The 241,869-nt window shown below is 37.4% G+C and overlaps 4 protein-coding genes across 17 annotated transcripts; 1 reads left to right on the top strand and 3 right to left on the bottom strand.

The window, feature by feature from the left end:
- The first annotated feature begins 10,973 nt into the window (after positions 1-10,973).
- LOC145981216 (ABC transporter G family member 20-like) lies at positions 10,974-65,258 on the top strand. 7 transcript variants are annotated; one of them, XM_083114351.1, is made up of 18 exons: positions 11,217-11,255; positions 12,555-12,642; positions 13,520-13,730; positions 20,549-20,708; positions 27,372-27,526; positions 29,270-29,377; positions 31,761-31,854; positions 36,179-36,475; positions 39,454-39,582; positions 40,139-40,233; positions 42,508-42,694; positions 48,979-49,195; positions 53,135-53,253; positions 58,399-58,469; positions 59,045-59,133; positions 62,187-62,363; positions 63,704-63,790; positions 64,977-65,258. In XM_083114351.1, the coding sequence occupies exons 3-18, from the start codon at positions 13,546-13,548 to the stop codon at positions 65,186-65,188; spliced, it is 2,382 nt and encodes a 793-aa protein (XP_082970477.1). In that variant the 5' UTR covers positions 11,217-11,255; positions 12,555-12,642; positions 13,520-13,545; the 3' UTR covers positions 65,189-65,258. The 7 variants fall into 7 exon arrangements, with proteins under 7 accessions (XP_082970481.1, XP_082970479.1, XP_082970476.1 ...); XM_083114355.1 differs by lacking the exons at positions 11,217-11,255; positions 12,555-12,642 and adding an exon at positions 10,974-11,092; XM_083114353.1 differs by lacking the exons at positions 11,217-11,255; positions 12,555-12,642 and adding an exon at positions 10,974-11,102.
- Positions 65,259-69,313: 4,055 nt separating this feature from the next.
- mbc (dedicator of cytokinesis protein myoblast city) lies at positions 69,314-191,881 on the bottom strand. Of its 7 annotated transcripts, XM_083114517.1 has the most exons (36): positions 191,759-191,881; positions 184,731-184,911; positions 182,512-182,608; positions 182,021-182,166; positions 180,641-180,770; positions 177,993-178,220; positions 174,506-174,741; positions 172,935-173,064; positions 171,476-171,682; positions 169,891-170,048; positions 167,975-168,092; positions 167,567-167,735; positions 155,726-155,913; positions 152,989-153,089; positions 150,488-150,622; positions 147,540-147,719; positions 138,287-138,461; positions 128,754-128,864; positions 125,307-125,462; positions 121,295-121,488; positions 119,768-120,000; positions 116,514-116,713; positions 115,574-115,702; positions 112,185-112,298; positions 110,404-110,655; positions 109,402-109,602; positions 107,542-107,677; positions 105,814-106,244; positions 104,357-104,572; positions 103,150-103,265; positions 95,493-95,612; positions 88,958-89,186; positions 87,330-87,389; positions 80,155-80,302; positions 77,456-77,607; positions 69,314-74,542 (listed from the first exon to the last, which is right to left on the bottom strand). In XM_083114517.1, exons 1-36 carry the CDS (start codon positions 191,802-191,804, stop codon positions 74,450-74,452), a joined length of 5,916 nt encoding a protein of 1,971 aa, XP_082970643.1. In that variant the 5' UTR covers positions 191,805-191,881; the 3' UTR covers positions 69,314-74,449. The 7 variants fall into 7 exon arrangements, 5 of the variants coding, with proteins under 5 accessions (XP_082970643.1, XP_082970644.1, XP_082970646.1 ...); XM_083114518.1 differs by lacking the exon at positions 87,330-87,389; XM_083114520.1 differs by lacking the exon at positions 95,493-95,612.
- LOC145981316 (zinc finger BED domain-containing protein 4-like) lies at positions 158,580-164,942 on the bottom strand. Its single transcript, XM_083114522.1, has 2 exons — positions 163,686-164,942; positions 158,580-159,264 (listed from the first exon to the last, which is right to left on the bottom strand). Exons 1-2 carry the CDS (start codon positions 164,807-164,809, stop codon positions 158,787-158,789), a joined length of 1,602 nt encoding a protein of 533 aa, XP_082970648.1. The 5' UTR covers positions 164,810-164,942; the 3' UTR covers positions 158,580-158,786.
- Positions 191,882-210,738: 18,857 nt separating the features above from the next.
- On the bottom strand, positions 210,739-240,024 carry LOC145981211 (uncharacterized protein C2orf42 homolog). Of its 2 annotated transcripts, none has more exons than XM_083114343.1 (12): positions 239,870-240,024; positions 236,742-236,961; positions 234,545-234,715; positions 232,380-232,514; positions 230,158-230,340; positions 228,386-228,682; positions 226,823-226,948; positions 225,351-225,483; positions 221,206-221,336; positions 219,176-219,349; positions 216,983-217,133; positions 210,739-213,919 (listed from the first exon to the last, which is right to left on the bottom strand). In XM_083114343.1, the coding sequence occupies exons 2-12, from the start codon at positions 236,952-236,954 to the stop codon at positions 213,669-213,671; spliced, it is 1,965 nt and encodes a 654-aa protein (XP_082970469.1). In that variant the 5' UTR covers positions 236,955-236,961; positions 239,870-240,024; the 3' UTR covers positions 210,739-213,668. The 2 variants fall into 2 exon arrangements, with proteins under 2 accessions (XP_082970469.1, XP_082970471.1); XM_083114345.1 differs by lacking the exon at positions 239,870-240,024 and adding an exon at positions 239,649-239,773.
- Positions 240,025-241,869: the final 1,845 nt, after the last annotated feature.

The raw sequence follows: 241,869 nt of genomic DNA, 5'->3' as shown, positions 1-241,869 counted from the left end.
CGGTGGCACACCACCTGCCAGGTTGGTGAAGTATCTCAGTGTTGCCAACCTCTACTACAATGACAAACGCATCCAGGGTTTCACCGATGTTAACTGCGGCCACCTATGCCTTTCCGTTCTCGCATACATGTCTAAAATAAATAACCCGTCGGTGGAACATTTTCAGAAAGCATTGTGGAATCTTAAACACGATGGGCGTGTTCCATCTCACGAGCGAATCTTCAATCTTGAAACTCACGCTGCACGACGACATCGTCTATCCTAAATCCGTAGCTCTGCGTGCATTCTACAGCATGTACCTCATACCTAACGTCACGCAGCACAACAACAAAATTAGCGTCGGAAGCGAACACATCGTCGTCACGCCAGGCCAATACAATCTTTCCACTTTGCAAGCTCAGTTACCCAAAGGCACGTACCTTTCTCAAAATTCGGTCACGCACAGAGTGGAAATCGTGTCGGCGACGGAGACCGTGGACCTGGGCACCATGGGAGAACTTTTAGGTTTCGAGAACGACACCAAACTCGAAGCTGGCATCAAACACACGGCAACCAACATTCCTAAATTTCTAGCCATACAAACTCTAAACGTTCACTGCAACGTGGCGGAAGGCATGATCACGAAATCCTCGGACGGATTGTTAGGAAGTCACAAGCAGACGGGGATCATCGCCACGTTCAAACCCAGTTCCGAATTCATGGAACCGATCATCTACACACCCTCTTCGCCGATCTATTTTCCAGTATGTCGCAACCGCATAGACGACATAGAGTTGGTGGTGACGAACGAGAAAGGAGACGTGGTGGATTTCGCAGGTGCAACAACCACTGCCATCGTGGAGATCAACGTATAATAAATAACACACATAGTGAAAATGGAGCAAATCGAAAGTTACGAATTGCAATCTTTTCCTCCCAACCGTCGCACGTTCGCCAATCTCAACGAAGCGAACAGGGAGATCGAATACGACTTGGACGTAGGCGATGGGTTTGTTCATCCTCACAGAGCGGACCTCTACCTTCAATTCGACGTGGTGAAGAAGGAAAGCGGAGACGCGTTTCCGCCCAATGCAAATTTGATACTCGTGGACAACTTCGTGCCTCATCTGTTCTCGCAGGTGGAGGTGAGGAAACACAACACCGTCATCGACAGAATCGATTATCCAGGCATCACGTCGACAGCAGTGGGAACATTGAAATTATCCAAAACAGACGCAGCGTACTATCAAGCAGGAGGATTCGAAGCAGGGACGAAAATATCGACGACAAGTCACACAGTGCTTTTTCCCATGCGTCTGCTGCCGGGATTCTTCTCGGACTACAAAGAGATCATGTGGAAGGGGGGACTGAGGATCACGTTTCGAAGAGCAGCCAACGACAACGACGCGCTGATGCGATACACCAACTTGAACGCCGACGGCACGCCGATAGCCAACACATTACCCGAAACAGCCAAGTGCGTCATCCGGAGCATGGAGTTGAGAATGCCGATCGTGGAATACGAAACAAACTACGCCCTCAAGTACAAAGCGGAGATCTTGAAGAGTCCGCAGGTGCCGATTCACTTTCACGGTTACCAGTGCGTGCAGAAGGTGGCGTCGGGAAGTCACATGGAATTCGACGTGACAACGCAGTTCAACAACATACAGTTCGACATGCCAGATTTCGTCGTGGTGCTCTTTCAGACCGGGCGCGATAAGAATCAGGAAAAAAATTCCAGCAAATTCGACAACTGCAAGATCAAGAACGTTTATCTGAAGAATGGAAGAAACGAAGTGTTCCCGCGCGAGAATTACAACCTCGACATGACCAAAGACGATTACCTAAAACTTTACGAAGCTTACACCTCTTTCAAACGCGTGACCGAGGGAAACGTGGACATGTACTACACGCCCAGCGAATTCAAAACCCGCAGACCCATGTTCGTCATCAACACATCTAAGAGAAAGCAGGTGGTGGTCAACGATCGAACCAACATCAAGGTCGTCTGCGAGTTCCACGAAGCCTTGCCCGAGGACACCGTATGCAGTGTGATCCTGATTGCAGAGAAGTCCTTCGTCCACGACGTGAAGAACGAGAGGGTCACAGAGCAGTTTTAACATGTTTAATATTTTTTCTTGCACAAATAAGAAATTTTTTGTACTAGCACAATCAGTTACAATAGCACAATACGAAAATTTCACTAGTTCAAGATCAGTTACAAATGTCAATTTCATCAGTTATCAGTTACAATATCTTTTTTGCACTATAGCACAAGACAATCAGAAATTTTTGCACAAAAATTTTGTTGTTGTTTTTACATGAGAAAATTAACAATAAAATTCTTTTTTTATCGTTTCAGATGCTGTCGAACATCAAAAACACATACACATACAAACACACTAAAAAAAATAAGCATGCAACTTTATTTGTAACACACACATACATTCTCCATCTTCATCAAAAAAAATATTATAATAAACATAATTATTTTTATCTATCACACAATAAAACTCTATATCCAAAATATTACAACATCAAATAACACTAGAGTCGTTAGTACACGTTGCATGCATTACGGAGGTCCTCTGTAGGGTTTCATGGAAGTTTGGGGAAAAAAAAAAAAACACGTGAAACCCTACAGAGGTGCGGTTATCTACAACCGCAGCCGTTAGAACCTTTTTGGGTTGGGCACCACGCACCCTGGCGGGGTTAGGGGCCAGGAATCTTAAAAAAACAACAATTATTTATTTGTTTTGCTTGCGTCACAATACGAAAATAATAAGAGGCACCAGCGCGCGCACGTGTGTATAGCACATCGTGTTTCTCCCGAGAGAGGTTTACAAAGGTCACGATAGGTCTCTCCCTTTTTTATTTTACAGCAACATTGGCATCTCTATTTTTTTTTAGTTGTAGGTGGGTTGCCAACACAATCTAGTTAATAATGCTACATATTATACACACACACACGCACACACATACTGTGTTGCCATCCATCCATCCCTCTCTCTCTTTTACGGCAGTATATATTTGTTGCCGGCTCTCCTTGCCCAGTGCGTGTATGTTACGCCAGTATATAAATTGGCTAAGCCTCAAGCAGGGTAGCCCTTGCCAAGTAAGAAAAAAAAAAGCTGTAGGTAGGTGTTGGCAACACTGTCGGTTGTTTAACTCTTCCCTCTCTCTTTTTTTTTTGTAAAAGGCTATGGCAAAAGTACCAGTAGGTTGGCAAATTGCTTTATGCACTGTAAGGCAAGCCTCAAGCAAGGTTGCCAGCTCCTTGCTTTAGGTTAGGTTAGACCAAAATAAAAACCTTGGTGACTTTTCGAGTAAGATGTTGGCAATACTGCAAGACAAGCCTCAAGCAGTATTGCCAGCTCCTTGCTTTAGGTTAGGTTAGACCAAGATAAAAACCTTGGTGATTTTTTCGAGTAAGATGTTGGCAACGCTGCAAGGCAAGCCTCAAGCAGTGTTGCCAACACCTTGCTTTAGGTTAGGTTAGACCCAAAAAAAAACCTTGGTGATTTTTTCGAGTAAGGTGTTGGCAACACTGCGAGCCCCACCGAGCCCCATTTTCGGTTGGTGAACCGGCCCATTACCACTACTCACAAAATACTTAAGAGTGGCTCCCCAAAATACTTATCCGATAAGATCTGTTCTCGTAGAACATCAGCCGAACATAATATCCGCAAGAAGCATAATCTAAAAATCCCCAAACATAAAACCTCCACATATAACAAGTCCTTCATTGTTACAGGGATCAGGGAATGGAACAAACTGCCTGCACCATTGACTAACATTATTTGCCATCAAAGTTTTAAGAAAAATCTGAAGAACTTACTATTGTCCCAACAACTTCATTAACCTTCATATGTTAACAATTGCACCTGCACTTATACATCATATAATGCATACCTAACCTAACCCCCCCCCCCGCACACACATTGAACTACCGAAGACTTATTACTTATCTTTACTCAACAGTATATATACTAATCTATTCAATGTATTATTTTATCATTGTATAATCTTTATATTATCTTTATTGTATTATCATGATCATTATGTGTTTTTTTTTTCTTTTTGTTTTTATTCATTTATTGTATCTTTGACAAGGGTTGGTTGTAAGAACGGCCCATGAGGCCGAAACACGCCTGCTTAAATAAAGACCATTCTATTCTATTCTATTCTATTTGCATTGCACCAACGAAAAACGACGTTCACGAGATTCCGTTCAAATGATCCGAGATTAATTTGTAAGGCTATACCTGATTGGTTGGCTAAAACAAATGACAATCAAGAACCCCAGAGAGTAGTGTGATGTGTTAAAGTATCAACGTGTAGGAGAAGAAAGTAATTCGGGCCGTAAACTTATCTGAATTTGAGAAATGTACTGATCAACCTTGTCGACGAGTACAAGGATGTAGTAGGGTCTAAAGAAATAATAATCTTAAAAAAGAACTGACGGCGCAAAACAAAAGGATAAGGAGATAGCATGAAACCTTCTTCTACGGGACTTCAATGCCTTACGAAATGCATTCGCGAGAAAACAGCGTGCGCTCATATGGTATGGTACGCTCGCCCGCTCAATAAAGATATTTTATTATTATTATTACTGTATTGTGGTAAGTATATGAATTTTTCATTTCTTAATTCTTATATATTTATATTGTCGTGTCGTGTAAATAGCCAGTAACATGTATTTTCGTAAATTTATACAATCATATTTCCTCTGTTGTAATTTACCTTGCACATGCATATGTTTTGTGTTCTGGGATAGAAAGTACAGTACTTAGAAACATTTCGACTTTGTGCCACAGAACCACAAATTATTATTATTATTTTGGCAGTTTTTAGTTTACTTTACACATTTCTCGAATTATCGGCATTGTACATCCAACATCTCTAGCGTTTGCACGCCCTCGATATCACGTTCCGCTCTTTTTATATTCAAAAACAACTGCCTGCAGTCGAAGCGTCAGTATCGTGAACCAGGATCACACACCAAAAAGGTGGCGAATGGCCGATCAGAAGATAAACTCGTTTTGATGTTCCTAGATCGCGATCAAGTGTTGAACCGTCTTTTGATGCAATGGAATTTTCCAGTGATCCTTTCCCGATCCGAGTTTAAAATTTGATCTTCGTTCGTGCACACGGCCATCAGTTGGGAAAATGATCGTGTTCAGCTCCCAGATGCTAGGTGAGCATTGCTCGAATACTTAACGCGCCCAATCTGGATCCAATTTTTCTTGCAGACTGAAATCAATATTGATTTAATAGGGCGCAAATAATTTCATGGGACGCCCATGCATTCTCTCTTTTACAACTTTTGTGCCTCCCCGATGGTGTAGTGGTAACATCGTAGCCTTGTGATCAAGGGGTCCTGGGTTCGATACCCGGTGGAGGCACATGGCAGAGTGATTCGGATCCCACTTTAAACTGTATGTCTAGTTCTGATTAGCCTTTCTGTGGACTTACAACCACAAATCGATCAATCAATTTTACAACTTATTTTCAATCAGATCGTTCGGTGCCTAGCGCCGACTTCCGCCATCCCCTAACTACAGTCCTAGACTTGAGAAGACTAAGAAAAGGAGGTATTGCGAGCGAAGCGAGCAAGAAAATTTTACGAAAAGTATTTTTATTTGCATAAAATTTGAAGTTGTGGGCGGTAATTGCCCTCTGTTGGAACACTTAGCCGTCAATGTTTGCCCCCAGAACTCATTTCCGTCCAAGGTTGGGGGGCAATGCCCCCTGTGGTTGCGCCACTGGATGCTATCAAAAAAGGAGGACATTTACAGATTTCTAAGAAATCCGCCCGGACGCCGGACAGACACCTAAAAAGGAGGACATGTCCGGATAAAAGAGGACGTCTGGTCACCCTATACGACAATCACTTCTGAAGTTTACTGTAACGCTTTGTAGAAACTGAGAAGAGCCATCAAGAAGAATCGTCGTGGTCTGCTGACATCTGGGGTTGTGTTCATGCATGACAACGCTCGCCCTCACACTGCTCGGCGAACACAAGACCTTTTGCGCCAATTCAACTGGGACGTTTTTGATCATCCCCCGCACGATATTTATCGTGAGGACGATATATATCGCCGAGACAATATTTATCATGGGGACCATATATATATCGCCGATATGATATGTATTGCCGATATCACGATACGGAAAAAATATCGTATGATATGGTGTGTGATGATTAGAGCCCGGAAGTTCAGGCATTTATTTTCGTTAAAATAGGCAAGCAAAAAGGCATTCATAATGTGGAAAATAGGCACTAAAAATGAAAAAAGGCAAAATAAACCGAAAAAAAGGCACATTTGGAAGTCGCTTACTTTTATCTAAATTTCTGGCAAAATGTTAAAATCTACATTGGGAAGAGCATTTCAATTTTCACCAAATTCACGCACGTAACCATGTAACTTACCACTTAATTGCACACTAAATTTCGGAATGATGACAACTACACGATCCTTTCCCTCCAAAGTGTAGAACTAAACCAAAGATAGAGAACATGATTTTGGAATGCATGCAAAGGCCCTTGGGCATTAGTGCTGTTTCTTGTCAATAACCTCCTGACACGGACGTTGGACGTGATGACGTAATTGTGCAGATGTTCTGCAACAGGTTTTCAGCAGTCAATCATGCACAAGGAAATGTTAACCGAAAGGCAATATCCTAACTCAGCATGAAATACTTTTTTCTCACACTTTTCTCCTTCAGCATTTCGCTCTTTACGCATGCAACAGACATTAAAGGTTCATTTAAATACCCAACAATGCATTTCCACCCCCTTTTCTCTCCTTTCAACATCAAATGCCATGTGCTTTTAACGTGTTGGCTTACCGTAATGGTTAAAGCAGCTGACTGTGGTGTGGGAGGTTACGGGTTTGAAATCCTGTAAGGTCCAATATCTTTCAGCGTTGCAAACTGCCGTGAAAATGTGCAAAAAGTAGGATTTTCTATTGACGTCATAAAATTTTAATTCTCTGTCACCCTACACATTGCAACCAAAAAAAAAAATAGCCTCCTTCGACAATTCTGTGTACGTAGAGACTAAAAGTTCAGAGAAAGTTGTCGTAAACCAGGAATTGAGAGAAGTTTTGGGGCAAAAGTATGCTTTCGTTCATTTTTTCTCCACCCTGCACGATACCCCTCCCCCTCCTGCGTTTCTTCAGGTACGTGGTGTATTTCTTTCAACCGCAAAAACATGCCAATGGACCATGCTCTCTTGTGTTAAAGTCGTATTCATCTCCGACTTTTCATTAGCATTACCAACTTACAGCTATTCAAAATTCAAGGGACAGGACTTTGCGGACACACTGTATTAGCATATGTTTTCTAGCAGACATTTTCCCCCCGTATCATCGTCCTTTTTGTTTTGGGTTAAAACAATTGTAAAATTATAATTCTTGTTAATAAAAAAGCCATAGAAGTTGCGAGACATGAAACAGAATATAATTTTCTTTGTAATAACTATTCTTCTCGATATAATGTGTATGTATAAAATAGAGAACCCTATTTAATAGCCATGAGGAAAAGTATGATATCACGTAAAAAAAGGAGTCAGTTATTAATAACAACAATAAAAATAAAAGTACAGTCGCGTGGAATTATTACGTATTTTTCTTTATCAGATTCACAAGAATAAAGCACTGAAATTGTTAAAATTGCAAGTGACGTAAACAAGTGCTGTGAAAATTTTAAGGCTTTCTTGAGTTCCGATATCCTTTCTGTTGTTGACGATCGTCTTATTACAATTCTTGGTTTCAGAGCACTGATTATTTATCTATCATGTTCCGACATAATTTCTGAGGTTAAGATGAAATTAATCTTGAAATGTAATGTAATAACACGTTCATCATCAAATTCCCCATGTACACTGCTCTCCATAAATTAAGCAACAAATGGTGATCATCCAATAGAATCAAACACAAGGCCGGAGGGTGTACATATTTTATTTGTAACGAAAGAAACAAGTGTCCCACGCCTTACAGAACAGAAGAAACACAAAACAAGGTACACTCGTGGGCAAAAGAAATGAAATGTACGCATGGAGCATCACAGGTGGTAAACGTTGGAGACGGAAAGTGACCATTATCTGACACTAATAAGGGATATGATCACCGCGCGCAGCAATGCACGCCTCACAACGCCGCCGCATGCTGCCAATAAGGTTGTCCACCAACTCATTGGGTATGAGGATCCATTGTTGGGAGAGAGACAGTTGAAGGTCTTGGAGTGTTTGTGGAGGGGGCACAAGACCAGCGAGACGTCTCCCCAGAGCATCCCACATGTGTTCAATGGGGTTAGGGTCCGGGGAACGGGATGGCCCCACCATGCGTTGAATATGGTGTTCGTCCAAGAACCGATCGACTAGTCCTGCCCTATGGGGACGGGCATTATCGTCCTGCAGAATGAAGCCCGGACCTCGTTCTCGTGCGAATAGTTCCACATAACGTGCAAGGACCTCATCCCTATAGCGCTGACCTGTCATGGTGCCACGTGGGAGGATATAGAGGTCAGTACGTCCACCAATAGAAATGCCACCCCATACAAGCACACCTCCACCACCATATCTGTCCCTTTCAACAATATTGGAGGGATGGAAACGAGTTCCTGCCTCTCTCCAGACCAATCGGCGTCGCGAATCACTGTCCAGTGAGAATCTGGACTCATCAGTGAAGAGAACGGACTGCCACTGGTCCAGTGTCCAGTTCACATGTTCTCGTGCCCAACGTAAGCGGGCTGTCTTCTGACGCTGGGTGAGTGGTATACACAACACTGGTCTCCTGGCATACAACCCACCCTCGCGTAGTCGTCTGCGTACTGTACTCGTTGACATAGGCCGTCCTGTGGCAGCAATAGCCGCTGCACGCACTTGGGTAGCTGTTGCGGACCTGTTACGCCGACTTGTCAAACGGATATATCGGTCATCCCTGACCGATGTCACACGCGGTCGACCTCCACTGAAACTCCGCGATGCATTTTGCGTTCTCTGGAACTTGTTCCATAACCTACTGACAACTGAAGGATCGACATTGAGCCATCTGGCCATTTCGTCCTGACGCTGCCCTGCTTCTAGTCTACCGATGGCACGCCACCGTAATTCATCAGCCAAATGATGCCTGGTTGCCATATTCGACCCTTTCCGCACACTTGACTCACCTCTGCACTCTCCAGATAGAGACACACACCTCTTCCGTGAACGCGCGTCTTCGACTCCAATACCTGGTACGCCAGAAATCCGTGCGAGGGCACGATGATCGCACTTTATGACTCACCTGTTTTCCCTAACGCATTCGTTGCTTTCTTTCAGCGTGCCCACAACTCTTCTTCTCTTTTCTCCAACTGTTTTCTCTTTTATCTCACATTTTCTTGTTGTTGCTTAATTTCTGGAGGGCAGTGTATTTAAATGGGAGAACAATTGTCCATCAAAAGCGTGGGGACACAACAGGGGTGCTGCCACCTACGATAGTTTGCTTTGACCAGGCCCATTTGCTAAACACATTTTTGTTATCGATTTACACGACAAGTACTTATCTTCATTGAAAATAATAACGTTTGAATAGCCATCCTATAGCGCTCCAATGTAAAGCTTAGGGCAAACAGATGACGAACGAAATTCTTTAGGGACACAACAGGGGTGGCAACTCTAGCGGAAAAGTTTGGCCCATTCCCTCTGTCGTCCCTTCATGTGACTACCTTGCCTTTAGAAATTGCATCCTTGTTAATGAGCAATTCTACATGGAAATCAAAGTAAAGTAGGTAAAGAGCTCCCCTGTGCTTCACACCACGCCATGAAGGCGTATAGGGTGTGTGGAGTTAGGGCTCCACACTTTTTTGATTCCGACCGAAGGTTGGAGTGATGTGATCAGCACCACTCCCGTGGCCGCCATTACCCCCAGAGTTTCCTCCAGGTATGCGACGCTGGGTGGACGCCGGAGTCGCTTGACAACGGAAAAAATCCCGGTTCTCCCCCGCCGGGGATTGAACCCGGGTCTCTCGAATGGTAGTATGCTGCCACTATGTTTGATGGGAAACTATGGGAAACCAGCTGCCTGAAGAGATTGAACCGACGAAGCCCATTGGCTGAGATTTCTTTTGGAGCATTCGCTTTACTCGATTTCTTACTCCATTTATTCTTTACATTCTCATCTGTAAGGTATATGTTATATACGTATAGACGTATTCTCCGAAATCCCATCTTTACATTAATGTACGATGCACATCACAATTTTGTTTCGTAACTGCTGTTACAATAATTAGAGCTACCCCTTCCGAAGAAAATAGCATTGATCTGAATACGAAGAAAAGCACGTGTTTATTTGTTTGGACTCAGTCCCAGCGCGTCGTCTGCCATGACGTCACACTATTGGACTCCATACCGACCATCATGAACATCTATTTTTAAAAGAATAGATTAGTGTAAATTACGATTAAAGATTGAAATCAAGAAAACCAAAATTATCAGAGTTTATTTCTAGGGTCTCGACTCGTTTGCATTAAAATTGCAAAGTATGAATATAAAGTAAACTACAGTTACTAGCGGTGTGCGGGACAGATAGTTTTGGGTCGGGACGGGAAATATTTAAAATCCCGACATTCGGGACGGGAAAAATTCGTATTTTCTCGAATGCACAAAACGTCGAGAATTAACGACTTTTTAAAATGACCATTTGGTATTTCTCGACTACTCGGGATCCCGAGAAGTCGGGAAGTCATTTCCCGAAGTCGGGATCGGGAAGGGAAATTATTTTCCCGATCCCTGTCCCGACTTTTCGGGATCCCGCACACCCTTAGTGGTTACTTTATGGTACAAGGGTTTTTAAAAGTCAAAAGAGCGACAAATTTTGCAAATACTTATTAAGGACATATTTGCAAAATATGACTTAGAAATGTACATTATAACTAAATCAGAAAAATACACTTTGCTTCTTTCTACGCATTTAACATTTTTTTCTACCTATTGGATTAATCTCACTCAACAAACACCACCTGCTCATGCATATGAGAACAATCATTTATTTTTATTTTTTAAATCATGGCGCCAAGTTATATGGGCCCGAGCCCACCATATTATTTGTTATTATCATCATTAATTATCGTAATTTGTGGTGGAGTGCTTATTTTAATCAGTAAATAATAGATTTTTAAAAATTAAGTAAGGATGTTAAGACTTTTAGTGTGCATTCCATGGAAGGGTAGATTTATAAGATGTTTTGTGAATTTACAACTCAAGTGTTCAGTCCATGCAATGTTTTTTAAAAGTTGGTGTTCTTGATTTATATTATTCTAATATCTTGTGGTATAAAAGTATAAACAAAGGTAATGTTCCCATATTGATAAACTAAACCAAGGATTTTTCGTCCATAACTTTGAACTTCCCCAAATTTAGGGTTACCAGATTGCTATAAGGGAAAAGTAGGACATGGTGTCACAAAATGTAGGACATAAAACATTAGCAGTAAATAATACACATTTCTGGAATATGTTAGAAAGTAATGACACATTTGGAGTTAAAAACTCTTTGAAAGTATTTTGACCAGTACCAAACCTTTTACAAACCCTATGATAAATTAATTTCTCTCATGAGTCCTTTGTGCTGATATTAATTGAAGTACTCTCTTAACATTTGCATTATGACCTGGAATGGTAAACAAATATTCAACAATTAACATAACTTGAAATGGTTCCAGAAGTTTCATTTGGGATGTTTCAGTTCTAGTTCAATACCTTTGTTTCATATACCACCCCCTTCCCCTGCTTTATGATCTAAATATTGAATAAGAATGGGGATCAGCTTGAATTTTACTATTGAGCTTGGCATGCAGTCAGTCCATAGACTTGTAACTTGTATGATTTCTTTGTTTTACTGAAACATATTTTTCATAATTCATAGTATATGATGCTCAAAATGTAGGACATTTATGATACTTTTCAAATTCATCCCAGACACCAGACATATGGCTAAAATAATAATAATAATAATAATAATAATATATCTTTATTGAGCGGGCGAGGTTCAGCGTACGCTGTTCTCCCACCTAACCCTTGTCAGAACACAGTCTACAGTTACAAACGGTATATATATATCCAATAAGAAAAAAGAAAAATAATAATAATAATACAAATAATAGTAAATAAGTAAGAAAAAGAAAAAAGAAAAAACAAAAAAAACGCATGGATAATTTGAAATCAAATAAGAACTGTAAAGATACAATTAATGAGTATATGTATACACAAAAAGAAAAAATACATAAAACTAAATTCTAAATACAATTTTAAGTATATATATATATATATATATATATATATATATATATATATAGGCACAGACACATGTACACATAAATGCATATTAGTTAATGTTTGATGGTGCAAGAATAGAAATATTTGGCATGAAGTAATACCAAATTCTTACATTGACATTAATACATTGTGGGATGTATTTTTATTCGTGTGTGCTTCTAGATTCAAACTGTTTACATAATAGATAGTCCTTTGCTGTGGATTTAAGAGCATGCAGTGTTGATTGGTTAGTTATTGTTATGGGCAATTTATTCCAGGTTGAAACTGCATTTACCGAGAATGATGATTTGAAGGAGGCGGTACTGTGATGACATGTAAAAAGTTTGTTATGCCCTCGCGTGAAGTGTGAGTGTATTTGAGTGCCTACTTTAAGTTTTCTAAATAGATAATCTGGTTTACTTACTTTCAAAATTTTGTTTATGAAGGTGATATAGTGCAGATGCCTTCTTCTGTCCATTGTTAATATTTTCTTTGTGTTCAAATGAGGCAGGATATGTTCATATTTCCTTATGTTCAATGCAAATCGTATACAAGAATTTTGCATCACCTGAATTTTCCTTTTATCTCTGACTGAGACCCCAGGACCATAAACTACATCACAGTAATCAAAGAGTGACCACAATAAGAGCTCAACGAGCTTCAGTTTAACTTTTTCTGTTAGATAATTTTGAGACCTATATAAATTTCTGAGAATGTAGAATGATTTTCTACACAGTCCATTGATGTGTTCTGTCCAAGTGAGAGAACTATCAATCACCAAACCCAGGTTTTTAGATGTTGTTTTATGCGGTATGCACATCCCACGTATCTTCAAGTCTATGTCGTTATACTTGTCGTTCATAATTGTTTGTCTGTTCCCCAGTAGCATGTATGTGGATTTTTTTGGATTTAAAATCAGTGCATTGGAGTCACACCAGGTGGAAATTCTTTTTAATTCATCGTTGAGGACCATAACATCACGTCTAACTGTAATTGGCGTGGTAGGATATGTTCGAAAAAATAGGGGAGTCTGGTAACCCTAACCAAATTATTACTTTGAGTACATGTGTCCTGTTTTGAAGAAATAGCCCATTGACAAGTAACAAGTAACCATTAGAATATGTGAAATATATTCTTTTGTTCAAATGAAAAGCACATTTAACACAAATACAATTAAATATGTCACTGTTTCTCTAGTTAAACATTAAATTAAATTATATTTATATTATGATACTTTCTACAGGAAAAGTGTTGTAAATAAAGAATATAATGCACCTGCTTAATACTCTATCGGATCGGCTGTTCCACTCTCAAATTGACAGACCCGAAAGGAGACACACCTATCCAAGCAGTTTGGCAGTGGAGTTAATTGATATTCATAAGCACTTTGGACGAAGGGCCAGTACAAGATCAGTGATATGTGGACTCAATATGTCAGTTGAAAGAGGTGAAATGTAAGTGTCATAATTTTTTCCATGATTTATCTATATTGTTTAAACAGCAATTAGTATTTCAGGGTTCACAGCTTCATCATTTTGAACTACTCCACTCAAATAAACTTTTTGGTAATATGGCTTATGTTTAACCTTTTTACACCTTTATAATATGAAATACAAGGTGTTTTTAAATATATAACTGTTGCCAGTGGTCAGAAGTAGCACACTACTTGTAGCATCGCTACAGTAGCTAGCTACAAAATTTGTAGCTGTAGCTGTAGCGATGCTACATTTTGAAAATTGTAGTTGTAGGGTTAGCGAAGCTACGAAATTCCTGTAGTTGTAGCGCAAATTTCGCTACAGCTACATTTTTTCTAAGCATTTTGATGTGAATTTTGAATGTGGCAACAGCGTCAGAAAAAATCGACAATAACTCTTAATTTTGCAGGAGGTTCATAAAGACAAAGTCAATTACATGGAAATACAGATTATAATCTATATTGTAGATTATTGATATCTGCATGTTATTTAATTAGTATCTGGTGTAAGAGACACCAAAATGTCATTAATTGCTGTGTAAAATACAACTAGCAGTGCAAAAATGAGCGATGGATTTTCCACTGCTCTGACAAAGGAATAGTGCCAGCAATAAATGGCTCAGTACATTAACAGCATTGATCATTGTCAGTATTGTTACAAGAATGATAGAGTTTCTGGAATTAGAATGATTTTTGCGATAATATTTGTTCACAAATTTAAAATTACAATACGTTTAGAACACTCGGGTTTACACGACAGTTGCAACAATATATTGTATCAAGTACGTACGAGTTATTGACTTTCCTGCAGAAACTACAATTTTCTTTAGTTAATATATGTAGTTTTCAAATTTATGTATTTCTCCTACTTTTGCGTCACTTTTCTGTAACTTTTGCTAATCATAACATCATCATCATCCTTCGCTGTTTCCTGCCTTTGGCTGGGTCGGCATAGAAGTCGAGCCTCTCCATTTTTTCCTGGTCTTCCACCACTCCTCTCTTTCCATGGTGTTCCAATCTTGTCTCTTCTCCTAACACAGTCCACTATCTGCTCTTTCCACCGACATCTTGGTCTCCCCCTTGGCCTTATTCCCACTCCTTGTGCATTGTAAGCTCTTACTGGCAGTCTTTCTGCATGCATCCTCTTCATGTGTCCGAACCACCTCATCTGTGCCTGATCTATCCTGTCCTGAAGCTTCACCACACCCACTGTCTGTCGGATCTCCTCATTCCTTATTCTATCCCTTCTAGTCTTCTCCCATAGACTCCTTAAAAATTTCATCTCCACTGCCTGCATCTTCTTTTTGTCTCTCTATGTCACGTAATTATTGGCACATAGAATGTGCTATGTGTTACCTTCTTTCATTTCATAGGTACATCCCTGTTCCATATTAATCCTCGAACACTTTGATATAGTCCACCACCCATTTGTCCTCTTCTGTTTACCTCCTCATCTATTCTTTAACTTTTCTCAATCATGACAATGAGGATGAATGGTTTATTTAATTATTCTCTTACCTATAGTCGCTTTCTGCTACTTTCGGCTAATTGTGAGAAAACTAGGAAGAATGAATGATGAGCAGTGTGGGGAATGGAGGAGCAGGAGGATCCCATCCTCCCAACTTGGCGTCTTTCCTAGTTTTTGTTTTGAGTCCATTTTATGCATAGATAAGCTGATCGAGACTGGATCCGAGCCACCATGTGCCTCCGCTGGGTATCGAACCTGGAGCCCTTTTGTAAACAAAGGACCCCAGGTACTTTTAATTTAAAATGCTGCCTTCATATCATTCTTTTAAAAAATGAAATATTTATTCTCAAGAAAAATATGTTGATGTGAACATAAATACGTAATCCTACCAAATTTCATTTGTGTATAGTTGTAATCATTAATTTGGGTAACACCCTAATTGCAATATTCATATATCAAATTTGAATTGAAATGCCACTTGCATAGGTATGTTATTCTCAAGAACTATAGTACAAATAAGTAACTGAAGTAACACTGCTATCAAAATTATCGAATGACGGGAATCATGATAATAAATAACAGAATCTATTGACCAGTAGTAGGGGATTTTTTTAATATCCACATTGTTGTTTTTAAGTTTTTTTATGTAGAAGTAGCTGAAAAAGTAGCGAAGTAGCGAGTAGCAAACAGGAGTAGCGTAGCGAGCTACTTTTTGGTAAATGTAGCTGTAGCTGTAGCGAAGCTACATTTTGGAAGAGTAGCTGTAGCTAAGCTACTTTTAAAATGTAGTGTTCTGATCACTGACTGTTGCATACTTTGCTAGTTTATTTGCACTTCTTAGCATTGAATAATTGGTATCTGCTGTTCATATGATTGCAACAATAATTCTTTGTGTGCATCCAAAGAGTTGGGTATTTCATTTTTTTACTATAGTTAGGTATCAGTATTTGATGGGGGTGATGGAGAATTTCCCTCCTTCCACCACCCCATCCCCCCAAAGCTCCTCTTTTTGGCGCTTTTTATTTATGTGCATGTGTGTAAAAGTGGATCAAAGGAAGGAGAGCCACAAGAGATAAATAAGAAGTAAAAAGGAAAGAGGAAACATTCACATCATCTTTCTTCTCTCTCCAACTGAAGATGTGGCACGCAGCCACAAAACATTTTGTCCATTGTCTGGTGAGTGTTTCCATTTTCCTTACATACATATATGAATATTATGTAACATATAATATCCTGTTGATTCAAGAGTAGTTATTGGAATTCCCACCCCACATTCTTTTTTCAAACGGCACACTGGCTACAGGGGTGATTGTAATTTTGATCTGAGTGCCTTGTTATATGATTTTTGATCATTGTACTGAAGGATGTAGAAGGTGACTTTTAAGAAAGGTAAAATATCTTGAAATAATAACAATACATATATGGATGAAAAAAGATGCTGAAATGCTAAAGCATCCACTACTACACAGTAACATTGCATATGAAATGATCTATGCATCTACAGGCAACTGTCTGTTCATGTTCAAATACATGCAGAATGAAGACCACATTTAGGGGTGTGCGACATGTATGGGACCTCGTGCTACAGATATATGCGTCCATCTTGCTATGCAAGTGCAGTGACATTGGAATAGAAGAAAGCAAATAACCTGCATTAGAAATATACTTTCATTTGTAATCAGCATACGGTATGTAGGGAAACCTGTCCTAAAATGACATACTCAGATAAAATGACATACCTTGAGTTTCTCGTTACTGCCGCAAGGGACAGTACTTTTCAGTCTCTGATTGTGTACTGTAGTAGACAACAAAGAACCTGTGTGAGTGGCGGTGCCATTGTGTAAAGGATTTCGGAATAGGAGCGTAATCCTTAAATACGGAGTTGTAAATGTTTGAGGTGATCATTGTTTGATGCCAGATTTCTACAATTACAATAAGCGAGCCAACATTTGTATAAATAAGGTAAGGAATTAGTTATATTGTGCATATTATAAACCCATTGTAAAATCTTGCAAGTATTCATAAACGCTAGCATTTACACACCTGTTTGAGGTTATGACAGAGGGTAAAATGACATACTCTTAACTAGGATAAAATGACATAGTATGTCATTTTACCAGAGTAAATATTTTTGTGGACCTACACATTTAATAGGAATTCTATTATTGCCAAGGCGTAAAATCTGTAAATGTTGAAAGTTGTTCAATGTGTAAATAATACCAGTAATGGCTACAGTTAATTAAATAAATCACTATTGCAACTGAATTATTGTAGATATTATGGAAAGCAGACTGAAAATGTTTCTTTTTTATTATTTTAGGCTCCAGAAATAATGGTTGGAGAGTATGTAAGAAAAACTGACAGACAGTCATGGCATAAGGACACTATGCAATGTGCTACAAATGCAATAAACAATGGGGAAATGGGTTGGCAACGTGCATCCAAGACATTCTGCGTTCCCCAGGCTATGCTGCGGATGAGAGTGCAGGGGAAAAACAAGCAGGTGGTTGGAGTTGATAAAGGATTGGGTCGTTACCAAACAACTTTTTTGCCGGTGGGACCCAGCCAGGAATTGATACACCTGAAACTGAGGCTGAATCATAATCATCTCCAGCTTTGACTCCTGTCATCGAAATTGCACAATCTTTTCCTCCACCATCTGCAATGCCATCACCTTGCGGTACCACATCTGTAACTGCAACTTCATCACCCTCATTGCTCAGGCCAATCGACATATCACCACTACCCTCTACACCCCAGGCCAGGTCCTCCAAAAAAAGGAAGCATGAGGGACCACAAGTCTTAACAGGTAGCCCTTTTATCACCGAAGTGAAGACAAAAGTTGCAGAGAAGAAACTATTAGAATCAAGACAGGCAGCTCGACAAGCCAATATTAAACTTCAGTTTGATGATAATGACGATGATGATTCTGAGCTACATGATAGTGATGACGATGTGCCATGCATCTATTGCAACGACTTATTCAGTCATTCGAAACCTAAGGAAACATGGCTGAAGTGCATACAATGTTCATTGTGGGCGCACAATGAGTATGCTGGTGCACCAAAGACATCAAGGACATTTACTTGCGATTTATGCAAGAAAAAATTTCAATTACGTGTTATATGAATGAGTATGTAAGATTCAATTACGTGTTATAAATGGGTATGTCATTTTATCTAAGTACCTCAGGTAAAATGACACACTGTTGCATTTTTCAAAAAACCTTTGTAAAGATCATATAACATAACATATATTATTTTTAACTGTACCATATAAAAGGTAATGCTTTGAGTTCTTAATATGTTAAAAATAAACAAAGAGTTGCAATTAATGCACTTGCTACAGCATTTTTTCCTTACCGTATGTCATTTTAGGACAGGTTCCCCTGCGGGGTCTGACAATTGAGTAATTGTAATTGTAATTGTAATTTATTCTTGTTCTGTTGACTACATTGTAGATATTTCTATCTGCAGCAGTATAGAGCACGTCATTTGTTACATATAACATTAGGTAGCATGATTTCAGTACAAATACATCCACTTGATTACTTATTTGGGATGCAGTATGATTAAAGTTACAAGTATATATTATTACATATCGGTTTGATCACATACATGGCATATAGCAGTTATGGTTACAAATATATATTACATACCCTTGATAACATATTTGAATTTTGAATTTGAATTTTATTTTTCTTCCGTTGACCCTTGTTTAAAAGGGCATGGAAAACGTCAAGATACATAATGAAATAATAATTAGTTAAGTACATCATAACAAAAAAGAAGAAACATTGTGTAGTACATTACATCACTACACCAAAGTAAAAATGAAAAAATACACTTCATTACACTACAATAAAAATAAAAAACACATTATCATTGTTGCATGATTGAAATAAGAATACAATTAAAATACATATTTTTTAGTACATTGGCCTTGTATTTAGTACATTGGCCTTGTATTGTCTTGTTCCATGAATTCTCCGATACTGTAGAGAGCTCTATCTGCCAAATATTTTTTTATTGTTTGTATTTGTTTATCTTTTGGAGATATCAGTTTTATGTCATGAGGCAGCTGGTTGTAGAATATTTTTCCGGCATTCATTGGTGATTGTTTTGAGATATTGAGTCTGTGTTGGTTCTGGTAATAATTATCTTTCCCCCTTGTATTGTGGTTGTGTAATTGGTTATTTTTAGTCATGCTTCCAGTATTTAGAACAAACGTTATAGCCTTATAGTTGTATAGGGAGTATATTGTCATTATTTGTTTGGGATGTAGATCAGCATAATTGAGTTACAAATGTATATTACATACCCTTGATTACACATTTGGGATATAGGGCCTCCCCGATGGCGCAGTGGTAGCGTCATTGCCTTGTAATCTCATCCTAGAAAAAGTGCTACATACCTCATTGCTGAATATCACTATGGTCACCGAAGTACACACCAACGCCAGCACCGAATTAACCCTTCAAAGCAATTTTGGAACTTTTTCTTGCTTCTGAAATGGGCATCAGAGCTGTCATCATTCTTTAATGTCCTGAATGTCATCAAAATGTCTTCCTTTTAATATTTTCTTCATTTTCAGGTATGGGGGGGGGGGGGGCATGATTTCTTTATCAGGCCACAACATCATATTGACTCTACTTTCCACACACCTTTCTCATGCCAAGATATTCCTAACTGTTTCTCTATCTATATTACTTGGTCTGCTTTGCTTCTCACAATCAGCCAATGATTTTGATGCACAGTTCAATGAATTTTGCAATGTTTTTGCCATTTCTGCTCGTTACTGGCTGTCCTGGCCTCTCTTCATCAGTGATGCTTTCTCTTCCCATAGAAAGTTTAGCAAGAAATTTAGTAATGTTTGTTCATTGCTCTAATTCAAACTCTGACATTCTCGCGACGGCACACAAAAACATGCAACAACAATAATGATCGGAATGAGGAAGATAAGATGAAATGAAAACACAACAAATCACTCCCTGTCCTGCACTAGAACCTAGAAATTTGGGCAGCAATACATAGTTTTAGTATATAATTTTACAAGAAATGTGAGTTGTCTCCATTTTCAATTTCAAAATATACAGGTCTTGCGATTATAGTTCACACCGGTCCTTGTGTTTTGTAATGCAGAACTATATGGTATGGAAAACTCTTTCCACACATTAGCTGAAGTAAGTATTTAGTTCACATCACTTACATATATCTGTTGTGAATTTGAGTAACGAAGAATAGGTTGAAAATGGCAGTCAATTATTGACTATTAACACCAATTCATGTAATAAAAGTATTTTGTCTATGAGGTTGTTTGTTCATTTCCAGATATGGACTGTTGGGTCCCAGTGGATGTGGCAAAACCACACTTCTCAACATTGCTCTGGGGCGATTACGGCCCAATAATGGGAATGTTTTTGTTTTTGGTCATGTACCAGGAAATCCAAAATGTGGGATTCCAGGTCGAAGGGTAGGATATATGCCTCAGGTAAATATAAATGGTTTTCCACAAGAAAGCCCACATTGTATTTCTAAATTTGCAAGATATTTGAGTTGCACTGATTTGGTACATTAGCTTCTAGCAATCAGTATGTGCAGTAAGTGCAACCCCATGCATTCACACCAGGGTTTTATAATGGTATCTCAAATGCTTAGGTGCTAAATTTGGAAATCCAGTTGTCAGCATAAAAAGCAAAATAAGAAAAGCATTGTGTTGAACAATTTGCAATGTCGCTATTTGTATATACCGTGCGTCCATTTCGATCTGCAGCCGAGAGATCGGGAGAAGCGTGGCGGGCGGCACTGACGGAGATGCCGACATTTGCGACCTGAAATGCCCGCTTATTTTTATGGACATATGCAGACATTTATATAAATATTGCAAAACGAGCACTAACCTGTGTTATAAGAGTATGGTTTTAATTTTAGTAGCTTAGTGACTGTATGTGCCGATGATTTTGACACGCCCACCTCTTGTGAAACACGGCGTAGAGGTTTGTTTGGAGAACGTTCTAACGCTGCACCAATATAATCGAGTTTTGCTTCGGTTAGAATCCGTCGTTTTTGCTTAGGTGTTTTAAAATTTAACGATACAGTTTCTCGTAATTTAAGGACAAGATGTCTAACCGTATCTCTGTGTGGAGTTGAAACGCATGGGAATTTCTGTACAAATTGCCTACACACGTCTCGACACGAGTTTGTTTTCACGTAGGTACGTGTCATACATAAAAAAATCTTTGTTCTAACGTGAATCTTGCGGCTGGCATTCCAATCGTCTCACTGACACGTCACACATACACACTACAATAACACAAACAAGTAACTGCAAGTAACCAAGAATAACACTCTTGCGCACAGTACGAAATTAACACGCTCTTGGTTTACATTGCTCGCCACTATATTTACAACTCTGTCTTCATCTAGTCGCGAAGGAACAAAAAACTCGAGCTCGGAGATTTCGGATTGCAAGGAAGCTCACGAACACTATTGACTTTTAACGGTTTCTTCTACAGCGTAATCTTGATACAGTGTTGCACATTCAAAACCTCCAAACGATCCCCATCGGCACAAAACTCTTTCAAGGATATAAACTTAAGCAGGACGTTACTGGTCAAAACTATGATTAAAATGTTTTATTATCTGTGGCTCTTAACATCGTTTCTAAAGCGTATTTATTTGTGCATATAAGAGCAGAACTTGGATGAATTACAGAAGAACTTTTGCGTGTTATAACACAGGTTAGTGATCGTCTTGCAATATTTATATAAATGTCTGCATATGTCTATAAAAATAAGCGGGCATTACAGGCCGCAAATGTCGGCATCTCCGTCAGCGCCGCCCGCCACGCTTCTCCCGATCTCTCGGCTGCAGATCGAAATGAACGCACGGTATATGTGTGTGTCGACTCTGGGTTTATGTCTATGAGTTTGTTCATTCATCTAATCATTATACACCCTCATCATTGTAATCTGCCTACAGAGGTAGTAAGGTGAAGTTGAATAATCCAACCAGTGGCGGCTCCTGGTGAGCTAAATTGGTGGGGCGACATTCCGTCAACATGGAATGTGAGTTTAGGTGATGAATTTTTAATTTAATTAGCAGCTAAAGTGATAATAAATTGTGATAGTAATTTTTATCTAATATAATGTTTTATAAATTAACAACACCTATAATTTAGCAGTAACAAAGATCATGAAAGGTGGAAGGAGAACAGAATGCTAGCAGATTGAGCTTCAGCATTCTCTAACTTAACATAACACAGAAGGGAAGTGGCCAGACAACTTTGCCACACTATTGGGCATTTTTAGTAACCTGCTAATCAAAAAATATATTTTATATCTACATGTTGTAAACTATGTCATTGTAATCCAAATGTACTTTCCACTGAACACATAGAAAAATAAAAACAACACATACGTGTGATAATTTTGCAAGTAACAAAAACCCAGCCTACATGGCGTAGTGTTGAGCACAGCATGCTACGACACCAGGGGTTTGAATCCTGGCCTCAGCATGGGCTTTCTTTACGAATCTCTCTTCATCAATTTCATTGTATCAACACTCATGCTCATCGTTGCAATTAGCCAAAGTGGCATAAAAGCAACGTTAAACAACAAAAATCAAACAAGAGTGCCGATAATTTATTTTTACCTCATTGGATATTATGTTATTTATTGCTGAACACTTGTGTCATAAGTGAATAAAGATATATGATACGGAATGATTTTTTCAACTATTGGTTTTCATAATGTTCTTGCATCTGGCAACTCTTCATTGTGTAAAGTTCTGGGAAGAGAAGGCAGTGTTGGCTAGAAGTTTGGATTTGGGACGATGAACCTGTCATCCTCCAATGCACGTTACTCTCCCCATCAACATCGCCTCACCCTGCTCCTCTGCTGGTATCACCAGAGAATGCTTGCAGACATGTGCGTGGAGTTCAGCAAACTGCCAGACTTCTCTTGCTGTAAAAGCTGTGTTGCCCCAGTCGAATTAGTTCATGTTACCATTTGTAAAGCAGGAAATCAACATCTGCGCGAGCTTACATTATCTGTGACTTGCACAAGATTAAGAATGTTTGAGAATTAATCTGCGTTTCTTAAAAGCAACAAAATTAATAATTATGTAAACGTTTTTGGCATTTGAAAAATATATTAGGAAGGTATGTTATTTTCAACTTTGATAATTTTATGTAAATGTAAAATTCTAAATAGCATGATGTAATTATGTAAATCCATAGTTACATGTAAATATCAACCAAGTTTCCTTGTTTTTTTGTAAATAACTGTGTAGTATAAAAGGAAGCCAGTTTTCTGTATATTTGGGCTTTCTTATCCTATTGCTGGTATCACAAGTTTACCTTGTAGGGAGAACTACCCAGTTTTCGGACGCTGCAATTTGCTTGGGCTAGTTTCTCATAACCTGCTGCTTCAGCTCTAGTTGCTTGCGATACCAAAGCAATTGTGAATAATCTTGGAAGGGTTACCCATTTCAGATTTGTCATCAAATCTGCATCAGTTAACGTAAATCTAAGATTGCCAGGGATTAAGTATCATTGTACATTGTGCATTATTGATAATAAACCAATCTTTAATGGAAGGAAGTTCCATACCTTTTCGTTACTAAGAAAACTTAAGAAAGGTATAAAATCCGACACCAGTGACCCAGTCAAGGGCTACACTTTAGTTACCCAATTAAACTAACTGAGAAGTCCGATCCAGGGTAACTTAGTAACCAGACCTAAGCCCTAGAGGACCAGTGTAGATGCGTGTCAAAGCCAAGTTTCATATTCCTGCACAGTCGCCTGCAAACTTCACAATTTTCATGTAAGAAAAGAAATACAAACCCGAGTAACCAACAATCTGCAGGCAACGTAATATTTGCAATACAGACAATGAGAAAACTTTTAAACACATATGGAACTCTTCCATATCTATGTGCAAATTTTACAGCACATTTTTAATTGAAAATAAGCACAAAGTAGCATACCAAGGATATGAATCCAGGACCTAGAGTTTCACAACTCTTCATGCTCACCACACAAAGTTAGGCATTATTGGGATTTTTATGATAGTCAAAATGACAACCTTTCCTTGCATTTTATGAATTGTAATCAATTTTGAAATCTGATTCAAATGTCATATGCAGCTCCAAAAGAAATACCTAACCTAAAACAAAACAAACCTATGGTGCTTCGGCTAGTTTTCGGGCCATGGCCTCCACAACTGGGGTTTTGAAACAATGTGCACTTTAGGGGGTGGGGTTGTCAGCCCCACGCCCAACCCCCAACCTGGAGGACCACGTCTTTGATTTTGGGGTTTCCATCCCCTAGGATGGTTGCTTTTCATAGCTCCAGAGTCCACCCTACCCCTGGTTTTACATCAGAGTTTCCCTCTCCTAGCCTTCGGGTAACCAAACCTCTCTGTAGAAGGCAGCACTGTCTAACCCCAGCAATCCTGGAGGGCCGATCGGTTGCTTCTTAGTCTGGCTTCTCCCCCCCCCACCCCTCTGCCCGGCATGGGAGATCATTGAAGCATGCAAGCCCTACCACCAACTACAAGGTCATGCAACCACTAGGTGGGGATATATATACGAGGGTCATTTGGAAAGTAACCGCTGTTTGGCTGTAAATAAAAAGCCCGCATAGATACAACAAATTTTTACTTTACATCTGAAAGGTACAGCTGTTTTCTATTTTTCAACATAGTCGCTATGTAAATTCAAGCACTTGTCATAGCTTCACCAACTTACCAATTCCTTCTGCATAAAACTCGGCCACCTGGGAATTCAACCAACATGTCACAGCATTTTGAAGATCCTCATCGTCAGTGAAGTACTGTGCCCCAAGTCACTTCTTCATGTGAGTGAACAGATGAAAATCAGGAGGAGCCAAGTCTGGGATGTATGGGGATGATCAAAAATGTCCCATTTGAATTGGCGCAAAAGGTCTTGTGTTCACCGAGCAGTGTGAGAGTGAGCATTGTCATGCACGAACACAACCCCAGATGTCATCAGACAGTGACATTTGTTCTGGATGGCTCTTGTCAGTTTCTGCAAAGTGTTACAGTAAACTTCAGAAGTGATTGTCGTAAAATGTTCCATGAATTTTTGCCCGAAGAAATCTTATCACTCTGCGTACCTCACATTTGGCAGGATTTTCGATGGCAGCACACATTTTGTGACGCTATAACCAGCACACGCGCAGCACAACGATGCTCTCACTAGCACAGCTGGAAGCTTACTGAATCACAGATTGCGTGATGTAACAACGGTTGTGCCACGCCACAATGGCAGTTACTTTCCTAATGACCCTCGTATATATATCTTCATTATTGAAAGACATGTTGATTATTCCATTCACTCATTTTGTAATGATCAGTTACCAGTAACAGTAAATAATTTTAAAATACACACGAATAAAGGTGGATACGCAAGAGTTGAGGGTAGTGGAGAGCTTCAAATATCTAGGAAGCATAATTGAGAGAAGTGGAAGAATAGATGAAGAGGTAAACAGAAAAGGACAAATGGGTGGTGGACTATATCAATGTGTTCGAAGATTAATATGGAACAGGGATGAATAAAGCACCACCAAATTCTTTGAGTTTCAAGATCATAACTAGGGAACGGAACTTTATGTGCTAAAAAACTCAGAAATATTTATTTTTTATGTGTCATAAATGTTGAAAATATGTGATAAAAACAGGAAAATATGTGACAAAAATAAAAACCATTTGGTAACAAAAACAAAATATTGCATGCATTTTAAACACCTGAAATCAGTTTCTAAATGCTTACCTCTTAGTGAGCTATTTCTTGGAAGAGTTGCAGTGGATCACCATAGTTTTCTCCAAATTCTCCATTGTAAATCTGTGACGATTATCTCTAAAAAGCATCTTATATTGTGAGAAAGATCGCTCCACGTCACAAGAAACAATTCTTGCATATTTGAAGCACGAAATGCCACTAACACTGAAGTTTTCCAAAGCTTTCTCTTCCTCTACTTCACCTTCCAAAACACGTGCAGTTTGGCACAAAGTTTGAAAACCTTGGTTCTTCCAAAATATGTTTGTACATTTAGACATTAGCAGTTGAGGGTTAGATCCAGTGGGGGTAATATTTTCCCCAATAGGATCTTAGGCAAGGTGCCAAAAGTCTGCCAGCAAGCATGTTCAAAGACAAGACAAACCTAACACTCGATATGAAAGAGGTGCGGAGAATAAACATTTTTTCCTTCGAGGATTTCGAGGTAGCTGAAGTAAAAGAGCGATTTTATGTATTTAAAATGAAAATTCGCAAAATATGTATTTAAATACGGAAAATTGGAAAACATGTGTTTTTATGTAAAATAAAATTTGCTGTGTTGACATATGTTCAGAATTTTGGCAAAAAAAGAGGATCTCTATCTTATCGCAGAAAAAACATTTATTTACCTAAAGTTCCGTTCCCTAATCATAACTAATACTACTCAAACTAAATTTACAATGATAATAATAGGGTATCTAATCCTAGTCTAATACACCATGAAATGCAAGAAGGTAATATACAACACATACTATGTGCCAATAATTATGTATGGAACAGAGACTTGCACAATGACAGAGAGAGACAAAAGAAAGATGCAGGCAGTGGAGATGAAATTGTTAAGGAATATACTGGGGAAGACTAGAAGGGATAGAATAAGGAATGAGGAGATCCGACAAACAGTGGGGGTGGTGAAGCTTCAGGACAGGATAGATCAGGCACAGATGAGATGGTTCGGACACATGAAAGGGATGGATGCAGAAAGACTACCAGTAAAAGCTTACAATGCACAGGGAGTGGGAATAAGGCCAAAGGGGAGTGGAAAGAGCAGATAGCAGAGAGTGTTAGAAGAAGTCAATATTGGAACACCGTGGAAAGAGAGGAGTAGTGGAAGACCAGGAAAAATTGAAAAGCTTGACTTCTATGCTGACCCAGCCAGAGGTAGGAAACGGCGAAGGATGATGATGACAAAGAAGAACAAATAATACATATTTTACATTGTTTAATTTTTCTGAGAGATAATAAATTCTGTTGGAGTTTACTTATTGCAAGCAAAATGAATTCTCGTATATCTTCTTTTATACTTTTTTTTTCTTTTTGCAATTTCTGATTATTATTTTCTGTTTACATGTAGATGCTTGCCTTGTTTGATGATCTGACTATCAGAGAAACCTTGAGGTATTTTGCCTACTTGTTTGGACTGAGCACTGCATATTTTGACAGAAGATTGTATTTCCTTGTAGACTTGTTGAAATTGCCTAAGCCTTCATCTTTTGTTAAAAATATCAGGTAAAGTGTAGATAATTAAGTTGTACATGAACTTATTGGAGGTTAAATTAATCTACATGAGCTTGCGCATTTGATGTGGAAAAAGTACTTGTTATTGATCCAAAGCAAGTAAATGCCCCTCTCTGCAGCTTTCTAGATGGAAAACACAAATTCCACATGCAAGCAAGAGACCCAATTTCATTGTTTTAGTACGGACTGCTCGTGGAGAAGTAGTGATGCAAAAGAAAATTTGCAGAGCCTGAACTCAGACACTAACAATACAGAAGGAAAATGAATTAGAAAATGTATACAAATTCTTCATTTCAATGTTACTTCAGGAGGTCACCCTGACTGGGTTTCAAGAAGTTGCAAAATACCACATGTGCTGAATGTTCAAAGGCCTTCTTGCAGGAAGATCAAGTAAGTGTTGCCAGGCAGGGTGGTGTAATGCATGGCTCAATCAAACTGCATAACATTTTAGCTGTAATGACATAACTCCCCCATACCCCTTTGTCAATGTGGATTGTCTACTATTATGGCAACTTTCAAACATCAATTTGTACAAATCATCACTCCTTCACCAAGCAGATACACAACTTACCCTTTTTATTATTTTTTAACAATTGATTTAATTTTGTTGAACTTCCTGCATGCCGTGTTTCCAGACACGTGTTGCTGTTTAAGATCTCATATACTTGGTCCAATCTGCCAGTCCAAGGAATTTGTAACAGGAATTTTGAAACACCCCATGTAGTGTTTTCTAAATTCAAGGTGGCGCAAAAAAGAACACATATTTTTGGGATAAGTGTAATGTTGATAATTTTCAAGATGCAGACATTTTATTAACACGAAAACCATCGGTAAGAAATGCAGTTTGGATACGTATACAGTGATGATTTAAGTATGGAAGATGATGTGTACAACAACAATGACGTAATCTTTCCGACATCATTTTCCATACTTAAATCATCACTGTATACTTATCCAAACTGCATTTCTTTCCGATGGATTTTGTGTTAATAAAAAGTTTGTAGCTTGAAAATCAACGACGTTACAAAAAAAGTGTTCCCCTGTGCATAGCACCATGCCATGAAGGCGTATAGGGGGCGTGGGGGTAATGCACCACACTTTCTTGATCCGGTCGTGAGTGGGGGTGATGTGATGGCACCCCTAACCGCCTTTACCCCATAGGGTTTCCCCCAGGTACCCATGTTATGCGACGCTAGGTGGGTGCCGGGGCCGCTTTCACCGTTAGAAAAGTTCCCGGATTTGAACCAGCCGGGGATCGAACCCGGGACCTTGAGCATGGTAGTCAGACGCGTTACCGACTGAGCCACTGCGGCCTCATCACTCCTTCATCAACGACGTTACACTTCTTCCAAAAACATGCGTTCTTTTTGTGCCACCTTGTACAGTCACGGACACTGCCGGCTTGTAACGATTCCATTGAAAGTCAATGTATTCATTACAAGCCGGCAGTGTCCGTGACTGTACATAGTTTTAGTTACATGTATTTACTATATAGTGCCTCTGCGATGGTATAGTGCCAATGTTGTCATCTTAAAACCAAGGAGTCCTGGGCTCAATGCCTGGAGGGGGGTACATAGTGGTTCAGATGGCACTTTATACTGTAGCCCCCAAAGTAGACTTAAAACACATGAATATGTAGTATATTCACTTTGCTAAATAAATATTTGGCACTATATTACAGTACTCCATCCATTTTCATGTTACTTAATCTCTCATGTACATGTATGTTTGCAGTGGTGGTCAGCAGAGAAGAGTATCGTTTGCTATTGCTCTTCTGCAAGAACCAGAACTGCTGATTCTAGATGAACCAACTGTTGGGGTTGATCCGCTCCTTAGGAAAAGGTAGGAAATCCGCACCAGAAAATATGTAAAAAATCTTCACCAATATATACTATGCAACACCAAGGCGCTTTGGTGTCACTTGGGTTTGTAGCTCAGAGTAATTCATTGATAACTCAATTTATACATTTCTATGGCTTAATTTCTATCTAAATTCTCATAAGGTTTTGTAAGTTCAGATATGTAAGTTCAATTATACACATATAATGTAATAACCAAGTTCTAAGATATTAAGTTCTAAGTTTTAAACCTAAAGGTAACTGAATGGAGATAGGATAATATAGTGAAGTCCTTTTACCTAAGATTGGCAGAAGCGACACCATCAACCTTGGACAGCAATTCCCCTGGTACAGGATACTGTTTCCTAAAAGGGATGGTTTTTGTACCATTTCAGTTAGTGTGTCTTGATACTTGCCCTAACCTTCAAGCAACCTTTCTGTTCCAGTGGCCATTTTCGCCTAAGTCTATTTCCTACTGTCTTGCCCTTCAGAGGACAAGCTATCAGGGTGATCATTATCTCTTGCACGTGGAGTGGATGTGTGGGCACATGCGCACGTGGAGACCTTGGGTCTCTGATCGCTATCTAACCTAGTCACCCTTGATGTCAGATTAACTCACACTTGCGTTGCTAGGCCACATCCTGTTGTTCAAACTGTGATATTTAACAAGAAGAGGGAGAGATGGGTATCTCTCACTTTTATCTTTCCTAGAGAAAATATCAGACACACTATCTTTGTGACTTGTTTCGCAGAAAGTCTGCACAGTAAGGAGTTTCACTTAATGTAGGAGACTGGTGTCCACTAATGCCAATACAATAAAGAATTTTGCCCGTTACAACTATTAAAGAGTGTTAACAATTTAGTTCACACTGAAAAGGAAAATGTGAAATATCTAAAGGAACTAAATGAACCGGAACAACGCATTGCCATCTGTGACGAGACAGAACGGAAAATTTCCAGATATTCACAAACTGGGAGTTTCACTTAATGTAGGAGACTGGTGTCCACTATTCCCAATACAATAAAGAATTTTGCCCGTTACAACTATTAAAGAGTGTTAACAATTTAGTTCACACTGAAGAGGAAAATGTGAAATATCTAAAGAAACTGAATAAACCAGAACAGCGTGTAACCATCTGTGACGAGACAGAATGGAAAATTTCCAGATATTCACGAACTGGAATGACGTTGCAATCCATTTCGAACCCTGTCTCTCCACCATGCCAGGGGGAATGCAGAGATGCATCTCACACATTCTCGATCTCTACCATGGTGGAGGTGATCTCAGACAGACTTATCTTGTCAACAGATTACTATAGTGCGCGTCACATCTCCTGCATATGGCGATAGCCAATAGCAGCGCACTGCAGCGGTGACATGTCGAAATCTCACACGGAAAAGAGACAGCGTGGTTGAGCGAAACGCCTTGTCACGGAGAGCACGGAACATTAGATAATATAACATATAATAAACTTAATGGAAGAAAAGAACATACCTGATTATGCCAGAGGGACTGCATAATTGTTTCAATATTCTCAAGGTGGAAGTTGTACAGCCTTTGTAAGATATTTTGTCCCGTAAAGAGTACGTTATCCTTTTGGCAGTAGAAAATTCGCCACAATCGTAAATTTCAAAGACGGTTCTACGAACTACGTATTTTTCAAAGTCATCTAAGTTTGTCGTTCTTTTCGGTACGTTAATGTGCTTTCTAGGTGATTGAAACATTGGAGCAGGCCCCGATCCACATTGTTTTGACCCGAACATATCCGAGAAACGGTAGCTTGATTCACACCACACGCTTGAGCTGTTAGAGCCTGGCACTTCTTAAAGTCAATTTTACTGCTCTCTTCTTCACTCGAACATCCTCTTCGTCAATTTCTCCTTCTACCATCACTGGGAACGAACCTGCCCTGTTCCCTTCGCTAATCGGAAAGTTTCGGAATGCAACAGGAACGAAGGGAGAACAAAAACGATACAATGCAAATACGTGTATAATGACATTGCTTCTACAGAGGGAACGGTATAATCTACAATCACGCTTGTTTTTCGTACATACTCGCAAATTCATTATCTTTCCATCTGTTGAACTACTGACACTTGAAATAATATATTTATATCCGAGCGCCAGGTACACGATTTAGTAGCGAGGTGAAACAGGTTCTGAACTAGGCAACGCAGCACATCTGTGATTCGCTGGTGCTGTTCAGCAGTTCAAGGCCATATGCAGGAGATTTGACGCGCACTCTAGTATTTTATCATGGTACAATATTTTAGAACATTTTCAATATAAAGGATTCCTAATGAACTTCAGTACAGCTAGAAATAAGAGGTAAATATGTATCAAATTTTAAGTAATATCGTATCATATTAACATTGTTTCTTTATAGCATTTGGAACCACCTAGTCACCATTTCACAAACTGGTAATGTTACCACAGTTGTCACAACCCACTACATTGAGGAAGCAAGGCATGCTCACAAGGTTCGTATTAGCCGTTACAAAAAGTAATGTTTACGTTGTGGCGATTTAGAACTGTTCCCTAGCTAAAGATGAAACATGTAGTACATTATTCATAGGGTGTTTTTGCTCTTATACAAAATAGGGTTTTACAGGATAACCACTATTGCAGTTTTAAGAATTAATAGGTAGCATGTTACAGTAACTCAGATCAATGAGATCCTGGACTGCAGAAATTAAATTAATCACGAGAGCTCCACATAAGCGATTGGTAGCATGAACATATGAGAGGCAGACTACAACAAGTAAGTAATGCCGGCCGATTGGTGATTTCTTTTGTTTTGTATGAATTCAAATGAAACCATTTTATATACAGTTGAGACCGCTTTATACATACCTCAGTTCTGTGTAATTCTGTTTTACTGTAGGTCCCGGCAAAATATTGTTTAAGAACGTGTTAATTAAAACTTATTTGTACGTAATGCATTTATACGTAATTCGGTGTTATACATACTAATTTTCATAAAATACAGCTGATTTGTACGTAACTAAGCTACAACAATGTCACAGATGCGAAGTATACATTTCTTCTCCACGTGCGGCATGAGATCAGAGGAGCAAGATTTGCGGCAGTTGTTCAGAACATGAGATGCATTTTCTTTTGTACGTAATCGGGACACAAAAGAACACGTTAAAAAGATGCCGATAGCTGACGTTTGCAGTGTTCCATAACAAAAACAGAACAGCGGTTCCTTCAGTGAACATTTTCAGGTGCTACTGGTCGGTCATAGAGAACGGAAATAGAAAAAGTTACCCGCTTGACCAGAAAGTAAAATTTTTACCGGAAGTGGACTGTAATCCACATAAAACTTACGAATCAAACTTTTAGATTTGTTAATTTGCCACTTTATGACAGAAATAACCTGTATTATATCTTACTTCTAAAAAAAAAGATACAATTACAGTATTTTAATAATATGACGTGGTATCTAAATCTGATTTGTAAGTAATTCTCAGTTACACGTATTATTTTCTCTTCATGTTGACATACGTATAACTCATGTTCAACTGTATTTCAAAAATAAAAATAAGACTGTTTACAATGATAAACATTTATTCAAAAAAAGATGATGCTCATATTTTTCTTTTTGTATTCACTTTTGTACTATCAGTTCAAATAATGTCATAGAACAACTCATTATTTAAAATTATATTATACGAGGGACATTCCGAAAGTAAGTTTCGTCATTTTTTTCACAGGGAACCTGTATTACAAAGCGAGAAAACACATTGCCATAACAAAAGACAATCTTTTCTGAATTCACGACGGGAGGAGCGAGAGCAGAGGAGCGCTGGCGCATGCGCAGAGTGCCGAAGAATAGAGATAAGCAGCAGACCGACGTGCCCGGGCTCATTTCAGTGCAAACCAGTATGGCAGAAAGATGTGTGTTGGAAACATGGTCACAAATGGAAGTGTGGCATGCTATTGCCACATACTAAGCAAATTGAAGTCGCAAGAGACCATTCAACGCAAGAGACCAGGGCTCTTAAGTCGAGAGGTTTTATTCTTGAACGGCAATGCAAGACCCCACACATCAAGGGTCACTGCAGAACACATTCGTCGTCTGGGATGGGAGAGATTGAATCACCCGGCTTACAGCCCCGATCTTGCCCCATCAGACTTCCACCTTTTTCCTGCGTTGAAGTCAGCACTATCGGGACATCACTTCGGAAGCAATGAAGAGGTGCGACAGGCTGTGAAGAACTTCCTTAAATCGCTGGGCACCGATTTTTACCAGGAGGGTTTCTTGAAATTAATTTCACAGTACGACAAATGTATCAATGTTGGTGGCGACTATGTGGAAAAATAGCCAAAAGATTGTATTTTGTTATGACATTTTATTCTTCTGTTTGTAATGAAGCTTCCCTGTGAAAAAAAAATGACGAAACTTACTTTCGGAACGTCCCTCGTATAATACACAAAAGTATTTGTTTCCGATGTTTATCTTTGCTTTTGGCTAATCACAACGATGCATGAATGGCGATTAGATGAAATAATGAAGAGATACTCACAAAGAAATATCCTTGCCCAGGCTCGACTATCCTGGAATCGTCAATGGTTTCTGCCATCGAGGTAACTAATAAACAAATGTTTGGAAATGTTTGACTGAATCTATTTTAAAATAACACATTTCATAAACAGTAGTACAAGTCAATATGGTATTATTTCGACAGGGTGGCTACTCACTGGGAATTCTGCGTGAATTATTGGCTCCGGGAATTATGTGTGAATTCTGCATGAAGTTTTCTCTGTAGATGTGAAAATTGCAACTTTTATTAATCCAAATCTCATTGAATTTATACATATTTATTAATGCCCTGAGGCAAGTTTCTCACAGTTTAGCTTTTATTTTTATGGTGGAAGGACACGAAAATAGAGCTGCGTAGAAAATAAAACAGAATTCTCTCAATCCGTTTACTTTCTTAGTGTCCTTTTCAGGACCATCTATCTGACAGACGAAAGAATATTGCAGGATATCTTGAAGTTGATTAGTTAAATTTGAGTTTGAAATTTGTGTACAATGAAATTAATAATTTTTTGTGGATTAGTATATCCTGTAACATTTGTGACTTGTGTTTGTAGATGTATTTCAAGTCCAAGTATAAGAAATGAGAAATTTAAACTATGCACCTTAAATTAAATATTTTAAATATGTATATCGTTTAATTGAATTGACTTACATCCTTTATATTCTTATGATATTTGCATGTCTCTCTGTGTGTGTATAGGGGGGGAAGGTGAGAAGTTGTAATATTTACGGTTGAAATAGAGAAAATGTCTGCATGTACCCTTGAATTTCTTGAAAGTTCGCCTTGAAAAGTGGGAATTATACTAGAACTTTACCATGGTCCTAGAGTGACCACCGCGTTCTAATTTGCAATGGTTGCAAAATAAAACAGAAAGGTAAAAATAAATGTTATAAAACACTGCCATAAATAGGCTTACCATATTTTTTTGGGCCCAACCCAGGACATATTTGCGATCAACTCGCTACTGCTGAATTTCAGTTTTTTTTTTTACAAAAATAAATTGAAATTACTTAAAAGCCTTAACATTTTATTGGAACATTAAACTATAAATCGTACAAGAAAGAATATTAACATTATTTTCTAAAATCAATCAATTAATTTGCAAGTGTTTAATTGAATAATACATTTTCTGATGTTTTGGAAACCTCTCTGTTCTAGGTAGCATTATCTGTTAGTTGACTCGCAGTTGTACTTTTCACTAGATATGACTTTTTTCAGAAATGTCTTGTTTGTTTGGAACGACTTGAGATTTTCTTCATATTTGGCATACTCACTAATTGAGGCCTTCTAATCACGAATCTGAAGTTAACATTTGTCGAAAACGTCTAGAAATTGCAAAAATAAGCGAAAATAAGGTGCTAGTTTTTGGAATGGAAACTGTCGATTTTCGCAAATTTTTTTGTTTCATAACGAAATATATATATTCCTGATACTACCACGACACCAAATTTTAACTATGTTTGCCTAACCTAACCACGTGCCAATGGTTCGTGGGGCTAGCGCCAATGGTTTGTGGGGCTAGCACCAATGGTTCGCAATTATTTCCAATTTCTAGATCCTGATACTACCATGACACCAAATTTTAACTATGTTTGCCTAACCTAGCCGAAACTAACCTAACCATGCACCAATGGTTCGTGGGTCTAGCGCCAATGGTTCGTGAGGCTAGCACCAATGGTTTGTGAGGCTAGCGTCAATGGTTCGCAATTTCTAGAAGTGACCGACAAATTTTAACTTCAGATTCGTGATTAGGAGGCCTCAATTAGTGAGTATGTAAAATATGAAGAAAATCGGAGAGGGGTCCGGTCGTCTCAAGTCATACCGTTTGTTTTAATAACAACATAAAATTCAATATTATATGAATATTCAATATGGGTAGTTATTTTCATGTTCAGATTCTCAAAACCCCGGACATTTTGCAATCCTGGACATCACCCCGGACAGCACTGAAAAGCCAGGACTGTCCGGGCTAATCCCAGACGTATGGTAAGCCTAGCCATAAAGAGAATATGAATATCGTGGACACCTGAAGTCTCAGCGAATTTCCAATCATGAAAAAGAGTTACAAGAAGTATATACAGTAATAAATCTGAATTGATCTCTTCGAATACTAAAACCCATTGTATACTTTGCACCAGTGAATCACACTACAACTTGATCTTTTAAAAGCATTTTGTCTCGATACTGTATACCCACATAATTTTGAATAAGCAACATGCTGTGAGTCATTAAGTGCCTTAATTGTTTGGTGGAACAGGTCGGAATGATGAGAAATGGGCGATTGTTAGCAGAGGAACCACCGGACAACCTGATCAAGCGTTATCACAAGACAAATCTGGAGGACGTCTTCCTGCAGCTGGCTCTGCAGGAAGAGAATGTGGAGGATTTCGAGGAGGAGTCTGCGGCCATCATCACCATGAAGCTGGAGACATTCTCTCTCCAGGAGACTCCGAGGGGAACACTTGCGGGGCAGGAACAGCTGGCAACACTGAAGGATTTTGTTGCTCAGTATAAAGTGGAAGCGGGCAAAGAAGCAGAGCATGCTGATTTGGAGGTAAGGGTGGATGCATCCACAGTGATGTTACACGTTACATTTGAAATCTCAAATTGATTGGGCTAAACCAGCATGAATACAGGCCTGTTCCAATACAAACAAGGTTACGATTACATTATATCCCAATGGGACCATTACAATGCAGAACTGTCCGTGCCGTAAAAGAATATACCACATAGAACTGTTAGCAAAAAATGCAGGCTCGACCAGGATTTGAACTCGGGTCTCTGATATTCCATGCCGTTGCTCTACCACTGAGCTACCGAGCCGGCCTGGCTTCGCCTGATTTTTCGCTTCTGCTGTTTTACCTGTGCGGAATCGTCGAGGTCGATCATGTCGAGCCTGCATTTTTCGCTAACAGTTCTACATAATACATCTCCTGCGTGTGCCTAATTTAATGAAGAATATACCTGTTTGAACAATGTTTTATTTCTTGTAACGATGGGGTTTGAGAACAATTGTTACATTGTCAAAGTTTGTACAACTGACATTATAAGTGTTCAATAATGCAATCCCTTGGTGTCACGGCATACATCAGTCTGAAGTCCATTCCAGCCATACTTACAGCATGTCTGATGTGGTGGACTGAATGGTTGAAACAATCCAGTTTTTAATTCAGGCAGATCGATCGGTAGTGGTGGCACGTAAACACGGTATTTCACAAATCCCCAAAGGAAGATATCACATGGGATGCTGTCGAGAGAACATGGTGGCCGCTGTAGGTAAGCAGAATACTTTCTGCTGGGGAGTTTCCATTTCTCGACAGTGGTGAAGCCCATGGCAGTGAGAAAAAGTAAAGGGTTTGTGAGTATCGTATCGTTCTATCATGAAATGGGATCAAACCATCAGACTATCACACATCCACAGGTACACTTATACTCGCTTAACCAACTTACGGTATGTTTTAAAAAAAAATTCACAGTTCTTCTTTCATCGAATGTAACATTTCTTCTCGTACCCCGTCACTACAAGACATAAAAAATTGATGAAACTGCTATTTTCTTTTATGTGCGCCATGTATATTCCAACATGGATAAATATTCCTCATATATTATGCAAGTCTATAATTCTACTCTGATATGATCAATTAATTGATATGCACTAATTTGGCTAATAGCACATATTGGTTTATTTTCATGCTGATACCAATAACATTTGGCAATACGAGTATAAAATTGCAATGTAACCAGATGAGTACAATAGGTTTTGCTTTGAAAAAGAGTCTGCATATTTAGACATTTATTTTGTAGAACCAAGATGTGAAATGTATATGAGGGTGGATCAAATGAAAACGGAACAGGGGCCCTTCAATGCCTTTTTCAATGGACCAAAGATATAGAAGTTGCATTGCGATAGATCAGGGCTATACGGTGGGTGTTCAAACATTGCCCACCCAAACGTCGCCAATGTGTTCTTTGTAACAGCTGACATATGTGGTCATGCGTTGTCATGTAGCAAAACCACTCCAAAGGACAACAGGCTGGGATGTTTGGCCTCGATTGCTGCGTGCAAACGGTGGAGGGTACTGCAGTAGCAAGCAGTACATGGTCCAGGAACTCGAGGAGAAGAGATCCTTCATGATCGAGAAAACATGTCAGCATCACTTTGCCACTAGTCTGCACCCTCTTGGACTTCTTTGGCAGTGAAAGATGCCTGCTCACCTTCTTGGACGTCACTGTAGCCTGGCCGCCTATGCATATCACATGCTCAGGCACAACTGTCTAGCCCGAGTCCATTATGCAGTCTGGATTTCCTTCCTTACCTCCCACACTACCCCTACACAGGGTTGTCGCCACACACATACATAAATGTAACCCAATACATCCACTGTTCCATTTCCATTTAATACACCCTAATATTTGTATCCATAAAAATAACAGTATAAAAAATAATCTCTCCATCCCTAATTTCTGCCATCAAGTTAACTTCTAAATACTATGAATGCAAAATTCATGGAGGGGGTAAATCAATTTCTAAATATGGAGTTTTAAGTGTAATACTACATCAAAGTATCTCTCCACCTTAAACTGTAATTTTAAATTGGCAATTTCTTTGTGTGTGGACAAGGAGAGATATTTCTTTCTCTCTCTCTCTATCTCTCTCTGTATCTCTCTCTCCTTGTTTTTAGATTGGTACTTTATTAGTAAGAATCAAATGTAGGTACATTTCTATTTTGTATTATAATAGTTATAATTAGGTCTCGGAAGTTGAGGAAAAATCCTTTTTTTCCTAGTGTCCGAGGAGGAGGCCCAACATAATATATGTTCATTTTGGGTCATTGTAAGCCAGAAAAAGGTGGGTTTTATTTTCCTTTTTTGCCTTTTTCGGTGTTTTTTGGCTTATTGGTCCTTTTTTAGCCTTTTTTTTTAGGTCTTAACAGCTTTTTTTGCAACTTCACCTTCTTTCGACTACGTTTTTACTGTCCATTCTCAATTCGAATCATCATCAGTTCATCACCTCTTAAACATCCTTTCTGTAGTAAAGAAAGAAAGGTTTCCGAAGTCCTATTTCTGTAACCCTAGTGTGGTTAGGCCAAATATGATTCTTCAAATTATGTTAATCTAAAAAATATATAATGTCTGAAAGAAGATGCATTTCATTCATATTTTTTTTGCACTGTGTTTTTCATACCACCAGAATTTTGTATTTTTTATTCATTAAATATGTAATTAAAACTGAAGTTATTAATTAATTTGGATCACATTTATACGTCCTTTTATCCGTTTTTAGGTCCTTTTTTATATTTTTAGGTCTTTTTATAGCTTTTTTTGGCAATTTATAGGTCTTCAACTTCCAAGCCCTAGTTATAATTGTAATAGCTTAGATCCATTCATATGATCATTTGGTGTACATGATGTCAATATATTTCATTTAATTAATATTCATGTAAACAATTTGGTATGTTTGTTGTATTATGGACAAGAGCTGTATAAAAGTGTGGGAAAAAATCATTAATTCACGTTTTATTCTCTTCTCAGCTGCAGACAGAAATACTGTCAATAGGAGAGCCAACTGGTTTGGATGAAGTGTCAACCACTTCAGGTATTAAAAAAGTTCGCTCCGATACAGATACGAGGAAAGGCAAATGTCCTTCTTGCTATAGCTGTGTAAGTGTTTTAAGTTCTTATTGGCTTATTTATTTCTGGTTTGATTGATTTGCTATAATTTTACTTTGCCTTTTGTGCCACCTTCGGCTAATTTGCGAAGATGGGGATGAGTGATGACATGATGAAATTGATGAATGGACACTCGCAAACATCCATGCCCAAGCTGGGATTCGAACCTGTGATCCCTGGTGTCGTAGCACCATGTGCTAACCACTCTGCCATGGGTGCCAGCTTATTCCATACTGGAAAAAAATAAAATTAAGCTTCAGTTGCTACTACTTTGGTATTTATGTCAAGCACTGCAGAATGTGTTTTGTGCACATACTTGCATATTGTACACACTTTCTGTAATGTATGCCTTTCTTTTAATCGCTTTTAGAACAAGTTCGTTCTTTTTATTTACTATGAGTCTTTGATGATAAAATTTTGCAACTTTTTTTCCATTTTTCCATTAAGTGTCTATAAATATGAAATTACTACTACTGTGAAACTGACTTGGACGTTAACAGAATGAAAAGTTAGTTTTCTAGTAGGTTTTTCTCATTAACTTTTTCAGTATAAACAATTACGCATCCAATGGGGATGCCCTTCTCGTAACAGACTCTGGGGATTGCTGTTCAAAAATTTCATTCGACTGTGGAGAAACCCTGGGTAAGAGTTCAATGTTACATACTTTTTGTAAAACAATACATGTAGAGTTGCTATTATAAGTTATGCTTTTTGAATAACCTCAAGAAGTGAGGATGTACAAGATCGCTTCCTTTATGGATGTTCATGATGTTAAACAAATAGAATTAAACTACCAAGGTTTGTATTGTAACTCTTTGCTGTAAACTCAGTGGATGAAAATTAAGAGGTATGGTACAAGTGCTGCGAGCAGTACTACAATTGTGGACCATTTGTAACATGTTTCAAGTGAATGTGCTACATACTATTGTAGGATATGCCACTTCATACCAAACAGTGGCACCACTGAATGGAGTGTCATTTGTGCTCGCACTTGCACTTCTAGGTGCCACTGGCCAGAGACCTCACGTGAAGAGATCCCTTCACATGCAATTATGAACATACACATTTTGTTTCTAATTGAAGAGCTCGGGTGTAAAACAAGGTAAGTGACATTTTGGTCATTTCTGAGTTCATTAAGGAAAACGGTTATTAGAAGCTATACTGTAGATAAATTGTTTACGTTTTGTGTTTACCAATTTCAGAAGGCTTCACTGAGTCCAATGGAAATTGTATGACATGGCAATTTCACTCAAAAATTGAAGGATGGCATATTTTACTTTGTAACTCAAAAATGACCAAAATGTCACTTACCTTGTCTTATACCCGAGTCCTTCAATTATGAAAAAGGAACAAAATAAGAAAACTATATACATACTTCTTCCCATGCATTTCATTTCAATGTTATTAATGTAATCGCCATTTTCACTGTTCCACAAGTTCACTTTATGCACAGGAAGGCTAATCTGGACTGGACTTACAGTTTAAAGCGGGATCCAAACCATTCGTACCTCCACTGGGTATCGTCCCCGACACCCTTTGATTACTAGGTGACAACGTTACCACTATGCCATCGAGGAGCATAGGTACATGCAGACCTTCTGATTAGGGGGCAAACACCTTTATGAAAGTTCAGTCTGGAGAGAGAAACCCCATTTTATCACACTGTTTTAGATTCATTGCATTGATGGGTATGTATAGAGGCACTATAATGAATAAATTGTTTTTGAAATGTGCCACTCCCCTTTTCCTCCACACAATTGTGTTCATGCATTTAAGACAAAACTGTTTAGCAGCAAGAGTCTGAAGTACTTAGTAGTCACAACTTCTCTTTCTAGTAATTTACAATGCATTACAGAAAACAATAAAATTGGGAGCAAAGCAAGCAAGAAATTTTTTTAGATCCAAATTTTTGCAAACTGAAAACAATATTGATTTAATACAGCACAAAAAATTTAAGGTGGCACCATGGCATTCTCTTTAAATTTTTTTCATTTAGATCGTTCGGTGCCCTGGGCCAACTCCCACCGCCCCCTAGTTATGGCTCTGAACTTGACAAGACTGTAAGAAAAGAAGACATTGCGAGCGAAGCTAGGAAGAAAATTTTACATCGAGGAGGGCCAATTTCCCTTTGTGTCCCCTGCAGGTGCTTTTGGCCATCTGGAAGAAAGAATGCAAGAAAGACGTGGAAACTATTTCCATCTTGAGTATCCTTTTGTCCTGCTGCTCTTACATTCTACTATAGTCTTGCTTTCTTTTACCTCAATGTTTGCCCCCATTGAATTGATTTCCGTGTCCAAGGTTGGGGAGGGGCCCATTGACCCCTTGTGGTTGCACCACTGCACCCCTTTTTCCAGTAGTTGCTTTGAACTTAATTCGGCTTGAAAATACTTTATTTTCTTTAAGAATATAGTATCTTTATATAACAGTGATAAGATTCCTCTACATGAAATTTCTAGGTGAAAGTATAATAATGTAGAGACATGGACGTCTGGAAGGGGGTGCATGGATGGTTCCCCGCTTAGATATCGAATGTCAACCTAAAAGTATAATTTGATTTCAGTCATAATAATATACATTAATGCGATAATTTCAAATTAAAGTGGTGTTTTTTGAGGGAGCAACAGTATTATTGGGGTAATATACCCCATGGAAAAATACCTTGATTGTCCCTCCGTGGATGACCAGCACATGCATATGTCGAGGAGGTATTGATCACAAGCCGATGACATTACCACTATGTCATCGGTTACCCTTAATTAGAAAATGGGAGCCCCAAATCCTCTTCTGCAAGGAAACTGACACATTTATTCCTAAAATCTCTCATCGCAGGTCCTCTACACACGACCCACTGATTTTACTGGACACACATTAGTATCAGCTTAGCCTAATTGATCATTTTTTTTCTTTCTTCTTCAGGTTTCTCGTGTTTACTTTTATTATCCCAACACTGCAAGTGTCTATATTCTGCTTTGCAATTGGAGGACCACCAAATTTTGTTCCCATTGGGATTGTGAATCCTGAATCTGACTGCAAGAGCCATGGAGATCAGTTTTACAGCTGTATCTTGCTCGACTATTTCACAGAATCTAATATGATGATACTTGTGAGTACAAATTGCATTGTTTGACCCTTTTTTTTAATAGTAAATATTTCAGAGCTAATTGACACCATTTTGTACTAATAACATACTGATTCCTGTGACCTCAATATTAATCCAAATTAGGGATGGGACAGATTAATCGGTACTCTATCGGTATTGATTGATATGGGCATATCGGTAAAATTGCATATTTTTTTAGTGCAAAATTCTAACATTTTGTTATAATTTTTATGGATAATCTCCATGCCCTACTTTTTAAAAAAAAGTAAATGTCTAAATAAGCAACTTGTTTTCCACTGCAGTCACCTGGAAACAAATCTTCATTAAGGAGGTCAATGAACTATTCAGGTCAGTGCCGGATCTACAAATGTTGCCCCCCCCCCCCCCCCGCAAAATGTTACCAAAGGCTCCCCTACCTATCTTCACACACACATACATTATAATATATAATGTCAGTGTGTGTAATTCTTGATCTCATGTTGACAAACTCACATACAAGGGCCTACAGGGTGATTCAAAAGTCTGTTAACACCCCCTATAAAAAGTAAAGGAGTTAGGCTGGGTACAATCGATAGAAACAGATTAGGCTGAGGGGGAACCACGTTGGTGTGTTCCAAGCAGATGTCCACCATATTAGTGGCCGCCATATTGAATTCAACTCAATTTCTTTTTAAAATGGGAAGGGGGTGATGTGCATAGGTGCCGATTTGTTAAGAGATTTGAGGGGGGGGGGGTAAAGCTAAGTAAAGCATAAATACTGATTTCTTTCTGTTTGTGGGAAGAGGGGAATTTTTTTTTTCCTTAAGGTGGAACCTAATACACTTGAATTAACCTTTGAAAAATAGTAATTGCAATAACTGTATTTGACAACAAAACATATATATGAGGGTACATCGAACTTTATTAGCAGGACAAAAAAATTCACTGCACTACTGTGATTATGTAATTATACAACATAATACTTTACATGTAACTTTTGACCGAGAATTTCTTATCATATTCCGTTTATAAATATTTATTCTTACAATCCTTTATAGGAGTTTAATATCTTCACATATATTTACATAAAAAATGAAGGCCCAAGATAAAATTTTCATCTGGGCGAGCAATTTTTGACATTTACAAAAGGAAACAAAGGAGCCTATTTTGCAATGGACTCACTCATTCAAGAGCATGAAGACTACAGTTGGAAGATATGCATTGGGCCCCTTACAAAGGGGTCAAACGAGAACTGGATGGGCCCGGGCTCCTCCCTCCCGGTTTCGACACCGGTGGTGATGTGATATACATATGACACTATTTTCTCATGAAATTGTAGCCTGATTTGATCTAAGGTTGTAATTTTTCCGGCTTTGTCCCCGCAAAAAGCTGATCCAGGGTCCACCCAGCATCAAATCAAATGGTACCCATTGAGAGGGGGGTGTAAATGCAGCCGGAGAATGGTGCTGATCACATCACCTCCAAGATGTCCGGCATCGAAAATATGTGGGGCCATGCCCACAACATATCCTTAATGTGCTTTCATGGCATGCACAGGGAACTTTAACTTTACCTGGGATATTGTATTTGTTTCTGTACCTCTGAGTAACTATGTTTATTTTTTATATGCGCACATACGAACCCTCTACTATGTCAATGGCTGAGGGCCCCCCGCACTGCGGGGTTTTGCGGGTTGTAGATACAGCACTGATTCAGGTTCTTCTAGGATCATTTGGAATTCTATATTGGATTGGTAGAATATCAGTAAATTTTATATTGGTAGTTCATATTCATATCAACCCATCCCTAATCCAAATGTTTAAAAGGCAGCAGAAAACACAATAAAAATGTTAAATATTATGTTAACAGTGTTGTTAAGTATTGGTGGTTTTAGCCCCTTTAATACTATCATAGATAAGACTAAATTTAAATTGAAAGCTGTAACAGCCAGTCATGGTCACAGTCTGCCAAGTGGCTGTACATTAGATGCTACATTAGATCTTGCTTTCTAATACCATAGGCTGCTACTTCTATTTTCAATTATGTTGTCTTTACAATGCTGGGTCAACGCTGAAACCAGGACTACTTGCACCGGAGGCAAGTAAAGTAACAACTCCGTTACTATATTTATATATAATGCGCATCCTGGTTCTTGATGGGGAAAAGCAAGAAACAATTATATATCATATATATTGTGCAGTACAATTCAGGTTCAAGAAATGGCTGTTGGTATGCCGATCAAGAGCGAATCATACTTATTCAGTGAGTCACCTGTTGCTATGTCGACCAAGTGGAGAATATCATCTTGTGTGTATGCAATGAGGCACCAACTCGTGCCACATTCCCCTCTCCCTCGACTGTGTTTAGCATTCCAAAGCTTTCATTTCAGCAACCACCTTGTTTATTCTGTAGCAGAAGAAAGCAAGATCAAAATTATCTTATGGATTTGCAGTGCTCAGGAAGTTATTTTCTATTATTTCTTGCCTGGCAAATATGGCTGATTCACATCCCATGTGACGGCAGGTGCATGCTCCAAATCTACAACAGTGTGGTGTTGCAAGAATTTCCGTTACAAAGTGAAAAATCATGGGAAATGGCCATTAACTTTGTAGCGTTTTTTTTTTTTTTTAATATATTATTACTAAGAAATCCTACCTGGTGATATGTATTTGTGCCTGTTATATGTTATATAGTGAAGACGTGTGTGGTTTTAATGTTAGCTGTCTGAATTATTCCGTTCATAATATGCACCACAGTTTTCGAGGGCAAAAATTTTGGAAAAATGTGTGCATTATACGAGGGTCATCCAGAAAATAAATACCGTTTGGTTATACAAAATGAAAAACAATATTTATTAGGTAAAAAAAATTCTGTTACATACCTGAAGCTTCCTTCACTTCTCTACATAATCACCTCCTACATATAAACATTTGTCGTATCTGGGCACGAGCTTCAGAATTCCCATGTTATACTCTTCTGCCGCCAGTTCTTTAAGCCAGGTGGTCACTGCATTCAAACAAAAGACCGCTCGCGCATTTCCGCCAAAAGGCACTACGATCAATGCAAATCGTTATTGTGAGACTCTAAGAAAACTATGGCAAGCCATCCAAAACACGAGGCGAGGAATGCTTTCTGGAGGAATTGTGCTTCTGCACGACAATGCCTACCCTCACACTGCTGGTGCAACTCAAGAATTGCTGGATCAATTCGGATGGGAAATTTTTGATCATCCACCCTATAGTCTGGACCTTGCTCCTAGCGATTTCCACCTTTTCCCTAAGCTGAAAGAGTTTCTGGGCGGTAAACGTTTTGGAAGTCATGAAGAGTTGGAGAATGCAGTGACCACCTGGTTTAATGAACTGGCGGCAGAAGAGTATAACATGGGAATTCTGAAGCTTGTGCCCAGATGCGACAAATGCTTAAATGTAGGAGGTGCAGAAGCGTGGCGTGCATGTAGCCGCTGTTACCGCAGGTAACACCAAAATATAAAGAATTGAAGAACCCGTCTTAAAATATTATTACGTACATAAACTGGTAATATTGTCGTAAAGTAAACATTGCACACTGACATTTTTTCTGACACTGGCAAAAGCGAAGAGAAGGACTGATCCGGTACCCTCCACAGGCAACATGAGGAAAGGGCCCTGAGCCCACCCAAGTAAAGACTTTCCGTCGCGGCAAAGACTGTTACGGTGGGAGGAGGAGGCAGGTTAATGGCATGACTGTTTAGCCGCCGCAGTTGCCGGTGATCCCTACCGGAAACATACCAGTGTTGCCATATTCAATTGACAGAAAAGAGCTAAGTTGCCTAATCGGGTCTATCTTACTCTGAAGGTGTCCAGTCACATTGGGGAACGATGGCGCAGTGGTAGCGTCGCTGCCTTATAATCAAGGGATTCTGGGTTCGATACCCGGTGGAGGCACAAGTGGTTCGGATCCAACTTTAAACTGTCCCGATTAGCATTACTGTTCATGAAGTGGACTTAAATCGCCAAATCAAAATTTAAAAAAATCAAATCACACTGGGGCAAAAGCGAACTACCAAGTGATATTTTGTATTTACACTAAATATCAGCGATTATGAAAGTCCTCTTTGTCCTTCTTCGACATCATGGGCGAGAAGGAGAGGAGAGGGATGGGTATGGTCAAGGGGTCCGCTGTCCTTCTAAAAATGTCAACCTAAAATTCTATATTTCACACATTTAATATTATTTCGGTTACAGGAATTTGTGATAATTGTTGATAATACTGATTGAGATTGACATACGTTGTCACAGGAATGCAATAATTTCGGATTGAAGCAATGTTTTTGAGGTGGTAGATCTGTTTTTGGGTGAAAACAATACTTACAAGCATAATTTCCCGATTCTTATCTTAGCATGCTCTGAAGTGTCACGTGTCGCAGGTTCGAATCCTCAGCAAGAAATGGTTATTTCAATGTTCGTTGTTATTATTTTACTTACATAATTATAAAAATTAATAATTACATACACAAAGAAATAATAATTTTATTTCAATAATTCACCATGCATCCTCATCGTCACGATTATCCTATAAAGCGAAAGCCTTAAAGGTAGCAAAGGACGTAAAATATACGAAATAGTAGTGGTGTCAGAAATGAGATTTCAGTGGATTTAGCGAATCGTGGGAGTGGGAGTAGTTAGGAAACAGATGAAGACTACATCTACTCTACATACGTATTATTTGAAATGAAAAGTTTCGCGATTTGGGCAAATCTGGTTTCAAAAGAACTAAGATGGCAACATTAGTAGAACTGGACTTCTTGCAGGTTCCGAAGGAAATATTGGGGAAGGGCCGATGCTGAGAGGGGAGGGGGCAAGGAGGGTGCTTCACGTGTTACAAAACTAAACAACGGTTTGTGGGAGGGACTGTGCAGTGGGAGTTTTGTGACTGGTGTCTTTTGTCTTTATGTTGTTTTCGGGCATTATCAATTAATTTATGAAGCTTGCTCAGAGTTCCGAGGTGGCGGGTTCATTCTATCTGGACAGTGTGTGTAATCGTGCAATAGAAGATATTTTGAAACAATCTTTCGGTTCGTTATTTTGCAGAAAAAATCGAAATTGTGGCGAAAGGGAGGCCAAAGCCTATTTTGAACGATTTAAAAACCAAGTCGTCTGCTGGATATGACCGACATCTCAATGTTTCGTGGTATAACGACTATCCGTGGTTATGTGGATGTGTGCAGTTGTCTAAACTCTTTTGTTGGCCATGTACTCTATTTTCGGGTGAAAAAAAAAAGTGTCGAATTCAGATGTGGACAACATGGACCATGACCATGACGCACCCAAAAATTCAAATTCAAATGAAAAACTTCTCTTTATGACAGCATCATAGAAGTTTTTTGATTTGACTTGATTAATTTTGCTTCGCTTGTGCCACTTTTGGCTAATTTGCGAAGATGGGAATGAGTGATGATATGATTAAATTGATGAATAGACATCACAAACGCCCATGCCCAAGCTAGGTTTCGAACCCGGGATCCCAGCATCATATAACTATTTTCAAAGTTGGATTGATCTGCTCTATAAGTAGCCTTCGATGTTTCTGTAAGTATCAAATTACGTATTATTGTGTCAACAACCAATGTTTGCGATTTCACTTCAGTCCTTATGTCAACATTATTTTTCCTGATTAATAACTTTACCAAAATCTAGTATTGAATTGCATACGTACCAGATTAATATTATATGAACTACTTGGAAGACATTGGGGGGGGGGGCATGAGGTGGGGAGGTGCCCAAGTCTCCCTTAAATGTCCTACTAATAACCGGTAACACTTTTAAAAATCCACCCCACGCCACTGAGGAGGTGATTATGTAGAGAAGTGAAGGAAGCTTCAGGTATGTAACAGAATTGTTTTTTGTTTTTCATTTTGTATAATCAAACGGTCTTTATTTTCTGGATGACCCTCGTACATGAGTAAATTCGGTATATGAGAGCCACCATTTCAGATAAACACACATTTCTCAGCTCAGGATGAACTGCAGCATATAACCTGGAATTACAATTGGAACTTTTAACATAGCAAACAAATAAATTTTAGTTCACTTAGATCACAAAAATAAAAAAAATAAATGTCCTTAGTGTTAGGCCACTCCCAGAAGTAATCTTATTATTATATACCTAAAACAAGATAAGATTGTGTGTGGCCAGTCATTCTTAGGGAATTTAATTCATATTTTACATTTTATAATTTCTTTCTTATCAGACTTTTTTAAATAATTCAAACTTCTCTGCATCAATGAAGGACAGCAAGATAACTTTAGAAATAATTTTGTTTCCTTTAGAAAATTTATAAGACTCAAGACTTAGCAAAGAAAGCTTCCAAAGATGGAAATATAGAAGGGATCATTGTTATGCCGGAGAACTACACATTGATTATAAATGGCATTGTAAAAGAAGCAAACGAAGCCATGAATGAGACACGTCATTGTGTCGAGGTGGTAGAAACAATAATGGGCCAGCTGAAGAGTATGCACATTTTTGTTTATTTGGATGTCACAGGTAAGAATACATGTGTGATACAGGAACATTTCGTGGTGCTTATAGCTTGTACTAGTTTGGTATGTTCCAATGTTTAAGTATATTATTGTCGGGACGCGCTAGCAAGCAGCGTGGGACCACCCACTCTGGTAGCGACGCGCTGTTGCCGGATTTACCTACTTCAGGATTCTCGCGAGCCCACAGAAACATGAGGAAGGCTGAACTACTGCAGCTCCTTATGTTACACAAACCCCAGTTCCCCATATATCGAATAGACAAGCTTGCAGAAGAAGCGGGACATACGGTGGTCCGTCTCCCGCCTTATCATTGTATGTACAATGCAATCGAACTTATTTGGGCACAGGTCAAAGGGCTGGTAGCACAGAGGAACACTTTGCCACCTTTTATACCGTCTAAAATTTTGCAATTGACAGAACGGGCTATTGGGGATGTGACAGCAGATAGGTGGCGTTCGGCTATAGAACACACAAGGAAGATTATTTCCGAAGCATGGGAAAAGGAGGGAGTTGAAGAGCAGCAAATGGAGGATTTTGTAATTTCACTTGGGCGGGAAGACAACAGTGCCAGTAGTAGCTCAGATGAAGATGTTCCTTTACCAAGCAACAATGAAGATGATCTTGGGATAGCGCCACTACAATGGTAGCCGGTAAGCAAAAACAACTGATTCTTTAACTACTATTTCTGTTCTTTCATTCATTTTTTTTATGTTTTTACATACAGGTAGCTCAAAGCATTAATAACACATGTACCAAATGTATCATTAATGTTAAGGAAATCGAGCAATTGCCAAGGGTTTCGTTGTAATTTATTGAACTCTGTATTGCCAGAGCCTGTATTCTCATATAGCTCCCAAATTATCTCACTTCACACACCCACATGTGCCTCCCCGATGGCACAGTGGTAGGGTAAGTGTTGTCGCCTTGTAATCAAGTAGTCCTGGATTTGATACCCTGTCGAGGCATATAGTGGTTCGGATCCCACTTCCAACTGTAGGTCCATTCCAGATTAGCCGTAGTGTGCATAAAGTGGACTTTAAAACACCAACTCAATCAATCAATTCACACACAATTGATTTGTTCTTGATAAATTCTTCTCCGTAATACAGTAACTCAGTTCTGTAAAATTCTGTTTTGGAGGTGAATTTTTGTAGGTTCCTCAAAATATAATTTAAAAACGTGTTAACGAAACGAAGTTGTGCGTAATTTGTTTATAGGTAATTTGCCATAATTTTCAAGAAATACATTTCATTTGTACGTTCTGAAGCTTCAACAATCGCGGCGTGATAAAGAAGGCAAAGAGAGGCGGCATGAAATCAAAGGAGAACGATTTGCCACAGTGTTGTTCATAACACAAGACGCATTTTCTCTTGTTGGTAATTGTGATACGATACAACATAAGTAAAAAGATGCCGGTAGCTGGTGCTTGCAATGTACCATAATAAAAACACAACAAAGGTTCTTTCAGTGAAGGTTTTCTGTTGCTGTGTAGAGCAGGAAGATTCATGCTTGCAAGAATGCCCGATCTTGCCAACAGCTGACTAGCCTGTCCGTGTGTTTGTGCGAACGTGGCAACGTAGAAATCCCCCAGCCACATGGCAGCCAACGAGGAGACAGAATTTGGTCACGTTCTGCCGTTCTGCGTTCTGATTGCACGCCGCTTCTTATCGCGTCCGTACAGTAGTATTTTAAACCAAGATAACGCCAATCTTTTATTTTTACATTTTTGCTGAATTTTCTACCTTTTTTGTGTACTTACTAGCCAAACTTGTTAGGTACCCAGAAATTAGATGGGAGATCTTTCCTATTCAGTGTTATACTTAGATCTTTTTTAGGAAAGTTGGGCAAAAAGAAGTGAGTTAACACCCTCTTCCAACTCTACTGGACATACTACATTTTGTATCCATCTTACTTGAGTTTCACCTACATTATAGATATCGGCAACTGCTGTAGTTACAACAATAAAATTTGATGACTTGATACAATAACCAAGTACAATTTTAGTAATAAACAAATTGCTTCATGTCTGTCAAAAAGTAAGTGGTGTAACATCTATGGAAAGGATTATCAAAGAGTTAACTTCCTAAAAAGATCACAAAGTTTAGACTCTGGGGATGTCGAGTGCACAGTACTTCTCTTTTAGTATAGTACTCTATTTCTGTCTGTTTCATTTACAAGGTACCCAAAAAAGTTCTTGCCGTTCTAGAGCAGTGATAAACAAAGAACAATACAGTGGACCTTTAGGTTTCGAAGTAATCTCCATCAACATCCAACACCTTTTGCCAACGTTCCTGCAGCTGCACAATACCCTGGTGATAAAACTCGGCGGGCTTGGATGCAAAGAAGTCAGTGAGTGTGTTCTGCAGGTCTCCCTCATTTGCGAAGGATCTCCCATAGAGGTGGTTGTCGAGGGAATGAAACAGGTGGTAATCTGTCAGTGCAAGGTCCAGTGAATATGGTGGATGGCACAGTGTCTCCCAGCCAAGTTGCTGAAAGGTCTCCCGAGTCCCCTTTGCCACATGTGGCTTGGCATTGTCGTGCAGGAACAGCACACCCTTGCGATTCACCAATGCTGGCTCCTTCTGCCGCAATGCACAGTGCACCCTTTGCAACTGCTGAGAGTAGAGGTCAGCAGTGATGGTCTGATCAGGTGGAAGGAGCTTGTAATGCACCACTTGCCGACAATTCCACCATACAGAGAGCATAACCTTTCGTGGGTGCAGAGGTGGTCTTGAGGAGTGAGGAACAGGTTCACGTGGTGACAACCAATGTCTGGTACGCTTGGGAGTGTCATAGAGGACCCACTTTTCGTCACCAGTGAGCTAGCGATCAAATATGGGTGTGTTCAGGTACCAAGTGAGCAAGCACAAACAGGCTGTCACTCGTTATTCCTTGTTGGCTGCCGACAATGTGTGGGGTACCCACTTGCTTAACTTGTATGACTTCCCTATCCCATGCAGGTGCAGTCTGACTGTTTCAGCGGAAACATGGAACCTTTCTGCAAGTTCATCACGCGTTAGACCACTGCCCTCCTAGATGGCTGCTTTCAGGGCCTCGTCATCCAACACATGTGGTCGTCCACTGCGAGGTTCATCCGAAAAGCTCACATCTCCCGAACGGAATTTCTGGAACTAATGCCTGGCAGTGCGTTCATTCACGGCATTCTCCCCAAATGCCTGGCATATGCGACGACTTGATGCTGCAGCTGATAGGCCCACTTTAAAGTCATACAACAAACACATGCGAACAAGCAGCTTCAATATCTCCCATTTCTCTTCGACACTGGACGAGCTATGACTGCTGTGTGTGCCTGTATTACTGACAGTCGATGGTCAGACTACCTCCCGATCACTTGGCAGGCACGTGCGTCATTTCGTTTCCTCTCTGTGAGCGCATGATTAATGGGACGTCAAAAACGGCAAGAACTTTTTTGGTTACCTTATATTTTACATCACTTTTATACATCTTGGTTTAATTGCAATGATGAGAATGAATGATATGATAAAAATTATGATAAACACAAAGGTTTCGAACCTGGGACCTCTGGCTTTATAGTGGCTTATGCTGACCACTCCACCTGAAAGGCAGCAGGTGAAACAATGGTATTCAAACTTTATTACTCTTTGGCCCATGTACCTCTTTCATTCCCTTTGTATATTCTTAATATCAATTCTTTTCATGTAGTGACAGCTGCATTTGAGAAGTGATCAACATAAAATCAAGGTTTCACTGTACAATCTAAAAGCTATGTTCCAACCACTCAGTACTAATAAAGTGTGTTTAAGAGGGGAAGGGGTCAAAGTTTCTCATGCTGTTTAGTATGTCTTAATTTGCTTTCTTTCCGATTTATATCAGCCCTTCAGGCTCACACAAGTGTGTATACTGTTTTACCCTTTAGAGTTTTTTTCTGCATTGCATTTATACGACTAATTTATCTTTGCAGATCAGCAATTGGCTTTCAATCTGAAGGCCGAGATAATGATAAAGCACCGCAAGTTCACCAAGTTCATGATGGAAAAGCTGGGGAGAGCTGGCATTGCTTTGAATATTGCACCAATTGAGGTAATTGTGTTGTTTACAGATGTACAAATGTTATAGTTACATGGCAAAACTATTGCACAATTGCTGAAACATGGTTAGCTTGATTGAGTTGGTGTTTTAAGTCCATTTTATGCACAGAAAGGCTAATCGGGACTGGACCTACAGTTTCAAGTAGAATCCGAACCACTATATGCCTCCATTCGGTATCTAACCCTGGAACCCTTGATTACAAGGTGACGATGTGACCGCCTACCCATTCTCGTAGCACTCCTAGCTGCTGTAGAATAGCAGGGGGTCCAAGCTTTAAACATCATATGCTAACTCGCACAAATTTCCAAAAACAAGTCTGTAGTTGGTGATTTCAAGTTTTTTTATTTGGTTTCATATGCAAACATGCTTCAAATTCATTGAAAAACAATCAGATTGACATACATCGTACTACTTACAACAACAAAGAGAATCATTATCTCTGTTACAGCGTCTCCCAGGTCCATCAGCTAAGCCACAGAATATCTCCACACTGCATTCCTATCTTTTATACATACAACGTGATCGCCAATATGGCCTTCTTCAGATTGCTTGCAAAGTTATAAGTTGCACAGCGTGATCGCCAATATGGCTTTTCTTCCCATTACTTCATTACTTGCAAAGTTATAATTTATAGTGTAATTCAACTCTTATAAAATGAATTTTTATCAGGCGCGTCACCTGATAATGTTAGCATGAGCACGTGAACACTCATGTATATGTCTTCAATTATGTACATATGAAAGGCACACACACACATACGCATATTTATATTATGTTTGATGTACGAGTATATAAACACAATTTACTTTGACATGACTTCTTTCACGTCTGATAACTTTTTTTTTAGATAGTTGGTAACACTGACTCCGACGGAGGGCGTTGAACACAATTGCTGCGCGTGTTGCATAGAGCTGACAGCTAAGGGGCTGTTGGCCACTATACCCCGAAGATGTTCACTTCGCTGTGCGAACACTGATGCAAGCGACAATACTTCTTACATTCGGCGCCAGAGTGCAGCATATACAAGGCATGTCTAGGGGGCCTCGAAAAGGTCTGCGCTACATAGTTGCAAACTTTAGCGACAATTCGCTAAACTTGGTGGATTTTAAGGGGGAGAGGGACAATTTCCCCTGGGTCCTTTTGGGGCAAAATGGTTGAAAATAAATTGAACTGTTATTCTCACTTTTTCAATTGAAGATGAAGTTACAAGGGAGAGAAGTGAATCTGCATTCAGTACAAAAACATTATTGCGAACACTTGTATGTGAACCGCACGCGACGCCACTGATTTTTATGCAAAGTTTAGTTTTACAACTCGAGAACGTATGATCTCTCATAACCAGGGTGCGAAATCGTTGCAGATTGGTGGGGGGAAGGAGCAGAGAGACAGACACACACACATTGTTTATGTTTGTTGTAAGAACCCCCCCCCCCCTGGAAAAGTTTGGTGGGAGGAATTCCCCCACTGTCCCCCTGGGATTTCGCACCCTGCTCATAACGACACTACCAGTGTGTGCAACATGGTTAGTAACAAAAAATACCTACACACATTAAAAAATATGTAACATCTTTCATGGGCTCCAAAACTTTGTAATTTTTTCTATGTACCTATTATAACTTAGGTAACAAGTAGGATACAAGATTCTTCAGGAACACATGTACTGCAAGTATAATTAGTTTCAGGTGCGGAGCGTCCATGTAAGCCGTGTAAGCCGGGCTTACACTTTATTAATTCTAGTAAAATGTATGTAATTATATGGCAAAATTCGTAAAAACTTCAAAGTTCATCTCGGCCCGATACCAGTCTTCGAGATCCTGTTTGTTAGATTGCAACACTTCAGCACCAGATGGCACATGAGAACTCCCGCCTTTTGCTTGGGGAAAGTTGTAAGCCGTCTGAATGTTGCCTTACAAATTTCTGACCGCGAAGGAGCAGTGCTACCGTCGCCCACCGTATCTGGATCGGTGATCTGGATGGAGAAGAGCACGTCGAAACCCTAGGTGTGTAAACCTACGGACAGAGGCTTACAGCAGCGTTGCAAACCTCATGTTTAGAAAAAGAGTTGTTCATGGGCGTCCGCATTATTTCTTTCCACCAGGGAGGATTAAGCAAAGTATTTTTTTTTTCCAGGGGTTGGGGTAAACTAGGTATATTTCCCTTCTCAAAATTCAATTTGAAGTTAACATTTTTCTGCAATGCCCTTACAATAATTAACAATTTGATGTGACTGTATATGTGTGAAAATGGTGGGCATTCATTTTTCAGGAAGTGTCTCCTCCCCTTTTCCCCTTCTGGACATCCATGGTGTCGTTTAAACTCCGAAATTATGTTACATACTACTAAATTCTTCTGTGATTTTCATATTATAAATATTAATTTATAACAAAAACAAATATAAATTCGAATGGTTCAACCAACGGCATGGGTTCGACGTTATGTGAAAAGTTTGAGAAAATTCAACCACAACGAAAAGCGGCCTGTTGTTTTATTTATATCTCCAACTTACAAACGACTTTTTAAACTTGTGCGAGATTTAGCACCATTATGCTTGGGTTGGCTTCACTGAATACGTGCCAGCGAGACACAGGTCCTGCAAAGGAGGGGCTCCAGCGTTGTCGGGTATGAATGGTTGACTGCAAAGGAAATTTGAGCCGGTGGTGCTTCAAGGAGGTTTTTTTTTTTCAGGAACAGGGAATTCTGAAGCAAAAAACTAACAGGAAGGGGAAAAAGGAGAAATCTAGAAATGAGCCGGATACGGGAAAACTAGATACATGCTAAATTCTTGTTGTTTCTGTTTTTCGCTTGTAGGAGAGCATAAACATTAGAAATATTAAGATCTCTGTTTTCCGTATGAACTCAGCTGGTAATAATTTAGCTAAAAAGTGAAATAAATAAATAAATGTTAATGAAAACTGAAGATTGAACCAATTTTACAAATTTCATGTCAAATGTGAACCAAATATTATTAATTACATAGTCCGTGATTCAAACACTCTTCGAACAACGTACGAAAAGTCTGTTTATGATCTTTTAGGTGCTAGATTTGCTTTTACACTATCCTAAAAAAAGCACTTACATGTCCTTTGATATAAATTTCTGGATATATCCCTACAATTTGTGAGCATTTCTTTTATATTTTATATTGTATTTTTTTTTTTTTTTACTAAATATAGGGAATTTTAAGGCAAAAGGGGAATTTATTTATATCCGAAAGGGACAGTCCGAAAGATCACTGCTTTGAGCAGTGACCGAGTTTGGATCTGGTTTCTTTTTGTTTCCCCCTTCTTGTTGTGTGTTTGTTAAAGTCTCGAGGTATTGCTTTTGCGAATTCCATCTATTGAAAAGCGGAATGTCGTCTGTCCCTGTGCTGTTGTGTGGAGAACTTGTTGAAGACGCTGTTGTTCAGCAAGGATTTAGCCAAGAAGAAACTTGTGGATATAGGAAGGCCCACCCCTTCCTTCTCTAGCAGAAACGAAAAATAAAGTAGTAACAGAAACGAAAAATAAAGTGTGCCGATTTTGTGATTCATGGTACGGAGCTGATACTTGGTTATGCGGTTGTAAAAAGTATTCAGCACTTTTCTGTTTCCTTCTGTTTTCGTTTGTTTATTATTATTATTATTATTCATTTTATCTAACTTTGCATATTTTTTATCGATACGTTACTCATTGTGATAGGAATAACACTGACTTATTTATCAGATAACCAGAATTTTTAATTTAGTGAAAAATTCCAGGGAAGTGTTCTGAAAAAATTGGGGGGGGGGGGGGTCGATGTGTGTGGATAAATCACTAACCATGTCAGCCCAAAAATAAGCACAACGGGAAATAGCCTTCGTCATGCTAGGCTTACACTGTTGGAAAGGTCACGCTCCGCCACTGATTGGTTTAGATCCTCTGATCCAACCCCAATTACCTGTTGCAACTATTAGCATTGCGCTACAACGCCAGGGGTCCAGAGTTTAAATCCCGACCTGGGCATGGATGTTTGTGAGTGTCCAACAGTTTCATCATATCATCACTCATCACCATCTTCACAAATTAGCCAAAAGTGGCACAAAAGGTGAAGTAAAATGAAGCATATCAATCAAATCATTATTCATACTCATAGCAAGTGCTTCCTTGTCTGTACTTTTAGTTTTTTTGTTTTTGGTAATTTTCCTGACTTTGCTTATAATAAAAGCAAGCTTGGTTTGGCAAAATTGTTACCTTACTGCTTACTGACAGAATAAAAAATATCACACTTGTTCCCACAGCAAAATGCAGTGTTGCACTAGTACAAATTATAATTCATACGAGGGACATTCTGAAAGTAAGTTTCATCATTTTTTTCACAGGGAAGCTGTATTACAAAGTGAGAAAACACATTGCCATAACAAAAGACAATCTTTTTTGAATTGACGATGGGAGGAGCGACAGCAGAGGAGCGATGGCGCATGCACAGAGTGCCGAAGAATAGAGATAAGCAGCAGACCGACGTGTCCGAGCTCATTTGAGTGCAAACCAGTATGGCAGACAGACGTGTGTTGGAAACGTGGTCACAAATGGAAGTGCAGCACGCTATTGCCACACACTAAGCAAATTGAAGTCTGCCATTTGAGACAAGAGACCAGGGCTCTTGAGTCGAGGGGTTTCGTTCTTGGATGACAATGCAAGACCCCACACAGCAAGGGTCACTGCAGAACACATTCGTTGTCTGGGATGGGAGAGATTGAATCACCCGGCCTACAGCCCCGATCTTGTCCCATCAGACTTCCACCGTTTTCCTGCGTTGAATCCAGCACTATCGGGACGTCACTTCGGAAGCAATGAAGAGGTGCAACAGGATGTGAAGAACTTCCTTAAATCGATGGGCACCGATTTTTACCAGGAGGGTTTCTTCAAATTGATTTCACGGTACGACAAATGTATCAGTGTCGGTGGCGACTATGTGGAAAAATAGCCAAAAGATTGTATTTTGTTATGACATTGTATTCTTCTGTTTGTAATAAAGCTTCCCTGTGAAATAAAATGACGAAACTTACTTTCGGAACATCCCTCATATTTGCCAATGTCTTGTAGTTGCACACATTCCAATCCAGATTTACTTACGTTTCACTGCAATTAAAGAATTTTCTTTTTGCTTTTTATTTTTCAGTTTGGAGATCCTATCTACGGTTCAGATAAAACAACTTTCACTCACTTCATGGCCCCAGGAATTATTCTAAGGTGAGATTCAGAATACAAATGACACCAAGTTATTATTTGAAGGTCGAGAAAAGTGTTTTGTCAAGGATGCAGAAATATGACATTTTTGCTGATACTGATATAAATCTACTAATGCTGATATCATCAATATACCACCAATCTGATAAAAAATTACCAATATACCAGTATTGACCAATGATAATGGAGTATTAATTAATCTGGCCCATCATCCTACTACAATTTAGCAAGTAATTTTGTGGTATAATTCACTCAAGTAGTTTGTAAATTTCATTGGTTGAACTTGCCAAATAGGGTTCTTTATAATGTAACGGTGGATACTTTCATAAATTATTATGCATGTCTCTCAAAGCGTCCATTCCTGTTCTACAAATACTTGGTAGTTTAATAATCTAAAATACATTAATTATTTGTTACAAAATAAAATTCTGCTCACAGTTCAGAAAGAAGTGGGTGGTGTGCTAAGCTTGTAATACTTAAAAATAAGTAAACAAAACTTAACATATAACCATGTTGTAGAAAGCAAATAGTCTGCTACTGTCTGGTGTTAACATAAATTTTAATTTTTTTTCTTCCAGCATGACATATTACTTAGCTGTAGGACTCACCGCAGTGAGTTTAATCATTGAACAGACAGAAGGGCTCCTGGAAAGGACCTACATGGCTGGTAAGAAAATTTGTTTGTCACATCTGAAATTATGCAGGATGTATCAGTAGAGCCACATACTTATGGTGAATAAAAGTTCTAAATTTCGGTGCAAAAACTTGATGTATTTTAGGAGCAAAGTTGTATGTAAAATGGCATTTCGGGTGTTAAAATGGTGAATACAAATTAAATTTGATTTAAAAACTATACTTATTGCACAAAATTGACATTTTGCTTCTAATAGCACATAGCCAGTGATCAGAACGCTACATTTTAAAAGTAGCTTCGCTACGGCTACAGCTATTTTTCCAAAATGTAGCTTCGCTACAGCCACAGCTACATTTTCCAAAATGTAGCTCGATAACTACTCCTGTTCGCTACTCGCTACTTTTTGCGCTACTTCTGCATAAAAAAATGAAAACAACCATATGGGTATTAAAAAAATCCCCTACTACTGGTAAATAGATTCTGTTATTTGTTATCATGATTCCAGTCATTCGATAATTTTGATAGCAGTGTTACTTCAGTTACTTATTTTTACTATAGTTTTTGAGAATACCATACCTATGCAAGTGGCATATCAATTCAAATTTGATATATGAATATTGCAATTAGGGTGTTACCCAAATTAATTATTACAACTATACACAAATAAAATTTTCTAGGATTACGTATTTATGTTCACATCAACATATTTTTCTTGAGAATAAATATTTCATTTTTTATAGACTGATATGAAGTCAGCATTTTGAATGAAAAGTACCTGAACCTCCCCGATGGCGCAGTGGTAGCGTCGTCGCCTTGTAATCAAGGGGTCCCGGGTTCGATACCAGGTGGAGGCACATGGCACAGTGGTTCGGATCCCACTTTAAACTGTAGATCAAGTCCCGATTAGCCTTACTGTGCATAAAGTGGACTTAAAACACAAACTCAAGAAAAGTACCGGGAGCCCTTTGACTACAAAATAGGACCCAGATTCGATACCCAGCGGAGGCACATAGTGGTTCGGATCCAGTCTCGATCAGCTTATCTATGCATAAAATGGACTCAAAACAAAAACTAGGAAATACGCCAAGTTGGGAGGATGAGATCCTCCTGCTCCTCCATTCCCCACACTGCTCATCATTCATCATTCTTCCTCGTTCTCACAATTAGCCGAAAGTGGCAGAAAGCGACTATAGATAAGAGAATAATTAAATAAACCATTCATCCTTCATTGTCATAATTGAGAGAAGTGGAAGAATAGATGAGGAGGTAAACAGAAGAGGATAAATGGATGGTGGACTATATCAAAGCGTTCGAAGATTAATATGGAACAGGAATGTACCTATGAAATGCAAGAAGGTAATATATAACACATACTATGAGGCAATAATTACGTATGGAGCAGAGACTCGGACAATGACAGAGAGAGACAAAGAAAAAATGCAGGCAGTGGGGATTAAATTTTTAAGGAGTCTTTTGAGGAAGACTAGAAGGGATAGAATAAGGAATGAGGAGATCCGACAGACACTGGGTGTGGTGAAGCTTCACGACAGAATAGATCAGGCACAGATGAGATGATTCGGACACATGAAGAGGATGGATGCAGAAAGACCAGGAAAAAATGGAGAGGATTGACTTCTATGCTGACCCAGCCAGAGGCAGGAAACGGCAAGGGATGATAATGATGATGTCATGATTAGCAAAAGTTACAGAAAAGTGACGCAAAAGTAGGAGAAATACATAAATTTGAAAAGTATGTATATTATTAACTAAAGAAAATTGTCGTTTCTGCAAGAAAGTCAATAACTCGTACATACTTTTTGCAATATGATAAAATTATTGAGGAAACTGTCGTGTAAACCTGAGTGTTCTAAACATATTGTAATTTTAAAATTTGTGAACAAATACTATCGCGAAAATAATTGTAATTCCAGAAACTCTATCATTCATGTAACATTAATTTCTTGCTGGTTAGATCCTATATACTGACGACGATCAATGCTGTTAACGTACTGAGCCATTTATTGCTGGCACTATTCCCTTGTCAGTGCAGTGGAGAATCCATCGCCCGTTTTTGCACTGCAAGTTGTGTCTTACACAGCAATTAATGACATTTTGGTGTCTCTTACACCATGAATATCCACAGCATTTGTTTCGGGGGTGACGCAAACGAGGCACTTTTTTCCAGTGGTGCAGCAAACGAGGCATGTTTCTCCCAAAAATAGCGATGCAGCTAAAAAAAAGTAGCTGTTAGCAGGAATATATTCATATATGTCAGTTAGTTATCTGGATATCTGAATTATTCAGATACTAATTAAATAAATTACGCAGATATCTATAATCTATAATCTAGATAATCTGTATCTCCTGCAAAATTAAGGGTTACTGTCGATTTTTCTGACGCTGTTGCCACATTCAAAATTCACCTCAAAATGCTGAGAAAAATGTAGCTGTAGCGAAATTTTCGCTAAAACTACAGGAATTTTGTAGCTTCGCTACCGCTACAACTACAATTTTCAAAATGTAGCGCCGCTACAGCTACCGCTACAAATTTTGTAGCTAGCTACAGTAGCGACGCTACAAGTAGCTTGCTACTTCTGACCACTGCACATAGCTATCATAGTATTAAGTTTAGTCCTGTGTAAAGGAATGCATTTTTGCTTCTCAAATTCAGACTTCAGAAGGTGTTGCGTCAGTAAATAAACTCTAAATTTTGTGTTTGAGTTATTTCACCTTTTGCAGTTCATTTTGCATCATTTCATGACATAACATGGCAGCAAAAAGCACCTCGCACCTTTCAAAAATGTTAAAAATTAACGCTACAATGCGTTATTTCACATTTTTGTGTTTTCGTCAAAAATGAAATATGCATGCCCTTATATATCAGTAACTGAGATAATTATAACACGGCATGCACCTGTTTTTCTGAACAATTTTTCCAAATAACTGGGGTGTTCTGCATAAATTACGTTGTATGTTTCTCTTGGACAAGCAAACAATTGTTACTTTCCTTCAGCCATTACCTCGTTAACTGCATTTACCATATGCACATGTAATGTACAAAATGTCTTTCTCTTTTCTTTCTGCAGGTGCAACAGATATTGAAATCATGTTATCACACCTTGTGTCTCAACTGTTCATCCTCCTGGGACAAATTGCTGTAGTGTTTATTGTTGTGCTACAGTTTTTCAAAATACCATTAGTGGGCAGCCTTACATTAGCTGTGCTATTGACAATAGTGCAAGGATTATGTGGAATGGCCTTTGGTGAGTGAGAAAATAACTTCTGCCAAGTTTTATAACATTTGGGCACACTTTAAGATACGTATATTTCTCCTTTTGCAAAATTTTGTAAAACACTATTTTTTTTTTAGGAGAGTGACATTTCACAATTTTGCCATTAATTAATTCAGGTTTACATACAACACAGAGTTAGGAATAGTATATGCTAAGAACAGGGTCATTAAATAGGTTTTATTTAGTTTTACAGTTCTGTCACTATCTTTCATAAACACGACGGTAAAATCCATGTACTTTATATGGCACATCAGAGCCATCTGGTAGCACATTTATTAAGGAAGCAAATGCATTAATTAGGTTCATATATGTGTGTGTGTGTGTGTGTGTGTGTGTGTGTGTGTGTGTGTGTGTGTGTGTGTGTGTGTGTGTGTGTGTGTGTGTGTGTGTGTGTGTGTGTGTGTGTGTGTGTGTGTGTGTGTGTGTGTGTGTGTGTGTGTGTGTGTGTGTGTGTGTGTGTGTGTGTGTGTGTGTGTGTGTGTGTGTGTGTGTGTGTGTGTGTGTGTGCGCGCGCGCGCGCGCGTGTGTGTGTGTGTGTGTGTGTGTGTGTGTGTGTGTGTGTGTGTGTGTGTGTGTGTGTGTGTGTGTGTGTGTGTGTGCGCGCGCGTGTGTGTGTGTGTGTGCGTGCGTGCGTGTGTGTGTGTGCGGTTTTATATTGGATCAGAGCTGCAGTGGTCTAGTGAGTAGGGCATCTGAGTGCCACATGGGAGACCTGGGTTCGATTCCCAGGGTGAGTGATCTAAGAGTCTGACCTTGTCCCTGCATAAAGTGGCTCTGGGGCTCACCCAGCACCAACTAAATAGGTACCTGGGTGCAACCTTCAGGGGTAAAGGCAGTCAAAGCATGGCGCTGATCACATGACCTCCAGCATGGCAGAAATTGATAGAATGTGTGGGGTCCTAAACCCACATCCCCTTTGGAGAACTTTACCTACTAGCTTTACATTGGATCAGTACACTATCAGTTACAGATATTGTTAAATTTGACTTTTGTACCTTTGTTGTACCCGTAAATAATACAAGACATACACAGAGAAGCTTCAATGTAATGGAAGTTCTTCAGAGCTGAAGAGAATCACATTGTACATGGGTATGTGTGCTTGGACACAGCATGCGGAACTCTTTTTCAGTCACATATGATTGTATATAATTAACACTATTAAATAATAACTTACAGATATAGTAAATCTATGAACACATTTGTTGCTGCTTGGGAAAAAATGAATTAGGTTTATCCAATATTTAATGGTTGTCAATAAACTTGTATAACTGTTCAGTTGTTATTTACTATATTCTCCCTTCTGTTCTCAGGTCTTTTAATATCTGCTTTTACGGATGACGAAGAAACAGCCCTCCAGGCCATGATGGGGAGTCTGTACCCAAATTTACTGCTGAGTGGTAAGTAGCAATGATTATTTCTGTGTAATTATGTGTGTGTATTAGGTGAAATGTCTTGCACGGTTGATCACTTCATGTTTCAAGAAAAAAACAACATGGTACAATACGTAATAGTTTTTTAACACAACTATTTTCCATGCATCTAGTTTTGGAGTTTTATTAATTAATTAATTTATTAATTAATCTGCCACTATCCACACTGAAACTTAACTGTAGGCTCATCAGGAATTGTTAAATTTAAAATACAGGGTGTGTACATATTATTGGTAGATTTTGTAAGGCCATATTTTCTCCAATACTGAACAGAAACACATATTAGCAACATTTTGAAAGAGGAGTATTTTCAGTTTCACATAGGCCTTAAATGCATTCGATGTGCACCCAATATGTGGCAGAAGAGATGTCCAGATGGTACTCCTATTATTGCCAAACCTTCACAAGCATGTTTTGTCTAAAGTTTCCAATGATGATGTTGATGCACCTTCGCAGTCCTTGAAGTGTCTGTGGAAGTGGAGGAAAGTAAATATTGTCTTTGATGACCCCCCCCATGAAGAAATCACACACTGTGATGTCTGGTGACTAGGTTGGCCACATACAGATGATGATGTCTGCGGCTGTTGCTCAACTAATCCATTGGGAAAGGCGTATCTGGATATGCTGGAAAACTGGTTAATGCCACAATTTGCGAATGAAGAGGGACAGGAATTTATTTACCAACAAGACGGGGCCCCACCACATTGGCATATGAGCATCCGGGAGTATCTGAATTAACACCTGTGCAGTGTTCGTAGACATCATCTGCACATGGTCATCGTACCTCACGGTGTGCGATTTCTTCCTGGAGAGGAAGTCATGAAAGATAATGTTTACCACAGATGCTGCCAGAACTGGGAAGGAACATCAACATCGCCATCGGAAACTTCAGACAAGATATGCTTGAGAAGGTTTGGCGAGAATGGGAGTAACGCCTGGATATCTGTTCAGTGCACATCGAATGCATTTAAGGCCGTGTGAAACTGCAAAAACTCCCCTTTCAAATGGTGGTAATGCCATGTATTTTTGTTCAGTATTGGTGAAAACATGTCTGCACAAAATTGACCAACAATTTGTGCACACCCTGTATAATGCAAGTAACCATTCTTTTAGTGAATAGCCTGACAAGTTATGCTATACGTTTCATTTGCAGGTATTTTGTGGCCTCTGTCTGCAATGCCCGATTACCTTCAGATTCTGGCCCTCCTCCTACCCCAGGCCATTCCCTGCGAAGGCTTCAGGAGCATCATGCTGAGAGGATGGGGGATCTCCTACTTCCCTGTGTACATGTCATTTTTTGTCTCTTTCATTTGGATATTTATTTTCTTCCTCTTAAGTGCAATTATTCTAAATTGCAAGAGATAGGTGCGATTAAAACTATATTGTTCTGTTAGGAGTGTTTGTTGCAAAAATACTGTTTGCATTGTATTGATATAAAAAAGTTCTAATCTACCTATTTGTATATTTTAGTGTAAATGATGGAATATTAGTTTTACTTATGTTTTGTTCCAATTGCATGCAGCCAGACTTGGGTGTCGGTTAGGTTTCTCCATTTTACTCTTGTTTTCTCCTTCCCATTTGTTTCGCTGTTCTTGTCTCTTTCGTTCTTGACTGATCCTCATTAGGATACAGCGAAAAATAAGTTTTGTTGAATTTAAAAAATGAGTAGTCATGAAAATATGCCTTTTCACTCCCTTACAACCAAAATTTCATTTCCAACATACGTTAAAATAACTCTAAACAGCTTGTACACATTCATTCATCCATCATAATTGGTAACATTATCATCTTAGAAGCTACTAGGGATGTGCCGCAGCCGATTACAATGTATAAAAATCGGCAGAAATTGACATATCGATATCGGCAAAAATCTGATATTTTAACCGGTACAGATTATACTAGATTATATTTTAGTTTTGTAAGATTTATTGAAAATTAGGTTATGATTCATTATTATTGTAGAGTTTTTGTAATAAAATTATTGCAAACTTTCATTCAGAGGATCAACCTAACTCAAAATCGGAAATAAAACAGTACATTGCTGAACCAGGATCTGCTGTTGTATCGGAAATTCAAAAATGATTATTCAAACCTGAAGCAAGTGCTAAGATAATACTTGGGCATACCTGCTGCATCAGTATTCAGTGATTGAGTGTTCAGTGTTGCTGAACAGATTTGCAATAAGAGAAGACGTCTGTTACTTCCTGAAGTGCTTCCAAATCTCGTGTTTCTGAAGTTGAATCTGGCAGCAGTAAATTTCCAACATTAAGAACAGGCATTCATTTTGCATTTCAAAGAACTGCTTGTGTACTAATGTAAAATCTCATGAGAATCCATGTTCTTCTTAAAGGTTCACAGAACCACCTTTTGTAGATGCAAATATACATTCGCATCTCTTGAGAATATATATGTACAGGAAAACCTCGTTAATACGATATTGGTTAATACGAAGTACCGTTTAATACGAAGTTCTTCCCATTCCCCAGCCGATAAGATAGGATTTATAATGTATTTCAGTACGGATAAATCGAAATACGGATAATTTTTAATACGAAGTTGTTTACAAGACCCTTCCGCAAAACTGGTTTAGCTTAATTCGAAGTAGACACCTGCGTAAATCGACAAGAGAAGCTCGAATGTGGAAAGAGCTTGGACGTTATTTTAACTTGACCTTGACATGTTTCCTTGTCCTAAGAGCTGCTGACAACTCGAGGGAAGCAGCCCGAAATGCCCGCTGGACATTGACATTCTTTGTCAATGTGCATGGGAGGTCAAGCTCTTTCCCCGCTGAATGAGCCCGCCACCTTGGAAATATTCACCAGTGCCAGATGAGAAATGCGAGATAAGATCGCAGGAATGTTCCAAAATACAAGACGCGTGGCGCCTGGAAGTCTCACCAATCTGTCAAGCTCTGAGCTCGAGATACAGCAATTTCCCGTGAGTGAGCAACTTTTGGCCTGGTAGCAGACAACATCCGGTAACCACTTTCATTAAAAGCGTGTTCTTTATGCCCTGTAGAACTTCATAAAAAAAGGGAAACTGTTACAGATAATCAAAGCCGCATAGGCCAACTAAAGATCGTCAACCCGCTTAATGCGTTGTCATCTAGGTTTCCCGCAAAAATTTAACATCGATCTTACGTATGTTGCAACTCCAGTTTCCCAACTGTGCCGGTCATAAAATTTGCCAAAACAGTGTTTTGTTGTCTGAGTGACTTCTCCCCTTTATCTATCAGCAAACGGGGGGGGGTCCGTTGCTAATTGTTCCGGCCACGATATTCTTGCTCGTGTGCGCACACCGGCTCCTTTGGCGTCTAAAAAAAAGCAAACAGTTCTGAAAACCTTCTTTAAAACGAACAAAAACCGCATGATAAGTAAAAGAAAAGTGACCCCCTTCCTTCTCCTACAACAGCTCATTATCCGCCACTGGTGTGCATGGTAATGTGATTTTTCACACTGCTGATAAAAGTTTGGTCTTCGACAACTGCCTTATGATTTCCCTTCTGCCACCTGCTGCTTCAACTTCCAGCCGGTCTCATTGTGTTTACGCTGCAGCTGGCGCCAGTGTTTAGTCTAGCGTCTGGAAACCTCTGGCTTGCTGATAACTGCAATGACTCATCCAGTGGGAAGGAATAAGCTTCATTGCTTCATTGTTTTGAATCTCGCAAAGCCATATAATCCCCGCTTTTCTTCAGAACCATTAGCGTGCTGCTGTTAAAAAAAAAAAACCGCAATGCTCAATATAGGAATACGAGAGGAAAAGTTTTGGCGGAGCGAGTGTTTGACCTCCAGAATACTCCTGAAACCTACAATAAATTGTCGATTAATCTGAAAATACGCAAGTTTCGTAAAACTTGTTTTTAGTTCATTTTATACTGCTGAACTAAGCGGGACTATTTAATGTGTCCTAGGATACACATTCGGTGCAAACATCGCAAGTTGTGTGTTTACTTTTTCAGAGTTGCTTACAATGCAAGTTGAGGAATAGTTTCGACTGCTCCCTGAAAAAGGGGAGGGGGGCGAATATGAAGTTAACTGAAGCAAAGAATACGTGACTTTTTTTTATGATGTGTTTTAGACAGCCGAACCAGAATGAAATTTACAGGCCCGATTTTTTTGTTTTGTTTTGTGCCAGGGAAAGGTTGTGTTCTCTCCCAAGAGAATCTTCTCTTACCAGTTAATCCTGTAAGGGACAATATTCTAGTACATAAAATCCAATATTCATTCTGTCCGATTATCTCCCGTCTCTTGCTCGCGTGTGACTACTGTCAAGATTCACTTCTTGCAATAAACGAGATTGTTTTTGTTTTTTTCGTAGGTCTCCGTGCAAACGGGTTTCTTATGAACTAAAATTGTAAGAATTTCGTGGAAGAGCAACAACTTTGCACAATTAAAAGAAAATACCGTTTTTTATAAGACTTTTTGCCACAACATGCATCCCGTGAATAACCGGTTGTATAACTAGGCAGTATAAATGGTGTTAATCGACTCCTTGTAATCTTTGTGTCCGCGTTAAGCTCCGTGTTCTTATTTTGTGTAACATTTTTTACACTTCCTTTAAAACGTACAATATTATTATATAGTACATATAAAGCTTATTTTCTGAGCTACCACCAAAAATAAAATATCCTTTGTGGGGCTAATTTATACTCTACTTTATTTACACCTGAAAACAGGCGCCATCTTGAAAAGTTTGGATAACTCGAAGTCGTTTAATACGAAGTTGACATTTTTTGGTCCCTTGAACTTCGTATTAACGAGGTTTTCCTGTATATACATATGAAGGGCCAGGGGGAAAAACGATGAATGTTCATTCGAGACGATTTGCCAGGAAATGAAAAACAAAGTATTTCTTTTCATAAATACGTTAATATATGCCAAAATAATAATGTGTTTTTCAGGCACTTCTCATCGTTTCCCAACCAATGCCGTTCTCATTATAGCTTCTGAACTATCAGATGGCGCTGCAATCTCAAAATGGGCGAAAAATCGACATTCATCGTTTTTCCCCCTGGGTCTTCATATGATATGCAATACAAATGTACACAGCAAATTTATTTTTGTCATGCTGGAAATAACATCCCATTTCTGTTTAATAATCGTATGTATCAGAATCAGTTAAATATCGGCATCGCCAAATTTTCAGCTTCGTCACATCCCTAGAAACTACTAATCTGATTAGTGGATTTATAGACCTACAGCAGTCAGGTCTTTCTTTATGATTGATTTGCCACTTTTGAAGAATTATTAATTTTAAAATAATAATTGAACTTCCTTATTTTGGAAGATAGAAAGCTTGCATCTTTTATAATAATTATTAATGTTAACAGAAATGTTGACTTAACATATTTGTTCACGTAAGATCCACAGCAGCAGACAGAATGTTCAACCCTTCAGTCTTGGCTAGGTGGTGTAGGTTTAGCATTATTTATCTATTCAAAGTTTAAATAGTTGAGAAATCCATTAATTATTAGAAACAATGTTTACAGAGACACATTTTGTTCTTTTTTTATTATTAATTCACAATAACACAACAAAATGAACATTTTTTCATGATTTACAACAATAAGAAATATGAAGAATGGTAAGGACACTACAATATGAGAATATTTTAAGAGGAAAAATTACAAAATTATTATGAATTGGCAGAGGATGTTCTGCAAGGAAGACAATTGAAAAAACAGCTTGCTTGGAAGCAAATTAAGAGCATGAATATACAGGAATCACACAAATGGAAAGTATACTAATTTGGTCCCATGATTAATTTGTGCACGAAGGAACTATAAGTAACAAACACACACATCTACAAATATACAAAACAATCAGGATTTTACCTAAAATTTTTGGAGTACAATACAATAAGGATATGTTGAATCTACTTCACAATTTAGTACTGAAATGGATACAAAAACTGTTACTAATGGATGCATATATTTTTGTAGTACTAAATCTGAAACAGAATAGCGTTAAAGGCAAATATTAAAAATGTGGTATTTTACTTCATGACAAACAGAAGGAACATTACTATTTTATTTGTACACTGCTTTTCTATCACCAGGTTAACTGGGATGAATGGTGAAGTAAATAATAGGACAATGAAACTTTAAATGTCACAATTATCTTCAAACAACATTTGCTAAGTGATATACCATGCTACAGTAAGTGAAGTTCAATTGTACAGGAAATTTTAGATAGAAAATAAACATGTCTATCAACAAAGTGATAAATCTGCATATGTAAGCTTGTTTTTATCAAATTGCTTAACCAGTACAAAGACTAAACTGGATTGAACAATGCTGAAATTGTGCATTCTAATATCTTTATCTGTGTGGCATGAAAATTAGAGTTCATTTTGTTTATTTCAACCTACACTGATATGTTAGCCATTGTAACAACTCTCCTTAGAACCGGAAGATTCAAGTGGGGCAACATTATATCATTTCATTGTAAGACATCAAAAGTAGATCCTTCTGCAATTGACAGATACAAAAGCAAGTTCACACAAATGGTATACTAATAAGAAGGCACGCTAGTAGTATGTCAGCATGTGAACACTCGTGATGAATTGATTTTTGGCAAAATATTCTTATTACTTTTGACAATTGTTTTGTTTTGATTTGAATTCTACACACAGTTACCATTTTTGGTATGTTTCAGCAACTATCCCCCCCTCCCCAATCTCCCTAGTATTCTTGGATAGTGTATTGATGTGGTACAATGTAATCAGTGGGCTATATTCTTCTGCAATGTTCTTATCATATTACAGCTTCCTATTGTGTAAAAAGAAAAATTCCAAGCTGCACGATCAAATGCAAGAAAAATTACACTTGCGCAAAATAATGAAAAACTCCCACGTTTGTTGTTATGAATGTGAAATGAAGGCACACTGCAAGCAGGGACGTTGAAGGGGTTAGGCTGCATGCACAGCTGGTCTTGGTATAGATGTTAGCTGGATAACCCTACTCTCAGTTGCTTAAATGACAATTTAAATATGAAAAGTAATATTCATTAATATGTTCATTCCACAAAACTACCACAGGGTGGCTACTCACTGGGAATTCCTTGAATTCTGTGTGGACTTTTCTCTGTAGAGTTGAAAAATTGCAACTTTTATTAACCCAAATCCCATTGAATTAATACACATTTATGAATACCCTGAGATATTTTTTTCTCAAGAGTTTGCCTTAATTTTTATCGAGGAAGGAAAAGAAGCCTGCACATTTTTGTAGATTAGCATATCCTGTAACATTTGTGACCTGTAGATGTATTTCGAGTCTGAGTATATGTGGCTAATGTAAATTAAATATTTTAAATCTAATTGAATTGAATTAGAATGCTGGCATCACACAGATGTGTGGGTGTTGAAAGGCAGCATTACGTTAAGTTGAAATAGAGAAAACATCTAGTTGTACCCTGTTTCTTTGGAAAGTTCATCTTAAAAATGAGAAATTATACTGGAATTTTATCGTGATCAGCCTGTACCAATAGTTTGATTAATTTAAATGCAGTGTTCACTGCCATCGTCCACTTGGAAAGCTGTTGCTTTAGTGCTTGGTGAACTTCTGCTTTGTGTTGTTTGTGCTAGTGTCTGTCAAGCAGTAATAAAGCAAATTTCCAATTGGATGGTGGTAGTGGCCACTGCATATAAATTAATCAATCGATAATTAGTTTTGTGGACAGAGTCTGTTCCAAATATGTTAATGTACTACTACTGACCAAATACAAAATCCTAGGGGGGGATGCTTGTATGATACAACATGGAGACAATTATGCAAATTATCCTGAGTGAGGGATGCTTTTCATAAATTTTCTGAACATGGTAGCCGTGGTAGCTCAGTCGTTAGGGTGTCTGACTACCATGCGAGAGACTCGGGTTCAATCCCCGGCAGAGGAGAACTGGGATTTTTTCCAACTGTTCAAGCGGCTCTGGCACCCACCCAGGAAACCCTGGAGGTAAAGGCGGTCAGGGGCATGGTGCTCATCACATTTGGCCGTGATCAAGAAAGTGTGGGCCCGTAACTCCACACCCCTACACACCTTCATGGTATGGTGCTAAGCACAGGGGAACACTTTACTTTTTTTTGAAACCAGGGAAATATAAGCTGAATTCCACTTGACTGTGATCACAAGTGTGCACAAAAGGAGTAAAGTGAAATCCACATCTGTAATATTAACACAATCGGAATAGTTCTTTGTAGCATGTCGCTGCTGAAACAGCCAGAAAATTCAAATTCATCTATTCACAGTGAAATCTCAGATAAATGTTTTTTGGGGGCTTGCAATGCAAGCACATCAGAATCAGGAACATTACATGTTTACGCAGAAAATTATAAAACTGAGGTTCCACTGTAGATTAGTGTTCTACATTTGATTTTCATTATTAAGAAATACACTTGAGTGCATGAGAAAAATTCAAATGTTAGTACAAAAAGAATACATTCATGCATGACTACACAGTATGAACACTCCTACATTTAAAAGAAGTTTTCCTTGAGCAACATGTACTCCTTGAAATTTATGTTCACTCCTTAAATTCCACCCAGTTTCATAAAATTTGGCACTAAAATATACATATTGTCAAGTTTACCTTGCAAAAGGAAAAAGATTCTGAAAGACAAACTTCATGTTAGCAAAGATTACACTGTCCTAACCAAGGACAACACCAATTCATATAAATATTGCTGACAGAAATTTCAGCAACGAACAGTGGCTACAGATGAAGACTGCTGAATAAATATCAGTGTGCAAAGACAAGACACTTTTAGTATAAACAACCGTTATGTCAATGGTCAAAAGAAACAAATAACGACAAACACTAGACATTTTTAGGGATAACTAAAAGTCCTTACCAGTTGTTAAAATTAATAATAATAAATACTGACATATCTATTTCCTTCAATCAGATTGCATGCTAATAAGAGCTAACATCTTGTAGCATGAATAAAATACTATTCTAAATTCGTTGCTATGTACACTAGTACATAATGTTTGTACAAATTATGAAGTAATTGCACATGAGCTTCCAGTCAGGAAGCATTTTTATAACTAAAAAAGTATATAGAGAATACGAATCAAAGCAGCTTTGGTCCCTTGAAAACTGGACACAAAAATATGGATGCCTGGTATATGTTTCCGACATGAAGTGGCACACGTAAATCACAGTAGCATTGCACAGCATTTTTACATTAAGGCCAAGGACAACTTGAATTCAAGGTTCCCAGCAGACGGCACATGATATACAGAAGTACAGATATGTTTTGACAGCATTTGATTCAATATATCTAGATACAATGAATTCACCCATCTGCATTTACTACAACGAAGTTATACCATATAAAAGGCCCATTACTGCTGATCCTTATGAACAAAAACTACTGATCACTCAACTCTATATCTAGTACAATCTTACCAACTAGCCTAATACATATTGATACGAACTGGAATAAATGATCTAATGCACTATTACAGCTTGGTAAGCAGCAGTATGGAAAATATACAGTAGTGCCTTTAAAACGTACACACATCTGCAACTCGCATCAAATTAAAAAGGTTTTGAAATGACATTACTCTGTACTACTAAACAACGCAATTCCTGAACATTTTTCCCAATAGCTTCCAGCATTTTTACGCAAGACTTTGATGTTTAATATACTTTAAAATATATTACTTTGTCTCAGGTTGAAATGAAAATAGTTATTTTTCTGAACCAGAAAGTTAATTAATCCAAATGTATTCCATTGCTACCAGGAATCAACAGTAATGAATGCCGGATTCTAACAATCATTATACTTAACTACACATACCAAGCATTTGATATATTTTACTCGTAAAAGTTTCCACAATTATGACCAACACAATGCATCAAGAGTATTGCAAATTTCAAGGCAAATTAAAGTTTTGTCATTAAAGGAGCTATGATTATTATCTGATGATCAACAACTAAATATTTGTACATAACATATCTACCTGTTATTTACAACAGAACTACTTGAAAAATGTAATTAAATAAAATATTATATATGCACTGTATGTGGTGTGCAATGAAATCTCAGCTTATACTGATAATGTATATAATACAATGACAAAGTTTACACTTGACTTGTACACACGTACAAATACAATGGACTAGGAATTCATGACTACCCTCTGAAGAACAAGTAACACGTCACTACACACTTTAAAATGATCATGGAAGTTAGTACGTATGGATCATAACATGTGTATCATTAAAAAATAACAGTTTCCACATGCAAATAAGCATTCGTAAATTCATAGTTTTATATACATACATCATAAAAACTTGTAAATATTGTCACAAAAGTGAATTCCACTTACCTTTCGCTGGACACTTGCTTTGTTGCAATTATTGGCACCTCTGGAAACAAAGCAGCATTGCACATATCAGCTTTTCAACAAAAAAATACACCACGGATCAATGTTAAAAATAATTTGGGATTAATTTCTTCAGTCACATGGAAACACTGCATGCATTGTCGCATGTCTCAGCAAAAGTTACACTGACTCAAAAAAGTTCGTAATACTTTCGTTGGTCGATTGCAGTCATGGCAGTACTCACCACTTTTGCAGTCTTTAGTCAACAGCAATAATACTCTTTGGAACGAAGAAATCAATCCAATATGTCGGTTGGTATCTTCAACGGTGGCTTCTTGGGTGGAGGAGTCGGGGGTGGACCATCTTCCACTGGTTCCGGAGGGGGTGGCTTGAGAAGAAAAAGATTTGGTAAAATTGACTTACGTTAGAAACTAGTAATGGACAGTTATGAACAATTTTACATATGGTGATTAAATATAAATACGATAAACATATAACAAATGGTGCAGAGCAAAATAGCAGACAAGGTTCTTACCCATTTTGCATAAAAAAAAAACACTAACTTTTCCCAGTTTCCCAGACCACTCTATAATGATTTTTAAAACCATAAAGTCTTCAACTTCAAATGTTAATCCAATGAATCACACACGTTCAATAATGTTGAAAATAAATACGAATAATAAAACAGAACATTTTTACATGAAATATTCCAAAAGATTTCAGTTTCCAATCCTGGCAAGCAAAAAATATTTACTTTCCCTGATTTCACCTGTTTTTTTTAACACTTTTACAAAATTCCCTGACTTTTCAATGATTTCCAGGCCAGTGGAAACCCTGAACGAGTGATGTACTTGACTACTTTAAGCTACATCTATGAGAACGGCATTTTTCTTCAGAAAAAAAAAATGGCAGATTTCGAAATTGCATATTTAAAAAAAATACTGTATTTGTTTTATGAGCTACGGTGGTCCAGTCGTAAGGGTATCAGACAGCCATGCAGGAGACGTGCATTCAGGTGCATGGTGTCTGCAACTTATTATAAGGTCACTGCATAACTGATTCTGGATATTACTCAGCCTCTAATTACAGCAACCCTGTGGAGTAAAGATGGCCAAAACGTTGTCAAAATCAAGAGTGTGAGGCTATACCTTACAATTCTATGTGATTTCATTGCACAGTAGGGATGGGACCGATTAATTGGTACTCTATCGGTATTGGCCGATATAGGCATATCGGTGTATCGGTAAAATGACCGATTATTTTACTGATCCGATATATCGATAAATATCTGTCCAAAATTCTGCCATTTTGTTTTAATTTTTATGGATAATCTCCATGCCCTACTTTTTTAAAAAGTAAATGTCTAAATATGCAATTTCTTTTGCACTTCAGTCACCTTGAAACACACATTTATTAAGGAGGTCAATGAACTTTTCAGGTTCTTCAAGGACCATTTCTAATTTTATATCGGTACTTTATCAGTATTGGCCAAAATTTCATATCGTCCCATCCCTATTGCACAGTGCACTATTTAACATTGTTTCTACTGTATTTGTTTTACAAATAACATAGTCTTAGTAGAGTAGTATGGAAATACTACGTATACAAAATTAGCTATCCTAAATTTAAGTCACCTTAATTAGACTAAAATAGGGTTCAGTAATGAATTGGCTGATATGCCAAAGGTATCAAAGTCTCAAATGAATGGTAAAGTTCCCATGTATATAGCACCATGCCATGAAGGTTCATTTAGGGGATGTGGGGGGTAGGGCCCCACACATTTTTGATCTTGGGCCCTTTGGGAGGTGATGTGATCAGCACCATGCTCCAGCTGCCTTTATCCCCAGGTACCCATTGATTTGAGGCTGGGTGAGCTCCAGAGCCGCTTTGTGAGGGGACAAGGCTGGAAAAATTTCAACCTTAAATCACCCATTCCGGGAATTGAACCCGGAATGCTCGCATGGCAGATGCCCATCGACTAGACCACCAGGGCTCCACAAATGAACGAGTGAATTAAAAATTGTTGGGTGCTTCGGCACATGAGGCACAAAAATATTATTTTGAATTTTATCCCCACTATCAGCCAATATTTCCCAGAGTGTGGGAAGCGTAGTTTTTATTGATTCTGTAAATGAGGAATCTGTGATGAAATCCCTGCTGTTTAACCTTTAGTCTGCCGTGCGGGTCTGACAAAAGTAAGCCCAATGTCGCCAAGGCTTTTGAGCGTGAAATTTAAATTTGTATACTTATTGGAGAAAAATCGTAATAACGTTGGCACTATGGGACCAATCTACTTCAGATAACTTTTGTTTTGCAGCGAAAACATCAGCGCATGCAACCGTGTACAATTTGGAACCCCCCAACCACGGGGGGTTACGGGCGAGGGTCACATCCCCGGAATGTCAATGAAAAAAACATAAAAATGTGGAGTATGCCCCTCTTTCTTCGCTATTTTTGGAAGATCACACAAACTTTTGCCTTTTTTTTCAAAAGAATGAACCTTTCGCAACAGAATGAAACTTGTTTCATAGTTGTCTGTGCAATACAATTTGAATAATGAGCCAAAATGTAAAACGGTTTTTTTTTACAAAAAATAGCCAATTTGCATATTACTCATAAAATGGTTATAACTCTGACACTATGGGATCAATCAACTTCGGATAACTTTTGTTATGCAGCTAAAACATCAGGGCATGCAACCGTGTACAATTCAGAACCCCCAACCAAGGGGGGTTTCAGGCAGGGGGACGCGACCCCCGAATTTCAATGAGGAAAGAAAGAAAATCTGGAGTTCGCCCCCTCTTCTCCGGCTATTTTGGGAAGAAGATGCGAACTGACCCCACCCCCTACCCCTTAGCGAGACCTGTTGCAAGCAAGCTCCCAAACTTCAAGAACAAAGATGACTCTGTGTGTCACATTGGGCATTGTTAGCTTGAAGGAAAACAGCGTCATAAATAGCAAGCGTTTATGGCTTCTCTGTCAACACGTCACGTGGGCTTGTTGGAAAGGAGAAAGTTTGGATGACATGATGGCGAAACTTGTTCGGAAAACAACTGTCAGTGTTTCCACTCCAATATAAAAATATAAGTGTGGCAAACCCTCGATAATTTTATCTAAAGCTGCATGGTTCAAAAATAAACCAAATTACGACAAGACACTTCATTTTTTTTGGTTTAAATTTAAACCAAATTTCAACTAAAGGTTAAACATTCTGATTCTCTCGTGAATGAATGGATGAATACATTATAACATCTATTCAACTAATTCTTCTCAGTATTGTTTGACAATAATCTTGTATTACCTTGGGTCGAACCCTGGGTGTGTTTGGTGGGCCTATTGGCCTCGTGGCTTCTTGTTTCCCCTCGTCGGGCAGGTTGCAGTAGTCAGCTTCTCGGGTTTTCTGTGGAAGTGGTGGTGGTGCGTCTTCTTCACTGGCTGTAGAGTCCGTGGTTCCTGTAACGTACAAGGTGCAGTAAGAGTACCTTATCATGTAATGTGGAGGAAAGAAGTTGCAACTGTATATTATACAGAATATATAGTGCATACAGTAAACGAAGGATGAGCATACTATAACACAATTTAAAAATTAAATTTCAAGTCCTCAGTGCTCAACTGGGTTTCCACAATAATATATAACTTACGTTGCAAGAATTAAAAGAGCACAATTTAACTTAAGGTATTATTTCACTTTCAATAATCCGATAAAACGAAACTCATTTGCAACTTTTAACACAAGACATTTTTAAATCAATCTTCCTACATAACAAAACCTAATAGAAATCAACAACTTCAAAAATATTGACATTGATACAGCGTTCTTAATCTCAATGGCTCCCTGTCAATTTTATAAAGTTGTGTACAATACAAATAAAGTAAACACTGGTTATTCGTGAATGTAGAAGACAGTCACAAAGTTAAAAATGAATTCACTATGGGATATTTGTGAGCAAAGCATGTGCCTTACAAATAACACGCACATAAGCATTGAATACATAGTAACATGGAAAAGAGAAAAACTCGCCAGACAATGCAAAAAATTAAAATTTTTCCACCTGCATCTTCAGCTTTAAAGAAAAGAAAGATGGCAGAAACGGAAGTGGGGGTTCTCTCACCAAGCTTTCCTAAAACTGTCAGTAGTATGGTATGGAGAAGGAAGAGGTAGCAATGGAGATGAGGGGTGGGGATGGGGGTCTTCTTCAGATCATGTACTATATCTTTGCTTTAGACCTGGCAACTTGGTAGGTCAAACCCTCACTTCTATTTCCACTATAACGTTTCTACAAGTTTTCTATTGTTGTTGAATTTTTCTATTTCCTTCTCGTTTTTATGTTTTATTTATACAGAGGTTGTTTCCGATCTATGCTGATGAAATTGCACACCTCTTGCAGCACCACCAAGCGGGAAGAGAACGAAGCTGCCAGTCTTGTGGGCACGTTGGACCGTTGACTATGCGTGACAGGTGTGGCCAGTGTGTATTGGGAAGAATGCCGCCGAAAATCAGTGCATCCGACGTAAACTACAGTGATAGTGCCATTATAAAACTGTGTAAGGAGCGTGGATTCACTGTGTCCAAAAATGGCATATCATGGGTGTTGAAAGGGGCTGGTAAGGCGAGGCATGGGATGATTCCTATGGGGCAGAAACAGGCCAACCCCCGGCCTGCCACTAGCGTACACCAGCTACAATTCGGGACATCTGGGCGCTGGTCATCAGGGAGAATCCAGCCACACAGAGAAGTATCGCGAACCGGCTACAAACATCACTGAAGACAGTGCACACCATGATTCACCGCAATTTGGGTTTGGAAAAGTGATGAAGGGGGCATGTTCATAAGCTCAAAACAAGGTGTCAAGTCACACATCTCCCTCAACCCGCCTCTTCCTCCAAAAAATGGCAGATGAAACTGGAATCCGTGCAATTTGTTTCACAGACATTCCAGTGAAGTCACCTGATGTCTCACCGATGGAGTTTTGCACCTTCAGACTACTGAAACGAGCCTTGTCTCACAGGAGGCCCCGCACCATTGAAGGGCTATGGAAAGCCTGTCAGGAGGAGTCGTTGAGGCTGGACATCACTACACTTTGTGCCAGTCTCCTACAGTGGAAACTTCAGTCGGGCAATTGCCAAGATGCAGGGACTCCAAATAGAGCACTCTCGATGGTGGCGACATGGTTTCTCTTAAAGTAGATGCAGTTTGAAATCGTCACCATAGATCGGAAACAACCTCTGTACTACCACTTCATGATGACTGTTAACATTATAAATAATCATGTTGGCTCAATTCATAAGTTATACATTATTAAAAACAACAATACTTGTAAATAAAAGCCCCTTCAGGCAAAGGCAAGCATGAAAATTCCTCCTCCCCTGTGATTATACCAGGTGACCCAGAGATGTATACCCATTTTGGAATGAACATTACACAGTTAATTGTACACCAAACTCTATTATTTTTGTTGTATAATGTGTATGATATATTGCCATTTATTTTACATTCATTTATTTATTTATTGCAGTCACCATGGCGTCGTTGTCGATGGAACATCGCGTGTTCACGTATAATGCCTATGTGAGAAACGGCGACTCAGTGGTTGCAGCTCAGAGGTTATTCCACCGGCACTTCCACATAAGGCGGCATGGATCAGTTCCAACATGCAAAACAATCTTAAAATGAGTTAAGCAGTTTCGAACCACAGGCACTGTAACTCCAAAAACACCACCAGGTGATGAACCTCTGAGCTGCAACATAGGCATCATACATGAACACGTGATGTTCCACCGACCACGACTCCATTTTAACTGCAATAAATAAATGCAAAATAAATGGCAATAGATCACACACATTATACAACAAAAATAATACAGTTTGGTTTACAATTAACTGTGTAACGTTCATTCCAAAATGGGTATACATCTCTGGGTCACCCAGTATTTTTCTACTTTTTTTAAAAAAATATATATATAATAAAAATAATCTACAAGTTACTTAAGAAGACCTACCCATTGAATCCCGGTTGCTGCCACCACTGCTTCCATTCAACTTGGTTGGAGAGCTGGCCACCTTGACTGGCTGGAACTGCCCACTGGAAGGACGACTCAACCTCCGCTCTCTCTCCACCTCAGACCTCAAGGGTCTCTTCGGGGTCAGCTTTATCAAAGAAGGAAAAAATACATGAAAAAAACCTTTCCCTCTCAAATATCAGCTTGATCAAAGAAGGAAAAATACATGAAAGAACACTTTCCTTCTCAAATGTCAGCTTTATCAAAGAAGGAAAGATACATGAAAGAACACTTTCCCTCTCAAATATCAGCTTTATCAAAGAAGGAAAAAATACATGAAAAACCCTTTCTCTCAAATATCAGCTTTATCAAAGAAGGGAAAAATACATGAAAAAAACCTTTCCCTCTCAAATATCAGCTTGATCAAAGAAGGAAAAATACATGAAAGAACACTTTCCTTCTCAAATGTCAGCTTTATCAAAGAAGGAAAGATACATGAAAGAACACTTTCCCTCTCAAATATCAGCTTTATCAAAGAAGGAAAAAATACATGAAAAACCCTTTCTCTCAAATATCAGCTTTATCAAAGAAGGGAAAAATACATGAAAAAAACCTTTCCCTCTCAAATATCAGCTTGATCAAAGAAGGAAAAATACATGAAAGAACACTTTCCTTCTCAAATGTCAGCTTTATCAAAGGAAAAAATACATGAAAAAACCCTTTCCCTCTCAAATATCAGCTTTATCAAAGAAGGAAAAAAATCATGAAAAAAACCCTTTCCCTCTCAAATATCAGCTTGACCAAAGAAGGAAAAATACATGGCAACACTTTCCCTCTCAAATATAAGTCGTGCTCACAGATAAATATTTAGTAATGGCAACTTTGATGGTATCTCCTGTGGATGTGAATTACACCAAATCTGTTATCTGTGCCCTTCATGAATCTGAAGTCATCACACTTCTCTAACTTTTGTGAATCTGCTTCTGCTCTTCACTTCATAACATTTACAAACTGAAAAAATGCATGAATACACTTGATAGCTTCTAGACATTTTGTTGCACACTTTATCAGTTACCAAAGATGTTTTAGGTCATACAAAAGCAAGTTTGGTAATGTGTTGCCAAGGAGACATTATAGACAGAGAGCATAACTCGCACTAGGGGACCAATTTGAAACAACTTAAAATGTGGGGAAATGTAAAATTGAGCAACATTTTACAACATGCTATGCTGGGACCATCAAGATGGGATGTGTAATGCAGGAACATAAAATCAAAGTTCCACTATATATCTATTTTTCTTCTAGGTTTCACATCATGTAGCTTTAGTGTTGATGAGATTTCAAGATGAAAATAAATGCAATGTCACAAGTTGAAAAAAAGGGAGACAATTGCAAAATTTATCCTTAATAAACATTCCTATTCATTTTTCTATCTTCAGAATAGATTTTTCTTCTTACGAAAAACTAACAATAGATGCGGTAGGTAAAGAACATAGTTTGTTTATCTTGTGCTGCATTCCCTTCTTTAAAGTTCTCGGGATTGCCATCCTTTCACAGAGAGAGAGACTCATTGTTGCTGGGCTTGTTTTACCCATTTAATTCTTTCCTCCTTGGCTTTTGCTGGAGAAGCATCGAACCAATGGACCATCCCCTCCAACACACACACACACCTTATTTAGGGAAGTGGGGGATTGCCAGCCATGTATGAATTCTACAACATTCATCATCATTCCAGCTTGATGAGAAAAGAAGTTCATATTTGTACTATGATGTTCCTTAAGAAATCTTATTTTCATTTCATGATGGATCAAAACCTAACATTGTTTGAGATTGTGAAAGTTTATCAGCTTTCAATTATAAACAAGCCCAAGTCTATTTTTCAGGGGAAAACAACAAAGGAAGAAATTTCGATAAGAATTTTGAATTATTAGTAAAATATAGGTGTTATACGATTTTCCTACATGCCAATTCTTGTCAAATTTATGTATTTTTCTTTGTGACTAATATTCAGAGTGATGTTGCCAGATTCTCTTTCTTGTTGTTCATCTTTAATTGCGCACTCCTGAGATTGCATCAAAGATTCCAGTAAAGATATAGTATCTCTGTTAACCACATACTAGCATTAGGGCCCAAAAAATCATCTGTGAGAACAAGGAAGCCAAGGTTAATGGAGAGTGTGTTGGTGGTGCTTCCACATCACTCCTATTTGCTCCCAGACAGACATATGAAGGAAGGTTCTGCAGAAAAGAATGACATATTGGGCATCAATGCAATGCTCACATATTTCCCAATTGTTTCTACTTCTTAATAATTGAATTGTCAGCACCATGTGAAGGACGATTTCAAAGTAGTAGTTGCGTATCAATCCCTAAGATTATATGTTTATTTTATTAAGTCTCTCTGAATGCTTCACGTTGACCAAGGCATTCACTTGTTTTTCTCAGTTGTCTCAAGCCTCTGAGGCATGTAATCAATGCACAGTGTTGTGCCATGCAAACCTCCTGAGCATTCAGGAAACAGGTAATTCTTCTGGTTATAGAGTCAGCGGTTTGCATGGTGGCAATTAAAAAACATGATTCGGCATAGAGGAAGAGCTCGATGGCCTAGTGATATAGAGGTGAGACAAGCTGAGAGGGAACTGACTTTTGGGATTGGAGTTGGGAGAAGAGGTGGTTAGCAGAGCAGTAGGTCAGAAGTGGAACGACGCTCTGGTCGACAAATTGGAGAAGCTAACAGAGGACTTCGCATATTCTATTCAGCCTAATACTTCAGATAGACAGGTAATTATCCTAACACCCAGCCATGATTCAGGTTCAACGGTTCACAAAACCCAACGAGTGACCATTGTCTTTTCTGTAGTTTAGTTCCTTAGTGTGATTTTGTACCTTTCGCATTGCCAAGCGTTAACTCGTCATTGGCATGACGAGTGCTCTCATCAGAGGATGAATGATGAGTAATTTACATCACCAATCGATTAACTGGTTAACATTCTAGGTACTCTTAAGATCCCACGAACTTTACGGTTCGTTACGTGGTGGATTTGCTGGGGTTTCTCATGCATTTTTTTCGGAAATGCGATGAGAAAATAGCTCGTTACGTGGTGGAGATTTGGGCTTCTCATCCATTTCCTCGGAAATGCGACGAGAAAATAGAATGTTATCTAGTAGAGGTTTCAACAATCAGTTTTAAATTAACCCCACCCCAAAGCTCGTTACGTGGTGGATTTGCTGGGGCTTCTCATGCATTTTTTCGGAAATGCGATGAGAAAATAGCTCGTTACGTGAAGGAGTTGCCTCGGGTCTTTTCATTTTTTTCAGAAATGAAAGGAATTTGTTAATCAGTTCTAAATTTAAACCCACCCCAAAAATTTTGCTAACTTGTTTAGTTTTTTTTTTTTAGTATGTCCTTGCCACAATTGATGTTGAAAATACATAGGGCTTAAAGTTTTTTTTAACATTAATGGGGGGAGAAGAATATATATGCCATAATAGATGTTTAGTCTAACATGAGGATGAATCCGATGAAATTTATTGACCTCAAGTCTGGGTCGGTAATCAGCAAAATGTTAGAATGTGGAGGAACCTGCGCCCTAGCTTCGTCGCGGTTACCCGCGTTGGGCTGGCACTTTGGTATCAGGAGCGTCCGGCATTCCGCGTGGCGGAAGGTTCGATGTCGGGTTTTAGACAGCCAAAAATGTGGCCGGCCCAGGGACGTCCGTGGACGATTCCCTTTCAATCCGCTCCTGGTAGCTCTGTGGTTCACTCACGAACCCGGTACCATGGCTACGACAGATTCCCACCTGGGAAATTTTTACCATTCCCAGAATTTTAAATAAGGTAGGAGAATAAGGCATTTAGATTCAATGATTTCTTGCATTGACAGTGATTTTAGAACATACGAGGTAGGAAAATTTTTTATGATTTTGGATACAAAAATTATTACAACGTTGGTTATGAGGATGCAGTAAGCTACAGTAAACAGTAAACGATTTTTTATCCTTAACATTTTAATTAATTAATAAAGTGGATTTTAAAGTTATATCATGAATGAGGAAAATAAATTAGAGTTTATTGAATCTGACTCGGTGGCACTATGTGCATTTTAAAGTCATAGCAGAGAGTATGCTTTTCCGAGTCAATTTTTTTTGTTATTGTTATTATTATTAATTGAAATTCCTTAAAAGTTTAATTTAAATTTGGTTTAAAACTGACCGTAACTTGTAAATGATTTAGAATGCTTGAACTATAACTGCTAAGATTATTGCAACGAGGATATTACATTTTTATACATATATAGTTTTGGGAACGAATAAGACCCCGAGGACCACTCATTTATATTCTTAATGACTAAAGTCTCCTAGCACCTCATGAAGGGAGCTTAGATTAAGGAGATAGTCAAGTTTATACGAGATAGTCACTTGCCTTATGTTACCTTAACTTACGAATACATTACCTGAAAATTTTAATTCATGTTAATATGTAAAGAGACGAAACGCTAATTATATTCGTCGACACGCTGTACAAATGGGTGTACCGTGATTTAGGATATAAACCGCCCGATTAATTAAAAGTTCTAGTTGAGAAGTAATAGATGTATAAATAGGCTGCAGTGACAAGAGATGTCCGTACACAGGTAAGCAGTAGTGACGAGAATGAGTCCGTACACATATATACATATACTTATATGCTTTAAGCAAAGTTAGGCACAGCCAACTTATTTTGAATAACTAGAAGAGAATTAGGAGAGCATCTCACGGCGTGGACGTTTCTCACATATTAATGAGATTTTTTTTGTTAGTATATATTTATATTTTTTTTCCTGTCCGAAACATTGTTTTGTTTGACAGTTGAATATTTATCCTTGGCACGTTGTAGCTTCGAATGTTAAAAACTTTAAAATGTAGATTGTTTTAAATCTTAAAATATAAATATTGCAATTTTGCTCCTAGTTACGGCATTTATTAAAGTGAAACAGGTCTAATATTTTAAATCCACTCGCGTGACATAATAATTTATAATAACAATGGCAAAGGTAAAAAGGTAAAGTGTTCCCCTGTGCATAGCACCACGCCATGAAGGCGTATAGGGGGTGTGGGGGTAACGCCCCACACTTTCTTGATCCGGTCGTGAGTGGGGGTGATGTGATCAGCATCACGCCCCTGACCGCCTTTACCCCCCAGGGTTTCCCCCAGGTACCCATGTTATTCGACGCTGGGTAGGCGCCGGGGCCGCTTCCACCGTTAGAAAAGTTCCCGGATTTGAACCGGCCGGGGATCGAACCCGGGACCTTGAGCATGGTAGTCAGACGCGTTACCGACTGAGCCACCGCGGCCACTATAATAATGGCACTAATAATATTAAAGGATAATTCAAATTCAAAGATATAATTAAGGAGATTAGGCATATTTCAGGCTAGGTGTCTGCTTACAGTGAAAATGAACCTGTGGATGTACCAGAACAGTCTTTCTACGAATCTCATCTCTTCCTCTCTTGTTCATCTGCAAAATTCACCACCACCAATGGAAGTTCTCCTCATTATCATTACAATGATGATAATTACATTATATAAGTAGACATGCACAGAAGCATAAGAGGTATATATACAAAAACATCTCTATTTTGTGGTACCCATTGTCTCTTGCAATCAAATGGATGGTTGTAATGATGATTTGAATTTTCCCACAAATCACACTCACACAACTTCAAATGCAGTTCTTAATGTACAGCATGCATATAACTTATTGAATATATTCATACACACAAACTGTTACATAATGTAACCAAAAAGACCTGTTAGTGCACACTGACCATATGCACCAGAATGTAACATGTCCAAATGGCATTATGGATAAAGTGAAATAATTGAATACATTTCAGCATCACAAAGATAATTGAATTTGTGAATCATTCCCAAAGTACATGCAAATTTGTAACAGGGTTTATATGAGCAATCAAAAAAATCAATTAGACCTCTTGTGCACAAATACATCTGCAGGATTCAAATTTTCAATTTGATTGTCATGAAGTTTACTCTAAGTCCATTTTGTACACATTAAGCAGGCCACCAACTTCTCACCGGTCTAACTCCTCTGCTGGACCCTGCATAATTCCTGGTTTTCAAGGCAAACTTTATAAAAATTCAAGCGTACAAGCAGATGTTTTCTCTTATTCAAGAAATTATTTGAGCAATCTACTTTGGATAACTTTTGTTTAAAAGCAAAAACATCAGAGCACGCAACCGTGTACAATTCAGAAAGCCCAAGTGAGAAAAATGGGGTTGGGAGAGGCCAAGTCCCAAATTTTCAATGAAAAAAAAATCTGGCGTTCGCCCCCTCTTCTCCCGTTATTTTGGAAAAAGGGCGCAAACTTTTGCATTGTTTTCAAAGAATAGACCTTTTGCAACAAAGGGCAACTTCTTTCAAGTCTCTAGTCCTCACACAGGCTGAAATATGACGCAATATGTACAATCCTGCATTTTGGCAAAAATGGCTAATTTGCATATTAGAGAATAAATTAGTATATCTTGGAGACTATTTGAGCAACCTACTTCGGATAACTTTTGTTTGACAGCAAAAACATCCACATGGCATTTCAAAGTCTTATCTCAACATCTGTCAGCGTTTACAACCTCACATACAAGTATGAAGGTCCTAAAAGCACGTAAATGTTGTAATCGGCACCATGGGTCATATATGACTCATTGGCTGTTTATAGGTTAATAAAAGTTGCCATTTTTCATGGATACAGAGAAAAATTCACGCAGAATTCCCGGTGAGTAGCCACCCTGTATTAATAGAAAAAAATAACAAAATAGCAGAGCTTGCACTCAGTCGATTTACAGATATATTTGATCGATAAAATTATCAGTAATTTTGCAGATAAGCTGATACATCAATATGCCTACATCAGTATTGATTAATTTGTCCCAACTTCACAATACAGTATTTAAATTATATCATTTGTAACTTGTTCAGAATTACTGGGCTACTCAACATGCCATTATACAAAAGATGCAATTCTTTTATACTGGTTGCATTGTGCTGACATGCATAAGGGCCACAAAATCTTTTAATCATTTGTTAAACTGAGCTCTATCCTAGGAAGAAGTGAAAATAGCATAGAAAAGAGAGAAGCAGGAGATATAAAAGCATCAGTGAAAGAGAAGCAGAAACTTACCCATGATTTTCCAAATGAATGCACCTTCTGTAGAAAAGGTTGGTCCCCTTCCCAGCATACCTACCAAGTATGAGAACACTTACACAAACACAAAAAAAGAAGCAGGGGAATATGGCTGAAATCAAAGGAACTAATTTAACTTAAATCAACTCTGCAAGATAGAAGAGATTTGCCCTAAGCCGTTCATGCTGACGTCGCCCCGCAACTTGTTTCCTGGCCATCCTCCTCAGTAAGTCTGACATTCTACTTGTCTGCCATGCATAGCTTCCACAGTAAATGCAAGACTATAGAGAAAACAAGGAAGTTTAATTCTAAGAGAAAAGGCATTTTAAGAATATAAAATTTGAGCTGAAATTGATTTTCAAGTTTCAGGTAGGAAGAAAGCTCTCATAAACTATAATAAAATACATAGTCCAGATCCTACCAAGTACACAACACAGCACCTTCTTGCAAAGTTTCATTGCCATACATGTCATTTAACACGAGTCAACTTTCGTATTATTGTTATCCGATATGTGATCCAATTTTCTCATTGTGATGGCATATTTTCTATCGGTAACTTCAAGCAAATGAAGTATCGATTTCTAGCACTTATCAAGAACTAACCTACACTTCAGACAGAAACATGCTCACGGCACAGGAAAAATTTGAAAATAGAAATCCTGTGAAAAGTTCCTTATCAAGTATCAATTTGTGCTTCAGGAACAATGCAAAAGGGTTTTACCTGTCAGTAATGCAGCAAGTACAGTATGTATTCTGTAGTTTTAGTTCATGGATAATAGAAAATATTTTCACATCAATAAAATGGACACCAAGAAATAAGCGAGCAGATTTGTTAAAACTCCAATTTTATCAAATTAATACACACTTTGTTAAATTCTCTCTTTTCTAAGTGGACAATTTCTAAGGAAATATATGCCATGCAAAAAATATTCAAGTAAAAAGTAAAGCCACTAAAAGGCATGGAGAGAAAGAATTCAAATTTCAGTACCAATATATTGACATGTTGTGCTCTCAATCCTTACCCATTATAGTTAAAGTTGCATAATACATATTCTATTTTACCAAATGGCTTACTGATGACAGTGTAACATCTAATAAACTAATGCTAATGAACATTGTAAACATCAAAAAACCTGAAACTTTGCTGCTACACCAACACACTGTATGTCAGAACTAACGTGACCTAACATTTTCTTTCAAAAAGGCATTAAATCTCTAATACGTCACTAATTTATAGTTAATTTTTAATCCATTAATATCATAGGGTTTTCTGTGAGAGGCATTTATACAAAATAATTACCTGAATTTTTTTATATATTATTTCTGCCAATTACACAATGGTGCATTATAACGTCATAAGATGTACTCGGCATTTAAAATAAGAAAGCCTCATACGAGCATGCTCCAAATATTTTAATACATGCTGTGTAAGCATAATTAAGAACTTAAAAATCCTACAATTCTTGCAAATAAAATAAGGAACAAATATATACATAAAAGCAAAAAGACAACCCACTACAGCTATTACACCTGCACAACCTGAACTACACCTCCGTCCACCCCACCAAAAGCTACTTATCACACCACACGAAAGCTCAAGGAATAACAAAATACTGGCGACGTACCTCTTGGCGAAGCTCAATAACAGGCGCCGAATTGGGCATCTCGTGGTCAGTGTACCAGTGGCTGTTCCCCGTCGGAATGACCTGGGCACTCATCGTTTTCCGAGATGTAGAACCCCGATTCTTTTCTTTGTGCTTTTCTCTCTTGTTTGACTTTGAGAGGGAGGGGGATGCGTTGGGTTTGATGAAGATGGTCTGAGCCCGCGAGGAAGATTTTGCATGAACGGAATTCCTACAGAAGGAAAGGTAATAAGTTCCGTTAGTTACAAATTATGCACAACACATAAATTAACATTAAAATTTAAATATCTGCACTGATAGCAATAACCTTTGCACATAATATAACTTCTATTAGTTGTGTTAGCTATATTTTAATAACAATTATATCAACGAAAATATACATATATTAATCACACAAGAAGCATAATGTATCTAGGATCAAGCAACAATTTTTGTTCCGGCCCACTTTATGCAAAGAGTGTAATTGGGGCTGGACTTGCAGTTTAAGGTGAGATCTGAACCACTGGACTTATTTACAAGTAACAAATTTATTACATTTTAATTTTGCACAAATATATACGAATATTTTAGAACAAAAGCTCTGGCATGGCAAAGTTGAAATGTATCAGCTAAGTTCTAGTTAGAAGTATAATAAATATGTGTTGTGGTGAATGTGTAAAGAAAATATGAATAATATTTCCATATATGTATATGTTTTTAAAAAATAGAATTTTGTAACGAACATTATACCAGGTGGTCCAAAAGTCCCGGAATGGTCACATATCGTGAGAAATACACACCCCCATAATTGAGCTAGAGTGAAAGCGTTGCAGATTCGGAATCTGCATGTCAAGACCTTTCAATATACTCTTTCAATATACTCTATTGAAAGGTCTTGACGTGCAGATTCCGAATCTGCAATCTCTTTCACTCTACCTCAATTAGGGGCAGAGCGTCCTTTGAAAATTTTTTTGGATTTGATTTTTTTTTTGGGGGGGCGAAAATTTAAAATCGCTATATCTCCGTTCCTAATTGAGCCAGGAGGATGGTTGATAGCTCGTTGGACTCGGAATGAAGTACTCTTTCCGATTTTACACTACAAAATGAGGGTTTCCATTCCAGGGAACGGGGGTGGGGAATCAAGTGTGATATCATTGAATAGCTTTCTTTCACTTATTAAACACGTATTTTTTCGTTTTCCGATTTGATGTGTATTTCTCATGATATGTGACCGTTCTGGGACTTTTGGACCACCCTGTATATATACACACACACACACATCAATAGTATTTTGAGTGACAAAGTGATTTCAATAAAAAATATTTTTTTATATTCCTTGACTACTTTGAACACAAATAAGTGACTCTCTCCTTACAAAGATACATAGTAAAATCATGTAACAATAATGATCTGCAAAATTCCAAATGAAGAATAAATCTATTCTAGTAACAGAATCATGCAGGAAAAGAGAAAAAACGAGGTACAAACAATTACCTTTGAATTGCATTTGAGAAGCCTAAAAGCCATGCAACATAGGTAAGAGCAGCACATGTCCTGTTCTGCCTTTTTATAATGGTAATGAATATACTATTGGTTATAATTATCGGGAACTTTTACATACATAATTTTGCTGGCAAAATTTCCACTGAGCCAATCATAACACAGTGCAGGCCACTTTATACTCTGATAGACTAACGGAGATTGAACACAGAAGCTAAAGTGGAATTCAAACTACGGATGGCCATTTTGTTTTGAAAAAATGATTTTTCGAGTTTCAATTTTTTAAAAAAGAGTGGCCGCCTAATTTGAACCACAGTGAAATGTGTCTTTATTGAGAACCAAATCTGGGACCTCTTGAATCAAAACGAACAGAAAAATATATAAAATCAGCGTATACTTACTATAAAAAGAGCTGAATAGAAATAAAATATGGTTTTTACATGATCTGGTTAGAAACACCTTGAATGATATACCAATTAATGATAATTGTAAACAAATGCCATAAAAGTAAAGCGTTCTCCCTGTGCTTTGCACCAAGCCATGCAGGAGTACAGGGGGGTGTGGAGTTAGGGCCGCACACTTTCTTGACCATGGGCGAAGGTGGGGGTGATGTGATCAGCACCACACCCCTGGCTGCCTTAACTCTCCAGTTTCCTCCAGATACCCACTTTATACGACACAGGGTCGGTGCCAGAGCTGCTTGAACAGGTGGGAAAAATCCCGGTTCTCCCCCACTGGGGCTCTCGCATGGTAGTCAGATGAATATCATCAGTTGTAAGAATTGAGCGAATAAGTCAAATATCTTTGAAGAGCAGAAGATACAGAAACAAACATTTTGCAGCATTAATTTTTTCTTGCTTTCAATGTTGTACAAAAATGTGGGTAAGATGAGAAGTTCAAAATCAGTTCAAACCGTTGCAGTCTTCCCAATAATTAATATTATTTAAAAATGAAGAACTGCTGGATGTGAACATTTAAAATTTTCCTTTGAAGAAGCACATCATAAAATTAACTTACAGAAACACTGCTGACAGCAACAAATGTTTTACTAATTACTAGAGTTTAATTTTCGTTATCTTGTTTAAAGGCACATCCATATCAATGGCATTGTGTCTCGTGTAAAAGACATTTTTAAAGAAGCAATAGAAAACTTGTAACCTTGATAAATTCAAATGTCTGTGTAACGAAAGCCATTTTATAATAAAACACCAATGTAAACAAAAAGTACTTTACAGTGTTTTTGTCAAGAGCACAGAATAAATTAAACAATATAATAATAAGAATTTATTAGAAATTATGAAACAATCAAGATTGGAACAACAATAGACCAAAGGAATCCACTAAACAATGAAAGTGTTTTATCAGTGTTGAGATCATTTCAATCAGTATCTCTGGAATCATTATACGAGGCGTATTCATAAAGTAAGTACCGTTTGCAAATATTGCCGCTGTAGTGCTGCAGTCGCGACCGTGTGAGTTCTCGCTGACGTCCTTCATCTGTTAGTAAGCCACAGGCAGTCGTGGGAGCAGGTCATGCTTTCTCTTCATAGGTTTATGAAGGTTTGAAATGTTTAAGAAAATCAATCGGCCCGCCGACTGTGAAGTCCGGTCTGTGATTTGTTTGCTCAATGCAAGAAACGTGAAACCGGTAGACATCCACTGTCAACTGTGAGAGGTCTTTTTTTTATGTTTAAAGAAGGTCGTGAGACAATTCACGATGAACCAAGAAGCGGTCAGCCATCTGTTGTGACCGAGGATTTGGTGCGTGCGGTCGACGTGGAAATTTGTGAAAACACGACGCTTCACAATATCGTCGCTTTCCATGGAATTTCCACAAATTTCAAGAAAACAATTGTGACAGATCGCCTGGAATCGAAAATTGTGGTCAACGTTTCGACAAGGATGATGACATTGAAGCAGGAGTGCATGGATGGCTTTCATCACAAGCAGGAACATTCTATGACGATGGCATACAAAAACTAGTGCCATGCTATGACAAATGCTTGAAAAATGGTGGAAACTACGTAGAAAAGTAGTTTAACGTCTAATGCAGTTCAAATAAAAAAAGGTACAAAACTATTTTAAATTATTTCTCACACCCTTTCGGTACTTACTTTCTGAATACATCTCGTATTAAATTAATTTATTGATGACCTTATTAGTCCATTCCTATATGTTAGGGGGAGTAATTTGTGTTACTGTAATACTGTTACAGAATGCATTCCGATATTAAGAACACTGACCACAGTAAAGATAAATGCAATGTGCCAAAAGCTACAGATTGTGTTGAATTTTCCTGCGACAAATAAAATGCTCTAAAAAACAATTCTGTTTTTTTCAGTGTTTCCAAACGTAGTAGCATAAAAGGATTGAAAGAAAACAAAATTCTGGATAAAATGTGTACCAAGCCAAGCCACAGCATTCAGGAAATAGGCTAAGGGACGGCTATTCTACCGCACACAATGTATATAAGCTTCTTACAACTGGAAAAAAGGGAGCAGGGACCATCAAAATTTAGCATAGTATATTTACCAAATGCACCAAGATGGAGTCACCCAGGCACAGCAATGGATGAAGAAATAAAGAGAAGAAATTCAGGTGCAGCAAACACAACACGGGCAAAGTGATTATTGTCACATCAAAGCTTCAAGTTTTTCCTCATTAATCAAACTTGCATTGCAATTTCAAGAAACTGTTAGGAATGTACAATCACAGGAATTCTTCCAGAAATTAATATAGAAAATTATATTTTTATACATATTTCAAGCCTTCACAGTTTTCTACGCAATGTGCAAACTCAATGTAATGAAGAAGAACTTCTTCTTGACAATCTTCACTCAGCTGCTACCTTCATTGCTTGTTTAATATGTAATACAGTTAGCTGAGATGGTTCAAAAAGGAGAACAGGTTGTGAGACGTTAGCTTGCTGTGGGACAACGAGGATAAGGGACGTAAAGGAAGGAAGATTGAGTGAGACCTAGAAACAAGAAAAGATAAAGTGAAATTAAGATAGTCATAAATATTACCAAATTAATCACAAATTTTACATCATATTATTCATAGTACATTATGGGTGCCTACATGTTGGCATAACACATTACACCTCAAGAAGTTTCAAATACTTACACTTACACACTACCAAATGCAGTAATTTTATTTGCTGATGACATTGTCCCTCACATTAACATACACCATGTCCACAAATTGTTGGTTAATTTTGTACGACTATATTTTCACCAATAATGAACAGAAATACATGGCATTAGCATAATTTGAAAGAGGAATATTTGAAGTTTTACAGACCTTAAATGCATTCGATGTGCTCCCAACATGTCCAGGCAGTAGTCCATTCTCACCAAACTTTCTCAAGCATGTTGTGTGCGACGTCTACGATGGTGGTTTCCTTTGTCACCAGACCAGTGAGCGATTCTTCCTGTGGGGTTTCATCAAAGTACGTTCCTCAATTTCCACAGACACTGTCAGAATTGCAAAGGTGCAGCAACACCACTATTGGGATCGTCACACAAGACATGCTTGAGAGGATTTGGCAAGAATGGGCATCTGGACATCTGCCGTGTCACACGTGGGCCATATGTATAATGCCAAACATTCCTCTTTCCCATGGTGTCCGTTCAATATTAGTGAAACTGTAGTATTATAAAATCGTCCAATAATTTGTAGATATGGTGTATTTCAAGATTCAGTACTTGACAAAATAATTAAGAGCATGATGAATGGTGAAGTTCCAACCATAAATAGCATTGCCAAGTGATCTTGAAAGCATTTCATGAGGGCAAATCGAAAAATCTCTGCCCCTATTTTTTTTTCAGTCCAAATATTAATGCGAGTGAGAAACGGAGAGATACATTCAATGCAATAGGTTTTTCTTGGAATGGTCCAGCGTTAACTCTCGGCTGCTCCTCGCTGCTGTCAGTTTGCAAAGATGGCTGTAGTACTCAACACGTCCACATTGTATGCGCAGCAAAGTGTTATTTATTTTCTATGGAGCACGGGACGAACGCCCATCAAGATCCATAGGGAAATGCAGCAAGGAAATGGGGACAAGTGTCTCTCTTTGAGAAGTGTGCGGTGGTGGTGTTGTGAGTTTGAAAATGGCCAAGAAAACCTTCATAACAACGAGCGGTCAGGGCATCCTCGCTCCGCGCTCAGAATGGAAAACATTGTCCGACAGATTTCAGTCATTCGAATGGGAGATTCTGGAGCATGCACAGTATAGTCTAGACTTCACCCCCAGTGATTTCCACGTGTTCGGTCCACTGAAGAAGTTCCTGGCAGGACAGAGCAACGAAGCAAAGACCGCTGTCCGGTGGTGGTTCCACGATCAACCGGCCAAATTCTACAACAACGGCATCTCTGGACAAATACCTGAACTGCTGAGGTGACTACGTGGAAAAAAAAGTGCAAGGAACAAAGAAAAATCCTGCATTATGATTTCCCTACACGTTTATTATTTCAGCTGAAAAAAAATTGGGGCAAAGACTTTTCGATTTGACCTCGTACATATTTTTGAAGGTCAGTCACTCTTAATCACTGAAAAAGAGGGTGAGACTGGTATAAAAACTTGGAAGGGTTTCCAACAATTGCCCGACTGGTAACCAATGAGAACATATGCGTTACATAAAGACAAGATGTTCCTCAAGAAAATTAAAGTATAACATTCTGATAGGGTAGGTCAATGTTATGAAGCTAACAAGATGGCAAACCTTTATATTTACAGAATAAGAGAAGGCTTCAATTTTTTACCACCACCACCAACACATTACAAGTTTGTTATAGTTTACCTCTGACACATAATAGTGGTATTGTAATTACATGCAGTCCAACACAAGGCAGTACAACAATACTAAACTTAGTAGCTGCACTATGTATCAAGGTTCAAGGTATTTTCCTCAGATGACACCACCTTACTTTTTCCCTAAATTATTTGTTATTAAATTAAAAGTAACGACATGCATCACCATATATTAATACAAAAAAAGCAGTTTGTATCTCGGAGGGTGTGAGAGGCTTCCCTTACCTGGCTGTGGATGTGGCGTTGAGGTTTGAGAAGCTCTGTGAGAAGTTGAAGCTTGCAAGACTTTTTGTGAGAGTGGCAACTTGTGATCTGGTTAAACTCGACACACGGGACCTACTGCCTCTGTGCATGCAAAAAGAACATATATGTTTGCGCTGTTGTTATAACAAAAAAAAAATCATGCAAAGAAAAAATAAAAAGGAAATGATAGAACAACATAAAGTAATAATAAACACAGGAAATAGCAGTATAATAATTAAATCTGGGAGTGGACACAAAGAGAAAACAATGAAAAAAATAATAATTCAGTTCTACATTAAATGCTGCATAAGGTGCTTTGCTCAGGTAAAGTAAATATTACAAAATATTGCAAAATTACTCAAATTCCTTATAATTTTCAATTTCTATTAGTTACATTTGCTGCCATGGGTGCAACACCTACAGGAGCACATTAAACTGTCACTTACCATGCAAATAAAATGGCTTATTTCAAAGCCAAAACAACTGCTACAATTTCTTAGCAATGAAACATAAGCACATGTTTAGAACTTTATGTGTGTACAGTAAAGGCTAATGCTTTTCACTGCGTAATAATTAAAAATATTTTGCTTTAGGAGCCAACTCAAGTTGCAATTGCGCTTCTTTCCAATCGTTTATTTCTAAATCTGTGCTAGTATTTGAAATAATTATTTACAGAACATTGTTTGTAATATTAAGAATAAATCATAAAAACTTGAGTGTGTTAAGAATGGCCTTTCTTTCTGAAATCCAATATAAAATTAAATGTAATAATTATGGCTAAAATAAAAATTTATATATAATATATAATGTGGAAGATTACTCTGAAAACTATTGGCATGTAAGAACTATAAGATCTGTAACAAAGTGGTGCTGCTCAAGTGCCAAATGGTTCACACGGATGACGCTAGATAGCAAATGGAATCGAGAGCTTCTTCGCTCGAGCGAATAACGCTCAAACAGGCAAAACAAGCAGTATATACTCAAAACCCAGTAGTACACATATAACTGTAATGTGTTTGTGGTAGGGGGCTCTCAAATATCAATCGTCAAGTGAAAGACACATTAAAATTGAAAGTTAAGTGAACATAGACATCATCTCCATGTTAAAATGTAGTTTAGTCTATCTTGCCAATACACAGTGATATATGAAAATGAAACAGATTATCGTGGGCTGAAACTGCCAGGATGGATACTTTACATTTATTTGTCAACGATTATTGTCGCATTAAAATGATATTTCATTGTATACACTCGAGGGTGGGAGACTCGAACAAGTATGGGTGAGCGAAAGTGGTCCCATGCAGTATTCTGGTCTACAATGTCAAGAACCCATATTTGAAAAAGTGCAACTTCAAAATGAAAATAAGTGCATAAAGAAGGACCAAATAACAGTACTGTATACATAAAAAGTGTATATCATGCAACAGGATTACATTCCAACCAAAAACAATGAGAAAGGACGTAAGGACTCTTCTCTTCTATCCTTGCTTCCAGTGACAAGCAAATCCAGATTCAGTGACACTTCCACGCCTACCCACTCATCAATCATAGACCTTAAATTTTTAGGTTGCAATATTTATTGTCAATGACACGCTTCATATGCAGCACTCCTTTTGATCTATTTCTCTTCCCTTGGTGTGACCAAACTGTGAGAAGCTCTCTAACTGACTTCTCCACTACTCAACCGGTTTGATAGATATATGTTACCACTCGATGGAAGGCAGATTCATGTTTCTACTTCCCCACCTTTTTACCTCATATCAACTGAGGACTACGAAGGTTTAAAGGCTGTGGTACTAAGTAGTTCAGTCAATAAGTTTCCGGACTGATGGAGGAATGAAATTGCTTCCCTTCATGTTTTCTCAGGCCGTGTCCGAAAGGAGAAAGACCGTACTTGAAGCGAGCATCCTCCGAGTATGGTCTCGCAGTGCAGTCTTCAAGTCGTGGACTGGAAGTGAAAGTCTTTCGAATTGCACTTCGATTGCAGCACCAAATATGATCAGTAGATAAAACTGAGTACTCGTTGTTTTCCCCACATTATACACACTTGTTTTTCACCATAGAAATCACATAGCATTTTCAAATGTTCGTACACAACATAAGAACTTTAACCAACAACTTGCTGGCCCATAATGTATATTTAACCTGTGTTGCTGGCTTTCTACCTCCGTGATTTTAAACAAATGAACAACGAGTGTGGAAATCATATGACCTAGTCAGCTCCCGTCTGTACTGCAAGCTGTGCACTTGCATACTTCTGTTCTTGGCGCTTTCAAACTGTACTAGGTGATGTCACTTCCGCTAAGACCATACTTCAAGTCCATACTTTGTACCTTTCAGACAGAGCCTCAATTTATCCAATGAATGCATGAAGGAGATTTCTGCACTTGAGAGAATTTACACCACAAATTTTACACAGTACATTTATGAATAAGAGCACAATATAATTATGTGATTTGAAGTGTTATTATTAGGGGCATGTGAAATAACACATTCTAATGTTAATTTTTAATGTTTCTGAAAGGTGTGAGGTGCATTTTCCTACAGTTTTGTCATGAAATGATGCGAAATAGACTCTTAAACATGAAATTTAGAGTTTATTTACAGACGTAACACTTTCTGAAGTTTGAATTATCCTGCAAGTTATGTAATTCACGGAAAATTGATTAACTCTACTGTAAATATACATAAATGTGCTATTAGAAGGGATATGTTTATTTTGTAATAAGTGCAGTTTTAAAATCAAATTTTGGATCATGTTCACAATTTTAAAACCAAAATGTAATTTTATGTACTGCTTTTGATCCATTTTTTTCACAGCTGTAACACCGAAATTTCATTTTATTAACCGCTTTTGAACCTGAAATTGACTGCTTTTGTACCGAAATTTTTGTTTTTTATTTACCAAAAATATGCCTCTAGTTTTTGTATATGAAATGGAAAAGTACTTCACTCTAACAACTTACAATTCATTCTTTTTCTGCACTCTTTGTTCGTGATCAAACCTGACTGATAGCTTTGTCAGGCATGTACTGGCTTGTTGCGGGTGACGTGGTTCTTTTCTCTTTTTCCCTGCTTGCATGCATATGTCAACCTGCATAAAGCCAGTAGATGCCAGACGACACTACCAGGCAGGTGGCGAAATCAAATCGTGAACAACGAGTGCATGGAAAAATGAATTGTAATTGCCAAACATATACCTTTAGATACAATGGATAACTATTGTATTCTGACACAAAATAATATTTGGAATTGTTATGTTTTTCTTCATTCTCCCAATGCACAAGGTAAAATAAATAAAAGATACAGAAATCTCCTTCGGTTTCAGTTTTAGTATTATCTATAAATATATTAATCTATTATCTGCAAGTGAGAACTAATCAGTACACTTTCATTACTAACATCTCTCTTTTCTTCCCCTTTAACTCTTTCGCTGCGGAATTCTCTGGCACACAATATCCCTTGGCTGCGTAATTAAATTTGAAAAAATATTTTTTTTATAAACAAATAATTTTCACAATTACATTGCGTTATATATGAGAGAGAACTTACAAAATTCATTCCTTGCACTGGAAAACCATTCTGTAGTCCCTGGTGGTATGATATTTTCAAAAATTTTGAAATTTTGAAAAAAAAAAAAAAAAAATTTAGAAAGAATAATTTTAGAAAATTACATTGCAAAATATGTTATAGAAAATTACAAAAGTCATTCCTTGCACTGGCAAACCATTCTGTAGTCCCTGATGGTATGGTATTTCTCAAAACACGGGATGACGCAGAGTGGTGGAGCGGCGTGGAAATTCGTAAGTAGTATCAAGATACTGGGTGGCGAAAACTTCAGTTTGTTCTGCTGTGTGTTCAAATACTGAGCGGGGGAAATATTTGATAAAACAAGAAAATGGTGTGCTAAATACTGTACTGTCACCAAGTAACTTAGCACTAGCCTGTGTCGAACTTCCCGCACCTAGATCAATGCTGCTTTGCACTCTGCTCCATGATGTTACGGACGGCGGTACAAATTCTTCATCAGAAACTACACAATCACTGTCACCACTTGAAGTCTCATAAAAACTGTCGCTATTATCGTCACAACTTAATTCACCTTCTGATTCAACAGTTGAGTAACATCATTATCAGACAAGTGTTGACGACTTGACGAAGCCATGTTGTTTACATTCGAACATGCATTAGAAACTGACATGTCAGAGCACTCAACGCTCGTATTCTAAACGGAGGCGTAATTAGCGACATCATACGGATATAAAAAAAACTACAAGTTAAAATAGTTCCAAATAGTATCAACAGATGTCTGAAGGCTACTAAAAGCGACGTACTGTGGAAATGCGACACCCGCAGCGAGTGGAAGTATGAAGTCGCAATAATGCGACTTCCGCAGAGCAAGGCACCTGGCGTGCTGTGCATAAATGCGACGAGCGCAGCGAAAGAGTTAATTGCAACGGTGAGATTAATTGTAGAAATGAGGACCAACTTTGAATATGTTGTATCTACTATAATGTTAGACACAGATCAATTTTATTTGTTGGTAGTTACAAACAGTGATCAGGATAATAAAATTCAGATTATAAAATTATCAATTAAAAAAAATGCATGTAAACAATGCTGGAATCTTGAAATATATATGTTTGATGAGAAGGATGTAATGCTTTAAGCACTATTTATAAAGGTGATGATTTTAATGATGTCAATTTGGGTGTATAGACATTTTTATTCATCATCTACCCAACATCAATTGCTACTTCAAATACCGAAGTCGACATACGCCATTGCCAAAAAAGATGAATACATATAGACATGCGCACTTATACAGTTTCACCTATATTTATTTAAAATATTTCTAGTCTTCTATGAATATCATAATCATTTATTTTCCTTATATCTTTTCTAAACATAAATGAAGCAGAATGTAGAAGTATGAATAAATAGACATTTCAATTCACAAAGCACCTTATGCAGTGTATATTTACAAATTACGAATTGTGCACCTTAAAGTGTAGAACAACATGCCCCAACTAAAATTAGTCATGCAAGAATCCCCATGCATAGCTGGTCATGGTGTTAAGCTCCAATGATGTCTTACCCCTTTACCTTTTGACAACACTGGACACTGTCAAACGCAAGTGAACCAAACCACCGCAAGGTTACTCCTCTAATAATGTTCTTTACAAGATACAGACACTAATAGAATTCGTAAGTAGAAAGTACAATAATGGTGATGAACGGAGAAACAATGTTGTTTGAAATTGTATGAGCAAATTACATTTACATGGTCACACAGTAAGTACACTTTGCAGTATTATTTGGGTATGTTAGATTACAAACATAACATTGCCAGTATGAGAGACAATTCAACAACAGGTGCTGAAAGATATAAAGGGTGCGTCATGGGAAACTGACAGTTTTCAAATGGGAATCTCGAAGCAGGGAGAGGGGGTAGAGATGAAAGTAGGGTGGCATTGAACTCACTCGGCCATGCCATTTTCGGCATGGTTAGGATCGGCTTGGCTGGGCTCGGCACGGGGTGACAGCAAGAAGAAATAGAAAGAGCGTGTGTGACGTCAGCTGAAGCCAAAATAGCTTGCCGCAACCTCCATGTTGGATGGTGCCACCTGCCTGTTGCATTCATTTGTTAACATTCAGCGAGAGGGAAAACTAAGGTTGCTCGTTACGTTTCTTTATGTTTAAATCGTCAGAAACAATAACACGAACAATAACTTTCTGCTCAGAGACATTCTGTCGGATTGAGGCTGAGTGAAAGCACAGTACGGCGAATCTTACACAAGGATTTGGAAATCCATCCGTACAAACTTGTGATCGTGCAGAAGTTACCCGAAGATTATCCACAACGTTCAGCCTTCGCCAGGAACATGCTCGCCATTTTCGCAAACATGAAGATGCCATCCTTATGATGAATGCAGCTGACATTGCGTGTACTGCTGTCATCCCCTGCCGAGCCCAGCCAAGCCGATCCGAACCGGGCCGAAAATGGCATGGCCGAGCGAGTTCAATGCCACCCTACTTTATCTCTACCCCCCTCTTCCGGCTTCAAGATCACCATTTGAAAACCGTCCGTTTCCCATGATGCACCCTGTATTAGCCAATATTTACACACAAAAAGACATTAAAATAGTGTTTGAGAAAATGTTGCATTGATATAACCTCTTCATAAAAAATAATTGTGCATATTCAGATGATCTGGATAGTTACTGATGGTTACTAGGTGATGATGAAGTAAATATCTCATATCCATCTACATGAAATTCACGTATCAAATTTCAAGATACAGTATCTAAATTCAATTTTATCTGACCATCCCTATCATAATTCCCAGGATGCATGTAACAGTTGGGCTGAAAAGTTTGTAGGCTAACATAGTAAAAAATATTTTTTTGACAAAATTCGATTTTATTATTCAATATAGTTGCCTTTGAGGGCGATACAACGATTATAGCGGTCATACAATTTTTCGATGCCATTTTTATAGTACGATTTCTCTTTAGCCTCAAAATAGGCCTCAGTTTCGGCGATTACCTCTTCATCAGTGCTAAATTTCTTTCCAGCGAGCATTCTTTTAAGGTCTGCAAACAGGAAAAAGTTACTGGGGGCCAGATCTGGAGAATATGGTGGATGGGGAAGCAATTCGTAGTCTAATTCATATAATTTTGCCATCGTTTTCATTGATTTGTGACACGGTGCATTGTCTTGATGAAACAGCACTTTTTTCTTCTTCAAATGGGGCCGTTTTTTCGTGATTTCATCCTTTAAACGCTCCAACAACGCTATGTAATAATCTCAGCTATCTCGATCAACTTCACTTTACGATCATTTAAAATTATTTTGTGGAATTTTTTGATGTTTTCGTCGGTAACAGCCTCTTTGGGGCATCCACTGCGTGCATCGTCTTCGATGCTCATTTCGCCTCGTTTAAATTTAGCAAACCACTTCTCAATGGTTGATTTTCCTGGTGCAGAGTCCGAATAATGTTTATCAAGCCAAGCCTTGACTTCAACAGTATTTTTTTCCGCCAAAAAGCAATGCTTTATTAACACACGAAATTCTTTTTTTATCCATTTTTTCACAATAACAAAAGCTGCTTCACTCACAATGCTATATCTCACGAACTAATTATCCGGCAGCTGTGAAATTTATACACATATCTTTTGAAGGTTAGTACTAAGTAAAAATCACATGGATTTAATTCTAGTAACGCCATCTATGAGTCAGCCTATGAACTTTTCAGCCCAACTGTTAAAATGTTCAAAACGCAGTTATATTTTTTGGGCTGCCTGTTACAGTGACATGTCAATCCACACGTAGGAACGATCTTGGAACTTTTTTCATGCATATATCAAATCAACACCCAACTACATTACAAGAAATCATAATCATTGCTTGTAGATAAACCACCAATCGCCTGTAACCACCTTTCCTATGACTGAGCAATGTGTGGGAAGTGATACCGGAATTCCTTTGCCCTACAACATATTGCATAATTGAAAAACTGGAATACAATAGGTCCAATAGCATGTTATTTCTAATGTATTGCCTCTTACAATAATAATATCCAACGTCAACCCAGAAATTAAGATAATGCTGGACAACATTACAAGCATGTACTTACTCAGAGGAACCCAAACTAACTTCCGACAACCTGTGGGCATCAGTATTGGAATTATTCCGACTAAACTGCCGTCTCATGGTGACAGCATGTGGACTTTCAAACTTCAGATCGCAGGCCTGAAAAAACAATAAAAAATAGCATTGTATATCTTGCCACGTACTTCTTTATATCATAATATACTCAATACTTGAGACCTAACTTGAGAGGTCTTGTATAAAAAGATCATCCTAAAAAAACTGTTCATAGTCCTGCCTCCATTTTTTGATTCCATTTTGTTTCAGATCCATGATTCCAGATCAAAGCTTCTCTTGGTCTGCGACATGACAGTCATTTTTAATTTGTGATAGGGATGGGACCGATTAATCGGTACTCTATCGGTATCGGCCGATATAGGCATATCGGTGTATCGGTTTATCGGTAAAATTACCGATTATTTTACCGATCCGATATATCGATAAATATCTGATAGTTTAGTGCAAAATTATGCCATTTTTGTTGTAATTTTTATGGATAATCTCCATGCCCTACTTTTTAAAAAAGTAAATGTTTAAATATGCAATTTCTCTTGCACTGCAGTCACTTTGAAACACACATTTTTAAGGAGGTCAATGAACCTTTCAGGTTCTTCCAGGACCATTTCTAATTTTATATCGGATCGGTAGAATATCGGTTATCGGTATCGGTAAATTTTATATCGGTACTTTATCGGTATCGGCCAAAATTTCATATCGTCCCATCCCTAATTTGTGATAAATTAATTTTAGATCTATCTCAGAGATAACATGAAGATAATGAGACACAAACTGAAGGTTTAATTTTCTTCCATGGGTACAATGTCATAAGAGTTGTAATAGTTCTTCTACATTCAGTTTGAAAGTCTTCATTTGTTATTAGTCCTGTTTGTACACAAGCCTACATCGTTACTTACGTGAAATTTACAAGATATTTCACGTAAGTAATTTCAAACCGCGTTTACCGCAACCACCATGAATCCTACATCGTTAGATTTGGAATTTGGACTATTGTTCTGGATCACTGAAATAGAAGCTTGCATCCAGATCCACAGATCTAGTGGATACAAACCCCACAATTGGATTCTCGAACTCAAAACTTTGACCTAAAATTTTCTGGTATTGGATCCGAACTAGGCATCCGAAAGTGAGAGAATTAATTTCACTAGATTTGCCAGAATTAATTTGTTTCTTACCTTCTTTCCATACTTCTTTTCAACATGGGCCTGCATCTCATTGAAGCATTCTTCGAGTCGCTGCTGGAACGGATGCAGTGACGGAGGAGCTCTCTGCTTGTGCAGCTGGATCCCCACTTCAAGGAGAGGTATCTGGGTTGCTATGAGATCTTTCAGCCGTGAAACAAGAGTGCCATCTACTGGGTGACTCTCCAGATACTCTGGGATGAAAAATGCCTAACAGAAAAAAAAAAGACATTACAAAATACACAATTTGCTATGAAGTTAATTAACATTACAGGATTTACACAACCCTCGGCACATTCAGAGTAGAGAATAACTGCAAGTATTTTTTGAGAAAGTAGTATCGGTACTGGCTTTATAAAATGTACTAAATTACAGACTTTTTAATTAAATGTTTCCGTTACCACAATGTTCATGTTAAAAACATTGTATTTCTTGTTTACAGGGTGTCTACCAAAATAACAAATCCAAAATTCTTGACATTTTAATGACCTTTCTGTCCTTTTTCTTCACCTTTTTAAAAAGATTTCTTAATATTTAGGTACTTAGGTATAATCGGAAATTAAGAAAATATATATTTTTATTAAATTAAAAACCCACACCACAAGGCCAGTTAAGCTGAAAACTGAAGCTGTTCTATAACAAGAGATTTAGACTTGCTTTAATTATTAATACATGTAAAAAGTAATGCATCAGACTTCATCCTTGATGGGGAATAGCCACATTACTTTAATATTTTTACAAAACCTGACGCATACAAGAATGTAATTCTTAAGAAGCAAATTGAAAAAATCTTAACTACAGCTCAATACAATTTTAGGTTTCCAAATATTCAAATTTATCAAATTCCAGTACATGCATATAACAATGTAAATTCATTCTACTGTAAAAAAAAAAATGCAAAAATTCTTGACCACAAGCATAATTTCTTCACTGGTAGACACCCTGTTTTGTATACTTCATACTTTACTCAACATTTCAATGTTACAAATGTCCAGATTTCGTAAGACCTACAAATGAAGGTTTCCCACTCATTTTTGAAAACCAAATTCTCTGACTTTTCTAGGCTTTTAAATAACTTTCCAGAACATTCTATAATGAGTTAACATACTAATACATAAGTGTTGTCTTCGTTTTTTCATGTTAATCAAATAAATTAAGTTTATTCAACATTGAAAATAAAGAACAAATCTAAAATATTGCATAAAAATAAAACCAGTTGGAACGGAAAATGTAAAATGTATTTTCAGAAAATGATAAAACTTTATGCAAGCAGATAATGCACAGAAACCATTCAGAAAGTTACACTGTGGGATTTAAATTCATAAGAATATATTTTTCCCCTTTTCACATTCATTTCACTGTTTGTAATTTATTCTATTGGTTGAAAGAACCTGTGGGTGTTGAGAAATATACTCCACTTTCTATTTCATGTTTATACGATTCTGAATTACCTTTTCATAGTTGACAACACCTCCCATGACAGCTGCATCTACAATGCCATTCAGTTTCATGCTCAGAGGATTCAGCTGCAAGGTAGGGTCGTTTCTGTGTGCGATTATCAGCTCCCTCAGCGACTTGTTTGTGGCTTCCATTGTCTCGATGGCATTCTGCAACGGGCTGACTTCGTAAGTATCCGATGAGGTGACAGGAAACCACCTCAAAATGCCAGGAAGTGGGTATGAGGTAACAAGCACCGTTCTTTCCAACCACAGGCTGGCAAATTCGTTTTCTGCATCTCGAGGTTCCTTGTGGAATGGCCTGGAAAAGCGAAACTTCTGCACGTCGTTCACTCTGTAGTACCTCAAAATCTGATCATTGATTGGTTTGCCCGAGAGTCGCTTCTTTTCATCCATGACAGGATCCACCTTGTTGATTTGCAAATCTGTCTTTTGTTAAGGAAAAACAAAAATATAAATCCACTTTATGATCATATAGGCTAATTGGGACTGAACCAGAGACCCTTTGATTACAAGTTGACAACTACGATTCGGCCAAAAGGTAGACTCTTAAGGGAAACAACTGCAAAATGCATTCTAAGGAATGCAAGAGGCATGCAAATTTCATTTTTGACGAAAACACGAAATATGAAATAACATGCTGTAATGTTCATTTTTCATGTTTCTGAAAGGTGTGAGGTGCATTTTTCTACCCTGTTTTGTCACGAAATAATGCGAAATGAAGTTCAAAATGTGAAATATACTCTTAAACACGAAATTTACAGTTTATATACTGACGCGACACTTTCTGAAATATCATGTGAGTTATGCAATTCACGGAAAATTGATTAATTCTGCTGTAAATATTTGAGAAGCAAAAATGGACCCCCTTTACACAGGAATAAACTTAATACTCTGGTCACTACATAAATGTGCTATTAGAAGGGATAAGTTTATTTTGTGTAATAAGTGCAGTTTTTAAATCAAATTTAGGATTATATTCACAATTTTAAAACCAAAATGTCGTTTCTTATAGCACTTTTGATGTGATTATTCACCGCTATAAGACCAAAATTTTATTTTATTTACCGCTTTTGAACCCAAAATCGACTGTTTTTGTTATGAAATTTTGCTTTTTTATTTATCAAAAATATGTGCCTCTATGCATTAGGGTCAGGACCTATCTACCGACTGCCATCCTCACTCCCACCTGCTGAGGTGGAGTCATCCAACCAGTTACGAGGTGACGTGTCGTCAGCACAATGAACCCCAAGTCGTCGTCACAGGTTTCCATTACCACGTTACACTACTCATTCCTAGCTCCCCAGTTTCCTCACACTGGTGGGTGTGGCCACCAGTCCCATACACAGGCCGAAATCTCAAAAGAAAAGTTGTTACGCTTCCCCCAGGAAAGTCTAACCTGCGTGCACCGTACAGCCATGGTGTGGAACACAACACTAATAAAGTAACATAAAAACTTGTCTTAGTTGCAGAAAATTCTTCAACACACAACAGACATGTATCTTCTAGATTAATGATTTTACCTTGGTCTCCGTTTACCTTAGCCACCACACAAACATATTTTTAAATTCACCTCAACAGTTTAAAACACTCAAAACAAACAGGCCTCTTGCAAAAGGTTGAGTAAGTCACTGAAACACACACACATTGCAAGTAACAGATATTTTGTACTTATTTTTTATGTAAGAAGTGATAAATATATCTACTTTGTGTCAAGGATACACTGATGTGGGGACTCTAATACATCTTCCCCCGGTGGTGTCAATTTGTTCATGAGCTCAGCATTTGGCATCTGATTCATAGTTCTGCTACTGAAGTCACTCAACCTCTCATACTCCTTGCCTCTGTACACGAAAACCTAAAAACACACAAAAATAATTAATATATTATAGGAAATGCCCAAAGGTACTAATAATTATATATTCAACATAGATGTAAACACAGTCAAAAAAAAAAGGTAACAGTAATGGAGGTAGAGAATATAAGATTCTTAAGCTCGGCTGGACCTTTGGCATGCAAATGGGCGAATTTTTTCAAATTTTCCTCTCCATTCGAAAAACTTCTTGGATATTTCAAAATATGAAACATTACATCAGCTTAGAATTCCTTCTAGAGCATTGACGTGAAATTTCGTGTAGTTTTCTTTCACTGTTGTCTAGATATTATCAATAGTTTTGTGATTACATAAGTCTATTAAACTATTGATAATATCTAGACAACAATGAAAGAAAACTACATGAAAATTCACGTCAATGCTCTAGAAGCAATTCTAAGCTGATGTAATGTTTCATATTTTGAAATATCCAAGAAGTTTTTCGAATGGAGAGGAAAATTTGAAAAAATTTGCCCATTTGCAAGCCAAAGGTCCAGCCGAGCCTTAAGAAGTATAGTAGGCAAAACCAGAAGTGGTAGAATCCGTAATGAGGAGATCTGACAGAGTGGGAGAAGAGATGAGGTGGTTTGGATTGGACATATGTAGAGGACAGAGTCAGAAAGGCTTTCACTGAAAGCATACAGTGCACAAAGAGGGTATAAGACTAAAGATGATCAAAACGTTGGTGCAAAGATCAGGTATTGGAGAGTGTAAGGAGTGGGCAGGGTTACGTAAACAGCATAGGAAGATGAAAGAATATTGAATGCAAGAATTCTGTTTCCACATTGCTCTTCTTGTTCTTGTAACTGGTCACTTTCAGAGGCCCATCCCACATTAATGTAGGTTTTTGTATCTGGGACAGAAATGATATCACGTCACTAAATTGTGTCCACTCAGCTGGAGTTATGATTTTCAACATCTGGCAGCATTGAGGGATAATGTGGGTTTCTTTGATTATGTTTTCAGTGAGCAAACCTCTTGGGTGGAGCATCCCACCTGGCACCATGACCCTCGAAAGATGGCACATAGTAAGAGGAAGTGTGGACCTATCATAAAATGCCCCTCACACACAGCCCAGCACTCCCCAAGCTCACCACCACCAGGTTGTGGATATCAGAACCCCCACAAGCTGAGTGTAAACAATGCAGTGACGTGATAGCACCTTTGTCTCACATGCCATGACCTACAAGAATGAAAGCAGTGGGCCTTCGAAATTAATCACAAGGACAAGAAGAGCATTGTGGAAACATGCAACCTTAACACAATACTCTTCCCAATGCTTACAGCATCGCATCATGAAGATGAAGGAAGTTAAGATGCTGGAAATGGCGACAGTTAAATGACACTGAACCTCACTGGGTCACAAAACCAGAACTTCTGGAACCAGGTAGAGCTCACAACAGTTAATCAACAAAGCTCAGAATTTTCAGCCTCTTTAATACCTTGGATAATATAAATAAATCAACCTTTCTTGAGTTAAATGAGGTAACAAATATAAACATATATCCATTCACATGTCCCTATCTAATTACTCTTACATACAGTATACTGCCAAATTTCACAATTGCACTACACGTAGATGTCCAGTAATACTTTGCCAAGTTCAATTCCATTAAGTACCGAGATTTTGGAGTCCAATGCACTTAGCCTGCATACCAGAATGTTGTCACCCTGCGACTGAACTACGGAACTCAAATTCAATATCTTACCTTGTTCTGAAGGAAGGCTGGAAATCCTCGTCCATAAAAGGCAACCCTGAAGTATTCTGGCTCAGGGCGGATTTGTTTCATTATGTTATCATAAAATTGGGACATCCGTTTAAGCAGCTCACTCAACTGGAAATAATCATATATTTCCTCCTCATACTGTTTCACCAGCTCCTTACACACAGACAGGGCACACTCCCACATCTGTTAAAAGGAACAACATACTGGTTAGATACCAATAAATAAAAAAGAATACATAAAGTTGAGTTCAGGTAATATCCATGCACTGAATGATATCCTCATAAATGTACATTCTATTGCAAGTGATGTCATTTAATTGAATGTGAAGCAAATCTTTGAATTCAAATTAACATTTTAAAGATTTTGAGACTATTCTTGCCCCTGAATTTAAGTAGTTCCTCTGTTTATAATCATTTTAAATCAATTTTTTATCTTTCAATTTTTGTGGATGTTCTTTCCATGGCCATTTACTTTGAATGTTGACTCTTTTCCCTTCATCTTCATAGTTAGTACAATGATTGTACCAACTGCTGTCACTTTTTCGTTACTCAACCTTGATTATTTTTATTTTTAAAAATGTCATTTTTATGCCTCACTCATGCCCAGGCTTGAATTTGAACCCGGAATCTTTGATGACAAGACAGAATTGACCAACCAATGATACTTGGCCACCAAGGTGGTACATCGATATATACAATGGAATCCTGATTTTACATTCCTGGATATATTTTCCTGCATAATACATTTTATTTTGATGTTCTCAGCATGGCAAAATACTTTAAAATTTTCTCCAAAATTACATTAGCACTGAATTTTTTTCCCACCTTAGTTCCTTGAAAACCTTAAAATTCAAAATTCCACTACATATATGAAACACACTTCACTATTATTATTATTATTTCCCTTGCTTGCCACTCTCACATCAAAATTACTTCCACGAAACACACGTGAGCTTACATGAAGACATATGTAAGATATACTAACCTTGCCCTTGTCAAAGTAATTAATTATGTCGTAATACAGGGCTTCCTTCAATTCACGGTGAGTCTGACAATGAGGATACTTCTGGCTCTTCAGCAGGGGAGGGAGCGAGGCATCTGACCAGTTCAAAAGTTTGCTGTGAAGTTTCAGTGTGTAAGCAGCTTCTGTGTAGTTGTCGCACTCTAAATGTAAATCACACAGTTTGTTTACGTATCGAATGTACATTTCCTTCCTGTTGATTTCACTGTAAAAGTCCTGTAGAGAAGAAATCAATGACATAAGCTTAACATTTCAAACTATTTATCTTAAACAGTTTATTCAAATGAACTTAAGACAAAGAAAAAAGGATTTCAATATCAAGACAGTGAGATAGGTTAAGGGCTTGCCTTATAATCCTGGGTGGGTATATTCAGGTCAACCTACTTTTTCTCTATCCATTCTTTTTATCCCATACAAAATCATGAGAAGCTCTCTGCCGCGAAGTACAGTAAATGTCCACTTGGAAGCAGCACCTTACTCAGCTTGATGCTTGGAATGTGTAGCAGTGCGAGAGATCCCAAAGTCAAGAATATTTGCAGTGAATCACATTACTACTGCCCAGATTGCAATGTGCCCTTACATGTAGCTCCATGCTACAGAGTTCACCACACTGTGCCTGTCTTAATATCTAACAACATCGATCTGCATGGGTTTGGTAGTCTCGCCGATGACTGTTGTCTCTGATTCCAAAAATGAAATCCATTTTTACTCATCACGTTTAGTTCTTTTCAGAAAACAGCAATATATTAATTGCCTTAATTTCATAATAAAATATGTAGTTGCATCATTTTCCCAATATATGGCTCTGTTTAGATAGTGGTAAAATATTGGTGTTCTACATACAAATCCTCCAATTTTGAACTATAAATGCACAAATTGCACATAGAATAGTAAGCATTTAATCCACCATTACACGACACATTGTCACGAAAATGTCCTTCAAAAAATGTCCAAAACTCTATGTTATAATATGGTGGGTATATTGAACTTAGTGACAGAAAATTCCTGACTGGATGGGAAGAAATTGATGTCATTTCCATGATCAGCATTCAAAATACTTCCAGAATCACCTATTGGTTTGTAAACAACTGAAATTTCACTTGTATAAATTTCCTTTCATGTGTTCTGTAATAGGTGTAATGGAATGGCGAATATGAGAATTTTAATTGGGAAATTGTGAAAGTCCTGATATGATGGGAAAAAATGGATTTCATTTTCATGATCAGCATTCAAAATAATTTCAGAATCACTTATTGATTTGGAAACAACCAAAATTTCCCTTGCATAAATTTATTTGGTTGCGTTAGATGATAGATGTAATGAGAATTTTGATTGTGAAATTGTGGAAAATCCTGACTTGATGGAAAAAAATGCATGTCATTTCCGTGATCAGCATTCAAAATACTTCCAGCATCACCTACCGATTTGAAAATATCCAAATTCATTTAAAAAATGCAGGGTCGTGTAATTTCATAAACATAAAAAACATACGTACAACATTTAAAGGTAAGATATTATGATTACATTTATTATGACAAAAATGTACATCCATCATCTGCTTCTCAAAACCATAAAACAGCCAAACCGGGGATAGGAAAATGCCACAATCAGTATGCAATTACAAGGAGTATTTTTTTTAAACATGCAAATGAATTTAACTGTATTTCTGACATGAAAATGAACGAATACTATACATAAAAAATGTAACCAAGATACTACAAGTGTAAAAGAGTCGATAGTCTTACCAGCAGATTCACTGTGCAGCTCATTCTGTTCTCCTTATTTTCATCAGTGATGATGGATCTGTACTCAAGAAGCCTTTCCATTAAGCGGGAAACTGTTTTCACAAACTTCACTCCCTGTAAATAAACAAGATAGAACACTATATAACAAGATACAGTCTTACGGCTTGTGATGGGACATGAATTTCATTCACTATTGCAATGAGAAAGGCTGTCAGTAAGAGCATACAATACACAAGGAGTGGAAATAAGGCCAAGGGGGAGACCAAGATGTCGGTGGAAAGAGCAGATAGTGGAGAGCGTCAGGAGAAGAGGACAAGATTGGAACACCGTGGAAAGAAAGGAGTGTTGGAAGACCAGAAGAAAATGGAGACGCTTGACTTCTATGCCAATCCAGCCAGAGGCAGGACATTTAATGCTTTAACATGGAAATAAATAAATATCAAATCTTAAAAATTAATAGTTTTTCTTGTATGTACGCATTGCTTGCATTGTAGAATTATTTTCCTGTAGTTTACGGTTATTACAAGCATAAGAAAACAGTTTTTCTTTGTGACGTTTCAGGAGAACACACGCTCCTTTCATCAGACATTTATTTTCATTTTGACTAAAGATACAGTTATAACAATGGTTAGCAAATTTTTAAACAAAAAGAATTTATATAATGGATGTTGTCAATGTTACATTGTTGTAATATAGCAACTTAACTGTGAAAAGAAGCATTTTTTTTTTTATTTCAGATAAAAAAAAATTTGATCACATTATTTTTTATTTAAAATTATGAATCCCAAATATCATCAGGTAATTCAAAGTCATCATTCTTTTCACAAAGTCTCTTGATGTTATTTTTTTATCTGAAAAAAAAAATAAAACAGACTGCTTCTTTTCACAGTTAAGTTGCTATATTACAACACTGTAACATTGACAACTTCCATTATATAAGGGATTCTTTTGGTTTAACACTTGCCTTACTAACCCGAATTATCTCGGATGTGGTACTCTTCCGGCAAAATATTATCCCGAGTTATCTCGGAAACCTGAGGAGTTTGAATGTAATTTTTTTACCGGCCCGTACTAAGTCGGGCGGAACTTTCATGATGAATTGGGTAGGTGGAGTTAGTTGCAAGTCCGGCCAACAGATGTCTCGAGCGTGCACAAATTTTTGTGCCTTCCTTGAGGCGCCAAGAAGTGAAGAAAGACAACAGCTTTTCTGCATTGCGTGACATTCGGTTGCTTGCAAGAACGCATTCTTCGGAAGCGTTGATTCGGTTGGAACTTTCTCGTCCTTTTGGCAGCAAAATGAGTGATATAAGCACAGCTAAGTGACTGTGATGATATTTCAATCGAAAATTCGCATTCTGATGTTAGTTTGACATCTGTACGAGTGTGGCAAGAACTTGATCCTGAATCTCAAGCACCAGCTCCACCACGCTTTCAGTTTTCTGTGAAAATAATAATTACTTCTTTTGTCTTTTGAAATCAATATTATATCATTTATAACATAAACAACATACCATTTTGTTCGTTGCATTATTGTTAGTAAATATCACAATTTATATCACATTTAACAGCTCCGAGTATACTCGGGTTAATAAAGGAATGCCTATTTGGAGTAGAATATTTTGATTATTTTTGATTGTTGTACCAAAAACCATTGTTAATGTAATTTTGCATGTAAAGTAGTAGTAAAATATAAAATAAAAAAAGTGTAAAATTTTGACATCAATTTGGAAAAAAAGTCTTAAGGCAAGTGGTTAAAAAATTGTTAACCATTGTTATAACTGTATCTTTAGTCAAAATGAAAATAAATGTCTGATGAAAGGAGCGTGTGTTCTCCTGAAACGTCACAAAGAAAAACTGTTTTCTTATGCTTGTAATAACCGTAAACTACAGGAAAATAATTCTTAAATATTAAGTCTTCAATTTTGCACATTCAACAAGGATGATGATGATTGCAATGTAAATGAATAGGGAAAGTTCATATTTCTATTTTATCTTACATTGGTTTTCTACCTCTTGAGTTAATTGCAACAGTGAGGATGAATTGATTAAATAAATAATGGGACTAACACAACGAGACATCAATACCTTGACCAGGCTACAAACCTGGGACCTCTGGTTTCACAGCGAGTAATGCAGACCCTTTCACCATGGAGGCATTCTACGTGAATGTAAAAGAATGTGCTGTTTAAGAAGTATCAAGAGAAGAGCCATGCTAACTTAACACTATATTCATGGTGCCGCGCATTACGCAAGGTGAAAATATTGCATGAAAAAAGTTTTGTGTTTTGACACTGCTCTTCTTGGTCTTGCAATCAATTAATTTTGAAGATCCACTGGCTTCAGTACTCCTGGCATGAAAGTACTCAATCCATCCTACATGCAATAACCCATGTTAATGAAGGTTGTGGATGTTCAAAATTCAACGATTGAAGAAACATGAAGAGCAATGAAGAAGCAAGGAGGTGCTTTCCACACAGTAAGAATCTGACTATATTGTACTAAATATTAGCCCTATACAAAGAGCATGTAAAATGTATGAAAGACATATGGAGGCTAAGAGACTTTCAGTTCCTGTTCACAATCAAAGAACTCTGAAATCAATAATGTTTTAGACCATACGCTACTTCCACTTTAACATTCCTAATAGGAATGGGACAGATTAATCAGTACTCTATCAGTATCGGCCAATGTAGGCATATCAGTCTATCGGTTTATCAGTAAAATTACTGATTATTTAACTGATCCGACATATCTACAAATATCTTATAATTTAGTGCAAAATTCTGCCATTTTGTTATAACTTTTATGAATAGTCTCCATGCCCTAGACTACAAAAAAATAATAATAAATGTCTAAATATGCAACTTCTTTAGAACTGCGATCACCTGAAATCACACATTTATTAAGGAAGTCGATGAACCATTTGCAATTTTATATTGGACCAGTTATCGGTATCAGTAAATTTTATATTGGTACTTCTTTGGTATCGGCCACAATTTCGTATCGATCCATCCCTAATTTATAAAAACTGGTAAAATTCCCCCCCTCCCCCCCAGTATTTCACTTATGTCTTTAGTATCACAGAAACAGGATGCCAAATCTGGAACTTACACACCAAAAATTTGGCTAATGATATACTATTACATTACACACCCCATATATTTAGAATATTTCCATGTCTATCCTTTCTTGGCCCCTGTGGTGAAGTGGTCAGCACATCGTGCTACGATGTCAGGGGTCCCAGGTTCGAATCCCAGCCTGGGCATGGATGTTTGTGAGTGTCTATCATATCATCACTTATCCCCATCTTCGCAAATTAGCCAAAAGTCACACAAAAGGCCAAGTAAAATAAAGCAAATCAATCAATCAATCTATTCCTTTCTTCTTACCTGCTCCTTCATTGTTGAGTGATTCTCACAGTGATTGAGCATGATGCATCGGAAGAGTTCCTTGTAATGCTCGTCTCCTCGGCCACCTTCTACCAGAATGTCTAACTGGGCAATCATCTGATTCTCAAACTATGGAAACAAGAGACACAATGTATTAAACACGAGATGATAATTAATAGAGAGAGAGAACAGAATTTTAACAAAATGGGTAAAACAATATTTGATAATCAATAAACAATTCTAGAATAATAAATAAGCAGTGGTAGGAAAGTATAAATGAAAAAGAGACATAAAAAAAATATCTTGAATACAAGTTTAAATCCAAATTTTGCTCATGATTTCATTTAGTGAATAAGTATAGTGGAACCACAAGCAAAACAACCTGCACAGACCCGCGACTCCTGTGCACCCTACTGCGGCATGGAGGGGAGGGGGAGAGTAGACCATGCTTCCTTATGGCCCGAGCTGAACAGAAGAAGGGAAAGCTGCATGGGGACTTTTCGTCCAAGGTTTTTTTCCTTGTGGTCGCTCTGTAAGTAACAATAAGCTCCAATGGTCCATAACTTTAAAAAAATATGAATTAATATGTATAAAAAAAGTCTAAATTTGTATTTTATCATAAATTGTTATTTTGTAAAATGAAACAACATACATATGCACTTCACATTGCTACCAACCGAGATGAGATCATTTTCAGACAACCAGCGTCTTCCTTCAATTTCAATTATGTATGGTGCATGCATGTGCGTGCCGTTTCATCTTTCAACACTGAAGTTCCCTCACTTAAAAAGTTATCACATTACTCACACCAGTCATTAAGAATAAAATCATATTTCAACTATTCAGTTCATTGAATGAAACTGTATCTTCATATGTACTGTTAATGAATAATGTTCATCAATTTCTCACAATTACAAATATAAAAAATGAGTATACATACCTCATTAAAATTTGCTTTGATTTGGCTGTTATCTCTCTTGGTATCCATGTAATCCTCACCCTTCTTCGATGAATAGAATTCGCACTGCATCATGTCAAAGAATATTGGAATGGTTGCTTTCCTCAGTTCTGTCTCAGGAATCAGAGTCATTTCCAAGCATGGCCCAACGAGACCAGGAACAAACTGGATTTTGTACTGGCCTGAAATAGAAATTCAAACATAATCCTACTTTCCTGTCTCATCCAGAATTTTCATTTATACTAACATGCATCTGGAAGTAAGTAGGGCCGAGCCGATGTATCGGTATCGGTTGGAATTCATCTACCGATACCAGCCGATACTTTTCTGGCATTTTGATCTTTTACGGGGTCTGGAAAAATGCTGCGTGAGACTTTGGCAGTCTAATTATCCTGGAAATTATGCAAAATTCAAACTTTTTTTATTTTGCACCAATTTTGATAGAAAAACTGCATTTTGTGATAACATGACATCTATTTTAATATTCTGATTTAATTCTTGAATATTCTAAAGCAAATTTCTTGGTAAATTGATGGATATAATTGTAGAAGAATATTTACACACCAACATTGATCAATATTTTGAACAAATTTTAATTATTGCAATTTTCAAGTATTGGTGTCGGTGGGAATCGGTATCAGTTGAAAGTGGTATCCGCTTGGTCCTAGAAATAAGTTCTTAACTTGATGTGATATTCTGAAAGTATCAGTGTGAACAATTCATGGTGTTCTTGGTTACCATTGTAATCTTCCTACCACACGACAATAGATGATAATTCTGTCAAACCACTGGGGTTTATGGTCCTTCAATGTTCATAATGAAATCTCTTGGCTGCAATAGGCAGCTGGGCTCATATACAGGGTGGGTCAAAAGTCACGAAGGGGTTATAACTGTGAATAACATTTTTATTGATCATTAGTTTCCAATGAGATTTCACAGACTTGAAGACCAAGGATGGGAGATTGTTTACACTTATGTGTGGAATAGAAGCTCAGGTAGGTGTTCACCATTATGGGCCTCACACATACGGGCCCTGTATAGCACATGATTTAAGTGTACAATTCGTGATAATTTGTTTGGTGATTAATTATTCTTTTCTCCTTTTTTTTTGTTCTTTTGGCTTCTGAGGACCATTTTCAGCCATCGCATCATCTCGAGAAACACTGACATCAACTGGCCCTCTCGTTCACCTGACCTCACTCCGCTTGATTATTTTCTTTGGGGCTTTCTGAAGGACAAAGTGTATGTGAACAAACCACAAACATTACAACAGCTCGAGGACAATATTCATGCAGAAATACGGGCACTCGGACCAGAAGTGTTGACCCCTGTCATGCATCATGTGCTACACAGGGCCCGTATCTGTGAGGCCCATAATGGCGGACACCTACCTAAGTTTCTATTCCACACATAAGTGTAAACAATCTCCCATCCTTGGTCTTCAAGTCTGTGAAATCTCATTGGAAACTAATTATCAATAAAAAAGTTATTCACAGTTATAACCCCTTCGTGACTTTTGGCCCACCCTGTAGAATGAGAGGGAATATGTGATACCACTTGTTACATTCTCCAAGGAACTGAAACTGTCTACCCCATTGGACAGGGAACTGGATGTCCCACAACATGGCCTCAACTTAAAGATCCCATCTTTGAGCCAATGCTTAAGCCTCATGCTGTGGGTAAGGTTATTAATTTCCCACATAAGGATAATAAAGGAATACTCTCTTATCATCATGATTTGTTACAATTCTCCCCCAAAACTGTAAACAATGGCTCTTGCAGGAATTCTCGGGAGTGGCATGCTGCTGAGCTTCTCGGGGGTCAGCTCATGGACAACCATTCAAGGTTGCCTGGAGTGAAAGCTCACCTTGTGGAGATAATGGCAGCAGAGGGATGGACCTGGTAACCAGAAATTCTATGAAGTTATGACTCACCTTATATGTTCACGTGTAGTAAATGTTATTAATGGAAAATTGAAAGTACGAGTATTTAGAGTTTGAAGTTCTCCAAACTGTAAGTATATTTTCAGCTTTAATTTTTGTATCTATTTTGGAAGCAATGCAAATGTAGCACATGAAAATTGACAAATATACAATTATTCAACGCTTATGTTCTGTTAACATTCATGCCAATTGAAATAATATGGTCTTATAATATATAATGTTAAGTATTTCTTATTAGTATTTTTGTTATTTAGTGTTGTCTTTCTGCCACTTTGCCTAATCACAACTATAACGATGGATGATGATTACATAAAGGCGTTACCCCCACACCCCCTATACGCCTTCATGGCATGGTGCAAATAACACCTATGATCAGGGCAGGACTCAAATCTGGGAACTTTAGTGGAGAGTCAAAAAATTGACCATTCAATGTACTTTGCCACAGTGTAATGCTAACAAATAATAATAATAATAATAATAATAATAATAACCCATGGTGTAACAGGCTGTGAGGGCTGGTGCCTACCTACCCATTGCTGGCTTCACTTCCACCAGGTGATGTTTGGTAGGTTGTTAGGTTTTCTATGACCGGGACTCATCATAGCTTCCCAATTTGTTCACAGTGGTGGACACCGGTCCCATGCATGCATCAAAATCTGACAAAAAATTGTTACGCTTCCCCAAGGAGGCCCAAAGCTTGCACTTGAGGCCAGATGACCCTCGTGCAGGACAATGCTCACGAGTATCACATTAAAAGTTAAAATTGGAAAAAGTTTTAAGTGACCTTATCATTTTGGTTCAAAGCAGTGGTAGAACAGTCCATTGCTGAACCTTGCCTGCTAAATAAAGGCATTATTATACAAAATTATGAATATCCTCTGTCCTCCTCCGTGGCCGTGTGGTCTAAGGTGCTGTGTTTAGGCTCCGAGCGCAGGATGGCATGGGTTCGAGTCCGCCTCGGTTAAGTCTCTAGGTTTTCGGCCTGTGTATATGACCGGTGGCAACCCACCATCGTGAGGAAATTGGGGACCTATTAGTGAGTAGCGTAACCTGGTCTCGAAAATCTCCTACAATGGCTGGGGGTTCAACATGCTAACCCCACGTCAGCCCGTTACTGGTTGAAGATCTCCACACCTCTAGGTGGGATTGTGGGAGGGAGACTGGCAGTCGGGAGATAGGCCAAGGCCCTTACAGGCTGTAAAGCCACGGGTTATTTATTATTAAGAATATCCTGTACACATCGATTTTGATCATAGGTTCTTACTTTAAATATGGATACGACAAAACACGTACCCAAATTAAACCACATGCTCCTGATTTCGAAGCCAGTTTCTCTCCTCATGTCCTTATACCTTGCGATGATTTTGGATCGCTTGTTCACAGAAAAAGTGTCCAGCTGAAGGGCAGGCTGTATGAGGAAGGCTATTGCACAATGGAAGAAGTTGTTCCATGCTTGTTGCTCAAATGGATTGAAGAAGTAATCTCTTATTGTATGGGAAAAGTAGCGAAGAGATTTTAGGATCACACTGGAACGAAAGAGTGCAAAGTTACAATTCTCTTTATTTTGTACTAAACAGTGGAACACAAAATTTACACTTTCCTACACTAAAAGTTCAATCCTCATGGTCCTAATAGGGTAAAATGTTATAATAATTTGCCACATTTTACATAAAAAATTACAGAAACATTGACTGGCTTAATGTTATTCTGACATACACACATTCTTCCATTGAGCCACTGTTGAGACACCGCCAGTACAGTGAAATACTGATAAGTATAGCCTGAATAATCATGCACTTAAAATAACTAAAACATGCATGAAATATCCACTTCAGAAAAACACTTTAGCTTTTTAAAAAATGTATTATTTCAGACTGCAAACAATATATGTAAAAATATATATATTATTATTTTTTCAGCTCATATGACTAACATGCAATATACATAAAAGTTGCAGTTATGAATTCTTCCACACACTCATGTTCACTTTACACTGCTGTTTTGTAAATGATAGAAAAATTACATTCCTTGCAGATCATTGCACTTGATTACAACATGACATCTCAAATGTTCAAACTTGAAATTCCTTCTACTTTTGGCAAGAATATTTTTAAACTCTGAAAAAAAAAATTCCTCTACTTCTCAAGATACAATTGCACATCACATTTAACATCATCTATAGACTGTCCATTGCATTGTAGTAATTTCTCTCTCAAAAAGAGTAGTTGTTGCATGTTCCTGCGAGGGTGAAGAAAGAAGTTTTTTATCTCCTTGTTTTGTATAAGAAGGTGGAGAATAAACAGAAGTGTTAAAACGAAATAGGAAGTTATTTTATTAAGACGACACACTCAGTGCACAGACGTAAAATAAAATGTTAGCAGTGCTTGAAGGCTCTAAAATATGCAGAAAATTTACATATACGATTCATATGTGCATTTCCATACGCAATATGTAAAAATACATAACTATCCAGGTCCTACTGATAAGCATGTACTTATTATTTCCAAATACATATTTTTTTTTTACCAGAGTTCACTTACAATTTCACTGGCCTCCAGTGATGTGCCCAAGAGGGGTTAGTGGGGGTCATAACACTCCCTTTGGACCAGTATTCCATAAAAAAAAATGTCAAAATCAGGAAAAGATGGAAAAATGAGGGATCACTACTCAAAACAGAACACAAAATACCCCACATTCAAAAATCCTGGACATGCCACTGCTGGCCTCAATCATGAAAATTATTCAATATGTTCTGAAAATAAACATGTGTTACATATTTATAAATAAAGCATAAAATTAACCCAAAAAAACTGAACTTACCTATTTTGGAGCATAATCATTTCACACCAGTCTTTTGGATACACGGACCTGGATACCAGATCCTTGAAGACAAGGAGAATCTCCATCAAGAAGTCCAGAAGGTCAGTTTGAGTGTTGAAGTGCCTTATGTACTCCTCAAAGTGATGACCCGTCATTTGGCGAAATATGGCAATCATGACAGCCACAAGGTTACCCTGTTGCAAGGGAACAAAGAAAGGATAAATATTTACTCTGCAATTCCCCTCTGAATATTTATACCCAACAGACTAGTTCCTTGGATTTCATGATTAACGACGTGCGTACTCAATTTTGTATGTCTACAAGAGACAGGATAACAGCTGTACTAGTATCACACAAAAATCCTCCCTTAAAAACATAAGATGTGAAAGGGCAGTGAATGAAAATATAGAAGGACAATTTGTGGGGAAAAAAATCAGCTGGTATTAGGGTGCTTATAAAGTTGCAAATGCTTCTAAAACTGAAGGTAATTTCATGCAAACTTCTGTCATTTTCTAATGATTTTATGCACATAAAAATATAATTCATATATATTATAATTCATTACTTATTTGTAAAAAGCACATTAATTTAAATTCATAGCACAAGCATAGTTCACTTCTTACACAAATACAATTCCATGTAACTTTTCAAAAAAATGTACATAAACAATAATTCTCTGCTGTTCTCTTTTCCCACTTAACATATAATCAATTAATCAATTAAAAAGACGAATCTGATTATGAAGTAAGACTTGAAGCTTTCCTGGTGACGAATGATGATGAACAGATTCTCTCGGGCTATCGACCAGGTGAGTTGTGGAATCGGGGAACCCGAACACTTCAGGGGACACGGACAAAGCTGACCAGAAGATAGCCATCCTTCCTTGCACCGGAAATCTCTCCGGAATTATCAGCCAAATTCTAAAGAAACGTAACATAAAAACCATTCACAAACCAGCTCCGAAGATCAGAAGCCTACTACGCAACCCCAAGGATGAGTTTGGACTCAAAACACCGGGAGTCTACCGTATTACCTGCAAATGCGGGAAAGCATACATTGGGCAAAGGGGTAGGACAATAGAACAGTGCTGTAAAGAACATCACAGCTCCATCAAGTATTTCCACCCTGAAAAGTCGGGACTAGCAGAACATTCAATCAATGAGGGACATAGACCAGATTTCAGCAACACAGAAATCATAGCCAAAACTTCAAACTACTGGGACCGTATTATAAAGGAAGCAATAGCCATTTATGAAGAAAAAGACAATCTTAATCAGGACACGGTGCTTGAACTGGACCCAGTCTGGTTGGCATTAGTTAACCAGAAACGAGCACGTAGCAGACGCGCCACTCGATTGGTCCGCAATCTTCACCGGGATCCACCTTCCACGCTCAGAACTGCACTTCTACCCTGAAGATGAGAGTGATCTTAGCTCTCGAAAGCTTGGAATCATTTCCACAACTCACCTGGTCGATAGGCCAAGAGAATCTGTTCATCGAATCTGATTACGTTTCTTCATATTCCTGAGGATATATTTTTCAGCCTTCTCATGTTCCTAACATCACACTTTAATTAGGGCTGAAGAAATGTATTCATGGGGTTTCGTGGAGCCTAATCTTCCAGCAAATTATGCAGCATTCAACGTTTCATCATCATCATTTGCTGTTTCCTGCCTCTGGCTGGGTCGGCATAGAAGTCCAGCCTCTCCATTTTTTCCTGGTCTCCAATTTTCAGTCCGGCTTGCTTCTTTCTTTTCTCGTATGTTTTCGGCTGTCTTCTAATTGGGCCTGTCACAGCCTACACCTGAGTGGTGGGGCTGGCACCTGTGGGTTCTCAGGTACACCCTTGTTTTCTGTCGGGGTTCCAACTCCCTTAGCTTTTCTGGATCCCACAAGGCAGTGGGGGCAAACACTTTCATGGCGGTGTTTATTCCCCATGACACAAGGTTGTCGATGGGTATTTGTGGTATTTGTCCATGCCAATGCAAAGCAAAAGTTCATTTTGCTCCAATACTGTGCAAAAAAACTGTATTTTGTGATTGCATAACTGGTATTTTAATATTCTGATATAATTCTTGAATATCTTGAACAAATTTGAATTGTTACAATCAGTGGCATAGCAAGGGGAGGGCGAAGTGGGCAACCACCTGAATGAGCCTCGCATCTCATGCGGTTGCAACAAAAATGTATTAAATAGAAGTGAGGGGGAAAAAGATGGAAAATGCTAATTTTTGAAGGCAAAAAAATTAAAACATTCCTTTTTATCTGGCATTTAATTCTAGTTGAGCATTATAATACGTCAAATCAAGGCCGTATCGAACAGGGGGACCGAAAAAAATAAAAATCATTGTCATATTTCTCATGTGAAACATTTACGCAAAAATTCACAATAACTTGCCGTGGACATTTTTACCCATTTATCCCTTTCTCGAATATAAAGCAATTTGTCTTGTCTTTTCTTCTTTCTCTCGACCTTGCACTCCCGATTTTAATATGTTAACAATGAAGAACCTCCAACTGCCACGAAGCAAGTGCGAGCCATTTAAATGCTTGGATTGTTTTCAACTCAAGAAGGCAATGGATAATACTTCCGTCCTACAGCTTCATATTTCAGCTTCCGGAAAACAAAGAAAGACATTTTTAGGGTGAGTGAAATTATTAAATACGAGGGTGGATCATTAAGTATCGCACAACATTTTTTTTTTTTTTTTTTTGAAAAAGAAGTTTAATAGGTAAGACAACATAAATTACACACATTGAAACCACATCTTTTAGCTACATTTCGACATAGGAGCCAAGACTTTCAACACATTTTTCCCATCGTGGCACAAGTTTCCATATACCCTGTTCATAGAACTCCGTCAATTGGGAATACAGCCATCTGCGCACAACCGATTGCACTTCTTCATCGGAATTGAAGCGTTGGCCACCTAGGAATTTCTTCATTGGGCCCAACAGATGGAAGGCTGAAATGTTGAACCGCCCTGACAAGGTTATGAAATGGATCCGCCGGTCGTTGAGAATTGCCAGCTCAATGGCTGTAACATTCCATTCCATTGCAGCTGTTACTGGTCGCCCAGAACGTGATGAGTCAACAAGGTTCACACGGCCTCCTTGAAAGAATGTGCACCTGGAAATGTTGCTACAGTCCAAACAGTCTTCCCCATACATGCCCAACATTTCCCTGAGAATTTCACTAGGGTTTTGTCCTTTCGCCCACAAAAAAAGAAATACAGCTCTTTGCTTTTCACACGTTGACGACAATTAACATCCGTGCCATCTTGGATAAGTAGTTCACGCTTCTGCCGCAAGAGTTATACCTGATCGAACAAATGCCGTCTCTAGTGCAAACTTCAAACTATACATCTGTAAAATTTCAACGTCCCAGCCACAATAACATCGCGGAAAAAAAAATGTTGAGCGATACTTAATGATCCACCCTCATATAATTTTTTTCAGTAAGTTATTTTTATTTAAATAAGATGATTTGCTTGACATATCCCTGAAGATTTTCTATCGATTTACATTGAGATTACAAATTTAAAAACAGATGGTGGCCTCGCATTCTAATCTCGCTCAGGGACTTGAGAGATAATTGCTACGAGACTGGTCACAATTTTCAAGCACCAGTAATGGTGGGAATCAGTAAGAGTATCTACATCAGCATGGGTATAAGTTCATAGCAGTACCATTTAAGCCAAAAGTTTAATACATTCTGATCTAAAATATAAGAAAACTTTCCACACTTCTTACTGAAATTAAAAAAGATGACAAAAAATTGAACAAAGATGAACATAATATATTATTGAACTTGATATTTTACTGTTAGTGAGGTACAAATCCCACTTTCTACCTCTATTAGCATGTTTTCCACATGTGAAATTGACCACAAAGGTCAGATCACAAAACTATGCAGCAAGAAAACTAAACATAAGATTAATTCAATAACCATAACAACAAATTACAATCTTCATTGATACACAAGAACAAGACTAAAAAACCGAATACATACCACCAAAGGAACATCTCGATCCATTGAAATGGTTGTCTGAATTACAGTCCTCAATACCGTGAGCATTATCACAGAAATATCATTTATTGTAGACCCAATATCAGTGCGGAAGAGAAGCTCCATCACATCCCCGAGGATTTTCACACACAACTCAATCTGTAAAAGTATAGTTATACACTGTTATTATGTGCAGAAATTAGGACTGAATATCATCCACTGGTATAGGATATTTTTAAATGGAAAAAATAAGTACAGATCAAATGATGTCTCAGATCCATTTTGTGCATAACCTACAAGAACCATTTGGATTTTCTATGGACTAAATCTATGCAGATATGCTCACATAAGCACTATATTTTCGGGAATTCCCACAGTGCTTTCTTTGAGCCAAATACAAAGAGTTCTCCTGATATGATATATTCATTATTATTATTTTCATATAAAATATCACCAAAAAGAAATGTTTTTATTGTAAAATACAAGAAATGAGTGAACAGATCCAGGACATGAACCTGGTACTTTCAGTAGTTGAGACTGAACCAACCTTTGAACATGCACAAAGGTAGAAATAATAGATACAACTCATAAAACACATCATTATAAAATTAACAATGCGCACAATTAAGAATTTTTTTAAAAAAAAATCTAAAGGCCTCATCAAATAAGTTGATAATTTCAGTTATCACCAGAGAGATGCACTAATAATGTCACACAATTTCAAATGATTTTATACTGAAGATGTTTATCAAACTAGTACTTAATGAGCTAAACTTAAAAAAGGGGGAGGGGTCCACCAGTGGGTGATACACAGTCACACTTGATTTCTTCCTGGAAGAGAGCAAAAATAAAAAATACATATATATAAGATAAAATAAATGCATGCAGTTAAGTCTTGTTAGTTTTTCCATGCTGAGAACTCTAGTTAATGCCAAAGAAAAGTTTCACAACTGAAAAACTGCTTTAATTATAACTATCAAAGTCTACTTTTAATAAGCAAAATAACTAATTAAGAAAGCAAAGCCTTTAAATGTTTATATTACCTACATCTTCTAATTTAGCTACAAAAGTAATAATCCAAAGTTATGTGAAATGAAACTAAATATTGTTTTAGAAAATACCACTCTTTCTCCATTAACAAAGTCTGTTCACTTTTCAATTGAAAAGTTAATAACGAACTAGCACAATTCATCTGACTGGAAACAAATTCAAGTAGCTCGTCCTTGAAATAATCACACTAAACGGACAGACCTGATTTCTTATCTACTAGTATTTTGATACAGATCTTTCCACGTATGTTGCTAGAAAGAACACAGGCTAAGAGAGAGAAGAGGGTGTGGCAGTTGCCCCATACCACACACTTTCAAAGTTCTAAAATTCATTGTATTCCAATATCCATTTGTATCTAAAAAAAAACCACGTGAAGATATGAGAGAGCCAACTGAAGAACAATATAGAATCTTCAGGGGATGAGGATAAAATCTACCACATAAGGCAGACATTGTAACATTGTAAATTATACAGTGGAATCCAAATTTTACATTTTCCTGCCTGACTGCTCTCAATAAAGCAGCATGTTCAGAAATTTTCTTCGCTTATACAGGGGATGGACAAACATATGGAAACACCTGCGAAGAAAAGCCGGAATGCTGTAGCTAATAAGGTTCAGGACCGCCTTTAGCTTCCAAAATGGCCTGCAGTCTCTGAGGAATGGACAAATACAAGTCCTGGATGTTGGATAATGGGATCTTGCGCCATTCTTCATGCAAAACATGGTCACAATCCTTCTCAGTGTCCTATCTCTCTCACTCAGTGTACATTTTCATCCACCCAGGTGTTTATTTGATGATGTCTTTCCGGACACACTATTATGTCATCATGATCTTGGATAGAGTCCCTCTCGATACGCCAAATGACATGGCTATTTTGGCAACAGAGGCACCTGCAAGGCAGGCACCAACAATTTACCCTCTTTGAAACACTGTCAGCTAGGACATGATTCAGTATCAACTGCATTGCATGCTATCTACAGTGCAACTGTCGACTCCTACTAGTCCGAGAGGGTCCTATATCACAGCGCAAAATAAAATAATGTAGCACTGTGTCCAATTTTAAGTGGAAAAATTGTGTCCATATCACCCGTTCCGATGTCGTGGTGTTTCCATATTTTTGTCCATCCCCTGTAAATTTATCTGCATTAAAGTTATTTTGTACAATGTCCTGAAAAATGTAAAATCGAGGTTGCACTGTATATTAAAAATGTAATTTAAATTTTAATCATTACTGTATAAATAAAAATCCTAGAGTAATTACAATTACATATAAATAGACAAGAATGAAACAATAGTAATATAAATTTGTCAACAGAAAAAATATTGAAAACAATGTTAAATTTTTTGCATATTTGTTATTCATCAGCAATATTTCCCTTCCCAACATCATAATTTACATGACAAATTTGCCAATAAAGTTACAGCTATTGTGGTTCTGTGATCTAAATACTTCCAGCCTATTAGGCTATTCACATAGAACACATTAGTGTTTCTTTTTGTGGCACACATATTTGTCAAAAATTTATTACGATCAGAATCCTTCCAGTATAGGTTGCTTCTCTATATACGTAGTTAACACCATTGTTAAGATATTTGTTGTGATGGGAAACCAGCTTTGGTAGACTCTCGTCAAAGAAACCTGATTCTTTGTCATATATAAGACCTTCTATTTGTGCCATGCTATGTCACTGCTCTTTCATTGAGCATGTACAGGCACACACTTCTTTGACAAAAGTGTGCAAGAGCTTGTTCCCCAGCATGACAAATGCTTTAATAATGGTAGACTACACACAGAAGTAGCTTAAGGTGTAAGAATTCTGATCATACTAAATTGTAGGGATGGGCCAATATGAAATTTTGCCTGATACCGATAAAGTAACAACATAAAATTTACCGATACTGATAACCGATATTCTACCGATCCGATATAAAATTAGAAATGGTCCTTGAAGAACCTGAAAGATTCATTGACCTCCTTAATAAATGTGTGTTTCAAGGTGACTGCAGTGAAAAAGAAGTTGCATATTTAGACATTCACTTTTTTAAGAAAGTAGGGCATGGAAATTATCCATAAAAATTACAACAAAATGGTAGAATTTTGCACAAATTATCAGATATTTATCCATATATCGGATTGGTAAAATAATCAACAATTTTACCAATAGAGTACCGATTAATCGGTCCCATCCCTACTAAATTGTGAAAATTTGGTTCGTAATGTTCAGTAATTATCAACTCTCTATATTAATTTGAATGTAGTGAAACATTGACCTTACACTCTACAGAAACACTCTCCTATCCAACATTCCTCTTGATACATAAAAGCTATTCCTGATAATTGCTCATTCCTAATACAATTTTTCAAATAAAAATAAATAACGTAAAGCCTTTTACCCACCTCTTCTGAATACCCTCTGTGGCTATGCAGCCTGTCTTTGCTGGCTCCTAAAACCTTGGCAACTTTGGCTACAGATTTCGACTTGTTGCGGAGTTCAACATTGCTTCGACCCTGGTGAAAGTGGCACGTTTATTTTGCTTTTATCCACACAGATATTCTTTCTAAGTAAACGTCAAAACTCTTCTTAGAATCCTAATCATGAGTGCAGCCAGCAAGCATATCATAAAGCACGACTGTTGGTCAGTAGATGCTTTCTGCATGAATCTCAACTTTCCACCAGTTCAGAATGCAGAAGTTCGCATGCATATGTTCATATATATATGTGTGTGTGACAGTTTATCCACAAACTCTTCCTCCAGGTGGAATGATGCATAAGGTACTTTACAACTGATTCGGGAAATGGGAATTTTATTTACAACTGATTCAGGAAATGGGAATAATATTTACAAAAGTGCAAGTCTCCCTCCCTCATTCCATACCTATTATAATGGATGAATCACCAACATGCTCAGATATAATATTTGTACAATCCTTGTACCATGTGCAGTCAACTTGTATTCACAACAAACAAAAGTCATTTCAGAGAAACAAATTGCCACTTACCCAACATTGCTGTATTAACAAAAACATAAAAACAGTTTAAAACAAACTCACATCACTTCAAACTGTTTCAAAAAATGCCTGCTACTGGTTACTTTCAAGTATATATGAGACACATCACTTTCTTTGGATTTGTTTGCTTAAAGTATCAACAAGTGTAATTTTTGCAAGGATAGTGGTCTCTGTGGGGGACGACAAATTAAAATTTAGGGAATTTCTTTTCAAAATTTTCATCTTCTTCTGCTACTTGAAAAAGCAAAGTTGGTTTTTAAGACCATAAGCTTACAGCCTAATATGTACTGAAGAAAACCAGGTATGATATGTAACTCTACAATTTGTAGTTTCCAAGATATTAAATTTCGTGTTTCTGCATTGCACAATTGGATATAGTTTTTTCTGATTAATTTGGAATATCATGAACATTAAATTTTATTTAAAATAATATGGAATCTCAAATTTCTTGCTGGAAACACTGTGGGCAATGGTGCAAATACTAGGAAAACAGTCTGGGCATCAAAGGGCTAACCCTTAGTAGATGGATGGGAGATATATCTCCCACCATTGGAAAACCTGTTCAGGACAGATCTCACAGTACTGTATGGCAGCAATTAACATGCCTTTCTTGAAAACTACATACAGTATTTCAGTTCTGTCTTTTTTATTCATTGTATATATATATGAAGTCATCCTCTGTGGCTGTGCAGTCTAATGTGCTGGGCTTTGGACTCCGACTGGAGGACAGCATGGATTTGAGTCTGCTTGGGTTCAATCTCAGGGTTTTCAGCCTGTGTATAGGACCGGTGGCAACCCACAATCGTGAGGAAAATGGGGAGCTACTCAGTAGTGTAACATGGTCACAAAAATCTCCTATAAAGGCTGAAGGTTCGACACTCTAACCCCACGTCATCCTATTACCAGTTAAAGATCTCCACACCTCTAGGTAGGATTGTGGGAGGGATACTGCCAGTAGAGAGATAGGGCAGGGCCATTCCAGGGCTGTAGAACCACGGGCCATTATTATTATATATATGAATGTATGACATGCTCGAATTACAAAACAATACATCCATAATTACTATTATAACTATTGAAAAATGGGGAGATTGATAAAGTATTTTACCCCTTGTATTATTATTAGAGATTTATAAAAATGGCTATAACCACTGCATTAAAAAAAAATACATTTTACATGGAATAATGAGTAAAAACCAACACTTTAAGCAATTTGCGACAATTGAGGGTCCAGGTGGAATGCAGGGGTAAAGGCCCAATTTTCGAAATTTGCACAGACTGACCACATGGCATTTCTAGAAAACTATACACGACATCAGTTCTGTCTTTTGTGTTCATTAGTATACCTCTAAAGGAATTACATACTCAAATTAGAAAACAATATGTCCATTGCTAGTATTAACAAGCGATGTTTGAAAAAGTCTTTTGTTTTCCTTTAGTTACTTGTGTGGCCGCGGTGGCTCAGTCGGTAACGTGTCTGACTACCATGCTAAAGGTCCCGGGTTCGATCCCTGGCCGGTTCAAATCCGGGAACTTTTCTAACGATGGAAGCGGCCCCGGTGCTTAACCCATGGGTTAATTGGGGAAACCCTGGGGGGTAAAGGCAGTCAGGGGCATGATACTGATCACATCACCCCCACACTCGACTGGATCAAGAAAGTGTGGGGCGTTACCCCCACACCCCCTATACGCCTTCATGGCATCGTGCTATGCACAGGGGAGCACTTTACCTTTACCTTTTTAGTTACTAGAGAACAAATATTAGATAATTCATAATAAGATGTACATCTCTCTGTGACAATAAGTTCTACAGCTACGATTTTTTTTTGTACTTCACGACAAGTTCTAATAGCGCACAGTTGAAAAGGTCCTGTAAAGGTTAAAAAATTATATTCTTGAAGCTATTAACAATGTAGTAAAGAGTCATACTTTTCTTGGTCAGTACAGATTATGCTATAAGCTTATGGACATACATTTTTTTTTGTTTTGTTTATAAAGTAGAATAAAAAGATAGAAGGAAGTGGAATTCTTATTTATTATGAAATTTCAACTTCCACTGTCCCCCATGGAGGCAGCTACTACAGTGTCAATGATACAGCACAAAACAGAGGTGAACAGTGTTGCCAAGTGTCTGAACTCACAAAAAACCCAATGTTGAGTATTCTACACCCTCCAGAAAAATGTACACAGCAATATTTTCCTTTTTGGGTCATGACAAACAAAGAACTATAACAGCTCTGAATGAAAGGATTCAAGATTCACATACAAATCAGGTATCATATGTACACCAATGTACAGGGAAACTGTAACTGAATTGGTATAGGTATTGATATTAGCTCTAGGGCAGATGTATTGACTTCAGCTGATATCAGTGGCATTGGCATCACTTTTAATCCAATAACAGGGTGGCCTCTCTAGGACCGTGATAAAATTCAAGTGTAATTCCCGGTTTTCAAGGTCAACTTTCCAAAAATCCAAAGGTACAAGCACATGTTTTCTCTATTTTAATCTTATGTATTAACAACATGAAGGGTCTTTGCAATTCCAATGTATCCAAAAATTCTAATTCAGTTCAATTAAAAGGTATATAATTTAATTTAAGGTGAGGAGTTTACATTTTCCATTTCACATACTCAGACTCGAAATAAATCCACGAACACAAGTAACAAATGTTACGGAATATACTAATTTATGAAAAATTGTTAATTTAATAAGAATTTCAAACTCAAATTTAACTAGTCAACTTCAAGAAATCTTATATTACAATAATCTTCCGTCTGCCACATACATTGTTCTGCAAAGGACTCTACAGAGAATTTGGTTTTATTTTTCAATTAAAACAAAAGCAAAACTGTGAAAAACTTGCCTCAGGGGATTTATAATTATGTATAAATTCAACGGGATTTGGATTAATAAAAGTTGCAGTTTTTCACGTGTACGGAGAAAAATTCAAGCAGAATTTGGGGAGTGAGAAAATCGTCACACAACATACAATTGTTCGGCACCCAACCTATGGTCAGTGAACCTTTGGTTATTTTCACATTGAAAAACCCGGTGTTGGTTAACTCAAACTCAAACTGGTGGTTGGCTGACCAAAAAAGTTGACCAGACATTGAAAAACTGGCCCCTAGAATGGTTTAAATTTGTAAAGTCTGGTTTAAACTGTTCTTACATTCTGTCAGAGCTAATGTCAGGTCTGTGCCTGAATCTTGACTTGCAGTTTCTCTGAAACTATCCTCGTGTATTGAGTGCATCATAATATTAAACGGTAGTGTGCCATTCATTTGCCAAGGCTGATAAAAGCCAGTACATCATGTACACATATACACACACACTCACTCCCCAGACTCACACAGAGAAAGTTATCATCCACATACCTGCTTTCCCTTCTTTATCAATGCATGTATGTACAGGAAAAAGAGAAGAAATGATTAGTCAGTCATACCATTGAAAAATGTGTAAGTTAATTATACAAAATTATATACATTGTGCACATTTTGGGTTCCAAGGCAAAAGGCCATGCAAATAATATATTGTTAAATTTATATATTGTGCTCTTACCTGTTAATAACAAGGTACAAAATTCAGACTTTTCAAGGGCTTCCTTGACAAAATCAAGCTGTCATTTTGTCAGTATTCTTTAAAACTTTTTACTAGTATTCACTCTTCTGGTCCATGAAATGTTGGAATTTTAATGCATTCTTTTGCAGTGTGTTTAATTTCGTTCCTGATTATCAACAGGTGGCTTAAGAAGATATTTAAGTGAATTTGTTCAACTGACTGCAGTAAAATCGCATTGTAAAAAACATTGATATACAAAGGCTGTCGCAGAGAAGGTGAGACTAATTCCTGTATAGGAAAACAGCAACGTCCATTGGCTAGCAAATGTACTAGGGTGAAAATTTGGTTCATTAGCTGCCGATTGAGACCAAAATGAGCGCAATAGGTCTAAAAGTCGTGACTGCGTAGCGGTTAAAAGACAAGCATGTACATGGACCCCTCCAAGAATCATTAAAATGAAACAAAAAAATTACAAACCACAAATTTTTTTTCAGAATCAGCCATATCAAGTAGACGTACATCTTTTTCAAAATAGGCACCATTGGCAGCTAAGCAAGCGTCCACACGCTCCTGCCACTTTGTGAATGTCTTTTAAAATTCGTTGTCAGGTAGCGAACTGAAGAAAACTTGCGCTGCGGTGATCACTTTTTTGTTCGTCATGAAATGACGACCACGTAAAGCGGCCTTTAAGAGTGGAAATAGCCAAAAGTCGCAGGGTGCAAGATCCGGGCTGGATGCAGGAAAATTTATATTTTTCTCTTCGTCGCGTAATCCTGAAAAGCCCGCGCAGTGTGTGGCTGTGCGTTATCGTGGTGCAATATGAAGGAGTTCTTCAAATGCAGCCTCTTTTTTGCTACGTGCTGGCGCAGTGTCTCAATGACTCCTTGGTAATACTGTGGCTCTAATCAGTCTGTCTTGATCGGCATATGCCTGTTGAAACATTGCATATGATTCCGCAGTACTTTTCCCTAAATGCCAACAAAATTTTATGGCATGTCGCTGTTCATCTTGAATACTCATCGCGAAAAGCAATGTTATACACAAAAACCTGGAGTGGTAAACGAAACACGTTCCACGTAAATCAACACAGCTGCTCACTAACGTGGTTTTGTAACATGTGACAACTTGCTACGGAAACAGAATGAGTCATCCTACACGACGCGACTAGTGCCAAAACCATACGCAGTGTTGCCAAGCCAGGAAAAAATCTGTCTCACCTTCTCTGCGACAGCCTTTGTATAATAACTTGTACCATTATGTGGGTTCATACCTAGATAATGCCAGAATTTGTAATAACTTTGCTAAGCCAATTAACAGCAATTATACCAACACAATGATATGCTTTTATTAGCCGATACCAATTGTGTCAAACTAAGGCAACGTGTCAACTTTGAGTGATACCTGAGGATTAGTCTTATTCATGACAAAAAGAAAGAAATAATAGTTAAGTTACAGAGTACATAAGGATCTAAAAAGTACCGACAAGATTCATCTCCTAAATCTCATTTCACTAGAGTAGATCCTGATATTCTTATAGCTAATGTTAGCTAATGTTTCTAGTTGGTGTTGGCATATGGACACAACCACATAGTGTAGCTTTTAGTAACAATGAATGTCTTTAATATGACATGTAACAATTACACCTAATATTAAATAAAATTTTAGATGATTACAGTTTTATTGTAAGTGTTCGTTACACCTAAATTAGAAGGAAAATACATATTTAGCACTATTGTTAATACTATGTTTCCTTATTGTATGTATAATAATTTTGTAAGATGAAAATTTATATGCAGTAATTCTCATGACAGCACAAACCAAGAGAGCAATTTATTTAAAATTGGCAATACCTGCAAAAATTCTACACGATCTGCCTGTTTCAACAATAAGTATTATCGTAATAAATTCAAGCGATATACAAATGCAAATGTTAAATGAAATACACAAAATGTAATGTTAGTTTTACTGTCGCAAGGTAAATTCCATTGTGCTATGAAGATAGATATGAATTTGCTAATTAGAGTGTTAATAATCTAAGACAGTATAGGAAAGAAAATTCAGTATCTATAGAAAACTCAGCAAGCTCCATGGCATGCAATTATTCATACCACATGCTGTATACATGCGCAAATGTTATAGTGAAACCCTGATTTTACATTTTCCTGCATTATGCATTCAATATACAAGGTTCCAATAGAGCAAAATGCTATAAAATTTTCCTAGATTTTACATTGTTATTTTATTCAGCTTGCTTCCTTGAAAAACGTAAAATCGAGGTTCCACTGTATCTATAATGTAGTTTAATAGCAGTGCAAACATAAGATCTTTTTATGATTAGCATAAACAAAGCAGACACATTAAAAGTAATATTTCCTTGTACTAGCAAGTGTTTGCATCCAAACACGTACTAGCAAAATAAAAAGTAAAATTATTAATTCAGTCCATTCTAGCACAATAAATTAATAAATAGTGTCAATTTGGTAAATACTATACTGAAGTTAACAAAAAGATTACACTTTGTGCATGAAATATTATCAGACATTTTCAAAATTTGAAAGGTTGACAAATGACATTAGTAAACGAACAGTGCTTTCCCACTAAAATGGGCAATAATAGTGTGAAAATTAAAATACAAACAGTGATAATTGTTGATCTTCACACAGAGGAAGCAACACTGGGTGCAGTGTGCTAGCAGCACATTTTCTTTAAGAATAATAATGTACTGTCAAATTATACAAAGGAAAATATCTTGAAAAGACCACTGAAGAAGTAACAATTTTTGTGTTGATGTTTAAAACCATTGATATATTTAAGGCTACACATTCTGGAAACTCAGCCTGTTAGAGTTAAGTTGGATGTGGTTGAATGGGAAACAAAAAAAAACTGACAAATGCATATGTACTCGGCTTGAGAGCCTTGACAGTTCATCCTGTATATATGAGGTCTGACAATTAAGTCATTGGGCTATGACTTTTTCATCGCCAGTGATAACGTGGCCCAAAAACATCATCTTGACAAACTTTGGCTCTCTTTTGCTTTTGTTCATCAATCCTTCTCATGCCAATATTTTCGTAACTGTTTCTCTATATTACTTGGTCTGCTTTGCTTTTCACAGTCAGCCAATGATTTTGATGCACAATCCGACAAATTTTTGCAATGCTCTCGCCAGTTCTGCTTGTTACTGGTTGCCCTTGCCTCTTTTCATCGGTAATGCTTTCTCTTCCCTCAGAAAAATGTTTAATCCATTTTGCACACTGCTGTTTCTTCATGCCATTATCCCCATAAACTTGGACTAATACGTCTCTTATTACACTTTCACTCTTGCCAAGTATCACAAGAAATTTAGTAATGTTTATTCATTGCTAAATTCAAGCTCCAACATTCTCGCGCCGGCACACAAAAACATGCAACACCAATAATGGACGATACTCAGCAAGACACCGCCACACGTCAACACGCCCACATCATCTGAACGACAGACAAATGGAAAAGCGAAAAACGGTGTGTGAAGTGTTGCTTTCTCGGCATGAAAGAAAGTCTTTCTTGCATCGGATAGTGACTGGGGACGGAAAATGGATCTACTTCGAGAACCCAAAATGCAAAAAGTCATGGGTCGACCCAGGACAAACTTCAACATCGACCGCAAAACCGAATTGCTTGGAAGGAAGACAATGCTGTGCATTTGGTGGGATCAGAAGGGTGTGGTGTACCATGAGCTTCTGAAACCAGGTGAAACAGTGAATGCCGTTCGCTACCGTCAACAACTTGTCAATTTGAACCATGCATTGATCGAAAAGTGCCGAGATTGGGCGACAAGACACGGAAAAGTGATTTTGCAGCACAACAATGCATCACACACAGCGAAAGGCATCAGACACACCATTTCTGCACTTGACTGGGAATTCTTGCCCCACCCGCCATACTCACCAGACTTAGCCCCTTCGGATTACCACTTGTTTTCATTGATGTCTCACTCACTTTCCCAGCAACACTTCAACAATTACGAAGATGTTAAACAATGGCTTGCTGACTGGATCATCTCAAAATGTGAATGATTTTTCTGGAAGGGCATCCACAATTTGACGGACAGATGGGCACAATGTATAGCTAGCCATGGCGCATACTCTGAATAAAGCATTTGCTACCTTTCTACCCAGATACACTTGTTTTCTTTCGGATCAATTAAGAATTATTAACCGGCACACCTGGTATTACATCCTATTCATTCCATTTCTCAGAAAAAGTACACTCTACGTCCACAGATATACATTTAATAGCATTTGAAGAGCTGCTCGTGTTGTTGGAAGGAGCCATGACACATGGTACTGTAAATTGCAAAGGGTGATCTAAATTTAAAATATATAGAAATGCATGCTGTAATTGTAAGATTGTAAGATTGTAAGATGACAGTATGTAAACTTGTCCCTGTTAGCATTTGACAAGCAGCATGGGTTCTCTTCACTAGCTTGCTTTCACCTCAGATCTTCAGATGTCTACTGACTGAATATATTACCTACAAAAGATCAACTTTTACTTGTGAGGCATACATTGCATCCAGAATGATGCACACTGAAAAGTAAGTCATGGGTCTATTTCATATAAAAATGTGTTACGGACCTAATTAATATATAAATGCGTATCACTTAGCAAGGTGGCTGAGTGCACGGACTCAAGATCTTATCACCAAATGTAGTGGGTTTGAATCCACGCTTGGACTTGAGGGTTCAATCGTGAGTCTCCCTTCTTTAATTTAGATCATTATTGATTGATTGGATTGGTGTTTTAAGTCCATTTTATGCACAGTAAGGCTAATTGGGACTCAATCTACAGTTTAAAGTGAGATCGGAACCACTATGCACCTCCACCAGCAATCAAACCTGGGATCCCTTGATTACAAGGCTACGACACTAGTACTATGCCACAGGGGAGGCTCAATTTAGGCATTGAAATTAGCTAAAAGTGGCACATGTCATCTTCTCAGAGAGAGTTAATGAATGACTGTGAAGTACATCCACCTTAACATCCGAAAGACAGAAACAAGGATTTCCAAAACAGTAGAACCTTAAATGTATCAGTGAGTAATGATAATGATGGAACTGGCAGGTTGCATTTAACAACAAACATTGAAGCTCAGTTGTTGATGGCACCAAAAGAAACAGAGATGAATTCATTACAGAGAACGCTGGGCCAATTACAGAGATATTTAAATGTTTGCAACTACGAATGCTACGTTCTTGTACTTTCATCAGGTAGCTGTTCAGAATAATTTCCAGTAGTACGGTTGAATCGTGGATGTTTGGCCTGGGCTGCCATTTGTCCCTGCCTCTCTTATCCACATTATAAACAAAATTCTAACTTACCTCCTCTTTTCCTTCTAGTAGTTCCTTAATCTTTGTCATGATGACGGGCATTAAAATTGCACGGCATTCTGAGCACAGAAAAAGCTGACTGTGAACAATATCGTTCACTGTCATCATCTTCTGCTTTGTCAGACGATTAGGGGCCAGCTGGTTGATGAGATCAGTCAGAATATAACTACAAAACAAAAATCAGGAATCCATATAAAAACTGGAATTACTCTAAGACAAATATATGCACAAATAGGCTAAAGGGGACTGGATTCTATGCATTAAAATAGTAACTGATATGACGTTTTTTAAGCACTGTAGGAGTAATACACAACTAATACACGTCACTTTGCTTCGGTAAAAACGCAACCTGGGATAAAGAAATAAGATACTTACAATTTTTTCATTTCAGCTTCAACCATCTTTCTTTCAGTAGTGCTCATGATCATTTTTTTACCTCATTCTTTATTGATATTTTTTCTTTCCAGAATTGAATACAAATTGATATAATTTCTCAGAAGTTTTATATTAACAAATTTGAATAGTTTTTTTACAATATTGTCTGATGATAACTTATTATTGAATAATTTGAAATAAAATAGGTTTTTTAAAAAAAATCGCTGCTATGTTGGGATATGGATTGCAATGGTGAACAATAGATGGCTCTGGACTTATGAGTATTTTCTAACATTTTTCTTTATTGTTTCTGAATGTTTTACTGTGGTGGAAATGAGTTAATTTATTGATCTCTTTTTACAGAATTTATAATTTTATTTGAAATTGAGAAGATAAACCACATGTAGGAAGATAACAAAGTTTAATTTCTAATTGCCATAAAGAAAAATGTATGTAATTTCTTTTTATAGAAGTAATAAGAAAGCTAAATTTTTCTTGCCAAATGGCTTTTATATATCAGTATCATGATGATATTGATATATGGCGCTCAACATGGGTTCGAACTACAGACCCTGAATATCCCAAACCATCCACTGCACAACTCAACCAAGACATTTTACATGAAATTTTAAAATGTACATAAGTATGAAATTTTTCTTGTACAAATGATATAATTACAATTTGTTTTTTGAATATCCTGAACTTTTCTGTTTTGTTTTGAAACATTTACCTGAATAAATTTATTTCACAATGATTTTTTAGTTTTACTATGTTTATATGGAAACATACAAAGGCAAAATGATATTTGATGTGAAATTATGAAATGAACCCATATTTTTTTTTTATTTTTATATGCTAGCTTAATAGCATAATGCTATAAAAACAAGTATAGCAAATATGGTATAATACCTGAGTGAATGACTAATTTGCAATGACAATATGCAACATTCATGTTACAAAATAGTAAGTTCTACAAGAAATTTTTTAACGAAATTCAGCAGGAAGCACTTTGCTACTTCCAATCTTAATGCAATACAAGAAATAGTACAAACTCTTCATTTGTGAGCAAGATGCATATATATATAAATATATTTATTTTTGCTGACCTCACATTGTCAACATGAATAAATAAGTTTAAGGAATGAATATTATGTATGAAATATATTTTCAACTGAGCGTGTGTACACCACATGTCATTCAAATGCCTATTATACCTGAACATGGACAAAATAAGCATATTGAAGGAGCATACAAATTTTTCCTTGAGCAGTAACTAAATAAACACTGTGCATATTCTTTTACATGTATGTATTGTGTGGAATTCCATATCGGCGCAATACCACCTTATTAATCTTGCAAATTTTAAAATTTTGGTTATTTGCGCTTGCATATATTATGCTAACTGAGTATTAACTATGAGTGAAAGCACAGAATTTGTTAACCAGTTATTCTGATAATTCACATACCATCAATATTTATGCTCATTATATACCAATATTGAATATTCAAAATTAAGGTTGCATATCTTAACTATTCACAAAGAACAAAACATTTAAGGAAAATCTATCTCCGATGAGCTAGGTACAACTTACATTATACTGGAAAATAAATATTATGTGATTTTATAACATTACCCTGAGAAATCTAAGGGTATCACATATACATTTTCATCACATTTAAGATACCACTCTACAGAGCTTACGCGTCTACGTATATATCAAGTTACAAAATATTACCAAATTATGTCTGAATAATTAGAAAAATTAAACAAAGTCAGTATACTTAAGCTAAAATGGGATTGCATTGATTAAAGTGATTATTTCAATGAACCAGACAAATTACCATCTAAATAAGAAATACCATTTTTTTTTTACACCATAAATTTTGTTACGTAAAATGCCATGTATCTACAATACTGCCACAGCAACTTTATAAAAATCGAATTTTTATATATATGCTTGTATCTATATGGTATTAATTGAACATGAACCATGAATGAAAACTTAGAACTAATTCGCCACTCAATTTCAAGATTGAATATTCAAAGTACAGTAAATCACATGAGACAGACTACTAAAATACCTTGCATGTGAATGAGATACTGACCGAAGTAATGGAATACTGTAAATATAACTCACTATCTAGAAGTCAAATGCTACCCAAATTACTATAATGCCTTTGAAAGATTTGTTTTTAGTGGAGGTGTGGATACCAAATTGATCTCTACAAATTTTTGTTGTTACAATGCCAATACAATTTCAGGTAAGATTTTTCCTAGTGTCATGTTATCAAGGACTTTGAAATCGATTAATAGCATAAAAGTATACAGCTGGCTGCAAATGTATCACAAAGTACATTGCACTTCACCATATTTACTCTCTGTAATCTAATCAACATTACGTGTAATTCTAAAGAAAACACTTTTATAACATATTATAGTACCGAATCATTGTCTGCAGATAATTCAACGGAAGGCTAAAACACATAGATTGCTTCAAAATGAGCATACATGTCTCACAATAATAGATAAACATGCAGAAATAATATCTTACTTTGCTGTTGTACAAACATAAATTCAGATCTCTGAAAACAATATGTAACACCTTGCAATAGCATGTGAATAAATATTTAGTACACTGTATCACATGAATGCATCTTATTGAAGTATGCATCCGTGGGTTATTTGTTTACTATTTTAAATACATGTTCTTACATACTGACACAAATATTTACTCATTTGTTATTATTCGGAGTTCAAGAATTAAACATAAAATGCAAGGACATCGGTATACAAATGCTGGACTAGCATCATGAATAATAATGTTATTTTGAGACATGCGAAGAATATAAAAGAAAATAAATGTATTTATTTTGCAGCTGACTGTACCAATAGCGATATTTAAAAACTGATACTTTTCACTTCTCAAACTTGATTTAAGGTTTTGCCAGCAAAGCAGTTTTCGTTACATCAACATACCAAGATGTATACACATATAGAGATATACATGAACATGCATACACTTATCGTCTCTAATATTTTTAAAAGTACTACCTACCACTCAACTTATTATTAAAACATAATTCATGGTACTCGTATGAGAAAACAAAAGTAGTTAAGTTGCTTCAATGGCATTACTTTGCATTCATATGGTTAATTCTACTATTTAAACAATCCATCCACATTATGGTAGGAAATTTTTGTACTGTTCTGGTTTCATCACAGTAATGAACATTGACAAGAAAAATAATGTTGCAGTGCACGTTACTTGACATTTTCTTTTAACATATTACCTAGCACTTAACTTTTTTTTTTTTTTTTTTTTTTATATATACATTTATGAAAGACTTATGAAAGAACAAGACATATTTCACTATAAATCACTTTTGAAAGAATTACAATATATACATCTGGTTAATTTCACAAAGCACACTATTGACATTAAGGCAATACTAAGAATTCCGTGTGTGTGTTTTCGGATCCAAGATTGTCTGTATTGTTGACTTTATGATCACCTTGCTTCTTCATTTTCACTTTTTTCTTTTGTCTCTCGTCATCTTTATTTCCTGTTTGCTCGGAACTTGCAGAACCAATTCCTTCATCTTCCGTACTGTCTGTAACATGCTTTATCTTAAAAGTTTCCCACTTTGTGTGTCTTCTGACATCTTCACTAAGCATTGGTAAGTCTTTATCTTCTCTGAAATACGCCTTCTCACTGTCGGAACTTCTACATCCAGCTTCCCTTCTCGATTTCTTTTTTTGCTTTTTCTTCTTTCTACTTTTTACTTTCTTCACCATTTTCTCTTGTTTGTGACTATCTGAGGAGTCGTTACTACTACTGGATATCTTGGAGCTGACAATCTTAAGTCGCATTACATCATGTGTTTGATTTTGAGAAAAGTACGTAGAATTGTTCTTATGCAAACTGTTCTGATGATGTACATTTACTTCCATAAATTCAAGCAAGCTTGCATTAATTTTACTACTCTCCGTAAGAGTCTCTCTAATTTCACTTAAGGCATTAACTATACACTTGATGCTTTGTTCCACATTGTTCTTACTTTCTTTTTCCAAATCAAAACTGTTCGTGGCAATAACTATTGTAGGTGGACATGCATAATTTTCTGGGCACAAGAATTTACATACCTCTTCTATGTCTGTTGCATTGCTGTGTCCTTTTTGCTCAATTTGGATTTTTGATTGGCTAACTGATTCTGTGTCTAACTGACTAATAAGTGCAGACGTAGGAATCAAGATTTGTGAGTCATCCAATAGATTTCTTGAAGTACCTCTGTCTAGCATGCATCTCACTTGTTTTTCTTCTAATTCTCCTAATCTATTCTTAACACACTCTAATTCTTGCATAAACATTGAGTTGGTTCCATTTTCACTTTTATTTAAAATCTTTCTCACTACCTCCTTGGTGTCTGCTAACTCCTTTCGAACTTCAGTAATTGAGGAAGAGTTGTGCTGGATCATTTTTCTACTCTCCTCATTTTTCTTTTCCATTATGTCAACATTTAGCTTTAAACAGGTGGTTTCCCTGTTTTGTTTATCTATCTTCTTATCTGACTTTTCACTCCTCTGACTACACTCCACTCTGTACTGTGCCAAATCCTTATCCATTTGTTTCATTTCACTTTTCAATTCCTCAAACATTCTGTCCAAGCTTTTTCCAAGACTAATTTTTGTGTCCATTATCAATTCAATTATTTTATCTAGTTTCTTCTCCATTTTGTGCTGATTTTCCTTTTATACACTTGCACTGAACTCACCTGCCTAGTTCTTTGTTCAGTATCAGTCTTGCACGTGCAATCTATCTTATGTCATTTATCCCTTCTAAGTCTCATAATCTTATTTATGACGTTTTTTAAGCACTGTAGGAGTAATACACAACTAATACACGTCACTTTGCTTCGGTAAAAACGCAACCTGGGATAAAGAAATAAGATACTTACAATTTTTTCATTTCAGCTTCAACCATCTTTCTTTCAGTAGTGCTCATGATCATTTTTTTACCTCATTCTTTATTGATATTTTTTCTTTCCAGAATTGAATACAAATTGATATAATTTCTCAGAAGTTTTATATTAACAAATTTGAATAGTTTTTTTACAATATTGTCTGATGATAACTTATTATTGGGTCGGGTACCCTATTCTACACCCTCGAATTTTGAAATTTTTTTTTTTTCATTATGAACATTATTTGATCCTATTTGTGAATAACAAAAAATTGGAGCGCGGAAAGAAGTATTTACGACTGTACAGCCGTTTAAAGTTGAAATTTTGTCGTTTGAAATGGTTCGCAATTATTTCCAATTTCTAGATCGTGATACTAACACGACACCAAATTTTAACTATCGATCTCAACCTAACTGAACTAACCTATCCACGCGCCAATGGTTCGTGGGGTTAGCGTCAATGGTTCGTGGGGCTAGCGCCAATGGTTCGTGGGGCTAAGGGCAATGGTTCGTGGGCCTAGCGTCAATGGTTCGTGGGGCTAGCGCCAATGGTTCGTGGGGTTAGCGCCAATGGTTCGTGGGGCTAGTGCCAATGGTTCGTGGGGCTAGCGCCAATGGTTCGTGGGGCTAGAGTCAATGGTTCGTGGGGCTAGCGCCAATGGTTCGTGGGGCTAGAGTCAATGGTTCGTGGGGCTAGCGCCAATGGTTCGTGGGGCTAGCGCCAATGGTTCGTGGGCCTAGCGCCAATGGTTCGTGGGCCTAGCGCCAATGGTTCGTGGGGCAGCAGACCATCTCCCTGTAAGTCAATCACAATGTCCCGTATGTCTCGTCGAACAAAGTCCTCTATGTCCTTCATCCGTTGAACGTGTGTCAATCTCATATTTAGTCCTTTTGTCTTAATTCAATGTCACACAAATCAATTCCAATGTCTAAAGTCGCACAAAACAATTGCAATGTCTCAAATATCCAATCCGCCAATAAATTACATAAATAACATATTGAAATCGCAAATTATCCCATTGCACAAGTCATTCATAACAAGAAAAAATTGCAAATTATCCCATTGCAAAAGTCAAAGATAAGAAGAAAAAGAAAATGTTCAGACGTGCGCCTGTGACATGAATCTAAGATGCGCCATGATCAAATCCCTGCAAAACCATTTCGACGTTACATAAGGAATCTAAATATTGAAAAACGTAAGTTTCCTAGCACGTAGATCTAAAAAAATTACTTTCCGCGCTATTTAGAAACATCGTTTCTTATGAAGAACTAATTTTCGTAACGAGAATATTTGAAATGTGTGAAAAATCGAGGGTGTAGAAAAGGGTACCCGAGCCTTATTATTGAATAATTTGAAATAAAATAGGTTTTTTAAAAAAAATCGCTGCTATGTTGGGATATGGATTGCAATGGTGAACAATAGATGGCTCTGGACTTATGAGTATTTTCTAACATTTTTCTTTATTGTTTCTGAATGTTTTACTGTGGTGGAAATGAGTTAATTTATTGATCTCTTTTTACAGAATTTATAATTTTATTTGAAATTGAGAAGATAAACCACATGTAGGAAGATAACAAAGTTTAATTTCTAATTGCCATAAAGAAAAATGTATGTAATTTCTTTTTATAGAAGTAATAAGAAAGCTAAATTTTTCTTGCCAAATGGCTTTTATATATCAGTATCATGATGATATTGATATACTGAACACAGTGAAATGCTGTGACAGAAATTGCACCCGTGATTATACAGTGATAAAATTACTACTATAGCAAGAATGTTCAAACACACCAAAAATTCTATGTTAAATTTCTTACTGGTGTGAAACCAGGTCCATAATTTTTTTAAAAAAATTTGCATTTTCACCGGCATTAAGATAAAAATGGAGAATGAAACCAGGTAAGGCGAATAGATGAAGCATGGTGCTTGAATACCTGTTTACCTTCTTCATGTTTATCTTAGAAACATCAGTGGGAAGTCAGTAATCATTTCTTATATTTTTTACCCCTTTGTGTGCTGTTTGATTATATGGACCAGGTTTTCACAGTTCTAATCAGCATGTAGTGTAAGAAGTTATTTTCTGAGAATCTTTAAAATTAATTATTCATGAAAAATGATGTGCTCAACACACCATTCATAACCCACCATAAGTTAATTCTAAATATGCATTGGGAAGGATGCTGAATGGTTTAGAAAGTCATGTAACTTAGATAAATTTATCCCTATAACACTGCATAATTATACATGGTAGAATATCACAACTATTACATTTGGAACACCACAATATCTAAATAAAAAGCCAATTTTCTTTAAATTTTGGCTCTCTGCTTTATACATCTATATTCAGAAAGAAACTGTTTATCTACAAATGTATTTTACACAACTGGAAACAAATGTAGGTAAATCTACACTCCTTAGAGCACTAACAAAAGTTGGTTCTGAAGCGATGTCACTTAATTATCATAGTCCAAACAGCATCTGCTGCTCTACTGTCTGCCTAGCATCACAGCACATATTACAACATATTCATTCTATTTCTGAGAAAGTGATAATATCAATAACTATTGTGCACTAAATTACTGACTAATTATTAAAGAAGGGCCAATATATTTTAAGCAATGTGGTTCATTCATCTCCATAATTAATGTATATCACCAGGTGTTTCCAATGGATCTTGCTTTGAGAAAAAAAAAAGTTTCAGGCATTTACTTGGGAAAAAAATAACTAACTAAATAAAAAGAACCTGGGGTGTGTGAATTATGCCTTTGCCTTCATAAAAATAACAACAAAAATGGAAGATTCGTGCACAAAGTTAAAGGCTATTTATAGAAATATCAATATAGTTACATCAATATGTTTAAATCAGCTGATACCAATACAGTATTAATTAATGCCATAGCTACAGGGTGTCCCACTCTTAATAAAAGAGGATATGAAACCAAATTTGTACATGACATACCTTTATGGTTGAGAAATGAAGGTACATTACAAGAAGTGCTGGAAGTGACCTCCCCCCACCTGTATACACAGTTCAACACGGCGCTGCATGTTCGTGAATGTTGCTGCCAGAGTATTCGGCGTGACTGCCTGGATTTCACGGCGGATGTTCTCACGTAACTCGTCGATGGTGCGTGGTTTGTTCTTGTACACACACCTTTATGGTGACCCCACAGAAAAATGACCTTGGGGGCCATAATCCTTTTGAAATCACTCTGTCAGGGAAAAATGATTCCACCGCAGCCATACTCACGTCAGACGTGCGGCATGTTGCCCCATCTTGCTGGTTCCAGCCAAGTGTCAGTTCCTCGTCATCCAACTGGTTCACAAATTCATGAAACAATACCTGGTACATATCACTGTTGACAGTAGTGTCAAAAAAAATTGGCCCGATGATGCGCCGCTGTGATAATGCACAGAACACTCCCACCTTCTGTGAATGAAGGGGTTCCTCAACAATTGCATGCTGGTTGTCACTACAGTAAGCCACGCTACACTGAAACATGAGACCCACACACAGCTCGCGGAACCGCATTGCTGCCACATTTCACACATTTACAAAGCTGCCACATCGACAAGTTACGTGAGAACATTCACGAACATGCAGCCCCGTATTGAACTGTGTATACAGGTGGAGGGAGGTCACTTCCAGCACTTCTTGTAAAGTACCTCAACCATAAAGGTATGTCATGTACAAATTTGGTTTCATATCCTCTTTTATTAAGATTTTTATAACACTTTTTCTGGGGCCCCTTACGAGTGGGACACTCTGTACAAGACACTATGAGGTTATTAACCATTATTTTAAAAGGAGAGATATTTTCAAAAATGATTTTGCTAGTGCAAGCCAAAAGTTTAGCATGGACTTAATATACTCTACCATCTAATTGGCCAAATGACAAAACACACGTACCTTAGTTCTTTGGCATCGAATACATTTAAAATGTCAGGAATCGTAGACGGCAGGTACTTAAGGCAGGCTCCTTGAACCACTAAAGTTGAGTCCGTGTTGTAGCACATCATCCCTGTTATGCTCTGCAGCAGCTGCTTCAGAGACACCTCAAACTGCTGCTGGCCTTTTCCCTCGTACAAGCTGGAATATAAGGACTGGATGTCACCCAAGTCTACCAAATTCCACATCACTAGAAGCACATATTTTTGGTAAATAAAAAAAGCAAAATTTTGGTACAAAAACAGTCAATTTCGGAATCAAAAGCGGGAAATAAAATAAAATTTCGATGTTATAACGGTGAAAAAAAAAGTATCAAAAGCGGTGTAAAAAATGACATTTTGGTTTTTAAAATTGTGAACATAATTCAAATTTGATTTAAAAATTGAACTTATTACAAAATAAAACATAACCGTTCTAATAGCACATTTATGTAGTTACCAGAGTATTAAGTTTATTTCTGTATAAAAAGGTTCGTTTTTGATTCTTGGATATTTACAGCAGATTTTTCCGTGAATTGCATAACTCACAGGATAATTCAAAGTTCAGAAAGTGTTAAGTCTGCAAACAAACTCTAAATCTCGTGTTTAAGAGTCTATTTCGCATTTTTCAGTTCTTTAGCAACATGAAAATTTAATTTAATTAATTAATTAGTCCTGGCCGAGCCTGCATTTTTCGCTGAAAATCTACATGAAAAATTAACATTAGAATGTGTAATATGACAGTAGAAAACTTCTTACATCACATGCCGGCAACATATTTGTTAAAAACACTAAAAAACACACAAACAGCACGATGCAACAACCAGCTGTTTGTAATTGAAGTGAAGAAAGTACCAACATTTTGGTACAAAAAAACAGCATATTTCAGGTCCAAGGCAGGTATAGTTATAATGATGAAAAATAACATTTGCCATTCTTCATAGAATAACACTTCGCACAGGCAAGATTTCGATAATTCTCTGCAAGTGCAGTGGCAAAATAGGAAATTCATTCATGACAAAAATTAACCAGAATACTTTATTTCTGGTGCTAAGATGGAAGATGAATACAGCAGTGAATATACTTTTATTGACTCCTGTCAACATATATACTCAGCAATCTAAAGTAAGCTATATAGTTATATTACACATGCTAGAACATTATATTTTTCTACATGAGAGTTTTCATAATTGGGAAATGAGAGATGTGGTAGTGGATAAATACAGAGAAAATAGTGCTCACCTTATACGCAAAACTGAGAGATAAAGTGCATAATAGTTTCTCTGTATTTACCAAGAGTTTTGTTATATAGAGGTTGTTCGCTTTATATCCGACCATTTTCGATTCGGTGCTGCCACCTGGCGTATCATGCTGGAACTATGGGTCTGCTGGCAGGAGCAGTGTTATGTCTGACCTTGTAGGTGCGTGAGTGTTGGTAGTGAATGTTATCAAATGGTGCCGAAAATCAACCGGTATTGGGAGGGTTACGTAATGGCCCTTTTCCATGCTGTTTTTATATGTACGCATTGTGAAACAGTGTCGGCAGAATGGGTTAACACTCGGGGTGACTACTGCGAAAGCTATTGTGGCCCGTTACACACAACAGGCTCTCCTTGCAAAACATTCACCCATAAAAACCACCAGGAGAAGGGCTGCAAGCAAAGTGCCACCCGTAGTGCGAAGGGGGATCCGTCGATTGGCGTGCCAAGAAAATCTCCCGACTCAACGTGATATAACCCACAGATTTCACCTCGCACCAACTGTGAACAAAACAATTCGCAAGCGCCTCAGGTTGAAGTGTGTGCGGAAGGCCCGTGTACACCACCTTCTACTGTATCACATTGCCGAACGTAAGACGAACTGCAGGAAACTGTATGAAAAGTACCTGGCGGGTTCCAAATGGAAGAAAGTTGTCACAATGGATGAATCATATGTCCATCTCACTGCTAGTGGTCACATTCGGGCGATCACATACCGTGACATTGACGGCAAGGGGCACAGCAACTTTCACACCTATCTATCAGAGAGACATGCCACAATTGTATGGAATGGACGCGAACCAGGTGATGATCCATATGGACAAGGCTTCGAGTCATACCGCCAGAACATCACTACGTTTTTATCAGGAAATGGCCGAGGAATTAGGAATTTGTGTCATTCCGTTTGAAGACATTCCTGTGAAAGCCCAGATGCCAGTCCAATGGATTTTTGCGCATTTGGACTGTTGAAACGTCGTCTTCAACATCGCCGCCCGCGCACCCTGGACGGTCTATGGAAAGCATGCAGGGAGGTGTGGGACAGAATTCCCATGCCTGTCCTGTACAGGAGCTTGCTGCAATGGAAACTGAGATGCAGGGCGATAGTCCACAATGCTGGGGGTCCAATAGAACATGATCGGTGGTGGCGGCACGGTATCTCTTAAGGTGAGTACACATCAAAAATGGTCAGATATGAAACGAACAACCTTCTGTATTGATTGATTTTGCTGGTACTTTTGGCTATTTGCGAAGATGAAGATGGGTGATAACAAAGAAGTAACTTGGTGGTAGAAAGGGAGGGCCGCACCAAAATTTCCAGGTTATTAAATTTAAAAGTTGTTTGTTAACCTCTAGCGGCCTGAGGAGCAAAGTAATAAAGACTATTTTATTATGATTTAAAATGTAAGAGTTATTTAGCAGAATAGTTACCGAAACATTGTCATGGGATGGAAACCTTGTCGACTCTGGTTCCTAAAATTAAGTTTTAAGTTTGATTCTGCCCCCAAAAATAAGTTCACAGTTTGATTCTGCACCCTGCACCCCTACAAACTTAAAGTCACAAGTTTGATTCTGCTCCCTCCAAAGTTAAGTTCCAAGTTTGATTCTACACCCTCCCCCCTGAAAGTTAGGCCTCTAGTTATCCAACTTTATTGCAAAATTTCTTAGAACTTACTCCGAGAAGAGCAGCCTGGATCTCACAATAAACCTCATGGAATACTGCAGGGCCTTCATGGCCTTCAGCAGTAAATCCTTGTCCTCCACAGTGTTTGCGTTATCGATGTGGTGCTTCAAAACAAAGATCAGCTTGCTAAATAAAAAAAAGACAATATTAAGTTACTACAAATGAGTTAAAAAAAAGTTAATTGACAAGTCAGGGTTGCTACGATTTTTTTACTATGAAATTCCCTGACATTTCCAGGTTTTCCAGTACAAAAATGAAGTTTTTCCAGACATGTTTATCATGATTTTTCCTTCTGAACCTTGTGTTTTTCAATTAAATATATAATCCGTTCGTTATTATGAATATTCACTTTCACACTTTTCTTTAGCAAATTTCATTCTACACCCACAAGAACACGTGAAAATTCGAAGAGTAAAATGTAAAATTATAATCGGAATCAAATGGGTGCTACAATCACGTGCATCTAGGTACATTATTTCACCATAACAGATCTCCACGTTATAAAAACAACAGAGAAAGTTCATAAACCATACACAATTTTTCATTTTCTGGCAGATTTATGTCATAGAAAATGCTGCTTTGCTTCTGTACATTTAGAAGTACACAGCATCTGGAGAAATTTTTGTTGCATATAGGAACTCTATAGGAAATGCCAACAAGACTAAGATCTATAATATAATAGACGATAATCTCATCTTTACCAACCATTCCGATATTTATGATCATATTGTCAATGTACTTTAGTTATCAATCAATCAGATATCTGGACTGCAAGTTTTACTTTGATATTCTTCCTAACATCTAGTATTATAAAAGTGAAAATTTATTACAGAAATTCGAAGGAACCATAATTTTGCACAAGTCTGAGAATCATAAGAACATGGCCCAGCCCCCAACCGGCAACACCACCTGACAACAGGAAGCAGACGACGCAAACCAGGATGTGCACGCCAGCGCCGCCAAATGGGAGAAATTGCAACTACCGCTGCCTGGGAACAAACAATGCAGTGACGCGGTACCATCTCCGCTTCAAACACCGTACCCTTTTGTGAATGAAGACAGTGGATCTTCGAAATTAATAGGATTTAACCATTAAACTGTGCAACGCGGAAGTGCGATATTTTCTAAATTTCATGTAAGTAATTTTAAACCGCGTTTACCACAACCATCATGAAATCATGAAAAAGAAACAAGTTTCTAAACAGAATCTTTTTTGAGAGTGGAATCACAAGAACAGAATCCAGAAGTGGAAGTGAAGTGCTTGTTCATTTTGCAACTTTTTCTCTTGCAGACTCCAAAATGCATGTAAATTCCAGAAGATCTGCAAAATTCCCTGATTTTCCCCTGACAAGCCAAATTCCCAGACATTTCCCTGTTTTCCAGATGCGTAGCAACCCTGCAAGTACAGTATAATGCATACATTAAGAAATGCAGTCTTTGCAATGTTATTTTTACTTACATATGCATAAAAATGTACCAACAAAAAAAGTAAATTTTTACTTTGGCGTTTAATATAAAGTGCATTCAGTTACAATCATCACACAATTATCTTCATTTAAATTCCGTTTTATTTCTCTCTCTCAAATGCTATTCCACCCTCCTCCACACACACACACACACACACACAGAGAGAGGAGATACACACTTATATATATATATATATATACATATAAAAAGTGAAAAAGGAGAGAGGAAACACTCACCGGACAAAGAAAAAATTCAAATTTTCGTGATGGTATATCACATCTTCAGGAGTAGAGAACGTTGTATAACTAAGTGACTAGAGAGAAGAGTAAGCATGACCTGGAGTGTTGCCAGGTCCCGAAGAAAAAAAAAGTGTTGACAGTACCACAAAAAAATTTTTTTTGTTCTTTCGCCTGGCTTGTCGAAAACTGTGAGTTGGGGGGGGGGGGGGGTTAGTTGGGAAAAGGTGGTGGTGAGGGTGAGGATAGGGGATGAGGGGCGTTACTGGGTGGCCTTGTTCAGGCCTGGAGGTGTGGTTGCATTCATGGTCGATATGTAGGCCCTCTCCCATCTTCTACGTATTGAGGTGTTGGTGGATTGGGGCAAGGAGTGGACGATCGCTACCTGGAAGCAGCCATTAAAAGGAATATTGTGGTGATTGGTGTGAATGGCAACAGCAAAGTCCAGGTTTTGGGTGGAGGAGCGGTGGTTGTTGATGCGGAGGTTCAGGGCTGTGGATGTTTCCCCCAGGTAGAAGCTCCCACAGATGTTGCACGTGAGGATATAAATTAGGTTAGAGTTGTTGCAGGTTCCTTTGACAAAGAATTTGGGGGAAAAAATACAGTCTCGTTTCAACAATGGTTGCTACTTTTCATTACGTGTAACCATCATTTCACTAAGCATACAAACATGTACCTTTGATTTGGAATATCTCTCTTATTATGCATTGGTTAAATTTTAAATCATCAAGCAAAAAAAAAAAAAAAATCAATCTACTTACTGAAAATGAACAGAATAAGTGTACTCACTTATAAGCAAGAGTTGCACTAAAGCTCTCTTTTATATACAAGTCCAGGACTGGCTGAAAATGCTGATACTTTCTATCGGACACCAGGCCAATAATGAACAACTAGAAAAAGAAAAACATTATCTTCATAATTATATGGGTTGAATTTAGCAATAAATTAATCACTAAATTTAGTGTGTACATAATAATGATGAACTGACACGACAAATAAAACAGCATGCCAATATTACTGACCAACTTCATAGCACTGTACCATAACCACTCTCTTAATATTATAGAGCTACAAAAAAAACTCTTGATATTCTGTACATTTTTGCTCTCAATTACTACAGAAAAATCTTAGCATTAAATGTATATATACATACATTTGCTTTGCACATAAAGGATCTACCAATTTGAACGTCAGAACTTTGAAAGTGTGTTGTGGCAACACTGACTGAAATGACGAGATTGAACTGTGACATCTGTGTGCAGTAGTCTGTGGCAAGTTATCATGGAGAGATACACAATGCAACAACGCATAGAAATTATTCGAATTTATTATCAAAATTCATGTTCAGTTTGACAGACATTTCGTGCATTGAGAGGAATTTATGGTCAACATAATCAACCGATAGAACTGGGCACCAAAATCATCTGATCTAACCCCCCTGGATTATTTTCTATGGGGTTATGTCAAATCTAAGGTCTATGAGACGAAGCCACGCACAGTTCGTGACCTGAAACGGAACATCAAACGAACCATTGAGTGATGTGTGCAGACGTGCTGGAAAATTGGACATTCAGAATCCACTTCACCCACCGAAGCAGAGGACGACATTTGAACAACATATTGTTCAAAACTTAATGCCATTGTTTGCTCTTCAAAATAAAAAAATATATATTACCACTTGTGGTTTTCATTCTATCTAATTTTAAAGTTCTGACATTCAAATTGGTAGACCCTTTACATGTGGTTATTTAACAAAAAAAACAAAAACAAAAATAAAAAAAATATTAAATGCAATGATTTTATAAAAAAAAATAAGACCAGACTTAAATTCAATATGCATAAATATAAAATTAACTCTCAATATTCCATGACTTTCAAATTATTCCAAGAGATTTCACAAACTGTCTTGGGGGTTCATCAGACTTTAGTCTTATGTCTTAACAAGAAAATTGATAAAATCAGTTGCAGTAATTCAAAAACCTGTGTAGTAAGTTTATTTGGATTGATTGTCTTCTTTCACGCTACCAGCAGAGTCATTCTTCAAATATATTGCATAAACATCTTAGTTCGCATTAGTGACCACCTTCATTCATTCCTTATATGTTCTCTCTATTCCATTCCATCCATTGTTACATTCAAAAGGTATAAGGTATAAATATGGTGAACGATGACATATCACTACAGAAGTATTGGAGTTCTATGGCAAGCAAGTGTCCTGTTATGGAATCTAATAGGGATGGAACAGATTAATCGGTAGTCTATGGTATTAGCCGATATATGCATATTGGTTTACCAGTAAAATTTCTGATAATTTTACTGATCTGGTATATCTTTAATTATCTTATAATTCCGTGCAATTTTATTAGGGATGGGACCGATTAATCGGTACTCTGTCGGTAGGGAGACAAATTTATGTTAAATAAAAACTGAGGAGAGCGGTAAATAAAATGTTAGATCAGCGGTTTATACCAGCAGTGGAAAAAAAAAAACAGACTAATCTTATTGCTGCTACAGCTAGCAAGTTCAATGAAACTGGAAGTTGAGTAGACATTCGGGGGAAGAAAGGAATGCAGTTTGACAGGGAGCGAAGTTTTCGAACCGAGATTATGTGCATGGAAATCCCAATTTGCAGCGTCTTCCTGATGTGATCGAAGATAAAACGTTCTTCAGCTGCAAGTGGTAGGAAACTTTAGGCAAACGTTTTGTTACAAATCCACAGTTTGTGCGTACAAACTCGATTGCCGGTTTTTGCATGTTTTCTACTTAATTTGATGATATTTCACGGTTATTTCGCAAAAAAGCGTTCATTTCGTGGAAAAGCACACATTTCGCATTACTTCACGAATAAATCTCATGCATATTTCATCCTTGGGGGTGTAGTTACGTCCAGAATGTTCAAAATTGCATCTTTTTTTCACATTTTGCAATTTCGCGCATCGCGAAAATTCAGTGTCCCTATCTATTGGCCAATACATGCATATCGGTGTATCGGTTTATTGGTAAAATTACCGATTATTTTACCGATCCGATATATAGATAAATATATGATAATTTAGTGTAAAATTCTGCCATTTTGTTGTAATTATGGATAATCTCCATGCCCTACTTTGAAAAAAAAAGTAAATGTCTAAATATGCAATTTCTTTTTCACTGCAGTCACCTTGAAACACACATTTATTAAGGAGGTCAATAAACCTTTCAGGTTCTTCAAGGACCATTTCTAATTTTATATTGGATCGGTAGAATATCGATTATCGGTATCTGTAAATTTTATATCGGTACTTTATCGGTATCAGCCAAAATTTCATATCAGCCCATCCCTAATTTTTATGGATTCAGTCTTCATTCAAGTCTTTTTAAAATAAAGTAATTGTCAAAACATGCAGCTTCTTTAGCATAGCAATCATCTGCTAATATAAATTTATTAAGAAGGTCCATGAAGCATCCACTTGGAATTTCACATTGTCCCATCCCTAGAATTTAATGTACTGCACTTGAAAAAAATCAATTAAAAATATTAACTTACCAAACATTCAAAAACCATGTTATCATACAAATCAGAATCAGAATTCTGCATCAGAATATTGAATAAAGCATCGAGCACATCCTGTAGAAACTTCACAACTTCCTCACCATCAACCTTCATCAATGCTGTCAGACTGTCCTTCAGCCTGTCTGGTTTGCTCACCCAGTTCAGGAGGCCAAGCAAATCAACTGTAAAATGCAGATAAAATTGCACACCTGTCAGCGCAAAGAATTATATTTAAAAAGAAAAAACACTGCACGAAAAAAATGTACATTTTGTAACAAACATGTTTCAGCTGTATTGCTGTTGTATGATCACAATATACTTTGCTAATTTCAATGAGGGTCAAATGATATGATAGTTAAATCAGAGGCACATATTTTTGGTAAATAAAAAAAACAAAATTTCAGGTTAAAAAGCAGTAAATAAAATAAAATTTCAGTGTTATACCAGTGAAAAAAATGGATCAAAAGTGGAATCCAAAATTTGATTTTAAAACTGCACTTATTACAAAATAAACTAACCCTTCTAATAGCACATTTATGTCGTTACCAGATAATTAAGGTTATTCCTGCATAAAGGGCTCCATTCTTGCTTCTCAAACATTTACAGCAGAATTAATAAATTTTCCATGAATTGCATAACTCACAGGATAATTCGAACTTCAGAAAGTGTCATATCGGTAAATAAACTCTAAATTTTGTGTTTGCGAGTCTATTTCGCATTTTGCAGTTCATTTTGCATCATTTCGTAACATAACAAGGTAGGAAAATGCACCTCACACCTTTCAAAAACATGAAAAATTAACATTAGAATGCGTGATTTCACATTTCGTGTTTTCGTCAAAAACTAAATATGCATGCCCCTATACATCAGACGTTCAACAGAATTCTCTCAGTCCCTTTGCTTTGTTAGTTTCCTTTGCAGAACAATCTATGTGACAAACGGAAGAGTATTAAAAGATATCTTGAAGTTGATAGGTAAATTTGAAATTCTTGTACATTATTAATTTTTTCGTAGATCACTACATCCCGTAACATTTGTGACTTGTGTATGTAGATGTATTTCTAGTCTGAGTATGTGAAATGGCAAATGTAAATGCCTCACCTTAAAGAAAAAGTATATACCGTTGAATTAGAATTAAATTTTTTGGATACATTGGAATCGCACAGATGCTTTATATTATTAATACATTTGAGTCTGTGTGTGTGGGAGGAGGGTGGTGAGAGGCAGTAATAAGTAAGGTTGAATTAAAGAAAACAAGTGCTTGTAGCTTTGAAATTTGTAAAGTTTGCCTTGAAAACCGGGGATTATATTTGAATTTTATCATGGCCCTAGACTAGCCACCCTGTTTTCATAACCTACATTACTACAAGTGTTCAATGTTGGCACCATTCGTGATACGGCACACATCCAACCTATAGTTCATTTCTTGCCCCACTAAACTTAGCAAGTCTGGTTTAATCGACTCTACTGCTGCAACAACCCTGTGTCTCAACTCAGGTAGGCTGGCAGGTAGCAGTGGTACATAAACATGATATTTTACGAAGCCCCACAGAAAAGTGTCACGGGGGTGAGGTCAGGGAACCTTGGGAGGCCACTGGAGAAGATGCAAGTCATCTGCACCAGAACGACCGATCCAACAATGGGGGAAAACTTCATTTAACCATTCCCGCACTACATTATGAAAGTGAGGGGTTGTTTATCCTCCAGTTGCGGATAGAGCCAATTTTGTAGCATGTCTAGATATGAAATTCCATAAAAAAGAACGGCCCATAAACTTGTTGTTTACATACTGCACAAAAGACATTAACTTTGAGTGAATCCCGTACGTGCTGCAGAGTTTCCCATGGATTCTGCGACCCCCAGATACAAACATTATGTGTGTTCACTTTCCCACTTAGATGAAATGTGGATTCATCGCTGAGCAGAAAATCACACGACTAAGAAAATCATCATCATCTTGATTAAGAATTTGTGTGCATAAGTTCCTGCGAGCCAAATTATCTGCAGGCTTTAGGGCCTGTAACAGCTGCACACAGTACAGTCTAATTTGGGAGTCTTTTTCTTAACACTTTCCACACTATCATTGTTGGCATTGCTAGTTCTTGAGTCACCCGTCGCACAGATTTTCTAGGACTGCGAGTGAAAGCCGTTCTGATGCTTTCCACTTTCTCGTCTGATACACGTGGCCTTCCGAAACTTTTACCTTTACACAGGACATCCTGTGTAAAGGTAAAACTTTAAAACTGTGTATAGCCACGGTCCACGTGTGCTGCAATACAGGAGTATTGACATTCCAAGGAGCAGTTTCTAATTTGGAAAACGGCATGGTAGTTCGACGTGCATCTGTAATAGGTTTTAGATTTTTATTGTTTTTTAACCATACACCTTTTACCAATCCTATATCCTGAACCTATGGAGAGTTCAACGGGGTTATGATTTACACATAACCTAAACGTGAGCAGCCTGAGGAAGGGAGCAGTTGCTTCCCGAAACGTCGCAGGAGTCACCTCGATACTCGCCAAAGGTAAGTTAATATTATATATATATCTTCCATCTCAAGTTAACACAGAATATTCCTTCCTACCTTTTTTTCTTTTTTACGCAACGTATGGTCATATAATTCAGTTATAATTTATTAGGGATGGGACGATATGAAATTTTTACCGATACCGATAAAGTACCGATATGAAATTTACCGATACCGATAACCGATATTCTACCGATCCGATATAAAGTAGTCGCTGTGTGGAGTGGTCAACTCGCAATCTCAACACCTTGTGCATGGTGTTCCTTCAATACAAAGTAGCAAGTATAGGAAAATTGGAATAATATACAGTCCTTCAATCAATATCTGAGAAAAATGTAAGTTATATTTAGAAATATTGATAAAAATACATCTATTAACTACACATATATAATATGCACTGTCTATCAACAAACTCTGGGGTATTGCATTGTTTACATTGATCTGAAAAATAAAAAATCAATTTTAATCACATTTAACATGCAGATATTTCAATTGGTTTTTCTTGAATGGAAAGAGAAATAACACAAACTAGTCCCACTTGAAGTCTACAACTGGCAGGTTCTTATTCAAAAATGTAAGTTGCTGAACCTTCTGTGGATTCAGTCTTGTGCGGTTTTTGTTGCAGATATATCCTGCTGTGCTGAATTGTCTTTCAGACGAAACTGAAGATGCTGGCACACCTAGGTATTTATTTGCCAAGTTTCTCAGAAGTGGATACTTGGTGTTTCCTTCCCAATAACCAAGGGCACTGTTACTGTGAGATATCAATGGTTCATTGAAGAAAGAGTCCATTTCAGCTTCCAGAGGAGATGTGGAACGTGTTTCACTATGGGTACACTCTTCAAGAAGTTGGGTACAAATACCCCAAAGTCCATATTCAGCATTGGACTGACTTGAAATCTGTTCATCATGGTTTCCACCAGTTTCCGTACATGAGGTAGAGGCTTCAAACTCTTGCTGTAGCAACTCTTTTACTAGAGTCGACTGTGATGCTTCTCTAAAAATCCTGTAAAATGAAATGAAAAAACTTTACTTCTGATGTGTATGAGCATGTACATTAGAAAAATGAACTTTTGCAATAATCCTACACTGAAAACTGCATTAATACTGTCCACACTTACTAATTTGAATTAGAAATTGAAAGATGTGTTAAATCATAATATTTTTGTTGGGTGGTGTATTTCAGATTTTATTTTGAGGGAACTAGTTCTATTTTTCAACAACCATTACTACAACTTCATCCCAGGGATGGAAACTAGTCAGTCAAAATTACTGACTTAACTCACCACAATACTGAAAAAAAACCTGCCTAATTACTGACTAGTTTAATTAAGGCCTAGCAATAAATTAGCCCTTTAAAAGAAATGGGCTTTACTTAGCCACCAGATCCCCATACAAGCCTTTACATGTTGTTTTTTTTTAATTAGAAAAATGCTTTAGAATACTGGAAACAGTTTTGGAAAGTAAATTTGAAGCATGGAGAAGCTAAGTAGCACAGTTAAAAGCTTCAAAAGCATTATTTACCAGATAAAGTAAGATTTGAAAAGTAGTGTACATGATTGTTTGCACTTCACAGTGAGAAGTTGTTCTCGGTTTACTCACGTCTTGGATACATAGTTCTATCATTATTTTTTTTCATGTGAGGCTCAACAGAGGGTTTTGTGCTTTACACTGAATCTTACGTGATCAGATGCTGAAATCATTTAGGGACATTTTAATACTAATAGCCCTAAACCTGAAACACCTAACCTAACAATGAAAGCATGGTAAGAATTTACTATTCCACAAACACATGTAACTTCTTAGTTTAGTCACTTTTAACATTCGTACTTATGTATCTGCTTCGCGGAACATTCTTGAAGGTGTATTCTCATTTTTTTTCATGAAAGTAATTTCAATTTTTCACATTACGAGTACTTCTTTATTTACGTAAGAAACAGTATGGCGCATACACCTTCGTACATCATCGCGAGTCGTGCTTGTATTTTGTCGATGCAGTGTTTCCAACCTTCGTAACCAAAAAATACTCATGAAGTTTTTATTTTTTTAAGCTTCTTCACATTATTTTACGAACACAATTTTAACTATGCTTGCCTAACCTAACCTTGCCGGAAATGGTTCGTGGGGCTATGCATGAATGGTTTCTGGGGCTATCCATCAATGGTTTGTGGGACTACTGTTTTTCAAGTACCCAATTACAAAATCCAGTGGATCTTTCACACCCGGTATGAATTTCACCACGCATCCATGATACATCATCTTTTCGGAAAACATCGGCATGGTTGGAAACCCTGCAATCAACAAAACACAAGCATGACAATCTACGGAGGTGTACGCGCCAAAGGCTATTGTGCGTCGAAGAATTACTTTTCAACAAAAATAATGGATTTCCGCTATGATACATTCCCACATGACAGAAAACACTTTCCAGACGTTAGACAATGCTACAGGAACTTATTACCGTAAGTAGTTTCTTGTGCAAAAATGAAGAAATCTGTTTGTGGAATAGTAAATTAGTACCGAAAGCATTTAGGTGTGTTCTATTAATGCTAAGAGTCCAAACCTGACTCACCTAACTGAAGAAAAGCATTTTGCAATGTAATTAATACCTCTTTGTACCCCAAGCACGTGAAGTAGATAGCAGCAGCCCAGATATACATATGAAAAGTGTAAATGAATGGTTGCTCATAAATACCAATGGCGTACCATGAGCATTTCGAGTGGGAATGCCAAGTCCAAAGTCCTTTTTGCCTAATAGATTACTTATGGGATTATTCAATATAAGCATTGTCTATTTGAAAGCAAAGTTTCATTGTGTTGCCTGAAGTTAGGCAGCTTCTGATAAAACATGATCCAGGCATATTTAAATGCTAGCAAATGAGATGCCTCACCATGCAACAAAGGTTTGTAAGACTGGTATTTTATAGCATTTTCTAATTAGGTTGTTCAACTCAGAACACCATACGCCATTCAGAGTCTTTTGCCCAAAAGATAGTACATGTGTAGCAAAACAATATTCTGTTTCTCTCAGCACACCCAGCTAACCAAGGAAACATTTCGGCATGATGCAAGTCATAAAAAAGCCTACCAGAATCATAAGCACTTCTAGAACAATAGTAGACGCATTATTATTGTGGATGATCTAACAATTGATTGATGTGGTTTATTTTACTTACTTTTTAACATTTTAAAGTAATTTCGTCCACAGATCAAAGAGTTTTGAAACAAATGCACAACACTTCCATTGACAAAATATAAAGGATTTAGATAGGATTAAAAATAAAATTTCATGATGATATATTAGTTTTGTAGGTTAAGTGGTAGAGCTGCCACAGGCTGAACTTCGCCCATGAATAAATAATCTCTATGTCTAGCCGTTCATATCACGAGGACTGAAAACTCTGACGAAAACTTTTTTTTTCGCATCGCTGTTTGTGCGATAAATTACACAAAGAAGTTATAATATTGGAGTTTGGTAAAGTTATGTGAGTCATATTGGGTATTGTAGCATCACACAACACGAGCGCATATGGCACAAGGTTCAGATTCCACTTTAAACTGCACATTCAGTACCAACTAACCTTTCTGTGCATAAAGTGAACTTAAAACAAACTCAAGAAGTAATGTTCTGCTGTGGTCAAATGCAGGAACAAAAAAAAAATCAGAAACTGCTGTATTGTATTTTTTTGGTACTAGTTTACTATCCTTCGGACAGATTTCTTCATTTCTACAGAAGAAACTACTTACCGTAATAAGTTCCTGTAGCATTGTCTAACATCTGGAAGGTGTTTTGTGTGATGTGGGAATGTTTCATAGCGGAAATTCAACCATTGACGCATAGCCCCACGAACCATTTCCGCTAAGGTTAGGTTAGGTAGGGTCACAATGGGTTACAATAGTTAAAAATTGGTTTCGAAAAAAAATATGCGTAGCGCCACACACCATTCTCGCATAGCCCCAGACACCATTCTCACATAGCCCCACAAACCATTTGCGGAAACGTACGTTCTTCAGTTACAAAAACACTTTTTAAAAAAAAATTGATCAAAAAAACGTGAATACACGTTAAAAAATGATCCGTGAAGCAGATAGGTAAGTAGAAATGTCAATAATTGACGAAACTCAGAAGTTATAGGTGTCCGAAGGATAGTAAACATTTACCATTTTTTTTTATTTAGCACTGATTTATTGCCAGTTTTGGCAAATTGCCTTAATGAAGGCATAATTCAGAAATATATATATTTTTAAAAAAATCAGAAAAAAAGGAATTTGTGTATGATGACTGTTTTGATAATTTGAAGCCAAACTTAACTTCCAATTATTTACCAGACACAATTTTGGTACTTTGAGACGTAACCTAATTCTTCTTGCTATTTGCGGGCATTATTTGCTGGGTTCTGATTAATAATACATAAAGTGACACCTTAGATAGCAGATACCTTTTTTCTATTCTTAATACATTTTGGAATTGGCTAGACTCTACTTTACGTCCTTATTGCCTTTTGGTGGTAACCGATGGGAGTTAACAACATTGCAGGTTCGTCTTTGTGTCCGCATTGTGAATGCATGTGCTTTGCTCATTTGCGTTCGCGGGGCATTGTGCGTGTGTATGATGCATGAAGAAGAACAGGTTCCTAAAAACTTGTAGATAGTGTAAAATACGTTTATCCCCAGTAATAATTTAGTCCATTGCTCAAAACCGTGCTTGCAGACAGCCGGCATCTCTTCGGGTAAGTACTTTTTTCTTTTTATACTTTCTGTTCACTATAGCCCCCGAAACCATGCATGGGTAGCTCCACAAACCATTCATGTTAGCTCCAAAAACCATGCACGGGTAGCTCCACGAACCATTCACGGGGACGAGGTATGCCTACGAGGTTAGGTAAGGCCTGTTACATTAGGTTCCATTAGCACTCATTTCCCTTCTAAATATGTGCTTCATCATCGAAAAATTTCCTCAGTACGTTCAATTACTCATATCCGAACAATATCCCTTTTGGTATGACTTGAGATGACCGGACCCCTCTCCGATTTTCTTCATATTTGACATACTCACTAATTGAGGCCTCCTAACCTTATTTTTGCTTATTTTGCAATTTCTAGACGTTCCCGACAAATTTTAACTTCAGATTCGTGATTAGGAGGCCTCAATTAGTGAGCATGCCAAATACGAAGAAAATCGGAGAGGGATCCGGTCATCTCAAGTCGTTCCTCAGTTTTTATCAATTTCCTCCTCCAGGTAATTTAAGTTGTTGAATTCCTTATACAATAAGCTTTCCAATGATATATGACACGTATTTCTTAGGAAAAGGACATAAAGTAGAGTCTTACCTTGAAAATATGCAAAGGAAAAAAGAACAAATTTGGTAAAAAAGTGACAGGTATATAACAGAGAAGGTCCTTGTAAAGTTACTGATTTATGCTTACCTTAATTTGTAGCGAGGATCCAGACTTGTTGCCTTCATGTAGACTTCTTTTGTCCCAGGCTGAAGTTCTTGAAATCGACGTTCTAGTGTTGATTTCAAATCTTCTGCTAAGTTCCTCACTCGGCGTTCAGATGCAAAACTGTTCATTGCCTGTACAACACTGTTCTTCATTGGGATTATATCTGATATCGATGTGCTATTACTGCTACATGATACAGTAGCTTCATGGAATATTTTCAACACCTTTACCAAACTCTCGATTAGGGTCCACTGTGATGACGATATTTCGACTGGGAGTGACAAAGATGATGTTACAATTGTTACAGAAAGTCTTTGTTCAAAGAAACGCTCCAACATAAGATACGTTGAATCCCATCTAGTGGGAACATCTTGGATTAAACTATGAGCTGGAAGTCCTAGATTTTCTTGGGTTTCCTTTAATTTTCTGGAGTCTTTTGGTGACATATGAAAGTGCGTTGCTATTCTCTTTACAATTTTAATAACCGAAGATATTTCAGTTTGACTTAGGCACTGGTTGACAACAAGCTGAAGCAAATGTGCCATGCATGGTATCCATATAGGTAATGGATCATCCAACAAACCTGCAGCACGTTTCATGTTGGGAGCATTGTCTGTAATGATTACTTTTACTGCCGAGGAAATTCCCCATTTATTAAAACATTCTTTGAGGTTTTCTGCAATATTGAGTCCAGTGTGACTTGTGCCACTGAAAGGCACTACTTCAAGATTTAAATTTATTAATTTAAAATTTGTGTCTATAAAGTGTGCTGTCACACTCAAAAAATCTTGCCCAGCAATTGAGGTCCACACATCTGTTGTTACAGCAATGAATGTACAAGTTTCCAGCATTATATGGACCTTCTGTGATACACGTTCATACATTTTAGGTATCAGTGAGGAAGACAATGCCTTCCGATTAAGTATCTGATACCGTGGTTCTAAAAAGTTGACAAACCTTCGAAATCCATCCTTTTCTACCGTTTGCATCGGTAACATGTCCAGAACAACCATTTCACATATTTTTCTATCAATTGCTATTGATTTTGGGTCATTTCTTGAATATTTTTTTTTCTTGTTTAACAAAGAGTCTATTGTCGGCTGCATGGTAAGTTTTGAATTGGTTTTTTGATATCCTGATAGCGTTTCACGGATAGCAAGAACAGATGAACTTGGGCCAGGTGTTGGTTCAAAAACATCACATTGCACATGCGGTACTTTATCTTCTTTTTCAGCATTATTTTCCCGGAACTAGAGTTCTCACTTTCAGCAAATACTTCTTCACTATATAAATCTTTCAGCTTTCTCAGATGTGGAAGACATCGTTTCAAATGATATTGCATGTTAGACGTGGTATATGATTTTGTCGACTTCCCGCCTCTAGAAATTTCGGCAGAACAATGTTGACACACAACTTTAGAAACATCGGTTATTTTAATTTTAAAATGTTTCCACACTGTACTCTTCTCTTTTGGCATGTCTCTACGCAGAAACTTAACACAAAACAAAAAAAAAAAAAACCACACACAACAAAAAACGAACTTGGATAACTAGACACAAAAGTAGTGACGCGATGTATTCAACACGATGCACACAAACAAAGAGAGAGTAAAGAGAGCAGCAGGCCGAGTGAGCATGCAGCACAGTTGAGACAGTGTTTCCAACAACTGGACTGCAAAATTCGCTATTGTCGCTAGATCGGATATTTAAGTGTGTGCGGGATGGGGATTTTTTTTTAACCTACGAAACGAATGTTCTGGGTGGGTAAAAATTTTCCATTTTTCGTCTAAGTCGGGAAATTTACGAAGTGGGAAATGTTGAAATTCACCAGCATTGTGAATATCTCGAATTCTAATCATTACTTTCCCCTCAAGTAATTGTTTTTGCATTTCTGGAATAAAAATTGCTATTTTCAAGAAATGCCACTTCTGAAGTCTGTATCGAGATTCCCCCCCCCCCCCCCGGCCGATCCGGGAACAGACTTTCTCGAGTTCCTGCACACACCCAGAAATGTGCTTTAAAAATGTGAAATGCAATGCAAAAATAGGCTATTCTAACTCTGAGAGAATTTTAATATAATTCGACATCAGTAACGGCACACCAAAAAATATTAATGTCGAGGTGGGAGAAATTCCCACGGGAGCAGACAAATTTAATATCTCTAAATGTTACGTGCAAAATTCATTTTCAATATGAAAGTTCACGAATTATTCAATTTTCCTTCTCTGTAGGACAGCTGCCGACTAAGGAGAGTTGCGTGTGGGTGGGTGTGTTTGGGGGGGGGGGGGGTGATCCGCCTCTGTTTGGCACCATCAGTTTTTTTATTAGTGCTTTTTCCAAAAGAAAATGCAATTTTATTTACTACGTTTGAATCTTGGAGCACCTTTCCATGTGGAGTGAAATCAAACCAAAAGGAGCATAACAGTTGCGGAAATTGAAAACATATAAACGGGATAATTGGAATGTTCTATCAGTAGCAGCCGATTTTCACAGAACCTGGATTCCACTTGAGGCCATTATCACTAGTTTCGATTCAGTCGGCTCAGGTGTACTACCTGCATTACTGACAATTTTCAACTGCCACAAAATGAAAATATCCCCTTTCCCTGTTCCTAGTGGAAGTTTCGTTCATATGGCAATACTGCGTGACTACTGCGATAAGTTTGTTCTCTCTTGCTTCCCCTTTCTTGCGCTCGAGTGCCACGTTGCCATCTGAATAGATTCCTGCCCTTCCTTTGTTGTCAAACCTTTATCAAGGTCAAATATTATGTCTAGTTTTTCTGTGTCCGTTTTTCTCTTTCATGACGATACAAACACTTGCTATCGAATAAAGGAAACAACTATATGTTGAAGAACGACGCACAATTTGGCAACGCATGACCAACAACTGGCTTGCAAATCTTCCATGCTCCCTCCCCTCTGCTCGCTTCTCTGTCTAGAAAGCGGTATATCTGGTCGCACACCAAATCGAACACAAGCCCCACCCCTCCGTGGTCTGACGTCACGGCAAATTTATTCATTGTGAAGATTTCTTAGCATTAACACACGGAACTTTTCATGATGTAACAAGTCGAAGGGAGCAAACAGCGGTGAAGTTGCGGGTGCGAAAAGTGAGATCCCTCAATCAAGCTGTGCGTGCGTAGCATGTATTTCTTGTCAACCTGCTCGAAGATGTACGCAAATGTATGGTAGCGAAGACTTCATTACCTTTCAATGAGAAAGCATGAATGTGAGTTTTGGAACTGGTTTATTGACTGCAATTGCTTATGGTCGGATTCATTCTGCACACCGTTCCTCTAAAAAAATATATAGCAGTTAACTTGACAACATGAACGTGAGATTTGGAACCGATTTGCCGGCTGCAGTTTTTTACGATTGTCTTCGTTATGAATATTACTCCGCTAAAAAAAAAAGTTAAATTGAAAGATTCCTGCGGTCTGTTTTCAGAGGAATATATGAGGAATTCTGTGACCTTGTTAATTTTCTTCCATGAAAGGGAAATAATTACAGAATTCTGTCAACTTTTGAAAAAAAAAAAAATATCGGATCGGTAAAATTATCGGTAAATAAACCGATATGCCGATATACCGATATGCTTATATCGGCCGATACCGATAGAGTACCGATTAATCGGTCCCATCCCTATAATTTATACATCGTGACTGAGGTCATGCAAATTAAATTTTACGCAACATTTTGCTACAACTCAACAACTTATCTGTCATGGTACTCTTGAAATAAACAATTTTCCTCCGGCTTTAATTCCAAGTTAACCAAATTTCATTAACCAAGCACTAATAATAGAAAGATATGTAGGTAGGTACCTTCTGCATCCACTACAACAGAACAAGTCAGTTAACTTACCATTCTGAGTTAGTTTCGTTGAACAAACATTTGTCTCAATAATGAAACCATCTTTGCTGCTTAGTGATAGGCCATTGTGTTGTGGTTTCTGCCCCTCATTTAATTCATTTCTCGTGCAAGGAAGTTTGAGATAACCCAAATCACTCTCCTCATATTTCTTATGGTCAACCTGAAACACAAGAAAGTGCCTGGGTGAAATGGCAAACACTTCATACAAATTTGAATTAAAATATTCTTATTTTTAACCAATCCATTAAAAAAAAAACTTCAACAAGCAAACATTTATTCACAAAGATAAATAAATTGCAACAAAATGGACCTTAACACAGACGGTAAGAATAATATGCACTGTTATGTACACGTATGCATGAGAAAATGTATTCTATCTCACCCATCTAGTATACATACCTTATATACAAGAAGTTCATGCTGCGTATCACACAATGTCGTCCCATTCTCTTGCATGAGCTTTACGTAGGACAAAGCAAAGGGTTTCTCGGTTTTATCTTTGGCTTCATTTGAAGATCTGAAACAAATAGCATTGCGTACAATTACATATTTCTAAAAAAAAATATCCATTCATATTTTTGTTATTTAACATCACTTTTCTGCCAGCTTTGACTAATAACAATGACAAAGATGAGATATAATTGAATGAAATTGACGACATTCTCACAAAGACCTACACCCAGCGCAGGACTAAAACCTGAGAACTTCAGTCGCAAGATCAATTGTTGGTAGAGAGAAGTATCAACAGAAATGATACTCCCCATGATGGAGAATTGTAGAATTTGAACTAAAAATACTAAAGCTTAAAAAAAATGAAATCCTTACGTTAAAACAAATTTCAATCATATGAGAATTATACCAACGCTTTTACTATACTACAACACCACTTAACAATTCCTTCATTAGAAAAAGAAGCTCTATATTTTAAATTTATTTGATAAACACAGGGTTCATACATTATGCCTTTACGTTGGTGACACAAATGAATTTGTCAAAATGTTGAGGAAATAAAAAAACATATATACCACAAAAAGAACATTTTTAAAGTAGTGTTTAATGTAAAATGGTTGTGGTGACAAAGAAAACTGCAAGTACTTGATGCCACCAGGTATGCCACGTTTTTTGCAGTTTATGAAAGAAATCTAAAATCTACACGTGTCATGCCCTTGGAACGCAAACACTGTCTTAGGATGAGTAAATGACTTGATAGTACTTGCACAAATGTCAAATAATCACAGCAGCAATTTTTCAAATAGGAACAACAAACCAAAAACAAATTTTTCGATTTGAGAATTAGATCTTTAACAGCACATATTCTTCACGCATTCTGTGTTTAACACACAGATGTCAAAGATTCCAGCAATTTTAAAACCTAAGTAAAACTTTTTAACACAAAATATGACCAAATAGTTGGCGTTCTGATGCTTCAGTTCTTCCGCACATTCCAAAAGCCTATAGCAGCATTTTTCTGCAGTATTGTTACAGTACTGAGGCCAAAAGCTTCACATTTTGGATTTTAATGTAATGACAGCTCCTACAAATTTGGCTATCATACACCATGTTTTCTCAGTAGTGATAGTGATATAAGTTTCACTTCCTTCTTTATGGAAATTTTTACCTTACAGAACCAAAACACAAGCTAACACCTTTTGTTTCAAAGTTTGTAATAATAAGAATTAAATAGTTTCTTGACAATATTGAATGAATTTACTTCATTACTGGACAATTTGAAAGCAAAAATAGATTTTAAAACAAATCGCTGCTATATAAAGCCATGGTTTGCTGTGATTAGCAATAGATGGCTATGTTTTCTCTATTTTTCCTGAAGGCTATGGTGAAAATATCTTGATATTCCTTACGGAATTCAAACTTTTCATTTAAATTAAGAAGATAACACAGTTAATTTTCTAATTGCTACAGAGAAAAAATTATGTGATTGCCTTTTATTGAAGTATGTCCTTTTTATTCATACAGAATTGAATATGTGCTCTAAAAAGTTTATACCTCCCAGATGGCACAGTGGTAGCATCGTCACCGGTTTGATTCCCGGTGGACGTACATAGTGGTTCGGATTCCACTTAAAACTGTAAGTCCAGTCCCGATTAGCCTTACTGTGCATAAAGTGGACTTAAAACACCAACTCAATCAATGTAAAAAATTTACAAATAAGTAAATATTTTATTCCTGCTAATAGCTTGATTCCACACATAGCGCAAAAACAAAATGGATAAAACTACTGTAAATTAACGAAAATTTTGTGAATGAATACCCAAAGCTTATCAGCGAACAAAAAAAAATAGCTTAACGATACATACCTATGTTTAAAGGTAAATTTCAGATGGCTTCCTTTGAATTCATCTATTGGTATGGCAACTTTAAATATTTCGTTCCATTTTGGTTTGTCCTCGTGATAATAAATTACAGACCTGTACTCGTTTAATGGATCTACTCCTCCGCCCATCGTAATCACACCCTAATGAACAGGCAATTACATGTGATATAGTATTTACACCAGCATTTAGAATGAAACAACTGAAATATTTTTGACACAGATTTACTACAGCTGAAACGATGTCAAGGTATTAGGCAATAAGAAGGAAATTCAAATATACTCAGTGACACCAGGGATACTTTTCCAGAGTCTGGCTATTCTGCGGTCTACATAAATTTTGTATGACACTTTCGCAGTCTGAATTATCCTGGAAATTATGCAAAATTTGAAATTTTCATTTACTTTGACCAGTATTATTTGAAAAAATGACAGCTATTTTAATATTAAAATGTAAATCTTGAATATTTCAAAGTAAAACTTAAATTAATAGATATGATTGAAGTGGAATGTTTACGTATTAACATTAAACAATACTTCAAAACAATTGTTACAATTTCAAGTACAATTATTTTTGAGAACTGACATCAGTTGATCAGCCTGTATCAAGTTTACTATTCTGACCTTAATTAACTGCGAAAAACACACTTTCAATGATTTTGACTTTCAAGATCTTTTACATTGACCATAAATGTCGAAATATTTCTTTTAATTTACTGTTGTTACAAGCAAGTCTTATTAAAGTGTTTCAGGTGGACAAATGATCAAATTAGAAATAAATTTCTGATGAAGGGAGAATGTATTCTCTGAAAATGTTACATCAGAAAAAGGAGGTGATTATTTGGTTCTAGCAATCATAAATTAAAGGAAAGTTCTATAATGCAATTAATACATGCACACAAAAAGAAATGTGAAAATAAAATTCCCAATGGCTGTATGTTCCTAATAGAAACTGCAAACGGCTACATCAGAAATTCTTTCATTTCAAAACATTGTGAAGTGAGTAATATTTAAAGTGTATCAAATATGTGACATTAGTGCAGAAAATTAACCACACCAAAGTTTAAACAGGAAAGTAAAAGTTAACAGGAAATCCATGATAAATTGATTTTAACCCACTAAATTTTCCTCTTAGTGGAATATGTATAGGATCACCACCAACATTATAAAAATTAGTACATTTAAGGAATAAATCAGTATTAGCTTAGCTTCTGAGATGCCACATTTGAAAACAGCAGGAATAGGGTAGGTACTCTTCAGATATCCTACCCTATGCCTCATTTACATAGACATTAACCCTCCCAATATACCTTTCCCACCTACTAGTGACATGACCATGACTTTTGAAAATGAGTATAAGAACATAAGAGGGGTGGGGGGTATTTAGCTTTTTTATCAGAAGTCAGTCAAAAAAAAACCAACATATAACAATCGGATTCTTTTAACGAATGCTGAGCCACTGTGGGATTAATGCCTCCACCAGCTCCCCATTGAGCATGCCACTGGCACTTATCAATATTTTGTTTTCACTAAACTCCAAATATTCCACAAAATTAAAATTTAAAACTTACGGGAATTGGTTGTCCCTTTTCATTACAAACTTTGACCGTGACTTCCACATTTTTATCAGCAGTCTTGTTGCCTTTGGAATACTCTCCTCCAACAAGAGTCAGATACAGATCGTTTCTCACATCACCAGGAAGGATAACTTCTGGGAAACCCATTTTCCGAGCAATGGCAACATTTCCCAAAACGAGATGAGGATTCTCTTCTCTAACCTGCAACAGAAAGTATTCATTGCAGCAAAGTTACAGCAATACAAGTTGTATTCATTAACTCTGATAAACTTACTTTTCATTTTTCCGCGTAAATTTCTTTCATGATCAATTTCGCCACCCGTGGTGGCTTCGTCCAGGATGTACTGCCTTGCTTTGGACGGCATGGTTCCTTCTTCTTCCGCTTGCGCTCTTGGCGGCGCTAGTTGACACAGTCCTTTAACTTTCTGCCGTTCCCGTGCAGGCGTAGTGCTTCCTTCTTTTACCGCGCAATGGGGTTTTGTCGCTGTAAGCGGCGGTTCCCGCTCTCGACGTCTGCTTTCGTGGAGCGACACTTGTTCGCAAGTGCAGGCGGGCTTTCTTGCGAACGCTTGAGGTCCGTGCTTGGTTTCTTGTCATGGGGAAGGAGTAGGTTGGGTGGGTGCGCATATTCCTGATAGTGGGAAGCCAGGTTTTATTGAGGTCTCTGGGGTTAGTGTTGAGGTCGGCGGGCATGGTCACTATTGCAAAAGTTTCCTTTGAAAACCTTTCCAATCGTGAAAAAAATTTACGCGGAAAAATGAAAAGTAAGTTTATCAGAGTTAATTACCTATCTCCGTGAACCGCCAAACAGATATCTTTAGATACAAGTTGTATTCATGTCCAGATATTATTAGAATAATTAAATCAAGAAAAGACATGTGGACAGGCCATGTGGCACAAATGGGAGAGGAAAGAAGAGTTTACAGGATTCTTGTTGGAAAACCCGATGGTTCAAGACCAGTAGAAAGGCCAAGATGAAGATGAAGCTAAAGGAAATCGGTAAGGATGGAAAAAATTGGATTGAAATTGCCCAGGATAGGGGCAGATCGAAGGCTTGTGTTGTAGCAGCCATAAACCCTCAGGTTTAAAAAGGGTAGAGTTAGTTAGTTACTTAAAGTTACAAACCTCAAATAACAATATTTACACATTAATACCAATATGTAATTTGCAGTCAAAACCATACACTACAAATTAGTTGATTTCATTTCTAAAAACTATAAAAATAAATTGCAGCCCATAACAATGACATACACACACTGAAACTAGTAATCCAAGTGAATGGAAATAATTTTGTGATACACAGAATATTGCACTGCCTTTTAAGTTACCTAGTTTGAACTTTAAGCAGGCTCTCAATTAGCAGACACCAGGTAAACAAAACATACTCTCTATACAAAACCATATGGGCATGATGTAGCTTCAACACACAATGAGTTCCAATACTAATGCATACCTGCTTTAAATCTCCATGCAAGAGCTTTAAACTCGTCCACAGGCCTTGTCCTTTATGATCTTTCTGGGTGACCTCTTTCAGTGCTAATATCTTCTTCAAGGTTCCATCCAAGTTGTCTCTATCAGCACATCTGCAAAGAAGACAAAAACATTACAGTGGAAGCTCTCAGGCGACCAAGCTGTAAAATTGAGGAAAATTTTATAGTGTATTGCTATGTTGGGAGCATCAGGATTGATGATGATGCTTAATGCGGAAACTTAAAATTGGGGTTTCACAGTATTGACACACACACCTGACACTGAATACTCGTACATGCATGTCTTCAGATTTAAAATTAATAAAAGCAACAAGCAAGAAACAAAAGAAAGAAAAATTATCACTTTTTCCTCAAAAGTGCGAAATACCAAAAAAAATGTGACAGTATTAACAATTCCATCAATGATGAATGTAGTATTGATTGAACTTAAAGAACAAAAAACTGTGAACAAAATGGGACAAAAACACAGAAGATACTTTTGCAGAGTCCTGGTATCTCACAGGATACACAAAATGGCAGGCAACACATTGTAAATATTCTGGAAATTATGCAAACATTAGCAACTTTCATTAATTTTGCCCCAAAGTAGGTTTTATGTTTAAGTGACAATTATTTTAATATTCTGATCTCATACTTGAAAATTAAAGTAAAACTCAGTTCAATTGTTATGGTTTAGATCCTATGGAATACTTACCTATACATTAACATCTATAAACATCCTGAGCAACTTTAAAATGGTATACCGCTGAGGCAACAGTATCAGGACTGATGTGAATCGGTAAGGTACCACTGCTGATAATGGTTCGTAGTGTCAGATTCAACAGGGCGAGACTCATATATGGATCCTTGTGGCTTTGTGACTCTAGCGACATCTAACCGTTAGCACAAGGAGTTATTTGAAGAATTGTCTCTCTACTGCTATGCTACATGGCAGTGCAGGCACATTTATCTTTTGTTTTAGGCTCTCTCATTGCCATGTGAAAGATTGTAAACTGGCTGAGCAGCAAAAATCCTTTCGATTTCCAAAAGATCCTTATGTATGTGTGTATATATATATATAAATTGTTCGTGTTCCTTCAAAAATAAACAAACACCAGTTAAATATAACTATTATGGTAAAATATCAGCTTATTTAACATAATAGATTGAATAAAAATTCACATATTAGATCCAGTTTCTTGCACACTGCCATCTAGCGTTGAAGTAGGGAAACAATGGGAAACAAATAACTCTTGTTCCAGCAGTTAGATGTCGCTAGTGGACAAAGACCACAGAATTTAACTAAGGGAGAACAAATCTGCCTTCGGTTATTTTATATGTGGTCAGATAAGCCCTAGTTCTAATGTAATATATATTTAAACTATGGGGCATATTTCAAAACTAACCTTCCTAATCTAAACATGCAGGAGAAAAGCAGATATAATAATTTCAGGCTTAGGATGATAATTTTTGAGTTCTGACACAACAAACAAAAGAGAAAAAAATAAGTAAAGAAATTTCCAAAAGACTACCCTCTTGCCGCAGCTGAACTTACTGAAGAAATGGAATGAAGTGGTGCTTCTCCTCGTCACTCTCCAGTTTCCCACACAGGTACAGGGTAACATCCATCGCTGCAGCACCAAAAGGCCTTCGCATGCCCTCCGTGTGGGACTTCTTAGGTGCCTGTGATATCCGTTTGTGGTCTGTATCTTTCAGCTCCATAGCCCCAACCCTAATGACGTAACACACCAGGTAGACCTTTTCACGGCTAAGGTCACGACTTCCCAAATCCTGCAACAAATTAAAATTGGGTCTTTATAATAATTCAGGCTTTCTAGGAAAGCTACACTTAAAAATCGGTTGGTGCAACAGTTCTTTGAAGGTGAAGTTCTGACAAGTAGCACTACATTAGGTGCCATGGGGCTATTTTAGTTATGATAAACCAGTAATATTCATTTTAGTGTAATCAGTATTCTATCATCAGCCAATACAGGCATATCAATGTATAAGGTATGCCCAAATGAAAAGGAGACTTTTGCTGTTGCAGCATTGTATCTAATCAAAGAAGGTAAATATGTTTGCCGACAGCTGGTGTGGTGTTTGTCTCAGTTTGCATGTGTAGCGAACAGCTTCGCCTACTGTTTCCTCAGTTGGCGAGAGTTGTTTTGCGTGGACAGGTGCATTATGGATTTCTCCAGATCAGCGCAGAGAGCTGTAATCCAATTTCCAAGGCGAGCATTCTTCACAAATTTATTGCAGGATGAAGGACGTTTACGGAGAGCAGTGTCTCACACGTTGCACCATATTCAGTTGGTGTCAGCATTATGTGGGGCACCGCGAAAGCACCAAGGACTTGCCACAACCCGGGCAAGCTTCTCTAGGATAAGGCTAGGCCACATGTGGTCAAGAAGACCGTCGACCTGCTGAGAACATTTCAATGGGATATCCTTACACATCCTCCGTGCAGCCCCGATATTTCCCCATGTGACTCCCATATCCTCGGCCCCTTAAAATAATCACTCAAAGGTCAATGGTTCACCTGTGACGAGGAAGTGCAGAACACCGAGGAAAACTGGATCCGTAAGCAACCCAGGAGTTTATACACTGAAGCCATCCACTCCTTTTCTACGCGCTGGGATCAGTGCATCAATATCAATGGCAATTATGTGTAGGTATCATGTTACACATTAATTGTAATTCACATATTATGTAATGCAAATATTCTGTAATATAATATTCTTTAGATATAACCGTAGTCTCCTTTTCATTTGGGTATACCTTATATTAGTAAAACTACCAATTCTTTATTTATTTGAAAAATCCTGAATACAAATAAAATCAATTTTATATCAGGATATCAACAGAGGAAAAAAGAAATGAACAAATCAGAAGCACGGACACACAAACACACACATATATAACAAGAATAAAACAATAACCACTAGGGAACAACAAATATTAATTGCTCTTCAGCTGCATGATGCACGCCGTTCTGAAAGCCTGCTTCGATACATGGAAGCCTGGTGGATTGTTTAATGAATTGTACCTGGTTTGTAGCCTATACAGAAGTGATCTTTGTTCTAGGGATAGCCTTGAAACTTTTGTGTAAAATAATAATAATTCTCTCAATCCAATGTTTCTATAAATCAGCTGTACTTTAGTGCAAAATTCTGCCACTCTTTTTATTATTCTTACAAAAATATAATTCACATGCCTTGTTTTGTAATGTAAATGTCAAAATATCAGCTTCTTCAGTCATCTTGTTACATACATTCAGGAGGTTAAGCAACCAGTCATGTTCAATGAACATTTCAAGTTGGTAGAACATCAAGTATTAATATTGGAAAAAGTCTTGAAATTCTCTATTCTAAGGGAGCTTTCAGACCTTAGAATCATGGGGGTTTCACACTGAAGAAAGAAGGGACATGGGCCACATCCAGTGTGCATGTGCTACCAACATACCAAGTCAACACAAAACATGATACAGTGGAACCCTAATTTTGCATTCACAGGTTTTACATTTTCCTGCATTATGCAGTCTATCTTGATGTTCTCAACATAGCAAAATGTCATAAAATTTTCATCAATTTTACATTTTAAGTTTTTCAGCTTGGCCCGAAGAAAAAATAAAATCGAGGTTCCACAGCATTCAGAAAACAGCCCAGTCCAAGTGACAAGTGCAGTTTGTCATGTTACTGCAGTACGAAAGGTTGCACTTATATCCGAAGGTTGTTTTTCATGTCTCTTGTCACTTCAGTCTGAAAGCTCCCTAATAAGCAATAATTTCTTCTTCTTCCTGTCAGAGCAACATTTGTCAAATTGAACAATTTTTCGAGCTGAATTTCAGTGACAAGAATTTATATTTCTTTTTTTGAAAAATTGGTTAATTAATTTGGTTTATTTTACTTCTTCTACCACTATCGGCTAATCACGAAGATGAGGATGAATGATGACATTGATGAAGAGACACTCACGAATAACACCCATGCCCAGGCTGGGATTCGAACCCAGAACCTCTGGTATCGTAGCATGCTGAGCTAACAACACTGCCACGGAGGTTGGCATTTTCTCACTTTGATATTTTTGTTGTTACGTACTTAGTCCCCCAAGCATGCGACTGACGTTAACTTTATACTGTTACATGGCTTACCGCGCTTTCCAGATTTCACCAGCGTGCATCAGACTGGTGCACCAAAACTGACGTCAAATTCGGTGAAATTTGGAAAGCTTCATACTGAAACAAATGAAAGTTAGATTTGGAATGTGCACGCATATGCAAGTTTATCATGAAAAATTCACCATCAGTGACTAAATCACAGAAGATATTTCATGAATATTATATATTTTCACTTAACGACATCTTATTTTGCATGTGCAATATGAATTTAAGTGGTATTCTTTTGTAAAGATATCGAATTTTGCAAATGAGTCCTTTCCTGCATGTTGCAGCAGAAGATGGATGGATGCATGTTTTGATGCATCGGCATACTTTATTTCACTTTGCGTGCAAGTGAAGGAGCAGTAGTACTTAAAATGTCAACAGTTTATGTCTGCATCCAGTTTATTCGCCCTCCGTGCAACAAAATTGGCATGACATTCTGTACTATTGCCTACAGGATGCATATCACGAATCAAAACAAGCTTCAGTGCCGACGACGCCATTTTGATTCACCAGCCGCACCAGCTCTTAGGGCTGGTGTAAATTGACGACGTCATGGTTTAACCTGGTGAAGCTTTGGTGCACCCCGTTGAAAACCGGAAACGCTGAAGCGTGCACCAGCGGTGCACCAGCCTGTACACCGGTGAAATCTGGAAAGTGCAGTTAGAAGTACAACGGAACAAGCCAGCTGAGCTTAGAACAAAGATAAAGAAAGAATGTCCAGCTACACAAAAGCACCTATGTGCAGTCTAGTTCACAGTGTTGCAATCTTGCAATGAATATCAATGGGGACACCTGAACCGCACATGACTAACAGACATTTAACCAAGGTATTCTAAGTTTTCCAAAACCTCAGAAAGCATCAAGCAGGAGTAATACTTACTGTAAAAAGCACCCTTAAGTTATGTAGTTGGTCTATGTCACGTGCTAAGCCTTCTTTGCTCCATCTCACCACATAGTTCTCTGTGATTGCTTTTCCTTCTTTGGCATCATACAGGGTCATTAGCAACTCTGAATCTTCATTCATCTTACACACGAAATTGCGAACTGACACAAAGAAAATATGGGAGTGATGCATAACAGTCTTTGGTACCTTTATGGTCAACCCTGACTGCAATAAAAAGAAGAGAGACGACACTTATTTTCAAATGCAAAAACACAAGATACAAATTTCAATTTTACACATGCTGCATCAAATTTCCCCAAAACCCTCCATAGACAAGGTGAGATTTCTTGTTTCACAAGAAAGCCAGGTGTCTGTTGCCACCTGCTCTCAAATACATGTTGCTACATTAAGAAAATATCTAGAAGTAAAAAAAACACAAGGTGCTGTAACAATCACACAAACATTTTCTTCAAGTAATGAGAGTTCTTACTTTAATATGCCATGAACATGAAAAATTAGTTACAGAACAGGTAACGTAGTCTACAAAACTAATTAATAAAAGTTTCTATTTTTCATATTAGATATGCAGGGTGTTCTGCCTAGAGGTATACAAAAATAACTACTTACAATGCAAAAACTACACCTCATATTGTCTTCTTTTGAAGCTCAGATTTCAGCAGTCCACTTGTACGATCAATAATGCTGTTGACTCATGCATGTGCAGAAACAGCTTAAGAACAGCTCTCAACTTAAGGGCCACAGAGAACCAAAGATTTGACACCATTAGACTTTTTTCCATGGGGCTTCATTAAAGTTCACGATTTGGGTGATTTGAGACAGTGGCTGAAGCGGTTGCGCCACAAATGTAGGTCAACACTTGGCTCGAGCTTGAGTATCGTTTGGATATCTGTCAGGCTACAAATAGTGCCCACATTGAGATGTACTAGTGTACATAAAAACTTCCCGAGTTACTTTGTACAAAACCGGGACAAGAAAGTTAATACACTTTACAGATGCTAAAAATACACCCGCTACAAAATGACTTCAGACCTCATAACAAAAGTACAAAAAATACAGAAAATTCATGTGAAAAGCTATTATTAAGCTATTAGATACAGCAAAAAATGCATACATTGGTACGGAGTCTTGTTGCCTTTAGTTTTGAGAACCATTTGGATGCACTTGGGCATGGAATCACTATTTCTTCAGTTCTGTTTGGAGGATCTGTAAGTTCAGAATCATCTTCTCTCCCAGGAATTGTTTCACACGATGCAAGCAATTTTCAATTGGGTTGAGATCGGGGCTATTCCCAGGCCACTCTAACATCTTTATCTGTTGTTCCTCAAGCCATTTCCTTACCTTCTTAGCCGTGTGACAAGGAGCGTTATCATGCATGAAAAGATCACACTCGTGGATCTGAAGCATATCCACTAAATCGTCCTTAAGAACGTTGACATATCGGTCTGCGTTCATCGTCACGTTTTGCGGTAAGAAATATAAACCTGCCCTACCCTTTTCACCTGGAAAACACTCCCACACCATTACAGACTGGGAATGCCTAATGGTCGGAACCGTATACTTTGTGTCGTATCGATCTGAAGATCATGGACGTCGAACCTTAGCAGCTCCCATTCAGAACAGTAGGAATGAGCTTTCATCGAAAAACATGACTTTCCTCCCCTGTGCTGGTGTCCAGTGTGCTTATTTATTTACAAAAGCAAGATGGTCTTTCTTCACGTGGGTGGGTGAGTAGTGGCTTCTTAGCAGCAGTACGACATGGCAAATCCAAGTCTTTCTGTAAACGGTGCTGGATTGTGCGAACACTAACATTTTTCAGCAGACCAGGTGCATTTCTTTAAGTTCTGACGCTGTCAGTCGAGGGTTTTTCTTTATTTCTCTCATTAGGAGAGCATCTGTAGATTTGGTTGCTTCTCTTTGCCTCCCACCATGGAATTTGTGCTTTGGAATGACAGTCGGAGGCAGTCCTCTGGCAGCTGCCAGTACCTTCATTATGGTTGATTTTGCACGACCTGTTTGTTTACATATCGGGACGTTTTCACTTCGCCATGCAATAATGCTGGCTTTTTCCACACTACTACAGTACTTTCCCGGCATATCAGAAATACACCTGTACAGTAGTCAAAAATCCAACACAAATACAGTAGGAAAATATCCAACACAAAGTGCACCACACAAAAAAACAGCAATTTATCACACACACTACAGCAGAAAGTCACCCTTCCTGTGTCAACTAACAATATGAAATGAAATGAACTCGCTTATCAGCAGTAATACACTGTTGCCAGATACGTTCATGCAGAAACAATTCCGTGTTCGAAACAAAACAACACTAGATACAAGGCTACAAAGTGACAGACCACTTACTATGGCAGATTTCACTTGAGGTCCGAAGTCATTTTGCGGCGGGTGTATTTTTGTATACCTCTAGCTCGGACAGCCTATATTTCTAATGGGAACGGGGCAAACTCATAATGATGGAGAATCTAATGATATTCTAATAACAACATATTTATGACTTATTTTGTATGAAAACCTAGTTAAAATAATGGTGAATCTGGAGATTTTCTAATATTTATAGCATGGCAGTTCAAATTATTCTAAAAATAAGGACAGTAATTACTTACAACTTCTGCAGTTTTTCGTATTCTATCAGTGGCCTGTTCGTGTTGGTGGTACAGCTGTATTGTTGAAGTTATGTCTGGATTGAGAATGTTTCCCTGCTCATCTCTAACCACCATATCTAAACCAAGTTTTCTGAAATGCAAAAATAAGCAATTTAAATTAACACAGCATAAGATTTAAATTTCTTGACATATTGTGTTACAGTTCTCCAACATGCAACAGCAATATCATTTATAAAATAAGCATACTTTCATTTTTCAGGCACTAGCTAATCCTTGCACACTTGAAAAGTTTCACAAATAATTGAACTCAACAGTACTGAAGTTCTTCATTATTTAAAACATGACACAAACATCCAAATTTGTTTACCGATTCCTCCATGGTGGTCAATAAGTTAAAGTACCACTCAAACCAGGAGATGGGAGAGTCTAATTTCTTTGCTAGCAGGAATAACAAGAAATCAATGACAAGTGTAACTTTTTAGGAACATATGACGCCACTGTAGCAAATCTTGAGATCCTCTCAGGAACAGACCTAAAATATAGGGTGAGGCAGTCACATGGGAAGATTTAAAAAATTCACAAAAATTAGAGAGCAAATGTTAGTTAATTTTTTTTAATATGGTGTCAGTAAGATGGCATCCTAGGTGTTGCACACATTGTCGGGGAGTCTCAGAGTAAATCCGCCCATAACGCTTCGTAGCATCTCCCAACGGAATGTTGTGGATCTCTTGCAGAATTCGCTCCTTCAAATCATCCCCAGTTCTTGAAGGGTTGTCCTTGAATACTTTGGATTTGAGGTAACCCCAAAGGGAAAAGTCAGGAGCCGACAAATCGGGTGAAAGGGCAGGCCCCGAATGTGCTGATGAGACGACCATGAAATGCGAGTCTAAGCACATCATAGTCATCAAGGACAAGCAGGAAAAAGGTTACCAATATGTCAGCATAACATCATGGGTGGATTTACTCTGAGACTCCGACAATGTGTGCAAAACCAAGGATGTCATCTTCCCGACACCATATTAAAAAAAAAAAAAAAAAAAAAACATTTTTCAGGTACATTAGCAATTTCAACTCATGTACAGTACATTCATGTTAAAAAATTAACTAATATTTGCTTTCTCTTTTTTTTGTGATTTATTCTAAATCTTTCCGTTTGACTGCCTCACCCGATATTAACCAGTCAGGTGAAATGGCTATGTTTTCAATATGAATTTTCTCTCACTCTCAAATAAACAAAATAAAACTCTTAACTAATAAAATGAAAGCAAATTCTTCAGGAAGTGAATATTATTTGTGTAATATGTTGTCTTACAAGACAGCTGAGAACGCAAATCAAAAAAAATTAAAACACAGTACGAAATGGTATGAAATGTAGCTTACTGATTTCCCATGTCTATCTTGGAAGTGACTAGTTGCTTGATCTCCTTCAATTCGTCCACTGGAAGAGTCCCTGAGAGAATTTTACTTCGGTAACTGATCAGTTTGTACATCATCCTTTGAATCACATCAAAGTTTTCACTGTGTATCTGCAAAATAAATAAAGCGCAGGATCTCCATAACCACAAAATGAAAACATCAGCTTTAGTAAGTAGCAATAAATGGGTTTAGGTTTTCATCTATTCATCCACATAGGCTGGTGGCCAAGGTTACAGTTAAACTAACAAAAGAATTTAAGAAAAATCTGAATATGCAGTAGGAAGTATGTTAGACATGTTTATAAAATCTCTCTGTATATCAGTACACAGAGTACATGTAACTAATGTAGGTGTGTAATACTTTTCTATTTTAAATACTAAAACATTCCTTGGCTTAACATAGTCTTTACACTGGAAAATTTAAAGTTATAGCTATGAAAGGTATGAACTACTCACCACATACAGATGCCTCCATATCAACCCCCACTCTCGAAGAACAGATGTAATCTCTTGCACAACATGTGACTGCCTGGGAATGATGACTTCAGCTGGCCTTTAAAAAAAGAACACACAATTTATACTGTGCACCTTACATATTTTCTTTAATCTTGGAGCATATTTTCCAGCTGAAAAATTTTCTCTCATTGACTAACTATAAAGATGGATTGATTTAAATCACTTTAACAAAAAATTTATAGAATAATACAATGATCTTGTAGATATCAGAAAGTAGATTAATCTCGTAATCATTCAATGGTGTTTATTAGCTTCTAAGGAAAAGAAGGAAACAAAATATCCATTCTGATGGGGTGAAACTCATACGAAAGGAAATGTAAACTGTAAAGACGCTTAAATTTCTCTTGATTTAAAATTAAATACTTTTTATAGGAAAAAGTAGAAAACATTTTGTGTAGACTAATCATGTTAAACTGTAAAGAATGTCTTTATCATTAAACTGTAAACAACATGACAGCTGATATTTTGCAAACTATCATTTAAAAAATTGCCAAAAGACTATAAAAAATATTTAAGTTACAATTACACCAGCTGCAAAATGACTTCGGACCTTATGTGAAATCTGCCGTAGTAAGTGGTCACTTTGTAGCCTTGTATCTAGTGTTGTTTTGTTTCGAACACGGAATTGTTTCTGCATAAACGTATCTGGCAACAGTGTATTACTGCTGATAAGCAAGTTCATTTTGTATTGTTAGTTGACACAGGAAGGGTGACTTTCTGCTGTAGTGTGTGTGATAAATTGCTGTGTTTTCGTGTGGTGCACTTTGTGTTGGATATTTTCATACTGTATTTGTGATATGCCGGTAAAGTACTGTAGTAGTGTGGAAAAAGCCAGCATTATTGCATGGCGAAATGAAAACGTCCCGATATGTAAACAAACAGGTCGTGCAAAATCAACCATAATGAAGGTACTGGCAGCTGCCAGAGGACTGCCTCCGACTGTCATTCCAAAGCACAAATTCCATGCTGGGAGGCAAACAACTCTGGTGCATTTCTTTAAGTTCTCATGTTGTCAATCGAGGTTTTTTCTTTATTTCTCTCATTAGGAGAGCATCTGTAGATTTGGTTTTCTTTGCCTTCCAGCACGGAAATTGTGCTTTGGAATGACAGTCGGAGGCAGTCCTTTGGCAGCTGCCAGTACCTTCATTATGGTTGATTTTGCACGACCTGTTTGTTTACATATCGGGACGTTTTCGCTTTGCCATGCAATAATGCTGGCTTTTTCCACACTACTACAGTACTTTCCCAGCATATCAGAAATACACCTGTACAGTAGTCAAAAATCCAACACAAATACAGTAAGAAAATATCCAACACAAAGTGCACCACACCAAAAAACAGCAATTTATCACACACACTACAGAAGAAAGTCACCCTTCCTGTGTAAAGTAACAATACGAAATGAAATGAACTCGCTTATCAGCAGTAATACACTGTTGCCAGATACGTTCATGCAGAAACAATTCTGTGTTTAAAACAAAACAACACTAGATAAAAGGCTACAAAGTGATAGACCACTTACTACGGCAGATTTCACATGAGATCCGAAGTCATTCTGCGGCAGGAGTATGTAATACATCCAAAATGTTTTATTTTCACTGGAAGAAAAGTTACTCAAATTATTATAGTTTCATTAAAACACACTAGAAACATTTCCATAGTAGGTTCTTATGTACAGTATCAGAATAATTTAGATATAATGTTTTATTTGCTTTAATCAAACTGTTGAAATATTTTACAGGGTCATTTACTGCCTTTCTATAAACCATATCTAAATGTCTGATGCCAAAAACTATGCAAGCAATTTTAAGCGTGTTTCTTATATATATAAAAAAAAAAGATAAGATTTAAATTTAAAAAATCATCAAAAATGATTTTTTAAAATAAAAATTATGATTTTTTATCCAACCTGCTAACTACAACAGTGATGGAAATTCTATCTGCTTCAACATGAACCACTGCCATGCCAAAAACCAGAAAGAACCTGCCTAGCAAGAGCAGTAAGTTGATGCCCCAACATCTAGGAAATAAAATATTAAAGAAAGGGATTTTTTAAAAGCCTTTTAAATTGTTTTAATTCCTGGATTTCCCTGAGGAAGTAAAGCAGAAAAATGTAATACCCAGCAAATGCAAATTACACGACTGCCTATAATGCTTACCCTGATTTGTCGACAACCGATTCTTTGATATGGATAAAGGATTTCGGGAATATGCCCCGTAAGGCTCTGTTCTTGGTGCAGTACCCAAAGAACCACTCGCCATTTTCTTCCAGGATGTGGATTGCATCACCAACACTCAGTTTTATCCTGAAGGGTGCTTCTTGATGGAAATTATGGATGGCTGTTTAGTTGAAAATAAACAATGTGGTAAATTAATAATCCCATTATAATGCACTAATTTTTCATACACTTATTCATAAAATAAACATGTTTTGAGTATAATAGAATATTACAGTATTTTTCTTCCTGCTCCTCACATGAATATAACAAGGTTCCAAATGTAATTTCCCTGCATTTTCCAGAATTGCATTTTTTTTTCCAAGAGTACTTTATACACAATTCAATTGCTATTTAAATCCATCTTACAATGGACTGCTGTAATCCCTTCATACTAGGGATGGGCCGATATGAAATTTTGGCCGATACCGATAAAGTACCGATATAAAATTTACCGATACTGATAACCGATATTCTACCGATCCGATATAAAATTAGAAATGGTCCTTGAAGAACCTGAAAGGTTCATTGACCTCCTTAATAAATGTGTGTTTTGAGGTGACTGCAGTGCAAGAGAAGATAAATATTTAGACATCTACTTTTTAGAAAGAAGAGTATGCAAATTATCCATAAAAATTACAACAAAATGGCAGAATTTTGCACTAAATTGTAAGATATTTATTGATATATCGGATCGGTAAAATAATCGGTAATTTTACCGATATGCCTATATCGGCCGATACCGATAGAGTACCGATTAATCGGTCCCATCCCTACTTCATACCCACTTCATCCTCACCTTTATTATTGATAATTTGGTGTCAACCAAATCAGGATATTGGTTTGTCAGTATTCCAGTAACTAACAAATTTATCATTTTATATAAAAATCGTAACTCACACGTCATAGTTTTGTAAATATCTAAAAATGCATATCCTTTCCAAAGGAAATGCCCATTGCAATCACTTAGTTGCCGACATTAATTAAGGAGGATTTTCAACCACTCATAGTGTTCAAGGAACATTTGCAATTTCATGTTGGATCAGCTCCTATCACTACCAATAAAAGTGCAACTTTCATGTCAGTTCATCCCTAATTATTATTATTATTATTATTATTCAGATACAAATAACAAAACTAGTTCAAGAATAAAATGACATCTGTGTTCATATAATTAAGGACAATGGCTATCTAAGAGTTAAACTATCTTTTCACCCCCTATAACAGTTCACAAAATAAAATTTAGAACAAATCATGTAGAGAAATATTTTCACACTTTTGTCGAACAGAAGTTTAAAAATGGACACAATATCAATTAAGGTGTGAATGCAAAATAAACATATATCTAAAGCCTGAATCATCAAAGTACGTTGTGTAAAGTAAGTTAATGCAGTTGAAACTATTAGCACATATTGTAATTTTTATCGCCAGCAGGCAGGAGCATAAGCTAGTCCCACTGATGCACTTCATTGGAATACGCTGATCAATTTTAGAAGATGTTTAATGAGATCTCCTTGCAATTTGATTTTTTGTTTCAAATCCCATAAGATTTCCAAATTCCCCAGTTGTGTGGAAATTCTATAAAACCATTCGGACAGCAATGGTTTATGAGTGCTGTGTCACTTGCGCAAACTCTTTTTTGCAACATAATTTTACACAATTAAATACTTCTGTGACTTTCAAGAGAGTAAACTTACACTGTTCACAATTCTTTCCTTAGGTAGGCCAATGAGGACACTAAATTGGTTGGATCAGTGTACCAATACTTCCATGATCACAATATAATGTGATGTCATATTCCACCATTGGATTAACAACCTCAGAAATTAAATTTGTTATAAAAATAAAATAGCACATTCATTTTGTACAAGGTTTGCAAATTGTATCACCACCATACCTTTTTCTACTCTAAATGTGAACATTTTGTGTCATCACTTAGCCTGTGAAGGCAGACAGTACAAAATCAGAATTGTATGTATCAATACTGCTAGTTGTTACATCTTGACTGTTAAGTCACCTTCATGCACAGACAGATTAATTGAGAGTGATCCGAACCACTGTGTGGGTCCATTCGGGATTGAACCCAAGACACCGTGATTAAAATGTGACAGCATTACTACTACACTATTAGGGAAGCTCTGGTTATTATATCTCAAATTTCCTTATCGTAATAGAAGTTTCCAGGATAGTGTATTTATCCTGGGTAAATTCCTGTGCAGGGACATTCCACAGTGGCGCCCATTTTAAACTGTAGGTCCAGTCCTGATTAACCTATCTGAGCATACAGCAGACTTCAATTACTTTGTTTCTCTAGTAACAAGCAAACAGTGTTGTTTTTAAAGTATAAACAGAGGAATAAGGGTGGAAGAAAAGCAAAAGATAAATGTACTCTATTGGCAAGTTGAGAACTTTCTATCACAGTACTGGAAAGGACAGAATAGCTAACGACTTTAATAATTCATGTTGCATTCTAACTGGCCCTGTGGCGGAGCGCTTAGCACATTGTGCTACAATGCCAAGGACCCTGGCCTGGGCATGGATGTTTTGTGTGTCCATTCATCAATTTCATCATGTCCATCACTCATCCCCAACTATGCAAATTAGCCAAAGTGGCACAAAAACGAAGTAAAATAAAGCAAATCAATCATTCATGTTGAATTCTCAGGAAACTAATTATGTATCCTCCCATCTTGACTTTCCGATTGATTGTGATGGTAATGAATTCACCATGGCAAGTATTCATGAATTTAGATACAAATAGCAAAAATGGCTAATGAAAAAAGGCCACAACAAGAACAGCACGCAAAATATGATGGGAGTCACTTGCTCATTTCTTGAACTTGTTAAGTCTCAGAAGGATGGGGTAAACCCTTTCTCCAATTCTTCCACACATATACCCCCTATTACGATGCTGTGGAAGATACTAATTCTCTATGCCGACTCTACTGGTAAGAGACCTGTAGGAAGGCCAAGACGAAGATGGAGGGATAACGTTGAGATGGACCTAAAGGAAATCGGTACGGATGGAAAAGAGTATATAGATCTTGCTCAGGATAGGGACAGATGGAAGGCCTGTGTTGCTGCAGCCATGAACCTTCGGGTTTAAGAAGGCTAGAGAGTTAGGTTAGTGAATTCCATTCACATCCATTTCCCATTCTTCCAGCAAGTCATAACTTTTAAAATCACTACAGAGAATGCCACAGATTTAGTTCATAATGAATGATGAAAATGATGTCATAAATAGTACATAGAAAATATATATTTTTATTCAATTAAAAACTTCTACCGCAAGGCTGGCTAAGATGAAAACTGAAACTGTACTTTAAGGGCATGCAGTACAAGTCTCCATGGGGCTCTTCCCCCGTGGCAGTGTTGTCAACTTAGCTCTCTTAAAGCCAGATCTGGCTCTTTCGTGACCCCCTATGATTTTCGATTTCATACGACCATCGGTGGATTATTGAGATGGGTGATGCCACCAGGTCTAGATGGTGAAATCTAAGAATAAAGTGTCATCAATTTAGAGTCAACAGTAATAGCAGCGTCCCACCCAACTAACATTACCCTAAGAAGCACTTTATCCACACTTCGTAAATCTAGCTCCTTGAAAGTCAGTTTTAACTCCATTTAAGGTGAGATTTAGCTCCTTTCTGCACATCAGGTATTTGCAACACTGCCAGGATGGCCATAGGAGGCAAGGAGAAATCCATTGGGCTTATGGGAGTATTATTTGATTTGTTCTCTTGGGAATATCAAACTTCCGATTGAATAGAAAAATATATCAACGGGAAGAGGGCAGTTTGAAGATGTGTTTCACCAGTGGAAAAGTTGAAACTTCCATTTGATTAGACATAACTTTATGTTTAAGTTGATTCCCCATACGGAATACATGGGATTCCGAAAATTCTTATTCATTATATTTCTCAAACATCTTGTCCAGCTTAATAATCAACATGAAAAAAACACTTCCACTTGAAACATGGAGTGGAATTCACACTCTTGGATACGCCCAGGGTATTTTTAAGTAGCAGTGCCCATTTGGGCAATATTGAAATAAATGCAGAATTGGTGTGTAACTGTATCTCCTCCCCTTAACAAGAGACAGACTTTTCTTAATTATTAATGCTTCAGACTTCATCCTGGATGGGGAATGGCCACATTACTTTAAGAGTTTAATATTTTTACAAAACTTCACACATATAAAAACGTAATTCTTAAAAAACAAAGCAAAAAAATCTTAACAGCAACTCAATACAATTTTAGATTTTCAAGTGTATCACGCTATATCAATGTAAAAAATATATACTGTGTTGTTATATAATATATTCACTAAACTGTAAAAAAATAGCGTAATTTCTTAACTTTCTTGACCTGCCTGTTGTTTTCTTGACTATCTTGACTAGTACACACACTGTATGTGCATCATCTACAATCTGGCCTGCCCTGCTACATGGATGTGTGTATTCTCTAGTTGTTGATGTCTATTAAGCTTACGCCTGTGTGCATTTATTTTCATACAGTAGAAAATTCCTTTTTCTTCTGCATGCCAGGGAGTTGTAAAAATACCGCAAGGTGTTCTGATATGGACTGGTTCTGCTAATATGTAACATGACAATAGTATGAAGGGGTAATATGTTCCTAAATGCTTTCATTGTTAGGTTAGGCAGGTCGTGATTAGGGCTATTAGCCTTAAAATTACTTCTGAAAATACTTCCCAACACCTGATTATGTCATTTCTGGCCTCCAACACTTCCTACTTTTCTCACTACCTGGTGACAGTAGTACACACACCCATTTTTAATTTAAAATAACTTCTTAGCAGTAAGTTCGGTAAAAATTTACTATCCTTCGGACACCTCTAATTTTTTCGTTTCGTCAATTTTCGACATTCGTACTTACGTATCTGCTTCGCGGAACATTCCTGAAGGTGTATCAACGTTGTTTTGATGAAATTAATTGCAATTTTTCACATTACCAGTAAGTCTTTCTGATAGGCCTTTTTGCTTGCCTGAGACGAACTAACCTAACCACGCGCCAATGGTTCGCAATTATTTCCAATTTCTAGATCCTGATACTAACACGACACCAAATTTTAACTATGTTTCCTAACCTAAGAGAACTAACCTAACCACGTGCCAATGGTTCGTGGGGCTAGCGCCAATGGTTCGCAATTATTTCCAATTTCTAGATCCTTATACTAACACGACACCAAATTTTAACTTTATTTCCTAACCTAAAAGAACTAACCTATCCACGCACCAATGGTTTGTGGGGCTAGCTATTCTCAGTCGGACAATTAATTTTCAACAAACAACATGAATTTCAGATATGAAACATTCCCACATCACACAAAACACCTTCCCAATGTTCGACAATGCTACAGGAACTTATTACGGTAAGTAGTTTCTTCTGTAAAAATAAATAAATGTGTCCGAAGGATAGTAAACAAGTACCGTAAGTTCAGCAACACTGCCAAGGAATATCATAAAATAAGATAAAATACAATGTCACAATATGATTCAGGTAATTACTTTTGTTGGTGAAAATAGCCACATATGCCGTTCCTTAGAACTCGTTGAAAATAGCCCTACATGCCATTCTCACCACCTGTTGAAAATAGTTGCGGCCTATATTTATATATATATATATATATATATATATATATATATATATATATAATTGCAGTGTTGCTAGCCAAATTCTAAAAACTGCAGTTAATATGGTAGAGTTGGTTGTATTTTAGAATGCATTGCGTAGTTATTCATGGTAACAACCTTCGGTACTATTATCGAAAGAGGGAAACACCTATGAATCATATATTTCGGACTTCTTTCAATTGCTAACGTGTTATTTTCGAATGTGGAACATTTCCTAAAGTGAAATAATGCATAACAATTTCTATTTCTTAGATTTACGAGTACTTACTGTTACTTGTTGTTTCGAATCTGTAACATATTATGGCCATGATAGCATACTGGTTTAGGGGGCGTTCTGAGTGTGTTTTGTTGATTTATGCAGTGCTGTAACCTCGTTCACCGGAAAATATCTACTTTCGTGCCCGGATTTGAAATTATGCTAATACGTTGCAAATCATTGACCGATAATGTTACCCAACCTTCTTTAGGAAGGCCAGTCAGGTACAAGATTTAATTACTTTCAATTCAATCCTTTAATAAAAAATCACTTATTTATTACTTTTGCCTTATTTCTTTGCCATTTTTACCTGACACTGTATTTACTGATGCAATCATCTACAATTTTCAATACTATAGTAAAGAGATATTCTAATCTACAGATAGTATTGGAATGTATTACAGAACCACATATGCAATTTTTTTTGCAGGAGAAATGTATTTGTACTATTTGTGTAACACAATTCATTACTTTGATCTATGCATTTATTAGCAGTTGTTCACCAAATGAATAACATCACATCTAATACCAACAATCTCCAAATCTCTAACATTATATTTTCCTCAACGATGGGAACACATTATGTCAAAAAACCAACAAACAAAAAAGGGGGATCGGCTATTGACTCCTTCCCAAAGTTCCAAAGACACTTTAATAACAGAGGAGTTTATATCTGCTCGTAGACATATTTATGCAATCTTCACCTTCCTTTCTACTGGAAGAATATAGAAACGTCATAGGGAAGTTGGTGATTAGTATATTCGGGTGGTTGTGACATTGAAAAACAACAAAACTACCCACTTAACCTTTCGCTTTAAATTTCTCAGCTTTGGCAATAACAACAATAATAATCCCGTACCTATATCTTAACTGCTGTAAATATCAATAAAAAGGTTGGTTTGTGGAAAGTAACTGATAATATCAATTAAGATCAAACACCAACGAGGAATACACTAGTAGTGATTCATAACAACGTTACGAGAATAAATTTTGCTGAAATCACGATCACACACAATTATTTTATTAGCAAGAAAAATAGAAAATTACCCAAATTAGCTTACCAATTCCATATCTATCTTTTTCCCGTACTGCTTTCCATTGACTCATTGTTGATTACTTATTTTTACATATTTTTGTCACTACAATGTTACACGAGTCCCTCACTGCTCGCCATCTTGGCGAACTTAACACCGTTGCCAATGCTCTTGTATTGTGCAGAATTCTGTATTTTATTTGAAAATAGGAAAAATACAGGTTAACACTTTCCTGGAATAGGGCAAAAGATGCAGGCTTCCAAAACACTTTCCTCATACCTTTCGGTGCGGTTTGCTGCTATTCTACGCGATTTATTTATTTCATTTTGATTAAGTTGCAGTTATGCAGAAGTAGTAATTAACTTAAAAATACATAGTATGTACGGTGTTTTTAATGTCTCATAAATTTAAAATTATCAATATCCATCCACCAGACAAGTGTGTTTACAAGTTAAGGATATAATGGTTCCTTTTTCTACGTTCCGCAGTATTTCTGTCATATTGAAAATGTTCTAAATTTAGTTTTCATTAAAAAAAAGACGAAAGATGTGACAACAGTGCGATGCGTAATTCACATATCCGCTGTAGTGTTAGAACAAGTGACTTCCCGAACTCCGTTCCCATAATTAAATCTTACGTAACAACGAGGAATAGGAGGCAAAAGAGGATAATAAAGGAAGAGGGAAACATTGTACATTTACTACAAGTAGTAAACCTCGAATGCATAGATAAACACGTGTGTTCAAAGATGTAAACGTTCTCGTAGTCTGCAACACGCAGGAGGGTGTGGGTGGAGTTCATAGAGTACCAAAAAGAGTAGACGGATTCTTGGTCGAAATTTCCTTCCGTCTGTCAGTGCGTACGTACAGTCAACGGCAAAGATTGGTAGACAAATAGCCCATCGTTTTCATTACTTTTTATTTTATTCTACAGCCTGTGTTGTTTTAAGGAATGAAATTATGTTGGTGCAAAACAGGCATTGCCCTTTGTCTTTGTTTTAATTCCCGTGGCCAGGCACGTATCCAGGAATTTCTTTCGGGGGGGGGCTCTAAACATTTTTTTAAGGGGTATAGTAAGAACCTCACAATTGTATGTTCAAGACCAGTGGTGGCAATTGGGTTCCAAAACGGGGGGGGGGGGGGTGCGGAGGGTGTTGCAAGGAAAGTTTACTTTCTCTTGGTAGACAAGGCTTAACATTGAGGCCATAATGTTGAGGCAAGAAAATAAAAATGGGGAGCAACTATCCCTTAAATCGTCGCCACTGTAAGGCTGTCATTTTAATCAGAACGTGAAATCGGAACATTTTTTACCACTCGACTCCTCTGTTTCCATGCATTAACATTGTGTGCCGGAACCATCTCAGTATGTGTGTTTGTCCATTTCTTCTCATCAGACATAAAAACATCTATGGTGTCTTTGAGTGTTTTTACGAAGCTGTTACACATGCACGGGATGGACAATCCACTCGACAACGCGAGATTCAAATTCTGGGCTGCAAACTGGACGCAGACAGCTCTCGAATATTTTTCTCTGATTCGAGTCTGAACACCACTAACGTGTCTTGTCCTCCCATGTTTGCAGCTCGTATAAAAGCCGAAACCCACCAAATTGTTCAGATTCAGGCCTTAGCACCCACAAGTGTTCAAAAATGCCTGTCACAGCTTCCGCTGTCTTGTCATATATCGGCACGAAACAAAGGAAGTCTTCTCGAATACAGGTGGATCACGAAACAATTACTGCACAGTGAAAACCCTTCCGTTCCCAACACATCTAATGTTTCATCTCCCAGTATGATCGAATGCTTACTCATTTATCTCCAGTGACGTGCCCAAGGGAGGGTTGGTGAGTTCATAACCCCATTTGACCCAGTATTCCTTATAATTTAAAAAAAAATAAAAAAAAAATAAAAAGGAGGAACGTCAAAGACAGGAAAAAAATGGCCAAATCAGAACTGACCCCAAAAATAGTATGCGTAACCTCTCCCTTCCGAAAATCCTGGGGACGCCTCTATTTATCTCGGACACATTTTTTAAAATCAACTCACCAGAAGTTTTTATCATTCCGTATTGGAGATTGAAGTAAGATGCGTTCTTCCTGCAGGTTTGGATATGATCCTTTAGGGTGCTGTCGTCTGCCTGCCTTCACACCTAACCTTAACAAGGCCCTAATTTTCCATCCTTGTGACTTGCATTTTCAAGACTTAGGAAGGTTTCAGACTGAAGAGACATGCGATACATGTCGATTGGAATGAGCCAATCAACAGCAACGTTTCACACCGTAGCGACACAAAAGGCCTCACAAACCTAATCTTCAGGCGACACGGTGTGAAATCTCCCTTATTAGGCCACTGTTATTGTCACCTCGAAGTACGACTGTATGAATTCTCACACTTACCTCTGAAATCTCATTAACAGATTGTTGGTACAGATCAACCGAAAAATTGAATCCGCGTATTTATATCCTCATTATATTGTAGAACATTCCGCAGATAAAACGATTCGTTAATATTGCCAGTAGTTGACTCCTCTCATTCAAGAACGTATCCTCTCCCGCCTTCCAGAGATTAGAAATTACAACGAATCGCCCTACATGTGGCGCTACCTTTGTTGTGCAGCTTCCAAATGCTGACAAGTCTCTACATAGTGCTCAAGTGCGCTGCGACAAGACCGAAAGCACAAGAAAAGTTTACGTGCAATATTATCAACAACAGGGTTATAGAACATTTCTCCGTCTTGCCTCGATAATTGTCTATCTCCTTAAATCATCGTCACATTATTCAAGAAGCCAAAAACCTAATTTTATCTAGTGTAAAATATAAAAAAAATCTGTGGGGGCCTCGAGCCACCTCAACCCCACCTTGGATACGTTCTATTAACAATAACAGGGTTATAGAACATTCTCCGTCTTGTCTCGATAATTATTTCTCCCAAATTATCATCACATTATTCAAGAAGCTAAAATCCTAATTTGATCTAGTGTAAACAGAAAAAAATCCTGAAGGGGGGCTCGAGCCTCCTGATTCCCATTTTGGATACGTGCTATTGACAATAATAAGGTTATAGAACACTCTCAGTCTTGTCTCGATAATTATTTCTCTCAGATTTATGAACTTATTATTTTCACATTATTCAAGACGCCAAAAATTTAATTTTATCTAGTGTAAATTGAAAAATTTACTGAGGGGAGAGGGGGGCTCGAGCTACCTCATCCCCACCTTGGATACGTGCTATTAACAATAACAGGGGTATAAAGCATGCTCCGTCTTGCCTCGATAATTATTTCTCTCCTTACATTATTTTCACATTATTCAAGAAGCCAAAAACCTAATTTTATCTAACGTAAACTGAAAAATTTCCTGGGGAAAGGGTCGAGCCTCCTGTGCCCCATCTTGGATACGTGCTATTATCAATAACAGGGTTACGGAACATTCTCCGTCTTCCCTCGATAAATATTTATCTCCTTAAATTATTGTCGCATTATTTTATTTCACACCACAAGAAACCAAAACCTCACTTTATCTAGTGTAAACCTAAAACTTTCGGGGGGGCTTGAGCCCCCTAAGCCCCCCCTCTGGATACGTGCCTGCCCGTGGCGGAGTGGTTAGCAGCACTTCGCACTACGACGCCAGGCGTCCCGGATTCGAATCCCGTCTCAGGCATGAATGTTTGTGAGTGTCAATTCGTCAATTTCATCATATCATCACTCATCCTCATCGTCGCGATTACCAAAATTTTCAGTTGTTCACTTTCCGAGTTCATAACTGCGTTCGATTTTTTTTTTCATTTGAACGGTTGAACCCCGTACCCTGGCGTGAGCACGCCTGTGCCTGAAAGTCGTGTTCTCCTTGTTGACTAAATTGACGTTCATTTTCCGTAGAATGAAGTTCATCGCGACGGGAAGATATACGAAAGTTGTAAAGAAACGTGAATGTATACGAAAGATGGAAAGAAGACAACAACAAACCATATGTGGGCAACCCCCCCTCCCAATTCCTGACACCTCATTATTACACGTTAAATAGCTACTGGCACTGGCGTGCCCAAGAGAGGTGGTGTTGGTGGAGGTTATGTTCCCACATTTGGCCCAATATTCCTTAAAAAATAATATCAAAAGCACGAGAAGATGGTAAAATGAGGGCAGACTACTAAAAGAGCATACGTAACCCCCTCCCCATTTCCGAAAATCATGGGCACGCTACTGGTGACCTGTGCTGTTGTAATTCTGATTTGACATTGTGGTCATTTTAACCTTTATGCAAGAACAGTGGCGGCTCAAGGGGTAGAGCCACCGTGCCATGGCACTACCCTCAGAAGAAACGCATACCTCGCCAAGTATAGTTAAATGAATACATTGATAGTTTGCAGACAAGGAGATTCGAATCTTGCAATCGGTCAAGCTGACGTGACGACCGCCCCAACCTCCTCACTGCATCGCCAGCTGTTTCGTTTGTACCCTCGCGAGGCAACAGTCCGAGCCGCCCAAGAGTTGGCCTAAGTTGACACTTGAAGAAGTCAGGAACATTTCCACCACGCGCCGAGAACAATGTGGCAGGGCGCATAGACGCCGACTCCATGGGGCTTGGGGGGAGCTCGAGCCGCCCCCAATGTTAATGATGTGGGGGCAGAGCCCCTCAAATAATTTTGCTTAAGAGGATCTAATGTATTATTTTGCTTCTCTTGTAAAGTTTACTCGATATTGTGCCACATGAACTTAACTTTAAATGTTCTATCTGGTAAATTTCTCGTATCGGACAAACGGCTGAAATTTGCTACTTCATTTAATTTGAATATTCGTACTTACGTATTCTGCATTGAGAAACATTGCTGAAGGTGGCATTTCGCTTATTTCACGGAAATAAGCTCTATTTGCGACATATCAAGTAAGTTTTCTTCGTTTCTTTTCGCCTTCGGTAACACGCAAAATGGCGGTCACAGTTTCACTACCGTACTCGGCATGCAGTGTTTCCACCCCACTGCACCCTAAAATACCTACGTAGCCCCACAAACCATTGACGCATAGCCCCACGAACCATTTCCGGTAAGGTTAGGTTAGGTAGGGTCACTATAGGTTACAATAGTGAAAAATTGGTTTCTTAAAAAATATGCGTAGCCCCACACACCATTCTCGCATAGCCCCACGAACCATTGACGCATAGCCCCACGAACCATTGACACATAGCCCCACGAACCATTGACACATAGCCCCACGAACCATTGACACATAGCCCCACAAACCATTTGCGGAAACATACCTTCTTCAGTTACAAAAACACGTGTTTGGAAACACTGACCGGGATTACGTCATCAGAGACAGGCTACATCCACCTGGAAGTAAATGGATGCAAGAGCTTTCGTGCATCGGTCACACATTTATATCGAAAAATAGATGATTTACCGGCAAAATTCAATGAACGATGCAAGAAAACACTTCCCCGAACTTCCACAAGTCTAAAGAAACTGCATTCGGTAAGTAATTTCTCCTGTAAATTTGAAGAAATCCGTTTGTCCGATACGAGAAATTTACCGTTCTAAACCATCATCTTTGGGGAAGGTTATGAACGGAGACAACAAAACGCATGACTTATTACTATATACTAAGTATGTAATTATGAGTATTGTTAACATTTTTACTAAAAAGAGTTTCAAAATAACGAGGTGATATGACAATTATACCAGTATGTTATTTAGTGAATTCTGAACAATTTGAGATCGTTAACACGACTTTCAGGCAATATTGATATTTAGTTATCCTCAAAATCTCTTCCTCTAGTCCAAAGAATAAGGGGAAAATAATTCTAAAGTCTTTGAGTTTATTTAACACTGGCTTGCAGTAAAGTACGCAAGGAAAGCTTATGAAAAGTCTGTATTGCGAAAGCGGGAGCGGCTATGATCAAAGGTATTATTGCTAAAGCACGGCGTTCTATGTGTTTTTTTATTATTGCAAAATTAAATTTAAAAAGTAAAATATTGTAGCAAGAACAAAAAAGTAAAACTATTTGCCTGCGATTTGTGTTAGCATTTATGTAAATAATTAAATAACACTGTTAAATATTCGCTATTTTTATGGGTACGTCAACACTAAGGTTCTTTGCACCCGTTACATGTCCTTTCTTTACAAGTCTGTTGCGGACATTAAAACACACCCATGTCCTCTCCAGGACTCGAACCCGAGACCTCCGGATGAAAGCGAGTTGAGACGATCACCCAACACGCTCGGCTACAGAGGCTGGCATAAAACTGTTATGTTGGCCTCTTAATGTAAATACATAGTCTACTTTTAAATAAATATGTTAATTATCTAAAAAAAAAAAAAATGAGCAGACACACGTTTTTCATTTTACATTTCATGTACATGAGGAATATAATAGCTACTTAAAAACTGCTATACGAAGACGTAATTTTTATTTTGGTAGTGTCTGCTACACGTTCTTTTTCTGCTGGAGGAATCTAAAAAAAGATTCTCGTGGCAGCAAACTCGGTCTTTGTCTTATCGTGATTACATCATGCTATGTATGCAATTACGTCTGTAACACATACTGTGATGTGAAGTTGTAGCGATTACTTTCACAAAAATGTTTTAAGATTATGTCCCTTAGCCTATGCCTTAGCATTCTTCTAATAATAAACCTAAATGCTCTCGTAGTTAGGTTAGGTTCTGTTAGCATTAAAATAATATCGCTAAATGCTTTCTAAAGAAAAGGGTTCTAAATTACCTGTACATTCATTCCCACTAATCATAAATTTGCATTTCTCTCGTCTCAATCTGTTCTTAAGATTTGTAACATCCTCTTAGCAGACGAATTACGTGGCAGGATCAAATTTGAAGCTTATTCTTACTGCTGACACGTGCGTGGCAGCAGACTCGGCCTTTTATTTTTTAAAAAAAGGAGGGAGGGAGTCATTCATTCATTTATTTCAGTGATCAGAGCCCCCCCCCAATAATTTCTACAAGTCGGCGACCCCGGGCAGGGGGTGGGGTTAGCCCATAAGAAACTGTGCCCGTCTTGGCCTGGCACGGCGAGGAAACTTTCCCAGGGTTGACACAGTTGCCACCTTCACAGAAAAGTCGCTAAATGCGACTGATTTGTAAGACCCGTTGGGGAAGGGAAGTAATTTCTGCCTACTTTTGGAGAAATGAACCTAGTACTTTTCCAAAGCTAAATGAACATTTTTGATAATAGATAGATGCACCAAGAGGGCCATTCAGACTTTTTAAAAAAAATATAAACGTAAAAAATCCTATGATGATGCAAGTTTCCTTTGGCATTTCGACAATTTCTTTTCATAACAAAGATATTTTCGACATCCAGTTAGAATACGTGTGTATGGAGGAGGAGAAGGTAACAGGATTTGTTTTTCCTTTCCTCTTGTAATTCTTATATTTTTAGGGAAGTGTCATGTAGTGTATAAAGATAGGTTAGTGAGTGAAGATGAATCGGATTAGTACGTTATTACTTAAACACACGTTGTTTTCCACGTTACCAAACGAGAATAAACATCTTGGCCAGTGGCGAAACCGCAAGGGGAGGGGTTGGCATTGCGGAGTTTTTTTTTTCCTTCGATTTCTTGATCACGTTGGCACTACCCATCATAGTTGCCGCCGGCCTCCACTGTGCAAGAATGATTTATGTTAAATGTCATCATGGTATTGACTCTGGACCAACAAAAACACACGCTCTCTTTAGAAAATATACACTTGCCTGCAAGGAAATAGACCCACCTCACACTTTTTACATAAAATATTTACTTGTTCTTACTCTTTCTTCCAATTGTTTGGAGGCACATAAAATGTTTACTGAGACTCTAGTGAACTCTGCATTCGCCTATCCAATTTTTTTTCTTCTGAAAAACATTTTGTCAAAAGTGTGAGGTTGGGTCTATTTCTTTGTATGCAAGTGTATTTAACCAATTTTATCCTTTAATTCACATAGCATAAAACTCCAGGGTCATCCATCCATTGTATGTACACAATATTCAGATCAGATCCAGGGATATTATGGATATCACTTGGCCATCTATTAGATATCCAAGGATAATATTTTGGTGTTAAAGAATATCTAAAACTTGTCCAGGTTTTCATTTCCAAGAAGATCGGCAATGCTACCACACCCGGTGTGGCAGCAACGGGTTTTCCAAATAAATGTCTGCACCCAAACAAAATTCCTCATGCAATTTATCACACTTTAACACCAAGTTAGAAATTAAATAAAACTCATTTCCAATAACTTCAATTATTGTGACATAAATAGCTATGTCTTAAAAGAAGAGTTGCCAAAAAAAAAAAAAATCCCCCAAAGACCCATCTTGTGTAGGCCCATAGGTTGTGATTATGGCACATTCCAAACAGGGATAATTATTTCCCCTCCACTGGATATGTAAACTATATTATTAAATATATTCTTACAGATATCCATTTCAGTTCAGTTAACTTTAACGAGTCCCATAAATAACCCATAGCATAGCACAATAGCCCATAAGGTGTTGTATTATTTCGTATGATAGTAGCATCTATATTTTGGATATGGATGGAATTAGTAAGGGCAGGGTGGGCATACCTACTAACTTCTGGTCTCACTCCCACATACCTCATACGTGAGCGATCATCTAACCAGTTACAGGGTAACGTGTGGTCAGCATGACAAACCCCCAGTCATTAAAAGTATTCTGTGGCTGGGTTGTGCTACTCATTCGTAGCCCCCCCCCCCCCCCCACTTTCCTCATGATGGTGAATGACCATTGGTCCCATACACCGTTCAAAATCTCAAGAGAAGAGTTGTTTCGGTTCCCCAAGGAGACTCAAACTATAGTCCATGAGGCTGTAGAAAGATTGCTTCGCGGGCTTACAGCAGACGACAATATGGGGGTGTGTCTGCGAGAACCAATCAGGTCCGCGAATGAGCTAGCCCGATTGCCACAGCTAAGCTCGCTGCACCCTTCTGGAAGGGTAAGTGACCTCTGCCTCTTGCTACCTCGGCCTGTTTGTTTGGCTGAAGAGCAGACGATACGAGAGTATTGGCAATAGTGTGCGAGCGACGTTTTGCTGTTAGCCCGCGAAACGCTCTTTCTAAGGCCTCCTGCACTATAGTACATGTCTTGTAGCCTGACGTCCGCACAGCCACGGGACTGGGCTTTAGAGCCTCATAGCTATATATTAAAATACACATTATATCATTAAGCAAGTTATGGTGAATGTGTACCATATCCAGTCTTTTTAAGATGCCATGTGTTGCATATTTTCCTAAAGCTCAAAAATCAGTGACCTCTATATGATCATTCATGTGAACATTTCTATCGAATGTTAAAGCTGGGCTTGTTTTTGACACATGTTGGGTCACTTGGTCCTTTAATGTTGTTCTGAGAAATGGTGAACTTTAATGTAAGCACATGTATATGTCACTAGTTACAGTTTTCACATCTACAAAAAAAACTCCAAAACATACTCACCTTATTCAAAGTAGTTGTGAATTCAATCAGAATTTTACCAATATCTACAGTTGAAAGTGAATGCAGGTTCAGTGCCATAAATCTAACCGACTGATCGGAGAAATCATTTAGAACGTGCAACACTTTCGAACCTTCTATACTGTATCAATTACCACAAAATATAAGGGAAGTTATATTGCAGATTATAATTGTGAATTTTACAGCGAACACATTGAGGATTAAAGTACGCACACACGTACAATGATTTCTTTTTTCTGGGAAGAAAAGTTCTGGAATTCTTCAAGTTTGTTTTTGCATTCATCATAAGAATTACTCAAAATATTGTAGTATGTCCAATGCTAATAAATAATTATGAACCCATGTTGTTACACACACATATTTCATTCATTAAAATAATAAAAAAAAAACACTAAGTTGCTGACCAAGGCAATTTATTAAGATATAAAAACATGTAACATGTAACGTTTCAGCTGTGTGTGTATTTATTTCATCATTTTAGTTTAGTTCTTGGTCTGAGGAAGATCCTGATACAGGGTTGAAACGTTACATGTTTTTATATCTTAATAAATTGCCTTGGTCAGCAACTTAGTGTTTTTTTAATATGGAAATTAAAATATATTACAATTAAAATTACAAGGTCGATCTTTCAACCGAGAGGGGGGAGGGGGCACAATATATCCCTGCTGTAAACGCCAAGGTCACTGCCAATTCAATGTAAAAGCTCATACCACAGACCTTTCGACTACAAAAGACACATAATTCTAACCCATACAACGAGAATTATTAAATATGATGAAAACTGAAATGCAAACACCTCAAATGTCACGTTTAAAGGTAAGAAGAACCTTTATGGTTCGCCGCCAATTCTTGTTTTGATAATGAAAAGCAGATTCATATCGTTCAATGTGTGCAGTGGAAATAGCAGACATTCAAGTAGTGCGCCCAGTATTTTTGAAGAGGGGGGGGGAGTTACATCTACTTTTTAGTAATTATTCCTGAAGTCCTCATTTTGCTATCTTTTCCTGCCTTTTCTTTCTTCCTTTTTTTTTCAGAGAATATTGAGCCTAAGTAGAATTATGATTCTCACCACTCCTCCTTGAGCAAGCCACTGGACACTCGGAAGAATCTTGATGACTCCAGACAAACCCTGCCGTGGCTGTAAACATGGGGATGGGGGCTGAAAAAAAAGGACCTGTTATGACCCAAACCTTCAAGAGTGGGGGAAACTACAGGTCGTTGGATCTGTCTGCCTGTTCGGAAGCGTCCAGCTGTTCTCGGCACCGGCAGAGACCAGAGAGATTCGCACCATTCTGCGATGAACACGAACACCATTGCCTTCAATAGGAAACTTTGCGGGAGTGTTCGGCACCACTAGTAGTACTGGGGCCTCATTTCAAGATTAGTGAATCTCTTGCATATTTTGAGCTGTTTCATGCTGTCGCTTGGCTTATTTCGCACAAATATGCGAGTATTCAGACTTATTATTTTTACTGCTTCTCTAAAATATATAAAATGCAATATTTTTATTATTTTGCTTGGTCATCGCCGCATCTCCCGATGACTGGATGCCTCGCCTCTGTTAGTTTTATTCTCACCTATAAAATTGTGCCTGTACGGCATCCCATTGTAGGGTACTGGTGTAATACATGTATGCATATCTTTTACAACAAAAACTCTATAATATAAAACTATGAATGTATTTCACTTTTTACATATTTAAAACTGTACAATGCACCTATACAAATGTATTTCACAAGTTAGTAAGCAATGGAAATATACCTTTAATGCAATTTTAGTCTGTTTCAACAATCTTGCAAAAAAAAAAAAAAATACACTCGCAATTATTCTTTCCAGAGTGGAGAATTTTACAAAGATCTTCACGTCATACAAAAGTTAGTGGTAGCATGAAAAAACAATGAAAAATTGTAAACACAACATATATCCTTTAAAGTTAAATTAGACAGCATGGAAATTTGTCCAGAAGCCTCCATTAGGTCAAAACAAATAATGTTGGTCTATTCATTGCTGGATGGACAAATTAGGGAACATGGCCAGACCTCATAAATTGTCACTGTTGTATTCTCATTCATCATTGTAACATGGTGTGCAGGAAGTCACTTGTTATAATATTACAGTCGATAAAACAATATGATAATCTGATAATGCTCTGCTATTAGTGACAATTTATTAAACCCTAATGAAAATTAAGTCTGGTATCAGCTAGTACCTGCTACAACGGCATGTATATTTAGGTAGCTGCATAGGTCTGGGATGATCAGTTGGTATTTTCATTTTTTTTCTACTATTGAATTTCTCCCACATGTGCTAAAACTTACTTTCTCTGTCTAACATAAGAGATTTAATCAATTTGTTGTATCCTCTTAATTTGGTTTGCATTCTAGCATGTACATTTTAATCTTTGACACAATTAAAACTGATTACATAAGAATCAATTTCAAGTAATATTGGATCAGCCCTAGTTGTAACCAACTTGTTTAAATCAGTGATTCCCAAAGTTTGTGCTGTGGCACCCTGGGGAGCTGCGAAATCTTCCAATATTTTCACTGAAATGACACTTACTTCTAAATATCTGCTTATTTAGTACTTTTTACGCATAAAATGTTTCTGAATTTGAAATATGTGTTGATTTTTTAACTTAAGGCAAGCACACTAACTGAGCGTTATAAGAGTTTGATAGGCCTACTTTCTGACTTGGGGTGCTGCGGGAAAAACTTGAAACACTAAGGGTGCCGTGAAATGAAAAACTTTGGGAACCTCTGGTTTAAACGGAAACAGGCCAATAGATCATTAACAGTTACCCACTTCAGTTGTACAACACAGCATCTACCATTCACAAAAGTATAATTCACAGTTAACATTTTACTACATGTGGCAATTGCCAAACTCACCTAACAAACTTCTTTTTTTTATATAAAGAAAAAGCATAAATCAAAGAAAATGGATGGAAATGGCTCACCACTGGCTGAAATGAAGGAATATATATTTTTACAAGCACCAGAAAATACAGGAGGAAGCTCAAAACACAAACTTCTTGTGATACTCTGTCAGTGAGTTTCCTGAAAAGAAAATACCCAATTTTCTTGTCATTTCTTAGTTAACCCTATACCTGTAAGGAATGATTCAAGTATTCCCACATTCTCCCAGATATAGTCTTTACATTATTAGTGTACAATACACACCAGCATTTCGTTTCCCAACTACTGTCTCTGTAATAATATATTTCCTTTTCAAACTGTTTTCAATCTTAAAGGATAGGGAATTCACATGGTGATAGTTATTTGGAGATATCTTCACGAGTACTAGCAGACAAAGATTATCAAACTTTGTTTTAAGTCCACTAAATGTGCAGATAGGCTAATTGGGACTGAACCTAGTTTAAAATGAGATCGTGTAAAATGTGTTTATGCCGACCAACCTCTCACCACTGCCATAATAATTGTGTAGTTTGTGGTGAGAAAGTCTTCAGTAGCCCTGTCTAGTTTGCTGCACTTATTGGCACTAGGTGTAGTGCAAGTGCATCTTAGTCTCAAGCTGGTGCAAGAAAATTGTGTTCAACCAAGTCAACACTGTACACAAGAATAGCGGTGTTCTAGTAGAGAAGATTCAACAAATGCCTGCTGCTTTCAGCATTCTACGATTCATTAGTAAATACCACATTGTACACCACTCCAGAATGTGGTGCAAACCGCTGTGACACACTAATCAAGTGTTGCACTTTGTAACCAACTAGACAGGTGAGTGCAGCGAACTAGATGGGGCTAATGATTGTTATGGAAGATTGAGTTGAGTTTTCAGATGTGCATGGACCAGGAGTTTATACAGAATTTTCCATCTTGGAAAGGGAGGGGGGGGGTACATTTAGACTAGAGCACTACATGCATAGGTGCAGACTCCATGGGGCTTATGGGGGCTCAAGCTCCCCCCCCCCATGTTAATGATGTGGGGGCAGAGCCTTCCAAATAATTTTTCTTCTCTGGTAAAGTTTACTCTGAATTGTGCCACATGAACTTAACTTGAAATAAACATTTTTAATGTTCAGACCATCAACTTTGGGGGGCTGAGACCGCTAAACCATCAACTTTTGGGGGCTATGACTGGAGACAGCAAAACACATGACTTAGTACTATATACGAAGTATATAATTATTATTTACTATTATACATATATTACTCAGAGACATAATGAATTTAGCCAACGACTTGTTAAAGAATGTTTGGGAATACCCTAAAAGAATGCAAATATTTAGGAATATTATTGATGTGAATGAGAAGGCTGGCCATACTGGACTGCGACCACTTTGCCCTCGTCAGTGGACGTTGAGAGCCTCCAGTATGCAACATATCTTAAAGAACGATGAAAACCTTCTCAATTTTCGTGAGAAATTTTGTGAAGAAGATTCTACTGATGTAGCATTAAAATGTGCTGGATACCTGGAGACAATGCTTCACTTCAAGACATTTTTCTTTCTCTCCCTCTACTGCCATGTGATGGGTCCAATAGAAGAGGTAAACTGTAAGATTCAGTCTCCACGCATTGGTGCTACAGAAGTGGAATCAAAACTAAAATACTTGACTGACATCTTTCAAGAAAAGTGAATGTGTTTTGAGCAGTTCTTGCTGAAATACACAGAGGGCAAACCGATCCTCGTTGATGAGCCAGAATTGCCCCGACAACGTCAAGTCCCTAAGAGACTTAAAAATCCTGATGCTGCCAGACATCACAAGTTCTACACTCGAGTTGAGTTGACCACCAAACACGCTCGGCTACCAAGGCCGGTGTAAAACTGTTAGGTTGGTCTCTTAATGTAAATACATACTTTTCAATAAAAATTTTATCTAAAAAAACAAATGAGAAGACACAAAATACATAAAGAGACTTTGAAACAATTTGTAAATGTTTTTCATGTTACATTTCATTTGCATGAGGAATATAATAGCTGCTTAAAAACTGCTATACGAAGATGTAAATTTATTTTTAAAAAGGGAGGGAGTGAGTCATTCATTCATTTATTTCAGTGATCAGAGGCCCCCCCCCCCCAAATAATTTTGACAAGTCTGCGCCCCTGACTACATGGGACCACATTTGGCTCACTCCTACTCATTTGAGTCTCCCACCCTTGAGCGTATTCTATGGAATATCCTTTTTAATGTGACAATAATTGTATGGTAGTTTCAGCCCACAATCTTTTATATATCACTGTGTATAGACAGTGTTAAAGGCGGAGCTACTGATAGGTAAAAAAACGGCAAAGTGGAGATTCTTTTACAAGGAAAAAGGGTGCCAGCTGTGCAGCACATGGTTGCAGTTTGATAAGGAACAAATTTATTGAGTCACGTATCACTTCATAGGTTTCCGAAGGACACAGAGAGAATGAATACATGAGAACTTGTATGTCTGAATATACCTGAAGAAATAACTCGACAACATATCTTTAAATATTAATTGATGAAATCTATTAACACCTTCACAAAACAAATATATATGGTTTAGTTGCAATTAAATCACCAATTTACTGTCAAGCAATCAGAACAACGAATTGTTATATTTCGTTTGTAGCCTGCTTCCGTATGATCAAGTGTATGAGAATATGTAAGGTTGCAGAAAAGATAGATGTGTAATTAGACTATAATTAGTGCTGCCGTCTAACCTCGGGTTTGAAAATGTACAATGCATGTCGAACTATTGTTGAACACTAAACGTATCACAGCACTTTCATTATTTTAAAAGAAGAAACATTGTTTTTTAATAATCTGCACTGCAGTTGCTCATCCAAAGGATTCAACAAGTTCACTCCTTCATGGTAAAACTTGAACAAATTATTTTCTAGACTATCGTCAGTCTGTGGTGCTATAATCGCACAACTTATGAAAACAAAAGCTCATTTATTACTTCGTATACTTGTGAACTGTACTGCAAACAATGGGGACTAATCTAAACCTGAAGTTCCTGGAGAACCAATGTTTATGTTTACATTTTTAACATGGTCTATTGGTAAGCTAGACCAAACTACATTTTAAGAAGTAAATTATGATTATCTTCACTTCATAATTCATATTCAAGGACCCACTACCCGAGATGCATTACGGTTGTACGAGGGTTGACATAATAATCCGGACAGATTTTATTTCAGGGCTGTGATTGCAGCCAGGCAACTGATACTGACATATAGTGGTCTGTATGGTGTCGCCATCCAGTGGAGGAAGTTGTAACTGTCAGCCTCAATTTCCCGCCAAAATATGCAAGATGGCAGAGAAGGAGATCTCAGGGTTTATCAGACATTTATCGATGACTTGTGGCGATCTTTAAAGATGACACAATGACACGTTCATCAGTGTTTGAATGGTGTACATGCTTTCAGGGAAGGCCGTGAAGACGTTAGATTCCTCCACCCAAAAAGTTCAGAACACAGCCCTCCGCGGGATAGGTCATGGCATCTGTTTTCTGGGACTACCTTGGCGTAATCCATGTTGATTTCCTACACAAGGGACAAACTGTTAATGCTGCATACTACTCTGACTTGCTCTGTGGCAGTGTTTGCCATGCTATTCATAAGAAGAGATCTGGACTGTCCACCAAAGGAGTCATTCTGCAACATGACAATGCACGGCCACACACCGCCAATCTGACGATCTCCACCATCACAAACTGGGCTGGGACATACTTCCTCATCCTGCCTACAGTCGCACCTAGTGACTTTCATCTGTTTGGCCCCCTGAAGGAGCATTTCGGAAGGACAACATTTTGAGGGTGATGATGAGGTTCAGAGTGCATTTCTCGAATGATTCAGGACCCAGTCCAAAGATTTTACTGCGAAAATACGAAAACTTGTGGACCGTTGGAAGAAATGTGTGGAAGTGTTGGGGAACTATGCTGAAAAATGAAATGCCAACCATTGAAATACATGCCTTCATTGTGGAGAAAAAAAATTGTCCGGATTATTATCTGTCAACCGTCGTACATGTACTCCTGGGCTTTGAGTGTGCAAAGCTTGTTTTCTCTGACCGAGCGAAGCAGCTCTAAATTCCGTACACTATCTAGCATCACCTGTGCGAACTGTTTGGTGCTTGAGCGAAATGCTCTCTTAATTTAGACCAAAAATGACCATAAATTGGGCCTTTGTGAAAAAATTTAGAGGGTGTTGAGAAATTTTTGTGGTGTGCATGTCACTGGCAGAGACTGTAATCTGTGAACTGTAAAGCATCACCCTCCTCACTGAAATTGGCAATTTTATGTACGGTCCTAATATTTTTAACCCACAGGTGTATTTTAGTCTCCTGATTGATTTGTCACTTTTGAAGAATTATTCAATTTAAAATAATAATTGAACTTGCTTATTTTTTAATGTTAGGTCTTGACCAAAGACGTATGTAGGGTGGGAAGTCCCCCCCCCCCCCGAAAGAGTTACCAAGTACAAAAATTAAATAACGAAAATATATGTTGTTTAACATTTCTTGTATAATCGAGGGTTATTTGTTTCAATTTATTTGAAGGGGAGGGGGGGAGAGAGAGAGAGAGAGAGAGAGAGAGAGGAGAGGAGAGGAGAGGAGAGGAGAGGAGAGGAGAGGAGAGGAGAGGAGAGGAGAGAACAGAACAGAACAGAACAGAACAGAACAGAACAGAACAGAACAGAACAGAACAGAACAGAACAGAACAGAACAGAACAGAACAGAACAGAACAGAACAGAACAGAACAGAACAGAACAGAACAGAACAGAACAGAACAGAACAGAACAGAACAGAACAGAACAGAACAGAACAGAACAGAACAGAACAGAACAGAACAGAACAGAACAGAACAGAACAGAACAGAACAGAACAGAACAGAACAGAACAGAACAGAACAGAACAGAACAGAACAGAACAGAACAGAACAGAACAGAACAGAACAGAACAGAACAGAACAGAACAGAACAGAACAGAACAGAACAGAACAGAACAGAACAGAACAGAAAGATAAAAATTGAGTTTTTAAGGTGTGTAAAAATAAGTTGTATATAACATCACTGAAAAAAGACAATCTAACTGAATCACATGAACAATGAAAGCCACAGTTTCAGGTATATTTGATAGTGCAGTAATATGCATTGTCTTTTCTAGAAAGGAACTGATGGAAATCATTTAAACCGAAAGTTCTTCATATGGTTATTATGAGCACATAACATAAGCATATGTAATCACATCAGTGTTCAATTCCTTCTAAACACAAACAAGTCTAAACAAAGTACAGAAATCTAGAATTACCGAATCAATGCAGTCATTAAAAAAAGTAAGCAGAGAAGCCAGTTAAGGACAGTAAATTTTTTTTTATCAAATTTCAATCTCCGCTTGTTCTTATTATGTATTTATAACACTGTTTCATAAATAATTCCATGATTTCTAGTTCACAGTGGATATCACGGTCCCATTACACATGTACAAATGTACAATGTTGCATATTGCAGCTAAGTACGGGTGGTGGACATTGAAACTGAAACACAGGTGATTATAGAACATGCTGCTGGAGGACTCGCCTGCACGTCATTCACATCATAGTCGGCATTCAAGTGTGTAGGTCTGTGACTGCACGTCAAATATTTGGTTTTGTGCAGTAGAATGGGGGACATATCGGAGTTCAAAAGAGGGCAAATTGTTGGTGCTCGTCTTGCCGGTGCATCAGTAATGGAGACTGCAAATATTTGTAGGGCATCAAGGGTCATGGTAGCATACCAGAATGAAGGACGAACCACTTTCAGGAGGGGTAACTGTCTGAGGAAGCTGAAGTTGTCTGACAGGGACGTCAGGGTGTTGAAGTGGATTCTGTCCAAAAAGTGCAAAACCACCGCACAATTGAATACACACTTGACTGAACCTGTTTCTACCAAAACCATCCATCACGAACTTCATAGGGCTAACATCCATGGCATGGTTGCTACACCAAAACCCTTGGTCACTAGCACCAATGCCAAAAAGTGGGTTGACTGATGCCAGCAGTGCAAATCGTGGACATTAGCTGACCTGAAACATGTTGCGTTCTGGGATGATTCCACCTTCATGGTTTTTCCGACATTACAAAGAGTTTACATGTGCGGAAATTCATCAGAAGCATACCAACCAGACTGCTTAGTGCCCAGAATGAAACATGGGGGTGAATCGATGGTGGTGCGGGGGTGGGGGGAGTGCAATACCCTGGCAGTCTTTTGGACCATTGATTGCACTATATGAGGACCATTGGGACCATCTGCACCCAATGGTGCAAATATTGTTCTTGGATGGTGGTGCAATGTTCCAGGATGATAACGCACCGATACACACTGCTAACAGCCCAGACCACAGGGTGGTTCGTTAAGCATGAAAGTGAGGTTGAACATCTGCCATGGCCTCCCCAGTCACCGGACCTGAACATGGGGTCTTTTGGAGGATCGCGTGTGACGATGCTTCCCTCCACCAACAACATGTCGTGAACTCATCGAAGTGCTTAAGGAGGAATGGCTGGAAATTTCTCTCACCACTGTGCAGGACCTTATCGGTCATTTCCCAGAGGTGCTGCTGCTGTACTGACCACACTAATGAAGGTTAGTGTCTGCATTCCAGGTGTTTCAGTTTCAACGTCTATCACCTGTATGTATGTAAAGCCTGTAACGTGGGGTTTATATTTACTCGCTTTATGTCTTGCTACAAGCTGTTGGATTTTGGTGGTTTTAACTAGCAATGTCTGCTCTATACATGGCATTGCACAATGTTTAAACAATTACATAATCTTTCTTGATAGTTACTTGAAATCACAAAGAAACAAATAAATATACTTTGAACTTCACTCAAAAGCATTTATGAATTTTCTCACCATTTGATGAAAATCCATCTATCTATACTTCACATAAATCTAATAACAGTGGTATTAGGATGAAAAGTTAAAATGCAATTCAGAAAAAGTAATTAAAAGTTCTTTTCATAATAAAATAAATTTTTCACAAATACAAATGCCCTTAAAGTACATTTTTACGCTGTAATAAAATGAGATTTAAATTAATTATGCATAACTTACATCATGTAGCAAGATGATTCATATATTCACATATATTTATAATAAATAAAATTTTTAGTTTTGTTACATCATCTTGGTGTATCAGATGATTCTATTGTGAACCATGAATGCAAATCAAATTTATACACAAACTTTTGATGTCCGTTATTGGGAAATAAATTGCACTTACCACATATACAAATACACGTACGAATGTTGAAATGATTCACCTTATGAACAACTCAATATCTTTCATGCACTGCAAAGTCAACACAGCAAGAATCATATTGATGCAAGACTGCAATAAATAATATGTTTTATGTTAAATGAACTATGTACATATAAATATGCGTATACCTGAAGAAGTGAGAAAAAATTCAAAACTGTGGTGCATAAAAGCTTACAATAAAAATCACTTGGACCTCAGACATTAGTGAGGATTATGTATCAGTGGCAATGCCCTCTGGTGGATAATAGTAGAACATGAATAGATACAGCTGTACAATTGGAAGAGAAAAAATTATGACACTTGTAATGAAATAACAGAAAATTACAGTTGGTACATGAAGGGTCAGGAATTTTCATGCATTTCATTTGCAGTTGTACACATGTTTTCCTGGTAAGTGTAATATTATAGTTCTTTGGGGGTTCCTTTTCATTTTCTTTTATAGATTGTTCGCGGAGCCACAAGCATCTTGAAATAATATCACTAGTGGTTAGAAATGTTTATTTCTCTACGTATGAACAAATATTACAGGAGGGAAATTTAAATCTAATGTCTTTTCAATCGAAAGACGTGTGTGTGTGTGTGTGTGTGTGTGTGTGCGTGTAAATGTAGAAAAAAGCAAATTTGTAAGTAGTAGATTACTGTTCATATTATATTTCTCTTAGTAATGTGATAGAGAGCGTGAAGACATTTTTACAGTAATAAATAACTTCTACCTCATGAAGGTGATAGAAAAGCAAACATTTGAAGAGAAGAGACTTTAAAAGCAAGGTCAACAGTATTGCATCACCTGGACACAAACTAATGTTTCAAACCACCAGAGCAGTTGAGAGTGTACTCTCGTCTTCTTTAGCCTCGAAATTTCAACAGCCTTGGCTTTCTAATGCTGTGTTCTATTACTGTGCATTTTCCTAACTGGTTTTTTTCTGTTTGTTTCTCTTTTTAACACAAGCCAGTCAGTCAGTCAATGCATTTTCCTACATGTGGCTTTTACTTACATTTAAAACAATGTTGGAGTTTGCTTTACAAAGCATGCATGCTATGAACAGCATCAAATGATGTTTGAAAAAAAAGACGAACAAACTAAAACAGATGAATACTCATAATTTTTATCCACTCCTCACATACCTTTGCTGATGTTCCCCCACAAGGCAGTGGTTCACATACACCAAAATTAATTTGCATCCGCTCGACACACATATTACGGCTATCCTTTATAAATTCCAAATTCTTATTTCTACATGCTACAGATGGACTCAAAATTACCTTGTTATTTACCACTTACTTAGAAAATTATGAACAAAAGCACACTAATTGTGAAATAATAAAATTAATATCCATTCCTTCTTCTTCAGGGTTAATTCACAATAACCAAATATAATCATCAAATTCAACAACATTAATAAAAATAACGTAACAAAACAGAGACGTAAAAACACATTTGCAGACTGAAATGTAAGTTCTTCATGAGGACATCCTTAAAGACACGGGTGTGAGAAATTAACAACATTTATAAGCCTTCCCAATTTACCAAATAACTGTAATCTATCAGTCTTCCAATATGTTTATAACTTCAACTTGCGGGAATAAAGTGTATTAATTTTTAATCATGTAATATATTGGTGTTCACTTGAAGACATTTCAAAGTTCTATCACAATCATTCTTAGAAAGTTTTTCCAATTTCACAGATTATTTCTACAACAAACATAGACACAGACAGATTATTCTGATGTTAGTGATCAGTGATAATACAACTGGCGTATACATACAATCACATTAGTTTGTTCATTAAAAAAACAAAACAAGATGGTACAATTTGCAACATGATTGACTTCATGCTTATGCATGCACAACGTTCATACGAAACCATTTCCGGAATATTATGCTGCATGAACAGAGAACTTTTGCAATATTATGCTGAAAAGTTAAGATGTTAATACAGTTACATTAAACAACATTCGAAGTTATCAAGAGAAATACACAAATGTTTTGTCAGTGTCTTTGGGTACTCACGCAACATACATTCACAGTTAACATAATTTCTAACATCAGTCAGGAGCTAATACTATACATTTATATGTATATACATATGTTATTATGACACTAGCCTTCAACTGTACATGTATAAACGCACGCTCATCCTTACATTACTCAACATTGTTCTTAATTACTTTGTACATAATGTTCAATAGCCTATTAACAAAACAACGTGGACTAGAAAAGCTACAATGTATAAATGACACAAGTTACTGCAGGTTGAGTATTGCTGCAGCTACAGTATCTTGGTGATCAAGTTTTGGGATTCCTGTAGCATCAAAGTGAGTATCTAACTTGGAAAGAGATTGATGATGCGTTCCCCGCTTGTCGAGCTGTCCGTTGCGTTGATGTCCATATTCAAACTTTATTCTCAGTTCTCCAATTTTCATAGATTGCAAAATATCAGGTATCCACTCAATGATAAATGGCGTTGGTTCTTTCTGATCTGGTGCAGTGTTCCCTGCAATGATTTACACAACATTGAATGTGTTCTAACACCACATGTTCAGAAGAACAAAAGTAATTTTATAAACACGTGCTCAATGAAAAATCTTATTTTTATTGCTGAGCCATACCATATACTCAACCTTACTTCCCTTCTTCTTTGTATTACACCTTCCGCCCTTAACGACGACACTGTGTTGGTGTTGAAAACATGAAGACTTCCTACTGTGTGTTAGTGGTGCTGAAAGTTTGTTTTACATTCTTATCTGGGAAAATTATACAATCGTCTTGGAACAAAGTATTCTGAATACAGTAGAAACTTGATTTTATGTTTTTTCAGGGAACCAAAATGAGAAAACTTAAAATGCAGGAAAATATGAAATCTGGAAAATTTTACATTGTGCTCTATTGAGACCATGACTGTTGAATGTATGAATGAATGAATTCAAATTAAAGGGTCTGTCAGCACATATGCACACTTCATACTAAACAAGGAGAGAACCCCTTATATCTAGATTTTAAAAAGGAGTGTAAAACCTCCAGGGAAGAGTTAAGAGTGCAAGCTTGTAAAGGTCACACACAACACATCGGAAATGTACGGAGATACGAAAATATTTCCTCAGAGACAGTGTTAAAAGGCCCATGCTTCTAAAAAAAATCTAAAAATATTGGTTAAAAAACTGTTATCGTCTCCCAACATAGATGATAAGAACCTGAGAAAATGAAAAGTTTGTCTGAGGATTAGGGATGTGCCGAAGCCGATTGCAGATGTACGAAAATTGGCAGAAATTGACATATCGGCATCGGTATCGGAATTGGCAAAAATCCGATATATAAACCAGTACAGATATTACTCACTATACAATATAAATACACTAGACTTTCGCCAATCCGGCCATTCCTTGCACATATGGGTGATGGATTGGCGGAAGTGCCGGATTATTGAGAGGGTCGGAAATTACGTACTACTATGTAGTTTAAACACATAGGGAATATACAGGCTGTACTTTACGTGTTTCCTTTTAGAAGCCATAGTATGTACTGAACTTTACTGTAAGAAAGTCACAATTTCAAATACTGTACGTATGTATAGCATTGTTTAACATTTTTAACTAACAACATTGTTGAACACGATAATTCATTGCTGTGCGCGTCATTTCTGCTTGAGTGACTACAGGATGTGGATGTGGGCCGGACTACTGAGAGGACGGACTATTGAGGGCCGGATTAGCGAGAGTCTAGTGTAATACTAAAAATAGTATAAAATTAGTTTAAAAAACTACTTACGTAAGTGAGAATGCAATTGTTGAAGAACGACGTTTCAGGGTATGAATGCCCCCTTCATCAGGTTCACAATTCTTTCTAAGCACTAAAACATAATGCTGAGGTTTTTTTTTAAAATTGAAATATGTCAGGGACAGTTTTTAAGTGTCTTTAACCCAACCCTCTACCTAATCCTCATATTACACTTTACAACGCAGCATTATGTTTTAGTGCTTAGAAAGAATTGCGAACCTGATGAAGGGGGTAGTCGTACCATGAAACGTCGTTCTTCAACAATTGCATACTCTTTTACATAAGTAGTTTTTTAAACTACTTTTATACTATTTTTAGTATTGTTTGTATTAATCTGTGCAGGATTTCTTCCTCACTGGCATTCAGCAGATCCCAATGGCAAATAACATCTTTTCTGCTCTTTTCGACATGAGCAGGGTTATTTAATGAAGTAAGTTTTAAGAGATCCTGTGATTGTCAATCCTGTGATTGTCAATCAGTACTGGTGTGAATAAATAAGCTGCCCTTCCCAGGCTTTTGATATCCGAGATGCCAGTGATGTGATCGGGATGATTCTTGATTAAAAGTGGTGACAGCTCTTTCAGTGAAACAGCTGTTTTTCATGCTTTCTGTGTATTCTGGGCATTCTCAACTTGACTTATCACAAGAATACATGCCAATGGTGCACAGACACTTAATATCACTAAAGTCCTCTTTAGTAGGGCTCAAGGCCTTCTAAGGGGTTCTTGCCTGTTTGAAATACTTTTTGTATCCAAAGCACAAAGGTAAAATTCTGGGTGAAAAAATTGCCTACTCCCAAAACAAAGCCTATGGAACGTACAAGTCCAAACCCTGTGGTCACATTCATGACTGCAACTACCCCTGCAGCCAATAGTATCCTATTGGCAAGCACAGGTAACACTTAGTGATGGGGGTTTTCATTGAGGTTGTCTGCTCTAGTAGCACCGCAAGTTCTATGGGCAACTGAAATGAACATGGATCATACAGATGGGTGGGTGACAGAGGAGTAATGGATATGAAGGAAAAATTTAATATGATTGTAGCAAACTTCTTACGTCACGTGCCGGCAACATATTTGTTAAAACACTAAAATCACACACAAACAGCACGATAAAAGACACTTCGGAGTTCTTCCAAGCTTTCGACTCCTTCACGGAGTCATATTCAGGGCTGGTCGAGGACAGACGGAGTAGACGCGGTTGTCGTTACACTGGCGTTACTTCCTGTGTTCGTCGGCAGATGTCGTTGTGGTTTTGCAGTGTTGGTAAGTCTTGTTGTGTTTGGAATGTTGGTTGGAGGAGATGGATTTTTGAGTTTTACTGTGTTGTACCAAGAAGAATAAAGATTTCCGCATAAATTGTCATTGAGATTATTTGTGTTTTTGATCATGTGTACCCCTTCCTTAACGTCACGTTCTAGTTTTCCTTTTGCATGTGCAATGAAGGAAACGCAATCCTGTGGAAGTTGATGGTTGGTTTCTAAGGCGCGTTCGGATAATCCCGAAGAACTTTCTTTTCTGCATATGTATCCTAGGTGGTCGGCGAAATGGTCTTTGATGGGTCTTTTGCATTGTCCTATGTATTTTCGGTTGCATTCACATTTGATGCTGTAGATGCCAGAGTATGTTAAGACCCCTTAACAAAGATGACTCCGTGAAGGAGTCGGAAGCTTGGAAGAACTCCGAAGTGTCTTTTATCGTGCTGTTTGTGTGTGATTTTAGTGTTTTAACAAACTTACAATAACCAAGGTTTGATGTGGAGTAAAAAAGAAAATTCTGACTTACCCACTTTCAGAAAAGTCTTTAATTCTAATGGTTTGATAAGAGGCTGGTTCTCTGTCTTCCTGAAAGCTTCATTTTCATCTTCTTGGTGAATATAAGGTTCATATGTTCCGTCTCTATTCTCAATGAAGCTTCTTGTAATTTCTAATGGCATCTGCAAAATATAACTTAATTATGACTTTTTATGCACAGACCAAAGATTAAATAGCAAAAAGTTCTTACATCTCCTTTCATTATTCATTCATTTACAATTATCATTCCAACTTTAAGCATATTTTGTTTATCAGTGGATTAAGTGCATGACTGTAGTGAATGGACACACACAAAGGCAAATTCTCTTCTGATGTTGAAACCTTATTTCCACTTTTTAAGTTAAGCAAACAGTCATGGAAAAATAACAAAATTACGAACAAGAAAATAAAACACATTAAGAGAACCCTAGAACGTAACAGAATTAATCCAATCACTTTGATTTGATTGATTGATTTGGTGTTTTAAGTCCACTTTATGCACAGTAAGGCTAATCGGGACTGGACCTACAGTTTACAGTGGGATCCTCAACAGTTACTCCTCCTGAAAAACTCAATATGCTGACCAAGGCAGAAATTTATTTTATTATAAAACATAAACTAAACGTAACGTTTCAACCTTCAAGCAAGGTCTTCTTCACTCTGCACCAAGTACAAATGTAACAAGGTACAAAACAGGGCGATATATATACACAAACATCACTCTCCTCCAGACTATTAGAAAGTTGTTCTGGAACATTCTAGCAGGTGGCTTTCCCTTTTCAACTGTACTTTCACCTAAAAGGCTAAACATATTTTCTTCCATCTAGAATGTGGACTCTTTACCTCACGCTCCTTTTCCTTCCTTCTTCTCTCTTGTCCTTTCCACTCTTTCTAACACCTTCTTCCATTCTTTGTTTATCTTCAGTTCATTGTGTCTTCTTCACCTTTCTTCTCTATTTCCTTGGCCTCCTTCCATTTCCTCACTAATATTCTCTTCTCCCTTCCTATCTGATTAGCCTCATCCCACTCTATGTCATGTCCTGTTTCTCTCATGTGTTTAAATATTGCATTTCTCTCTCTCTCTTAGGTCGTACATCATCCCTATGTAGTTTCAACCTGTCTTTCAGCCTCTTTTTCGTTTCTCCTATGTACACACACTGACATTCTTTACATTTCACTTCGTAGATAATCCCTTCCTCTTCTCTGTTTGCATTCTTCGCTATTCTTAAGATGCATCTCCCTCCCTTCCTGTAAGTTTTTATTCCCGCTTTCCTAAGCACTTTGCATATCTTTTCTGTGGTCTTCCCCATACTCCTTATTCCAAACCTCCTCTCTTTTTCTTTCTCTTCCAATTCTCGCCTGCCACTTTTCTTTCTTCTTCTGTTTATGTCCAGTCTATCCTCCTTCTCATAGCCATTCTTTTCCAGCTGTTTCCAAAGGCTATTTATTTTGCCTTCTTTTTCACATTCTTTCTTGCATATTTTCTTGATTGTCCTCCATATTCTTTATAAAATTTCTTTTTGTCACCTCACTTACATCACTTCTTTTGTGGCAGAATACCCCTGCTGCACACTTCTTCTGATGCCAAGCGGTTTCAATTTCTTGTCCTCTCTTCCTTTTCATCAATATATCTAGGTAGTTTATCTTGTCTTCTTCTTCTATTTCGAGTTCCAATAATATCCCTCTTTCTTCATCTTGTATTTCTTTGGCAAATATGTCGAGCTGCCTCTTCGTTCTCTTCTATATGCCAAAACAATCGTCCACATATATGCAAAACAGATGTACTCCTCCTGGATGTGATTTGTCCTTCATTCTGGTATGCTGCCATACTGCTGTCCTAGATGCCCTACAAATATTCGCATCTCCGTTACTGATGCACCGGCTAGACGAGCACCAACAATGTGTCCTCCTTGGAACTCTCTAATATGTCCCCCATTCTACTGGGTGAAACCGAATATTTGACATGCATTCCAGCTACTACTATGCCAGTGACTGCCAGGCACACACACACCTACGTGCTCGAATGCCCGCTATGCTGTGCATTACCAAAAGATGGTGCAGGAAGGCCATCCAGCGGCATGTTCTAAATTACCAGTGTTTCAGTTATAATGTCCACCACCTGTACGTGTCAACGTCATATCCCAAAAATGACAAAGAACAAATAAAATATGCAGAAAATGCTTACCAATGGGGTATCAAATATCTGCTTTACATGAATGATGTTAGTGATGTGCCACGTGTATTTAGTGAATGTTCCAAGAGGAAGGGCATCTTTTCTAACGAAAGCCGTTGTGAACTTTGGAAGCCTTTTCTTCTTTCCTCCACAGGATATTCTCTCTCTCAAACATTCAAAGAAAATCTGGAACATACACAAAGCAACTCTGGTCAAAATTATCTGCAAATGATCATCTATACACACACATACACACACACTTGTTTTGAAGTCAGTATCATTATTTGTTTATATGAATGACTTTAGAGAGTACTGTTCAAAATTTAACCTCACACTGGCTGATACAAATCCAAAGTCATTTTTGTTTCTGTACCGAAAACACTAAAACAACCACAGCTAAACTGTGTTCAAAATTAAACATATTCTTATATATGGGCAATTCTGCAAAAATCTCAAAAGAAATCTGATACTATTTTGTTGCAAATCTCAGATATATTAAGAATGCAATTCAACACGCTAAGCAGTTTGTTTTATTAATTTTAAATGTTCAAGTATCTGCACTGGTATCAGTATGGTAGCTGTATATAGTGATCCATGTTCCAAATAACACTTCTGTACCTGTATTGCCTCTATATACAGGGTGATCAAAAGGAGATGCAATGTCATGGGGAAATGTAGTTGATTATTATTTTTACTATATTTCTGCTTCTTACATGGTGACCAACAGTGAAAAATAAATTAATTGAGGCTGTAAACTGCAAAAATAGCTGATTATGCAAAATTGTTGCACGCCATTCCATAATTTAATTCAAGCAAATATTCAAAACTGCATTGATGCAATTTCACAGTAAATGTTGAGAAGAGTCAAAGTATGTTTCACCATATTCACTTGTGTGATCTCACAATGACGATAACTTCCACTACTTATTGTAAATATTGTACAGTCACGGACAGTTCTGGGTTGTAATGAATGCATTGCCTTTCAATGAAATCACTAACATATTGTGATGTGCGTATTACTCACAGTTGAATAAAGAGAAATCAATAAAAAGATCAATTACTTACGTGTGTGAGTACGAAATGTCGATCACCTTGGACTGGTGACCCACCAGTTTCAAGAGGGGAAAACTACGGAGGGGAAGGTAGCTTCCTTCTCCGTGTTGAGCATACACTGCACATTCGCTTCTCCCAAACAGTGGCCAGGTGGCTTCTAATAGGCATGTAGGAAGTTTCTTTTATGTGATTTTAGATTAGGAAGTGCGTGGTTTTAGATATGAGTTTTAATAGAGTGAAGGTTTTTACAGCTACAAAGCAGGGTCTATTCCATAAGTGTTTTTTACCATAACTTTTTACCTGTATCCTCAACTAACACTTTCTTAATGTGACACCATGTCAGGTGTCAGAATACGCATCAACCTGAAGAAGGAGACAGTCTTGACCTCTGAAACGTTGTTTTGATCGACATGTCCTACTCGCACACGTAAGTAATTGATCTTTGATCTTTTTAACGAGTTCTCTTTAATGAAATCATTACAATCCAGCAGTGTCCGTGACTGTACATCACCATAAAGTTGGTTCTCCTTTTGATCACCCTGTATTCTTATTTGTATCGAACTGCAGTAACTACAGTTTCTGAATTACATACACTGAATTGGTGATTTTTTTCAGGAAACCATGCAGAGTGAGAGAGGGAAAAAACAGAGAGGGAAGGTGATTTGAAAACTCAAAGTATAAACATTTTGTGGTTTATAAAGCTGACTAGGAAAATGTTGATGTGGGCACATCATATTATTATATTAACACAAAGTAAAAAGAAAAATCCAAGTTATTGAATTGTTGATTTTTAAGTCCACTTTATGCACAGAAAAGCTAATCAGGACTGGATGTACAGTTCAAAGAGGGATCCGAACCACTGTGCCATGTCTTTCCACCGGGTATTGAACCTGAGACCCCATGATTACAAGGTGACGATGTTACCACTACACCATCGGGGAGGCCCGAAACCATATTGATGTATTTATTTAATGCCAGTTATGTCTTACCTGTGGCACATGAAATACCAAAGGATCTGGCATTCCAGGGAACTGGAAATGCATCGTTTGATTAATCCGCTCTGTAACAGATGCCAGCCACTGATGAAATGATATTGACGTGGACTCCTCACTGGGTGGTTCTGAAAGAGGATGGAAAAAAAGCCTTGAGGAAAAATTTGCTTTCCAGGTGCATTTCAAAAAGCTCCTCTCTGTCCATGACAGTGAGGAAGAGAAATATTAATCTGTACTTTAATGCTATTGGCTAATATAGGCATAGTCATATATGATTGGCCATGGTCGAAAGCAAGTCAAAAGCTTAAACTTCGACGAACACGCAAAAAGGCAGTCATAAACAGGTACTAATCCTTATTTGTCCCATGTAGCACAAAGCAATTTTACAGCAAATATAACTATCAACACAGAATACCCTATTGTATACACTTTGAATCTGATGAAGCACGGTGTGCGTCAGCGTGACGTGGTACTTGTAACAGGTGCGGCAGTGAAATGGGCGATTTGGCAACCCTGGAAATAGCAAGTTACGTAAGGAATCAGAAAACGGGAGTGGTGCCATCTGGACAACAAACCTTTGCCATTGACACTGATAACGGTGTTCAGTCGAAATGGCGTCGTGGACCTGTGAACAACATGGTTTTGCCGTAAATGCATTTTACAAAAACAACGACAGCTACGTTGCCACGCAGCATTTTTGTAAAATGCCTTTACGGCAAAACCGCATTGTTCACGGGTCCACGACGCCATTTCGACTGAACACCGTTATCAGTGTCAATGGCAAAGGTTTGTTGTCCAGATGGCACCACTCCCGTTTTCTGATTCCTTACGTAACTTGCTATTTCCAGGGTTGCCAAATCGCCCATTTCACTGCCGCACCTGTTAGTTAAGCCATGTCTGTGTGGCAAGAATCAGACGTTCACTCCGAGTTATCTTTCTTCGCTTGCCAGTCATCTGGGTTTGCGGTAGAATTCCGGTAGAATTGCAGGTTGCAAACCTAGTCAGGTGCAGAGGAAGATAAGCAAGTTGTGATGATTTCTTGTGCGTATTTCAACAAAATACTTTATACTTATTTTAAAGTGCAGTACAGCAGTGATCAAACTCATCTTAAAAAATTTGAATGAGAAGAATGGTGCTCGACAATTAAAACCAGTCACGGTCACTCAACTTAATGGTCAGCTGTTTGATTTAAATTGCCAATACCATCTAGACTACACTCTTGCAACGTTTCTGTACAGCTCTCTCCATTTCAAATGTCGGCTGATCGAGTTCAATGCAGAACCATGCCAACTGTTCAAATTAAATTTCTAAATGTGCATTTTCATTTTCCAACACACAGCCTGTTTCATTCACCTGGTTACATACATGAATCAAGAAATTTAATGAATCACTCAGATTGATCATGGAAGGATTGCCATGGAGTGGCAGATCAGTAGATTATCAGTATTGGTGAATTATATATTGGTACTTATTAGTTTGAATTCCATATAAGTACACCTATCAAATATACAGGGTGATTCTTTATGTAGTTCACAACTTCAATAATTTATAATTATTTATTGGAACTACATACAGACTTGGTTTATATGTCATTATGCAGCAAAACACTTCAAGTTTTTTATTAGAAATCTGTTATGGTTCAATGTGTGCACAGTTGGTCATCCTGGACACATCCCAACGAAAGTCAATTTCCTGCCAAACATTAACCAGCATTTCAGGGGTAACATTAGCGATGGCTGTTGTGATGCGATCTTGAAGTTCATGAAGATTATGAGGTAGGGGAGGGTTGTACACCCTATCTTTCACAAACCCCCACAAAAAAAAAGTCGAGTGGAGTGTAATCTGGAGACCGTGGCGGCCAGGCAATGGGTCCACCACGACCTATCCACTTGTCTGGGATAGACCGGTGTCGCCGCATGTGATCAACTCCGCAACTACACACTACGTGAGTCAAAACTTGAAGTGTCTTGCTGCATAATGACATATAAACCAAGTCTGTATGTGGTTCCAATAACTAATTATAATTTATTGAAGTTGTAAACTTCACAGGCACTTTTGTAGTTAGCATGGTACACTTCAAACACACAATGGTCATTGTGCTTAATATATTTTATCAATCCATCATTCATTCTGATCATCATGTTTAACTAGACATGTGGGTAATGGTTCTGATTGTTCTATGATTTTCTTCAAATTCTGCTAGCAAGAAGACTCATTATCATAGAATTTTGGCAATCATCCTCACATGAAATTTGAACCTTCCTTAACCTTTTAACATAAAAGCCCGAGTATACTCGGGTTTCTAATTTCCACGAAAATATAATATCCCGAGTATATTCGGGGTAACTTCTTTTTATCCGTACACATTTTAAAAGGACGATTATTCTCGTTTTTCTATGTTTCTGCATGTTTCCGCTAGATAGTGCTGTTGAAGTTGTTGTTTACTTGTCTTTCCGGTAGATGTCACTAATCTCCTTCTTTTGATGTTTATTTTCGTCTACGGCATAGGTGTGAAAAAGTCAGTTAGGGTGCCTTTGTTTTCTTACGTGTTTCTTGGTGGTATTCTTCTTCTTTTGTGAAAATGGAGAGTGAAGAAGAGCTTGATATTCAGTTTAACGGTTCAGATAGCTCCGAAGAAAGTCATGAAGAAAGTTCAGAAGTAAGTGATGTGTCAGATTCATCGGAAACTGACTTTGCAAGTGCCAGACAGTGTGCGTGATGCTAGAGAAAAGAAGGCTAGAAGAGAATCCAGATACATATGTGAGGAATGCAGTGTAGCTTTGTGCATTGATCCATGTTTCAGGGCTTATCACACAGTCAGTAACATATAAACAATGTATTTCACATTTAGTGGGTACACTTATACACGTTTTAGGACTAATGACAAAGTCCCTATAATATAAACAATTGTTTTCAAGTTCACTAATTAGTGTTTCAGTGCTATTTTGTGTTTATTTTGATTATTAAAATAACTTACCTTGATTTTTTAACAAGTTCTATTGGTAATATTTTACTCATTGATAGCACGAGTATACTCGGGATTTTATCTTAGGGGCTTTTCAGACACATGTATCTCATTGTTGAGTTGTCAACAATCAACATTATTATAACCATATATAATGTTCATAACTGATTATTTCAACAGAGTAATAAAAAAATTACATTAAAATCGAAACAATTTTTTAAATAAAATCTGTATGTTAAGAGGTTAAAGTAATGAGCACTGTTTAGATTTCGAAAAAACAACATAAAAATTACCTTACGCAAGCATGCTCGCTTCCCATGGACAATGTATTTTCCATTGACAAGTGACTGTAAGTATCGTAGACTAGTGGGAATTAACGTACAAGTAAACCATAACTTTAGTAGAATGTATTTTGGGACTATATTTTTAATGCTAAGAGAACCAAACCTGGCCTGCCTAACCTAACTATGAAAGCATATATTGATTAAGTAATCGCTAAAACTCTGCAGTAAGTGTTAACAGAAGTAAATCGAAATTGAATCATGTTAAAATTGCATTCATAGCATGATGAAAATGCAATAAAACAAAAGGAACTAGGGCCGACAGGTGAAAAAGGAATGAAAAAAGCCAAAAACACAATGCAATACATATATTACACTATAATTTCTTTTCATATTTACATACTGTAATGGTAGCTGTTGGTTTAACAGTTACACGTGATTTGGGAGTTTTGTTTAAAGTGGGATCCGAACCACTATGTGAATCCATCGAGTATGAACTCAAGACCCAGTGATTACAAGGTAACAACGTTAGCACTACACCACCAGGGAAGCGTGTGTATACCACATGTGTATTTTTTTTTAAAGCAATTTTCTTAACTGAAACCTATCCTTTCCTTGTTTCTTCTTGTTTACATGTCTATTATAAATGCTAGGTATGAGAATGAAAGCTCAAATATATGAAAAATGAAACACCCAGGCCCAGTGAGGCCTTAAAGCCAGAACGTGTAGAGATCAAAATCTTAGTGTAGCACCCAATCCTCTTGACCACAGAAACGGCTCCATTTTGTTCTGTTTCAGAGTACTTCAGAAAAAGAAATGCATTACTGCAATGGCAAAAAATAACTACATAACACCTGTTTGAAACACACTTTGATACCTAACTACACACAATTTACCTTGCTTCTTGACTGGAAACGGAGGCAACTTCCGACTGCCAGACTTCTTCACGTTGCCACCATCCTGCAGAGTGAGAAGAGCCGAGCTCGCTTGTACTACTGGGTCCTCTCTTTTCCTCTTGAGTCCTATGAGCTGGAACCAGCACACAATAACAAACAAACTTTTACTCATAAAAAGTGTTCAAACTAAAATTTACAGATGAGACAGATTAATAAATCGGTACTCTATAGGTAGTGGCTAACATTACCATACCAGTGCAACAGCAAAATTACCAACAATTTTGCCAATTTGATGTATCCATAAATAGGCTACAACTTGGTGAAAAATTCTGCAATTTTGTGAATTTTATGAATTTCAAGGTATAATTAATACTATTGGGTCTTTTATGGGACATTTGCAATTTTATATCGGATCTGTAGGATACTGTTTATGAGTATAGGCAAAGCTTACATTCAAACTATATCAGTATCACCAAAATTTCCATGTCGGAATACTCCTATTAAAATGTGTACAATGAAAACGAAATTGTCTGAGTACACACAAGAAAACTCAATGCTGAACACTATATTCAGTCACTGATGCCAATCACAGCATTTTTTCTAAAAAATACTAAACATTTACTTACTTTTTGGTATTTTCAATTTCTGAAAGATTTTCCTAGTGTATGTGCACTATTTTGAAGTTGTTAAGCAAAAGGAATTTCTCCTACAATTACTGTACAGAATATTGTTGATTTTTCTACCTGGGGAAAGACGATAAAAAGAGGAACCTTTTAGCTATCACAAATATGGTTCTAGGTTTGAATTCAGTTATCACAATCAAAAGTGCATACACATTCCTGGATACTTCACATCACAAACTTTTCAATATATCTGATTTCTTTCTTAAGGAAGGAGAGGAACAGATAAACAATTTGCACTAAGATGATGTGAGTAAAAAATTGTACTATTTTTTTTTTATTTCAACTGCTTCTCACAGGAGTGAATGATTTTGTTGATATGATGGCCAGTTTCTAGCCACCTATTAATTTGATTGATTGATTGATTTGGTGTTTTAAGTCCAGTTTATGCACAGTAAGGTTAATCGGGACTGGACCTACAGTTTTAAAGTGGGATCGGAACCACTATGTGCCTCCACCGGGTATCGAAAACTCACCTATTAAGATAATAAACACAGCTGAAGAATCATGGTCTGCAGTCTCCAGTCATGATTGCATCTTTCGATGAGACAGTTTCAATACTTTAATGACATCCACCATGCACACCTGGAGGTGAACTTCCCCTCCACATATATTACACGGGGAGGGGTTTCCACAACACATCATTAACTATGTGAAGTTTTACAATAACCTTGTTTCCCTATTAATACGGTGAGATCATTTTCTACACAACAGCCAGCACTAGTCATGATACAGTCCAGTGAAACAATAGCTTTGACTTCATTTTGGTACCAAAAGGATTATCTAAAATACCTCTAAAGCAGGTTCCTGGTCGGGAAGCATAGCCTCCGTGACGGCAGCTAAGCTCAAAGGATCATCTGGGTCCACGGACTGGATTTGAACTTCCACTTGGTCAGACAAAACTTCTAAATTATGAACCTGAAAGAAGAAATCAAACTTGGTACAATGGGGACAAAATTTACTGCCTGTTCATCATCATCCTTGGCCGTTTCCTGCCTCTGGCTGGGTTGGCTTACTGCCTGTTATGGAGGAATAATTCATCAGTTCATACACTCATGGTTTATCTAGTTTTACTAGTAATACAACATTTTCATAGATAAATTGTTTTGACATTCTATTAAGAGTGATTACTTCAGATTCTACTTGTTACAGTGAAATGACTACTTTGCATTATCAATTGAAGAGATGAATACATACTGAGATATTGCACATGACAAGATTCAACATGCACATCAGGTGCAAATTGTTGTCACCGTAAGGGATAAATAATACTGGTGCCAAAGTGACCACTCCTGCTGTTCTAGGTACAACAAATAAAATGCCAATGAAAAAATAAATATTTTGTACACTGCCTTACATCTTTTTCCTTCTTCTTCTTGTATGTATGTATGTAGTGCTTGCATTGTAGAATTATTTCTCTTGAACACAATTTTCAAAATAGGGTCATTCCATATCAAATGAACCAATGGTCTGAACCTTACCATCTCAAAAATTGAAAATTTTTGACAACATTTTGAAATCTTTAAACAGCGGTAAATCAAAAACTATTTGACCCAGAGGTTCAAATTGGTGTTGCTCTCTTCTCTTGAGCTTTAATTTCACTGAATTAATTTCACAGAAGAACACTGTAACACATTAAATAACGAGAATGGCAATACAGACTTACTATGGAGTTTTCTATTTCACAACTGCAGTAAGCTACCACCTTTGAATTTTAGTCCTACAGAAAATTTCAAGAATATTTGTAGAGAAGAGCATGATTTTGAATTGCCTTATGATATGTGGGATCAATGATTGAGGTTTCATAACATCTTATTTTCGAAAATAATGATATTATGTATATAAGGAATGTTTGTTTCACAGCTATTATGTTCCAACAATGTCATGTTCATTGTATACCTGCTTTTCTTTCTGTTAAATTGCCTACACTGTTGTAACAGTGACATAATCAAACAAGAATTAATGCCTGATAAAAGGAGCATGTGTTCTACTGAAGTCTTAAATTGTGTTTATGTACTTGTAAGAAAACTTTTCAAGGTAGATAATTCTGCATTACATAATTTAAACAACACTATGACATTTAGAGAAAAACAGAAAAATTTTGAGGAAATAATGAATCCCTCCCAACTGTTCTAGTGTTAATAGGTTTGGAGAAATACACAATTAAGAATTTATCAAGTACAGTAGAGCTCCGTTTTTACATTCCTGGATTTTTACATTTTCCTACATTCTCTCTTCGGTCCCAATAGCGCAAATTTTTCCTGTATTTTAAGTGTTTTCATCTTGATCCCCTGAAAAACGTATAGTCGAGGTTTCAGTTGCAGTACAAGCATGCATTGAGCATTTTTACCTCACCTCCGTAATTTGTCCATCATCTGTTACAGTTATACCAGTTGCTTCCAAGAGGGAGGCATCGCTCTGCAGGACCTCCACTTCCACTTCGCACGAGGAGCCCAGTTTGTCGCTCAGAATGGCAACCAGCTGCTGCGCAGGTGGGCCTGGGTTCGAAGGAATGCCTATTTTGTCCAGGTTCACGAAATAGGAGAATTCCTCTGAGAGTTTCTCGTCGCTTGCAAATGCACAGATGCATGCATGGAAGTGAACACACCTTTTGGAAGCCACGTCCTCCTTGTTGTTGTCTCTTGCATTTCCCTGCAAAATATAATAATTACAAACTGGATTCTCAAAAATCTTAAACTGACATAGTGTGGAAAGTTCCAAAGGATGTAATTCCCATTAATTACAGCTACAGCTAAGTTCAATTGACATCAATTCTGCAGAGAAACATGCTGTGCAATTGTCAAAGTGTGACATTTAGGTTATGCACGTAAAGCTCATCCAGTCATATGTTTCTATCATCAAAGTGCATATTTCTTGGATATTACTAGGGGCATGCATATTTCATTTTTTATGAAAAAACGAAATGTCAAAAAACACATTGTAGTGTTAATTTTTAATGTTTTTGAAAGTGTGAGATGCACTTTCCTACTCTGTTTTGTCACGAACTGGTGCGAAATGAACTGCAAAATGCAAAATAAACTCTTAAACACAAAATTTTGGGTTTATTTACCAACGCGACACCTTCTGAGGTCTGAAATATCCTGCGAGTTATGCAATTCAAGGAAAATTGATTAATTCTGCTGTTACCCTATTCAGAACTAAAGAAAATATCAGGCATAGATTACATACTCACGAAGAAACAAAGCGAGAAGAAAATAAAATATTTAAATATTGGAGAAGCAAAAATGGACTCCTTTACACAGAAATAAACTTAATACTCTGATAACTACATAAATGTACTATTAGAAGTGAAATGTTAATTTTTTGCAATAAGTGTAGATTTTAAATCACATTTAGGATTATATTTATAATTTTAAAACCAAAATGTCTTTATATATACTACTTTCATCCGATTTTTCACCGCTATAACACCGAAATTTTATTTTATTTACCGCTCTTGAACCCGAAATTGACTTCATTTTTGTACTGAAATTTTGCTATTTTATTTACCAAAATTATGTGTGTCTAGATATTACAACCACATTTGTATTAAACTATGCTTATAAGTATAAAACAAATAGAAATTCACTCTAATTGTGTTACCACAATATTCATCTTAAGAACTTTATTTGCATATAAAAAATTGCTCCTTCTGTAGTACAGTCACTGACACTTCTAGCTTGCAACAACTCAATTTACTTTTAATGGTATCGTTACAACCCAGAAGTGTCAGTGACTGCACAATTTATCTATATTCTCTTTAGATGTTAGATTTGCAGCATCAAAATGTCAAGAATATAGAAAACTTACACTGCAGAAGGAACAATTCCTTTTAATACATAAATTAAAGTTCATAAATATACAGAAATTGATTATGTTCTGGGAGATAATACTCACTCTCCTTCAGAAATGCATTTGATGATTGATTGATTGAGTTGGTGTTTTAAGTCCACTATATGCACAGTAAGGCTAATCGGGACTGACCTACAGCTTAAAGTGGGATCCAAACCACTATACTCCTCCACCAGGAATCAAACACCATTTAAAAACAAAACTGCACTTATATTATGTGCCATATAATGAAAGCAAAAATCAGAGAGACACCTGATACTAGAAATGTATCTTACCCTAAATGCTTTGCAACTACAGAAGTACTTGTTCATCCGATCCTTCATTTTGGAAGTCACAAACGAACAATGGAGATATCCTAATGGATGTTTCGGGCTAGGTTTACATTTAACCACCATAATATTCTTCGACACCCTTTGTACAAGCGGACCAGTTGTTTCAGTTGCCAACAGCCAAATTGCCTTTAAAAAATTGGAAACAATTTATTAAAACAGTGCATCAAACCTCAAGTCATGTCTACTTTCAATTTAGTATGCATGCAATTTAATCTTCTCTCTTCGCGATTAGCCAAAAGTGGCAGAAAAGTGAAGTAAAATAAAACAAATCAGTCTACTGCAGAGTTTCATTGTTAAGTGTATAAATTTATATATTGGCAATATTTCACCAGCACACAAAATAGCTGATCTCATTCGAGCAGCCATTGCAGTATTATTAATCTAAGTACACATCAAGGATGAAGTGATTTACTTGAGAGAACCAGGCAGACTATTTTCCAAGGTTTGGTTTCATTTGGTTGTACAATGCACAATATTGAAACTAGTCTATTTTGTTCAAATGCAAGTAAGAATCAGTATTTCAAGGTTATCAGTTTCCACACAGAACATAAGGAAAATCAGTTTTTCATCCACCATCTGAAAACCTATTGATAATTTTACTCAAATGTCATATCAAACCAGTCCTCCATGGTATTTAATTGCAGTTAAATTTTTAGATCAGAATCCCTCCCAACCACCTTTCTAAAAGACAGAACACTCTATTAGCTTCAAACTTATAGTCTACACCAAGTTTAAAAAATATCAAATGGAAATATACTGTCTATGCAGTGGAACTCTGATTTTATTTTTCAAGATTTTACATTTTTCCTGCATTTTACATCCAACCTTCACAGTCCCCTGAAAGACATAAAATACAGTGTTTGTGTGTATACATACAGGGTGGTCCAAAACTCCCGGAACGGTCACATATCGTGAGAAATACACATTGAATCTGAAAACGAAAAAATACGTGTTTAATAAGTGAAAGAAAGCTATTCAACGATATAACACTTGATTCCCCACGGGGGGCAACTGTAAATTTTAAATGGAAACTCCCATTTTGTATTGTAGAATCGGAAAGAGGACTTCATTCCGAGTCCAACGAGCTATCAACCATCCTCCTAGCTCAATTAGGAACGGAGATATGGCGATTTTAAATTTCCACCAAAAAAACACACATGGAAATTTCATTAAAAAAAAAAAAATCAAAATTTCCCTTTGATTTATATATCTCCGTTCCTAATTGAGCTAGGAGGATGGTTGATAGCTCGTTGGACTCGGAATGAAGTCCTCTTTCCGATTCTACAATACAAAATGGGAGTTTCCATTTAAAATTTCACAGTTGCCCCCTGCCCCACCCCCAGGGGGCGAGGGTGGGGAATCAAGTGTGATATCATTGAATAGCTTTCTTTCACTTATTAAACACGTATTTTTTCGTTTTCAGATTCAATGTGTATTTCTCACGATATGTGACCGTTCCGGGACTTTTGGACCACCCGGTATGTATTGTTACTAAGAGCATTTTAAACATAACATAGTGTGCTACGTTGTTTTCTATTATCCAACATTCTTCTTCAGTTTGGGTTTTCTTAGAATGTAAATATAATAAATGTTTCAAAAGTACATATAAATAAATGTCTTTATAATTATCTACCTTCAATGTTTTAAGGTATTTAGAACCACAAAGCCATAGCTATGTTTTCTGACTGGTAACAAATACAAATTTGCATACAAAAAAAACTCCCAAATTGAAGTCACAAATAACCCACAGAGTGGGTACCCCCCCCCCCCCCCCCCGAAGCAAAAAGCTTAATTTGCACAGTGATCATGAGGATTTTCTTAACAGTGTATTTTCCTATGTAAAAGCTGTCAACATGGACTTCTTGGACAGGGCTTCACAAATACATATTTCTAAGGATGGGTGTCATCCTCCCCTGGATGTTTTGTATGTCTGCTGCTGGACAGACAGAGGAATATTTTGGTGGAAAAGAGCCCTTACATGTATTTCTATTCCTTCTGTTACTGACATTAAAATATTTCATTACATTCTCAATCTGTTTGAATTTAGATATGATTGATTTACAAATAAAACCTGTTAACAAAGAGAAGTTAGCAGTTTTGGCATGAGAAGCTTTTCGATATCACATCCCATATCATAATGACAAACAAGAACAAGAATGCAATACCTGCTTCATTTCATGGCTGACATTCAAGGACGACAAAGCAGAATTCTTTAACGTCAATGCTTGAGCCTCTGAGTAACATCGCATTGCTGCCTGTATGTGGTGGCAACTGGATATTGGAATAGGACCAGCCTTTTCCTGAAAACGAAAAACCCGATTCAAAAATTAACAAGAGCAGAATACCAAACATAACAACAATTCAACTGCAGATGGATTTTAGGCTATTTGTACATTAAATTGCATTCCTACTATGAATGAAATCCTTTCCAATTTATGTACTACAGCGTGTCCTGCTTATACGTATAATAAAATAAAAATTCATAACTTCTAAACAAACTGTCAGAATGATGTGATTGTTGTTTCATTTTAAAGAATGACTCAGAATTTTTTTTAGCAACACATTCAGTGGTAGTTGCGCATGCGCAGTAGCCAGAATGTCTTGAAAACTGATATTATTAGTTTCTTAGTAGCCATTCATCATGTGGTAGCCACAAGAAAAGGTGTTTTGTGTTTTAACGTTGTCTGAAGTGAAGTCTGTGACACTTGTGCAGAGACGATTTCGTGCACGTTATGGTTTGGGTGCTAAAGTAGTAGTTCCATCGTACATTTCAATAAAGAAATGGGAAAAACAGTTACACAATACCGGTTAATTTCTCAAATTTTGTTAGACTTCCTGGATGAGCATTTCAATGGAAAATGGATAGGAAGAGGTTCGGATTTTATTGAATGTCCCCCACGGTCACCAGACCTCACTGTGTGTGATTTTTTTGTTGTGGGGGTGTATTAAGGACAAAGTTAACTGTACACCGGTTAGAGATTTGCAAGACTTGCGTGAAAGAATTGTAGTTGCAGTAAGCAACATTACGCCGCACATGCTTCAAAACGTGTGGCTTGAGGCTGACAACCGGTTTGACATTTGCCTTGCCACTAATGGTTCACATGTGGAAGTGTGCTAGTTTTCTTCATTTGTAAAAAAAAATTCTGAGTTGTTACATGTTTGTACAAAGTTTGGACAAAAAATATTGGTAAATAAAAAAGTTGTGATTTTTTCTTTTATTATATGTATAAGCGGGACACGCTGTATTTCACCATATAAGGCGGTGACTCTAACTATTTCTCAGGGTGGGTAATTGAAGGTAGTATTCTTTCCAACCTTGCTCCTGCTTAAAGTGGCTCTGGCATTCACCCAGTTACAGGCGTAAGTTGGGGCCAAACTTTGAGGGGGGGGGGGGAATCAAACCTGGGATTTAACTTTCAAGGGGCAGGATCAAACTTGGAACTAAACTTTTGTGGGCAGAATCAAACTTTGGACTTAACTTTCGAGGGTAATATAAAACTTGGACCTTTGGGAGGCAGGATCGACAAGTTTTCCATCCCATACAAAGTTCAGAACTAATTTGCTAAATAATTTACATTTGCACAATCATAAAAAAACACTTCAATACTTTGCTCCTCAAGTTCCAGGAGGTTAAAAAAGTATCCATTTTTTTAAAATTTAGTAACCTGAAAATTTGTATGCCTATGCACCCAGTCTCTAATAAATGGGTACCTGAGGGGTAGAGGTAGCCAGAGCATGGTGCACCATCCTAACAATCATGATTGTGTGGGGTCTGCTTCCACATCCCCTTATGAGCACAGGGGTAGATTGAGGCCCAGGATGAAAATAATGGATCAGCTACCATTGTACGTACCACACTCCGGACACTTTCTTACGCCTCGGAGAGTTGCTCTTCCCAAGTCAGAGAGGAGTGCTTTCAGAATGTCTTTACCTTAACATTTCTACTATGGAAAATCCCACAAAATCAACTCCAAAGATTTTAAACTTCTCACCTTCTTAATCTGAAAAGTATGGGTTAAACAATAACAGCTAACGTTACCACAATGGCAAAAATTGGTAATAATTTACTGATTAGATACTTTTATAAATATTCTGTAGGTGAGTGCATTTCAAGGATATGAAAATCCATCATAACCACACACAAAAAAATGAAGGTAGAGGAGGTAAAAGCTTGCACAGTAAGTTCTGTTGGAGTTTAAAACAGTTAATGCTTCAGTTCAGAGTAATTAATTCTGCCTGAACTGAACATGTCTCATCATTACAATTTTGCACTATTTGGTAGGAAACAATTTTTACATGTAGGTTTTAGAGCTGAAATACTACTGCTAACCTCAAGTGAGCGAAGACACGTTTCAACATAACAATGGACTGCAGTTTGAACCAGCAAAGCTGCTTCTCCATCGAGTGACTGCTCCCCATCAAGGCCAGGCCAAATCTTGATGGGCAACTGAACAAACCCTCTGTAGTCAGGTCCCTTGTCCCGAACACGGACTGAAAACACCTGCAAAGTATAAGATACATGTTATATTAATTTTAGAACTTATTGTAGTACAGGGTGGGCCATAATTAGGTAAACACTTTTGGATGCTGTAAGTTTTTAATAAATGATCTTAAAGACATACCTTTTGTTTACTAATGAACGATAATTTAAAAAAATGTTTTCTTTACATGTAAGCTCGAAAAAAGTTGTTGGCATGATGCCAATTCAAGACAGCGATCAAGTATGAAAGGAAGCACCTTGTATTTGTGTAAAAGTATTTGGAGATAAATTGCCAATCTTCATGCAACGGGAGTTAAAAAAAAAGGCTTCCATGAACGTATACATGATACTCGTCAGAATAAAAAAAAAATAGTGAAGTCAAGCTCACTTCTGTCAGCCATTTCCCATTGACAGTATTGGAGAACTGGATTTTATACGGGAAGTAGTTCCTGTCGAAGGATTCTTCATAACGACCTTACAGAAATGCCTAGATCGTCATCGAGTAGACCATTTAGGGTTCTATACCACACACTGTCTCACTCACTCCACATTTTCATTTATCATGGTTCACGGGAGCACGTGCGTTTCTGTTACACTGATCATTCACACTTCCTGCTTCACTGAACTTTTACACAAGAGCAGAAATTGCTTTTCTAGTGGGAATGCTCTGTCCAGGAAAACTTGGAACTCACTTTGCACAAAGATTAGCAATTTACTCTCCACAAATATTTTTTCCACAATAAACACAAGATGCTCCCTTTTGTCACCATCTTGAATTGACGTCTTGCCAACAACTCCTTTTGAGCTTATCTGTAAAGAAAACAAAATTTTTTGAGTTACTATTCATTACTAAACAAACTATGATAATTTATTACAAACCTAGAGCATCCCAAAAGTGTTTACCTAATTCTGACCCAACCTGTATATCTATCAGTCATATCATAACGCTTCTCTCCTCCCCTTATTCTCACAATAAGCCCATACATAACTTGTATGGACGATAACCAAAATAGGAGCAAATTTACAATATAGAGAATGTCTCCAATTTCTTTAATATTTGGTATACTAACTAAATTTGGCCTTCTAATCACGAATCTGTTGTTAAAATGAGGGGGTCACGTGTAGAAATCAGGAAAAAAGCAGATATAAGTGGAATTTCTTTTTTTAGAGCTGTATCGCATTGTTTTACGAACAAAATTTTAACTAAGCTTGCCTAACCTAACCTTACCGGAAATGGTTCGTGGGGCTACCCGTAAATGCTACGTGGGGCTACCTATGCATAACATACTGATTAGAAAGCCAAAATTAGTTATTATACCAAATATTAACGAAATTAGAGATACTTTCTTACCCTAACCTTACCGGAATTGGTTCATGGGGATATATCAGTTAACTGTTTTGCAATGAGCACATATTGTAACAAAATATAAGTTTTGTAGCACTAGCTTCCTCACTGCTCAAGATGCCATTTTTCTAGAATGATCGAACACCGTTGCCAAACTTACCTCTAATCAAAGTCCGCATTCCACATGCTCTTCTACTTCGTCTTTCTCCATTGACACTCTGCACAAAGCAACAGTGTGGCATCGCTGTAGACAGCGCAACGAATGCCGAACATCACTTGTTCATGTCATCAAACATGGTTCCTATGTTTCTGTATGGACAATGATCGCGGTAATGAAGAACGTAATTTTGCAACATATATAGACGTGAGTTTACAATTTCTACACGTCACCCCCAAATCTTAACTCCAGATACATTACCAGGACTGCATATTTAGTGAGTATAAGAAGTAGGAAAGAAATTGGAGACATTCTCTGCATTGTACATTCTTACCCCAAAATAAATTAAACATTGTCTCTAACTAAAGAGAAAATTTCAACATGTAATAGTTGAGAATTAACAAAATGATGTGAACTTGTGGGAGACTTTAAAAAATGGAAAATTACATGCATGAATTAAATTGCACAAAAGTTAATACTCAGCACACTTCTAGTGCAAGGAGTTATTTACCCAGTGAAAACCTGAGACAGATTAGGAAGATTACCTGACTGGAAGTACCAGTAATTAGTTTGCAAGCCTCAGTGGATAATTTCCTCTTCTCCCCAGCCTCCTTGAAAACCACATCACAAGCCTTGTTCTTGCAGCTGATGCCCCTCGTGCCATTGTACGTACCACACTTCGGACACTTTCTTACGCCTCGGAGAGTTGCTCTTCCCAAGTCAGAGAGGAGTGCTTTCAGTCTGTCTTCATTTGGCATGGTTCAGCTGTGACAAACGAAACGACATGAGGATTGATTATTTATTTCTGTAAAGGCTAGTGGGCATTAATCTATCAAAATATTAAAAATTAAATCTGGAAAATAGAGTACGAAATGCAACTTCAGTACTTCACTAATCATATCAAGGCAATAAAAAAAACTGAAAACATGCTCTCAAGCGTTCACAGCAAAAGTGAGAACTACCGTCAGATTAAAAAGTATAGATACTAGAGTTCGGACTCCAATTAAAAATTAACCAATTGACCTACTTAAAAAAGAGTTATATCAAAATTTAGCTTATTCAATTCTGTATTAACCTAGGAGCGAATTTACAATACCGGACCCCTCCCCGATTTTTGTAATATTTCACATACTCATAATTGAGGCCTCCTAATCACGAATTTGAAGTTAAAATTTGGGGGTCATGTGTAGAAATTGCAAAATAAGCTCAATTGAGTGGTCTGCGATCGGAACAGAAACCCTGGATTTCTCCACGAAAACAATGGTTATTTCAATATTTTACATTTTAGAACGAAATTGTAACTATGTTTGCCTAACCTACCGTGAATGGTTTGTGGGGCACCTTAAAAAAAGTCAGTTTCCCAGCACTTTAGCGACAAATTTTAACTACACAATCGTGATCAAGTGTCCTAAATTATTGACTATGCAAAATATGAACAAATGCCCTGTATTATTAATATGTACCCAACTAAAAGTTACTAAAAAAAACTTACGAAAGAAAGAACTTTATTTCCTACCTTCAAAATCGCCATCTTCCTCACACCATGCAAATTGCTGAACAAGTGAACTCTACGTTGCACAAACATGGTTTCCATACTTGTATATGGAGAAAAGCTTATTTTACAACTTCTACACGCCAATTAACAATTTCAACACGTCACCCCCACATGTTAACCTCAGATACATCATCGGGACTACGTATTCCGTGAGTATAAGAAGTAGGATAGAAATTACAGAAGGGTCAGGTATTGTAAATTCTTACCTTAATCTATGCTAATCATTTTCGGAACAACTTAAGATGACCGGACCTCTCTCCGATTTTCTTCATATTTGGCATACTCACTAATTGAGGCCTCCTAATCACGAATCTGAAGTTAAAAGTTGTCGGAAACGTCTAGAAATTGCAAAATAAGCAAAAATAGGGCGTTAGTTTTCAAAATGGAAACTGTCGATTTTCACGAAATTTTTTGTTTCACAAGGAAATATATATATTCCTGATACTACCACGACACCAAATTTTAACTATGTTTGCCTAACCTAACCGAAACTAACCTAACCACACGTCAATGGTTCGTGGGGCTAGTGCCAATGGTTTGTGGGGCTAGCGTCAATGGTTTGCAATTATTTTGCAATTTCTAGATGTTTCCGACAAATTTTAACTTCAGATTTGTCATTAGCAGGCCTCAATTAGTAAGTATGTCAAATATGAAGAAAATCGGAGAGGGGTCCGGTCATCTTAAGTCATACCCCATTTTCTTTTTCGAGTATGCTTGCACAGAGCAGTCATTCTTGGTTTATAGTCATCTCAGGTATGCAGGGGTATGGAGGGTTAAGGTTATCATCCTTGAGACCAGATAATACGTGATCAGTGACACAAAGGACAGTAAACGTGACAGTAAATGAATGGCTGTTTGCAAACAAACAATCATATAAAGATTATGCAGAAGGGAAAACCATTCTCCAGAAAACATACAGTAAATAATCACTAAGGCTCCGAAATATGTGTTAACATACATAGAAACAAATCAAACCATGTAAAAAAATGTGTGTGTACCATAATTAATTCAGAATTAAACAATTGGTATTTGCACAATCATTTTCGTATTCTAACTGCATTTCTCACCCTCCTGTACATATCACAAAAAGCATTACACAATCGTAACCGTAAGCATGCAAACATATGGAATATGTGAAGCAAACTGAATTCTACAAAATGTAAATGAAAGTCTCCAGATATAAGTGATTGTTGAAAATGCACAACTGCACCTTGTACTAAATTTACTGGTAGCATTGGTCTATTACCATCACAAAGGAAACCACATACATGGAAGTACACGGGACAGAAATTCTGCTTGCAATCAAGACATATATCTTTAGTATGTCTCTTTGACATGTGCACTTATGTAGAGAATACATATGGGTAGAACACATGCAAGATAACATCCAGAAATTGAAGGTTTTGTTTGCAAGACTATATATGCTTTTGTTAAGCGTAGTTTTACCAATGGTCAGGTAATTTCGGCATGTTCTTCTTTTGCAAATACACATTCAGGAATGCCCCTACAGAAAGCTTTTTAGCTGTGCCTAACATCAAAATGTAATGTTTATGAAATTACTAAACTATGAAAAAAATTAAGGGCGCGATCTTTGAAATTATGGACTCAAATGACAAACCAAAAGATAACAAAATGCGAGTATTGTAGGCTATATCGGATTTTGTATTTCTTACTTATCACAAAGAACTGTATAAAATACACCTTTGCACCTTCTACATATTATTCAATACTGCAAGTGTTAGTAGTATGAGAATAACAGCAAGCTTCTTATCATAAAGCTGCCTAAATGGAAATGTTGAATCGTAGTAGATTGTGCATTTTTTATTTATACATTATACATACTGTTGTTTTACTACACTATGCAATACATTCTCACAGTTTCGACTCAATGCTATACCTAGTAATTCTGGTCATTTTTGCAAGGCAGGATTGCAAGTGGTTTGATTTTGAACTCGTACACACTGGTTCCACGGGAAGTGTCACTGCAATTTCCATGGAAAATACAAGTACATCTCCATCACATACAAACTATCTACGGTAATATCATGATATCTTCCTACACTAAATATTGGACTCATACATGAAACTTGGTACTACATCAAATCTATCATGTCTCACCAAAAATCACATGCGACTGTCAGGTAAATATTATGCCTAGTTTTGTCTAGTTTCATATACATATGTATCCTTCGAGAACCATTTGTTACGGTCAACTAGTTGTCCGCCATACTTTTTGCTGTGCTTCTTTAATAAGACGTGTGTTGCTATTGGTGGCTAGGTAATACGTCACAAAAAGTTCATTTAATACGCCTTATTATTGGCATATCATTCTATTTACCATTTGAACTAAATTTGCAGTAAACACAAAAAGAATGTGGACATTTCTACATTTATATTTAGCACGATATTATCAATTTCAATAGTTTGAAAATTTTGATTAGTTCTCTTATACTGTGAGCCAGCATAATGATGATGCTCTCCTGCCCCGCATATTTCATGACAAGACAGGGGTGTGACCCATTACGTCGTCTGCATTTACATGAGGTGTGGTATGTAAAAGAAGGGGTATCGATTATTCATTCAAAAGTGAGGAGTAACAGCACATTCAGCTGATTTGACTCTTATCATATTGATAGAGAACACACCTGGGTTATGGTAGTGAGATTCTCGTAAAAAAAAGTTTCCCTAGAGTTGGAATATTGTCCCCAGGAAAAGGGGATGGGAAAAGCGGAGGAAAGAAATTGCCCGGAAAATGCGTATTTCATTAAAATCAATTTAATTGCCAAAATTTTCTTGTCTGTTGAGCAGACGAGGACAGGGCAACAAACCGACTCCCCGTCTCTCCGTACAAACGTGTAATACCTCCAAGGCCGCTGCGGGGTTTGGGGTATACAATAACGCGGGACCTATATTTTTATAACATTTTTGAGATCTGAAAAAATCAGAGATTTTAGTTTCTTAGTCTGAAGTACAGGTGTTCTATATGATCACAATTTAAACATTATTATTATTACAATTCATTATAATTAATTTAATTATTTCAAATTATTACCTGCGAGCAATATGAAAAAACATGTTCAAGTTTACAATTTCTAAATTAATGTTTCTTTCATTTCCAATGTGCCAGTGGCGTGCCAGGTTTTAGGAAAGTTAGGGGTTATAGGTACTTTTTTAGGTTATCAGCCCTCATTTTGCCATATTTTCCTGCCGTTAACGTTCCGTTTTGGAAATAATGGACCGAAAGGTGGGTTATGACCCCCACCAACCCCCCCTTGGGCACGCCACTGCAATGTGCCACTCGTGCGACGTTTATTATACTTTAATTACAAAACAGCGTGTGTTCAATATCTATCAAAGTTGTCATTTTTAATCATATAATAACTCTCTTTTGTTTACTTTTCATTATTTTTTTTGACACTGGTGAATTTACATTGTTTCGTATGAAATGGTATTTTCATTTCATGACTTCATTCTATTAAACGAATGGTTCATATTAATTATTTTTGATTGAAATGTTTAAACATGATTTTTATGTAGTACTTTACTTAGAATATGATTCCTGTAATTTTGGATATTTTTAGGTTTGTTAGAACAATCCATGAAATTATGAAAGATAAAATTAGTTTTCTTTAATCTGGATTGGAAGCATGAGTGTCATATGAATTCGTAATAAACCGCACGCAAACAATTATTTGCATCTGGCGCAGGACCCACTGAAGCACGGGGACTAGGGCGAGTGCCCCCCCCCCCCCCCCGACAAGTGATCAATGGTTCGATTCTGTGCGGAGACCAGGGTTGTAAAATTATGCGTTAAAAAAAGGGTTTCTACATGACACGTAAAATACGTAAAAAACTAGAATCAAACATAAAAATTAAAAGAAAAGCGTATTTTTTGCGATGGTTATTGACATGTATGACAGTTGGCAGTGAAAAGAAAAAAAAGGCTTTAAAATTCTCTCCTTCCGAATTTGTATGTGCACCTATATCGGAATTTTACAAACTACCATATTCACATCATAATTATCCTATGCAAGTGTATAATACGCATGAAGAAGGCATTTGAAGCTGTTACTAATTCTTTGAATTCCAATCCAAATAAATTGTCGTTAATCGTTATG

This window comes from Lepisma saccharinum, chromosome 29 (genome assembly GCF_977018435.1).
Source record: "Lepisma saccharinum chromosome 29, izLepSacc3.1, whole genome shotgun sequence".
Taxonomy (NCBI): Eukaryota; Metazoa; Arthropoda; class Insecta; order Zygentoma; family Lepismatidae; genus Lepisma; species Lepisma saccharinum.
The sequence above is the reverse complement of the archived record's forward strand: the minus strand, read 5'-3'. Positions and strand labels throughout refer to the sequence as shown.

Bases quoted from the DNA above. Each gene is read 5' to 3' on its own strand.
- LOC145981216 (XM_083114355.1), top strand. From the start codon at position 13,546: ATGCACCTGCTTAATACTCTATCGGATCGGCTGTTCCACTCTCAAATT. The intron at 20,709-27,371 runs GTAAATATAAAT...GTTTACATGTAG, and splicing joins GGGTAGGATATATGCCTCAG to ATGCTTGCCTTGTTTGATGA. The intron at 39,583-40,138 runs GTAAGTGTTTTA...TAACTTTTTCAG, and splicing joins GTCCTTCTTGCTATAGCTGT to TATAAACAATTACGCATCCA.
- mbc (XM_083114517.1), bottom strand. From the start codon at position 191,804: ATGAGTCAATGGAAAGCAGTACGGGAAAAAGATAGATATGGAATTG. The intron at 184,912-191,758 runs GTAAGCTAATTT...TCAACTAAACAG, and splicing joins AAAAGATAGATATGGAATTG to CCATCCATAATTTCCATCAA. The intron at 89,187-95,492 runs GTAAGGGAAGCC...TTCCTTCTGTAG, and splicing joins AACGCCACATCCACAGCCAG to GAATTCCGTTCATGCAAAAT.
- LOC145981316 (XM_083114522.1), bottom strand. From the start codon at position 164,809: ATGCAGCCGACAATAGACTCTTTGTTAAACAAGAAAAAAAAATATTCA. The intron at 159,265-163,685 runs GTAAGCATAAAT...TTCATTTTACAG, and splicing joins GATCCTCGCTACAAATTAAG to GATTTTTAGAGAAGCATCAC.
- LOC145981211 (XM_083114343.1), bottom strand. From the start codon at position 236,954: ATGCCAAATGAAGACAGACTGAAAGCACTCCTCTCTGACTTGGGAAGA. The intron at 226,949-228,385 runs GTGAGGTAAAAA...TTCTTCTTTCAG, and splicing joins ATGATGGACAAATTACGGAG to GTTCATAATTTAGAAGTTTT. The intron at 221,337-225,350 runs GTAAATTGTGTG...ATCCTCTTTCAG, and splicing joins GTTTCCAGTCAAGAAGCAAG to AACCACCCAGTGAGGAGTCC.